Raw genomic sequence first — 230814 nt, 5'->3', positions numbered from 1 at the left:
AGAAATGACTGCAGAGGAAACACAAATCCATAGCCCAGGACCTCTCCTCCCATCACACTTCACAAGATTTGGCCCATTGGTACGACGACATTCTTGCAAGTATCAAAAAAATAAAGCAAAACAGTTACATTTCATGGACAAGCAAAATTGGGATGTGCTCCACAAGGTGTGTCCACATCCTTCCTTAGCAGAACATCCTTGTTTGCTTCCAAACAAAGGGGTTTGGGGTATTTTTTTTCCAGCAGTCTGACCCCTTTCCAGCAGTGAGCACCCACTGTCCCTGTGCTCCTTCCCATTCCTCCACTCCAGGAGCTCCACACCAGGAACCTCCAATGCAAAGCTGAAATGTTGTGGCCTTGGTGTGACCAACTCTTTGAGTGTCCTTGAGTGTCCTCGTGGGACTCTGTGACACTGTTCTCCAGCTGAACCAGCTCAATGCCACAATTATTTTTCCAGAAAAATTGTCTTCCCGTGATCCCTCACCCCCCTCCCACTCCCAGCAGCCTGGGCAGCTCCTCCATCTCCCTTTCTCCTCTGGGGCTCAGTTTTTGGCTGGATCTGCTCCCGGCTCAGGCTCAGCCCGTGCCTGGCCCAAGGAAGCAGCAACAGTGACCAGGGAAGGAAGGAGCAGGAGGAGGGAAACCCTCCACACTCACCAGCCCAGACACCGGGGAACTCCCTCAGTCTTCACATTCCAGCTTTCCACAATTCCCAGGATGGATTTTGATGTCCCTTTTAGCTCAAATCCTCAAAGCAGCGTTTTCACCTGCAGATGAAACACGAGAGGGATTGGAATCACTTCTGGAATGAGGGGCTGGTCTCCCCACACGGCTGATGTCCAGACCGCGGGCTGTGGGATTTGTGCTGTCCTGCCACCGGGCTGGTGGGATTTGTGCCCACTCCCTCCTGGTCCCTCTTCCCAGCGGGCTCGATGCTCTCCAGCTGCACCAATCCAGCCATCCCTGTGAGTCCCTGAACTCCAGCACTGGACAGAGCAGTGTCTGGGGAGGGGACCACGTGCTCTGCAAGGGCTTTTGCTGCTCACGGCACCCCCGGGGGTTTGACACCAGTTTGAGGGCTTTGCCCAGAGCTGATCCATCTCCTCCTGTCGCCCTTGGCTGACACCACCCGTGCTTTGGGAGATTTCTGCTCCGCTCCCGAGACATCCAGGCTTCCTGATACATTCAAAAGTAATGAAAAATGGCAGCTGGGGTGAATCCAAGGTGGAAGGAAGCAGCAACACCAAGGTGAGGGCTGTTCCAGCTACAGAGAGACTCCAGGGAAAACAAAGGATTGAACAGGTATTGCCAAAATAGGTCTAAAGGTGGTATTGTGCTGCCAGAACCAAGATGCTTCAACCTAGAACAGAATCCATGGGAACATGGAAAATGGACTCAGGATCACCATGATCCAGCAAGAGACCACAAAAGAAAACATTCAGAACCTTGAAAATTGGGTGTTGTACTTCCCCAAAATACAAAAAATGGGTATAAATGATCGAGCTGCAGAGGCACTGCTTGAGTTCCAGACATTCAAGGCTCAGTAACACCCGTGGCTGAGCCTGCCCTGGTCACAGGAGGGGTTCTGGGGACACAACCTGGCCCAGCCCCTCGGCAGAGAACAGGGAACTCGCCCTCGAGACAACAGGAGAAATAAAACCTGTGCATTAAAACTCTGCTCCATTCCAGAAGGGTTTGACATTTGTAGGAAGGGACGTTTTGCAGGAGGCAGAACCTTTGTGCAGCGTTCAGTGCCAAGGAGCAGGCTGGCAGCACAGGAACACTGGCTGTGTGTCCTGGGCAGTGTCTGTCCCTGGCAGTGTCTGTCCCTGGGCAGTGTCTGTCCCTGGGCAGTGCAGCCATGCAGAACCAATCCCCCCCGACAGGAGGGTTTCCCTCCGGATCCGGTGGGCACAGCACAGACACGGCTCTAACCTGGCTCTGCTCTCCTCAGCCCGGCAGCACCTTTGGAACGGGGGAGCCACTGAGAGGACCTGGAGACAAGGACATTGTTTGAACAGCTGAACACCCTTTACAGCCAGAGAAAGGCCACGAACTAAACCAAACTGGGCTCACTCTGGTGGGTCAGTGGACTCACAGCAGCTCTGTGACGTGAGAGATCTGGACAAACACCCTGTTACACAAAGCTTTGCCCCTAAACTAATGAAACCCCTCAAATTCAGATTTACATCGCAAAGAACAACTGACAACGGGCTGGCAAACCAAGGAGCAGCTCCAACACAAGCTGCCCACTTCCAAAATCCAGCAATCCTTCCAGAGCCATGGGCACAGCCCCCGAGGAAGGGCTGCCCAGGGCGACACGGCTGCGCGAAGCAGATGTAAAGGTAATGTTCTGTACATTTTATTTCAATAAAGACATAAGACAAACAGCGTAAAGATGCCCAGATGCCCTAAAGATAAATACATTTAAAAGATTCTCATTAAAATGAATCTGTAGTATTTCTTTCCTGCAAGCAAAATACCTTTCTTTAAATACAAAAAAAATCAGTATTCTGAATTGCAAATGTTTTCACTTTTTTGCAGAAAATCTGCCATGATGATTTTGTTTTTAATGAATAAGGATTTTCCACAAAACAGGCTTGCTCTACATGCTAAGTTTAACAGTTCAGTGACACCATGTGCTAGCTACATACACAACAGATAATATAGTAAGAAAACACTCAACCTGATGAAAAGTTAAAATCTTCATTAATACACTGGAAAAAGTTGACATAACTCATGCCTTTTAAAATCAAAAATACAAAAATTAAATGTTTTGCTAAAAAGATTTTCCTTATTTTAAGGACTCATTTGAAAATGAAGCTGCATGTAATTTGTACAATAAAATTGTACAAGTAAACAGGTAATATACATAAAAAATTAATTGACATACTTCTCAATTATCAGCTGTCCACCTTTAATTTCCAATACTGTACTTTCTTATCAAGCATACAAAATAGCAAACTTCTCTTTAGAAAAAGTGCCGTTCTGTGACATCTTTTACACAAAACCAGTCCGAGCCTGTGGCGTGGTAATGCAGTCGAGAGGCAAAGCTTCCTACCTTGTACAAATTCTACCTTCCATAAAAAGCCTCCGGAAAAGCAGATTTCCCACCGTTACAAAAATATCACCTCCGGGGCGCTGCATTAGGAGCCACGGCTGGGGCCTATTCCCTCGGGAAACCACTGGGATGGCAGGTGGAGCCCTGCCAGGGGCTGCTCCCCGGGAGAGGCTGATTGGAACCGGGAGTGTCACAGGGGTGCCCAGCCCAGGCCCGACTCCCCGGAATACTGAGCGGAGCGCGGCAGTCCCGGAGCAAACGAGGCAGCAGGAATGGGATCCCAGCAAACCTGCGAGCTGACCACGCTCCTCCTCCTGGCCAGGTCCATGCACAGCACAGTGTGAGGTATTCCTTGTCCATCCGTGGGGCCACTGCCAGGTGTGCTCTGTCCGGAGTACGTGCCATCACAATGGTTTAAAAGATTCGGAATATTAGTAATTCTTATCTTCTTATCTAGCCAGTCTCTTGATTTTTGAAAAGGTTTCGACTACAGTAGAATATTACAGAAAGAAAATATAAATGCGGGGGGTTTTTTTTCTTTCTAAATGAAACTTACGTGGGCTAAAACTAGAGAATATTTTTAAACAAATATACAGGATGCAGGCAGACAAAGCAGGGAAACGGCCAGCCAACTGTTTAATAAAAAACTAACAAAATTTGGCTATTTCCAGAAAAACTATGAAGCGCCTCAACTAAAAGGAATGCATAATGAAATTCTAATCTAATACAGGTCAAAAATGTAAAAAGGTTATAAACCTTAACAGGAAAAATAAAACAACTTTTACTGGCCATTCCTGTTGAAATGAGAATCTTAAAAGTAACAGAAAAGTGGCTACAAACCCACTTAGAGCACCGAACAGAGAGAAAATCCGAGTCCATTTTCAATCTCTGTTGTATCATAAAATCCTGTGTTTCTACAGGTCAAACTGCTGGTGGCAGAAACAGAATTTTCTTTATAAACTGCAGATGTCCTGTACATAAAAAATTTCCTTGGAGTTGCACTAGTTCTAAAGCCTTTTCTGTTCTAGCCTCCCTACTGCGGGTACTGGATTGTACTGATGGCGGCAACCTCAGGTGTAGAAAGTCTCTTTCTGTAACCCTTGATCAGTGTTGGGCACCAAAGATAAGAAAAGCAAGACGGGGTACAAAAATGCAAAATTTCAACAGTAATGGCAATGTTTTGTATTAGTCCAACAGGGTCCTGCATTTCCTCCCCTCGGCAGCGAGAGCAAAGGCTTTAATCGGGGGGTAGCAAGTCATGCAAGCGAAATCTGTCTCTGATGTGAGGTCGGACGTCTTCGTTCTGGGGGGAGAAGTGCAGGTTTAGGGCAATGAACACAGCCAGGAATCGCATTTTCACAGGGTTCACTGTCTAACACCCCTATTTTAATATAGCAAAATATAAGCAATGAATGATGTCATCCGAGAGGTTTACAGAAATAACTACATAACACCCACAACAATTTGGGGTAATTTATTTGTTTCAAGAACAAAGGCACACAGCACTCCCAACAACGGGCACTGTGTCATGCAAACGTCCCCAGACCCCCAGTTTCCTTATCACTGATGTCCCCACCCCACTGCCCTTGGTTTCCAGCACAGTCAGCAGTGCCAGCAGTCCCCCCTTTGCTGTGTGAACACGCCCCTGTGCCCACTCTAAAATCCAGCCCACAGCAGCCTAGTCATACAGGGACACACGGGACCCTCATCAGCCTAAATCTCAGTGACTCAAAACCCTTAAATTATGTGAAAATACTTAAAAGAGCTCACTGACGTTTTTGGCAAGAGCCACAGAAAGGAAACACTCACCAGCTCTACGAGTTTCTCCAGAAATGGAATCAATTTTAGGAGTTCGTTGTCATTTTTATCCATGAACCAGCTTTCTATAGGAATTCCATTGGAAAGCTAAAGTTAAAAAAGGAAAAAGAAAATCATCAAGACATGATTTATACTTAATTTATTTACAAATATGACTTGTGAAATAGCATCTGGAGGAAAAATGTTTCCAAGTCAGAGTTCATTAACGTGTATTTTCCCCACAGTTTTGGTCTGTAAACTTCAAAACAAACGTAAGCCCCAAACTTAAACAAGCAGAGAGATCCAAGTGCAGGGTTTCACTGGCCCCAGACTTCAGTCAGAAGGGAAGTCCAGCTGCAGGGCTGCAGTGTGCTGCCCCAGGGAGCTCTGCCCTCCCTGAGGGGTTTGCTGCCCTCAGCCCCTCACCTGGTAAGCAAAGGCTTGCGGTGAATTGTCGATGATGATGGTTTTGGAGAGGTCTCTGCCCAGGATGTTTAAGTCCTTGATGTAATTCCCTTGTACACACACACAATGCTCACGGAAAAGTCGATGCCTGTCATTAAAGGAAGATACTAATTAATGAGGCAAATGACAACATCCCCACCGCGTCAGGAACAGGTGACTCTGCCAGGCCTTACTCAACCTCCTCTCTTCCAATCTCCTTGCCCCTTTTAAAGAATTGTGCTCCTTTCCCATTTGCTTTAGAGCTTTCCAGTGGTAAAATGCCCAGTTCAGGTGACTTTGCACCAACCCAGTTCTGTGGGTGTGTGTATTTAAACAGCTCTTGCTTTCTGATCCCTTTCAGACTGACAAAGGCACTCAAAACACCCCAGTGATGTGCCAGGCCCCAGGTGCTGCACAGGAGCCAATTTACTGGGGGTTATTATCCCTTTACTCTGTCCAGCTCCCACAGAATGAGGCCTCCCCCTGCCATCGAGTGCCAGAGCACAAAGTATAACAAGAAATGTTTCCTTTCCTATTACACCTCTGTTGGCAATTAACCTATTTCAGTTATTGTAGCTTGAAAAAAAGCCTCGAGGCCAAAACATCCCATCAATTCCTTCCTTTCCAATTAATCTGCTCCTGTGTAACTCATGACAGAAGAAATGGATGGATTGACTAGGAGTCAGATTAAAAAAACAGCAGGAATAAAACTCACATTTCATGGCACATCAACAGAATTATAAATTGTAAACTGGGCAGGTTTGGGGTCGCCCAGCCCCATGACAGTGCAGTCCCCTTCCAGGCTGCTTGTATTTTTAAATGGAGTTTTCAGAAGCTGTACATAGTGTGCTTAATTCCATACAGGAGCTGAGCTCCCAACGTTGCCATGGAGGGAAGGAGCTGCTGCCTCAGCATTTATATATAGAGGGTGAGTCACAGGAGGCCTGGCAGCACCTCGGGCTGGGGCACAGCCCGGGCACCACGGCTGCTGCAGGCACGGGAGCCACAGCACTGGGGCAGCACGGGGACAGCTCTGCACAGTCCCAAACCCTGGCTGGCTCTGTGTCTAACTGGCCTTCCCCTGCCCTAACACAGGGATGATCCCAGTCCTGGCTCACGCTCTGGAGGTGCCAGTGCCTCCTGCCCACCATCCCACCCACTGACACAGCCAGGCTCAGGTATTCCAAGGACTGAAAGCATTCCCAAGTCTAGTTTACACAGTGGCAAGGAGGTCACCAGGCCCAGACTGGGATTCTGTGGTGGATGTCACATAAACCAAGACACAATACAACTGTTCCCGGATAAAATTAATGACATCTTAACTTTTGCACTTCAAAAGTGAGTTGGGATGTGCCCACGCACCGAGTGAAAGCAGTGGATAAAACCACTGTCTTTTCTTGTGTGTGTGAGGAAAATCCAGTTTCCCTCAGAATATACAACACCAGGATACAGAGCAGGGCTGTGCAGAGATGCTGGGTACAGGTCACACAGCTCTGACCACCACCAGGCAGGTGTTTGCTTCCCTGACCTGGGGCACCCCAGGAGGGGGAACCCCTGAGCAGAAATCTCTTTGGTTTCAACTTCCTAAGGTACAGTCCTCCTTCCAGGGGAGCATAACAGAATCTCACCCCATAGAATTTCTTTCTGCCTTAAGGAACTGGAAAAGCCAATCACTGCCCAACAAAGCTCAGTATTGAGAAATGATAAACCAAACCAGCTCTAATACAAAACCAACAGACAAATGATTTTGTGATTGAATATGAACAAACAGCATGCTGATTGTAAAAGTTATACAAGTCATAATTTATAGTTAATAAATCGATTTTGAGTATAAAGGTAATCTGATACTCAGTTCATTTCCTTTATTTGCAGTGTGTATTCCAAAGCACATTTCTGATCCCCAAGAGGACATTTGCCATGAGCCAGCCTAACAGAGGATGAGCAAGTACAGGTGTTGGTCCTTGAGGTTATGTTCACAATGTTCTGTTTTTACCTGACCAGTTGCTTTTTGGGGTCCAGGATGTTCAATAACTTGTCTGCATACACCTTCTTAGAAGCAGTAAACAGAATGATCTGGGGATTGAAGGGGAAAAAGTCGTTACTTGAGATGCAAGTGTGTGGATATAATTTAAAAATGAAATTCAAAAGTAGTGTCCAATTGTTTTACCTCATAAATCTGAGACATACGTTCCAGGAACTCTCGGAAGAACGGCCTTAGCCGGACATACACCTGGAGCAGAGATGGGCTTTAGTGAACACTGAGGCTCCTCCAGCCCTCACCCACCCCACACTGTGCCACCTGGTACACAGGAGGCCAAAATGGGCATTAGAAATAAACAGCAAATAGTAACTTCCACTATAACCTCATTACGCCAATATTCCATTGGCTCACAGCCTGAGCAGCTCTGAGTGAAGGTGTGAGATGATAACATTGAGCTACTGGGAAATTGGATGGAATTAGAAATAATTTCAGTAAAATATAAAAGTTGAACAGTCTCTAAATTAAAAATGGAACTGGTTGCTTTGACTGAACATCCTGACTCAGCTCTCAGCAGTGGGGCAGCACCAGTTCCAGCACTGGACACCGTGAGCCAGCACCTGAACTAAATCATCATCTTAACAACCACTAACAATCCCACCCGAACACAGTCACACCTGAACACAATCACACCTGAGCCTGGGGTGGCAGAAGGGATTGGAAAAGGCTTCAGCTACTTCCAAATTTCCATAAACTTGGATACCACCAGCACAGAACTGCACACACAGAGAAATCGTTCCCTGTAAGAAATTGCGGACTCACAAAAGAGACACCGAGTCAGGAGATTTCTGCCTCTGATTGAACTCCAAATACAGGATTTGGGCTCCCAGGGAGGCACCTCTGTAAATCTGCAGCCCCAGGGCCCTGGAGCACTGGTGGGAGTGAGGGCAGGGGCCAACCCTCAGGTGGTATTTGGTGTGTGTTGGACAGACCTGGTTGTGACCTGAGCCCGCAGTGACAACACAAAGGGGTAAAAACAGCAGCCCCAGGCTCTGCTCACAGTTATTTCTGTTCAGAGATTGCCCACACAGAACTACAGCTTCGAGGAAAGGTACTGAAATATCCAGGGAGAGAAGGGAGGATGCTGAACTGCCCCATTTCAGGGTGATTTCAGCTTTATCAATTTTTTTAAAAGTCACTTAGGAATAGGCTTAAATTTCCATTCCCATCACAGTGAATGTCCACAAGGAGCTGTGCTGCATGAACTGAATTATATCACATTTCTGTGTGGACACAACCAAGTGACCAGAGGGCAAGAAAAGGGGAACAGCTGAAGTGAAGACAAAGTTTCTTGCCAAATGTGCCACCTGCAGTTCATCACCAGACAGGTGTAACTTTATCACCAGGCTTCTCTCTCCTTACACAAGATGAGAGCAAATACAAACCCCAAGGATTCCCACCTTAAACAAAGTAAAAGGGTTTGTGTTTTTCTTTTTACCTGGTAAATGACATCTTGGAAAAGAACTGGAAAAGTGAGTGCAGCATCTTCTAATTCATTTAGACTACAGTGCACTAATGTTTCATCCTATTACAAAAATACATAAAAGAAAGAAAAGATTGTGAAATGATAAAAACTGTAATTTTTTTTTTTAAAAAGGATGCAAGTATTTGACAAATACAACAAGCATTCTATTCCTGCCACTATTACTTCTTTTTAAACTACTTTTAACTACTTTAACTAGTATTTTTGACTAAAAATACTAAAATTTATGTGACATTCAACAGCCTTTTTGTATAAAGCAAACACGACTGATTTTCACAAGCAAAATAAGGGAAATGCCCCATCCCCCTGCTTTGGTTTGTGTTTATAAAGATATTTACCAAGTCTAGAACTAATGAAAACTCTGGTGTGCTTCTGGTTTTGAGTGGGAGAGCTGGCTTCCTGTTCAGCTGTTCTTCTGTTAGTGGGGGCACATGTTTGATGAAATAATATCTGAAAAGAACACAGATTTTGCTGTAAAACTGTAATGTTTTAGGTCAACTAAATATTTGAAATATTTAGGGATGCACAGGAAATAAGTATTTTAAATTGAAATAAACCCCACAACAATATACAATTATTTTTTTAAGTTAAGGGCTTTTGGAGTTCATTATCATAATGTTAAAATGTAATATAATAATAAATATATTAATAAATAATAATGTTAAAAAGTAATATAATAATAAATATAAATTAAAATATCGTAATCCAATACCCAAAATGGTCAATTGACTGTTTTCAGTACAAACACTTACGGATCAAAGACTTCCCAGTCCTCTTCATAGGTGGCTTCTGCATGAGCTGATGAGTAGCCACTGTCTGGAGATACTGGTGCTAAAATTCAACGAAAATGACCAAAACAAAAAATAAAACAAAAAACCACAAGAGCTGGTCTTATTAGTGCAGTTCTTCAAAGCCACAATGTGCACTTGAGACACGAGGGAAGAAGCAACAGTGAAACACTCTGCCCCAGCCCCACCTCCCACCCCAGGGGCTGCTCAGAGGTCACATTTACCTCCTTGGCAGGAGCCTTCAAAAACTACCCATCCCCAAAGCTTTGAGGGCAGGGTTTAGGGAACTGTTAAGGATTTGATGCTGCCCATCCACAGAGAAACTGCATTTTATGGCTACAACTTTTGTCAAAAAAAAAGATGTATGATGAGTCTTTTGAAGGAAATATGGACAGTTTTTCAGGATTTGTGTGTAAGGTCTGTGTGGTTCTCATTCACCACGTGGTTCCAATATAAGATACCAAAATGTAGCCCATTTCTCTTTGGAGATCAGCAAGCCCAGAGTGTGCACGTTCAGTGGGGGGGGGTACTCAATGCTCATAGAAACACTTTTCCTCTGGAACTTTTGTTTCCATGTGAGGAAGTGCTATGAGACCACCCGAGCTGCACCAGGAACAGACAAGTCTTGCCCAAACTGTGCCCTTGGTGCACGAGCCAGATTAGTGCATTAACCATAAAAACCAGCACGAGCAGTGTCTGTGTGGCCCAGGCTGAGGCGAGACAGCAGCTCCCAGCAGGGCAGGGGCAGGCAGCAGGGCAGGGCAGGCAGCAGGGCAGGGGCAGGCAGTAGGATGGGGCAGGCAGTAGGATGGGGCAGGCAGTAGGATGGGGCAGGCAGCAGGGCAGCAGCAGGCAGCAGGATGGGGCAGGCAGCAGGGCAGGGGCAGGCAGCAGTTCCCAGCAGGACAGGGGCAGGCAGCAGGATGGGGTAGGCAGCAGGTTGGGGCAGGCAGCAGGATGGGGCAGGCAGCAGTTCCCAGCAGGGCTGTGCAGGCAGCAGGGCAGTGCCGTACCCGTGAGCGGGGGCAGGTCCCGGTCCCCCGGCTCCTCGGTGTCCCCCAGCCCGGGGGGGCCCCGCAGGGGCACGGCCTGGCCCGGGAAGGCCGCGCCGTTGGTGGACGTCGCCGTGCTCGTGGTGATCTCGTCCACCTGCTCCATGTCCAGCTGCTTCACGATCTCCTCAGCTTCCACAGCCTGGCCCGGAGAGTCCGACCCCGACGTTCCTGGGGGGATTTGGGGACGCTCGTTACCTCTGAGTTCCCCCCCGACACTCACAGCCCCTCTTAACCACACACAGCAAAACTGCAGAACAACTGAAGGGACCTGTGTTGGGTCACGTTACCAGAACCAGAACCAAAATGATGGCCCTGACAAGTGGCTTTAAGATACGTTTGGGACAAGAAACTTAATCCTTTTTTTTTTTAACTTTCTTATTATTTTTTTTTTTACTGAAAGGTGCACAAAGATATTCTAATGGTTATAAACTTATTCCTTCCTTCATTAATGATCAACCCATCTAAGAATTGCAGAGCCCTTTATCTGGCAGCAGTAACTCTTGGTCTGTAAATCAGAATGCAAAGTGTACTGTTGCTCAGAACAGCAATTTCATAAAAAAAAAATCTCACTCTCGGCTTTAAAACCACTGGCTTTTTACCTAAGACTCACCATTTTTATTTGCTGGTGAAAAAAAATTGAAAACAGGAGAAAATATGGTTCCCAGTAACGTTGTCCGTGGGGGGCTGCCAGTGGTGGGGTTATCTTCCAATTTTCCATTTTGCTTTACGTGTTGGTTTGTCATCTCATAACTTCCAGCTTCTGCAAGAGAAAAGTTATGACCTGTAACACCACGCTGCTGTTTTCAGTTACATCCTGTCCTCTGCTGTCAGCATTTGCTCTCCAGGACTGATCCCTCCTGTTCATGGTTCAGCTCTGTCCACAAGAGCCAGTAATTTACTATCAGCATCAAAACAAAAAGTCAATTTCAACACCATCATAAGTTTAACACTCCAGATTAGGAAATACTCCTTGTTTACACAAATAATAGAAGTTTAAATCCTTTCAATGGACGTGGTGGGAGACAGACTCAGAGCTGCTGTGCCCCCTGCAGAGCACACTGGTGTCAGTGTCAGGGGGACTCCACTAGATGGAACCAAGAGAAAGTGTCAGTGAACTGCCAAGGCTGAGCCTCCAAACTGCACCACGTCGAGTCCAGAATTTGTTCCTCTCCACATACACACACATATGTGCATAAATACAATTCCAAAGTGAAATATTTTTTAGTTGTGAGCACAGATAACAAAGGGCAGAATTAAACAAATCTTCACGTTACAATACCACACGTAACAATGAAGGTTTTCCCAAACTGTGCAGGTACAGTTATGTATATCCCAGAACTCCAATTCCCATCTCATGGCAGTTCTGAAACTGAGATGCAGAAGAATTCTTTTCTTCCCAGCCCCCAGGCTCTGAGATGTCTGTCCTTATGGAAGTGAGGGAATGGATTTCATGCACATGAGCTGAGAATGTCCCTTCAGCTGAGCCTGATGGAGCTGCACGGGGACTCCACACTGCTCCGTTCCCGTATGGAATGTGGGGTGTCCCAGCTGCAGCTCTGAGCCCCCACCAACGGGGAATACTTAAATTAAGAACTTGTATCCCTGTAACAGTAACACGGGCTGAGGGTGCTCCATGTGCCCTGGAACAGCAGAGAGTCACAGGATGGTTTGGGTTGGGAGGGACCTTATGGACCATCCCACCCCTGCCATGGGCAGGGGCACCTTCCACTGTCCCAGGTTGCTCCAAGCCCTGTCCAGCCTGGCCTTGGACACTTCCAGGGATGGGGCAGCCACAGCTTCTCTGGGCAACCTGTGCCAGGACCTCCCCACCCTCACAGTTTCCTTAGAAAGGAAGTTTAAAGATTGGGATTTTAAAGTTGGAACCACAGACGATGTTCTAAATATCACTGACAATTGTATCATGTCATTATTAGAGATATTCAAGAACAGACAGTTTTCAGAGGAACAGGGAATCTCCATCCTTAGAGAGATAGAAAACTTGCCTGGACAAGGCTCTGAGTGGCCTGATCTAACTCCAGAGGCAGATCTCATTCTGAGCTGGATCATCACTGCTGGGAGGGGAACAGGGGAACTGGTCCAGATGACCTTTAAGAGTTCCCTTCTGATCCAAAGTTTCCTACAATTCTATGACAGAAACCTGTCTTGTGTGTTTGACAAGTGTTTTCAGTATTAAGGACACCTGGTTACTTCCACAAAGGTCATGAGCTGGGAGTCATAATTCACTTTTATTTGTGAGAAAATGGAAGAAGAGCTAAATCAAATAACTATTATTGGCTTTTTAGAATGACAATTAAAAAAAGAAAGTTAAATTAGTTCCAAAATAGATGCTGACGATCCAAATAGTTCTTAAAGAGATACAAGGACCGTGCCTGAGGAGTGATGTAGGTGCTGCTTGCAGCCCTGGAACTCTTGTTTTGCTGTGGTTAGCTCAGCCTTGCCCTCACTGCAGTCAATCAAACGCTGTAACCTCCCTGCTGCAGGAATGTCCCGCTCAGGTGGAGCTGGGATTCCCTGGATTCCATGCCCTGGCTGCCCAGCTGGGCTGTACCCCCTGGATTCCAAGCCCTGGCTGCCCAGCTGGGCTGTACCCACCTCCATTGAGCTGACTTTTCCTCCTCACCCGGGACAGCTGTTTGTTGGGCTTGTCCCCCGTCTGAGGGGTGGATGTGATCAGGTTGTTGTCGATGTCCCGCTCAATTCGACTCCTTTTGGTGGGGTTTTCTCTTTCTTCCTTAAAGGAGAAAGGAGGCAAAAAAGAAACATACTGAACAGTGCCTCCTTTTTTCCATGGAATAGACCAGATCTGTAAAAAGATCAACTGTCACAGTTTAATGAAAAGCAAACTGGAAGCAGATTTAACTGTTGCTGAAATGTTTCTTGTTTGGTACCTCTCTGTTTCCAGGACAGGTTGACGTGGTTTAACATGTCATGAAATATTCTATTTCACTATATTTTTCACAATTCAAGGATATATTGTTACTTTAAAACCATCTGAACTTCAGCTTGTTACAAAGTTATTGTTTTAACACTTTAGTTCAAACCCCAGAAAATACTTCTGAATTTATATCAGATTTTTATTTATCATGTAGCTGATCTGGGATACACTGTAAATTAGTTACCACTTCTCAGCTACTCCTCTTTAAAATTCACAGTTACATAATGTCAGTATCTGAACTGCTGGGACTGAATGAAGATGGATTTTTTAGACTGGCCTTCATTTAGAGAAAAAACCACAGGTTTTTGAAGCAAGGTTACATTCAGCCAATCAAAGTTTATATATATATATGTATGTATGCATATATATAATTCACCCTCAAATGTATATGTGACAGGGGTTCACATGTGAAGATCAGTAAAGCTCAGATTCCTGTCTGGACCAAGATAAGATTTCGTGGTTTTCCCTGGCAATACCTGGATTTGATGCCCTAAGCAGGGCAGTGCCCACTGCAGGAATCACACAGCTGCAGCAATTCCCTGACACGTGGATTTGTGAGGTTTGACCTTTATTGACTGACTGACTCCTAACCAGTTTTGAATAAAAATGCTAAAAACACTTCAGTAAATTTATGCTTACAGACTGGCTTGCCTTAGTTGCCAATACTGGTGATTCCTCGAATTTGGATTCGAGGACTCTTTAAAACAGCAATTAAAAATCTACTGGATTCATCAGCCAACACTTTCACAAAGAAATACCAGGTAATAAATCCTGTGATTTATTAGACTGTTAAATACACCTATGACTGACTCCTGAAGGATTTCCAAGTCTGCTTTTCCTGACACAACTCTCACAGGCACTTGTTGCCTTCCAGCTCTTTACGTTTTGCTTCCACATTATTTATTCTCAGCAGAAACGGGTTTAGAACACACTGAACTGACTGTGACCCAACCAAAAGCCAAGCAGGGCCCCAGAGCTGGCTTACCTTGGGTGTGCTTCCTTTAATGAACTTTTTGATTGAAGACAAGAGGCCGGTGTCATTTTTCTGTGGTTTCCCCCCGCCCCCAGGTAAGGTCTCCTCCACCTCCGAGTGTTTCCGCTTGGCCCGGAGCGCCCGCTGCGGGTGGATCTGGCTGGATTGCTGAGAAGCTTTCCGCGTTCTCAGCCTCATCTTCATGGGCACCACATGGAAAGCTATAAACGGCACCACAGGAATACTCAGGCATTGAGGAAACGCGGGAGGCTTCGGCTGCTGAACTGCACAGTTACATAACAGTCGTGGAGCCGTGCCGAGCTCTGCCACCCCGAGCTCTGCCATCCCAAACACTGCCATCCCAAACTCTGCCATCCCAAACACTGCCATCCCAAACACAGCCACCCCGAGCTCTGCCATCCCAAACACTGCCATCCCGAGCTCTGCCATCCCAAACACTGCCATCCCAAACACAGCCACCCCGAGCTCTGCCATCCCAAACACAGCCACCCCGAGCTCTGCCACCCCGAGCTCTGCCATCTCAAACTCTGCCACCCCGAGCTCTGCCACCCCGAGCTCTGCCATCTCAAACTCTGCCACCCCGAGCTCTGCCACCCCGAGCTCTGCCATCCCAAACTCTGCCATCCCAAACTCTGCCACCCCGAGCTCTGCCATCCCAAACTCTGCCACCCCGAGCTCTGCCATCCCAAACTCTGCCACCACGAGCTCTGCCATCCCAAACTCTGCCATCCCAAACTCTGCCACCCCGAGCTCTGCCATCCCAAACTCTGCCACCACGAGCTCTGCCACCCCGAGTTCTGCCATCCCAAACACTGCCACCACGAGCTCTGCCATCCCAAGCTCTGCCATCCCAAGCTCTGCCATCCCAAGCTCTGCCATCCCAAACTCTGCCATCCCAAACTCTGCCATCCCAAACACTGCCATCCCGAACACTGCCATCCCAAACACTGCCATCCCAAACTCTGCCATCCCAAACTCTGCCATCCCAAACTCTGCCATCCCAAACTCTGCCATCCCAAACTCTGCCATCCCAAACACTGCCATCCCGAACACTGCCATCCCAAACACTGCCATCCCAAACTCTGCCATCCCAAACTCTGCCATCCCAAACTCTGCCATCCCAAACTCTACCATCCCAAACTCTGCCATCCCAAACACTGCCATCCCGAACACTGCCATCCCAAACACTGCCATCCCAAACTCTGCCATCCCAAACTCTGCCATCCCAAACTCTACCATCCCAAACACTGCCATCCCGAACACTGCCATCCCGAGCTCTGCCATCCCAAACACTGCCATCCCAAACACAGCCACGCCGAGCTCTGCCACCCCGAGCTCTGCCATCCCAAACTCTGCCATCCCAAACACTGCCATCCCAAACTCTGCCATCCCTAACACTGCCATCCCGAGCTCTGCCATCCCGACACACAGCCTCGCCCACAGCACAGGAGCTGCTTGGGGGAAAGCACAACACTGGCACGGGAGCACATGGATCTCACCCAGGCAGGGACACAGCCGACCAGCACATCTACGAGCTCTGGCACAACCCTCCAACCCGAGTGGCAGGAAGGAAAAATCGACCTGCTTAGAACAACAGCATTGTCCAGGCTGGAAAAGGCCTCTGAGATCCCTGAGTGCAGCCTGGGACTGATCCCACCTGGTCAGCTGGGATGGTGGCACTGCCTCAGTGAAAGGACTGACTGCCTGGTGGCTCCAGCCCCAAACGACTGGACACTGTGACAAGTCCTTTCCACCCCGTGTTCCTCACTACACTTCATTTAAAGTCTCCACATTACATTCGAGATGAGGCATAAATCTAAATTTGTGTGAAGTGTTCACAGAAGGAATCATGAGCCTGTGCACTCGGTGTGGGTGAGGACAGAGAGCTCTGCAAAGGAACCCAAACTCAGCTTCACTAGAGCCAAGTTTGGGAAGCACATTAGACCTCAGGAACACTGGTGCAAGGGCAATATTTATTAAAGCAGAGTTAAAGGCCATTCCAGGGATTGCATCCCATTTATCTCCAGCCTTCCAGTGGACTGCTGGTATTGTCACTCCTGTGCCTCACAGTCACTGTTCTCTGGGCTGGGGATGTGCCTTCCTGCAGCTGCCTGGAGCCCAGAGCTGGGCTGGTTTGAAGGGGACTCCTCATGTGCCTAAAATCATTCATATGATGGATCAGGAGCAGAAAAATGAAGTAGCAAAAAATCCATCTGAGGTGTAATGCACAGAAACACTGGTAAGAAAGTAATTTGCCTTTCCTAGCTGAAAAAAAGGTAGGTTTTTAAAAAAAACTGTATGCTTATCACAACAGGAATCAGTGTCTGCCTTTCAGGAGTCCATTTAGTGTGGATCTGACTGTTGCACAGACAGAATAAATATAACATTTAACATGTAAGTTGCCTTTCTGCAGTCCATTTAGTGTGGATCTGATCGCTGCACAGACAGAATAAACACTCTGTAACATTTAGCATGTAAGTAATGTCACAACAGGTTTAGGGAAAGGCAATGGTGGCGCTGGGATGAGTCACAGACAGACAAATGCTGATTGTGTTTTTCAGAACCAGTCCAAAGCCTGTACACAGCTGTGTTTGTTCAGAGGTATATCTCAATCTCACACAAAGGTGTTGCAGCTACACCTGGACACCACAGAGCCCACAGAGCTGGTGGATTCCGGAGCTGGAGGGCAGAGGTGCGAGGATGGAAGGAGGGAAGCTGGGAGTGCCGGGAGGCTCCGTCCCCAGAGCACTCACCAGGCAGAGCACCGGGCTCACAGCAACCCCCACATCCTGAGCACAGGTGGGCAGAGTGGGTGAGGCCCAGCCCCAGGCAGGTCCAACTGCAGGCCAAGGTTCTGTGACCTCTGTGATCTGCCAGTGATGTCACGGAGCCCCTGAGGTGGGAAAAGCCCTCTAAGGCTACTGAGTCCATGGAATCCAACTGTCCCCCAGCACTGCCAAGGCCACACTAACCCACGTCCCCAAGTGCCACATCCACATGTCCTTTAAATCCCTCCAGGGATGGGGACTCCACCACTGCCCTGGGCAGCTGTGCCAGGGCTGGACAGCCCTTTCCATGAAGAAATTTTCCCAATATCCAACCTGACCCTCCCCTGGCACAACTGGAGGCCGTTCCCTCTCCTCCTGTCCCTTGTTCCCTGGGAGCAGAGCCCAACCCCCCCGGCTCCCCCCTCCTGTCAGGGGGTTGCAGAGCCAGAAGGTCCCCCCTGAGCCTCCTTTGCTCCAGGCTGAGCCCCCCCAGCTCCCTCAGCTGCTCCTGCTGCTCCAGCCCCTTCCCAGCTCCGTCCCCTTCCCTGGACACCCTCCAGCCCCTCCATGTCTCTCTTGCCATGAGGGCCCAGAACAGCCCCCAGGAGTGGAGGTGCCCCAGCAGTGCCAGCACAGGGACGGGCCCTGCCCTGGGCCTGTGCCCACACTGCTGTATTGGCCACACTAAACAAATACGTGCAAAAAGGAATGAGAGAAAACTGTAAAACGCTGAAGGAAGACTCACACCAGACAAATCCCAATTTGAGAATGAAAACGTTACATAGAATTTGCTATGGTACAAGTTGCCTGACTTTTCTAGAACTGAAACAAATATTGGGTGGACAAAAAATGAACCAATGGAATATCTGTCAGTGGCAAGTACATATTGCCACTGTTCAGTGAGCTGAACTCCTCTGCACACCCCTGCCACAGTCCTGTGGCTCACTGCACACCCAGGGTATCATGCCTGGGGTTATAAATATCTCTAATGGACTTAGCAACAGGTACCTACAATCCTCTCAGAGACACGAGTTTGCTCTCCCAGTGCTTGATCCCTTTGGCAGGGGAGTTTTTATTGAATTATTGCTGTGGTTCTTCCCTGAACCAAGCACAAACCAGGCTACAAAACTTAACACAGTGAAAACAATCAAGTCCAAGCATGTAGGAGAATTTGTCTCCTCAAAGCTGCAGGATTTGGATTTCCCCCACGTGCCATCCCTGGCTGGGTGACCAGGGACCAGGGCTCTGCAGGGAGGTGTGTGAGGGGAACCCAACCTGGGCAGGGTGATGTGGGACGAACTCCTTCTGCAGTTAAAATAAACCAGAAAGTGGCGGGGGGGGAGGAAAAACCCATTCTTCAAAAGAGAAATACCTGGCAAAGAGGGACTAAGTGGAATTCTCAAACAACAATTCGTGGGACAGGAAAATAAAATGAAGGAGCCCTTAAAACACTGCAGCTGAAGGAGCTATGGCTGCAATGAATCCCATTATCCTGATCCACACAGCCCAAGTGTCAGGCTCCCTGCCTGTGAATACTGTTGTTATTCTGTGGCACAGGTACACTGTACCTACAGGAAAGAAATTCCTGTGAATGACTCATATTTCAAACTAAGAACACACCTGGAATCTGCAGCTAGGGATGGCTTTTTCCCACCACATATGACACTGCTGTTTCTCTATTTTTCCCTAGACTATTAAAAGAGGAATTAGGTGAGGCACATCTAATTACAGGGTTTAGGGCTTTCTGATACAGGAAAAAGTTGAAGATGGTAAAAGAACAATAGTGATGAACAATAGGAAGAGATAAGTGACAGGAAAAATTAAATATAGTGCTGAAGGATTTCTCCCCATTCATTTTGGCACTCAGAAATAACACAGAACTACCACTGTGGAAATCCATCCACCCCAAGCCTCCACACCAGAGGAGCCCCGGAGGATTCAGACAACTCAAACATGTCAGGAGTGTAAGTCCAGTGACAGGAACACAGGAGGCAAAAAGTCATTTATCTGGTTTTTGTCTTGAAATGTTTTGTACACAAAGCCAAGAAGGCAGTAAATTATTTTAACTCCTAGATTTTGAGCAAGAACATGAATGCATGGCGTGGATACAGACGGATACATGATCAGCACAAAGCTGGGGTCTGTCCCCAGATTTAAGAGCTGTGACAACGCAGGGGTTTGGATTTGAGGGGCGGCAGGTTCAGTGTCCCAGCCCAGCTCCCCCAGACCTCCCTGCTGAGCTGTGGGTGGCTCTTTCACACACTCCTGGATCTCCGTGCAGATCCACGGACAGAGGAACCAAGAACAAATATTTTCTTCAGTTTGCTTTTAAACAAGTAATACCAAAGGTATTTCGTCAGCACATTTCATCGCTGGGATGTGACCCAGATTTCAGCATGAGGAAACATCCCAAGGAGGGGATGAGCAACCTGGGCTGGCTGAGATCCATTCACACGGGGCTCAGGATGCTTCAAGGAAACACAGACCTGCTGCACAGAGAGCCCTGAGCCCCCAGGGGAAGGGAGAGTTGGTCCCTGGGTGGGGAGCTGAAGGGTGACCTGTGTAAGGACCCCCCGGGTCTGGACTCGAGCACAGCCACAGAAACGACAGACAGATGAAACCTTTCATCCACACAGGCCCCAAAGCACCTCACAAACTTCAAGGAAATGCTTTTTATTAGTTCAAAGATGTTGAGACTTTCCCCCCCAAAGACTCTTGGCCTTTCTTTAACCGATTTATTCCCCTTCCCCAGAAAATTACAGCAATTTCGTGTCACTCCGGTGGGTGTGTTTTGTATATTACTTGTCAGACTTCTCAAATCTTTAGGTGTGCTTGCCTGCAACTGCAGAACTGAGAGAGCAGTTATCCAGGAAACCCTGACTCAAAGGAGTCTGGAAGTGGTGCTAGTCTAGTGTAGGTAAAAGCAAAATTAAAAGACACTGATTTACTAAAACAGCAAATCACACAATATGTACTATTCAAATGTTGGTACTGGGTTATGAAATCTGGATAAATGTATAAAGAAACCACAAGTTCCACCAAAACAATAGTTAGGAATTTTAACTATCAAAGGTGCAATGCAAACACCACCTCTAAATTCTCTGTTTCCCTTTTCTGCTCCTCCCTATCTTCCAGGGCACTAAATCAATTCCATTTGAAATAAAATTCTGCTTGAAATCCCTGGTCTTCAGTCCCCTTGTTTGAACCCTGATTCCTCAGGACACCTACCTCGTGCTCACACACTCAGTTCCACTCTCCCAAAGTTTGGGCATCTCCCCCAAACCAAACACGTCCTTACAAAGACTCTGCCAAGGAAGGACAGCAGCTTTTTGGAATTGGCCTCAACAGAAAAGAGATTTCCTCTTCCCTCATTTTTCTGCTCTAGCCATCATATTTCTGTTTTGCCATTGCTCTGCTAGTGAGGATTTGTTTTGATTATACCAAATGCATTTGGAACTGAAAGTTTATTCCCTCCTGGCCAAGTTATTTTTCTCTTTGCAACCGAGGGCACACACTGGAAATTAATTCAGGCTTTCCACACTAACCAAGGAATGGACACGGAGAGCTGGGTTAGCTGTGGGAGAGTAAATCCCAGAGCAGAGCCCCCAAACCCAAAGGCAGGCACTGGTCACAGTCCCTGCTGCTGCCGAGGTGAGAACTTCCCGAGTCCCTCTGGATCCCGCCGGGCTCCGAGCGCTGGGGAAAGGACAGGCTGCAGAGTCTGAAACAGCAGAACAAACTCCACAGAACCAGCACTGCTCCTGCTGGGATTCAGGGAGGGCCCAGCTGTCCTTAGGCTCTCTGGACATTTAATCTGCCAGGCACACAGGGAGCCTATTTATGGAAGTCATCTCCCTCTCATGACAACCCGTGGCACGGCCAGGTTGCAAACACCTCCTCAACAGACCTTCCAGGATGTTGTCCGACCACAAAAAATCCCAAGGAGTCACTTTTCCTAATTGTTCAGCTCATCCATATTAGTTATCTTTTTAATTAAAAAAAAATCAAGAATGTTAAGCCCAAGGTAGTCTGTGTGTTGGACTCTGGAAGCCATGGAGTAACTCCTGGGATTGTCAGGAGAATATAGGAATTTTTGCAAAGTCTACACAGCAACAGAGCTGCCTTTTGCTTAACTCCACCAGAAAACCTAGTCTTGCTCCTAGTCTTGCTCCACTTCACCTTAATCTTCCTGTGGGATCACAGCCACAGTCTCATATCCCACAGGACTAGGACAGGTTCCTATCTTTTAAAGGGCTAGATAAGGGGTTTGGCTGCTCCTTTGGCCTTAAAAATAGCAAACTATTTTTACTGCAGGATAAAAACTCTTTAAATGATAATATGACTCTTGTTGCCCTGGAAAACACTTTTTCCTTGGTACACTATTTAAACCTGACTCTTTCACAGCTCATCCTGGCTTCTTTCTTGCACGGAAAACTTCATTCTTATAAAATTGTACTGTCTGAGATTAATTTGTGCATGTACCTAAGTTAAAACTGACATGAAAGGAAGTGCTAAAGGTTTAACAGCTTTACTAAATTGTGAGTGACATTATGTTTTTACATATAACCTTAAACCATAATATTGAGACATGATGAACTTGAATCTCATCCAGTCTCAAGTACTTGCCTGAAATGACTTTCAGGGAGCTGTCTGATTCCATCACAATGATGTTATTTTACACATTTTATTTTCTTCCCTTTTTCTCCCCCTTCTTTATTTGGGGTGAAAAATCTACAAGAACAAAACCCAAACCTCATTGCCTACTCAGTGGAAAGTTATAGGAAGATTCTGGTCAATATTCCAGTAATACAAAGTACAATAAGCACAATTTACAAATGAGAACAGAAGCTTCGTAAGGCAAAACTGCTCTGCATCCACACCGTAACATTCCCAGTCTTGATTCCACCCTGAATGTCACCTATTTATTTCACAAGGTAACCCCCACGTTGGTCTAATGTATCTCTGCCACTCTAAAATGTGTGAGATGTAATGAAGTAACACCCTTATGGCTGTGAAGTGGCAGATATGGCCCTGCAAACAGCCAGGGAATTGCTCTCCAGTGAGAAGGTGGTGCTTGGCTCGTGCCTTACTTTGGGAAGTTTATGTCTGAGGGACTTTCTGAGCTGGAGAAAAGGGACGTTGTGCACCTGTATCCCAGGGCATGGATTCACGTGCTACAGCAGGAAATCTGCAAGGGTAAGTCCCAGATCTCCACACACCACCCATAAATTTGTACCTAGATACCCTAAATCAGAGAAATCTGCAAGAACAAGAAGTGCTGATCCCACCTGTGAGCTCACACAGGGGCTGGATTTGCTGCCAGTCATTCCCCAGCACTAGGAGTGGAGCTGCCCTCTCCATCAGGGATCCCACAGGTGAAGAAAGCACCCAGCCACATTCCAAAGCAATGCAAGTCTCCTTGGCAGTGGTCAATTTGTCACATCACAAAGCAGTCATGTCAGAACCTGGGAAAAATTTTCCAGATACTGAGGAAACTTGAGTTGACTTAAGTAACAAATTTAATGCAAGTTAACCTAGAGAGCAAACTAATACTCAAAGGAGTTGCTGTCACCTTTGCTGCCCACAGGACAGCACACACCACCTTTGCTTCAAGTGCTGAAGAAACAACTCAGCAAAGTCGTGGAAGAGCAGCAATGTGTTCTGGAGGTGAAAGGAATGCTCTGATTCCCACCCCTCCTCCCTCCACAGCCCTGCCCGTCACAGCCCTGCAGCTCCCGAGGCAGCGCTGGCGCTCCCTTAACCTCCCAGCCAGCCGTGTTTTCAGGCTGGAATGATTCAACACGGGAACAGGGGGTGGAATAAAAACATACAACTCCTGGCAGGGGAAAGGCCAGTTGTAGTAGTGAAGCAGCAGGGCCAGTGCCCGGGGTTGGAGCTCCGTGCCATGACCAGCCGTGCAGAACTCCAGCTCCCTGGCACCGGCACGGTGGGATCAGCCTGCTCCTGGATGGGGCTCAGGAACGGCCCCGGGCAATCCGGGGGAGAGGGCTGTTCCCTGCAGGCAGCACTGAGGAGGTCACCTCATTTTGGAGGAACCCACTCGGCTGGGGGATGCAACCTGTGTCACACCACCGGCTCCAAGGCCAAGGGACACATCCTGGCCCGTTCCCTGGAGCAGCCAGGAGACTGTTCCACGCTGCTGTGGAGCCCCAGCTCCAGCACAACCACAAGCCTGGGGTTGTGTTGATGTGATCAGGTTTAAAATTTGCCTTTCATTTTCTGGCACGTTATTTTAACAAAGAACATCCGGTCACGAATTTTTAAAGCAACAGTATTTTCTGTCATGGGTTTCATTTGCTCATTGCACTCTCTGATGGGCTCTGTCCTTTAGCAGAGAAACACTGATCAGCTTTTTCTAGAGAAAATAAGCCTTATACAGAGTTGCACTGTCCACAACTGCCTGTGTGTCTCTCAGTCCTCCCTGGTAAATGCAGAACCCACGGACCAGCATCAACTCAACCTCACAGAGAGACAGAAATTCCAAATGTACTCAGTTCCTACAAGGCCTCTGAAAATCCAAACCTATGTAGGTAACAGAGACCCTCTGGCATCCCAAAGAGGCAAAAATGGCCACATGCCTGTTGTTATCCCTCACCCAACCTGGCTACACACAGTCACACTCCAGCTTGTCTCCTTGCCTAGGCTATCTCTGAAACATTTAAAAACCTGCACAGTAAAGCAGGAAAAAATGTCCTCTCCTCATCCTTTTGATATCATGTATGTTACAGAACAGAAATTAGCTTTTTAAACTCTCTTTGAACTCGATGACCAAAGCCCACCAGAGTAGTTAAACAATGATCTACTGCAAACCTGTGTGCAGGTGGGGAGTGTCTGTCCAGCCACAGGGCAGGAGCAGAGCTGAGCTCTGGAGCTGCAGCAACAGGTGGAAAAGCCTCATCCCGACAGGCAGAGAGCTCTGCACAGACTGTCAGTGACTCCCCTCTAACCTGTGGATGCTCACTGGAGGCTTTAACCCTTTTCTACAGCCCACCACCCCGATCCATCCCTTCCGTCAGCTGCCGTGTGCTCCCTTCCCAAGGGCTCCAACACAAACACATCCCAGATGTCCAGGCCTCCTGTGCCTCCTCCTGGGCACAGACTGCCCAGCCACTGAGTCTGGCTCTGCTGGGAGCTGCTGGAACAAACCTGCTCTGCCCACCCAGCTTTGGTTTAACAGCACACTCTGGGGGCTCCAGGGACTGCAGCCACTGCAGGACCAGCCTGAGCTCAAACCCCCAAAACACAGAGAATACCAAGAGTCTCACCCCACAGCTGTGACCCCACTGCCCCACGGCACCTCACAACCCCCTGAGCTCTGCCAGCACCCCGGGGAAGGGACAGAACAGTGGGCATTTATCAGCAGTTCCTCTGGTTTAAAACCAGAACTAACCCATCAAACGAGCCTTCATCTCTGTCCCCAGCAACTGTGACACACATCAGCCACCTGCAGGCACAGAGCCTCCCGAATCCCCAGCAAATGGCACAGGAGCAGCTCCACACCCTCCTGGAACCTCACAGCCCCCAGACAGCAGGGAACAGAAAATGCACCCAGTGCAGAAGGAGCAGAGAGCAATCCTCCTGAAATGACTCCATCATTTTCAAAGCACAGGCCATCGATGACAAATGTTTGTTTTCTAATCTTAAACTATTTTACGGTCTGGAACCCTGTTATGTTAACTGACTCAGGACATTTTTATATTAACTGTTATCTTTGAGACTGAACATTATCAAACCTTTTCCAGGTATATAATAAACCAATTTACTATCAAAAGAGAATTATCTTCAAATAAGTCCAACAGGGTAATTACACCTAACAATTAAACCTGACACCTCTTCACCTGGACCTGGATCTCTGCAGCCCATTTTTCCAACTGAGCTCTCGCAGATTTTTCTCTTAAGAGTGCCAGGGAGCTTTCATGTCCCTAAGCAACACAAAAATAAAGGGCTCTAAACCCAGTAATTACAGTGTTTTAGGAATATCACGTTAGCTACACTGAAGTCTTCAAAAGTTTCTTCCAAATCTCTATTTTTAAGAACATAAAAGTATCAAGATTACACTAACTTAGTTTTCTTCTATAATATTCACCAGTTCTGGCTTGATAAGCAAAATAAACAAGCTTTTCCAAGCATCTTTAAATTGATTTAATTACAACTGCTTGGCCTTGACAAGAGTTTAAGGTGTCAGATAAACTGAGGTAGGTAACTCAATCAAATACATTGTAGTTAAATCCTGTGTACACAATGCCTTAAACGTTCTGGTAGATATTTCTGCTATCTTTAAATACTTTCTGTACCTTTTGTATACTGAAAACAAACCCTAAAGCTTGAGTTCACACTATGCTTTCCTTTGACAAGCACAGACACAGAACTGTTCTCACAGAGCTAAGAAGGAGCTTTCTCTTATTCTCTTTCTTTCTTAACTCCTGACAGGCCCTCTCCACCATTTCCCAGCCACACCCAGGGCTGCAGCACATCCCACCTGGACACCCTGGCAGGACAGGACAAGGGGCTCAGCCCTCACCCACAGGATTTCCCTCCCTCCCAGGGGATGGATCAGAATCAGGCAACCAAGCATCACCCACCAGCCCAAAGGATTACTCCATATAAAAGGAAGGCTGCTGCACCTAAATGAGCTCCCCCAGGACAGGAATAAGAGAGAAGTTTCTGGGAAAGGGAGGAAACAGAAGCATCTAAGGTGGTGTTATCTCCTACAGAAAGGGTACTGGAGAATGGAGCTGGCACTTGGAGCCAGCCCTCTCCTGCCTGAACAGAGAATACTGCAAACACACCAGCTGTGGGATGGAACCTACATCTGGAGCCTGGAGAAAACTACACTGGATGAGGCAAAACCCAGCTCAGGGGTAAGAAATACATGTACCTGTGCTGGTCTCTGCTCCAGCACTGCAGCCCCTCTGTGCTGAGCACAGACACCCAGTGCCCCTGGAGCTCTGTCTGGACTAAGAAACCTGTGCTGGGCTGTGCCTAAACAGCAGCTTTCCCAGTGCAGTGCTGTTGGGAAGGTCAAGGGAAGCCCCAGCCAGGGTAAGAGGCTCCCAGAGAGGCCTCTGCAGCCGTGCTGGCCAAGGAACCCCCGCCTGGGGTTCACCACTAACCAGGCTGGGGCTGCTGTGCCGGGGAAGCCCTTGTGGTACAGCCTCATCCTCGGATCGAATTACCTCCCTTCCTCTAATTAGCACCTCCTAAAATACAGGGTGAATCAAAGCAATCACGGGTTGGAATGGCCTGGAGTAAACTGAGTTATGCTTTAGACTGAAATTGGTGCAGTGAAAGCAGAATTGCTCCAAACAACTGCTCTGATTTGATCCCGTTCATTTATTAACTTCAATTAGCTATTCCTAAACACAGCCTAAATAAGGACAGGTTCCTTCTCTTCCCTCTGAGGCTTGGAGGATGCTAATGTGCCCTACAGCATCACCCTGTTCTGTTGCTAATGACACTCCTGCTGTGTTGTGTGTGTTTATTAAAGTAATTTATTTACAGGTAAATTCTAATCCAAATGCTTTAGAGTCTTAGATTCCCCTCTCCTACTTACACTTGGAATACTGGCAATGACTAGTAGGATATATTTTTTAGCATTATGCCATGTTAAGTATCCACAGCTTATTTTCCAGATGCTGTGGAGTTAACAGTTCCTTTTAGTAAAACTTATTTTCATGACAGTGTTATAACGAAAGCTACACTGCTACAATAAATACTATGAACAGAGAACTATAGATGTTTTGTGACTCCTGATTAGATTCCTCACCCACCAAAAAGGAATTGTGAAGTCAGACAGGAGGTAGGACTGTCAGGGATCACTTTGATTTCTGCCACCTCTTTCTATGTCATTCCAGCAGCCACACCACTCGGCAGGCAGTGGATCCTCACTGATCTAATGCAGCAGATGGGCACTTCCTAAATGTTGGCTTTAGGGTTATGTTCAGCAGCATGCACAGAAATCTCACTGATGGGGCTGGACTTTCCAAAAACTCTCCCCATGGTGAGCTGTATTTTTAATGTGACAACAGAGCAGAGCTCAATGTGCTCCTGAGGGAATCCTGTCCACAGGATCCTTCCCCTGGGCTTGGCCACAGATCCCAGGATTACCATGAGCACTGACCCATCAGATAGGGAAACTGAGGCAAGAAAGGCCAGACCTCCTCGGCTCCCACAGGGGACAGTGCTGGCAGAGGTGGAAGTACACTGGGATCATGCTCAACTCCATTTCCTAACAGCAGCTTGTCCTGACAAGGGTTTTCCTTGGATCACAGGATACAACGAAAGAACTTCTCATTTCAGAAGTTAAGAGTACCTTAATCAAAGTAATTACTGCAACTGATCTGATTGGGAAGTAATCTATTTAGAAAAAGTTAGGAGTGCCAAGGGGGAAGCTCCGACCGGAGCCCAGAGCTGATTGCATTAGATGTGGATGATTTCCCACTTAATTTTTCAAGTGCCATTGAAAATGTCTTCATCTGTGAATGTCAAATATTTATTTTTCTAAAACACCAAATAATGGCCATCCAGGCATCTCAACATGTAAACAACATGTTAGATGGGCTTTCAAGTACCTGGTGCACGGGAGTTTCTCTGGAGCAATCGGCAGAGCCGCGCTGAGCTGAGCTAAGGGCACTCCAGGAATTCCCCTGGGACAGAGCTCTCCGTAGGGCTGGCACTGTCACATCCTGCCTGGGAGAGCTCCTCTTAAACCAGCTGCTGAGAGCTTGTTCTTCCCTCCCAGCATCACAGCAATGATCCCATTTGAAGAGTCTGCCCCTAACAATCGCAATCCACCGTGGATTTGATTAATCAGCTCTGCACTCGTGGGGTGTATCTGCATTTTCTCAACATTTCACTGGGATGGACAAACATCAAACCCGAATCACAGAATGGCCTGGGTTGGGAGGGACCTTAAAGCCCATCCAGTCCAACCCCCTGCCATGGGCAGGGACACCTTCCACCAGCCCAGGTTGCTCCAAGCCCCGTCCAACCTGGCCTGGGACACTTCCAGGGATCCAGGGGCAGCCACAGCTTCTCTGGGCAACCTGGGCCAGGGCCTCTCCACCCTCATAGGGAACATTTCTTCCCAATATTCCTTCCATCCCTGGCCTCTGGCAGTGGGAAGCCATTCCCCCTTGTTCTAGCACCCCAGGCCCTCATCAATAGTCTCTCTCCATCTTTCTTGTTAGCTCCTTCTGGCACTGGAAGGCCACAACTGGCCTCTTCTCCAGGTGAACAATCCCAGTTCTCTCAGCCTTTCCTCACAGCACAGGTGCTCCATCCCTCTGATCACCTTGGTGCCTCCCTGGACTCTCTCCTCCCTGTGCTGGGGACCCCAGAGCTGGAGGCAGCAGTGCAGGAACTCTTCACACACAACACATGGAAAACAATTTTCCTTTCAAATGTACAGGATGTGGTGCCAAGGCTGCAGTGCCGAAGTGAGCTGCCAGCAAGTGATGGGATTTCATTCACATTTGGTCCTTGACTTTCTGGGCTGAGAGGAGTAAGAATCATCATGTCTGATCTACTCACACTAACGGATGAGAAAGGCACTTGTGGAAAGGAATTACCCCGAGAAAGGATGGAATAAGGATGGAATAAGGATGCAGTCACGGGGGGAGTGTGTGCAGGAGGGGGCTGCCTGTAAATCTGGGATGATCTTAGCAGTCCTGAGCTGACAGCAAAGCCCAAACCCCATCATACACAGGAACTGGCTTCCCTAGGGAAACCAGGCTGAAAACACGTGGATGGGAAAGAACTTGGACAGGGTTTGGACAAGGAACAGCTGCAAACCCATAACCTGCAAAAGGCGGTTTTAGGGTTATACAACGACACCGGCTTCAGCTGCGACCCCAAAATGACCACAGTGATGCTCTGGAACCCCAAGTTACTCTCCCAAAAGGGCAAGAAGTCTCAAGCTTCTGCCAGAGCACACACATGTCTAGAAACACACAGTAATTTAAAATTCCTGTCAAATTCCAGTCCTATTTGATGCATCCTGCTTTTACAGACTCCCAGAATGGTTGAGGTTGGAAGGGAACTCAACCCCCTTGCTCAAGCTCTTCTTGCAAGTTCTTGCCAAAATACTTCAGTTTGACTTTCAGAACAGTTTTTACAAAAATGTGCAAGTGTTCCAGGTTATTCCACCACTTACACCTGCGAAAAAGTTTTTTCCATCAGAACGAAGTATGTGCACAGAAATGTATCAGAAGAGCACATGTGACTCCTAAAGTCTCCTGCAAACACTATTTCTGCTGGTGTCAACCTCACAGCATCACAAGAGATCAAAGAAAAGAAAAGCCAGTGCAACGTGGAAAAACTTGGGACGGCGAAGACTCAGTTTCCTTTTGAATACAGATCACTTTTTCTGGTTTTTTAACTGCTTAATGCTCCTGAGCCTCTGCCAGTGTCACATCCCTGTCCAGGGGAATCACCACCAGGGAAGGGAGTTACCAACGCTTGTGGAGTGAGGCTGAGGATGGAAAACCACCTTTAAATTATGAAATGCATGTACAGCCCCAGCATATGTGGAATGTTTACATTCCTAGAAAAATGATCCAACTGTCCCATTCAATCTCTGGGACAGACTGACAGGGGAATTTTCTCTTTAATAAAGAACTTTGATGGAACAGGAATGTCAGCTTTAGTTCATGCTGCACTGACTGGAACAAGATCAAGTCTTAACTAAGTTCCACACGATGTTTTCAGGGGAAAAGTGGAGAATGTTTCATGGAATTTAAGTCGGGATTTGGCTTGCATCCTAGAACATATATCTTGTTATGAAAACTGCTGAAACACTTTTAAGTGGGCAAGCCACAAGTGTCCTTGGAGCTCTCCAGTCAACTGGAAGTCACACAGGCAGAACCTCCTAAAGCAGAAAAGCCTGAAATTGGGAGGGGGGGCGAGGGAGGGGCAAGTAATCTTGGAATCCTATCTGTTATCCGGAACCGTTTGCTTGTGCCTACAGCATGAAGTAGTTACAACTTGTTTTCTGCTATTGTCACAGATCCAGGACGTTACTCTGGCTAAATCATAATCTCTTCCTGCCTCAGTTCATCCATGTGTAAACCTGGCTCGCTAACTCTTACCTTAATGTGTCATGGGGCTTAATTAATAACACTTAGGTCTTTTAAGTCCTCTACAAACATTAACTACTTCTTGTAACAACTCTCCAAGGTATTATTATCCCCATTTTACTCCTGGAGAAACGGCAAAGGAGGTTGTCACTTGCCCAAGGCAACAGGGTAATGGTTATACTCAGAGATCCTCTTCACGGACTAGTGTAACAGTGGAAACGGATCAAGAAAGGCAAAGACAACAATGACAAACTCGAAATTACTTTTAGAAGCGCACCATACGCAACTGGAAGATGATGAAAAATCCCTCCCAGAAACAATGGGCTCGGGATCATAAAAAACACCACAACTGTCACCGCAGAGAAAGAAATACCCCAGGCAGACCTAGGCTAGAGCTCAGCAGCACAGCCACACAGAAACAGCCAGACCTGTCCTCTCGAGTGCTCTCAAGTACCATAAAATTGAGCAACAGGCTCGCACGGTGCTCTCCAGTAACACGGCGCGGGCAGATAATCAATGTGGTATGCAGCACGCTAATTCCTCCCGCCGCCGTCCCAGCAGGGGCCGGCAATGCCCAGAGCGGCTCCGGGCGCGGGGGTCCCGCTCGGTGCCGCCGGTGACAGCCACAAACTTGGCGTCCCCCGTGCCCGGCGCTGACACCGCCGAGCCGCCCGCGGGGCCGTGCCCGGGCAGCCCGAGCGGGCACCGCGGGGGGAGCGGGAGCGCACCCGCCCCTTCCCCGGGGCCGGTGACAGGCGCGTCCGGCGGCCACAACAACACCAGCAACAGGCGCGTCCTGCGCGGGACCCGCGGGCTCGGCCCGCGCTGCGCCCGCAGCGCCGCGGCCCCGGCCCGGCCCCGGGACCCGCCGCAGGCCTCGGCCTGGCGGGGCGGGCGGGGGGTGTCAGGCGGGGTGACACCGCTCCGCCGCTCCCCGCGCCAGGGCCGGCCCGCCGGGGGCTGCGGCCGGGGCTGCCCGCGCCCCGCGGGGCCGCGGCGCCGGGCGGGGGCCGCGGGGGTGTCCGCGGACGGCGGGGCCCGGCGCGGGCGGGCCCCGAGGGGACATCCCGCCGGTCACTCGGGGCGGCCACCCCGCGCCCCCCACCTGATCCCGCGCCGGGACCCGCGGGGGGCTCCGCCGCGTCACTCACCTGCGGGAGCGGGGCCGGGGAGCGGCGCGGCGGGGCCCGCGGGCGGGGCCGGGCGCGGGCGGGCGGGGGGCGCGGGCGGCGGGTCCGCGCTCGGGGCGCTCGGCGCTCAGCGCTCAGTCGCCATTTCCCGCCTACCGACCCGCTGCACCGCACCGAGGGACCCGGATGGCAGCGCCAGCGCCGCGCACGCGCACCCGCCGGGGGGGCGGGCCGGGGCAGGCCGGGAACGAGCGGCGCGGGGCCGGGAGGGGGAGCGGGGCCGGCAGCGACACCGGCACCGGGAGCCGCCTCGGGCGCCGCGGCCCAGGGGCCTCGCGCGGAGGAGGCGGCGGCGGCGGCCGCTGCTGCGCGGTCTTGGCTCCGGGCCGGGCCGGGCTGAGGCGCCGCGCCCTGAGGTGAGGGGGGAGCGGGAGCGCTGAGGGGGAGCGCGGGACGGGCGGGGGGGGCACGAGCGGGGAGGGGGAGCGAGGGGGGCAGTGAGGGCAGGGCAGGGAGCGGCGTGAGGGGGAAGCCGCGGCCGCGGGCGGACCAGCGGCGCTGCCCGGGATCGCTGGCGCTGCCCGGGGCCCATCGCGCGGCGGAGCCTCGGCCCAGCCCGGCCGCCCCCTGCCCGTGCTCCCCGCGGGCACCGCCGGTCCCGCCCCGGCCGTGCCGGCCCTTTGCCCGGGGCCACTCGGCTCGCCCGGCGTGACCCGTCCCCGGGGCGCAGGGCACTGCTGGCTTGCAGTTTCGGTTGCTGTTTTAAGTCGCCTGGTGCGAAGTTTTATTTCCACTTTCTCTTTTCTTTTTTTCTAGGCGGCCTCTTTGGGTGCGAAATGCTGAGGACGCTGCATGTGCTAATATGTGAATGGCTTAATGAAGCAGCGTGACCATCTCATGCAGTATAGGAGGATGTAGTGCGGTTACATTTATCGTTTCTATGCTACTGATCTATCTTGGATATCTGGACTTTTCCCTTGATAATCACTGTTACTCACCAGTCTTTTTTAAACAGAAATCTTCAGTTCTCAGGTTAACCGGTGTTATGACAGGATAAGTTCTCACAGTATTGCTCAGAACAGAATGTTTTTATAAGAGTAGCTGGCATCCACATTCTCTAATTTAGCAGTAGAGAAACCCACACAGGTGGTGTTTCCTTTCCTGGTACCTGTTGACTACCTGCTTACCTTTTGAACCTGGGTCAGATTATAAAAGTCTCAGCTCTCTAGTCACAGAAAATATTTACTGGTTTGTTAAAAATAACTACATCTGCTGCTGTGAAGCCAAGATCTGTTACAGAATTCTGTCACACGACTCTAGTGGTCTGTCTTTAGCAGAAGACACTATAAAGCTAATTTTACCATCGTTTCTCAAAAACAGAGGTCATAGAAAGGCACTGGAAACAGTGCAGCCCTCCTTCAGAACAGGTAATAGTTATTCCTTTAGAGCATTCATTGTTTCTAAACACTTAACAACAGCACACGAATATTTAGTGAATGATCAGCTGTGAAAAAGGTCCGTTTGGACATGTTAAAGCTTAATTAACACCATTTGGCAGTTCCTTAGGAGGAACTAGTATGGCAGGATAACTGTGTGATGTCTCACGCTGTGAGCCCAAAAGGACATTCACTGATACTTAGAAAGTGGGAGTTTTGGGAAGTGGTGGGTGGAAATACTCTCTCAAGCCATGTAATTAAAATGAAATGAGCTGCCAGAGGAAATCATCCAGCAAGAGTCAAAGCAAGCAGGTATTTGTGAGAGCACCAGCACGGCCAAAAACACACTGGGAAGACATTAAATGTGTGACTCAGGGTTCAAACTGATCTTTTTGGCAATGAGAACTGTACTTTTCTGTGTTACAGGATATCAAAATATGTTTTTCACAGTGTCTTGTGCTCTCCCCGAGTGCCCTGGTGCTGAGTTAGGGAGGGGGTTGGACTGGCAGGAAAGGGAATATGTCAAATGCTCTTGCTGACTGTGTTGCTGTGCAGGCAGCAGTTCAGAGGTCCCCTGCTGTCCCCTGCTCCCCAGGGTGGCATGTGCAGGTACCTGAGCAGAGCCTCAGCTGTGTGTGCAGTGTGAGAACTGCAGCTGGTGCTGTGTGTGCCGCACACCCGGAGCACCGGGAGCTTGGAATGCGGGTCTGGGCCAAGGAAAAGGCCCGTGTTGGCAGCAGTGGGTTCTCCCCTGCCAGGGCTGTTGGGCTCCCTGTCACACCGAGTTTCCTCACTTCAGAGACACTGAGGGAAATGTGCCATTGCCTGCTGCTGCAGTGGGATCCTCACTGCTCCTTCAAAGGCCGTTCCTCCTAGTTTAGGATTTCCTTCCCACTCTTCTCCCTGAGCAGAGCCCTCAGCTCTGTGTTCATACACTCATGTAAACCCACGTGCTCAGGAGTGAGTTCCCTGCTTGTGCAGAGCTGAAGAGCTGGGGGTTCCCCGGTGTCCTGGGGAGCTGTTTGCAGGGTCTGCAGCTCAGGGCTGGAGTTTATTCCAGTTTAACTTCAGCATCCAACACTTCCCAGGAAATTCAGGAGTTGTGCATTGCTGGAGTTGCTCTCCCGTGTGTCAGGACCCCCATGGGATCAGGGCATCCCTTACAATTCTGTTTCATAGGCTAAAATCCCAAATCTTGCTTTTGCAGGGGAAAAGGGTTTAATTTCCTGGATAATTTGGGGAGGTGGGGTTCTTCCCTTAAGTTCCTTAAAGAGACCTGAGAGCCCTTCCCAGTGCCTAAAGGGAGCCTGCAGGAAGGCTGAACAGAGACTTTGGACAAGGGCCTGGAGGGACAGGACAAGAGGGAATGGCTTCCCACTGCCAGAGGGCAGGGACAGATGGGATATTGGGAAGGAATTGCTGGCTGGGAGGGTGGGGAGGCGCTGGCACAGGTTGCCCAGAGAAGCTGTGGCTGCCCCTGGATCCCTGGAAGTGTCCAAGGCCAGGCTGGACAAGGCTTGGAGCAACCTGGGACAGTGGAAGGTGTCCCTGTCCATGGCAGAGGGTGGGACTGGATGGGCTTTGAGGTCCCTTCCCACCCAAACTATTCCATGATTCCATGATTCTCGCTGGTATTCCAGCTCCCTTCTTGCAGGTAACCCCGTGAAGCACAGGAGCTCAGTGAAGTTTATTTTGCCAAAGTGAAAACAACTGTGACAGGACTGCAGAAACAAACCAGTTCTTGTTTGGGTTTATATTTTACTATTGCCCATTTCCAGTGTTGTTTCTTTTGCTTATCTGAAGGGAATCAATTCCTGGATGGGTGACCAAAGCCATCCATGCATGTGAGTTAAATGAAAAGCAGCTCCCAGGCTGTGCTGCTCCTCCATCCCCGACGTCTGGGAGCCAATCTGGCTGTCCAGGAGCAGCTCCAGACTCACTGTTCTCACTGCTGACACTCCAGCTGACAGCAACAGGGATTCGTCTGCTCCCAGATTCCCACAAGAAACACACGGGAATGAACCTTGTGTTTGATCTGGCACAGTCAGCACTGAGAGGGGCACGAGACCTTCCTCCAGGGATGGAACTGCACGGCCACGAGTGGCCAAGCCCTGTTTGGGGAAGTTAAACTGTAGATTATCCATACCAGTAATCCCAGTGTGGCTACTTGGGGTTTGCTATAGGTTGAGGAATTGGAGTATTATGGTTTCCATGTTGGCATGAAGAAGTTCAGGCATAAATATGATTACTGTTTCTGGCGGGCCTGAAAATTCCACTGCACTCTCATAAATAGGGAGAGATGCCCCCAGTTGGTTTTGTGGGTTTGTTTTCCTCTTTTATTTAAACTACAAGAATCTGGTCTCCTCAGTCCTGGAGCCAGCTGGAACAGCAGGACACTGTGCTCCTTCTCCATATAAAGTGCCCAATCTCTCATTTGCTAGTTCATCACAGCAAGATTTTTGATCCTATTAAATATTTTGGTCAGTCTCCTCAAGGAAGGGTCTCAGGTTACTTTAACTGTAAGTTCCATACTTGGGTCCCATGTTACTGAAAGCTCCCTGGAATAGGGGAGCAGACAGATTTATGGCAGGCTGAAATTGGGATAAAGGAGAAAGGTGTCAGAGAATTTCTTTAGAGACTTGTGTGAACAGTGAAATGGGTCCTGATGAAAATTTGGGATATCAATGCCCTTGTTTTAAGTGAAGTAGTACTGATCAATGCAGCTCTTCCCCAGGGTGCAAACTGTAAACAGGGGGAATAAATAGATTTACAGAGAAGAAAACCTTTTGTCCTTTCTGTAGGTTCTTTTGCAAAACACTCACTCTCAAGCTCTTCTGTCCTGCAGGCTCTGGGTTTGCCTACATGAAAATGTAGAAGAACATTTAATAAAATCCACAAACCATTTATCTCATGTCTGTTTGCATCTTGTCACTTTGAACTGGCTTTTTGCAGCCATTGAAATGCTGAAAAATGTGGAGTTTGTTTCATCCAGAACTGGGGTTTCCCCTTTGGTGACATCCTGCCCATCAGTTTGTTTTTCCTCATGTTTAATCTAAAATGGGTTCATTGATGAGTCTTGGCTTTTGTGGGAAAGCTTCAGCAGAGTCTGTTTGCCAAAAACCTCCAAAACTGGGCAGCTGGGACTGGCTGGAATAACTGGAGTTGTTTCTCTGGCTGTTGGGTGCAGGTGCCTGTGTTTCTCACAGTGGCTGAACTCGCCCCTCAGCCTTGGCAGCTGGATCTCAGCTCTCTGCTCGTTGTTTGAAATCCACGTGGATCCAAAGGGCTTTCTCAGTGGAGCCTCAGCCCCAGGACTGGATGCACTGCGGAGCTACCTGGGGGTGCTGGGTGAAGATCTGGGCTGGGCTGAGGTGGGAAGGGCTGTGTTGGATCCTCCTGTGAGCCCCGGAATGCGGGAGCAGGGTTGATTCCAGGCTGGCTGGGGCTGAGGGAAGCAGCTGCTCGAGATCTGTCAGCGTTGTGTGTGCTGCCATTGCCATGGAAACAGGGACTGGCTCCGCACAAACCACACAGGGATGTCAGAATTGCATTTTCAAAACAAACCCGAGCTGGTTTGTCATTTCTGGTCCTCAGAGCCCGAGTGGTGCCGCACAGCCCGGGGCAGGGGTGGGCCTGCGAATCCACAGGGACTCACGTTTTCAATTCATGTTTGGAAAAGTGAGCTGGTGTTTGATTAGCAAAGTGCATTTATTGTACTCAGTGCATCACATGCTCTTCCAGACACCTGAGGCCATCCCAGAGTTCTCCTCCCTTTGCCCACCTTCCTCCAAAGAAGGGGAAGGGATCCTGGATGAGAACTCCAGGTGTCGGCCAGTTGGCAAAGTCTCCTGTTCTTAAGAAGAGAGTGGCTCATGAAACACACAACTGAAAATTTGTGAGTTTGTATCATGAGCCACTTTATATTTTTTACTCATGAAAATGAAGGGAGATCCATTTTGGGGCTCCTTTATTTGCCCTGGGGGACGCTGGCTTTGGGAACAGTGCCTGAGAGCCAGAGCAGCTCCCCAGGGTATTGTACAAAGAACAAATCACACATGAAGTTCAGAGAATCCTGGAGTGACTTGGGTTGGAAGGGACTTTAAAGCCCATCCAGTCCCACTCCTGCCCCGGGCAGGGACACCTTCCACTAGCCCAGGTTGCTCCAAGCCCCGTCCAACCTGGCCTTGGACACTTCCAGGGATCCAGGGGCAGCCACAGCTTCTCTGGGCAACCTGTGCCAGGGCCTGCCCACCCTCCCAGGGAAGGATTCTGAGCTGTTTCCATGGATCTGTCAGAGCAGCTGGGCAGTGTCCCACCCACTTGGGATGTGCCTTAGCCGTGGTACTGAGCGAGGACAGCAGGGCAGGGCAAAGCAGCTAAAGCTGTGAGTGCAGAATGGTTTAATCTCTACCTTTAAGAAGTAGCTCTTTAATTTACTGGTCTTCCCAAGCTGTGCCACGTGATGCTGCACTACAGAGAACACTGGGTTGGGCTGGTACTGAACCAGAACACAGCACTGAGCTGGACCTTCACTTTTTGAATGCAGCAGCTTTTTTTGCCATTGACACTTGAAGCAGTAATAAATTGTCTTAAAACCCCACCAATAATTGTACGAGCGTTGAACTTTATTCAAGAGGTTCACTGAGCTGGCAATGAGCAAACCTGACCCGTTACTTCAGCCCAGCATCTGAGCACAGGGATGAGTTCAGTCACCCTTGTCAGGGCCCACAGCCTGTGTCCCCAGGAGCCCTTGGAGGAGCAGGCAGGACAATCCCCTTCATTCCCACGCTGCAGAGCCATGGAATCATCTCCGTAAATTCTGATGGTACTTACACAGAACACAGAGAAGGGTCTGACTTACAGATCTGATGGAGAAACCAGACCATGGGAGGTGGCAGGTGTTCAGAGCTGTAGCAAGGGATCAAACTTGGAAATGGGCTGCAGTGGCTGGACAACCTGGGACAGCACACCAGCAGCAAACCCAGGAAGGGTTGGTCCTTCTGTCGAGGGCAGACAGACGTGTCTCACTCACACCCTTGCTGTCTTTAACACAAAGATTTCCTACAAGCTGTGAATTATTTATAATTATTTATACCAATTTATATCAATTTACATCTTTTAAATCAAGCTATTAGTTGCACAACTTTTTGGGGATGAACCAAATTACTGAAGTCCTACTATAGATTTGCAGCTCTAGCTATGAGATGTGGTCACTGTACAGGAGCTCAGTGGTGCCGAGGGCTGCCCCAGCCTGGGTCACAGTGAGGAGGGAGCAGCTATTGAACCGTTCAGTTCTCATTCCCAGCTCGTGGCTCACCTGCTGGACAAACCCAGCATTCGGGAGAAGTAGTTCTGCCCACACAGGTGGGACTGTAGAAAAGGAGTCCTTGGCTGTACATGGCTTCCACAGGGGCTTTGTTACATCAGGTACAAACCGTACAAGTCCTCCAGGTTCCAAAGTGTTGTAAACGGCAGAAACAGTTCAGCCTGTGTTTATAGACTGGGCTTAAGTGTAAAGATTATTTCAGATAAGGACCAGGCTGAGTAACCGGCTCCATGTGACAGTGCTGGTTTAACACAACCTGCAGCAGTACAAGTATGTACATATGTACAGTGGCTCCTCTTCACCTGCTGGCTGAGCACACTCGGCACTTTATTCTCAGCTTCCTTGGAAGTAGGAAACACTGGAGTAGAACTGGTTCAGTTTTGCAGCACCTCAAGTCCTTGGGTTGGGCTCTCTGTGCCCCGGGCCTACAGGACCCCGTCGCTGAAGCGGGACTTGTAGTCCCCCAGGTCGTTCTGCAGGTCTCGCTCCTCATCATCTGCAATGAAATCACAGTTCAGTTCCAGCTCAGACACTCCATCAGAGCTGATGTGAACACTGACTGAGCACCCTGGAGCAGTTCCCCAGGACATGGGCCATGGGCCCAGCAGGGACCGGCCCAGAGGAGCAGCACATGGTGCCAGAGCTCAGGGTGGCAGCTCTGGCTGCAGTGCCACCAGCTCTGGCTGCAGTGCCACCAGCTCTGGCTGCAGTGCCACCAGCTCCGGCTGCAGTGCCACCAGCTCCGGCTGCAGTGCCACAGCTCTGGCTGCAGTGCCACAGCTCTGGCTGCAGTGCCACAGCTCTGGCTGCAGTGCCACAGCCCTGGCTGCAGTGCCACAGCTCTGGCTGCAGTGCCACCAGCTCTGGCTGCAGTGCCACCAGCTCTGGCTGCAGTGCCACCCGCCCCACAGGCTGGCTGCCCCCAGGGCCTGCACCACTTACACTGCTGGCTTTGAGACTCCTGCTATCAACATGGCAAACTCTCCCACTGAAACCCAACTCCTGTGGAAAGTCCCATTCCCAGGTTTAACCCATTCCAGAGTTCACTCAGTAAGGCTTCACAGAACCTCTGGGACTAGCTCTGGGACCCCTTCCAGACCAAGGGAATAGTTTTCCCACCTACTTCCCAGCTGGCACCTTCCACACAGACGTAACATGACACATTTTTCCCTGATGGGATATTTACTGATGCTGGAATTGACTTTGCTGTCAGTGTTTTTCCAAACTGCTGTCTTGTATCTCAGACTCATGGGTAAAATTTGGAGAGGCTTTGGAAAACCTTTCCCAGCCTCTTATCCACAGAAATCCCTGTTCTCTCTCGGTACACTGGGCCAGGGAACACAGGCAGGGGCTCGGCGGGCAGGGGCTCTCTCAGCCCCCAGCTGCCTTTGGTTCCTCTTCCCAAGGGAGTCCCAGCTCTGTCCTGATGGGCAGACGTGGATGTTTCACCTTCCCTTCCAGCCCCAGACATTGCCTGTCTCCACATCTCTCCTGTCCTGCTTCCTGACTTTGCTGCTTGGGGTTTGGCCTTTGAGCCTCCTGAGAAATGGTAAAATAACCCCCTCAGAGTTGTGCCCCCTCAATGTAACCACTGACTGCAGCACATGCAGAAAATCCACAGAGAAAATGCACATTCAGTATTATTTTATGTGATATTTTAAAATATCCCACATTCTACCTGCCACAATCCAGCTGTCCCATGTGGCTCCCTGGCCTCCTTCCCTCAAAGAGTCAAAACCCCACAAAACTTCCATTTGTTCCACTTAATTAGCTTCTGCTGCACCTCAAAGCTGTTCCCTCACATTCAGGAGACGGTTGTTCACAGGAATGGAAAGCACAGTGTGAGCTCACCAGCTGCCTGGAGCTCTCCACACACCCCCCACCCATCGCCCCTGGGCCAGGCAGGGACCCGCTGGGCACCTGTTCCAGCAGCAAAGGGCTGGAGTTTACCTGTATGGCACATGAGAAACTGCCACACAGCCCCTGGACATCCTGGAGTTCCCCCCCCTCCACCCCCCGGGCACCACAAACACCCTTCCTGCAGCAGAAGCCGCCGCCTTCAAACACGCCCTGGCCTTCAGAGGGCAGGGACACCGGGCTGGGGCTGCCCCTCCCCAGCACATCTCCCACAGGGGAGGATCTTCCCCGGATAATTTCAGTCTAAGTCCACACATTCCTAGTGGCAACAGAAACCATGTGGAATCCAGTGGCTTTGTGGCACGTGCTGCAGGCTTTGTCCAGTCTGATGCAATCCTGGGTGATGTTTTCCTGACAGTTTTTAGACAGAAATTCTTATTTTTTCCTGTCCCTAAACAACTGTAACTACCCTCCCTCCAACGCCACCAGTTCTCCCCTCTCCTGCCCTGCAGAGAAATCAGTGTAATGCCTGAAGCAGACACTTTTCCTGGAATGCTGCCCCTGGAAGCACCACTGGCCACATTCAAATCACAGCTCAAGCCAACTCAACAAGTTATTAGGGAACAACAGAACAAAGGGCTTGGGAACTGCAGTTGGAGGTAGTAACACACTCTGCTTACACCATCCCCTCAGTAAAAGGCTCCCAGAAGTCACCCTTTAACCTTCACTGACTCTCATTAACCCAGTCTGTCTATACAGAGACACAGAGGGATTCACCAGGAAAAGGATTTTCCCCAAGTCCAAATTCCAAGCCACCAGAGCAGGGACCCCACACAGATGGGAGATGGTTTTATGGGGTCACTGTCAGTCAGAACACTGCTTTTTCAAACACACTGCAAGCTACACAAGCACAATCTGTTTTTTAACTACCTGGCACCACTTGTCACTGCCTCACACCCACCCTTTCCTAAGTGGCACATGGGAATGCTGTCCATGCCACTGGGAACTGTTCACAGCACACCTGGCACTGACTCCTGAAGCCACACTCCCTGGGAAGGCCCCCCAGCCAGGTACTGGTGCTGAAGGAGCAGCAGGAGCTCTGAGGGACAGGGACAGGGCACTGCATCCCCACAAGGGCAGCCACCTCCAGCCACCTGCCAGGAGGGGGGGGCCATGGGGGGGTCGGGCTCTGATCCCAGGGAACAAGGGACAAATGGGGAAACAGCTTCAAGTAGTGCCAGGGGAGGTTCAGGTTGGACACTGGGAATAATTCCTTCATGGAAAGGGCTGTCCAGCCCTGGCACAGCTGCCCAGGGCAGGCGTGGAGTCCCCATCCCTGGAGGGATTTAACAGATGTGACACTTGGGAACATGGGTTAGTGGTGGCCTTGGCAGTGCTGGGGGAGCTTGGACTCAATGGTCTTAGAGGGCTTTTCCAACCTCACTGACTCTGTGGTTCCACAACCTCCCCCCACCCTCCCGGTGGGCAGCACACCCGGGCTGTGGGCAGCCACAAGTGGCACAGAGGGCACAGCCCAGCACAGCCTCTGCAGCAGTTCCATGGCCTTGGGCAGAGCTGCATCCTGAAGCCCAGGAGTGAGGAGCTGGCCATGGCCCACTGCTGACTGAGGGCAACGGGACTAAAGCAGGAACCCCCCGGCACTGGTGGGGTGTGCAGGGCACAGGGACACACGGGACACCCCCACAATCCCGGCTCAGGACACACCAGAACCGTGAGGAACACGGCTCCCACTGCCCCAGCACCGACAGAAACACCGGGAATCACAGAACCACGGCATGGTTTGGGTGGGAAGGGACCTTAAGGCCCACCTCATTCCACCCCCTGCCATGGGCAGGGACACCTTCCACTATCCCAGGTTGCTCCAAGCCCATCCAACCTAAATCCTGCTGTGTCTTCCTGCAGCTGCCAGCTGGGATGAGCAGATGACAGCCCAAGGATCCCCCTCTGGAGGGACAGGGGTGAGCACACAAACCCACTGTGAATTCTGAGCACAAGGGTCACAGAAGAGGCCTCAGCTGCAGCAGAGGGTTGCAGTTCATCAGTCAGTTAATTAATCGCCCGGGGTTCTGATCCATCCTCTTCTTTCCCTTGTTCATGAGTTTCACACTCCCAGCCCAGCCCAGCCCAGCCTGCTGACACTGCACTTAGTGCATGCCCACACAATCAGCTGCTTTTTAACAGCTTTGCCCATTAATTATGCTTAGATACCAATTAAATACGCGTCTGAAAAACCTCCAGCTAAAAACTTACATTATGAGGGTCAAAATCAGGGGGCTGATTTACCATCTCCTGTTTTTTCCCCCTCTTTATTTTACACTTTCATATAATTGGAAATACTCTCTATGCACACAAACATTCTCCCCCTACAGACATGCAGGCCTGTCCCAGATGTCCCCACAGCTGGATGGAGAATGGCAGACAAGGCAGGCACACGGCAGACAGCGAGGCAGGCACAGGCAGGGACAGGCAAGCGAGGGAGGGGATGCAGGAGCCACATGCAGGAGGGGTGGCCATGCACAAACAGGGGCATTAGGCAGCACTGGCTCAGGAGCTCGGAGGCTGGTTAGCAAGAACACCACAAGCCTGTTGAATCTGTGTATAATGCACAGGAGTGACTCCTGGAATCGCTGCCTGAGGCCCCACTGCACAACAGCTCCAGGCAGGTGTGACCAGAGCAGCACCCAAAACACCACATTCCTCTGTTGGACAATTTGGGAATGTCAATGCCCACAGCCCACCCAGCCAGGGGCCAGAGCTGGGGGTTTGGGTAAAACCATGGCTGGAATTTAGTGCCTTGCTTTTCCTAGCAGGAACTATACCCAACTGCAGTGAGGTGTCAACACCCTCTCCCTGAAGACTGGTGCTCTGTCTGAGCAATTTGTGATCAGCTAAACCAGCGAGGCTTTACACAAATTCAACAAGTAACTCAGCGTGGATTTATCACAATGGGATGGAGATAAGGCCCAAGCTCACCTTGGACGTCTTCTTCTCCACCATCACCATCCTCTTCCTCATTGTAAGCCAGCTCAGCCTGTTTGTCTGCCTCATACTCACCCACGTTCCCATCATCCCCATTATAATCTGCCAGTTTAGAACCCTGCTGCGGGTCCACAGGGGATTCATTCTCATCAAAGAACCGGCCTGTGGAGTAGGAAAGGAGTGAGTCAGCAGCAGAGAGGAGAGAAACAGGGAGTTCTACACGAGAGCAGGTCACAGGTGGAGGCAGTTGGGGTCTGGGGTAGTTCCAGCTGGAGAGAGAGGAGGGAGAAGGGAGAGGGCTTGGACAGGGGGAGAACAAGGCTCATGGAGCACCCCCGTGTGGAAAGGACACGCTCTGTCACCCAGCACTTGGACCTCCTGGAATCTCACTGTCCCAAGCTTCTCTCTCCATGGAGAAGGGCTGCAGTGAGCCCCCAACCAACCACCTTGCATTGCCTACGGACACTGACAGGTTTTCTCAAAACTCTGAAGAGCGTTGCTCCATGGAAGGTTTAGTATCCATTTTTCCTGTGGCATTTTCCACACGCTGCAGGGATCCACTGCTGATGTGGTGCCTGGCAATGCCTGCAGGGTGTGCCCAGCTGGCACAGGGAACCCAGCAGAGCCCTGCCCTGCAGTCTGACCTCGGCTTGTAACCACCTCATTCATTTGGCTTTACACTCTGCTTTCCTGCTGAGCTTTAACGGGGTTCAAAATGCCCCGAATCCAGTATTTTCACCTCCCAACAAAAAATTAGGAATAGTTCCAGATCCTGAAACAATGCACAAGAAAAATGGGAATTAGCTGGAACTATGGAATGAGCAGACAGTCAGCCAGGCATCCAGGGAGAGACCACTGGTGTGATGTCCAGTTCAGAGCTGGTGTTTCATGGGATGCAGGGAGAGCTGTTCCAGCCCAGCACAGTGCAGGCTGCTTGAAGGGAGCAGCTCTGAGTCTGCAGAGGCCACAGGCCTGGAGCATTGGGTATAAATGAAAAAAATGGCTTAAAGTGTGATACCATCCTTACAGACTGGGCACCAAGGCTGTTGGGGCAGGTGGTGAGAGATCTGCAGTGGGAGTAATTAACAGAGAAGTAAACGGGAGGATGATTTCAACCTCAGGATTAAAAGAGGACAGATATGAAAATGAAATTATGTCCCAAAACAATGAAAACTTTTCTATGTGGCAGTATATAAAGATCAAGACAGAAGCAGTACTATGGTTCTTCTCTGGATGGGGAGAAAAGCAGCAGAATCACACCCAGTGCAGCTCAAATGGACAGAAACAGCAGTTTCAGGTGTTTTCACAGAACAAGCAAGAAGAAACCATCATCTATTTAGAAATCCCAAGTTCCATACATTATTCATTCCCTGTTCACGTCTAATTGAGTGATCCTGGCTATTACTGTTGGTATTTTTGACACTGCATTATATGCAAAACCCAGACAGGACAGGAGGATTTGCACATGTCAAACCTAAACTGAGCCATGAAACACAAGGGAATGTACCCAACTTCCAGCAAAAGCAGCCTGTGGATGTGCCAGAGGTACTGTGACACAGAAGCACTGAATGAACTGAAGCTGACAGAAGGAAAGATTAAAATGATGAGGAGATCCCAGGAAATGCAGCAGGTCCACACAGGCTGTGAGCTGAGCTCAGTGAGCCCCTGGTGTGCAGGACCCCCCATAAGCCCAACCCACCCCATCCCATCCCTGCCATGGGCAGGGACACCTTCCACTAGCCCAGGTTGCTCCAAGCCCCGTCCAACCTGGCCTTGGACACTTCCAGGGATCCAGGGGCAGCCACAGCTTCTCTGGGCAACCTGTGCCAGAGCCTCCCCACCTTCACAGTGAAGGATTTCTTCCCCAAATCCCATCTAACCCAAATATGAAGGAGCAAAGAGAACAGACTAACCAGGTGACAAGTCCTGGCTCCCAGGTACCCCCTCCCAGCCTACAGTGGAGACATTTCCTGCACAGCTCCTGCCTACACAACTAGACCCCCCCATCATTTAAAACATGGCCAGGGAAAACAGATAATCCATTAAAAACCCAACAACTTCAATAGGAAGGTCCCTCATTCCTGAAGCTTCTTCAGGAAGCTCCCTTGATAAACTAAGCAGCCTTGAAGACCTCAGGGTGCAGAGGGGAAGCCAAGACTGCCCAGGTTCTGTGCCAACTTAATACACCCATCCCTGCTGCATCACAGAGACCATGAGTCATGTCAGAACAACCACAGCCTTCCCAAAAGATCTGTTTCTTCACAAAAATCTTATTTGGATAAAAAAAACCCAAGAGGAGATGCTTCAGCAGTAAGTTTTCCCTCCCAAACACCCCTTCCCCACCCAAGCACTAAACAGTCAGAACTGGGTCTTCAAAAATAGCATCACCCACAACACCCACGCCCATGTGCACCTGCCTGGAGGCTCCTGCCTTGAGCAGATATGGAAGGGAAGGTACTGGAACCACGTTCTGTCCAACACACATTGCCCCCACCACAAAGACCCCTGGTGTAAGGGTTGAATTCTTACAATATTGTCTAAAACACCGTATTTAAGTCAAGTAATACAGTGAGTAACTCAATATCCTGTGTGTATCGAAGTCCTGCCTTAATCTATTTAATTGTGCAGTCATTTCCAAAAGCATTCTAAATTCCAATAAGGAAATAATGTTTTAAAATAACTGAAAATACATGTGAAAAATAACACATTAATGCATATCTTTTACCCAGGAACACATTACAATCCTTCCCAGGCTCCCTCTCCAAAGCCACCCTCTGCAGTGGTCCCTGTTTCCCAGACAGGTACTACCACAGACAGAAAATGAAGGGATTTGTTTAATTTCCTGAAGTGTGTGATATTGGCCAACTTACTTTGCTTAATCTTCTGCAAGTCGCTAACTCGGCTCTTCGGCAGTTTTATCTGGTCTGTCTCAATTTTGTGCTCTTTCTGGGTTTCCACCTTTTCTTCAAAATTCAGGTGCTGGAGGGAATTTGGAGGGATCTGCTTCGCGAGGTCGGCGTTTCCATCACTGTCACTGGGCAAACCTGCAGTGAGGAGGTGTCAGTGCCTGCAGGTCTTACACGGCTCCAGAGAAGGCAGAGGGCAACTGGTCACACTTTAATTCCTCATCAATCCCACGTCATCACCTCCCCAGCTGACTTTCTGCACGTGCTTCAGCTCTCGAGGAAGCTCAGAACAACACATTCATGTATTTCCTTTATCCTCCTGCTGATTCTGCTTTTCAAGTCTACCCAGCATCATTTATTGTTTAGAGGTCTGATCTGAGGACAAGGGTGTGGCAGGGCACAGAAGTTATGCTACAAACAATAACCAGAATCACAGGACTCCATAGCCAAGGAGCTGAGAAAACCCTGATTCTCCTGAAATTCCCATCAAACTCCTGTCCACAAACTCCAAGTTCAACAAAGCAAGCTTTTCACTTGCTGCATCTTATGTTTTCTCATCAATAGAAGTGAAAATGAAGGACCACCTTTAAAGGAAACAAACTGTTTAAAAGATTTGGCATTTGGAAACAACAATCTTTAACTGTGTATGCAGCCTTTGAGCTCCCTCATTTTGGAATTCTGCTCACACATCCACTGCAAAAGGAAAGAAATAAAGAAAAACTTCTGTTGTCTTTTTCCAAAAGAACCAATAATGGGCAGAACAAAAACTTGGAGCTGTTTTGTCATCTTGACAACTTTATATTTAATTTATTAATATTAAAGTTATATGACTGCAGGAGTTTCAGTTCTCATGTCCTAAACCTCCCTCACATCATTCTCAAGTGAGCTGTTCCCAGGGACAGGAGGACTCTGAGCAAGAGACAGGAACATTGGTTTATCTCTGACTGTGGCCACCAAGAGATCAACAACCAACCCCTGAGGGTGCAGCCCTAATTAGTACCCTAGGGAGGAACACCAATTTCAATTACTCTGTCCACTGGAGGACTCTCCAAGCACTTATCTTTGAAACTTCTAACTCAGATTTGGCTGAAATCGGCCAAGAGGCCCAGGAATTTTGGGTGTGGAGATCATACACCAAGCAGCCTGAGTGCCTCAGTCAGCCAGGTAAGAAAACAACCTTGGATCCTGCAGGAATTTATCTTCGGTTTTCCCTCTGGTAACCAAAATATTGCCTTGTCACCTGCTAACAGGAACTGTACCTGGTGCCAGGTTTGGAGCATGGGGCTGCTCAGTTGGGAGATTCACAGCGGGTGGATGACCTTCACCTTTAGGAGCTGAAATAAGTGTCTTCTTTAAAGCTAAAACAAAACACAGGGACAAAAGCATTAACAGCAAACAAACAAGACACTATTTACCTGGTCTAACTCTAACAATCCCGTAAAGTCTTTGGTTTCCTTGTCTTCTTGGTTTTAAACCACAGATGAAAATATAAAATACAATAATATTTCAGGAGGGGCATTATCTGAAACATTCAGTTTTGAGCATTCCAACCTCTAAAGCACAGCAGAAACGATCTGATTTTACACTGCACTTGAATTTTATTACCACAGAGATTTCAAAGCCCTGCATTCACTGTGAACCACATGGTGTTCACACACAATATATACGTCACCAAGACCCCAAACATGAAAGAATTAGAGTATTTCTCCTCACCAGTGGGAGTATCTTCAGCTTTTGCTGGGTCATTATCTTCTATTTCAGGCATGCCTGCATCTCCTCCTGCTTTGATTTTCTCTGCAAGACAAGAACAGGATATTCTGCCTTACTAACCTTTCAGTCTGAAGAGTGAATTTCCCCCTTGTGGGAGGCTCTAACTTAGTAAAATCACTGCAGCTAATCAAGTTATCTGAGCCAAACAATTCCTTATTCTGCTTCAGAGAAATGCACAGTTCTGGAGGATGGCAAAGGATGCAACACAACTGGGCCATTCTCCACCAGAAATGCCAAAAAAGGAAATACCTTTGTCATTTACAACATGTTCTGAAGGCTCCTCATTCTTCTCTGTGTTTTTACCTTCCCCCTCTGCAACAGTCTCAGGTACTGCCTGGCCATCATTGCTGGGACTGACTTCAGTGTCTTTACTGGACTGAATTTTTTGTGTGGCCTGTTAGAACAAATTCATAAGGAGCCAATATTAAGCACATGCCTGGAAATTACAAAACAAATGCCCCCGAATTCAAGATTACTTTGGGTAAGCAAAATTGCATTTATGACCTCACTGATAGGCAAAGCAAAGAGCAGAGTCCTCTCTGTACAAACCTGGGGCCTGGGGTATGGGCACACAACTGAACAGACAATGCACAGAACAGCACAGCTGCAGGACATTTCTATTGCCAGATCAGCTGCTAAGGACAACACAAACAGCTTAAGGCATGGTTGGCCTCAAGCCTCAGGTCAGATCCCTGAAGGAATTCTAGACTTTAAGAAAAGATCTGTTGGAAATCTGCTCTCAGTCTGCCTTATTATTTGAGATGTTTATAGACAGAGAAAGGAAGAAAACAAAATTTTAAGCAAAGCGGGTTATTTCATCAGTCTGCAGGAAAGAGGCCCAAATTCTACTGGCAGCTCCATGTAATTCCAGCCTTGACACCATTCCAACCCCATTATTTCCATCACATTAGCACCTCGAGGCCTCAGCAGAGCTCAGGTTCCCTCTGCAATAACCTGGGCAAGGCTGTGGGAACACAGATCCCACCCTGGAGAGCTGAGCAGCAAAATCCACGTTCCAGGAAGAACTGAAACCCTCAGCAGTGCTGGATGGAGGAAGGCTGGAGCAAAGCAAAGAATTTGTTCTCATCTTCCAGCTCAGTCCACTGGCTGAGCAAACAGGCAGATTTCCTTCATTAACACTCATTTAGGGCTGCTCAGGGGGATGTTTAACACAGTGTTAGGAGAGAACTGTCCCAGGCCTCCACATTCCTGAGGCAAACAGCAGACTTTGGGCTCTTCTCACTCAACACAAAATTCCCTGGCATTACCTTTTGTTCCCGTGCAACCTGGTCCATTAATTTCTTGATGTTCTCTTCATGCTGCAGCCTCATTTCCTTGATCTGCTGCCCACACTGCAGGCTTGAGGAGAAACACACCATTAGATATATTTCATTTGTGGTATCTGCTCTCCCACAAATCAAATAAGGGGGAAAATATGAAGTGGCACAAAAAGCCAAACCTGAGATATAACTAGAATAGTCTGTCCAAAAAGCCTGGTCCTGGCATTTGTATGGAGTGGGAATGGACTGAATACAGAAAGAAAGCAGAACTGGAAAAAATAGGGACAGAGCAGAAAAAACAGTAAAATAAACAGAATGGCCTTGAATATATTTCCTCCAAAAGCTGGAATGCAACCAAAAAGTCAAGCTCCACAGTTAATCTGTCAGCAAATATTAATTGTACCGGGGAAGCAACGTGTCTTTCATGGCTGTCAACAGAGAAGGTACACAACTACCACTATCAGTTACTGCTCCCAACTCAAATAACATGATCTGAATACACAGCCACGTGTCCCAACTTCCCTTACAAGCCACAGACATCAGCCTGAGCAGCAGAATTCCCATCTCCCACAAACCCTCAGCAGCAGAATTCCCATCTCCCACAAACCCTCAACAGCACAGAAAGAGCATTTTGTGTTTGTGAAAGCTTCAAACACTTTAGTTTAACCTAAAGCTTTAAAGTGTTAAACCTCCCTCACTCCTCAAAGCTGCAGGAGTATATTCTTCCTGTTTCTCCACCACCAATTTAAAAGACTGAGGTCAACCTAAAATTTTAAGTTTAAAATTTTAAGCAAGGCTGCTTTCAGCTTCAGTTAAAACAAATGAAATTATACTGCTAGAAAGGCAGCAATTAACAACAGTAGTGACACAGTTTAATAGACACGGTGTCCATTAAACTCTGCCACGTGTTTGTTAACTAAATCTCCATGTCATAAAAAATGCATTGACTTAAAAATGATGAATAATTCCAGAGTAAGTCAAGATTCCCCTTAACTCCTATCTCACTTCGAGGGAGGAGTAGGACACCACCAAGAAACAGAACTTGAAAGTCAAGCAGCTACTACTGTGCATTGCCAAGTGAGCACACTCGAGTTGGAGGATTAGCAGACACAGGATTAATTAGCACTTTTTAGTAAATACAGACCCCCATCACACGCACAAACCCGCAGTTCCCAACACTCCTGAGGGCACACCTGTCATATTCCAGCCTCCTTGTAAGGTAGGTGTTGTTCTTCTTGTACTCGTGCAGCTGATCCTCCTGGCGGATGAACTCCTGCCGCAACTCCGCCAGTTGTTCTAGGCCAGAAAGGAAACACCAACTGAGAGATACAGGAAAAATGCCCTGGGGCAGACACAACTTTCAGTATTGCTAAATAAGTAAAAAACTGCTTGAGTTTTATGTTAGTTCATCTGGATATAAAGATTCTTAAACTAATTTGAAGAAGATGCCACTTCAGTCATGTAAAGACAAGTGCCAGATGGCAGCACGAATTAGAGAAGTTCTTCTGATGCTGTGGCAAACCCCCTAAATTTTTATTTACCTTAGCATTGTGTAAGGCTTCTGAATGCAATTTCACCATCTGTCAGGAAATGCAATTTCCTGAAAGATTCTGTGACTCTGAGTAACACAAAAGCACTACCAGGTTACTTCAGGCACGATGCTCAAATATTGTCTGTAGTGACTGTACGAAAGGAGGCACCTTCCTGCTATCCATAAAATCAACACGTATTTCCTGTCTCCACAACTGCTCTGGAAGTTCTCCCTGCTCCTCAGGCTACAAGTAATTAAGCTTTCTGCTGTTTTAAGTTGCAGCTGCACAGATACAGGCAGAAACCACATGTGTTGTTGTGTGCAGGCATGTTCACGTCCGGGCACTCGCTGCTCCAGCTCCCTCTGCAATACTCCAGACACAGTAAGATCACAGGCATTATAATCATGCCTGTACAGAACAGCCTTAAGAGATGTTTTCTGGAGCTTTTCTAACCCAGCATAACCATCACAGTGTTTCTGATCAAACTCTACTAAACTGTGTATTTGGCCATGAAAACGATTCTACAGCCTTGGAAGTCAGCAGTGCCAGAGCACACATTCCTTCTGCAGACAGCCACGTCCACAAGAGCCAACCCTGCACTTACCCACACCAGGTAACCAACAAATACAATGGGATTGCACATTATGGGATGTTCCAGCACCACCTGATCCTTCCTTTAAACTGCATTCTGCAGCACCTGGGCAGTTAAAGTGCACAGCTCCAGCCTGCCAAGTGAGTTTAGCCATGAACCCCTCACCCTTTAGCCGATGTATGTCCGCCATCTGATACGAGATGTTGTTCTGCAGCTTCACCTGGAAGGAAGAAAAGGCTGGATAAATACAGGTAACAGGGGGTTGGCGAGGGTTTGGGCTGCAAACACTCAGGTGTGTCTGTTTGCTTTGTAAAGCCAGTTATGGAGAGGATTACGGGAATGAAAAAGTTCTGGGAAATCCAAGTCCTGTGTATTTAGTGACATCACCAAACTAACACTGTGTTCAGGCTTTGCTAACAAGGGCTTAAATTTAATTCCAGAATACATTTCTATCAAAAAAGTAGATTGTCAGGACTAAAATAAACACGCTGCATCCTGATACTGCAGGAGGGACAGTGAATGGCCAATGTCAAAGCACAGGTGGGTAAAACCAAACATCACAGCATCAACAGCAAAACCAACTGTTACCTAACGTATATCATATAATAGAATTGTTATATTTAAATAAATCTCTTATGTGTTGCTACTTAATATTCCTAACACAAATTTTATTTTAAGAGGGAATCTGACACCAGTAGAATTCCACAACAGCTTTTAATTTGGTATTTTCAGTAAGGAAAAGAATACCAGTTACAGTAAGTAAGAAATGCATGTACACAACATCTTGAAGTAAAGATGCTTTTTCCTGTTACATAAAGACAAAACCCAGCAGGAATGAAGAGGAAGATGCATGAACTGACTACGCTGAGAAAGAGTGGAAAATCCCCACCTGCCATGAAGCACCTCAGAGGTTATTCCTCTTGCAGTTCCATGATAGAAAGGGTAACTCTAGGAAGGTGCTGAGTGGGGCTGTCACTCGTGGGGGACAAGGTCAGCATCACCTCTGGGGCCAGCAGTGCCAGCACAGCCACTGGGCTGGCACACCCACACACACACCCGCACACAGGGGCTGTTTCAGTTCCCCCAGCCCTGCAGTGTCTGAGTCAGTCACCTCCACTTCCTGCCAAAACAAACCCCAAACACACCTGCCCTGGGGGACCTCCTGCCCCCACCTCCGCCTTCCCTTTGTCAAATCACTCATTCATTTCAAGCTCTTTCCCGCTGTGTTTTGTTGTCACCAGAGGCCCCTGGACTGGGCTGATCCCTTTGTCCCCTGTGGTGTGATCAGGCACTCCTGCCCCGGGACTGCAGCCCTGCAGGAACTGCTGCGGTGGCGCTTTGGGCAGCTCCCAGTGGACACGGAACACACAGCCGGCAGCTCCCGGCACACACACAGCTTCCTTGGGATGCAGCACAGCTTCCTCGGGATGCAGCACAGCTTCCTTGGGATGCAGCACAGCTTCCTTGGGATGCAGCACAGCTTCCTCGGGATGCACAGTGCTCCAACCAGAGCCTCTGGGCCAGCCTGCAGGATCCTGGCTCATCCCTGGCAGCAGGACACACAGGGGGGCTGCAGGCCCTGTCCCATGCCCAGAACAAAAGCCAAGAGTTCTGGAGTGTGGAGGGGCACAACCACAGCTCCCACCTATGAGGGGACACAGAGTTGCTTCACAAGGCTTTTCCCAAAACATGAAAGCAAGCGGAAGCCTTCCCACTGGCTCCTGCTCATCCCATAACCACACAGCCTGGCCTGTGAGCAGGAGTTTGATCACACCATCTTTCATTTTGGTGATTCTGAGTTTCAGAGAGAAGTGGTAGAATTTATAGCCAGCTCAGCTGACAGCAAATTTCTCTCATCTGAAGGATAGAAAGGGAAGAAGCTTTTTTATGATTCATGGGATCTGTTCCACCTACACATGCAAATCCCACAAGCCCTGGCGCAGGTCCAGTTCTTCCTGAGCCACATCCTCCTTCAGTCTAGACCTGTTTGTAGTGCTCAGGGCTCTCAGGGGCTCCTCAGGGCCTGTCCAAGCACTTGGGATGGAGAAAATAAACCCTCTGCAGCCCAATGAGCCCTGCACAGCAAAAACCACCAGAAATCCTGTGCATGGACACATGGCACCCCTCCAGCACTGTCTGGGTTGTAAGTCTTGTCATACAACAACTCCACTTCGCTGCTCTGAAGCTGCAGCTTTGCAGTCTGGGGACTTATCAGGGAGTTTTGGCAACAAACAACAGACCCAGCTGCTCCCAGGGGTGTCTGACCCAAGCACTGCTGGGCAGCAGGGAAGGGCCAGGCTGTGTTCCTCCCCTGGCCTGTCCCTGCAGCCAGGACCCTGCCACCTGCAATCTCTCCACACCAGCTCCTGCCAGCCACGCCTTTTACTGACCCTCTTGCAAACGGATGTGGGAAGCTATGGAAAAAAACCACACCCTAATGGTATGCTACAAAAAACCATGGAACACTCAGGAAGCTGATGCTACCTGTGCATGCAGCACCTCCCCGAACTCCAGGCAGGCACTACCCCTGTTTGCCTCTCACAGGGAGCTCCAAGAGAGAACTCCTGGTTTGTTCCAAGGCACAAGAGACCATCAAGAAGCTCATCACAGGGTGACAGAGCAGAATTCCCAAGAACTCAAGTTTTTTCTCTTTCTTTTTAAACATAAGACACCAAGGTCATGGTCCCACATTTGCTCCTAACAGCAAACATATCCCATTCCACACCCAGGGGAGAGAGGGGAGAGCCAAGAGTTTGGGCTTGACTCCAGAGATCCCTGAGCCAGGGGACTCCAGAGATCCCTGAGCCAAGGGGAAGCTGCTGCAGAAACTGGAGTTGCCTCAGCACTGAGAAAGGCACTTGATTTATGTGACCACAAGGCAAAGAACCTCAGCTAAGGACAAAGGAGCACAAAGCAGAACTGACGCTGAGAACCACCAGAGCAACACCTTTCAAACCCGTTTTCCATGAAATAAGCCTGGATTTGTTGTGACCACTTGATACCCTGGGAATTACCAGTGCTGGGGTTTTTATTTGAGCTCCTGCATTTCATAAATGGACTATGATCACTGCATTTCATAAATGGACTATGATCACTGGTAAAAAGCAGTTTAGTCAAACAGACTTGCCAAGTTCTGTTTTGAGACAAAAAAAAATTATTCAAGTCTTTTTTGGCTGGACACTTTATATCTGCTCCCATTTTTGGTGACAGATCTTTATTCTCTAAAACAAAGCTTTATTCTCTCAGAGAAGTACAGTCACTTAAACACAGTCACTTAAAAGGGGGTTTTTTTAGAGAAAGGTTGGAATTGTTGCCCCTGAGAAAAGACAGTGGCTCACATGGGAGGAAAAAGGCCAGTGACAGCTTTTTGATAAAATCCTGCTATTCTGGCCTCTTAGGGTACAACAAACATTTCAAACACAAGAGAGGGGATGGTCAAAGTCCATGAGCTCACAGGGCCTTAACTGGCAGCCTCTGGAACAAAGGAAGACACAGGGCACATGCTGCAGGCGATGAACAGTGAATTTAACTTGTGGGGTCTCCTTGGCACGTTCCTCCTGCTGCCCTCCCTGTGCAGTGTCCCACTCCCAGAACACCCAAACCCCAGGCAGATTTATGGGGAACACCCAGTGCTCAGCAGGCAGGTGCAGCCCAACAGACCCTGTTTGTCTCCTGTGCATCCAGGGGCCCTGGCTCCCAGGAAACCATCCTACACCCCCATAGCACCTGCACCTTCTGTCCCAGTGTCCTACAGTAACACATCACAGAGTTCCACAAAAACACACACGTCTTGTACCTCTTGTCACAGAGCCCAGAAACTGGAGCACAGAATCACTGAGACTGGAAAAGCCCTCCCAGCCCATGGATCCCCCCTGTGCCCCATCCCCACCTTGTCCCCCAGCCCAGAGCACTGAGTGCCATGGCCAGGCCTTCCTGGGACACCTCCAGGGCTGGGCACTCCAACCCTCCCTGGGCAGCCCCTGCCAAGGCCTCACCACCCTTTCCAGGGAGAAACACTTCCTGAATTCTTCCTGATAGCTTACCTGAGCCCCACGAGGGCAGTTCTACACCTGCAGGCAGTTACACTAACACACCAAACAAGCTGACTGCCCTTCTGCAGGCAGAAGGGGAAGTGTCTTGGCTAAAACCCAACTGCTTTAGAATCACTGAATCATTGAGGTTGGAGAACACCTTTAAGATCATGGAGTCCCTTTCATACCTAATTGGGCTTTTTATTCCAATCTTGGGGGAAAAAAAATAAATTTGCTGAACAAACAAAGGGCTTAATTTTAATGGTTCTGTAGGAAACTTTAATACAAACTTAATCATTTTGAGGGAGTCTAACTCTGGAATGGGGCATGCAAGTATTCAGCTTTTTCTGACAATTAAATGCATTTTTTATGCAGCTCATCCTCTGTGTGATATAAAGGGCCAAAAAACCAAACCCAGCCAGCAATAACCCTGAGAGTGTGGCATTTCCACAAATCCCACGGTGAGAACAGTGTTCAAGGAGCGGAGTGATGACCTGCATGCAAAAACACCCCACACTCACCCTCAGCAGGAGAACTTGTGTGCTGAGCCCTGGGAAGCTCTGGAGATGGTTATGAAAGAGGAACAGTGAAAGTCGAGGCACTCACTCATCCTCCACAACAAAGAGATCCCCAGGCCACCCCCACTGAAAGGACCAGCTGAGTTTTGTATGAGCTTGGCTGCTCTAAGCCAAGCAAAATGACACGTTATGTCAGCAGCAGGATTTTTTTTCCCCAAGTACACGCTGGCAGCATAAAAATCAGAGTGTGCTGTGCCAGGCATTCCGAGAGGCAAGCTCAGGGTGCCACCGAACAGCACACGGGTTTCATTTCCCCTGAAACTGCAGCTTTACGGCTCTGTCTGGGTTTTTTTGACTGATCACAAAAGATCAAATAACCTCAGCAGAGACAGAAAGCTCAGAAAACAACAAGCAAATTTAAAACAGCCTTATGGAAAAGGGCGAGCTCGGGGGGTGTTCATTGTTCGCACACACACCGGACGTTTCCAGCCGGCTTTGGGGGTGTTTTCAGAAACCCGAGCGCACTGCAGTTGTCCCACAGCACCAGCCCAGAGCCTCGGGGCACCGTTTCACTCTTGAGGAGCAGAGGCTGCGGGGACACCTTAGGCGGGGGAGGACTGACAGAGCCGCCCCAGGGCAGCGGGGACCCCCCTTACCTTGCCGTCCTCGCAGCGCTTCACCTGGCCGTCCCTGGCCTGCAGCTGGCTGCTCAGGTGGCTGTAGTCCGCCTCCTTCTGCTCCAGCTGCTTCCTGTGCGAGTCCACCTTGCCCAGCAGGTCGGAGTTGCGGCGCTCCAGGCGGCCCCGCGCCACCTCCGTGCGCTGGGCCTGGCTCTGCAGCTCGGCCAGCTCCTCCCGCAGCAGGGCCTGGCGGGACGCCGCGTTCCAGCAGTGGAAAGCGAGCACGGCGATCACGGCCAGCAGCGCCACCAGCACCAGCGAGGGCAGGCGGCCGCCCCGGCGGTTCGCCCCGAACCCCACCATGGGGGAGGCCGAGGGGGCGGCGGCGTCCGGGCACCGGGGGGGCCGCACGGGGGCCCTGAGGGGACCGGGGGCGAGGGGGAAAGGGGGGACCACCGGGGGAGCCGCTGAGGGCGGCGGGGAAGGGGAGCCGGCGAGGCCGGTGCTGTGCTCGAGGGGCGCGGAGCGGGCGGTGCCGCTGGCGGTGCCGCTGGCGGTTCCGGCCGGGCCGGGCCGGGAGGGACCGAGCGCAGGCTCCGGGCACGGACCGAGCTGGGCCCGCCCGGCTCAGCCGCCACCGCGGCGCCCCGCCCGCCGCTCTCGCGAGAGGAGCTCGCGCAGCTCTCGCGAGAGCGCGGCCCCGCCGTGCCCTGTGGGCGGGTCGGGCTGTGGGGGCGTCACAGCCCGGGGCGGGCGGGAGGGACACGGGGACAGTGAGGGACAGCGGGGGACGTTAAAGGACATTGAAGCTCATCCAGTCCCACCCCCTGCCATGGGCAGGGACACCTTCCACCAGCCCAGGTGGCTCCAAGCCCCGTCCAGCCTGGCCTTGGACACTTCCAGGGATCCAGGGGCAGCCACAGCTTCTCTGGACAATCTGTGCCGGGGCCCCCCCACCCTCACAGGGAAGGATTCCTTCCCAATATCCCATCTCTCCCTGCCCTCTGGCAGTGGGAAGCCATTCCTTGTGTTCTGTCCCTCCATCCCTTGTCCCCAGTCCTTCTCCATCTCTCCTGGAGCCCCTTTAGGCCCTGGAAAAGGCTCTCAGGTCTCTCTGGAGCCTTCTCCAGGTGAACATTCCCAGCCCCTCCAGAGCAGAGGGACTCCAGCCCTGGGAGCATCTCCATGGCCCCTCTGAACTCACTCCAGCAGCTCCACGTCCATGTGCTGGGACATGGGCAGGAACCGGGTGGGCTGTTCACTCCTCACCTGGAAGGTGTTTCCTGAAGGAACACAGCGTGTCCTGGGAATGAAGTGAGGGGATGAGTCTTTTGTGAGAAACACTCAGATACATCATTTATTGCTGATCATGTTGCCTCACACGCTGTTACTGGTGCTGTGGCACAGGGGCTCACAGGGGAAAAGGGACACAGAGCTGGGCTGAAACCAGAACCAGCTCCAAGCCTCGGGACGTGCTGCAGCCGCTCCCTCGGTGTGAGGGGAGATAAACCACAGCAAAGTCAGGCCTCCGAGTGGTCACTGACACAGACACCTTGGGATCTGTTGGGTTTATTCCCTGTGATGGTATTTAGTAGCAGTTCTGCTGCACTGCTGCGGCCAAGCCCTTCACACAGCAGAGGTTTTCAGGGAGCTCCTGGGCACAGCACGTGCACAGCACAGTCCTGCTGCCTCCAGCTGCAAACGGTCTGAGGAGGACATGGGAGGAACAGAAGGGCATCAGTTTTCCTCCTAAAAGAACAAAAAAACAGCATTTAAGAAATGGAGTATAAAATCCATTCCTGAGACACACCATACATTGTGCAGAACGTCAGCTGGGACAAAGGTGTCACGGCATGTACATCCCTAATCCCAACCTTACATCCCACTATTTGCACTTTGGCACTTTAAGTGCTGCTACACTGATGGCCCATTAATTTGCCAACCTGCTCTCTGCAGATGGCAGTGCAGATTCACATTCCAAATCCAGCGTCACAAATATCACCACCTTGTGAAGCTGGACAGTTCCAGGGTTTGAGTCCACCTTGTTCAGTTTGTTCTTTCTGGCTGCACTTACCCTGTGCCATCCTGAACACTCCAAGCCAGGAAATGTTTGCTAATTAACGGAAATAAAATATAAACGTGACAGATTTGAGCTCAGAATGATACCTGGGTTTATTTTATGTGACTTACACCTGGGTTTCACGTGCTTTGGTTTCGTACCAACCTGTGCGCCTGCTCAGAAATCTCCTGTTTTCATGTAGTGCTCAGTGATGTTTCCCACTCTCCCATTTCAGCCATTTCTCTTGGAATTTATGTAATTTCCCAGCTCCTCGAAGTTCAGGGTCAGAACTGGCCCCTGCACATTTGTTGTGGTTTCCTTTGCACATCTGGGAGCTGAGGGAATACCAGGGAGTTTTCTTTTTGCAATTAATTTGCCATTTAATTTCGGCTGTGTTCCAGGCCCCATGATCCTGTCCTAGTCTGTTCTTTTCCCAGTTGGAAAGATATTGCTGTTCCCTCTTCCTGGCTGTAATCTTGCACTGTATGTTGGAATAACATATCCCATGGCATCTCCAGCTCAACCTCTGACCAGGATCTTGACTGGTCCTTGTGACCTCCCCACATTACAGTGGGAATGGGGAGATCCTCTCCTGCAGCATTCAGTGCTTCATCCTGAAACACAGTGCAAGCACGAGAATTAAGTTTTAATCCTTGGACCTATCATGGAGAAAGTGAAGAATGCAAAGAAGAATGTGTATTTGGGATTGTATCAAAATCTTGCAGATTTTTCTATGTATCTTTTCTATTTGTCTGCTGCTGATAATATAGTCAATGGCTATTTGACAGAAGAATAGTAATAAAATAGCAAACTCTTATATTCATTAAGATAATCAAGAAGAAATAATGCAGTCAGCATTTATGGATTTTTTTTGTACATCACAGAGAAGAAAAACTGATTTAATGGAATTAATTTTCTGTTGCCATTACGAGGTTGTCATAAAAATGTGGAGAGGTTTGACAATATAAAGTTATAGTGGTTCTGGAAGGTGTTACCATTACCCAAGGAAGAATGGTTAGAAGTGGTGGTAACTGCAGAGGAGTGCAAGCAGCAGCATGAGAGCCCTTGTCAAGGGAGAAAACGTGCAAAACTGCCTCAAAAACTGAGAACCTGCTGGTTCAACCCTGGTGCTGTCACAGCCCAGGACGGGGCAGCCTCCTTGCTTGGTTTGCTGGTGAAATCCATAACACACATTGGATTTTCTTCTTCCCTTCAGACATAGCACTTTGCAAAGAAATTGCTGATTATTTACTTCCTTTTTTTTTTACCTGCTGTGAAGATGGAAAGTTTAGGAGCCCCATATGTGGTATTTTTAGAACCAGTGTTGTATTGTTGCTGCCCTGGCACTTTTATCAGTTAAAGCAATAAAACATCTGAGTTGTTGTTCTAGTCAAGTATTTTGATCCCTTCAGAATCTGAAGCAGGTTTCTAAATGAAAGATAAATTTAACTATGTTTATTTTTCATGCCTAATTTAACTCAAATATAAGAAGACAGTCTGATTTAATAATCTATTCAGCATTACAGAAAATTGGTGATTTTAAAAGCCTCTAATTAAATATTCTAAGATCCTGTTTCCTTCCACTGCATCAGAATGAACCTTTTTTTTTATGTATTACAAGTTTGTGTTTTTTGCAAACATTCTGAACACAGAACTCAAATTATCCCAGACTTTTAGCATATCCTTAAAAACTGATTAACATACCCCATCTGTTGGTACGCTGAGCAACTGTCCAAATGAGCAACATTTCCATGGAGATTTATAAAACTACAGTTAAAGCAGGAAAACAGCTCTAGCAGGGGAGTGCTGGGGTGTTTTATTTCAATATGATTGTTGCAGCTGGAGACTGTCTTGCAGAGTGGCCACCACGTCCTCACTTCAGAGCAGTGTCTGTTCACATTTTGGGTCAGTAAAAATAGTTCATTTCCCTTGCAGCACATTCCATGAGTGCCCAGGGGTGGTCATTTCCCAGGGAACAAGAAGTAGGACAATAGGAAACAGCCTCAAGCTGTGCCAGGGGAGGCTCAGGTTGGACATCAGGAGGAATTTCTGCACAGAAAGGGTGGTCAGGCCTTGGCAGGGGCTGCTCAGGGAGGTTTGGAGTGCCCAGCCCTGGAGGTGTCCCAGGAAGGCCTGGCCGTGGCACTCAGTGCTCTGGGCTGGTTCAGAAGCATCTCTTTCCCATCTCTAATAAAGTGTAACTTTGGCTGCAGGAGCCAATTGAGGCCTGTTGACTTCCAAGGCAAATGTTTGCTGTATCTCTGAAGGGTGAGGGTGGCACTGGAGCAGCTGGAGGAGGAGATGAATGGAATCAGTCCCGGGTTTTAGAGCTGAAATGGGGTTATGTTTATTTATGGCCACCTGAGGTTTGGAAATCTTTCTGAGAATAAGTGCTTTGGAGTGAGGTATCAGAATCAATCTCTTAGAGCATGTTGCTTTATGAAAACAGACCAGGGAACATCTGGGATCGACTCACCAAATGCCAGCCCAAAGAGCAGACCTGTATCCAGGGAACTGGGATTGGCTTGAAGCTGCATCCCAGGCCGGGAGCAGGGAGCACATCTGTTCCTGGGAAGCAGCTGGGGAGGCGCAGTGCAGAGTTTGGCATTTTGGAAAAAGGTGCTTTCTCTCGATAGCGTTTCACAGAAGAAAGTTTGTTTTCTCTTTTAATAGCAGCTCCAAGGGGCTGGTGGGATTCCTGAAACAGCAAATGACATTTCCAGCAGGGATAAAAGCACAGCTGTTGGCAGGAGCTCCCGTAGGTTATTGTGGATAATCACCGAAAAGGCAGAGCATTGATTGGGACTGCTGTTTGCAGGGAACTGTCCGTGTGGGAATGCAGAGTGAGTGCTGTGCTGGGAATGGCTTTGTGCTGAGCTTCGAGAGGAGCTGACAGTGCAGAGCTCCCGGAGCTCCTGGGGATGCAAATCAGGCTGGGCATGCCCAGAGCAGAGGTGGGGGGATCCAAATGCCCCTTTTCCCTCGAGCAGGAGTGGTTGCAGGAAGGGGAGAGCACTGCTGTGGATTTCCCTGGAAAGGGATGAGCTCCCGAGGAGCAGAGCTGCAGCCAGGTCGCTGGAGCAGCTGTTGAAGGAGGCAGCCTGGGGAGCAAAATGTGAGGCAAAAAGAAGAATATCCTTGGAGATGGCGTAGCGTGGCCCTGGAGCGGGTGCAGGAAGCCTGTGGGCATTCCCTGCTCCTGGAGGGAAAGGTTCTGTGTGCTGGGAAGAAGCTCAGCTGGAGTGCAGACAAGTATTTTAACACAGTGGGTTGCGGTTCTGTTGTCTCACGTTGTGGTTTCACAAAACATTCACCCTCAATTACTGTTTCTTTGTTGCTGGGGAGCACAAGCAGAGGAGGAAAATAATAATTTAAATTTAACTCTGCTAAATATACATGAGATTTCCTGGGACAAAGAAAAGACTTCTGTAGCTTGAGGGGGTGTTGCTGTGCCAGATTTCAGAGGCTCTACTACAGCCAGTAACATTCTTAGAGCAGCTTAGTTGGAAGCATTTTTATAACATTTTTTTTTAGGCAACACAAATACAGCCACTGCCTCCAGGAGTGTATGGGGTTGCTCTGGAAGTCACACCAAATATATCTGTGTGGTGCTGATTGTTACTGGATTTATTTATGGGAATTAGAGAGAGTCCATGATGACACAAGTTAAAGATCACGCCCTTAAAATTTAAAGAAAATGTATGAAAATGTATAAAAAGGAATTCCTGGCCTCTCTTGCCCCAGATGATTATGGTCACAGTACATACATTTAGATATTCCAAGGATTTTCACTTTCCCCAGGATAATGAAGCCCTTCCTTAGCTCTAGTTGCTGGAATTGCCTTGTAATAAAGACTCCAGCTGCCAAATGATGCCAGTTACAGTAGATTTAATTTAACTGTGTTTCATGGGTCAAACAGGTAGTAGACAATTCTGCAATAAACATGTCCTATTAAAAAAAAAAAAAAATCTTCTGTCTGTTGCTTTGTGTTGTACTGAGGCACTTTCTGATAAATAGGTGTTGGCTTCATGGAGCATCTTTTTTAAAAGCTTAATTTGACAATAGGAGTGCTGCTAAAATAATTGATTTCTGAAGTGGTTGGGATGGTGGCAGCTTTCTGTTTGTTGTTGCCTGCACTGAATTTGATAACAGCTTGAGGCCAACATTTTAAGGCATTTAAGCTTCCCCAGCTTCATCAGGGAATCTACTGCTCTATACACCAAAAATCAACAGTTTTGCCATAAAATGTAAAGGTTCATGTAAAGGTTCACAGAACAAACTCTCACCCTGTCCTGGTTATGCTCTGGACTCACAGCTGGGAACTGATGTTTCTGCTTTAATGTTAAATATCCCCAAACTCACATTAGAGGAACAAGTGGAAGCTCATCAGCTGCTGGGGGACTCTGCTCCTCAGGGGTAAAAGGTTTCCACGAGGGAGGGGGGGATGTTTTGGGGGTCAGAGCTCAGACCAGTGAGCTGGTTGGGAAATGCCACTGCACCCAGGCAGCCTTTCCTCAGAGCAGAGGTGCTCCATGGCTGAGTCCTCAGGAAACCTGCAGGAGTCGAGAATATTCTGGATTTTACGTCCTAAACCTCTTGTTGTCAAGCTCAAGTTGAAGTTTTCCTGGCCCCCTCCCCAGATCCCTGTCTCCCAGGGGCTCTGGGCTGTACCAGGGCAGTTTGACCAGGAGTTTTGAGAAGATTTTTCACTCTGAGCTCTGGTCTGACCAGCACCAGCTGCTTCCCACAGAGACGATTTAGGAGTTGGGTTCCATGATCCCTGTGGGTCCCTTTCACCTCAGGATGTTCTGTGATCCCGTGATCCGAGGTCTGGGTGCCCAGCTCTGTGCCCCAGCCTGGCATCCCAGCACTAGATGGTACCAGGCACCGCCGTGCCACGCGTGAGGAAGGGAGATCTAATTCCACAGGCACTGGAGCAAGGAAGAGCCATAAAACTGCGCTGCAAACAATGCTCATCAATTCTGGCAGAAGTACTGGGCTGCAATAAAATCAGCAATTAAGGACAAATGCTTATTAAGGACTGGAGATGCACGGAGAGCTCAGTGGGCCGTGAGCAGCAGGGTGAGCCCGGCTGGTTCCTCTGCTTCCCCAGTTACACAAATGTTCCTCTGCTTCCCCAGTTACACAAATGTTCCTCTGCTCCCCCAGTTACACAAATGTTCCTCTGCTCCCCCAGTTACACCAATGGCTGCTGTGATTTCCCGCTCCAGGGGACAGCTGGGAATTCCCAGGGAACAGCTCTCACGAGGGAGCAGCTCTCACATGAGAGTAATTTGCTGGGAGCAGGAGATGCTGGTTCCTGTACCTGAGTGCAGGAACACCCTCGTCTCAGCAGCCCATCTCCTTGTACACTCTGTGCTCCCTGGTTAGCCCACAGCTTTGATTCTCCCAGTTTGGGTGGGCTTGGATTTTTTCCTGTAAACTAAGAAAGCTGCAAATTGAACATCAGAGACTGTTGGTGTGTGTTAAACCCTGACCTGAGCTGGAAACACACTTTTGTATTCCCAAGTATATTTCAAGAACTCTTTCCTTTGTCCTAAACAAACAAACAAACAAAAATAGTTATTATTGCAACACCCGGATTGAAAAGCACCTTTTATCAAACTTGGGAATCTCCTGTGTTTGTTTCTTCCTTCACAGTAGAACCCCAGGATTTGAATTATAAACTCCTGGTCAGAATTTGGGCGGATTTCCTTTATTGCTCTAAGAGGAATTGGCATTTCAGAGTAGGAAAAGCAGCAGCTGATGGGGCTGAGGCCTGGGAGAGCTGTCCATGTGCATTGTGCATTAGCACAGTTTCAGTTACATATGGAGTGTGCATTTCTAAATTGCTGTAGGTGTCAGTGAAACAGCAGCCTTTGAACAGGGGGATATTTAGGGCCTCTCCCCACTCCCATTATGTTCCTCACATATACAGGAATCATCTTCCCTGGGACTTCTCTGGGAACATTCCAGAGAGTGCTGAGAGCTCAGACAGCCTGTGCAGGGAAGAGGAGGGACAAAAGGACACCCTGGGCAGTCTCCCAGCTCACTGGCACACCTGGATCAGGGGGAAAGCCAGAAAACCTGGACATGCTGGGTCCTTCCTCAGTGGGACAGTGTGCAGGGTTAACGTGGACTTTAATGTGGACTAGGTGAATTCCCAAGTCTCTTCCAGGTCTTTGACCACAAATCACCACAGTGACATCCTGGGCTCTGATCTTAAAGGGAGTGAAAGCAGACGTTGTGTAGATGTTCCCCCGAAGGCAAAAGGAGTATCGAGCCAGGATTAGGAAAAGCTGACATAGGGCAGTAATGGGATACGTTTTCAAGAGGAAATGATTCCATTAAGTCCAGGGAAGTGCTTGTGTCCTTGAAAATCAGAGCTGGCCTGAAGTACTGTGTCCATCCAGGACACACAAAAACTGAACAGTCCTTGATGTGCTAAATTAGGTTACAAATAATTTAAGTAAAATTTCCAGAGAAAATTCATGTTTCTTACCCCTCTGAGTGTGGTTCTCCCCGTTCTTGCTTTTGCTCCTCTTCCTCTGCCCTGCTCCCGCTACAGAATTTGTGTTACTCTCTAAGAGCCAAATTGTTCCCTCCAGTCAGTGGATTTTTTTTTATGTTCAGTCTAATTAAGGCCTCGGAGCCAAGACACGCAGAACAAGGGGGTCAATTGTGCTCCCACTTCCATGGTGTGAGCTCAGAGTAACTCCATGGAATGCACTGCAGTAAATTTCCATGAGCCTCACAGAGCTGCTCCGGGGGGGCTGCCCAAACCTCCCAGAGCATCCCAAGGGCTCTGGAGACAGTCCATTACCACGGGGAGCTTCTCTCAGGGAGCTGTTCCACGGTATGGGAACGAGCAAAGGAATACCTGGGATGCAGCCAGGCCTCAGTGCCAGGGTGTCCTGGGGAGCACTGCTGGGGGGGCTCCAGGAGAGGAAAAAGGGGGTGGGTGGGCACAGGGGAACATCCTGAGTGGTCACAGCTGCTTTCTCTCTCTGAGAGATCACAGAGTCACAGACTCACAGAATCACTGAGGTTGGAAAAGCCCTCCCAGCCCATGGATCCCCCCTGTGCCCCATCCCCACCTTGTCCCCCAGCCCAGAGCACTGAGTGCCACAGCCAGGCCTTCCTGGGACACCTCCAGGGCTGGGCACTCCAAACCTCCCTGGGCAGCCCCTGCCAAGGCCTGAACACCCTTTCCATGAAAAAATTCCTCCTGATGTCCAACCTGACCCTCCCCTGGCACAGCTGGAGGCCGTTCCCTCTCCTCCTGTCCCTTGTTCCCTGGGAGCAGAGCCTGACCCCCCCCGGCTCCCCCCTCCTGTCAGGGGGTTGCAGAGCCAGAAGGTCCCCCCTGAGCCTCCTTTGCTCCAGGCTGAGCCCCCACAGCTCCCTCAGCTGCTCCTCCTATGACCAAATGCTCTGTGCCAAATACCCCACCAACCTTCCCCCGTGTCCCCCCGCCTGCCCTGGTGGTACCTGTGGCACACACAGAACATTCCATCACAGCAGCTGCTGACTGGGAGAGACACAAGGAATTTCTTCCAAACTCGGCTTCTCTCTCCCTAGAAGTAGAGTGGGACTGGTACCTCTAACCACACTCTTCCTTCTTGCAGAGTGTGTTAGAAGCTCAGTTCTTGTTCCTCTGAGGAGGAATAGTGATGGACCTTTTCACAGCAGTTGGTTTCCTTTTCTGCCTTCTAAATGCTTTTTCCACTGGACAGCAGTTGGCATCGAGAGCATTCCTGGGGGGACAGAGAGATCAGGAAGAGGAGTGATTGTCAGGGCTGCTTCAGCAATGGGCCCAGTTTAATGAGATGGCTGCAGCCCAGGCTGGAGGTTGAGTAGTGAAGTGATGCAAGTCGGGGAAGAGAAGAGAGGTCACGTAAATAACACCCCGGGAGTGTTTGCTGTGAGCAAGCAGAATGTGAGTCGGGAGACATCTGTCTTTGTCAGGGAGTCCTGATGATCCATTTCTCCACGGATCAGCCGCACGTAAACTTAATCTGCTTATGCAGCACAGAGTGACTGAGGTGCCCTCAATGCCCTCATCTCATCCCTGCATCCAGAGAGAGTCTCCAGATCCCAGGGGAGCGCAAATTCCATCCATGTTTGGGGTGTGACCACCCCTCATGCCTCTCCTTTCCTCTTCTCCTCTGCAGGGCATTGGGTGGGACAGGATGGAGGGCCAGTGGAGTCCCATCTGAGGACACTTCTAGTGGAAGTTGTCCCTGAGCTTTAAGGTCCCTTCCAACCCAAACCAGTCTGGGATTCTGGGGTTCTATGATCTGGGGTGGAAGCCTGTGGCCTTAGAGCCTCAGTGTCACTTCAGGTTGTCTGGACTTCTGCCCCAGGTGGCCAAGGGAGTCACACATTTGTGTGTTCTCCAAGCCCTGCTCTGGGCTCCGTGGGTGGCTCGTTGTCCTCGCCAGCAGGGACAGTGTCAGCCAGGCTGCTTCAGGAATCTGCTCTGACCAGCAACTCTGTGTGACCCCAGGTGCAGCCACAGGAGCTCAAATGCCACAATAAGGAAAAGAAGAAAACCTCTACTTTGTCCTAATTTAAAATCAACCAAAGTGTGTAGGTTGTGAGATTCAGTTTCTGTTTGTAAACATTGGTAACAAATGTGTAACTTCATCTGCATCCCTATTTTATTTAATTCATTTAGAATATCATTCATAATACCTCATCCTTTATTTTATAGCAACATTTATCATCACATTGCAAGGGCCAGTCAGAATTAATCCATGATGCTTCCCTCTGATTCATTTTCAGATAGAAACCCTGGGAGATAATTTACATTAAATACAGTTGTTCTTTACCACCTTGGACCCCTGTTCCTTATCACCTTGCCTGATGGACCAGCACAATTACTTCCCTTTGGTATGTAGTGCTGCCTCCAGGGCCACCTATGAGAAGATCCAAGGGCTGTTGGGTTCTCGGGGAGCTCCTCAAGGTCTGTACTCCTGTAATTTCCCGTAACAAACGTGTGCAAGGTCAGTGCTGTGGGGATGATTCAGGCTGGGCTCCCAGGACACTGCTCCCTGCTCCTGCAGAGCTCTGCAGCACCGGGCTGCACGTTAGGCACGTTCCAGCTTCAGTCTGGAACACCCATGTGAGCAAAACAGCCCATGGTCAGGACACTCCTCTTGTGCTTCATCACAGCAATATGGGGAGAGCTTTGAGGGAACACTGTGTTTCCATGGGGAAGCATTTGGGATGGGGAAGGGCTGGGGTCAGCCTGGGCACGTCTGTGTGTCCTTGGCTTCCCTTTTTAGCTGGATTTCTGAGACCCCAATCACATGCACCCCCTTATTTAGCTTTTCTCTCTGGAGTAGCCCACGGCCAGTGCAGTCTGAAAGTGCTTCTTGCTGATTGCTCTCCCTTCCCAGCTGCATTTTAGCAGAACAGCAGGTCAGCCAGGGAGCCCTCCCGGCCTCTGAACTGCTGTGTCCTCAGAGCACCGTTTTTCCAAGCCCCCTCACCCTCACAGGGAGTTCTCTCCTTGCTCAGCACCACACACAACAACATCCCATTCTCATCACCTGAGCGCCTTCAACAGATTCTCAGACTCAACAAGTTAATTAGATTAAAGTGTTTAAAAAAATCACTTTCACAGCGAGGCATGAGCAGAAAGCAGGATGCTTCTCCTCATCTGAGAGAGCGAGAGCCATGTATTATATCAGTTAATTGGTTCAACTAAAACCTGGGTAATTCAGTTACTCCAGAGTGAGTGGGATTTAATAACAAACCCTTCAGTGGATAGCAGCCCAGTGCTCGGGGGGTGTGAAGCTGTGCAGCAGGGCTCTGTGCAGCAGGGCTCTGTGCAGCAGGGCTCTGTGCAGGCAGGGCTCTGTGTGATGCTGTACAGGGCCCTCCGTGGTGCTGCAGGTGGCTTCAGCCAAAAACCAGCCACCAAGGGCATGATCCCGCCTGGATAAATGGAGGAGCAAACAGCAGGCACCCAGAGAGGAGTAATTATTCCTGGGGACCTTTTCACAAAGGTCATCCTCAGATGGTTTTAGTGCAGCCTCTCAAGCCTGTGCCTCAAGACTGTCTCTGTTACAGTGATCTACATTTTTAGCCCAGTTTTTCCCAGAATGAAGTGTTGCAGTCACACCATGGGGATGTCTGTACAGCTCCCTCCCAGAGCCTTTGTGCCTCCTGGAGTGTGCAGGGCTGGAAAACCTGGATCCCAACCCCCAGAAGGGGGTGATGGTTGTGACACATGCACAGCTGAAGGCTGAGGAAGGGCTGGGGACCCATGAGAATATGTGTGCAGGGGCAGGACACATCACTTTGGAAATCAGGTGTCTTTGCTTCTGCTGTTCACTGAATTGCTGTTCTCCCTCCCCAGAGAGACACTCTCAGCTGTTTATTTAGAGATACTTTTGCAGGTAGGTAGGACTGTCCCTGTCATGCAGGGATTTCAGCCTTTCTGAGCCTGAATCCTGCCTCTCATCCTCTCACAACCCCCTGTGCTGGGACCTGCTGTGCTCTGAGCCCGGGTCAGGCCATGGGCACTTCCCCTGCTGGAGATCCAGCTCGGTCCTGGCTGTGCCCTGTGCCCCATGAGCCACCCCACAGCCCCCCCCACAGCCCCCTCGTGCCCTCTCAGCTGTACCCTCACCTCGGGTGAAGGGCACTGTAAATCCCTTTTTCCTCCCAAGCAGGTTTTTAAATTCATTTCTCTCCAGGGCTGGATTGGATTGCAGGGAGCCCTCGGGTGCAGGGTCGGGTGGCTCTGACCTTGCCATGTTTGCTGAAAATGAGCTCCTGAGGTGTCAGAGCACCCTGGGCTCAGAGGAGCTGGGTTCTCAGCTGGGTGAAACACTACTGACAGGTTTATTGCTCATCCCTGCAAGGTTTTTATTCTGCCCATTGCACATTTGTTCTTTCGGTGTCTTTGTGCCAAGTTTGTTCTTGAGGCCTCTCTTTAATTTGGGCCAGATAGTCAAATTCCTGGTAGAAGTTCTGAGTTACACCAGCCAATTTAGATTTGTGTGTGATTCCAAAGCAAAAGTCAGTTGTTCCACAGAGCTTGGGAGGACTCTTTATTCAGATGTACAAAAAGATTCATTTTTAACACTAAACAATCAACTTCTTGTTTATCAGTTTTCTATGGAGAAAAAATAAGATAATTGCCCCCCCACCCCACCCCTTACATTAACAAAAAATCCAACATCTACAAGACTGGAAAATGCTTTGAAATGTAGTATTGTGGGGGGAGGATGTTAACAAATTGGTTTTGATATATTTACATATTTTTCAAAAATTAATACTACTGAAGTTTGCTTTTAAAAACATTTACCCCAAAGACAGTGGGGGAATAGGACAGAATGGGAATAAGCTCCTGAGATCCCCCCAAAGTGGTATCAAGCATATGAGATTAGGCAGAAAAAGGTTGTGATTTCTCAGTGGGGACCTTTCCATCCACTGAGTTACAGTCACAGTGCAGTTGTGTTCATCTCACAAGTGAATCCTCATCTTCAGTTCCTACCCATGGGATGGGTAAAGCTTAATAATTACTGGCTGCAAACATTAGTGAGGACTGAAATGAGATGATCTTTGAGGCCCCTTCCAACCCAAACCATTCCAGGTTCATTCCACACGTGACTGTGACATGCAGGGATAGGTGGATTTGGGTTTATTTGTCTTCTTCCCTGTTTTGTCCCGGTTCAGAGTAAGGTGAAGGCACTTGGAGAGGGCTCTGTCTCTCCACCCTGTTGCCCTGGGAGGGTCAGTGTGCAGAGCAGGTCCCTTGGCTCACCCTTGCAGGAACAGCAGTGCTGGCTGAGCCATGGCTCCCAGCCACAGCCAGGCTTCCTCCCAGCAGGACTGGAGTGCTTCCCTCTGTCTAGACTACTTCATGTCCTTTTCACTGCCTTTTTATGCTGGGAGTTTTATGGCAGCAGCCTGGGAGCACAATTCCCTTGCCCTGGAGAAACAGCCATCAAGACAAGAGAAGTGCTGAGGTTGTTTATGCTCTCATGCAATGTTGGACCCACACAGGACAACTCCTGCTTTTCTTAATGGCATCTGTCTCATGCAGAGTTCATGTAAATATCCTGAAAGCTTTTATGTCTAACTGCTGGTGAATCTACTGGAAGTAGATCCACTCATTTTTCTTCTGCAGCTCTGGAACACAGAATCAGAAGAGTTAAGTTCTTTGCCTGGTAGAGGACATGCTAGAAACTGCTGGTTCAAAAAGATTAGGCACAGTAATTAAAGCATAATTGCTATTAATAGTTGTCTTCCTAATCAGACTTATCTCTCTATTGCTCCTTACCTCAGAGGATTTTTCCTTCTTTGTGTTTTTCTGGAGATGTGGTTGCTCACCCCAAGGAACCAAGCTGCTTTTAGCACTGTATCTTACTCCCTCATCCCTTTCCAACCCGCTTTCAAGCAGTGCAGTGGTTTGGGTGACTCTTCCCTCGGTGTTGGTGTGGTTCACCTGGCTGGAGGGGTCTGCTCTGACCAGAGCGTTCCCACTGCGGGAGCCAGAGCAGGAGCTGCTCCTGCCTGATGCACGTGTGTCTTCTGCCAGCAAGGCTGGAGGGAGGACAGCTTGGGATCTGCAAATTCCAGCCCTCGACACAGCGTCTGGGGAGACTTCAGAGTCCAGCACAGCCCCGTCTCGTGCCAGCTGTGTCCTCTGAACTGTGCTGGCCGAGGGCAGGGTCGGGTGTGCTCAGTCAGTCCTTTCTCTGCATCACTTTGTGCAAAGAGAACAGATTTTCTTTGTCTTGCTTTTATCTCTCCTGCACACTGTCTCTACCCTCCTCCTCTGTGCTTTCTCGCTTTCTGTCATTCCCATCTCTGCTTGCTTCCTTTCCCTTTTTCCTTTCCAATATTCATATTGCCCCCGAGTGCAGCCATGCAGCTACAGGAGAAATCCCCAAACAATCTGCCAGCCCTTTGAAGAAGGGTTGTGTTCTTCCATGTCAGCTTAATTACTGTGTCCCACTGAGGATGCCCAGGCCTTCTGGGAGGGCAGAGCAGAGGCAGCTCTGAACGCTGGATTGAGGCTGGGGCTGTGCCCGGGGCACTGCAGGTCTCCCCTGGGACAGTGCCTGTCACCTGCCCTCCTGTCACCCTGTCTGTGCCTCCAGCATCTTATTGTGTCGTGTTTGTGATGGGCTGGGTTCTCACAGATCTGTCCTTCCAGCGCTGAGCTCTTCACCTGTGATCTCGAGGAGTGCTGAGCAGAGTGCTCAGCAATAAGCACCTCATTTAGTGCCTGGCTGAACCGGGTCGGGGCTGGCTGTGCCTGGCAGGAACAGGCCTGCCCTGCACAGCACTGGGGGGACACCAAAGGAACAGGCCCTGGGAACAAGTCCTGCCTGGGTGAGCTCCCTGCACCCCTGCAATCCTGGCTCTGCCTCTCTTACCTGGCCACTGCCTATATTGACAAACTGGACTTTTCAGAGCTTGAGTTTTGTGGGAAAATTTGTGTTTTTCACAGCTGGACACCTTTCCTGTCTAAACACTGTGATTTCCTGGAAATAGCATAAAGTTGTTGTTAATGGGCCTGACCCTGTGAGAAACTGAGCTCACTTCATTCCCACTGACTTCCTTGGTAAGAGAATATATTCATTTATATTCATATAAAATAGAGTAAATATAAAATAACATACAACATTAATAATATAAAATTAACATATTTATATGAGATATTGAACATATAATATATTAATAAATATTCATATATTCATTTTGCTTTCCCAGCCTACCATCACATCTGCCCTTGTTACGAGGGCTTGCTTTAGTGAGGGAGAGAGGCAAGGGAAGTGATACACAGGGCTTGGGCCTGGCTTAGCTCACTCCCCATCCCAGTCAGGCCAAACCAGAGCATCCCCTGCCCCTCTGGAAGCAGAGCCCACAGCCCCTCTGGTGCCTCAGGAGAGAACCTGCAGCTCTGTTAACACTGAGCTGCAAATCTCAGTTGTTTGTTGAAGGCAGTGTTTTGGGCTGGCCTGTGGGTGCTGTGTGCATCCACCCCGCATGTTTCTGGAGCAGACAGGGTCACATCAGCTCCATGCTTTTACAGAAATAGCTCCCAGATGTAACCATTGTGTCACAGCACATTTAGGAAATTTGGCAGAATTGCAGGGGGTGTGGGGTTTGTGTGCAGGGTAGATCTGTGCCCCAGCCCCCTCTCTGACCTGCAGCCCTGCTCTGTCCCGGCCTCGTGGGCTCCCTGTCCTTGCACGGTTTGGGGACGAGACAGAGTCAGGGCCTGAGTTCTCCTCTGCTGGCACAGACAGGGCATGGAAACAGAGTCAGGGCATTTGAAGCCTCCAAAACACATGGAGAAGGGTGTTTAGCAGCCAGCATCTCCTCAGCCAGCCACTTGGAAGTCCACAGAAATACAGAATTCCAGCCGGGCATCAGCAATACCCGTCAGAGAACCCGGTGGTGGAGCAGCATCACCTCCAGTGCTGGGTGGGCACAGAGCTCCTGTGTGCTGCACCATCCCCACCCCCAGGGAGGGTCAGCCCTGCTCAGCTCAACTTCTGTCACCACAGAGACCCACTCGTGTGGGGCTCTGGCAGGGGTCAAACATCCACTGGGCAGTTCCCTGTCCACACACAGCACTACTGCAGAAGCACATCAGTCTGCTCTGCTGTTTATCTGGGATCTCCAATCTCAAGGGAAAAATGAGAACAAAATTACTTCCCCCTTTGCAAGTATCTGACATTTTTTCATGGCCTTCTAATGCTGGTAGATAGTGTTACAAAAATCCAAACATCAGTGAGAGCAGATCTGGTAAATGCCTTCATTCCTTCAACTGATGGGCACCAAACATCTCTCATTGCCTGCTTCTGTTCAACTGGAGTTACTGGTTTGATGCACAAGTTCTCTCAGAGTTGTCCTGAGCCATGGGCAGGATGTGTCCCCTGTGTCCCTCCCTGGTGTCAGCCCCGTTGGGCAGGATCAGACTCAGCAGTGACAGCCGGCTTCCTCTGCAGTGGGGTTTTGGCCATGACAAGGCATCCAGGGAGTTCATTGCTCTCCTGGATGTCAAACCTGCCAACCCTCTAAAAGTGGGGAACAATAATCCTAAGCCTTTGCAAAGAGCTTTCTTTTTTCAAAAAGAGAGAAAAGCCACAGAAGAAAAAGGGCATCTCGGGTTCTTCCTGGCCGGATCACATGGTGAGTGATGAGCAGTGACACATCACAGCTCTGCTCCATCCCCTGGCACAGGAGCAGCCTCTGAGGGGGGGTTAATCATAAAACTGAGTTAGGAAAGGATTTTCTCCTCGTGGGAGTGAATAACCCAGCTCACAGAGCCTTGGGAAGCGGTTTCCAGTGGGGATCCCTGGAGCCCTCTCATGGGTCACCAGACGGGTTTCCAGCTCTCCAGAGCTCATCCCAGTGTGCACAGTGAGAGGTAAAGGCCAGAGCTGGTGGGGACACCATGCCCAGAGCTCTGCCACCAGCCAGGGTCACCTTTGTTGGGCATGGCAGGAGCAGAGCAGGTCCCTGGCATGGTGGGCTCTGTCCTGGGCGCTGGGTGCTCGTGTTCCTGCCTCCCAGCTTTTGTCAGAGAACAGGGGTGAGGCTGGGTCGCTCCAAACCCCGGGAGATGTTGGTCTCCACCTCTTGCCTTTCTTTGGAAGGAACAGATGTAACCTATTTGTTGGATGTCTGAAGGGCATTAGGAAAAGGTCAGTGGTTAGAATATGGATGACGTGCTCCAAAAGTGCATTAAAATAGCACAGTTCACTAAACTGTGAGGAGCAGAATGTTTGGAGTTAAGGGGGAATTGCCTTTGTAACCCCCTTCATGGCCCATTTTGTGTGGAGGAATTTGAAATAGTTTGATACAGGTTTGCATGGGGTTTTTTTGGCCTTGTTATAAAATATTCACCCTGTAGTTAAGGGGACTGAAGTCAGCACTTGTAGTCTGCTCCTGTGACTGATAAGTGTCCATGCCCTGTCTCTTCCTCTTTTTTCCAATACACAGGCTATGGTGGAGCAAACACCACCAGTGACAAGCAGAGTCTGTCAGCACATCTTCAGAGCCCTGTCTTTGGGAAGCCATCCTTGGAAAGAACAGATTGTCTTCAACAATTTGTCTTCAACAGATTGTCCTCAGCTGCCTGAAGGAGAGAGGAGTGGATTTGCTTCTCCAACTCCAGATTGGAAACTGTGCCCCTGAGCCACGAAAGCAATGGCAGAAAACAGCTCCCTCTGTTCTTCTGAAAATAAAAGAGGGTTATAGCCTAAGCCAGTCAGACAAATAAGACCAAATAAGACCAATAAGATCAAATAAGACTTGTAGTTTAACAAGAGTGGCAGGGAAGCTGCCAAGAGAGTCTCCCTCCAGGAACAGTCTGCAGGGCAGTAGCCCCTGTTGAGCCTATATTGGAGTCCAAACCATGAAGACAAAAGAACTCATCCAGTCTCCTCCAGCACAATCAACACAGACAGCAAAAGCATGGCAACCATTTCCCTTGGCCACGCTGGAGGTCGGGTGCTCCAGACACCTGCCTGTCCCACAGCGAGCCCTGAGCAGCACCCTGGCAGGAGCTGCAGAGGTTTCACATCCTCCTGTCTCTGAACACGGAGGAGTGGGAAGTGTCTGGGTGTTGGGAGTGTCACTAATTCTTCCCGAGGGCAGCCACAAGCTGCTGCAGGGGGTGGTCAGTGGTGAGGGTGGAGGAGGCAGGACACTGCTGGGTGGTTCTGCAGGAGCCCCTGCCTGGCTGTGTTATCCCAAAATGAAAAGGGCACTTCTGGAGCTCCTTGCCCTGTGTTCCATCAGAGTGCTGCCAGCAATGGACTTGAAATGGGCACGAGGGGCTTTACCACCACTCCTTCTGCTGCTGAACTCCCTGAAGTACCACAAGTGCAGCATTTGCTGTCCTGTTTGCTCCCTCCCCATGAGACACAGGTCAGCTCTCTCCGTGGAGGCCAGGGGTGCTGGTGCCCCGGGATGAGTCAGTGCCTCCAGGCAGGAATGCTGCCCATTCCATGACTCACTGTGCCTCCCTGGGAATTGCATCCACGCAAACGCTGCAATGATCCAGGTATCCTGTGGGTGCTCCTGCGGGGGGAGAGGCTGCCACGCTGCAGGTGCTCTTTAGGGTGGCTGTGTGGGTCTGTCTGGGGGTCTGTCTGGGGGTCTGCAGAGCCCCCCGGCCGGCTGCCCTCGGCAGCACCCACCGAGGGCCCTGAGCCCCCGGGGACACGGGGGGCAGGCTGTGCTCCCGCCCTCCTCCCGTGCTTTTTTTAGGAGCAGCTTTGCACGGCATCGCTAAACCCGCGGCTGTCATTCAGCAGTCACGAAGTCAGACGGAGCCGGGAAGGCAGCGCGGGTGGGAGCAAGGCACGAGCTGCTTCAGCAACCAGCTCTGCAGCAGCCGGAGCTGCGCGGCCCCCCCTGAGCCCGGCAATGCTCAGGGATCCCAGGGGCCCTGCTCTGGTCAGAGCTGCGCTCTCCTGCCCGGCAGCAGCACGGCCCAGGTGCCACCCAGAGGCTGCTGAGCCTTTTCCAATACACCGTGGATGAGTAATTTGCCCCCCCCACCATCTCCCACCCAGTGCCGGTGCTGGAGAGAATCCCGGCTGCCCAGAGCCCCTCCACGAGGAGGAGGATGAGGAGGAAGGGCCCTGCTCTCACCTGGATACTGTTGCTTGGGAAACCACTCCCTCCACATCCGCTTGTTCACTTACAGTGGTTCTGCCTTCCAAAAAGGCGTTGTGGTGATGGGGCAGCCTCCAACCCAGCACAGGTGCAAGAAAGAGCACAGGGAAGGGCTGCAAATATTCATGAATGTTTTGTGAGAACAAGTACGTAAAAATATTTATGTTTTTATGTGCAACACCAGAGAAACAGACTTGTAATTGTGTGTGTGTGTGTGTGTGTGTGTGTGTGTGTGTGTGTGCTCCAGCTGGAGTCTGTTGGGCTCTGGAGATGAAATTCTGACCCCACAGAAATGAGTGGTGAACTTTCACTGACCTCCCAGGACCAGGGTCTTGCTGGGGACCAGGAGGAGCACTGGGAGGGCTTAGCCAGGCTCTGCTCCTCACCCTCCCTCTGCTCCCACATGGATCCTCCGGGCACATTTATACCTGGGAGATTGTAACCGGTGGATTTGTGAGAACAGGCAGCTCCAGGGCCAGGTTAGAGGGAGGATGCCATGTGCTGGGAAAATGTGAAAAGGTGGGGGACACGGAGGGGTCCCTGGCTCTGTGTGCAAGGGAGAGGGGTGAGGAGAGCTGCCCCCTCCCACGATGCTGGGGGGGACCCCTCCTGCATCCCACCAGAGCATCTCCTCCGGCAGTGGGATGAGGGACTTGCATTTCCACATCAGACTTCCCAGCAGGGCTCTCTCCTGCTGGAGCAGAGCTGGACAGCCTGTGGCACTCTCTCTGTCATTACAGAAACCTGTTCCACCAGGAGAGAAATCCAGGCTTCCTTTAAAAATTCATGATTTCCTCTTAATAAAAGTTTAGGAGGAGTAAGTGCCTGTCTCAGTGGGCTTGGGGAAATGGTCGGTGTGTGATTCATCGGGGCTTCCCTTGGAAGCTGCTCCCTGACGTGCAGCTCGTGGCTGCCACAGGAGAGCTGGAAACACTGGGAAGGAGCTTGTCCCAGGGTTTGGTGTTTGGGATGGGGTGTGGGACTCTGGACACCTGTGTGCTCCAGGAAAGCTTTGCTGAGCACCAGAATCTCTCCTGCCCAGCAGCTGGATCCTGTCCTGGAAGGGCTGCAGGGGATGGAAGGATGATCCCCTCGGCTCCAGCACTTGGCTCTGGGGGTCAGGAGGAGATGGAGAGCCCGTGGGTGCCCACAGGACTGATCTGGCCTGGGGACCACCCTGCAGGAGATGTCCCCAGGCTTGCTGGGCTGGGCACAGGGGACGTGGACCACACTGCATCTGTTCCAATGCACCAGCCCTTGTGCTCTGGGGGCAGCAGCTGCAGCTTCCTTGTAGGGTGTGGGGCTTTATTTTCCAGAAAACGCATCATTTCATCCATTCTTTTATCCATATGAGCTCAAGGATGCTCTTGGCTTTCTTTCTTCAGAAAAATTGGACACTTCAGTCAAATTTTCTTTGCCTTTTTCTGGGAGATCCCCTTCTGGTCCCTGGGGAATTAGATGTGGCTTTTTAAAATATTCAGATTTTCAAATGGGAAAAGTGGCAGTTCATTGTGGAGCCTTTGGGTCCTGCAGGTCTCCCTTCCAGCTGGCAGCACAACCTTCCCTCCCAAATCACTCCCTGATCACAAAAATTGGCACTTTCTGATATTCTTAAATGATGACATTAATCATTTGCTGTTTTTGTTCATTCTGTCAGAAACATTTGCTAAAGCCTTTTTGTTTCTCTTCCCTTCCTCAGGCTGCTTTCCAGGCACTCACAACCCCCTCTCCTGGGCTAGAAGCATCCTCCCTGCCCTCCCAAACTCCGTGCTGTGGGATGGACTGGAGTAAGTGAACAACCAACATCTCCATCAGCGTCTCCCCTTGTGTGGAGGATTGGCTGGCAGGACGGGGACATATGGATGTAGCTGGAGCTATGGATGAACTGTTGGAGTATAGAACACGGCCTGACTAGGCCGTGAGAAAATCTGAGATAGCAAAGCTACAGTGTCTTTGTGCCTGCTACTTGGCTGGTAAACAGGAACAAAACAAAAGCAACTGAGAGCCACCTGTGTCAACATAAGAAGGGAGTGAGAGGTGGAATCAACATTTGAGCCAGAGCCAATGGTGAGCTCGGCTTTTGCAATATGCATGAGCTAATTGTGAGGCCTATATTAAGCTGTTAGCACTCATCAATAAACGAAGTTTGCTGATTCTCATATTGAGCGTCCCTCACTTCCCTCGTCGCGACACCTTGGTTCTGCAAAAACCAGGTTTTAAATGGCAAAGCTGTGCTGTGGAGAAGGGCTGGGATGGCAGCAGCTCTTCCAGCCTGTCAGGGACCGGCTGCAGCCGGGGCAGCTCCGTGTCTGTGTGCTGGAGAAATGGGTGTCCAACGTCACTGAGTCCATCCAGCGCTAACGTCACTTCGATCTGACAGAGGGAGAAACATCTCTCTGAGCTAAAGACCTTCCCTTCTGAACTCCAGGACACGTAATTACCACACAGCCAGCACATCTCACGTTGCCATTACAAGTAATTTAGCTACAACGATATGGCAGTTTAATTTGCCTTATTTATCTCAATCATTTTGCATGAGGGAGATAAATGCCCCGGCAGGATTTCACGTGGATGCTCCGTCTCCTTTAATGTGGTTTCAGGTAAAGCTGCACAATACACCCCTGCATAAGAATTCATCTTGCAGGCAATTGGCCTGAATTAGAACACCCAGAGCAGGTAAAGAGAACTTTGCCTCGTGGCTCTGAGCTGAGCCAGGGCTCTGATGTGAGGAGGTTTAGAAGTATCTTACCTTTGAGCCCAGGAGAGGGGAAAGGCAATACAGATCCCCCCACGGCCACGGCCACGTCGTCCTGCTGAGCACGTACTTTGCTGCTTCTTTCTTTTTTTAGTTTGGAAATGTCAGCACTTTCTGTTCCCATGGGAACGCTGCCTTTTCCCTTGGCACGCCATTGCACTGAAAGCTGCTGGGACTGGAGGGGCTGTGGTCGCTCTGGAAGTGTGTGCCAGCCATTCCTGGCTCCTGCCCAGCAGGGAGGGATGGATGTGACACCCCAGTCCTTTTCTGGCTCCTGCCCCTCTGACTGCCCCGGGTGGGGCTGATCCCTGGGGCTCTGGGCTTCCAGGGGCAGCTGCAGCCACGGTGTGACTGGGAGAAGGGACCAGAAGCTGATGGAAAAGTCCAATGGGCCCGACTGCAATCTCTTACTACAGTTATTCTAATTATTCTAATTCTCTGAAAGCAAGGTGAGGGTCAGCCTCTTCTCCTAGGCAACAGGTGACAGGACAAGGGGAAGTGACCTCAAGCTGTTCCAGAGGAGGTTCAGGTTGGACATCAGGAAGAATTTCTTCACAGAAAGGGTTGTCAGACTTCAGAAACTTAATAATTCTGTGATTCTTCAGAGTACCCAGTGACCTCATGGGAGAGTATGGGATCTCCTCAGTACAGAGGGAGCACGGTGGCTACGTAAGCACTGTGGTGAAATCCCCTTCTGATGGTGGAACTCACACTCTTAGAGTGATTTTGCCACAAATCTCCAAGTTAGGGGGGATCTGTTTGCTACTGAAATCACTGGTGATGTGATAGAACATTAGCAACAGGTTTTGTGTGGCTCAGGGGTCAGTGCTGCCAGGGGTCGTGTTCTGAACCCCTGGAGTTAATGCAGGTCACCAAACACACCCAGCTCGCTGCTTTACGGGTGCCACGGCAGGTTCCTTCACTGCTCAGTTTTCAAATGCTGCTGCTTAAAAAAGCTCCTTTCAGAGCAGTGGGACGTGTGAAACAATGTGGAGCTGCTGACAGGTACCATGGCAATGGCTCTGCCAGGAGCTGCTCTCTCCTATTGACTGAGCTCAGTTCCACTCCATATTTATGAGTATTCCCACTCCTGAAGGATGCTGACAGCTCTTCCATGTATTGCTAATGCCTTGGGCTGGGAGGGTGCAGAGGGAATCTGGCCACAGGTCTGTCTGTGCCTGGAGTCAGGTCAGGGATGGTGGGAGCTGGGACAGGCTGAGGGACAGCCTGGGAAGTGACCCTGGGCTCGGGGTCCCACCAGCAATGCCCTCACATCCCACTGTTCCAGCTGCCTTTGTGCCCCAGCCTGTGCCCAGACCCTGCCAGCTGCCCTTGCTCACTGCTTGTGCAGGGAACCTTTACCTCCTGCTGTCTGTCTCACCTGAGCTCTCAGCTCCCTGTGCTTTACCCAGGTCCATTCTGGGGGTCAGGCTGTGCCACCCTGCCCCAGCTCAGGTGCTTTGTGCCAAGCAGGCACTGGTGAAAAGCCTCCCCCCTCCTCCTCCTCCTCAGCTCCATGGAGCTGGGACATGGACCACTGTGTCCTGTTCCCAGTGCCACCGTGGGTATGGGGGTGACATCCCTCCCCAGGATGCACGTGGCAGTGCCCAGGGTGGCAGCAGAGCCATCAGGGCTGTGCCATCTGTGTGCCCATCCAGCCCATCCCAGTCCAGCTGTGCCATCCCTGTGCCCATCCAGCCCATCCCAGCAGGACTATGCCCAGTGGAGCAGGTGCTGCTCCCTCCCCAAGTGATGTGCTGAGCTCTGGCAGAACAGGCTTTCAGAGCAGGGAGGTTAATTGCTGTTTGCTTTCCAAGCCTTTATCTTGTTTTTAAGTCCTCTCCCTTTCATCTTCCCTCTCTGCTTTTTGAAGAACCACGTTCAGAAATCTGTTTCCAGGGCCCAAAGCAGCTGCAGGTTCAGGGCCAGGGAGAATCAGCAGAGGAGGCTCCTCTGTGGGCAGGAATCTGAGCTCCAGTGAGACAGATTTTGTAGGAATGGGGTTTGGGGAGGGGGAGTGTCACCAAGCCCAGCTCCTAGGAGTGCCCTGGCCTTGAGAGCCCTGAGTGCTTCCTCTCTCCTCTCAGCTTCTCTGCTTTGACTCCCAGCCATCAGCACCAGCTCTGCCTTTCTGTGTGCAATAAAAGCACCTTAAACCATCAGGTACTTGCCTTACAATAAAGATATTTTTACACTGTAATAAAGGCAGCTCTCTGGATCCCATGTAAGTTAAGCAGATGGAGCTCATGGGGTGTTTTTGCAGCCTCTCAGGGATTTCACTCGTTCTCTCTGTGCTCTCTGCACATCTCTGTTAAGCACTCAAACACCAAACCTGAATGTAGATCTCCAGTGTTGGTCTAAACACTGGGTAATTGAATTTTCCATGGACAAATTCACTGCCCTGCTCTTCTGGCTGGTGGCTTTGTTTGCCAGGAAGCATCCTGGATGCTCCTGGGGCATTTTTTTGCCCCCATGCAATCCCAGGGCTTTCCAGGAGCAATCTCCAGCATCCTACCATGGCCCAGTGCCTGGGTACAGCCAGGGTCTTGCCCTCACATTTCCAGTTTTATTCTCAGCCATATTCCAACACTCTCTGTGTGGATGAGTGGAGCATTTTGGAGCACTGTTTGCCTCAGCTGCTCTTCCTTGTTAGTGACTCTCCTGCCAGGCTCTTAATCATCCATATGTTTGATCAGCAGTGATCTTGCATTTGCTGACAATTTGCTGATTAGAAAAAACTTATCCCCAGTCCCTGGTGAGCCCCTGCCCAGGTCAGGCTGTGCCTGGTGCTGCTGTGCCTGGTGAGGCTGTGCCAGGAGCAGGGCACAGCCCTGCCAGCTGCCAGTGCCACCTCACCGGGACCTCGAGGGGACCTCGTCCTCACAGCCCCAGGGTAGGGCACATCTGCACAACAAAGTGCCAGAGGGCAGGGTTAGAAGGGATACTGGGAAGCAATCCTTCCCTGGGAGGGTGGTGAGGCCCTGGCACAGGTTGCCCAGAGAAGCTGTGGCTGCTCCTGGATCTCTGGAAGTGTCCAAGGGAAGGTTGGACGGGACTTGGAGCAACCTGGGCTGGGGGAAGGTGTCCCTGCCCATGGCAGGGGGTGGAACAAGATGGGCTTTGAGGTTCCTCGCAGCCCATTCCAGAACTCTGTGATTCCATGATTCTATGAATGTCACTGAACTGCCCAAAAGGGCAGAGTGACAAGGATCCAGGTGCTGGCAGGGCTGGGTGGGCTCATCACCCCACCCTCAGCCTGTGCTCCCAACGTGCCAAGCCCCGGGTTTGTTATCCCAGCCTTGAAATGCCCAAATGGGTCTGAGTCATCCAAGGGATGACATCCAAGGGCACAGGAGTGTCCCAGTGCCTCTGCTGCCCTTCCAGGTGTTCCTTGCACAGCTCTCACACATCACTTGCCTCTTCCCACCCAAAATGTGCAGTGACTGCTCATCCCTCCGAAATGCCAGGGATTATCCACTCCCTGCTGGCAGCCTCATGACGTGTCTGCAAATGCCCAAATTATTGTCTTTGCTGGTCTCTCATGGCTGCAATTGCCCAAAAGCCTGGATACAGAATGGGGATAATACAGCGGTAAATATCCAACCCAGGCACTTGAAGCTGCAGCTGTAGCAGCACCCCAGGAGTCCATTTTCTCCAGACAAGAGGATTCTACTAGAAGCATTTTGACAAAAGTAATTTTAAACATATTTAAGAGAAAAATTAAAGCAAGTTAAGGACAGCAATGCCCATTGCCCGAAACACTCACCAGGCAAATGCATTTTCCTTGCACGATGCCTGAACACTGGAGGTTCAGGGGGTGTCTGAGGGTGATGGGCTTCCCCTCCTCTTTCCTGGGCAAAAGCTGCTTTAGCATCCCTTGGATTTGTGCAGTGTGAGTCTTTCCTTTGGCAAAATACGGATTGTGTGATTCTCCTGCAGGTTGGTGGGGTGGGGCTGTCCTTGGCACAGCATCTGTGGGGATCGTGCGGTGGCACCGCGGCAGGACGGGATCCGTGGGCTGGGAATGTGCCAGGGGGGCACCTTCATTCCATCATTCCATGTTTGTCAGTGGAACCATCACCTCCAGCGGCACACAGGGCTGTGGGAACAGGAGGCCTCTTCCCACCACACCAGGGGGGTGTTTACAAATGCAAAGGAAGAGTTTCCAGCTCATGCCAGAGCCACAGAAACGCTCCTGCAGCCAAGGGGAGGTGGTGACATCCGTCCTCCCGACTGTCCCTGGCTCTGCCCTGCCCAGGGGCAGCCTCGTGTGCCCAGGAACTGGGGGTCTCTCACCCCACGGGGAGGCTCCACGAGAGCCAAAGGGACAGCCCCCACAGCCCCCACGGGGAGAATCAGGCAGAGGCCAAAGCAGAAATGCCAGGAGTAGTTTAGGTTAAATCCAAATTAAATCCAAGGCTTGTCAAACCTTCTGCTCTTGCAGGAGCAGAGCACTGGGCTCTGTGCTGTGACCAGGGCCAGGCTGTGCTGGGCAGGCTCACACCCCTCAGGGCAGCAAACCCACCTTCCCCAAGGACAGAGGGGTTTCAGAAGGGCTCCCAAGGGCTTGGACCTTGCTGTCCCCTCCCAGAGGCCAGGGAGCAAGCTTGAGTTATCACTGGAGCTGTGGTTTGTTCCATGAGCGATGTGCCAGCTTGGCTGCACTCCATGCACAGTCTGGAGCTGGGCTCAGCTTGGAATGTGGCCCCTGGGCAGCTGGGCCTGGGGCTAGGGCTGCTCCTCTGCCATTTGCACAAGCACAGAATTCAGGCTGTTTTTTTTCACAAGGGCTCATCAACAGCCTCACCATGGGATGGCCTCTCTGGTTAAGGTGAGAATCACAGAACCACAGAACCACTGAGGTTGGAAAAGCCCTCCCAGCCCATGGATCCCCCTGTGCCCCATCCCCACCTTGTCCCCCAGCCCAGAGCACTGAGTGCCACGGCCAGGCCTTCCTGGGGCACCTCCAGGGCTGGGCACTCCAAACCTCCCTGGGCAGCCCCTGCCAAGGCTTCACCACCCTTTCCAGGAAGAAATTCGTCCTGATGTCCAACCTGAGTTTCCCATGGCACAGCTTGAAGCCATGTCCTCTTGTCCTGTCACTAGAGAAGGGTCACACCTGACCCCCACCCATCTCCCAGTGCCATCCTCGCTGGCTGACATCCCACCATCACATCCTGTGCAGCAGGACCTGGAACATGTGCTCAGCCTCTCCTGCTCCCCTGGGCTCCAGACCCAGACCTGCAGTAGGACAGTCCCCCCATACTCCCCCTGGCAGCCACTGTCACTTGTTGCCACCTTCTCCTGCATGACACACCACCCGTACTCCTGCAGAGCCTGGGGGCTCCCACCACCCTCCCACTTGTTTTGGTCTGGCTTTAGCTGGAAGGGCTTTTCTGCTGCCCCCCAGTGCCTGCTGATGCCCAGGGAGCCCAGTCCCAGGGAGGCAGCAGGATGGGAACTCTAACACATGAGGGTCCCCAGGGGCACTTAAAGGGTGAGGCTTCAGCAGAGCCGAGCAGAACTGGGGACCCCAAGTCTTGTAGGATTATGTGTCCAACTCCCTCAGGCATCCTCAAAAATTAAGTATTTACTTACAGTGGGATTCTTGCACGCACATTAGGGGCAGCATCAACAAATCCAAGCCCTCATGCCTGAAAATCAGGAGCCAGGGGTGCAAACCCTGGGATGGAGAGTGAAAACCCCAGGGCTGCTTCTCCTGCTGTTGTATCTGTGACCCCCACTGAGCTCCCTCTGGGCCATCTGCCTCTCACATTTCCCAGCCTTCTGTGGCAATCAGGAGGGATAGATTATTTTTTTGACTGAGTCTGTGATTACTTCTCAGTGATGGAGAAGAAATGGGACTTTCAAGAAAACACCACTAAATATCACAAGAATGGTAAAAGAAACACAAGTGCTGGTTGTGGTGCACAGTGGTGGGTCATGGCAAAGTGTCACTGGCTCTGTTGGGGGGACACAGGACCCCAGTAATGCATTTGTATGACTCCCCCAGTTCACAGTAGAGTTCCCAGAAGTAGAGACAGAGATCCACAGAGATCCCCTCCTGTCTGCCTGTTACAACATTTACAGAAACAGTCTGTAAATAGAGTTATAGGAATGTTTTAAATGGATTTCTGGGCTGGATTCAGAACTATTCCCCATTTGCATTCCCTAAATATAAACCAGAGTGCATCTTGCTGGCACAAAACTGCCAAGAGTGTTTTCCAGTGTTACCTCTGCAAGGAGGCTGGAAGCTGTATTTGCGCTTTCAGGCACTGTGGATGTTCCTCTGCCAAACAAGTGACCCAGGGAGAGGAGGGGACCCTTCGTGTCCCAGCCAGCCAGGCACAGGCTGAGCTTCCAGCCTGGAATCTCTGTGCAAGCACACAGAGCAAAGCTTTTCCTGACACACTTCTGTTCAGCTCTGCGAGCAGGGAAAGGGGTTGGAGCGAGGGTTTGCTGGGAATTACTGACTTCAACAGTTGCACAGGCAGAGTTAAGTATCTCTGTGGTATTTCTAAGTAAAACCAGCCAGTTACTTTAAAGTTATTTGGTGCAATAAAGGAATCATAAAATCCTGGAATGGTTTGGGTTGGGAGGAACATCAAAGCCCATCCAGTCCCACCCCCTGCCATGGGCAGGGACACCTCCCACTATCCCAGGTTGCTCCAAGCCCTTCCAACCTGGCCTTGGACACTTCCAGGGATGGGGCAGCCACAGCTTCTCTGGGCAACCTGTGCCAGGGCCTCACCATCCTTATGGGGAAGGATCTCTTCCCAATACCCCATCTATCCCTGCCCTCTGGCAGTGGAAAGCCATTCCCCCTTTTCCTGTCCCTCCAGGCCTGAGCTTTGCCCCTGCTCCTTGCTGGGCTCTTCCCAGCCCTTCCCCATCCCGAGAGCCTCTCTCAGCCCTGCAGCCCAAGGAGGGGTGATGAGGTGGATGTGGCCCAGCTCCTCTGACCTGCCCAGCAGCACAGGCTCTATAATTACTCTCTGAAATATCTGCCTCGAGCCAGGAGCTGTGTGCTGGAACTGGAGGAGACCTCTGTCTAATGAGCCTGTCCCTGGATGTCAGCAGTAATTAATGTGCATCGCCCTGCAGGTTCCCACCTCCTCTTAATAAGCTGAAATTTTATCCTCTGGTTATAATTGCAAATTATGGTTAAAATTCCACATGCCTGGGAGTCAGGGAGCGGGATGCTCCAGCCTGTTCCCCTGTGGGTACACGTGGGGGGGTTGCTGACATCATTCCAGCCCCTCCTTTCACTCCTGGTCCTCTTACAGTTAACTTTCATCCTCATCACCCTCTTCTCCTTCCTTTTCTTCTCTTTCTCTCTTTATCTCCTACTTTCTTCACCTTTGCCTCCTTCTTTTCTCTTCAGCTTGGCATGACAAACCCTCCAAGACTGTGGTGGAAGATGATCATCCCTTGTGGCACATGAAGCCACCTCTGGCACAGCAGCCCCTTCCCATCAGCTGTTGCTGCTAGAAATAATACTGGGATATATAGAAATAATAAAGGGACCAAAGGCACACATAGAAATACCTATGGAGCACAACATCCTCCTTCCCCTTGAGCTGGGAGAAATCACGGGAGAAATGAGACTCGTGGGGCTCTCGCTGGCACAGCAAGTCCCTTTCCTGGGCTGTCCCACCACTGCTGCTGAGCTGTGTCTGAGGGAAGTGTCTGAGCCCCAACAACTACAACTTCTTGACCTCATTTTGCTGGATGAGACAATTCAGCTGCTGGTCCAAATGTCCCTGTGGCCATCAGTGCTCAGCTGAGGGTGGAAGATGCACAAAGACTCACTAAAGGGCTCCCACACCCCCTGAACACGAACTGGTGGCTCAGCCCCACGGTGGCTGGTTGCAATGGCCAGGTGAGCCTCTTTCTTCTTTTCCACACCTTTTCATTAAAAAGTAATTAAGGAATAACAGAGAATCTGGGCTTTGTTCCTGTCAGCTCTCAGGGAGCTGGGAGCAGACATGGGGTGGTGAATCATGCACAGGCAGCCGGGAGAGCTGCCCAGGGATGAATCCAGAGGATCTGGGATGGGAATGCCCAGAGCTCTCTTGACCACTGGAATTACGGGCCCCACTGTGGCATCTTGGCCGGTGCTGGGCTGTGTCAGAGCTCAGATGGGCAGAGCTGGGGTTTGTGTCATCCCAGCTGCAGGTACCTGGGAAAGGCAGAGCAGAGCTGACACTGGATGGATCCAAACACAGGAGGCTGCACTGCAACCAGGGAGAGCAGAGGGCTGGATTTTGGTCATTTGGGCACAATAAGTAGTTCTTGCTCACAGACATTAACACAATTTAGAGATGAACAGCCATCCTTTCCCACTGGGGCTGAACAGAGGTCTCCAGCTGGACCCTCTGAGCCAGGCACTTGGCACACCCAGGCTCTGCTCCAGCTTTACCTGGGCAACAGCCAGGTGTTGTTCTCCACACCTCCCATACACCTGCATCTGCTCTCAAAGCTCCAGCCAGCTGTGGGTGATAAATTTTGATGGATGATAAATAAATAGGTTATGTAGATAATAGACAATGCATGGCATTTTCTATTGAAATAATAGAATCCCAGAACACTTGGGTGGTTTGGGTTGGAAGCTCATCTTGTTCCACCCCCTGCCATGGGCAGGGACACCTCCCACTATCCCAGGGTGGTCCAAGCCCTGTCCAACCTCGCCTTGGACACTTCCAGAGGTGAGGCAGCCACAGCTTCTTTGGGCAACCTGTGCAACACTCTTAGTGAAATTTAACCTGCTGGAAAACACACACAGGGAAGAACTCACTTTGCATTTAGAAAGCTGCATTTTAAATTTTTTAACTCAAAACTGCAAGTGACAGAGAATCCAAATAGGGAGAATTTGTAGGATTTACTGTATTAATTATTAAAAAGGAAAGAAAAAGACATTGCTCATGAAAAGCACATTCTTGTCGATCAAAGCTGGGAAACAGAGAGTACTTTTATACAGTCATCTGCCAGCCTTTGATACGCTCAGTGGAAACCTTGTCAGGTATTTGGAGTGTGGAGTGTGGAGCTGTCTGGCTTTGACGACGTTCCCTGTTCCGAGGACGAGTCGAAGGCAGCGAGGGGGATGAACTCAGCCAAGGGGATTCTGTGCTGCCTCAGCGAGGGGCTTTAGGAAAAAAAACAAAACAGAAAACTAGAACCTGAACAAAACCGTTCCCTTGGTGGAGGAGCAAAGTTGCAGCGGTGCCGTGGGCCGAGCGAGAGGCTCCGGCACAGCCGGCTCTGAACGCGCCGCTCACTGAGCCCTCCCTGAGCCCTCCCTGAGCCCTCCCTGAGCCCTCCCTAAACCCTCACAGAGCCCTCCCTGAGCCCTCACAGAGCCCTCCCTAAACCCTCACCGAGCCCTCCCTGAGCCCTCAGCTGGCGCTGCCGCTGCTGCTCCGGCTGAAAGCAGCACCTGCCAAGGCCGAGAGCCCATTCTTCAGTAACAGCTCAGCTGGTTCAGAAGGGGAGCTTGGAGGCAGATGAACAATTTATGCAGAGTGGGATCCATGACAAAGTAGCAGCTCCTTTGGTGAATACAAGCATCTTTGTACAAGTGCCCAGATGGTTCAGGAGCGGGGCCGTGGCTGTGAAAAGCGCCGTTGTTGTTCCGGGCTCACATCACGCCTCTGACAACGTGCCGGGCACAGCCCCTGCTCCTGGGAGCTGCAGGCTTCAGCCTCCGGACAGACATCCCACACAGGCCAAGTCCCTGGCTTTGCTGCATTTTTTCCTGCAGGATAATGTCCCCTCCAGGGTGTTACCCACTCTCCCTGTCCCACTGCTGCAGCACCACTGCCTGAAAGGCCGTGTTCTCACATGATTTGGACATTTGGATTAATTGGACTTGGACACTGAGATAACCAAGGCCAGCCTTCCTTGGCAGTCCCTCCACAGGACACGTCCAGCCTGACAGACAGCCTGGCTGGGAGACACTCAGCTCTTGTCACCCATCACGGGCAACCCCTGAACTGTAGGATCCCAAAGGATCCCAGCCCCACACACCGGGGTGTGGGCTCCCCACATCAGGGACTGTGGGTCAGGGGTATGAGAGCCTGGAGAGCACTGGCCTTGGAGCAGTTCTTCCCAGGGGAGCTGGAAAGAGGTGCAGAGAAAGATGCTGCCCTGCCACCAGGAGAGGCCTGGAAGGGCTGGTGGGAAGAGAGCCTGTGCTGCTTTGGGAAAGGCAAGGAAGACGGCTTTGTAAACCACCTTTCCGGCTGGGAAGGCAGGGAATGAGGAAGGCTGGAGCAGAGAGAGTACAGGGAGCAGTTGGACAGCTGGATTCCATGGAGCCTGGTGCTCCTGGGGGGAGGATGGGAGCAGCACTGCAGCCTGGAAATGCAGCTGGAGGGGATGAAGGTGAGTGTCCAGGCAAAGAGGAGCTGAGTCAGGTGATCTGCTGCAGTGGGAACAGGGCCTGTGCTGCGGTGGGGTGGACTAGGGGCAGTTTAACATGGGTCCTTCCTGTGGCCTGCTTGATTTGGGTATTTGCCAGAGTGTGTGGAGCCAGGGTGGTGATGGGAGCAACGCTGAACTCCTTGGTGGGGCCTTGAGGGGTGGCTGTGGGCAGTGTGACACCCAAGCAGGGAATGGGCAGGGCCAGAGGCAGAGACCTGCAGCAGAGCTGGCCAGATTCCCATCCCCCCTGGTCACTGCTGATGCTACCACCAGTTATTTCCCTTCCCCAGAGCAGCACCAGCTGTATCCAATAACGCTGATGGCTCTTAGAGTCCATTTTGTCCAAGAACCAAGGATTTAAAAGTTTCCTTCCATAGCAAATGAACGCAAAGGGAGAAGCTCATGCCCTGGAGGCTGCCTTGGCACTCGGGCTGGTGCTCAGCTCTGCTCTGCTCTCAGGGCCACAGCAGCTGCTACCCCTCCATGGCAGTACCAACCCAGTGATGGGGCTGGGCTCCAGAGAGAGAGCTGGGCACAGCTTGGTGCTTTGGCAGTGACCTGCGGGCCTGATGGGTTGTGCCTGGTCACCTGCTGCCCTTGGAGTCACAAGAGTCCCCGGTGCAGCCCTCACCTCTCTGATCTGGGGGTCTGGGGCGCCAGTACCCCCGGCCACGTGTCCGACCTGCTCGACATCGCTCACAAGGCTCAGTGTCACCACGGTGCATAAGCTGGGGGGTGGTCCCACGAACCTGGGCTGCCCCCTGCCCTGCCCCGCTGCCCCCCGATGTGGGGGAGCCCCTCGGTGGTCGCCAGGCTGCGGGGAGCGGGCGGGAGGTGCGGACATCTCAGCGGAGCCCCGCAGCGCCGGATGCCCCCGTGCCCCCCGCCCACTCCGGCCCCCGGACCGTGCACGGCCGCGCCCGCAGCCCCCCCCTCGCCGCCCTCCGCGCCCGCGGAGCCCCCGGACCCCTCCCGCGCGGGGCTCCCGGCGGAGGCGGCGGGGCCGCGCCGCCCGTGCCGCATTGGTTTGCGGCGGAGCCCGTCACCGCCGCCGCGCCGAGATTGGCCCCCGCAGCCGGCGCCGGGCGCCCCCCGGGCCCTGCCTCCTCCCCGCCCGCCGAGCGCCGCGGCCCGGGCACCGGGCACCGGGCACCGGGCACGGGCACCGCGCTCCGCTCCGCCCCGCCCGCAGCGGGGGCAGGGCCGGGCCGAGCCGGGCGGGGGGCGCGCCCGCCGCACCTCCCGCACCGCCCCGCGCCGCCCCGCACCGCCCCGGCAGCGGGATGTGAGCGGAGGCTCCGCCGGCAGCGCCCGCCGCCCGCGCCCGCCGCGCCCCGGGAAGATGCTGAGCAGGTGGATGAGTGGCAGCAGCAGGAACCTGGACCGCGAGTACAACTGCACCGTGCGGCTACTGGACGACAGCGAGTACACCTGCACCATCCAGGTCAGGCTCCGCGGCTCCGGCACCGCGCCCGCGCTGCCGCCCGGCCCCGGCAGACAAAAGGAGCGGAGCGGCGGGGGCGGCCCGGTGCTGCCCCGCGCCGCCAACAAAGGCGGCCCCCCCGCTCCCGCCTCCCCCCGGCTCTCGGGAGGCGACCGGAGCCGCGGCTGCCGGCGGCGGGGAGCCCCGGCGCTGAGCCCCCCGCCCGCGGAGCCCCCGGCGCGGGGGGGTGCGGGGATGGCGCGGAGAGCCGCCCGCCTGCCCCCGGCGCGGTGCTGCCCGCGGCTCCCGGAGCCGGAGCGGGGCGGGGGCAGCCGGCACGGCCGTCCCGGGGCCGGGGGAGCCGCGGCCGTGCCCCGCGGAGCCGCCGGTGCGAACCCTCCGCGGCGGGCGCGGGGGCTGCGCGCAGCGCGGGGAGGACGTGGGTGCGAAGTGAAGTACGGGGGATGCTGCGGGGCGGGGATGGACAGGGCATGCTGCGGGGCAGGCACCGACCCTCCCGGCCCCGCCGCAGCCCGGTGCCTGCCGTGCCTCCCTCGTGAGCCGCCGGCTCTGCCCTGATGTGCGCTCGGGTTTTGTAATCGTCCGGAGCGGCGGGCACGGGGCATCCGCCGCGCCCCCGTGCCGGGAGGGACCGGGACCGGGAGCAGGACCAGGACGCGGGGTCGGGGCCGTCGCTCCCCTCCCGGTGTCCCCTCGCTGCCGGGGCTGCGCGGGGCATCGCTCAGCGCGCAGATGTCGTGGGATGTCGTATTGCTGAAAACTAGGGAAAGGCGCTCCCCGGCTCCGCTGGAACTAGTCCGGCACCGGGACCGCGTGACCGGGGCTTGAGACGAGCATCCCTGGTTCTGGCTGCTCCTGTGCTCCATTCCTACAATCAGCATCATCCCTGCAAGGGAGCTCACGACGAGCTGTGCGGAGCCGCACGCGCAGGGGTTGCCGCTGGAGGCGGCTGGACTCAGCCCAGTCCGGGGGCGATGGAAAATTCGGGGCAGAGTTTTGAGTAAAGGTGACTCAACACGTCAGTAGCAGCAGCTCCCACCGCCCAGCCTGGGGGACCCCCAGCTTCTCCTGTCTTGTGATGCCAAGGAGGGGGGAACATCCTTCCATTTAGCGTGCTTGAGGTGATAATGCCAAAGAACGGTTGCCGAGGGTGCTGCAGGCTATGGAAGGCACCGTCATTTTGGCTTAAAGAGTCTAAAATCGATAAATAGGATGGTTTGTGCAAATACCACTGAAGAACGGTGGAAATGCTGCCGGTCCCCCCTCACCTCCCCCACCAGGGTTGTAAAGTGTGACCCAGTAAACAGCTCTAACGGCAGCCCAGTTTGTTTTGCATAAGCCAAATTAATTCATCTCTCAGAGGTTGTTTCTAATACAAATTAAATGGAAAACTAGTTTGGGAGAGAAAGTGTGGGCAGAACAGTTCAGAAAAATCTGGATTTTCTACCCTTAAGATAATTTGACAAGGTGTCGTCATTTTGCATGTCTTTTTTTTAAAAAGAGAAAATACTACTTGATCCCATATTCCGGTTGGTATTTTATGGGTAGCATAGTAAACAGGGAATCCTGGTATTTAGCATGCATGACCTGAGGGATGCAGAATGTGCTCCTGCTACCCTCACAGGCAAGGTTACCCCGCTTAAATATTTGTTCTCTCTTGCTTTCACGCTGCCTTATAAGCCAAGTATTTATAGTCCATGCGAAATTAGGGAGAACATAGCAGGAATGTGTAATGTCTCACAAGTGAGGAGCCGTCACCGCGCAGGCTGCGAGCGCTGAATGAGTTTTGAAGGTCATTCCCTCACGAGCGCAGAGATTTCGCGTCTTGCCGAGATCCAGGGTGTCTCCTCACCCGGGCTGGTTCTGCGCCTCTCGCATCTAATTTATGTCTTTCTATTTTTACCGAAATGTGGAGGAACCGGCCGAAGCACGAGCCGCGGTTTTCACACGCAGTGCTGTGGCTGCCGGCGCGCGGCTGGGGAGCGGAGCTGCCGCCGGGAACTTTGCACCGTGGGGTTTTGCTGCTGTGCCCTGGCAGCGGGGGCATGTGGATGGGCTTTGTACCCTCCCTGAAGCGTGGCCCTTCTGACGTGTCATTTGGCTTCAAGGCTGGGCAGAAGGAAGCAGCACTCAGAGGCAGAGCGGATTTTAAGAGGGTTTATTTGCAGTTTGGATAATGGCACTGGTTAAACCTGTCACAACATTAACCTCTGGCTGTGCTTGCTGAAGGTGTGTGAGTAGGGGTTTGGTGCTGCTGGTTAATACCTGAGCATTCTGCTTCTATGTAAAGCCTTTTTCATTTGATTAGCCAAGGTTTACTTAGCTAATATTCTCATGTTGAACCAGCAGTTCGTTGTCTGAGCTGGGATGAATCCTTCCTCTTTTTTCCCTAATTTTCACTCCCAAACAGCCCATCCAAGCAGGTGGGGGAGGCTGGAGGGCCCATCCCTGGCTTCCCCTAGATGCTGTCTGGGGGACAGATCTGCTGTGGGCAGAGGGAGTGAGGTGCAGTGGGTCAGGGCAGCTGAGTCGGCTGCTCCATGAACGGTTTTGTTGTTGGGGTTTTTTTTGTGCATTCCGGTAGTTTGCTGGTTTGGGGATGATGCTGTTCCAGTATCTGTCTCCACTGGATCCTGGGGTCAGTCCATGTCTGTGAGTGAGCAGGGCTCTGGGTCTCAGCCACTTGCTGGGACTCAGGGACTCGCAGCAGCTGCTTGAACTTGAAGATGTTGGGCTTACTGACTGGGAAAAGCTGATGTTTAACAGTATTACAGGCCATGGAGGCACCTTTTAAGGCAGTAAAGGTGGTGGTTTGCAGTGTGGGGTCCATCAGGTGAGAGAAGCAGCAGTGCCCATTTCTGCTCTGTCCCTTGGTGCTGTGCCGACTGCTGGGGACCCCACTGGTGGGTGGCACTGCCCTGAGATGTGTCCCCAGGGAGAGTGGGGCTGAAGAGAGGGGCAGCCATTCCTGAAGGGGTTTTGCTCATCTCCATGGTGAGGGGCTGGCCTGGCTGTATATTTAATTTATGTTTCACCCCTCATGCTCTGTGTCTCCAAGAGGAACGCGGAGCAGTTCGCCGGAGAGGCTCCTCACAGCACCCTCAGACAAAACAAGCTCTGAAACCCCAAGCCATGCCCTTGTGCTGTGGTTTGCTGTGAGTGAGCTGCTTGTCTGAGGAAATGTTTTAAATTCTTCACTGTGGTGTCAGTGGTGGCATAAGAGGCTCAAAATAATTAATGATTTGCCATCGCTTGACACATCAAGCATTTTCCTGAAAAGACAGTGGCGTTTTGTTTCAAACCCCAGTAGTGCTACAGGAACCTGGAGATGTGAGGAAATAAATGTACGGTTTCTTAGATGCAGAATGTAAGAACTTTCTTGTGTGAGATTGGGAAGAAATGGAAACGAGCTCCTGGCTGCGCTCTGAGACAAACCCCCCGTTTCCCACATGGAGCACAAAGTTCTTCAGGAGCCCTGACAGGATCATTAATATCAGGCAGCAGCACGAAGGGGAACCTGGGGGTTTGCGGCACTGGCTCCGGTGAAGGTTATTTGTTCATTATCTTTTTATCTTCTGAGAGTTTCCAATTGCTTTTCCCGGGAACTAGGTTAGGAGACCGCTGCTTCTGCAGGGGCGGCTGCGCTCTGCAGCCCCAGCACAGGTGATGTGTGCTGTGAGCTCCCCGCTCCCCACAGCGCCACGAACCAGCGGCTCCGTGCTGAGCTGTGCTGGCTGGCTGTCCCAGAGCCTCCCCTTCCCTCCACGGCCGGAGCCCAGGTGCAGGGACAGGGACCGGGGCCAGACCTGTTGTCAGAAATGGGGTGTTGGGCCGAGTCTGTGGGTCCCGGTTGTGGGTCCTCCCGAGGATTGGGCACTCTGACCATCCCCTGCTCTCGGGGGCTGGTACTGGGAGAGTCTGGCAGAGCCCCAGGGCAGCACCAGAACACCGTGGCAGTGGGGAGAGCCCCTCACGAGTCCCCGGGGCTGCAGTGGGTGCAGGGTCACCCCCTCACGAGTCCCCAGGGCTGCGGTGGGTGCAGGGTCACCCCCTCCCAGCCCACGGGTCCCAGGGGTGCTGATGGCATTACCACAGCTTTGCTGTCGACTACTGAAAGTTGTGGGTTTATTTATAGCTTTGGACACGTCTTTGCAGCAGAAAGCCATCGCTCTGGCTCAGCTGTGTCTCTGTGAGCTGTGCTGGCAGGGCAGCTCCTTCGCTCCCGGCTCCAGCATTTCCGTACGCGCGGTTGGTGGGCTTGGACAGAAACCGCCTGAAATGCACAATAAGTTTGAAGGCAAAATAGCAGCCAAAGCAGAGGACTTAATCTTCTTTTCCTCCTAAATTTATGTCTACGTATATAATTTTAAATGGAAAGGATAGAGAAGGCAGCTAAGGAAAACATCCACTGAAAACCGGGGCCATAATCAGTCACATTTCAATGGAAGGCAAAACCCCAAGTTGTTTTGGAAACCTGTGGAAAATACTTCTAGTGCTGCTCTTTCTTCACCAGCCAAAATGTCTGTTTTCTGTTCACTTTTCATACCTGTTTTACAGCATTACCTGCTGTGAACCCGCCGGCTATTCCCCCCTCAGGAGCCAATTTCCTGACAGAACTACTTTGCTTATCAGTTTCCTGTGGAAGATGCTGAAGACAAATATAGATACAACTATAGAGACAGATCCAGACAGAGATATCCACACAGTAGTGCACACACACACAGTGATGCTGTTGTAGACAGACATGTACAACAGCACCATGAAAGAGGGAATTTGCTCCTGCTGTCATGTAAGAATTAGGTAATGCACAGCATGAGGCTTTTTTAGAGGTGTCTGGGGAATACTGAAAGTGCCGTGAGCAGCCCACTTATTTTTAATTTTTGAGTCACTCTCTGGGAGCCCCGAGGGATCATGGGCATGGGGATGACATCAATGCCCACGTGCTGGCAATGCCAGGACTCACAGGATGCTTCAGTTTGCCCCATGCAGGACCAGGGGCACCAAAAGCCCCTGTGATCCCTTTCTGACCTGGCACATCTGTTTTGTCACTGAAACCTCACAGCTGGCCTCTCCTGGGAGCAGTGTACGAAGTGGACAAGGATTGTGTGGGGAGCAAGACCCTCCCTGAGGTGCCATCAGTGGTGGTGGGCAGGGTCCTGCTGGAGATGCCCTCAGCCTGTGGAAGCTCCTCCACAGCTTGGGCAGGAGTGGGTGTCCTCTCTGGGGTGTGTGGCATTGTAGAATCATGGAATGGTTTGGGTTGGAAGGGACCTCAAAGCACATCCAGTTCCACCCCCTGCCATGGGCAGGGACACCTCCCGCTCTACCAGGTTGCTCCAAGCCCCGTCTGACCTGGCCTTGGACACTTCCAGGGATCCAGGGGCAGCTGTAGGTTTGCAGGGTAACCTGTGCCAGTGTTTTACCACCTTATAGTAAAAAACTTCCTTATATCTGATCTAAACTGACCCTCCTCCAGTTTCAAACCTTTCCCCCTTGTCCTGCCACAACATCTCCCTACTGTGTGCCAAGGATTCCTGAGCGTGGGTTGGGACACTGGGAATGGGCTCTGCCCGCGGAGCATTGGGTGAATTTGGGTGTCAGAGGAAAGAGGGGTCCCTGTTGGCTCAGGGGCAGCTCCTTGATGGCCCCATGGCCCTACATGTTTAAGGGTGGCCTGTGCTTATTTTTGTCTTGTGCTCTGCGAGGAGGGAATTTGGCAGCAGGAAAAACCAAACCCTGTGGGACCCTCAGCACCTCAACCTACCGGGGGCTTGTGGGACCATCCCGTACCCCTGGTGAGCACAGTTTGTGTGGGACTGGTGGGAATCCCGACCCGACACCCGGAGCAGAGCACACGTGTGAGCAGAGCACACATGTGCTCCCAGGGAAACAGGGCTGGGCGGCTGTGGCTCCGAGCAAACCCTCTGGAATCACCGCGCTCCCCTTTCCGGAGGCAGAGGCAGAGTGGCACTGCTGTCACCTGTCAGAAAGGACATGTGTTGCTGGAGAAGGCTGGGAACAAGCAGGGTTTGCCATGAGAGAAGTGCTGTGGTTATCTGGCCCGTCGAGAACAGGGGTCAGGCCCTGGGCTGTGGTAGAGCTCTGAACGCTGCCTTTGTCATCGACCACTTGTTTGTGGTCAGAAAACCCAATTATTGTTTGCTTACAGCAAGCTTTGGAGTTGCTTCTGCAAATAAGAAGGTTTCAGGTAAAATTCCTTTCTTTGAAATGTTTCCAGGGTAAATTATCCCAGCGGTGTGGGAACAATTTCCCATTGATTATCTGGAATTACCGCGAGCCCAACGTGTCCACAGTGAGTGTCTGCACAGACTGTGGCTCTCGAGGCACAAAGGGGATAGGAGCAGGTTCTGATGGGTGCAGTGACACTGTGGGTAACGTGTGTGTGAACATGGGCTGGAGTACATAATGCCAGGGCTAGAGGGGTGATTGGAAAGGATCATTAAATCATAGAATCATGGAATGGTTTGGGTTGGAGGGACCTTAAAGCTCATCTTGTTCCACCCCCTGCCATGGGCAGGGACACCTTCTAGTTGACCAGGTTGCTCAAAGGATGGGGCTAAATCCCCTCCTCCGGCAGGATTTTCATTTGCTTATTTTTGGTTGTTCCTACCAACCTATTAGAAGGTTCAGAACTCAGGAAACTATATCCGAATTTGTGGATTTTCCCTTTCTATCTCTCCCGGCATTAAAGCCACTGTGTGACTTCATTACTCTCTAAAATCTACTCAAATTTTTTGTGGCACCTTCCCCATGCCAAGAGATGTTTTCCTCGTGCCCCAGCCAATGCCAGGAGAGCTCTGCCAGCTGCTGTCTGAGCCCAGGAGAAAGGCAAACCCTCCGTCCTCTGCCCCCACAGGAAGGAATCCACACTTGAAACATTTTTGGAACTGCCACATAAGCACAACTCCACCTTAACCAGGACAGGTTCTGTGCCTGGGGAGCTGCTTGGAGGATGGAGCAGCAGGAGCCCCGTGGCTGCCAGAGCTTTTTTGCTTGGTGAGGAAGAGGAGCGTGAAGGGCAGCAGGGCAGGGCACGCGAGCTGGCTCCGTGTGGGAACATGTTCAGTGGGACTCACAGACATGAAAGCTTTTTGTTGTTGTGCTGGGATGAGTGGTTGGAATGGCAGAGAGAAGGTCCCCGGTGCTGCGTGTCACCGCCAGCTCTCTGAGCTGTGCTCCGGGCAGTGTGTGAAACACTGATGCTTCTAGAGAGTAAAAATAAAAAACTAGAATGAAATGAAATGTCATAAAATGTGTGGCCCCAGCAGTGTGTTTGCCTGTGTGGTTTGTGTCGGGGTGCCAGAGGTGCTGGTGCAGAAGCACAGTGAGGGGCACTGGCAGGAGATGCACTGGCTCTTTGGAGATCAGCTCCTTCCTCTCCAGAAAAGAAAGCCTTTGGAAGTGTGTTTCCTTCCAGAGGGCAGGGTTAGATGGGATATTGGGAAGAAATCCTTGGCTGTGAGGGTGGTGAGGCCACAGATTGCCCAGTGAAGCTGTAGCTGTCCCATCCCTGGAAGTGTCCAAGGCCAGGTTGGACAGGGCTTGGAGCAACCTGGGCTAGTGGAAGATGTCCCTGCCCATGGTAGGGGGTGGGACTGGAGGAGCTTTAAGATCTCTTCCAACCCAAACTATTCTGAGATTCAATAATTCTATCTTCAAAAAATGCCTGCTTCTGAGAGTCTGAGGTTTTTCCAGGAAGGGCCAGGGCAGGGGGCAGGTGTGTCAATGTGCTTCAGGTGCTGGCAGAGAAAAGCTCTTCTTTTTTCTAAGCAAAACCAGGATTTCTCTAACTGCAGAGAGTGATCCAGTGGGATCTCAGGGAGCAGCTGGGTGCTTTGTTCCTCCTGTGTTATTGTTTTAAAGCTGCAGGCCCTGCTCTACCCTTAATCACACTTTGGCAATTGCTGTCCGAGCACATCCCCTTCACCGGCGCCGTTGTCTCTGTCCGCGGGAGTGACTTGGCAGCTGAAATTTCGTGAGGAATTCAGTTAATTCTGCACACACAGAACGCAAGATGCTGTCGTGTTTCCTCTGGCTTGTTATGTGTGAGGGCCACGGGGGTAAAATCCAGGAAAATCTGATTTTCCTCAGCGAAGTCAGCGGCTGTCGCTGCAGATCCCATCAGAGCCGCGCTCCCACCACGGCGGGGCCGCTTTTATGTAACCACTGGGGAGGGCAGAGCTGTGCTTCAAGCCACAGGATCAACTTTGTGCTTCCACTAGTGGATGATCCCAGTTCTCTTTATGGAAACCAGGGGGTGTTTATTTTCCCAAATTGTCCAGTCTCTGGTCCTGGCCGGGAAAGTTGATGCAAGTGGAAACTGCTCCTCTGTGGATGAGGGAACAGACTGAAAACCTGCCTGGTTCTGTAGGATGTACTTTGTGCTGGGGAAATGGAAGGGTTGGGAAATCCCTCCTGGAGAGGCACGGGCACTGCAGGGCTCGGAGCCATGGGCTGGCTCTGATTTTGTCACAACAGTTTGAACAGACTTTCTTTGGCTGTTTGGGCTGGGAGCCTCCGGACAGCTGCAGTCCTGAGGGACCCGAGTGAACGTTGAGTCCCATTTTCCTTCCCTGGGAGAGCCAGTTCTCTGCACTGAGCAGCTCATTGGAAATTCAAGGTTCACATGTATTTTAATCTTTCCTGTCTGGCAGTAAAGAACACCAGCCCTGGACTCCTGAGCAGGGATAAAGCCTGTGGATGGCTCGGGATGCTGCAGGAGGAGTGAATCAAGGGGGTCAGTCCCTGCCAGGTACCTGCCTCTCTCCAGACAGACAAGGTGCTTTTTTGAATGACAATTAACAGCAGCATCCATGGCCAGTGAGGCCTCAGCTCATTAATATGGGACGTCAGGATGTGATCAGTGCTGCAGCTGGAAATAGAATATTTTGGCTGCATAATGTCTGTTACTGAAGACTTTAATTATAGTGGCATATCTGTCATATTGATGAGGGGCTTCTATTTTTCAGAGGGTTTGTAGTGGCTTTTTCAGATCGTGTTGGCTTTTACCCTGGCACACAGGATGGGATCCCGAGGGAAATGTCCATCCAGCTGACATCCAGATGGGTTTTCTTCTTTAATAAAAAAAGACAAAAATTGAGTCAGCCATTCTGGAGCTGGAGAGAGGCTTTAGGAATATACAGATCAGGCAGTTTGTAGGATACATTTAGCTCATGGAATGGACAATATATTGGGACCAAGGAAAAAAGCTGGAATCCAATAGAGTTATGTTTGAAAAACAGATAATAAACGTGCTGAGCAGGTATTTTTCATGAATCAATTTAGTTCTCATTAGACTTGCACCACATAGTTTGCTGACTAATATTTCTGGCTTGCAAGTAAGAACGGCTCTCCAAAGGAAATATGGAATGAGAACAGAGTGTTTTTGGGACCTGAAAACCTGGAGCTCCTGGGGCCATTGGAAAAGAAGAGATGTGAGGGCAACAGAAACACAGGAGTAGAGGGGAGGGCTGAGGTTGGAGTGACAGTGGGGCAGGGACAGGGCAGTGGAGGTGTGATGGATATTGGGAGTGTCCCTCACTGTGCCAGTCCATCCTCCATCTGCACAGGGATTCTGTGACCCCTGTGCCACAGGGACTGCATCTGAATCAAGCCTCAGCTCATCCAAGATAACTCTCCTGGACTGAGGTCCCACCAAAATTTCAGCATTCCTGGGCTCTTCCTCAATACTAAGGTTCTTCTTCTCATCCTGAATCTTCTCATCCTGCACTTGCCCCCCTTCTGACCCTTGTCAATGCTGTCCTTCCTTTCTCCCTCACAGCATTTATTCCCTGTGTGTTCACAGATTGGCATCATTCCCATTTGCAGGCTGATATAAACCCCCAAACCTGCAGGGAATGATTCCCCAGCCTGTCACCACTTTTTGGGAGCGACTCCTTGAGCCCACTGATGGGGCTGTAACTGCCTGTGACTTCTGCTTGGTGACAGATTTCTTCGTCTGAGTTTTGGGACGACGCCGAGGGTCCTCGGGGCCATTCAGGGGGTTTAGGGGAGCTGGCAGCTGCCTCTGCCCTGCTGTGCTTCCAGGCAGGAGCAGGAGCTTGCGCATCCCCTGCACGGTGCTCTGGTCCCCGCTGGGTACCGTGTCCCTCAGCCTGACACCTGGGGCTTGTTCTGGGCACGAATAAGGTGCTAATACCAAATGAATCCAATGTAGTGAGCCATAAATAATGCTGACAGGGATTCTTCCCTGCCCTGTGGGATGCTTCCCACTGCCAGCAGTAACACATGGGCCCCTGGGCAAAGTCCTCTGGAACTAAATAAACCCACAAGTAACGGGCTGGGAGGAAAGTGATGGGGCTGAGGCTTTCTCAGTGCCAGCGAGCGAGAGCGATCCTGTTTCCAGAGGGCTTTGTAATTAGCACGTGGAATTTTGTTCCAGGATGTCATCGAGTGTAATGGGGAGCGATGGCTGAGGCGTTTTCGGCTGATTGGGTTCGGAGGTTCCGTGGGCGGTGTGTAATTCTGTAATTCCCAGCCCTGCCGGGCTCCTCCCGAGACACGTGTTTTGGGACACGGGTAATCCCCGTGGTTTTGGGACACGGTTAATCCCTGTGCCCATGAGCTGGTGCTGATGGGCCCTGTCACTCCTGCCCGTGTCCTGGGGCTGCCGGGGGGACACCGCAGAGGGGCAGCTTCCCCAGGCATGGAGGAGCTGATCCTGAGCTGGAGTGATGGGCTGTTCTTTGAACCAGTTCTCTTAACATGAGACTTCCCATTCCCTCTCTTTGTTTGCCTGCGTGTTCCTCACCCCTGTGGGGAAGTGCCACCTCCAGCGGGCACGGCCGGGGCTGGACAGTGGCTCGGGGGTTGTGGTGCCTTCAGGACACACAGGAGGGTCAGGAGGTGGGCTGAGGGTCAGGAGGTGGGTTGAGGGTCAGGAGGTGGGTTGAGGGTCAGGAGGTGGGCTCAGCTGGGCTGTTGTTTTCCACCCTGTGCAGTCTCCACAAGATGTGGATAAGAGTAAAAAGCCACCCGGGATGGCTCCAGTGTTGGCTTCTGCTCGGGACTTGGGCCCATAAATCATCCTGGAAGGAGTGACTGTGTGCTGACCCCCACACACTGCCTGCCTGGCTCAGCTTGCTTTGTTCCAGGGATTTCTATGGAGAGAGAGGAAAAGTCAATGTTGGGTGCAGCTGGAAGGGCTGGGATTGCCATGGGAACAGGGGAACAGGGCTGATGGCAGGCAGGGGACACGACCACCACCCAGGAGATGCCCTTGTGCCCACTGCCCTGCTGCTGCATCAGAGATATCAGATGGAGCTTCACATCCAGCCCCTGGAAGTGATAACAAGGAGCCATAACCCGCTGGTGTCAGCCCAGGTCCAGCTTTGTCCCAACCATGGGGCTCTGGGGACTCCTCCAAGGGCTCTCCAGGTCAGTGCCACCGAGGCAGTTTAGAGCTGTGTGTTTATTTATTCCAAAAGTAAGCGCCAAGGGGGTTATTTATTTATATACTGTCAGATTTGTTTTTGCCTGTTTCGTTTGTTATTGTAACACAAACTGGATCCTTCTCCACGTCTCTAAAGGAGGCTGGAGCTCCTCTGCAATGGAGACAGGCTGGGAGAGACCTCAGAGCCCCTTCCAGTGCCTAAAGGGGCTCCAAGAGAGGTTAAGAGAGACTTTGGACAAGAGTCTGGACTGACAGGACAAGGGGAAATGGCTTCCCACTGCCAGAGGGCAGGGTTAGATGGGATAGTAGGAAGGAAGGGTGGGGAGGCCCTGGCACAGGTTGCCCAGAGAAGCTGTGGCTGCCCCTGGATCCCTGGAAGTGTCCAAGGCCAGGTTGGACAGGGCTTGGAGCAACCCGGGCTAGCGGGAGGTGTCCCTGCCCATGGCAGGGGGTGGAATGAGATGAGATTTCAGGCTCTTCCCAACCCAACCCATTCCATGATTCCATGATCTGTAGCAGCTTCCTGGGCAGACTGGTGCTGGTCCAGACCGTGCTGGTGGTGTTGGTGTGTCAGTGTTGCTGAAGGAGCATTCCCATTCCTGCTGTTTTCTCAGTGTCCAGGCAAAGGAAATACGGGGCTGTTTGGCTGCCACACTCTTCCAAGTGAGCAGCCTGGCATGAAACAGCCCTCACACAGGGCACGGGGAGGGGCAGTGCTCTGGAACGTTTCTTATAGGTGTGCTGGGGAAGAAACATCCTCTGATAAACTACAGAAGCCAGAAGGGACTCTTCTGAATGCACTCTATTCTTGTGTAAGTGCTGCAATTATCCTGGTCTTTATTTGGAGTGTCAGTGAGCACGGGATAGCTGCTCTGGCCTTTGGCATCCCCGGCTCAGGGAAGGGCTGAGGGGCAGTGGAGCTTGGTACAACGTTAGAGCAGATTCACTCAAGCCCTTCAAATATTTATGGCCTTGCAATCCATACACATTTTAAGCATATTTGACATCCTCCTACACTGCTCTTGCTTATGGAGAGACTGGAGAGCGTCTGCCCGGCTGTGGGGGTGGCTGCAGGTGGCCGTGGGTCCTGGGGGTGTTTTGTAGCTGAGATTTAGGAAGGATCCATCAATTCTGTTCCTAGAGAGCTCCTCAGTGCGAGGAGGGGCTTTGCACAGCACTCAGAGGTGGCTGATGGCTCGTGCAGCAGGTGGATTGCGATGCAGGATATTGGGATGCAGGATATTGGGATGCAGGATATTGGGATGCAGGATATTGGGATGCAGGATACCTGTAGGTGCTGGCTGGGCAATGAGGGTTTGGCTGTGGGAACCATCTGCTCCTTGCCCACCCAGCCACCCCTGCACTACCCCAGCTCACCATCACCCAGGGAGGGGAGGCAGCCCCAGGAGGTTTCTCCCAGGGACTCAAAGTCACCCCGGCGGTTGCCGCGTTCCCAAAGCACCTTCCCCTGCCCAGGGGTGCCAGAGGACCTGCCCTGCACTGGCACAGCGAGGCCTGGTGGGCTGGCACAGCCCAGCAGCCCGGCTGGGGGGGCTCTCAACACAGCCAGGGACGTTTTGGGTTCCTCTGAAGGTATTGAAATCCAACTAAATGGGGACGGCTCATCCCTTTGTCTGGGTGATTTGTCTGCACAGCTGCATGGCAGCACTCCTCCCTCCCTTCCTCCCTCCATCCTCCAGGATATTCAATGGGATCTCATCAGACACTGGGGAAAATCCCAGAGCCCTGGGCACCATCTTTGGGATATTGGGCGTTTTGAGCATCCAGCCAAGCATCTCCCGTCTCTTGGTCAATGGCTGTTCCCAGGGTTCTGCTCCATCCTCAGCCCCCTGGACACGGGGCTCTTTGTGTTGTGGTGGCTGCCAGGAAGGCAGGACTGGACCATTTCCCTCCCCAGGTCCTGAGGACAACCACGATCTCTGCAAATATCCCTGTGGGAGGCAGGATTGCTCCGACGGGAGAGGTGACTCAGCCCTGGAAGGGATGTGTGACACTGAGCCAGGGTGGCCTTGGGACCATGGGGGGGTCACTGTGACCTCTCCAGGCATGAAGGCAAGGTAGAGGAGCCAGAGGCAGAGCTGTAGATCGCCAAGACCCCCAGTCTGGGCAGTCCACCAGCTGGAACTGGGGCAGGATGCACGAGAGGACCACTGGCAGTGGTGGGCCTGGCACCAGCCCCACCTGCTCGGAAGGGACAGGAACTTCTTTTCTAGCCAAAAAAAGGAGTCAGTTCGAACAAGGCCGTTGCCTTCCTGCTGGAGGGATAATTCTTGTCAATCTGCCACTTTTTACTGTGATGTGCTAAAAATAGAGCACGATTTCCAGGCAGCAGTCGCACATCCTGTGGTCGTAATGAGCTCTTAAGGTAATTACCTTTGGTGGGAAAGAGCTGGAGACAGAGTGTGTGCAGCTGACACAGGGAGGGTTTGCAAGAAACGGGTCTGTGCTCCTGTTAAAGGGCAGCATCCCACAGTAGGGGAGTGAGTGGGCCACAGGAGAGATGGAGAGGGGATTGGGACCAGGGCCTGGAGGGACAGGGCAAGAGGGAATGGCTTCCCACTGCCAGAGGGCAGGGTTAGATGGGATAGTGGGAAGAAATTCTTCCCTGTGAGGATGAGGAGGCCCTGGCACAGGTTGCCCAGAGAAGCTGTGGCTGCCCCTGGATCCCTGGAAGTGTCTAAGACCAGGTTGGACGGGGCTTGGAGCAACCTGGGCTGGTGGAAGGTGTCCCTGTCCATGGCAAAGGGTGGAATGAGATGAGCTTTGGAGTCCCTTCCAATGCAAACCATCCTGGGATTCTCTGACAGGCAAATGTCATCCTGGGAGGTGGCAGCCATCAGCTGTCCACACAAACATCTGCTTCCTTCCCATGTATAAACTAGTCATAGAATCACTGAATCCTGGAATGGTTTGTACTGGAAGGGACCTTAAAGCTCATCCATTCCCACCCCCTGCCATGGGCAGGGACACCTTCCACCAGCCCAGGTTACTCCAAGCCCTGTCCAACCTGGCCTTGGACACTTCCAGGGATGGGGCAGTCACAGCTTCTCTGGGCAACCTGTGCCAGGGCCTCACCATCCTCCCAGGGAACAATTTGTAATAAAAGAATATTTTAATTTATTTAATTTCTTCAAAGCCTTATTTTAAAGTGCTGCTCCATAGCTGGGGGTTATCTTAACAGGAATTATGATCTAGACTGAGAAAATGCAACGTGCCACCCCCTGTCAAGCTTTGCCCTCCCAGAGGTTGTCCTGAAAGCCACCACTGCCCTGGGCATCCTCTGTCCCTGCCAGCTCCTGGTGCCAGGGGGCTGCCAGGGTGGGCAGGTAGGGATCGGACCCACCTTTTCCCGCTGAGGCTTTGCTCTCTCTGGGTCAATAAATAATCTCTTGGAGCCCTGCGTTGCCTCCCAGCTCTGTAAATCAATTTACCGTGTTGCAGAGTATCCAGTGCTTGCATGAAATAGGTAAATTACATCTCCTGCTGTTCCATCTTCGTAACGAATTCGATACCATCTTAAGAATATAAACCACTGAGAGCATTTTTGTCTGACTCAATTTGCCTTTGTGTGGCAGAGGGGCTGATCTCTCCCTGCAGTGCCTTTCCTCAGCCTGTGTAATCCTGGGGCTTTTCTTTATCGCCGTCTCCGATGTATCTCCACAATTACAGCCACTGATGTACCTGCAGCTCCCTTCCCACACCCTGGGATGTGGCCTCTCCAGCCTGGGGTCCTGCAGCCCCCCCGGGTGTGCACAGTGTGACAAGGGGAGCAGCTTGTCCAGCCATCACTCCTGCTCCATGGGGGCAGCATTCCCACAGCATTTCCACAGCATTCCCGCAGCTTTAGCCAGTGAGGTGCTCGTATTAACCCACTCCACCCCTGCTCCCATGGGTGGCCGTGGGTTCAAGATTTCTGTTATTCATCAGAGAATCTAAACAGGAGGGGGATTTCCCCTGTCCCACGGGCACCTCCTGCACTGCTCACCTTCGGGCTCGTGCCAGCGCTGGGACTGCCCATCCCGGGGTGTCGGCCCTGGGGAGGATTTTGCAGAACCTTCCTTAACATAAAATTCCATATCAGGGATCAGGGTGAACAGCCCCATTGCAGTCAGTGTTCCTTGGGAAGGGGCTGTCAGGGAGGATGGAGTCAGGCTGGAGGATGGAGTGTGGGTTGTCTGATGGTGGTGGTGCAGCTCTGAGGACAAAGCCGGGCTTATGTGACCCCTGCAGAGGGGCAGGACCCGGCCCTGCCCAGCCCACCTCTGCAGGGGGTCTGCTGGGGTCGGCAGAGTGATGGGAGCTGTGGGATGGACTGACAGACACACTGAGGAGCAGGGCCACGGTGTGGGAGCTGTGGGATGGACTGACAGACACAGTGAGGAGCAGGGCCATGGTGACAGGCAGGGTTTAATGTCATCCTGTGGCTGGGAGCCTGGGACAGGGTGGGATGCCTTTGCCTGTCTCCATCTGTGGGTGTCCCCCAGCCTGTCCCCCAGCCTGGGGGCTGGCAGGGCAGGACCCAGACCTGCAGTGGGAGCTCGAGGTGCTGTCCTGAAGCTGCTGCAGCCACCGAGCAGGGTGTGAATCTCTGGTTGTGAGCAAAACGGTGCCTTCATGCAATTAAAGCCTCTCCTGTGCAATATAAATATCATCACTGTAATAAAAGCAGAGGGGTCTGGTGCTGGCAGATAACAACTGCAGCAGGGGAGCAGCATGAGCTGTAAGTGGGGGATGCTCGTGGTCCTCACTGTTCAGGGGATGTGGCAGTGGCTGTGCATGTTCTGAGTGTGGGGTCACAGGCCAGGACATCAAATTTTTGTCTTTTAATTGGTTGATGCCATATTCCATCAGCTTGGCTGGTGTGGGATTTCCCTGTAATTAATACTAATGAACATATCTGTTGGAGAGGGCACTGGAAAGCTGTTCAGACAGTGCTGTTTTCTCCCTTAATTACCATTTTGGTTTAGACCAGACCCCGAAAACACAACCTGCCTGTAGCTGAGCTGTGGAAGGGCTCTGGGCCAGGGGTGATGGTGATACCACAGGGCCCAGTGTCCCTGTGTGAGGCTGAATTTGGGGGAACTGTTGGGGAATGGCCTCCTGCCTCCCTTGGGGAGCATCTCTGCTGTCAGTGGGGCAGAGCAGAGCCCCCACCACCCATCATCCCAGAGCTCACTCGGGCTGTTGGCACTGCCCCAGAGCCTTGCACTGCCCAGAGCAGGAAATGACAACCAGGAGCTGCTCCAGAGGTGATTCCTCTTTTCCTTCCCACCTTATCTCAAGTGCCTTTCTGCTGGGTTGCCTGACACGGAGCCCCAGGCATTTTGCTCCAGGATTTTGTGTGCTGAGCACTGCTGGGACCAGGGAGGTCCAGGAGCTGTGGGTGCTCTGCCCCAAAGCTGGGCTGGTGCCTGAACCCTGCTGTGCTGCTGGTGCTCCCCAGGAAGGCTGATCCTTGAGCTCCCCTGTGCCCCAGGCTCACCAGTGCCTCGGGGTCTGCACCAGCCCCCTCTGTGTGGGCCTCAGAGTGATGCCCTGCTCCTTGGGGTGATGCTGTGGTCCTCAGGGTGATGCTCCCTTTGGTTGGCATTTGCAGTCTCCGTGGGCACCAAGGGATGCTGCCAAGGATGTGGTTTGTCCGTGACTGAGCAGTGGTGCCCCTGGGCACAGTGAAAGGTCTGCTTTGGTACCCAGCTAAAATCTGGGGGTGTTTCTGAAGGTGGCTGAGGTATGTGCATTGTCAGAGGCTTGAATTCAACAGCCCAGAGCCTCTATTTCCTGGGCTGAACTGCAGCAGCTCTGAGTGGTAGACAGGGAGCAGTGGATCCCAGAGACAGGGAGTGGTTTGGGATTGTTTCTGTATCAGGTCTGATCCGGCACCTCGCTGACAGAGAAAGGTGCTGCCTGGACTGCCAGGGGAGATCCCAGTTCCAGCTGCCAGGCAGAGCTTGCTTTTCCCTCTCCATTCCCTCTGCATATTCCAGACACGCCATCCACACTGACCCTGCAGCCACCTTAATTTCTGAGTGGCTCAGAATGACAGGACTGCACTCCTCTGCCATTTATCCATCTATTTGTGTGGTGGAGGGACCTAATGGAGCGAGTAAGGCCCGGGCTGGCGGCGCTGCAGGGCCACAGCCCAGCACTGTGCCTGGGAAAGCTCTGCATTCCAGCGTCTGCAGGCACAGGGGGGGCTGGAAGGAGGGATGGAGGGATGGAGGGATGGAGGGATGGCCCCAGCACTGCCAAGGACCTCTGATGCCCAATGCTGCACACTGGGGTTGCTGCACACTGGTTTGTACCGTGGGGACAGGGGCCTGTTGTGACAGGATGAGGGGTGGTGGTTTTAAACTAAAGGAGTGTCAAATATAGATTAGATACAAGGAAGAAGTTTTTTACTATGAGTGTGTTGAGGCCCTGGTACAGGCTGCCCAGAGAAGCTGTGGCTGCCCCATCCCTGGAAGTGTCCAGGGCCAGGTTGGATGGGGCTTGGAGCAGCCTGGGCGAGTGGAAGGTGTCCCTGCCCATGGTAGAACAGACTAGATGACCTTTAAAGGTCCCTTCCAACCCAACCCATTCTGTGATTCTTTGACAGGATCCTGGAGAAATTCTCTTTTGGACCCAGGGGTTGCTTCATCAGCCCCTGGCACATTCAGACCATGCCCAGGATACCACCCTGGTGCAAACATCCCTGTTCCCCTCAGGAAGGGGCTCAGACCCAGGAGCTCGCTGCATCAGAGCAGTTCCTTGCTGGGGTCCTGGCTCAGCACTGGTGTCCTGGGGCTCATGTGGCCTCTCAGCCCCTGGGAGGTGCTGAGCAAACCAGCACTTGTCTCCAGGTGTGAGGGAACCCAGACCTTGGCAAACCATCAGGAACCCGCTTCGGCTGAAGCACTGAACCCAGAGGAGTGATCCCTCCTGTAACTTGGTTTAGCTGATGCTGTGCCACCTCAGTTCTTGTGCTGGAGAATGAAATCTCCACCCAGCACCCCCCTGTGTAGCCAAGTGAAATGTGATTGCGTCGGCTAATCGGGGCCTGACACAATTTGGGAAGTCCTTGGGGGTTTTAGAGGGCAGGGATGTGTGATACGTAACCGGCCCCGCGCGAGTCACGCGGGCTGAGCCGCCTGTGCCAGCTCAGCTTGGTCTCTGCTCTGCCCTTCCTGCTTCTCCAGGAAAAGCAACAGCTGGGAATGGATCTGTGTCTTCAAGGTGTAACTGAGGGGGAGAATCTACTTTTTACAAGGGCATGTAGTGACAGGACCAGTGGAATACAGGGGACAGCAGGGATGGGAACAGAAAGTGCCCCTTTCCCCCCCTCTCTGGAGCAGCATCACCATGAGGGATCATCACTGCAGGGGTAGAAATTGCCCAGATTTAGATATGCAAATCTAAAAAAATCTCTGGTGAGACCCCATCTGCAGAGCTGCCTCCAGCCCCAAGGGGCCCCAACATGAGAAGGACGTGGAGCTACTGGAGCAAGTCCAGAGGAGGCCACGGAGATGCTCCATGGGTTGGAGCCCCTCTGCTCTGGAGCCAGGCTGGAGGAGCTGGGGGTGTTCACCTGGAGAAGAGAAGGATCCAGGGAGACCTGAGAGCCCCTTCCAGGGCCTAAAGGGAGACTTTGGGCTATTAAACCCCAAACCCTGCAGAGTTGCCTTGGGTGGGAAGAGCATCCATGCTGCAGTGCATCTCCTTCAGAGGATCACACAGAGCAGCCCGTGGTTGCAGTTTTTTCCTGCTTTGTCAGCAATAACATCTCCTTGTGAAGAACTACAGCTCCCGGGAATTTTCTAATATTGGAGTTTAAAAAAAAACCCAACCCAGTCTGTCTGTGTGCTGTGTGCTGGGGCTGCTGAGCTGGGGGGGTGTCCCTGGCACGGTCCTTGGGTTCAGGTCCAGGGCCAAAGGAGGGAAGGTGCCACCCACAGCAGCATCTCCAGGTGGATCAGACTGCACACGGGATGAGCTGCTCCGTGGCAGTAGTGGGCTCCTAAAGGGATGGGCATGAAGGGCTCCTCAAGGGATGGACACTGAGGGCTCAGAAAGGGATGGACACCGAGGGCTCCTAAAGGGATGGACATGGAGGGCTCCTCAAGGGATGGACACCGAGGGCTCCTCAAGGGATGGACACTGAGGGCTCAGAAAGGGATGGACATGGAGGGCTCAGAAAGGGGGGACACTGAGGAGGAGCCAGGAGCTGGTGGGACCAAAGGCTGAGCACTGCCACAGGACTGGGATGGCCCATGGTGTGCGAGCAGATCCATCAGCTCTCTCTGAGGTCATTTCTCCATCCCTTCTGTGTGCACATGTAAATCACACTGGTCTGAGCCCCTTCACAGTTCTTGTAGCACAAATAATACATCAGAAATAGAAAATGTAAACAGAATGCTTATTTTGGGTGAAATTAATCACGGAGTCATGGAATGGTTTGTGTTGGGAGGGACCCTGAAGCTCCTCCAGTCCCACCCCCTGCCATGGGCAGGGACACCTTCCACTAGCCCAGGTTGCTCCAAGCCTTGTCCAACCTGGTGTTGGACATTCCAGAGATGGGGCAGCCACAAATTAGTGCAACAAATTAGTGCAATTTGCATTTCTTTCTGTAAGCCCGTGAGCGTCCCGCAGGTGTATTTCCATTTCTCTTCCTGAATCATCCCTTTCCTGTAGCAGGGACACACTAATCCCACGTGAAACTCACTCTGATGTGAGTAAGTGGAACAGACAGGCAGAACCTTTTCTCCATTAAACTCGAGGCGCAGAGCCTTGTGCACACAGCGAGTGTTATCACAGACATGATATCCCGGCGTTACACGCTCCCGGGATAACGGGAGCAGCACGACCCTGGCGCTGCCTGCCAGTGATGGGGATGATCTGCTGGAGAGGGACAGGGAGAGCTCCCCTCGCTCTGCTTTGTTGTGGCATGGGAAAAACTCAGCCTTTTGTCCTGTTTGGGTTTCTGCTCTGACCTGAGCTCTCTGGTGCAATGCAGCTCATTTCAGTGGGATTTCTAAGGATATGTCCAAGGTTGACCTGTGGCACTGCTGCTACATCTGGGGAAGTCCCAGACAAGGTCTGGAGCACCCCGGTCTAGTGGAAGGTGCCCCTGCCCATGGGGGGGTGGTCAGGCAGAAGGACCCCCCTATGCGGGGTCCCCAGCACTGCTGTGTCCTGGGGGAAAGTGCCTGGGAAATAGGAGCAGGGATCCTTCCCAGCTCAATGCCCACCTGGAGAGCTATTCCTGTGAATCTGTGTAGTTACCTTTGCTCTGCTCTCCTTCCAGTGGATGAACACAGGTGAAATAAAACAACATTTCATTTGGAATTCCCAGTGAAGACAAACCCAGCACAGTGCAAGCAGAGGAATTCTGCCCTGGCCATTAGTGCTTTCAACTTGGCATCCCTTCAGCTTCCAGCTCAGCATCCCTCAGGCTTCCAGCTCAGAGTCCCTCAGCTCCTTCACTGTGCTGAGCAGCAGATCTGGGGCCACTGTCCAGGACACACCATTCCAGCTTTCCCAGCAAACATTTAGACGCAGCTTTTTGGGGTAAAGCCTGACAGATGCCCCCAAGAGCAGCAAACCCAACCAAGCTCTCTCAGCTCTGGTGTCTCCTGTAACTGCCCAAGGTCCTGGCAGGGCTGGGGTGGGGTGGGGTGGCTGCAGGTCCTGGTAACACCTGTTGCTGTGGCCTTGCTGGAATCTTTAAGGTTGAAGAGCTCTGGGCAAAGCATTTCCAGGAGCTCCTGGAGGGTGAAAGGCTGTCAGCCTGCATAAATATTAGAATGGCAAAGAGGGGAAGGAGGAATGAGAGTGAGCAGGGAGCCCAAGAGAGGTGAGGAGATTGCTGCAATCTGTGGGCCCTTGGGCCGTGCCTGAGCCGTGTTCACATCCCAGGGAGCTCAAACAACCTCATGGGCGTCCGAGCGCGGAGAACGGTTGGAGCGACTCGTGGTCCAGGGGGTTGGGGAGGTTCTGGCTCCCATTGCCCATTGCTGTGGGGTCACTGGTACCCCCACTGCCAGTGGGGAGATGCTTGGGTTGCTCTGGGAGGCTCTGGCAGAGTGGTTTTCCTGGGATGCACCCAGCAGGGGAGTGGTTTGGGGCAGGATCCCCCTGCCACCGTGCAGCACAGCAGAGCTCCAGTGACCTGTGCCACAGGCAGGGAGCTGCTGACCTGCACCCACTGCAGGGTGTGGGACTGGTTGGGCACCGTCCCACACTCCATGGACGTGGGTGTTCCCTGGCACGGACACAATGATTTCCTGGCATGGCACAGAAACCCACTTTGTGGGACCTCAGTGCCACAGAGCCCAGCTCTCACCTGAGGTCCAGCAGACACCTTGGAGCAGGGGATGCTCCTTTTCTGATTTCCTTCTGAGGGACAGTGTAAAATGAGGAGTTAACACAGCAGTAAGCTTTGGAACTCTCCACCACCACCAGCAGCTTCAATCAGTAAGCCTGAAATAATTTTAATTGGATCCAGGATTCACAAGAGATTTTTTTGTGCCGTGGTGGAGCTGGACTAGTTTCTCTGCTATCACACCAGTCATTGGGACAGGGAACAGAGGAGACTCCCTGCTTGGCTTTGGGATGCCTATGGGTCATGAGGTGCTGGTCTGTCTCAGCACCAAGCTGGGTTTAAAGACAGAGATAAATATTTTGTTTCTGATCTAAGTTCCTGAAAGAAATTCCCCAGTTTATTGTGGTGACAGGATCCTGACAACTGCTCCCAGAGGCCAAAGGTGGGGGCTGGGGCGGGGTGAACCCCCAGCTCTGGGGTGGTGGTTTGGGGATAAAAATTCAGTTAGTTATTCTGTGTGTCCCAATTAAAAATGAGGCATTCTTCTGTGCAAACAGATGGCAGATCCATGACCCTCACCCACAGGGGCTTTCCAGGGAATGTGTCTTTAGAGCGTGTGGACTCCTTCAAACGAGCCAGGAATTAATCAGAGGTGATTCAGTGCAGTGACTACACAGGGAGCTGGGGTGAAACATAAACATTAAAAATTCAATTTAAATGGACAGGGCTGGAGGCATTTGCAGCCCGGTGTGTCACAGCTCTCACTCCTGTGTCCCCTGGCTGAGGAGAGCTGGGTGCCAGGAGGATGCTGCCGCTGTTAGTGGAGCTACAGGAGGATGGGAGGATTCCTCTGGCCATGGCCTCATGGGGCTGGGGGTGGTTTTCTTTCAGCACAGGAGTAACCAGGGGCTGTTTTAAAATGTAGACAAAAAAGTCCCAGAGGGCATCAGAGATTTAACTGTGTTTGAGGATGACTTGGGTGTACAAACAGCACTTGGTATTTGCACAGTGGTCCAACTCCTTGTTACAACTGGGTGATGTTTACAGAATCCTAAAATCATGGAATCCTGGAATGGTCTGGGTTGGAAGGGACCTTAAAGCCCATCCAGTGCCACCCCCTGCCATGGGCAGGGACACCTTCCACTAGCCCAGGTTGCTCCAGGCACTATCCAGCCTGGCCTGGAACGCTTCCAGGGATGAAGCAGCCACAGCTTCTCTGGGCAACCTGTGCCAGGGCCTCACCACCCCCACAGGGAAGGATCCATATTGGGATATAGGGAGAGGTGTGGCCAAAGCCCTGGACAGGTTAAAACCCGAGATGCTCTGGCTCCTGGGAGGTTTTGGAGCTGTGCACGGTGGGAGTGGGATGAGGTGGGGAGGTCGTGGGGAGCAGGGTCTGGAGGCAGCTCAGGAAGAGAGGGAAGGAAGGGCTGGCAGGGTCTGGAGCTGCTGGCAGAGCAGCCAGGGGCACGGTCCCAGGCTGCGTGGGGTGCCGGCGCCGGCCCCAGCCCTGCCCTTGGCCCCGGGCCCTGCGGCCGGTGAGAGCCCTTCGAGGAATCGCCGCCGCACCGCCCGTGCCCAGCCTGCCCTGCTGCACCCACGGCGAGGGCTGCCCACCACAGAGGGGCATCGGGGTGTGGGGGACAGTGGGCAAATGCACGAGGGGAATCTGGTGCCATTTGTCCCCGTGGGCTTCTCACCAGGATCAGGCACCAGCCAGCTCATGCCAGGGCAGCCGTGCTGGCACAGAGTGGTCTGAGCCGGGGTGCCCCGGGCTCCAGGAAGGCTCGGAGAGCTCCGGCTGTGCAGCTCCATCCTGCAGCCTGCTCGGGAACCTCGGATCCCCTGGCGCTGGGACCAAGGACAGTGTGACGCGGGCGGTACAGCCGGAGAGCCGCTGCTGACGTCGTTGTTCTCCTCCCCGACAGACGCCGGCGATGCCACCGGGTCACCCGCGACTTCAATGTTTAACGAGATGCTTCAATATTTAATCACACGTCGCTGTGGGTGCCTGCACTGGAGACACTGCTCTGCTGGCACGGTGGCACAGGGATGCAGAGGTTCTTCTGCTCCAGCAAAAAGAGGCTGGAGGCAGTGGATGTCCCCTGGGGGGGCACATCTCCCTGCATTCCCAGCACTCCCCCAGCCCGGAGTCCTGGGCAGAGCTTGCCCGCAGGAGCCAGGCTGTTCCTCAGTGGGAACGTGGCCTCGAGTCTGGCTCCACTGCCGAGCCTCCTGTGCCTCGGAGCCCCTCGGGGGTGGCTGTGTCAGGATCATCCTTCCTGCTGCAGGAGTGAGGATCCCTGGTGCTGCTCCCCAGGCAGGAGCTGAGCCGACCCCTTGGCACAGGCACCGCTCTGGCACGGGCGGGGCCGGGGTTTGTTGTGGGAGCTGTGGCCACAGCTGGGCTGGCAGCTGATCCCAAAAACAGGACAAAAACAGCAACCACAGGCCAGAAAGTTGCAGATGGCCTGGAGCAGAGAATGCTGGAGCGAGGAGCTGCTCTCCGCTCAAGTCCAGCTGCAGGGAGCACACAGCTGATAAGCCCCACTCCAAACTGGAGTGCATCCCACCACGGGGCTCAGGGCATGGCAGGACCCCTGGGAGGCAGCACAGACTGGCATTCGGGGCACAGTGGGAAGGGGAGATTCTGCAGAACTCAAGAAAGAAAATCAAAATGGGCATTGCAATCCAGCCCAGTAGAGGGAAATAATATGGGAAAGGGAAACTGGAGGTCTGGGTTTGCTTCTGTAAAGAGGAGGGGGGAAGAAAAGAGCTGGGAGTGCAGGCTCCCATTCCTGTGGATGAAGGTAGTAAGTGTGTGGAGGGAAGTGAAGCATTCCCTGGGTTTGCATTCTGGATCCCTTCCCAGTGCCCCCGGGATGCTGGATGTGGGCAGACTCCGGCTCAACCTGCCAAGCAGCAGTGCCAGCCTCCAGGCCAGGCTGTTGCAAGCCTGAATCAGACCAGGAAACCTCTTCAGCTGCTTTATTTTTCTGGGATTAGAAATCAAAATCTTTATTATTAAATACTAACACTTGGAAAAAAAAAATCCCAAGGCTGGGCTCCTCCGTTGCCAATTCCATCGGTGCCAGCGCTCCCGGCTGGCAGCTCCTGCAGAGCTGTTATCTCTGGGAGAAATCATTACACAATCCTCATTCTCATGCTGCAAAGGGCTTCGTTAGGGAACCCGGACATCAAAGCAGACCCAGAAACAACCAAGTTTCTGTTCATAATCCAAGATGTTCGAGGAGGATCAGGAGTCTGGCCTTGCAAAGTGCTCCAGAGAGCGGGTTGGGCTGGATCCCAAGGATGGACAGCTGCTCCTTACCCTGCAGCATGACAAAAAGTTGTGGTTTATAATGTGTATGTGAGGGGAGAGCAATGTGGAAATCCTTTCCTGAGCCAGCAGGCCCAGGGAATTAACTGGGAGTGAATATGCATCATGTGTGGAATAAGTGAACAAGGAGTCTCCGTTCTGCTGCCCGGACAGCAGGAAGGAACAGGTCCAGCAGAGTGGGATGCTGGAGTGAGATGCTGGAGTGGGAAGAGTGCTCCCTACATGTCTCTCTTCCCTGCATCCCTCCCTCCAGCCAACCAGAGGATTCCCCAAATCCCTGTGTTTTATGGTTTCTGAGCTGTCGAACGCTGCTGGCTGTGGCTGTGCCGGTGCCGGGGGTGAGGGTTTGTCCCAGGGCTCCTCCTGCTCTCTGTGCTCCAGGGCACTGCGGGCTGTGGGACGAGGCCAATACATCGTCCTGCTCTAATGAACTGCTCTCCCAGTCCATGGACAGACCAATTTGGCTCCTGTCTCCCGGGCAATGAAGCCCTGGCTCGTGACCCTGCTGGCTCTTGAGCTGCCGGGAAGTCGCTGCGGCTCAGCCGAGGTAACCACGTTATCCCTGCACTGCCCATTAGTCCTGATGGGAAGGAATGGCCCTGTAGCTTCCCATTAGAACTAATGGGCGTCACTGGAGCAGCCTGCCCAGCACAGGGAAGCTGTGCCCAGAATAGGGAAGCTGTGTCTGGAACAGGGAAACTGCACCTGGCACGGGGAATTTGTGCTGTGGGAGCAGCCAGAGGAGCAGGAGCAGGGATAGCACTGCAGAGAAACTGCCATGGGCAGGCAGGGGCTGATCCCCCTCTGGGAGGGAGGATGAAGGAGGGACACAGCTTCCCTGGGATGCAGGTCCCAAATCTCGTGGAGAGTGGGGCTGCACAAGGTACTGCAGAAACAGGTCGGAGCCATCAGATCCCCACAGGGAGATCCAGGGTTAAGGCACAATAATTCTAGGATTTTCAAAGCAGCTTTTAATTTTGGGGGATCCATGAAAGAAGATCAAAGCCCACAGATCCTGCCAGATCTGTAATCTTCACAACAGCCTCGGCTGCTGGATTAACCTTTGTTTCCTGGTTTTCCCTGAGCAGCCTGTTCACTTCCCGGCAGCAGGCAGAGATGCAGCACAAGCACAAATACAACTACCTGCTCTCTGTTCCTCCAAAACTCAGCACTTCTCACGAAGCAGGAGCCCAATCCAGGTCAACCTTTGCTGGTTTTAACAAAGCTGTTCCCCTCGGCCGGATTTGGATGAGGCTGAAACTTTTGGAATTGCACAGTGATCCAACATAAGCACCAATGATTTGATGTGTTCCCTGACAGAGTGTGGGTTTAGATGAGATCTAAAGGAATCACAGGCAAGGAATTCTTCCCTGTGAGGGTGGGCAGGCCCTGGCACAGGTTGCCCAGAGAAGCTGTGGCTGCCCCTGGATCCCTGGAAGTGTCCAAGGCCAGGTTGGACGGGGCTTGGAGCAACCTGGGATAGTGGAAGGTGGTGGGAGGTGGCAGGAGGTGGGACTGGATGATCTTTAAGGTCCCTTCCAACCCAAACCATTCCAAGATTTTATGATTCTGTGATTACTAAGTGCCATCATTTCTTCCCTTTCTCAATGTAATTAGTGAAGAGGAGAGAGGAGTCAGTGAGGGAGCTCAGCCTGATTGTAAAATGTTAAAAAGAGAAGTAAATGCACAGTGGGGGCAGCTCTCAGTGCCACTGACGTGGCTCTGCTGACCTCGGAGCCCGGCTGGCAGGGCAGGCGGCCAGCAGACAATGCCCACGGTGTGCCCGCCACAAAGGGGCTCTTCTTCCCCCAGAGCATGAGTGCCCACTTGCCCCAGCCCCTCCTTCCCCCCAAACAATGCCAGGAAAACCTTTCTTTGTGCTGGAATTCCCCTCAGTTGCTCTCACAGCCTCTGCTGAGCTCAGACCTGGGGGTTTCAAAGCCTTCTTTAAAACCCCCATCTGGTGCCAAGGAGCAGCTGGTGGCATTGGGTGACTTTCCACACATCTCTGGGGTGCCCAGGTGATGCCATTGCCCGTGGCATGAATGGGCAGAGCGAGTCCTCATCCTGCACGTCCCCCTGTAGCCCCCACATTGCTCCTGGAGACCCCCAGGCTGAGCCCATGTACTCAATAGTGTCCCTACACAGAGCAGAGGGTAGGAAGGTGTGGCACGACAGTGACAGGTCCATGGAACCAGCTGGGAGTTGGAGACACAGCAGTGGCAGCAGGAGAGCTGATGCAAAGCCTTCCCAATGCAGTGAGACACAGCTTCCCCTTTCCTGCCCATGGCTTTGGGGGTGGTGGCAGGAACAGCACCAGAGCTGTGATGACCATAACGACAGCAATTAATGAAAACACCTCTCCATCTTTAAGTCTGTCGCTGTTATCCCACTGAGTGCTCTGCACCCTGGGATGATCCAGGGGCTGGATCATCCTGCCCCTGGCACGGGGAGCTGGGCTGGCATCCCATGCCCAATGGGCCGGAGCTGCTGCTGCTCCTGCTTGGTCATTCTGCTCAGGAGCCCGGCTACTGCAGGCTTTGACAGGCTCCATCTTTATAGCTTATTTCATGTTTTGAAAGATTTATTTGAATAAATTGCCAGATGAAATACTGCTTTCAACTCGCTGACCTGCTGGGCTGTTGTAGCCTTCCAGCGGTGCCATCAGGGAAAATTCCAGCCTCAGAAGTTCTCCTGGTATAAATGAATTGCCTCGGAGGTGTTTTGATACAGAGCTGCATTAAGCAGAATGGGGGTTTGGTGACTGTGTTTGTTGGTTAAAGAAGAAAAGGAAACTTCTCCGTGTGTTTGAAGGGCTGGGTTGTTTGTCATGGCCAGCGTGGGCTGCACAGGGAGTGGGAAGCTGGGAATGCCATGGAGGGATAACACTCATGGCAGATGCTGAATGGAAACTGGAGCTGCTGCCCAGTTCCTGTGCCTGGAGTGTCGTGCTGGAATGTGGTGATTGCTGTGGAGACTGCTTGGAACACGATGGAATTTGACAGGACAAGAGGACACAGCCTCACCTACACCAGGGCAGCGTCAGGTTGGACATCAGGAGGAATTTCATCATGGAAAGAGTGATCAGCCATTGGACGAGGCTGCCCAGGGAGTGGAGTCCCCATCCCTGGAGGTGTCCAAGGAAGGACTGGACGTGGCCCTCAGTGCCCTGGGCTGGGTGACAAGGTGGGCATCGGGCACAGGTGGGACTCGATGATCTTGGAGGTCTTTTCCAACCCTAATGATTCTGTGTTTCTATGAAATATGTCTTAAAGGCATTGTTAGGTGTTATTTCTCCAGAGCCATCCCAAGATGTATGATTTCAGTCTCCACATCAGTGCCCTCCTGCCAGAGCCAGAGCTGAGCGAGTCTGAGCTGCGCCTGCCCTCTGGGCTGAGCCTTGGAATCCTGCAGCTCTGCTCTGCAGCGCTCCTGGCGATGGCATGTGGTGCCAAGGCTCTGCCAGCTCTGCTCCAAGCTGGCTGCAGGCTGGGGAGCACCAGGCAGGGGGCACTGGGCACTTCTGGGATGCCTCAGTTGTCCGAGGCTGCAGGACAAGGCATTGGCACCTGCCCACAGCTGCAGCCCCAGTGTCTGTTGGGGTGTGGTGGCCTTTGCCACGCTCAGGGGTGCTGGCACGGGGTCGGAGAGGGTGGCTCATCCCAGGATTTGGGAGCAGCTGGGCTGCAGTGATGGAAAGCGGCTGCAGAGCTGGGCTTGGCAGCGCCTGCTGCCTGCGGGTTTGGTTTGCTGATCCCTCATCCCCAGGGCTGCAGCAGCCACCGGGATTTAAACTGACAGCACAGAGTGACCACAGCTCCAGCTTGGAACAGGGATTGGATGGGAGGGGGTGAAATGAGAGAAAAGCACCCCCAGCTCAGCAGCAGCACAGTCCAAAAGCAGTGGTGAATCCATGCCCTCACTGTTCTGGGCTCCCAGGAGATGGTCACGTTGGAGGTCCCTGGTTTCACAGCAGATTTCTGTGAGGGTAATCACTGCTGAAATGCTGAAGGTACAGGGGATTGGATTCACTGGAGTCAGACCTCACCGGGGTCAGCCAAGATTTCCTTCTATACAGGAAATAAGTTAACAGCACAGTAATAATATCAATGTATTTAACAGAATCATGGAATCAAGTTTTGTGGCAAAAGACCTCCAGGATCATTGAGTCCAACGAGCTGTAAGTAGGAAAGGAATTCCAGACTTTAATCGCGTGGCTCTGGCGTTATCCTTGGAGGGCACTGGGAAGCTTTGTGTGCACAGCCATGTCCTGTCATTCATCATCATCGTCATCATCGTCACCCACCTGAGCTGATCCTCTCCCAGACTGCTGGAATGTGCAGCTCTGGGGCACCAGGCAGGGCACAGCAGGGGGGTAACCACGGTGTGTCCCACCCATGGCGGGGTGAGGAGAGTCCCCTCTGCCACAGCGAGAGCTCCGGGTGCCTCTGGAACAACTGGCACAACCCGGGGCACAATGTGTGGTTTGTCAGTGCCCTGTTATTAATAGTTAATCAGCCTGCTCTGTATTTCAAAGCGTGTGGGCAAGGGAGGGAATTGCCAGCGAAGCAAACCACTTAACTCGGAGTCGCGTTTCTGGCGCGGAGCCTCCAAGGAAACGCTCTCCAGGTTTTCCTGGAGAGCTCATTACGGAGACAATAAAGGCCCAGGATAAATAGGATGCAACTGTTATTAACACGCGGTCCCTGGAAACTGGGCTAAAAAATCCTCGGCGCTTGGACAATAAAATTGTGTCCTTGATCCGAGCGGTAGCGTGCTCATCCCGTTGCCATGGCGACGGCATCCTCCAGCGCTGCTCCCAGCTGCTCCCGCACGTTCCCGCTCGCTCAGATCCTCCGGGCCGGGGTGTTTGCATCTGAAACCAACGGCAGTGCCTTCACCAACTGCCATATTCCAGGCAAGGACACCTTCCACTAGACCAGGTTGCTCCAAGCCTCATCCAACCTGGCCTGGGACACTTCCAGGGATGGGGCAATGGGTCACGCTGGAAGCTCATTCAGAGGCACAGTGCAAATCAGAATATTTAACCCCAGGGATGAGCTGCAGGGAGGCACCGACCCTGGACATGTGCCATGTCAGGGGCCCATCCCATGGCCTGCACTGTGCAACCTCTGCAGGGGCTGTGGGTGCTGGCAGCAGTGAGGAGGCATCCGGGGATGTGTCTGGAGCCTGTGCTGGAACAGAGCTCATCTCGACTCTGGGGCTCATCTCAGAGCTCATCTCAACTCTGGGGCTCATCTCAGAGCTCATCTCGACTTGGGGGCACCACGAGCTGCGGGATCCACCACCCCCAGGGGCAGTTTATGCCGCTCCTTAATCACTCTTATTTTTAAAGACTGCATCTTGTTTCTAACCCAAGTGTGTCTGTTCCAGCCCCCAGAGGCTGGGTCTGTGCTGCTTCTCTTCACTTGATTGAAGAGCCCTTTAGTAGCTGATATTTTCTCTCTGTGAAGGCATTTATGGATGATCATTGTGTCACCTCTTGCTCTTCCTCTGATGTATGAGAGGCTGAGCTCCTCGGCACTCCCCTGCCAGGCAGCTGCTTCCAGACCATTCCTGTCTCTTTTTACAACATCCCCAGGATTTTCCAGCATTCCTCCAGGAGGGATGTGCAGGGGTAGGAGCCTCTCCCCAGAGCAGACCTTGTATCCTGAACTCATCCCCCAGTGTCAGCAGCAGGAGAGGGGGGGATTCTGGCCCTCTGCCCCTTAACAGAGACCCCCCTGCAGAGCTGCTCCAGCCCTGGGAACAACAGCACAAGGACGTGGAGCTGCTGGAGAGAGTCCAGAGGAGACCACGGAGCTGCTCCCAGGGCTGGAGCCCCTCTGCTCTGGAACCAGGCTGGGAGAGCTGGGGGGGTTCCCCTGGAGAAGAGAAGGATCCAGGGAGAGCTGAGAGCCCCTTGCAGGGCCTAAAGGGGCTCCAGGAGAGCTGGAGAGGGACTGGGGACAAGGGATGGAGGGACAGGACACAGGGAATGGCTTCCCACTGCCAGAGGGCAGGGAGAGATGGGATAGTGGGCAGGAATTCAGAGGGAGGGGAGGAACTGGGGACCTCTGGTTAGACTTGCTGAGATTGTGCTGGTGGCATCACCCTGTGCCATGTGCCAGCTCTTCTAGTCTGGCTGGCAGTGCCATGAGGTGCCAGTTGGCCCTGCCATGGGGGTAGGTTGGCCCTGCCAGGGGGACACTTACCATCCTTAGAGGGTCTTGTGGGCCGAGGCAGACAGCAGTGCCCTGAGAATGGATAAATCACAACATTCTGCTGTGTTTTGGTGAAAGAGCTCTCCCTCCAAAGGCAGCCAGAGGCCAGAAGGATGTCTCTGCACATCCCATGTGCAGGGCTTTGATTGGGGGTTGCTTCTGGGGGGGTGCTTTTTTCAAGTTATCAATTTTGACAGCATCTTCCTATGACTTTGCTGCCATTTGCATTAACGCCTGTTTGTAGGAATTCCTGGCTGAATCCTGTAGTTCAGTGCCTGAGGGAGCCTGCCTTGAGCCTTGGAATCAATTCACTTTAGTACCTGAATGACAGAGCTCAGTGTAAAGCAAAATCTTGTGGCAATATGTTTGCTGTACTGGAGAACTGAGAGGAGCTCACAGAACCGGCTCCCTCAGCACAGCACAGGGAGAATTGACTTTCAAAACAAGAAGAAAAAATGGGGTAAATTGAATAGATGAAAAGTGAAAAGAGCAAAGGGCAGAAGCATCATTGTTGCTGTGGGTGTTTTCACGGCGGAAGGGACCTCAAAGCCCATCTCACTCCACCCCTTGCCACGGGCAGGGACACCTTCCACTAGATCAGGTTGTTCCAAGCCTCATCCAGCCTGGCCTTGAACCCTTCCCTGGTGCAGGGAAGGAGATGCCTTGGGTGCTGGGGTGCTCCTGCAGTTGGGAATCTGATTTCAGAGCCGGGAGCAGCACTTTGGCTGCAGCAGCTGAACCCAGTGCTGGCACAGTGGTCACATCCTCTGCAGGATTTCTCAGCTCCTCACTCATCCCATGGTTTTTTTGCTCAGGAAATCAGTGAAGGCGAAAATTTAAATGCAAACACAAAGAGAGGCTTTGGAGTGAACAAATTGGAAACCAAACTCAGTGGAAGAAGGAAAAGAGGCCGTGACACACACGAGATTTAGAAACAGCTCAGCCAAAAATGAGCCTGTTGTGGTTTTTTCCCCCAAGACAATTAACAGGCAGTTAATTCCTGTAGTTTTGAGGCATTTCTGGGTTACTCTGCATGTGTTGCTCCCTCTGATTCTGGTTTTGAGGTTTTGAATTTAATGAGGGGCTGCCAGGGCAGGTCTAGGGCTGGTGCCACTGGAAGGAGCAGGAGGAGGACAGAGGGAGCAGAGGGGGCAGACCCGGCGTGCAGCTCTCAGGGAGCAGCACCCAGAGGGTTTTGCAGCTGCTCCCCAGACACCAGGGATCCAGCAGGAAAGGGAGGGGGCAGAGATGTTGGACAAACCCTGCCCCCTGTGGGCTCTGTGGGGCTGTTTGTGATCCCGGGATGTGCAGGAGCAGATTGCTGTGCCCTGGGCGGGTGCGGGTCCGTCCCGGACACGGTGTGACATGAAGCCATGTGACACTGCTGTGTGTGACATCCCAGCCCTGCAGCAGCACTCGTGGCTGTCCCAATCCTGCAGGAGCACTCGTGGCTGTCCACCCCGATCTGATCCAGTGCCGAATCTGGGGCAGGCGCTGAATTTCCATTTTGTCACGTGCAGTTAATAACATTCTTCCTCCCGAGCCCGCAGCCCCTGGCAGGGCAGGAGCCAGGAGAGGCTCCAGCACTGCAAGCTCTGACTGTTGTTGGTCATTCACGGGCAGGCTCAGCCCCTGGATGGGCCACAATGGACAGGACAATGTCCAATGATTTGGGGAACAAGAGTGTTGAGCCTGAGAGGGACTCTGGACAAGAGCCTGGAGCGACAAGAGGGAATGGCTTTCCATTGCCAGAAGGCAGGGTTAGATGGGATATTGTGGAGAAATTCTTCCTTGTGGGAGTGGTGAGGCCCTGGCACAGGTTGCCCAGAGAACTGTGGCTGCCCCTGGATCCCTGGAAGTGTCCAAGGCCAGGTTGGACGGGGCTTGTGGAAGGTGTTCCTGCCCATGGCAGAGAACAAGTTGGTCTTTGAGGTCTCTTCCCACCAAACCATTCTGGGATTCCATGGTCCTGTGAGTGCAGTGCCATGTGCATCCCCCATGCTGTGCACGGAAGCAGAGCTGTGCTGTGGCTGCATGTCTCAGGACAGCCACGCTGTCTCAGACCAGGGTTTGGGAGAGGCATCTCTGCTCATCCTCTGAAATCTCATCTGAGAGCTCTCCCTTGGCCCCCTGATCCCCTGCCCCTCCTGCTGTGCCCCCGGTGGGACCAGCCTGCCTGGGGCTGTGCACATACAGATTGATTTATTTAAAACACTATAGAGCCAGTCTTTACAAATCCTCTGCAAGGTCACCTTACGTGACAAAGGACATCAACACTTCAGAGGAAGGCACTGGAGTGATCCTGAAGGCTCACCCGGACACGAGGCTGCCACAGGGTCACTCTGGCAGCGTGGCTGTGTGGGGACACCTTGTGCCAAGGCAAGTTACTGATTCATGAGGCAGGGACGGGACTGCCCTGGTGGGAGGGAAGAGGAGGAGGAGGGAGAGGAGGCAGCAGGTGAGAAGGGGGCTGGAAGGGCTGTGGGCTGGCAGCTGGGCTCAGGCAGGGCAGTGGATGGTGGAGCGAGGAAGAGGAGGGGAGTTTACAGTTCTTGCTTGGCAGAAAGGATGGAGACAGGGCTGACTTGCACAGCAGCAGTGGGGCTGGCAGAAGGAGCAGATGGCATGTTCAGAGTTACAAGGAAATATTTTAAATACACTTGCTGCTGGAGGACAGGCTTTTTTGGGACTTTTTTCTGACTTCCAGGGAAAACGTGGGGAATAAAGCTGCTGCTGCTGTTTCCAGATGACTTGACTGGTGATAAATGACATTTTAGGGCTAAAGGTGGTGGTTAGGGGCATGGCTCTGCCCTCCCATCCCTGTCCTCTCTCAAGGAGGGAAGGAGCAGCAGTTTGGCTTCAGGGCAGTGCAGCATCCACACAGGGAAGGACTCCAAAGCCCACCTTTGCTTGGATCAGATGCTCCTGTAAGTATGGGCTCATTCCCAAATGCCCGAATTTCTCTTTTTTCTCACCTTACTCACCACGTGTGCTGCCCTCCTGTAGCCAACCCAACGTCCATGGCCGTGGTGGTTGGATGTTTGGAGATGCTCTCCTGGAGAACTGCTCCATTCCCAAGGGTCCTGCCCAGGACAGCAGCTGCCTCCCCAGGAGAGCCCCTGACTGTGCACAGCAAGGAAAATGAACCCTGGGAAAGCACAACTGCTTCCCTTCAAACACCACAGCTGGATCCCTACCATGGGGCAGCCCCCAGGCCCCCCCTGAGTCAGGAGCTGGTGCCACTGCCGAGCTCATCCCAGCACAACCCAGTGAGGGAAATGGGATTTACTGTTCCATGGAGCCATGGTTTGAGCCCTTTGGTGTTATGCTGCTAAGGGGTGATTTTTGGATTATAGTAGCAAGGGAAACAGGTTGCCCAGAGAAGCTGTGGCTGCCCCATCCCTGGAAGTGTCCAAGGCCAGGTTGGACGGGGCTTGGAGCCACCTGGGCTGGTGGAAGGTGTCCCTGCCCATGGCAGAGGATGGAACTGGATGAGCTTTAAGGTCCCTTCAACACAGTCTGGGATTCTGTGATTCTAAGAGCAGAAGGCTTGGAGTCAAACCCCTCCAGCTGGATTCCTGCCCCCCAAGCCTCTCCTGTACCCCAAGCTGCTTCTGCCTCTTTTTCCCTGCAGCCGGAACATTTTGGGATGGGTGTGGTAAAAAATGTCATTAGCAGGTGCTACAAGGTTGAGTTAATCCTTGCAGGCACCACCAGAGTCTGAAGGGGCACCATTTCCTCTCACGCATGTCTCTGTTTCACTCTTGCAGAAGCTGAATAATTCTCTTTGACAGCTTTTTGCTTTTTATAGCAGTAATTAGTCAGAAAGCATCGGCGTGACGAGCGTCAGGAGCTGTGCCCTGGCACTCCTGGTTGGTGCTCCAGGCACACGGCTCAGGGAGGGCACTGGGCAGATTTAGGGGTGGGGCTGAGGTCAGGGGGTGAGGAGGGTGTGGGGCTCTGATGCTAAAACGGGCAAAACTGTGGCCTTTTTTCCTACCTAAATGTGCAATTTGCACTCGTGTTCTGAGGCACCTGGTGGGATCTGGGACGGCTGCTGGAGCCAGGCTGTTTATCCAGCCTGGAGTGATTACTGCACAAAATACCAACAAATAAAAAATGGAAGACTAGAAACTGTGATTTTGCAAGTTCAGTTGAGGTGGAAGGAGGCAGAGGGATTTGGGGGAGAAACCAGGTATTTAATGTGGTTTTAATCCTAGTTAGTCCCCAAAATACCACCAGATCAAGTCACAGGGGGTGACGTTGGTGTAACATTGGCAGGATTGAGTGTTACTTTAACAGAAAGTGTTAAAGCTGTGGGAAGAATTTACTAAGGGAAATGGTGGAGATTTTGGCTCTCTTTTTCTAATTCAAGTCCCCCAAAAGCCACAGTCCTGGTTTATCATACCCTGTTAGTAATGCACACCTGTCATTTTCAGGGTTTTTTTGGGGGGCTTATTTTATTCAAAAGATAAAATTAGAAAGTCAGAGTTATCTGGCGACTTCAGGATAGCTGAGTCTGGGTGGAACTGGAGTCGTCTGTGATTGTCTGCAGAAAGCCAGGCTGGAATTAATCAGCTCAAGGCAGTCAGTTCAGGGCTGTTTGTACAGCACAGAGCAGCTCAAAGGGGCAGCCAGGACAACATTTCCATAGGAAACCCCCCTGTTCTCACAGAAGTGAAGATGAGGAGCAGAACATGTCCATGGCTGTTCCTGCAAACCTGCAGTTGGGATGTGAGCTGGAGGGATTTAACAGATGTGTGGATGTGGCACCTGGGGACGTGGGTCAGTGGTGGCCTTGGCAGTGCTGGGAAACATTGGACTCGAGGGTCTTAGAGGGCCCTTCCAGCCTAAAGGGCTCTGTGATTCCATGATTCTGTGAAGTCCAAGGCAGGGGCTGTAGTGGACAAACTGTGAGCCAAGGACTGGGGAAAAGGCACCAAATCATAGAATCATAGGCTGGTACGTGTTGTGGACCTTATCCAGGGAAAAATGCAGAGCCAGGGAAAGGCAGGTGCTGCAAATGCTGCCAGATTTCCACCTTGCTCCTCAGAGGAGGGTTTGCCTTCACTCCAGTTAAAAGCAGAGCAGTGGCCCTGGGTGGGGAGGAGGTTACAAACAGCTCTCACACCTGATCCTGGTTGTGTTGTGGGCTTTAAGTGGGGCCCATCCCCATCCCTGTGCTCAGGGTTCCTCTCACCTCCTGTCCACTCTGAGCTCCCTTTGGTGAGGAAGATGGATGCCTCTTCCCACCCAAGAGATTTTATTGCTCTTGCAGGCACAGGCAGGTGCTGGATTTCCTTGCAGGAGCCAGGGAAGGGTCTCCTCATCCTGGGCTTCTTCAGCTGTGCTTTCCTCTGCTGGTCTTGCAACCCCTGCTCTAACTGACCAGAGGAATCATTTCTACTCCTCTCCCCAGGCTGGGGCCCAGAAGCCATAGTGAAGCTGTAGTAAATCCCTTTGAGTCGAGGCAAACTGAGACATTTCAGTTTTGTTGTTTAATTTTATCATAGATGTAAATATCCTGCAAGTCCAAAGCTGTTGGCAGCTCCCCAGAGAGTGTCAGAACTGTCATGTGGATTTACAAACATTTAAGCCCTGATGTTGATGGGGATGTACTTGGGAAATTCAGTCTGTAAAGGCAGACAAAGCTTTTCCTTCCCTCTCTGAGGTCGGCTCAGCCTGTGCCGAGCAGGGACGTGTCTTCTTCCAGCATCCCCCCTCCTGTCACCCTGCTGGCCCTACAGCCTGTGCTCTGTCACCACCCTGCTGTCATCACCCCTCCTGCTGCTGCCTCCCTTGTTCTCACGGGTGAGGAGCTGGGACATCTCACCTCCCCGGAGATGTGCTGGAGAGACACCTTGCCTTCAATTCCCACCCTCTGGAAAGTGTCCCTCTTCTGAATCCAGTAGGGACTTTTAATCTAGGGGAAGATTTGCTTTATTTGTGGAAGCAAGAAAATGGATGTATGTTCTTCCTATTCCCTGGTGTGAGCACTTTGCTTGGCAGGGAGAAAATCACAGAATCCTGGAATGGTTTGGGTTGGAAGGGACCTTAAAGCTCATCTTGTTCCACCCCCTGCCATGGGCAGGGACACCTTCCACTAGCCCAGGTTGCTCCAAGCCCTGTCCAGCTTGGCCTTCATCACTTCCAGGGATGGGGCAGCCACAGTTTGGATGCTGATTTTTCACCTGTATTTAGTTTACAGAGCAATTCCAGCCGCTGTGTCCCGGTGCCTCCTTGTTCCCTGCTCCATGTTCTCTGCCAGCTGCACAGCAATGCTTTGTCTTCTTGCAGCTTTTACACTAAAATCTTGAGAACTGGACCTGTTTTCCCAAGGATCCCTGTTCAACCACCCAGCAGTTGCAGCATCTTAATTGTGTTGCAGGCAGCTTTTAATCCTGTTAGTGCGTGTCATGTTGCTCTTGTATCAGTCTCATTTTTAATCAAAATGTTATGCCATACCAGGTTAAGTGTCTGCCAGAGTCTAAATCTATTAAATCAGCACCGTTGCCTTTATTAACCAATTTTTTAAATCATCAGAGGCTCAAATGGATTTGACAAGGTTCATTTTTCTCCAGGTTTGGGGTCTGCTCTCTGGTACCAGCAGATCCTTGATCACATGGTGTTTGCCCGTGCTGACACTCATCCTTCTCATTTATTGGCAGAATCCTGTTTTCCATCAGACTTTTGAAGCTTTCTCATGTTGAGGTATAAAATGAGATGAGTTTTTGCATCACCCTGAAGCGCCCAAAGTCCCTGGCCCAAAGAAATTCCAATTTAAATGCTTAAATCTGGACTCTGCCAGGAGTTTCCTCTTCCTGAATGCAAATATTTGAATCCTGCCATTGGATGCTGACCAGGAGCTGGGTCCTTGCTCTGCAGGGCAGGGGAAAGCTAATTAGGCACTGACTAATTATTTCAGGTTCAGTCACCTTGAAATCCGTGACTGAGAGTGGGAATGGGAGGGGGAAAAGTGTTTGTGGCCACAGCCCCTGGAAGGAGATGCCAGTGTTTGGTTCTCTAGCAGATGGAGCAGATCTGAGTCAGGCATGTGGCTTTTCCTGGAAAAACTATGGGAAGGCACTTCCCCCTCCCCCAGCTGGGGGGTTCCAGCCTACCCGAGCCTAATTTATGGTAATTATTTTTAATATCGCTTTTATGTGGTGATCTATTGTTTTAATTCCATAACAATGCAGCAGCAGATATTAAGTGTTTCCAGCCTGGCCCTGGGCTCCCCGAGGCAGCATTTATTAAAATCTCCTTTTGTCCATATTTCATGTTTATTGCTGCCATCTTTAATTAAGGGAGGTAAATATGGCCAAGGGGGGCTGAAGGGCCTTTTTAACATGAGTAATTGGAAATGCACTCACGAGATGCTGTGGGAGGAGGAAGGAGCTCCTGGGTGTTACTGCTGCCTTTTCCCACTTCAGAATGGGGCAACTTGGCAGGAAAAGGGGTCTCTGCACCCAGGGTCTGGTGATGGTTTAAAATCAACAATGAGGGAGGTGTCTGGGTGAAAATTCATTATCAACTGCTGGCACAGCTGTTGTTTTGGGCTCTGCGGATCCCAACCAGGAGAGAACTTAATTCAGGAAAACATCCTCTGGGGAGAGCTCAGATGTGCCATTTGTGGAGACATCCAGCATGGAGCCGTGCTGGGAACCTTCTGAGATCCTGTCTCTTTGGAGAAGGCTTTCTTTGGTGTTTTCCCTTTGTTAGGGCTCCTAACAGAGGAGTGTTCCTGCTTTCCCTCCCACCCCTGACACAGTGGCTGTGGAGCTGCCTGGTCAGAGCTGAGTCACTGTTCAGACACTTCTCTCCTTGTGTCTCTCCTTTCCCCCCTTGCTCCAGAGAAACTCAGGACAGCCCCGAGCTCTCCCTTAGTCCTGCCTGACTGAGCACACCGCAGTGGGTGAAACCTGAAAGAGGAGGATTTTTCCCCTCTGACAGCAGTTCTGGGTGTGCTCTTGCTTTTCCTTATCCCTGGCAGAGCAGACAGTGGGGAATGCAGCTGGTTTGGGCAGAGGTGCTGCACCGGTGCTGGCACAGCAAACCTGGGGCTGAGTGAGCCCCGTGCAGCCAACAAAGGGCCTTTTGGAGCCGAGCCAGAGGCTCTGCACGTGGTGACAGCTGGGACAAAGGAGCAGCCAGCAGCAGGGAGGCTGGAAAAAGGACACTCCTGCAGCACGTGGGGCAGGAGCCCTGCGGTGGGAGAAGGTGAGTGTCCCTTGGGGTGGTACAGGGAGAGGAGCCTCTGCCTGCAGGGATGGCTGCATCACTAGGGAGAGAAAAAAGGGAACTTCCATGGTGGTAGGGAGCTGTGCTGCCCCTGCCTGTGCCTGGGCTGTCCTGGCCATGACAGGGAGCTGTGCCAACCCCAGAGGTACCCAGGCTGCCCTGGCAGCACTCCTGACTCTGAGTAAAAGGAGACTTTTCCTGGGGGGCTCATCTTCTGCCAGCCCTGAGATAATCCAATGTGATAGTGTGGGCACAATGACTTCATTACTGTAATTATTTTTATTGCCTCTGCAGGCCTCTGTTTTAAAATAAACTCAGGAGCCAGAGCACCGAGTTCTATCTCAGTACTGGGGAAGGGTTGGACTGGGTGCTCTAGGAGGGCTTTTTCAACCTAAATGCTTCCATGATTCTATGATCTTCATCTCCTTTATTTCATTTTACTTAAAGGGCCAAATGTTCAGTTGTCCCTCAATGCCAGGTTCACCCAGCTTTGCTCACTTCTTCCCCTCTCCAGGTTACTGGGTGGGCTCGGACATTGCCACACAAGGATTTTAAACTTGGGCTTTAAGGATGGGAAATGTTCCCACAGAAGCTGGGACCCACTACGATGTTGGGAGGATGGACAGTGCTCATAGATAGGACACTTCAGGCTTGTAAACCAATTCTGGTTTCTCTTGACAAGGTAAAACCTACTGGCAGGCTCCTGCTTCCAGTCTATCTCCAGCCCTCTCCAGCTGCCCATCCCGTGTGGGATCCTGTGTTTGTCCACCACTGAGCCTCCCCAGCTCTTGCTGGGCTCCCACCTCATTCCAAAGGCTGTCTGAGGGGGCTGTTTGCTCCACAGACATCTGAACTGGCTCCTGGAAATGTGAGCCCTATGGATACCGGGGGACAGTGGCTCTGTGGGGAGCAGAACAGGAAAGCATCTGTATTTACTGTTGAGCTGTGGCAATGTGAGTCCTGCAGTGTTCCCCGTGTGGATGCTCAGCCTGCATCAGCTCCCATCACGTGCTCCAACAGTCCCCTTCCATTAAGCTGAGCAGTTCCCATCAGCTGATCCGGGCTGTGGTGGGGCTTAGTGGCCATCTGGGCTCAGAACAATGACTTTCCCCACCAACACGAGTAATCCCGTCGTGTAATCCGGGTTTTCTCGGGAAATGCACCGGGCTGGGGAGTGTTTGTGTTCCCAAAGTGCTCCTGCAGGAAGGGCAGAGCTGTGGTACCAGGGGCTGCTGAGGGCTGTGGTCAGAGCCTGCTGTGTGTCCTGCTCTGGGGTCAGGGGTGCAGGGGGGTGTCCCTGTGGGATGGGGGGCTCAGTGTCCCCTGTCCCGGGGAGGTGCAGCAGGGTCAGCAAACGGCTGCTGTCAGTGGAGATCTGTCCTGAAATTCAGGTTGTGAACAAACTCAGCTGTCTCTGAGCCCCTGGGAGAGCCCTGGGCCATGTTTCTGTGGATTATTTTTATCTCTAAATATGAAATTCTCTGAGCAGTGTCAGTGCCCTGGCTGTGGTGGCTGTCTGGAACACAGACATGGAATTTAGACAGTTTCTTTTCGTGTCTCTGATTTTTAGCATTGCCAGGAGTTGATTTTTAGTAGTGATAAAGGAATTTGGACTTGGAGTCTGTAATGAGCTGGCCAGGCCTGAAGGGGATGGTTGCCTCTGTCCGTCTGCGATTCCCACGTTCTTTCCATGAGCAAAAATACCCCGACTGTTCCAGAGGGGCTGCCTTTTGGACCTCCCTGGAGCACTCCCAGGGATTGCCCTGGCATTCACTGAGGATTTGGGGAATGGGAATGGCTTTGGATCTCAGTTTAAAATGGAAGTGTCAGTGATGGTTAAACTCCTTCAGCGTGCCCTGTGCTGTGCCTGCTGGCAGCACCTCCCTGGCTCTCCCATGGCCCCCCTGCCTGCAGCAAGGACAGGTTTTCGGGAGTGAGCCACACCTGGCAGCAGCTCAACTTGGATGCGCTCAGGAGTAGTGACCCTGAAAGTGCCAGGATGTGCCCAGCTGGTTTGGTGGTGCAGAATCTGAATACAAACTGATGGGCAGCCAACTGTGCTGGTTGGGGACCAGTCACTGCTGGAGCCTCCCACTCCAGGCAGTGGGCATGGGAACTCTGTGCTGGAATCCCCTTTGGCCATGGACAGAGAGCTGCACCCTGGGAAGCTCAGCCTTTGGTGTGCTGGCACGGTGGGATGGGGCTCTGTGGCTTCTGAGACAGGGCTTTGCACATTGCTCACAGGCACAATATAAAACAGGGAATTAAATGATAAGTGCTTTGTAATTTACTAGCTGAAGACTGTGCAGACATGTCAGAGCCCCAGCTGGCAGGTCCTGGGTGCCCCTGCACCTCTTCAGGATCTGAGACCTGGCATTCCAGAGGCTGTGCCAGTTCCTGACCTTGGCAAAGTCACTGTGTGCTGCAGGTGCCCAAACCCACCGGGTTTGGGTGCCAGGGTTTTGGGGGGGGGATGGCAGATCTGGATCCAACCTCAGTTCAGGGCTGAGAGCCCGGAGGGCCCAGGGGAGCCCCAGCCCTGCAGAGCAGCTTGGCCAGACACCTCCACATGTGAGCAGCCCTGGGCCTGGAGACATGGTCACTCCTTTCCTGCTGTCACAGAAAGCTGATGCTTCCCCAGGTTTTGGGAAGCTGAACCCTTCCAAGCCCAGACTGCCCCAGAATCTGCTGGTCCCTCCCCTCACTCACCACCTGTACTGCACAGAGGGCTCTGCAGGGAGGGTGGGAATGGGCTTTGTGGGGCTCCAGAGCACCTGGAACTGGTGGCTTTGTCCTCTTCCTGCCATGGGCTTGTTTTCCCACTGGATATTTATCCATCGGAGTGTGGCACTGCCCGTGGTTCCTCCATGGCTTTGGTGGCTGTGGCAGTGGGTGGGTTTGGCAGGTGGTTATGGGGGGCCCGGTGGGTTCCCTCCCTGGGGGACACTCCTGGTTCCTCTCTGAGGTGCCAGTGCAGCAGGACGTGTCTGTGGAGCCGCAGCCGCCCCTCCAAGGGCTCAGCCCCAGCCGTGATGCTTTGTCAAACATCTTTGTGTTGAGTGGAGCTGAGAATCCTTTGTTCTGTCGGGTTTGATATGGAAAGTAAACACGTTAACATCAAGGCAGCGTTCCGGCGGCGTTTGGGATTCGGCGGCTGCTCTGCAGCCGGGCGGGGTTGGGCGTTCCGGGGGTGCCGTGCCCGGGGACGGGGATTGCTCCGGAGCGATGAAAGCTGTGCGCTGCCTGCGCCGCTGCTACTGGGATTAGAGCACTGATTTGTGGAATATAATGTGGGAAAAGCATTTGCTGTTAGAAATCCGGGCTGGTTTTGTGGGCTGCTCTCCCCATACACCCACCATCGAGGGGTGGGGGGGCGCAAAAAGGCTCTTGTTTCCTTACCAGGCTTTCCATCCCGGTGCAGTGATGGGTGGAAGGGTGAAGCCCTGGGTGACCTGGGGATGGACTTGGCCCTGCACCCCCTGCGGGGCTCAGTGGGCTGAGGGATGAGCCACAGCTCCCATCCCCTGTCGTAGAGGTTACACAGCCATCCTGGCTTAAATCAACGTTTTCCTACAGGAACACAGGTGCCTGGTAGAGGGGGACAATCCCCAGCCCTCCAGGGTCCCCTGCCAGGGGCTGTGACAGAGCCAAGGGGAGGTGTGCCAGTGCTCAGGACAGAGCACAGAAATAAGGTCACTTGTTTCTGTTTGGAAAAAACCAACAAAACAAGTAATCCTGCTTCTGGCTTGCGGTGGGTGGTTGGATCCTGCTGGACAGCTTGGGAAATGGATGGAATGACAATTTTCCTTCCACTTCTCCAAGAGTTTGCCATGGAGGATGGCACATCCTTCCTGCAGATGTTACTGCAGATCCCGTCCAAACCTGGAGCTTTAAATACCAAGCCCCTCCTCTGTGCTCCAGGCTGGTGCAAAGGGATGGTTCCCACCTGGGGGCTGAGCTGGGCTCAGCCTTGGCCTTGTGCTGCCTGGGCACCTCCCCCAGGGGACCCGGCTGTGGAGGGCAGGTGGGGACACCCTGGGGGTGGCACTGGGGGCAGCATCGCCCGCTCTGAGCTCAAAAGGGCCTGAAGTTCCCTGAGGTGTTCACTGCACCATCCCAGCGCTGTGTTTGCAGGGAGATGTCAGCCCACATCACCATCCCCCAAATCACCCTCCCCAGAGAATGCTTTGTGCCCTCCTGGGTTAATCTGAAAAGGTCATGTGTGACACTGGCATGTGACTGGAAGGACAGAGGCCTTTTGGGGGCTCTTTAAAAATAGAACAGCTGAGCAAAGCCCCATCCCCTGTGCTGGCACCACGGGAACTCTGTGCTGAGCCAGCCCATGGCTCCTTCCCCTGGCACTGTGTGTGTGGCTGGAGCAGGGCCAGGGCTGTCCATGGCTCCTGGGGGCTGCAGGGAACACGGGTGTTCAGCAGGAGGGCATCTTGCAGAGCCCTGTTCCCATAGATTGGAGCAGAGCAGAGCCAGCAGCTCTCCCTGGGGAGCACACGGGGGTGGCAGGGGCTGTGCTGTCCCTGCAGTCCCCCAGGGCTCATCCACAGCTGCAGGGTGGCCCCAGTGATGCCCTGGGACTGACTGGGTGTCCCTGTGCTGGGAGAGATGGGGGGGTTCCCCTGGAGAAGAGAAGGCTCTGGGGAGACCTGAGAGCCCCTTCCAGGGCCTAAAGGGGCTCCAGAAGAGCTGGAGAGGGACTGGGGACAAGGGAGGGAGGGACAGGACAGGGGGCAGTGGCTTCTCACTGCCAGAGGGCAGGGTTAGATGGGATATTGGGAAGGAATTCTTGGCTGGGAGGGTGGGGAGGCCCTGGCACAGGTTGTCCAGAGAAGCTGTGGCTGCTCCACCCCTGGAAGTGTCCAAGACCAGCTTGGACAGGGCTTGAAGCAACCTGGGCTAGTGGGAGGTGTCCCTGCCCATGGCAGGGCGGGTGGACTAGATGAACTTTAAGGTCCTTTCCAACCCAGACCATTCCAGGATTCCGTGGGTCAGCAATTACTGGCCACAGCTCACCCAGGAGGGTGCTGCTTTCTTCCCAGCCAGGTCACCAGTCTTGATCTTCCTGAAAGGCTTTGACACACAGGAGAAGGCAGGCAGCCATGGAGAGGGAACGTGAAAGGTCAGTGTTCACTTCACAAGGCTTTTGTTGGGTCCCAGGTGAAAGCAGGCATTTGCATTTAATTGAATATGTATTTTGAGATTTTAAACCCAGAGGCAAAACAAAGACCTTGCTGAGATGACAAACACATCGCTCCAGAGCCTGTTCCCAATATCAATCCAGCAGCCTTTGGAAGTAAAACCACAGCAGCCAAAGCAGTTTTTCTTCCTTTCCTTTTCCACAAACCACAGCCCACTGTAAATACTCGGTGTGGACCTGAGCAGCTGAAATCTTAAATGAGAAAAGAACTGGTGGATTTGTAGGGTCTGTGTGTGATGCCCGGGAGAATGATCCATTCTGCAGTTCCAGGTCAGCTTTTCTTTCAACGTAAAACCCTAGAAAAGAGAGGAAAATGTGCTTAGAGAGAGGGGAACAAACAAGTTGGCTCTGGATGACCCAGGAAGCAAAGTGGGGATTTTTTGGTTCGGGTTTTTAGGGGTGGTTTTAGTCCTTGGTGCATCCCAAAGCCCTGTCCAGGACTCCCTGGACCCCTTGATAGAGTGAGTGGCACCAGCACGGGATGGGCCATCCCCAGGGCTGGACTGCAGCAGTGGCAGCCCTGGGTCTGTGATGCCACGGGCTGCAGGTGGCAGGAGCCTGAGTTGGCACCTCCGGCACCAAGTCAGTGCTTTTGGCTCCCTGTGGGCACTGGGCTGGTGTCAGGGGGTGGTTTGGGCAACCAGGGAGATGAGAGGTGATCTATGACCTGTCACTTTTGTGGCATTGCTCCCAGCAGGAGCTCCAGCCCCTGCCCGCTGAGGCGGCACAGCACAGGGCTGGGCACAGGGAGGCACAGCCCAGGGTCCTGTGCCAAGCAGGGCAGGATTGTGGAGGGACAGGCACCATAAACACCAGTTAAAGGTTCTGCCATCATTCCAGGTTCTCGTCTGAGCGTGCTTCTGTCTCAGCCCTGTGATGAATAAAACACAGGCTCTCTGAAGTTGACCCCCAGCTGCTCAACAAGCTTGTAGAGCATTCAGTGGAGAGCTGGGCTGTGATCAGACCTGCTGCAGCCCTGCTCACACACTCCCTGCTGCAGCCCTGCTCACACACTCCCTGCTGCAGCCCTGCTCACACACTCCCTGCTGCAGCCCTGCTCACACACTCCCTGCTGCAGCCCTGCTCACACACTCCCTGCTGCAGCCCTGCTCACACACTCCTGGCCCAGGCTGGCAGCTGGCAGTGCTCAGCTCCCAGGTGGGCAGAGGGAATGCTGTGCTGGAGCCCCTGCCTGCCCCTCTTGGCCAAGGCTTCAGGGGAAAAGGGGCTGGGGCTGGTGCCCTTTCCTTGGAGAGCTCTTGCTTGCCATGGGACGGGCTGTGCTGCTGCATCCCTGCAGGAATGTGGCCTCAGCCCCTTGGAGGGGGTGCTGGGGGCAGGGGCCCCTCCTAAAGGTCTCTCCACTTTCCATGTCCCAGTGCTGTCTGGCAGTGCCTGCAGGAGCTGCCAAGCTGCCCCGGTGGCAGCGATGGGGACGTTGGCAGAAGGGCTGGGCTGGGCAGGTTTGCTGCTGCCTGTCCCAGTCCCCCTGAATTGAGTTCCATGGGCAAAGGTCCTGTCTGAGGGAAGGGGAGGGGGGAGCAGCACAGCTCCTGCTGTGGGAACCCAGCTGGGCAGCATCCCTGCTGCCCACAGCATCCCCACTCAGCAGGGGGTGGCCCAGAGCACCCTGGTGCTGGCACAGCCTTCCCCAGCCCCCCTTTTGGAAAGAGCAGCATTTTCTCCAGTTTAAGCTTTTCCAGCCTGTGAGGCTGCTCTCCACAAGGCTGGACTCTCCTTCTCCTCTCTCTCTCTCTCACCTGTGCTCCCTGTGTGGTGCCCAGGGTGTTATCTGAGGTTTGTCCCCCTGTGTTATTGATAAAATAACGTTGTTGTGGTGCAGATTTCCCCTGCAGCGCTGGGGTCTGTGTCTCTGCTGCTGCTGAAGGCACTGTCACATTTATTGGGAAGTTTCTGCTCCCTGCCCCTCTGTTAGTGGGGATCATTTTACACCTTGAAAGGGCTCTCTGCCTCTCCTGGAAATCACCCCCTGGGATGATGAACCCTCTTGCAGCCCAGTGCTGTCTGTGGCTATAAAATCCAAGTCCTCCTTGTTAATATTCAGAGAGCAATGCCACATCTCCCAGGACAAATATCTTCCCGTGGCTGGGTAAATCAGAGTTCATTATCATGTTAATCTGACTGATTGCAGTCTCCCAGAAGGATTCCACATATGGTCATTCTTGTAGCACAAATAAAAGCTGGTTTGCCTCAATCACGAGGCTCGAGCTCCTCTCTTGGTGCCTGATGGTCTTTATTCTTGACGTGCAATTCCAGGAGATGGAAATATTAATTGTTTAATTGTTTTTGAACCTGTTCTTAGTTTTGAACACCTGCCTTGTGTTTGGAGTCAGGATTTTCCCTTACTTTTGTTGTTTTGTTTCAGCTCTGGTTTTAAATCTGTTGGAGCATGAGCTGAGCCCCACCTCCCCCCTAAGCATCTGGGAGCCTGCAGGAATCCATGTCTTTTGTGGGAAGTAGTTCTGGGGAAGCTGTAATCCTTGGCACTGGTCCTGGTGGAGGCCTGGTGTGCAGGGGACCCCTCTCACGGGGTTTTAGCTCTGTGCTCAGGGGTCTCACAGTGTTTGTGTTGCAGCCGTTTTTGCAACACAAAAAACAAGAGTTTGGGGACACTTGACACTGGTGGAGTACAAGCAAATGACAGGGCTCAGCCCACTCTCCTGGGTGTGCTGGGTGCTCAGCACCCCCTCCAGCCCCAGGATGCAGCACTGGGGCGGTTGGTCCAGCGCGGCCACAGGGACACCCCGGGGCTGGTTTGGGGATCGTGTCCTGTGGGAGCTGCTGTGTTCCCCCCACTGCCAGGGCCAGAGAGGGCGAAGGAAGAGCTGGACTGTGGCTTTGCTGGGCATCATTGCATCCCTCACCCCTGTGCTTCTTCCAGCGCCGCACTTCACTTTCATGAAAAGTAAATTTTTTATGAAGCATTTATAGTTTCCTTTCTTCCCTCCCCTGAGCCCTGTGCTGCAGTCGGCTGCTGGAGGGAAGGGAATGGCTCGGCAGGAGCGCTGCCAAGAGAGCCGGGGGTGCTGGTGCTCTGGGTGCCCGTGGCACACACACATTTGTGTTTGTGTTTGGGTTATTTTGTTTCCTCGGCTGTGAGTGCAGCAGAGCTGAGCACAGAGAGCAGGGCTCGTTCCCGCGGGTTAGGGAAGAGGATGCTGCTTCCAAAGGGCAGTTCCTCATGGGACCACATGAACCCCTGTCCTGAGGGGTCCCCCCGACACCTCTGCAGCTCTTCATGGGCTACAGGGGTGGAAAGAGGAGGGTGCTGAGCCTGTCCTGCCTCTCACAGCTCACCACGTCTGTCCTGTCTTCTGCAAACAGCTGAGGGTTCCACACGCTCTGGCCCAGCTTTGCTGGAGTTGGGAGATGCTGGACCAGGCTGGCAGCTGGAACTCAGGTCCATGGAATGGTTTCCACCTTGCACAGGTACCGGAGGAGTCGACAGCCAGTGGGACCCCCAGGTACAAATCCAAAAGCTCAGGGACAGCAGCACTTGACACTAACCCTGTGGCACAGAGTCACTGAGGTTGGAAAACACGTCTGAGATCATCGGGTCCCACCCTTCCCCAGCACTAACCCATGTCCTCAAGTGCCACATCCACACGGCTTTTAAATCTGCCCAGGGATGGGGACTCCACCCCTGCCCTGGGCAGCTGTGCCAGGGTTGCACAATCCATTTGATGAAGAAATTTTCCCAATTTCCAGCCTGGCACAGCTGGAGGCCATTCCCTCTCCTCCTGTCCCTTGTTCCCTGGGAGCAGAGCCTGACCCCCCCAGTTCCCCCCTCCTGTCAGGGGGTTGCAGAGAGTGAGAAGGTCCCCCCTGAGCCTCCTTTGCTCCAGGCTGAGCCCCCCCAGCTGCTCCTGGTATTCCAAACCCTTCCTAGCTCTGTTGCCAAAGCATTTCTGGTTCCTACGTGCTCCAGACAGTCTGACCTGCATTAGCAGTACCCTTCTTGTTTGCAGCAGGGAGGGCTGACTTCCTGACAAGGCAATATTCATCACTAGATGATCCCTATGAACATGTTTATTAACCTCTAAATAATATATACCAGAGCTGGTTGCACCGAGAGCCCTTTGCATGCTAATGGCAGGGGAGAGCCAATTTCAACAAGAGCCACATGGAGCCACTCCAGCCTGCATGAATGAAAAAGGGGACTTGAGTTATTGGAAAAACCAATTTGGTTTTATGGAGGGAGATTTTCAGTGCCTCTCAATTATAGACTTATAAATTCTAAATTTAATTCATAAAAGCTACACGGTAGCAGAATGTGAGGTGACATGTCATCAGTCACTGGGAGGGAAGGTATGGATTGCTGGAGAGCTGTCAGGGCTCGGGGATGCTCCGTGCATCCTCTGGAAGTGTCTGTGGCAGGATCCAGGTTGATGCAAGCCTGGAGCTCCTCAGCCCAGGTAGTGATTAGCAGATGGGTCATGATTAGGAGGTGGGGATGTCCTGCCTTGTGCTGGCTGATGTTGGGATGGATGGAGGAAATGATAGTTCATAGAATCCCAGGATGGTTTGGGTTGGAAGGGACCTTAAAGCTCATCTCATCCCACTCCCTGCCATGGGCAGGGACACCTTCCACCAGCCCAGGTTGCTCCAAGCCCTGTCCAACCTGGCCTGGGACACTTCCAGGGATCCAGGGGCAGCCACAGCTTCTCTGGGCAACCTGGGCCAGTGATGAAAGGAATCACTAATTCCAAGGAATGCTGGGGCTCCAGGTACCCCTGTGGGTGTTCAGGGGAAACATGGACAAAAACTACTTCTTGCCTTACATGAGTCAGAGTAGTAGATTCTTTACTCCATCCCATTGCCAGAGGTGATGTGGGGTCCCCCTGGGAGGGTCAGCTCTGCTCCCCACCCAGCTGGTCCCTGCAGCCCTGCCCTGCCCTGCCCAGCTGGCTGGAGGCACCACACCCGCCTGCCAACCTCGAGCGGATGGTTTACAAACCTCAAATATATCTTTCCTTTAATTAATTTTTAAAAATCCCTGTATTTAATCCACGGTAAATATTTGCAGGGTGTTAAGCTGCCGCTCTGGCAGGAGCCTGTGCTGGCTGTGCCTGGCTGGGACTCACTGAGGAGGATTTGCTGCAGACAGATGGCCCTGACGCCGGCGCTGCAGCATCGGGATGGAGCCTGGGCGGGAGACATTCCTGATGGAATCTGTGGAAGATGCAGTGCCTGGTGGTCAGCCCTGTCCTGTCCCTGCTGCTTGGGGTCTGGTGAGCACTGGCACTGCCAACCCTCTGCTCCAGTGCCATCCCCAGCTCCGGTGCCACCGTCCATGCCACTGGTACTGTTCAGGGAGCCAGAGCAGGCAGGGATGAGGGACCTGCACCCTGGGAGAGATGGGGCTCAGCAGAGGTGCCTTTTGCCCAGCCAGGGTCTCTCCCAGCCCCCCGGGATCGGCGCTGGGGAGCACAGGGAACGGCTGAGCAGGATCGGTCCCACCTGGCACTGCCACTGTGGTGACAAAGGAGCAGGGAGGGACAAACTGTCCCTCTGGGGCCGTGGGGTGGGGGAGGACAGCATGGCTCTGCTCTGCTCTGCTCTGTTTCCAGCAAGGTTCCCACTCCTTGCTAGGAAGATGCCAGGGCTGTGGGATTGTGCCTGGAGAGCTGCAGTGCCGGGCTGGGTAAGCTCAGGGGAAAGTACAGAATGAGTTTTCCAAAGGCCTTGGGAATGCGGAGCTGTCAGGAAAACTCATCAAACAAGGAGACAAAACCTCCCCATATGCAGCAGGGGCAGCAGACAGGGTCACAGCCCCATCACTTTGCTTGCTGGGAGCCTGGCACGTGCTCCTGCCACAAGTCCCTGATTATTAATGGATTTAAAACTGTGCTCAACTGATGTCCCACTGTGGACTCTTTCCTAAATGGGACATCAGCAGCTGAAATTCTGTGATGGAGAGCCGTGGTGAACCTTCTGCACACGCCAGCATGTGAAAGGTTTGAAAAACCTGCGGGGATTAAGACAGGAATCGATAATCTGGAGTTTAAGGCTCCGAGAGTCCCTTCATTAGGAACTTTCCTTCTCAAGAGCTTTATAAACTTCTGGATCAAACTGCCTGGATAAGTCTTGAAGACAGAAATTACCGTGTCAGCAAGGAGGAAGGATTAGAGATAACAGGGAATTAATACTGAAATGCATATGCTATAAATATAACTGGATTACACTGGAGTTATGTAAAACCCCTTTTCCTTACTCGCAGTCTCCTTGGGTGGGCAGGTGCTGTGGGCTCTGGTGGGCTGTGGTGGAGCAGGTGGGCTCTCTCCTGGAGTCCTGGATTCACTGATGGCTCCCAGAGCATCTCCCCCTAGGATGTGGAGGAATGGTTTCAAACTGACAGGGTTAGGGGGGATATTAGGAAGAAATTCTTCCCTGTGAGGGTGGGGAGGCCCTGGCACAGGTTGGCCAGAGAAGCTGTGGCTGCCCCATCCCTGGAAGTGTCCAGGGCCAGGTTGGACAGGGCTTGGAGCAACCTGGGCTAGTGGGAGGTGTCCCTGCCCATGGCAGGGGTGGGACTGGATGGGCTCTAAGGTGCCTTCCATCCCAAACCAGTCTGGGACTCTGTTTTATTCAGTCTGTGATCTCAGGGCACCTTTCTCCTGCCCCACATCCCCAGGAGGTCTCGGCACCTGCCCAGGAGCCGTGGGCACTGTGGGAGCTGCCGGAGCCCTGCCCTGGCAGGGACACGTCCTGTCCTTGGGGACACCTGCCTGACACTGGGGGGATCCTCCAGCCCTCCTGCCCCCCAGAGCCCCTCCCTGGGGGCCCTTAGGGAGAGAGGGCTCAGCACAGGTAACATTCCCTGTTAGAGGCTGGAGTGCTCTGCTCCAGGAGTCCTCACACATTTCTGGGCTGCTTATTCCCTGCCTGGAAATTAATATTCTCAGGCCTCTTCTTGCCCATTTCCTCCCATTTCCACAGCTCAGCTGAGGCTCTGGCTCCCTGAGAGGGCTGAGAGCTGTCAGTGAGGAGGACCTGGCCCTGCCTGCAGAGCCAACATTAACTTTGTCCGAGGGATGATAAATCCTGGGCTCGTACAGCACAATGCCCAACTTGGAAAATGAAGCATTTAAAGCTCAATATTGCAGTCAAATTGCTGGTGAAGATCTCTTCATGTTGGCAATGGAGCTGGAGGGCCTTTGATCTCTCCCAGCTCAGATGTTGCTGCCAAAGAGACTTAAGCTTAAACTTCACTTTGTAAAATAGACTTTTTTGACAGTTTCCTTTAAAAAAATAATCTCCTCCTAAGCTCAGGAAGCAGGGACGAGTGGGCAGCCCACAAGGAGATTTCCAGCCCAAATAACACAGGAAGGAGCCGCTTTCAGCTGCTGCTGTTGCTTCTGTAAATCCTGGGCTTGATCCGCAGAGCGGCCGTGGGGGAACGTGGTGCTGGAGCCCAGAACTGCAAACGCTGGGGGGGGCCTGGGGGTCAGTCTGGGGGGCCAGGACCAGGGGGCTGTCAGGGTCTGGCTGGTGGTTCAGCTCTGCAGTGGGGCTGGGGATCAGAGTCAGGCTGGAGATCAGGCTGGGGGGCTGACAGGGTCAGGCTGGGGGTCCAGGACCATGGGGCTGGGATGGGGCTGGGATGGGGCTGGGAGTCCAGCACAGCAGAGCTGGGGGAGGTTGGTGTTGCTCCATGTGAGCTGTGTTCTCCCAGTCCCTTGTGGCCATTTGAGCTCCCTCATCCCCCAAACCTGGAGTGCCACCAGGCACTGGGGTCCCAGCCTGCAGCACAGAGCTGTCCCTGGGCACAGCGAGTTCACAGCCCCAGGACAGGCTGGGGACACTCCTGCCTGAAGTGAGCCCTTCACTCATTTTCAGATGAGCTGCTATTTTTAAACCTCTCTTTTTTTTTCTTTCTTTTTTTTTGTCTGTGGATGACCCTAATTTTGGCTGAGGAGCTTAGAAAAGCAAAGAATGCAAGGTTACTTTAATCTTCTTAAGTTTAAAACTCCCCTGGGGTTCTGTGTTTGCCAGTGCTGCAGGTGCCCATCTCCCTGCAGAGCCTGGGTTCTGTTTTGCAGCACATTGAGCAAGATTCTTTCACTCAATGGTGCTGAATTTCTGTATCCTGCACTGTGCATCTTATGGACTTCCACAGAGGCTGGTGAGAGCTTTGGGCTCCTCCACACTGGGAAGGGACTGGGATGCTGGGCTGGCAGTGGCTGGGATGCAGGTTGAGGGCCAGGTGGGTCCCAAATGGAGTTTGCTGAGCTCTGTTGAGAGGCTGAGGATGCTGAGACGCTGCATCCTTGGCACAGGGAGATTCCCATCACCCACATCACACAGGTGCATTTCCCACTGGAAAATCCCAGCAGGATCTCCCTGCCATCAGCACAGCACTGCCCTGTCTCCCTCATAAAAAGTGATCACAAAACTCCCTGGAAGAGCTTGTTCCCAGGCCCCCCGAGGAGCTCCACTGGCAGAGCACAATAAATCTCAGGATGAAGCTGTTGCTGACAGGTTCCTGCTCCTCAGGGACCTCGGGAAGGTGCTGTGGGGCTGGATGGCTCCGAGGGGCTTCGTCAAGGAGCAGCACAGGGAGTGATGGAGCCTGGGAGCAGCACTGCCCCCCTCCCTGGCAGTGTCCCCTGGGCAGGGTTTGTCCCTCAACCAGAGTGGGCACTGGGGTGCTGTGGCTGCTGCCATGAGTGCAGGTAGCTGGACCTCGAGGCCATGCTCCCCTCCAGCCCTCCCACCCCAAATCAGTGTGGTCCCACAGTCTGTCCCCCAAACCCACTCGCTGTCCTAAGGAGCTCAGCCAGTCTGCAGAGATGAACTGGGGCACTGGGATGTGCTTAGGGCTCCAGAGATCCCACAGAAATGGGGAATGCCATGAGATCCAGTCCCAGTGACACCCTTGGCCAAAGGTAGGTGTGAGGGAGAATGTGGGCTCTGAGCTGAGGGGTCAGACCCCAGCAGTGCTGCCTGACAGTGCATCAGGGTGATGGGGCTGAGGGACAGAAAATGCAGCTCTGCAGATTCTCAGCTGCCTGTGCCACGATGCAGCTCCCGCAGCCTGGGCTCAGCTCACACCAGAGCAGGGCAATCAGGGCATTATGACCCAGAACAGCAGCGTGTTGGTGATCCCAGCTGTCCTCTGCAGCCCCGTGCTGGAGCAGCAGCAGCAGCAGCAGCAGGGCCGTGCTGGCTGCCCAGCCCAGCCTCCCCTGGAACACTCCAGGGCTGATAACAGGGACACAGCCCCTATGGCCCCCAGAGGTGTCTGGGCACGGGGCTCTGCTCGGCTGCACTTCCTCCAGGGTTTGTAAGTTCTAAGTCATGGAATCACAGAATCCCAGATTGCTTTGGGCTGGAAGGGTCCTTACAGCCCATCTTATCCCACCCCCTGCCATGGGCAGAGACACCTTCCACCAGCCCAGGTTGCTCCAAGCCCCGTCCAACCTGGCCTTGGACACTTCCAGGGATCCAGGGGCAGCCACAGCTTCTCTGGGCAACCTGTGCCAGGGCCTCCCCACCCTCACAGGGAAGAATTCCCTCCCAGTATCCCATCTAACCCTGCCCTCTGGCAGTGAGAAGCCGTTCCCCCTTGTCCAATCACAGTTCCTGATGAAGAGTCCTTCTCCAGCTTCCTTATAGGCACCCTCAGACACTGGAAGTCCTTGGCAGGTGTTGGCATCCACAGCAAACCCTCGGTGTGGTGTGTGCCAGCCTGGCATCCCGGTGTGCTCTCCCCATCAGCCCGGGCACCCCGAAAGGCTGACCTCAAAAACCTTCAGACAGACAGGAGTCTCATTTTATAAGAACACATAAAGATCCAAACGCAGAATATTTAAGCCGGTGTTATGCAATGAGAGCTCTTTTAAGTTGTGATTTGTAAAGGCAGTTCAGATAATTTCCTGAAAGACATTTTGCTAATGATTAATTTAGAATATGTTTAATTCAAGTTAGAGAGATCAAAGAGGGAACATTCCCCCTGTAATGCCATTGTGGTTTCACACTTTCACCACATTCCAGGCACTGGGGGATGTCTGGTTTGTCCGTCCTTGCAATTCCTCCATGAAAATTGCAGAGGAAAGCATTCCATCCTGCTTTGAGGCAGGAAAAGGGAGAGGAGCTGGGGCAAATCCCTGTGACATTTGCTCTGGGAGGTGCAGAGGGATGGGATGCTGGGGGGGATGTGGAATCAGCCCTGCACTCCTGCAGCAGTGGCTCTGGGCCTGAGAGCCCTTCAGAGAGCCCTTCAGGTCTATCTGGGAATGATTTAGGAGTGTATCTTTGTTTATGCATTTTCTGTTATTAGTTGTTTTAACCTCTGTGTCTGTGCCAGACGTTCCTTTAGCTCAGCCTGCAGACTGACCTTCTTTAGGGGAAGAGAATAAGCCCAACATTTATTACTATTTTCTGGCTGATGAGGGAAGAGGTCCAGCCTTCCCAAAGCAGGTAACAGCTGAGCTGGGAAGGTGATCCCATACCTGAGAGGTGAGCAGGGCCCAGGCTTTGTCCCACTGCTCCCAAGCTGCTGCCACCGTTTGTCTCCTCTCAAGCTGCTTCAGTCCTCATTGAAAAACTGAATCCTATTTAATGAACAGAAAGTAACTTGCTCTGGCTCAGGAGAAGGGATTTGAATTCAGGTGTTGTTCCTCCTCCCTGCCTGTGCCCCTGTGCCCAGACTGGGCAGTGCTGGGGACAGTGATGGATGGTGCTCACAGAGCTTGATCTGCCTATTAATAAAGCACGATCCAGGCCATGGTTTTCTGAGTTCAGCACCTAAATCCATAGCCCGGCTCACGGTGGAGCAGCCTCGTTTCCCGGCAGTGCCAGTGCCCAGCACAGGCTGACCATCCTGGCCAGTGGCTCCAGCTCAGCCAGAGGTGTTTGCTCCCTGTCCCCAGGCACAAGTGGCAGCAGGGCAGTGGGTGAGGGGCACAGGCTGAAGGGATCTGTGGTCCCTGGGAGGGAGTTCCTTTGTGTTTTGGGAGAATGGATGGGCACTGCAGCCCTGGATCGAGCCCAGGGCCATCCACAGCCATGTTCCCAGTGAAGCAGCAGCCCATGGGGACCCTTCCCTTCCTTCCCAGCCTCCTGAAGGGATGTCTCTGCCAAGGGAGGGCTGCAGGGCAGGTGGGCCCTGGGGTCCTGGGAGGCACTGGCTCTGCAGGCCCAGGAGCCTCTGGCTCAGGCTGGAGCTGATCAGCTGCCTCCAATGTCAGTGTCTGCTCCTTGAGCCGTGCACAAGGGACAGGGGCATGGCTGCTGTGGGTGGCCCTGGGGTCCCTCCTGCTCCCCATGTGTCTTTTCTCCCAGCTGTAGGCTGGCATCTCGTTCCTCTGCGGGGTGGGCTCTGCTGGACCCGGGCTGAGGATGCTGCAGCACCAGGAATGCACAGCTGGGGATGCCCCCCAGCACCCTCATCCCAGCCCGGCCAGGGGCTGCACCTGAGGCAGCTGAAATACGGGTTTCCTGAGTATGGGAATGGGAATCTTTCATTTTTTCCAAAGCCACGGTGCACGTGGACATCCCAGCAGGGGTAAGTGGTGGGCCCTGCTGTCTGCCCGGGAGGGAGGGGGATGCAGGGGGGCAGAGCTGGCAGAGGCGATGCCTGAGGTGAGCTCTGCGCTGCCGGAGCGCTGTTCCCGGCTGGCAGGACCCGCTGCCTGCGGGGAGCTCTGTTTGTTGACGGTCCCGGCTCTCCCAAGGCTTGGCAGGAATGCTGCCCGCACAGCTCCTGCCCGTCTGCCAGCCGTGCTGCGGCTGCAGAGCGCCTCAGCTGCCAGCGCTCCCGGCAGCGCTCCCAGCGCCCTCCCCTCTGCCCGAACAGCTGCAGCCAGTCTGCCAGGCTGGATAAAAACTGGCTAATAGGTGGGGAAAGAGCGCGCTCAGCCGAGCTCGGTGCGTGCACTGCAGAGCCCGGCCGGTCCTGCCGCAGGCTCTGCGGGCACAGCCGGGCTGCTCCGCTGGGCTTTAGCAGCAGCTCCAAAACCCCGGTGCTCGCTCCAAGAAAGGCATGGAGGTGCTGGAGCGTGTCCAGAGAAGGGAGCAGAGCTGAGGAAGGGTCTGGAGAACGAGGAGCAGCTGGGGGGGCTCAGCCTGGAGAAAAGGAGGCTCAGGGGGGACCTTCTCACTCTCTGCAACCCCCTGACAGGAGGGGGGAGCCGGGGGGGGTCGGGCTCTGCTCCCAGGGAACAAGGGACAGGAGGAGAGGGAACGGCCTCAAGCTGTGCCAGGAAACTTTAGGTTGGATATTGGGAAAATTCCTTCCTAGAAAGGCCTGTCCAGCCCTGGCACAGGGTGCCCAGGTGGATTCCCCATCCCTGGGCAGATTTAAAAGCCGTGTGGATGTGGCACCTGGGGACATGGGTTAGTGGTGGCCTTGGCAGCGCTGGGGGACAGCTGAACTCGATGGTCTTGGAGGATTTTTCCACACTCCGTGATTCCGTGATTTACTTTGGTGTGGACAGGTGCCGGGTCGGGAGAGCACCAGGGCACCTCTGACTCCTCTGTGCTCCACTCCCGGTGCCGCTGCCGGTGCTGCAGAGCCGGGCAGGCAGGACGGGCTCTCCCCGGGCAGGGTTTGGACCCCGGGCCCGGGCAGCCCCTGCTTCGGCGGCAGCACTGCCGGGGTCACCCCGCATCCCCTCGGTGCTGCCAGGCCCGGCCCCGAGGGCGCGGTGTCAGCGGCTGCTCAAACCTGTACAAACACATTTCGCGTGCGGCACCCCAGGAATGGGTTAATGCCGTCCCGTGGGGTTCCCCCAGCGCAGCCCGTGTCTGCTGAGCGGCTGTTTGATCAGATAACGCACTCATTTGATCAGATAACGCGTGTGTTCTCTGTATTTGTCAGGAAACAACGTATTCAATGTATTTGTGGGAAGCAGGGAGGCAGCGTGGGTGTGAAGAGCAGCCTTTGATGCGCGGGGTGAGCAGGAGCCGCTGGCTGCGAGGAGCAGCAGCTCCGGCCGGGCCCGGCCGGGCTCTCGGGGGCTTGTCCCCCTTAGGGCAGCGGGTACGGATGAGGTGGGAATTCTGGATGGGAGACACTGAAAGGTTAAAGGTTAATGACTCAAACGATCGACCATCAGCCAAAGCAGCGGGTGCTTTGCGGGGGCCGTGTTTGCGCCCCCCAGCCAAGGGGAGGAGGAGAGTTTTTGGGTGTATGCTGGCAAAACCTCTGAACTGCATAACAACAGCCCAGGGCAGGGGGGTGAGCACCCATCGCCCGAGGGTGACCGCGACAAACCCCCCTTTGTTTAGCGGCAAGCTGCAATTTGAGCCAGATAAAGGAAGAGGCCGATAAGAAGCAGATCCTGCGAGGTGGGATCATGGTTTTTTGTCATGCCAATGTGCTGGAAGGACCGCGGTGTCCAGGGCCAGCACCGCTGTGGAGCAGCTCCCAGCGCCCCAGTTGTGTGCTTCAGTCTGCAGCGTTGGAAATGAAATGTTAAAAAATTCTGAGATGTAGCAGATTTTGTATCTATGATACTTTTAAATTCCCCGTTAATGCTCGGTCTGGTGCTGCTGTGGGATCCTGCTCGTGGCTGCTGCCCCTTGGGTGGGATGGGAGATGGTTTCTGAGTTGAAAATGTCACACAGGGATGTGTGCGGGGTTTGCACTGTCCTTGGTGTCACTTCACAATTTTCGGACCCCGCTCCCCCAGCTCTCTACCCCCCCATCCCTTCCCCCTGCTCGGTCACTGAGTCTCTTTGTCCTGCAGAGAGATGCCAAGGGCCAGTACCTGTTCGACCTTCTCTGCCACCACCTGAACCTGCTGGAGAAGGATTACTTCGGCATCCGATTTGTGGACCCCGACAAGCAAAGGGTGAGAGAGACCGGACCGGGGGAGGGGTGTCAGGCTTGTCCTCGCCGCTGAAAACCGGTGGGAAGCAAAGGTCAGAGATAAAATCAGGTTTAGGTGGTGATGAGAGGCTCTTCCCCCGCAGCCCTGCCCTGCCCTGCTGCTGGGACAGGGATCTGTGGGTGCCCCGACAGGGTCATTCCTTTGCCCATGGGACAGGCCCTCTGAGCACCCTGGGGACACCCCCTGCCCTGCGGGGGAAGGGTCTGGGATGCACCAGGCTCTGGCAGCAGCCCCAGTGTCCCGGCTCCCGGAGTCCCCGGCAGTGGCTGGGATGTGTGAGCCGGAGGGACTCACCCGGCCCTCGGATGCTCGTGTGAGGGCTGGAGGCATCGTGAGTTTGCAGAGTGAGAGATGTGATGCTGTTGCAAAGCAAAGTGAGGAGGGAGATCCCCTGGTAGCGGGTCTGCAGGACCATTTCTAGCACTGATTCACGTGTTAACACCGAGATTAGGCCATTTGACAGCTCTGTGCCGGGGATCCAAACGCTTGAGTGTTGCCTCGGGCGATGGAGAGTGAGACCAGACGTGGGAGTGCAGGAGCTGGGAGCTCGGCAGGACCTGGTCTGACCCGGCTCCTGGCACGGATCCGTGTCCTGCTGAGCCCCGGGAAGCTGCAGCAGGTCTGGCAGAGGGGCACACAGACCCACGGGCCCAATGAGCTGCATTCCCACACCAAGGCTGTGTGAGTGAGTGAGTCCTGTCACTTCCTCGGAGTTAGAATGTGTGCAGAGTGAGCTGATCCCCCCCTGGCTGTGACTGAGAACCAGTTCGAACACACTCCAGACACAGCTATTGATAACAGCCTTGTGCTGTGCTTCCCACTGATCAATATAACAACTAATTCCTGCTCCCAAGGCACCTTCTGCCAAGGCTGTAACCTTGGGAGCAACCAATGATGGGCCAGGAGCTGGGCACAGAAGCTTCTCCCTCACTGTGAGACAGGTCCAGTCTGAACCCCCACTCCCTCCTTTTCCTTTCCAGGGACACTCACTGACACTCAGGTGGCTTTTCTCACCTGGAGCAGTACCCTCCTCTTCCTTATCCTTCCCACCTTGTGAGGTCACAGCCATCAGGCTTTAATCACCTTCTTTTTCCTTTCAGCATTGGCTGGAGTTTACCAAGTCAGTTGTGAAGCAGATGCGGGGTGAGTGTTGTAGGTGTCCCAGACAGACAGTGTGTGCTCCTTCCATCTTAGATATATTCCATTTTCTCCAGCCTGTCCCTTGTGGGGTCAATTCACAGCCTATCTCCGAGAAAAAGGCTCCCCCAAAAGTTGTTCTGGTGGGTTGAGAGCAGGATCACTCACCACCAGCCCCACTGCAGCCACAGCTGGTCATGACCCCCCAGCACGGGGCACCAGCATCTGTGAGAAGACCAGGACAGCAGGGGTGGGGATGAGGAAAGGAGATTTGGGAGTGGGGAGAGGTTTGGGTGACCAGTTGCTGGTGCTTCCCCACAGCTTTATCAGGGACATTTGCACTTCATGGCCACTGCAGTGAGGAATGTCTCCTTGCCTGTCTGCTCCCTCCTTACCACGGGCAGTGGGTGTGGTTGGGGGGAATGGGGCAGGTGGGTGAGACCCCCAGCATATCTGACCATATGCTCAAGCAGGGTGGTTGAGGATGAAGGGGAAAGCCCTGCCCCTTGGTGACACAGTGTCTCTGTTCTCCTGCAGCCCAGCCCCCCTTCACCATGTGCTTCCGAGTCAAGTTTTACCCCACAGACCCGGCGGCGCTGAAGGAGGAGATCACCAGGTATGGGCAGGGCAGGACTGGCTGGGCCAGGGCAGGAGCACAGGGCCGAGCTTTGTTATGTAGTCAGGGGAGAGCAATGGCTGTTGAGATTTCCAAACCAACCTGGGCACTTCAGGATTGTCCCAGCTGTGGGAGAAAAGCTTGGAAATCCCCATCTGTGCTGAGTCAGCACACGGAGCTGCCATACCTGGTGGGAAGCAGAGGCTGAGGGCGATGAGGACCTGGCACAGGCTGTGGCTGCCCCATCCCTGGAATTGTTCCAGGCCAGGTTGGACGGGGCTTAGAACAACCTGGTCTAGTGGAAGATGTCCCTGCCTGTGGCAGGGGGGTAGAATGTAAGGTCCCTTCCAACCCGAACCATTCCAGGGTTCTATGATTAAACCCCCTGGCTTGGTCTTTGACTGCAGTCGGTTCCAAACCCACATTCCAGGGCAGAGCGCTCCAAACATGGCTCTGTCCCTGGAATGCCCATTGCTGCTGCTCACACTCCTGCCACTGTCCTCAGCTCAGGGTGTCCTTACTGTGCTCAGTCTGTGGGGAAGGGTTGGAGTGCCTGCAGTTCCCCTGGCAGTCCCCGGGAGCAATGAGCCGCATCCCTCTGACGTCAGGAGCTCGGCCGCTCCGGCAGCGCTGGGCGATAACTGCGCTGAGAACCTGACAGCGCTTCTCCCAGTTCTATCTTTAGGGGCTCTTCAGGCCACTCTTCCTGCCAGGAGGAAGGACATGAGGAGAACTCATGGAGCAATCTCAGCAGCTCTGGAAAACAAGCCGTGGCTGTGGATCTCTGGAGCACATCAACCCCAGCCCCTGACTGATGGGGTGGGGAGGGTCAACTCTGCCTGGGGCAGCTGGGCTGGAGCCTCTGCTGGAGGGCTCTGAGCTGGCACCTTCTGTAAAGGGAGACCTGAGAGCCCCTTGGAGCACCTAAAAGGGCTCCAAGAGAGCTGGAGAGGGACCTGGGACAAGGGCCTGGAGGGACAGGACAAGGGGGAAATGGCTTCACACTGATAAGAGTAAAGGGTTAGATAAGAGGAAATCCTTCCCTGTGAGGTGAGGAGGGCCTGGCACAGGTTGCCCAGAAAAGCTGTGGCTGCCCCATCCCTGGACATGTTGGACCGGGCTTGGAGCAAGCTGGGGTAGGGGAAGGTGTCCCTGCCCATGGCAGACAGTGGAACACAGCGAAGAATGTCCTCCCAAAACCTCATCTAACTGTGCCCTCTGTCACCTCCATGGGTCCAGTTTGAGTCCCATGCAGGTGAGTTGTCCCTCCTTGCTACCATTTGAGGTGTGCCTGCAGCTGCAGCTGGAGCCTAGGCTTAAAATTCACTTTCCCCTGGACAGAGTCCACTTCAATATCTTGATTTCTCTTTAATATATTTTATCTGTGCAAATTAGTGGTTTATCTCATCGTAAACATGGATTTGAGCAATGAGGCATGACCGAGAGACTGCAGAGTGTAAGTCTGGTTATTTAAATGCATTTCTGAGCACTCCATTTTGCTCCTTCCCTCTGTGACTCACATTTTATCATCTAAAGGTTTTCCCAAACACCACAGGATTCAGCTCAAACTGTTACTTAGGTTTAAATTTATTTAAATATGTAATTTTCCAACATAGTTTGTCTTTTCACTGGGCATGGAGATAGGGATGGGTGAGCACAGGAGGCAATTCCCCCTGGGTGATACTGTGCCAGTCTCTGGCAAGGACAGAGGAGGGATGGGAGCGTGTGCTGAGACCTGAAAGGACACAGAAAGTTTGGGAAGGAGAAAAATCATGTCATATGGGAAGCTGAGCAGACAGGGGAAGATGCAGGACTGGGAAGTGCAGCAGTTGCTGGTGGGCTGTGGACCATGAGATCCCCTTCAGAGCATCATCCTCGGGCACCTCGGATGGGCTGGGGGGTTGTAGTTGTGTTCTGGTGCCGTGAAGAAACTCGGAGGGTATCCAGGCTGATGGAGATCTCCACCAGCCCTTGGGCTGGGTGCTGGCCCCAGAGTAGGCATCATGTCCCTGTGGGCTGGAACAGGGCTGGGATGTGTGGATTTGAGCCCCATTTGAGCCCCAGTCCTGGCCAGGATCAGCCCTGGTTCACTCCCGGCGAGTGTCAGGTCTGGTAAATGAACTGCTGGGAGAGAGATGTCAGAGCAAGTGTCTGGAGGCAGATACTCCACATCTAAATTGCCTGTTTGGGGAATTTAAACTTGGCTTAATGAATGGGCTCTCCCTCCTGTCCCCAGGTACTTAGTCTTCCTGCAGATCAAAAGGGATCTGTACCACGGGCGGCTGCTGTGCAAGACGTCGGACGCGGCGCTGCTGGCTGCCTACATCCTGCAGGGTAATGCTCTGGGTGTTCATGCTCTGCACGGGTTCCATTATTGCTCTGACAGCAGCTCACTGCACCTGGAATACTGATATTACCCCCCAGTGCTGGGCTGGGCTGGGGGAGGACAAGGATGGGGGCTGGGTCTCCCCTGCATTCCGGCCGTGGTGTTCCCTGGGAGCATCCTGTTGGCTCGTCCAGCCTCTGCCCTTCTGCCTGTTTTCCTGCCTGCTCCTGCATCTCGAGGAATTAATACATTTGTGACCGTCTGCTGCCAAGCAATTCCCACATAAGCAATGGAATTAAGTGGATGCAGTTAATGCCTGACAAATGATCCCTCCCAGTGGGAAGCACAGTGGGGTTGGAGCAGCTTTCCCAGGGGACACTGAGCCCTGACTGGGTGCTGCTGGGATGGGGAGTGTGCTTTGGTTGTGTTGCTCTTCCCAACTGGATCTGTCTCCCACCAGCTGAGATTGGGGACTACGACCCGGGGAAGCACCCAGAAGGCTACAGCTCCAAGTTCCAGTTCTTCCCCAAACACTCAGAGAAGCTGGAGAGGAAGATTGCAGAGATCCACAAGTCGGAGCTGAGGTACCAGGGCTGTGGGGTTTGCTGGTGCTCAGAGCACTGTTATCCCTGTTTGGGATTTTCAATCCTTAAAGTGTGTAAACTGTGTCCTTGTATGCAGGGGTTGCTGCCCTCTGCCCCCAAACTCCCCTTTCCTCCCTCTGGATGAGATGTCTCTGCTGCAAGTAGGGAATTCATCTCTAAATTTGGCAGATGCTCCTTTTTGGCCCTTCCCAGTGTTGCCAGTTCAGTGTGGCTCCTGTGGAAGGAACTGGCAGGAGAGGATGGGCTGGGTTCCAGTGCTGTGCTCCTGTTGATCCCATAACAAATCTAACAGGAATGAACCATAGCCGATGCCTCATTGTTAACAGAATCCCAGTAGCTGCCTTTCCTCTCTTCCATGGAATATTCTTTTTTCTCCTGTTTTTTTCCTCCTGCAGTGGGCAGACACCAGCTACTTCAGAGCTGAATTTTCTCAGGAAAGCCCAGACTCTGGAGACCTACGGGGTTGACCCACACCCATGCAAGGTAAAACAGTTCCTAAAGCAGTTCCTAAAGCTATTGCTCCACTTGGATTCCCCAAAACCCTCCCAGGGGGTGTCCAGAGAAGCTGTAGGAAAGCATTTTCACATGCAGACAGCTGTAAGAGAGGGGTCAATCATCTGCTGCTGAAGGAGGTCATTGGGAGGCAGTAACAGGGTCAGTGGCTGAGGAACAACGAGGCATTAACCTACCAGGGACAGTCCATCCTCTGCTCTGCCCAGCCCGTAATCCAGTTTGCTTTTGGAAATGCTCTTTATTGACTGTGGATGTCACTGTCTGTGGTTCTCTCTGCTCCCTGATAATCCCATCACATGCAGATGGATATGGGATACAAAGCAGACAGAGAATTCTCCCCTCAGGCCGTGCCTGCACTGTTGTCCCTCAGGGCTTTTCTCTGAATTGTGCCACGTGAACACACAATTGCAGTAAACTGGGGGAGTTCCCCATTTATGGGCTGTTTGTGAGTGCCCCGGGGGTTGCTTTGCTCTGAATTCCATCTAAACCAGTGCTCTTGCCAGGAACCACCTATTTCTGACCTTTGCTGTTAAGTCAGGTAGTTGCCTTTCTTTTACCCCAAGAACATTTTTAAATATATTTGAGTTACACTGATTCATGTTCTTTTAACAGCTAAGGACAAATATATACACTTTTCGGTCTATTAGCAGAATTCAACCTAATTCATCAAGAGCTGCTGTTAATGTGCTTAAAGGATCCAAAGCGAAATGGAGCTGATTCTGTTCCCTCTTCTCCAATGGATTGTGGAAGAGTTGGGATGAGGGGCTGTTTCCTCCCACCAGGCATTCCTGGTTCAGTGCCCCTTGACTTGGTCCTGTTTGTCTGAAGTTTTCATGGTCTTGCAGTAGTTTTCCCCCAAAAATGCAAACATAGAAAAAGATATTCCCTTCTTAAGCAGGGCTCACTGGAGCTGCTGGTGCCATCCTTGGTAACTGTTCCAGACATCAATCCCTGCATGAATGTTGTGTGTGTGTGTGTGTGTGTGAATAACAGGGGTTCCCTCATTTCCCTGTATCAGACGATGGGCAGAACTTCTGGCCTAAGCAAAGAGAATCATGGAATTGTTTGGTTTGGAAAAGCCCTTTGAGACCATTGAGCCCAACCACTCCCCCAGCACTGCCAACCCTCCACTAACCCATGTCCCAGGTGCCACATCCACAGGGTTTTTGAGCCTGTGCAGGGTCCTATGCCCCCTTTAGCCCCCCCTCAGCCCCTACCAAGCCTCTGTGCCCCCAGGAGGGTACATCACTCTGCTGAGACCCTGCTTCCTTTCCTGAAGGCTTTCCCAGATTTGGGAAAGAGCCAGAGCACTTTGGGCAGCCCAGGGCTTGAACTGTGGCAGGTTTCTGAATCTGGGGTTCACACCCTGCCGTGTGCAGGTGTTGGTTGGGGATCAGCTCTCTCTGCCTTTCAGCCTTGGCAGGCTGAGGATGGACTTCTGTTCTGAGCATCCCTCAAGAGCCCTCTGGATGCCTGCTGGCCAAAACCAAAACCAGGATGAATCCAGGGATTGCTGATCAGCCACAACTATTTCACAACATTTCCACAACTGAGTGTCTCTGGTTTTCCCTGCACCCAGTGCAGTCACCGATCGCTTCCCTGGAGCTGCTGTTGGGATGGGGTTGAAGTGCTGCCTGAACCAGACAGAACTGGTGGCTTTGAACTGGCCTGACGCTGCCCAGGGCACTGGCTGGGCAGGGCTCTGAGGGAGAGAAGTACAGCCGGGGGTTGTCATGTCCTGGGTTAATTACTACATGTATTAGTAATATAATACAGTGTTTAGGACCTGGGCTTCCATGATCCTTGTGAGTCCCTTCCAACTCAGGATATTCTGTGATTCTATGATAATACAACATATAACTATATTAAACTATGTATATTATAGTACTTATATATGGTAAATAAATACTGTATATCTATATAATAACTATATATAGTGACATATAACAGTATAGTTACAATATATATAATAAATAGATATATTAATCGCAACAATGATAACATACTGTTATGATAATAGCATATATTCTATGTGTCAATGTGATATATAAATGATACCATGTAACTACAGCGTGGTGCTGGCAGAGCTGGCACACAGGCTGCTGCAGTGCCCCAGCTCCTGGCCGAGGGTGGCTGGTGCTGTGCCAGCTTTGCTGACCAGCAGCACTGACCAGCAGCCACGGTTGCCTTGCAGGACGTGTCGGGGAACGCGGCGTTTCTGGCCTTCACGCCCTTCGGGTTCGTTGTTCTGCAGGGAAACAAGAGGGTTCACTTCATCAAGTGGTGAGTTCCCACCCCGGACACCAGTCGCTCCGTGGGTGCCCTGTGTCACCCCGGGGTCTGTGAGGGATGTTCGGGTACATGGGTGACCCCCCCACAGCACTGGGGTTGGGGGGACGTGCCTGGACAGTGCTCAGTGCACCCGGAGCTTTGTTGCCCCTGACTTATTATTTTCTACATCTGTCTCCGTTAAACTTCACCGTCCCCATGTTGACCACGTCCCAAATGCCCCCAGACCCTCTGAGCCTGGCTGTGGTGTTCCCAGGTCACTGTAGCATCTCCAGATTTGGCCAGTGTGTCCCTGGCACTGCCACCAGCTGCTGCCCATGGGATGAGCTCCCCAGGACTCACCGCTGACCCCCAGCTTCACTCTGGGGTGTCCCATATTCCAGCTCCTGGTTTCTGAGCCAGGGCTGGTCTCACCACCCCATCGCACCTCCCAGGATAGAAAACAGGGTCTGGAAGCTGCCCTGCTGTCCCAAACACTGACTCTCACCAGAGTGGTGCCAGGTGGGCTCTGCACAGCTCCCACCTGCCTGTCCTTGTCCTTCCAGGAATGAGGTGACCAAGATGAAATTCGAAGGGAAGACTTTCTACTTGTATGTGAGTCAGAAGGAGGTGAGTGTTCCCCCTTCCTGTGGGACTTCCTGGGCACAGTGTGGTCATGTCTTCAGGGGGTTCTTCAGGAACTTGGCAGCAGCATCACCCTGACCTGTCAGGGCAAGGGAACAGGGATGGTGACAGTGACTGCAGCTCCATGACAGCTCCATGACAGGTCACCTCCCTGCTCCCACTGGTGCCCTGCTCTGGCATTAGATCCCTCAGCCCCCCTGGGCTGTGCTGTGGCAGAGGCTCTGCCCACCAGTTCCTGGCCATGCCTTCCCACAGGTGCTGCCTTTGGGATTATAGTGGTTATTCATTGCTGTGTCCCACAAAGTCAGCTGGAACACCTCTGGGTGGAGTTGGCTCCCACAGGAGCCATCAGCAGGAGTTTTTTATGAAAGTTGTATTTCTGGCTGTTCCCAAAGGCTGGGAGCAGAGGGGTGGGTGGCAGAACACTGGCACACATCTGCCCATCCCCCATGCCCAGCTCCACACTGGGCTGTTTGCCAGTGCTCCAACACCCCTGTGTCCCAAATGGCTCCAAGGCAAGATCTGTCCATGCCAGTGCCACTCTCCAGCCCTGTCTGCTCCAGTCCCTGTCTGTCCAATGGGCACCACTCCCTGTTCCCCACTCAACTCCCCGTCTTTCTCCTTTAGGAGAAGAAAATTGTCCTCACCTATTTTGCCCCGACACCAGAAGCCTGCAAACACCTCTGGAAGTGTGGGATTGAGAACCAGGCTTTCTACAAGTAAGTGCTGGTTTGTGGGGTGTCCTGCAGCCTCCGTGGGTCGGTGCCCACCTCTGGGCTCCATCCAGGTACTGGGATTGGTCACTGCCCATGGGCCACCTTGTCCCAGTGGCCCTGGCAGAGCCACAGTACTGAGGAGGTGCCAGTGGAGCTGTTTGGATTCACCATCCTGCTTATGCCATACTTAACCCAGCCCACTTTGTGCTTGGTAATGAGTTTTATTTTAATCAGCAAACTGCGAGACAGAGCGTGTGATGCATTCCCACTGGGAATTCTGCAATCAGCAGCTGCAATCAGCAGGTTTCACTCCTCATTACATGAACATGAAATGAAATTGCAATATTGCTTTACAAATCTCCCTGTGATTAGTCGTGTCAGTGAATTACCACTGGGTTGTGCACCCAGCAGAGTGGACTGTGGGCTCAGCTGAGGTGCTACTGGGCACTCCTGGGGTGAGGGATCAGGTCCCATAGGATGGGAGGGAGAGGGGGTGGTCTCTCATGGCAGCTTCACCCACCCTGGCAAGTGCCCACCTGCTCAGGACAGGCATGTCCATCACCCTGCGATGCCCAGGCCATGGTGGGGTTTCAGCCCCCTGGAGAACTTCAGCTGCTGCACGTGGATGTCACTGATGCCCTGTGGGACCCAGTGGGAGCTGTGGCCCAAGGCCCTTCCAGCTGCTGGAGGCTCCTTGGCAGTGGGTCCATCCCAGACATGCTCCCACTGCCAGCAAGGACAAACTGTGCTGACAGAGTGCTCATGTCCCTCCAGCCAGTGCCACCCACTGCTGCCTGCACCTGGGGTCATTCCTGGTGGTATTCCACATCTCCAGGGCTCTGCTCCTGTCACTTGACCTCGCTGCCATTGGTGGCAATGCACGGCTCCCCCCTCGGGTGGGTGTGGGGTCAGTCTAGGGGGAGTGATGCTGTCCCAGCACCCTCAGAGTCCCCTGTCCTGGTCACTAGTGGGATGTGTTGGGAACAGAACTGGGCAGAGCTTTGCCAGGACACAGTGCCAGGGCCATTCCCAGCTCCTGGCTGGCGGTGTGGGATGCTCACACACTCCTGGTGCTGTTGCAGGTTGGAGAAGTCAAGCCAGGTGCGGACGGTGTCCAGCAGCAACCTGTTCTTCAAGGGAAGCCGGTTCCGATACAGGTAAATATGACAGCAGGGGCAGTTCCTGGAGGTGCTTTGGGGCTGCAGCAGTCAAGGGCCATCTCAGGGTCCTGCAGAGATCCCCCCATTGCAGTGCTGACCCCAGCCAGACCACCACCACTGCTGTCTCTGTGTCACAGCCGCCATCCCCCTCCCCACCCCCAGAGTTGCAGTTTTGGAGGGACAGGAGTGGAGGAGGGGAGAGGACAGTGGATTTGGGGTTTGAGAACAACAAGAAGTGAAACAAATCACTATGGTCCCTAAATTCCTGGGGAAAGCTGCTGGAGTGAGAGCCTGGGCCTGGGACTTCGCACCTCTGCAGCACAAGAGACCCCAGCACAACCCCAGCTGTGAGGTGCACGATGCCGGAGCCTTCCCCGCTGGCATGGGAGGGCCTGGATGCCTGCTGTGTGTCCCCCAGCTGAGGGGAAGTGATCCCATGGTCTCCAGTATCCAATGCCAGGCCAAGCAACAAAACATGGTGGCAGAGGTGTCAGCTCAGCCTTTCCAGGCTCCTCCATCGCCCCTATTCCCAGCAGATATTTCTGCTTTCCCCTGGAGCTGTGGGGAGATCCCCTCCAGGGAGTCGTGTGTGTGGGGAGGGCCCAGGTGGGACACTGGGTGCCGTGGGGGGATGTGGTGGCTCACTGGTACCGTGCTCTTCTCCTCACCTCTGCTGTTCTTGACCCTCCTGCAGCGGCCGCGTCGCCAAGGAGGTGATGGAGTCCAGCGCCAAGATCAAGAGGGAGCCCCCTGAGATTCACCGGTAAGAGCCCGGCAGCAGCTCCCGGGGGTCGGTACCCAGGGTGGGATCCCAGCAGGAGCACTGCCACGTGCCCGGGGTGTTGGCACCGTCCTGGCTCTGACCCCGGCCCCGCTGTCGTCCCCAGGGCCGGGCTGGTGCCGAGCCGGAGCTGCCCGTCCATCACACACGGCCCCCGGCTGAGCAGCGTGCCCCGCACCCGGCGGAGAGCCGTCCACATCTCCATCATGGAAGGTAGGGCACGAGGGGGGCCCTGCCACCACCGGGGCTCGGGAAAGGGGCACACAGACCTGTGCATGCCCCCACACCCACACATGAACACCCATACACATGTGCACACAATGAGTCTGCAGCCCCGGTGCCTTGTCCTCAGAAAGGCTGGTGTGTCACCAAGCTGGGGCAGGGAGTCTTCTCCCCATCCTGGGACTGAATCGGGGTGGGATGCACTGGGAAGAAGGGTTGGCAGAGGGCAAAACACTGGGAGCAGCCCTGGAGCTGCCCCACAGGGCTGGGAACATCTCTGTGGTGGTGCCACTGGTGACAGCAGTGTCTGGCTCCTGGTGACACTGGGGTGACACGGTGTGGGGTGGGTGTTGGGGGTGTGTTGTGGCTGAGGGAAGGTGCACAGAAGTTTGTGAAGATGCAAAGAGATTTGGAAAACAGGGATGCTGACGAGGGACCTGGGATGGCCCAGGAGCAGGGGGGAAGGGGTGGGTGCCCCCCTGGCTGTGCCCTGCGCCTGGTTGGGCTGTGGAGCCAGCCCTGTCCTGGCACAGCCACACCAATCCTGCTCCCGGGCTGTGCACAGGGACAGGGACTGCCTGTCCCAAGGGACAGGATTTAATTCCACTGAGGAATCCCAGGGCTGGCGTCTGTGCCGGTTTTGGGGGTGGAAGCAGGCAGGGTCACCTCTGCCACCCAGTTACATGTGACACCCTCCCCGATGTGCAGTTGCGAAGCAGCCAGAGCATGAAATCATCTCCCACCATAAATCACCCTGAGCTGGTACCACCCCTTTGCTTTTCCTCACTCTCACTTCTACTCGGTGCCCAAAATAGCCCTGCCCCCCGGGCCAGCAGTGCCAGTGCCACCCGTAGCAGCCGTGCTGGAGGGCGAGTGGCCGTCCCCGCGCTCCTCCTGTCCCTGGGCCACCATGGTGAAGTGCCTGGTAAAGATTAAAACCAGGGTCAGCGTCCACCTGTGGCTCATCAACCACTGCTGCCGGGGGGTGCGGGTGCGGGTGCTGGCCCTGGGGCCGCGCCTGCTCTCCCGGGCCCTGGGGATCCTGCCGCTGCTGCCGGCTGTGCCCAGCCTCGGCCCCGATGCTCCAAACGGCCCCGGGGACGCCCCTGTGCCAGGTAATGCTGCGCTGCCAGGGCTGGGCTCTTCTGGAGTGTCTCCAGGGCTGTGGTCCCCGTGGTCTCCCGGTGACCACAGCCCCAGGGGCAGGCGGGATGCGGGAATGTCGGATGTGGGATATGTGTGGGGGGAAGTGGGCTGGGGTCTCTGGTGCTGGATGGACCATGGGTTGTTATTACCACAAAGCAGCTCTGGTGGTGGGGCTGGACTCCCTTTTCCCGGGATTCTGCTGTCAGTGCCATGGAAGCAGACGGCAGGAGGGTTTGTGTCTGGGGGGTCAGCACCGCTCTCATTGAAGTGATGAGCAGGGAACCCCTCCGGTGAGTGTATCTCTTGCCAGGGAACCCCCTCGGTGGGTGTCCCCCTTGCCAGGACGCAGCAGGTGCCGTGGGGGATGTTCACATGAGACGGGAGAGCACATAACTGTCGGGGTGAGAACGTGTTCGCTGCTCACCGCCCAGGCTGCCCCCGTGCCCAGGTGGCAGTGGTGCTAAGCCGGGCTGAGCCGGGGCAGCCGGGCACTGTTTACAAAGGAGAGGCTGCAAAGCCCCGGGAATGTGGCCGGGTGGCTCCCGGTGCTTCACCCTCCCCGGGGCCAGGACACGCAGTGACAACACTCCAGGGTGCTTTGGTGCACTGTGTCCTCCCCGCGGGGACAGGTCCAGCCCCGTCCCCCTCCAGCTGCCAGCAGGGTGCTCCTGGGGACCCACTGGTCCCCACCACGATCTTCAGACACCCTCCCTGGTGCTGGGGATGCTGCGATGGCAGAGCTCCTACCCTGCCTGTCAGAACTGCCAGAAACAAGTCCCACATTTGTGGGGATTCTTGGAATTTGGAGAGGACTTGGAATTTGTGGGGGTGGGAGTTCCTCGGCACAAAGGGCTGTAACTCAGCCCAGTACAGGGCTCGGGGCTGGCACAGGGGGCTGGCACACAGCTCTTCCCATGGCTCCTGCTCCTGTGTGTGGATGTAAAACGTTTGGTTTGTGGTGCATCATTAGAACTCAGAGCAGCCTGTGCTGTGGGGGTCTCCTGCATGTGATGGGGGACATCCCCCTGTGCCAGACCAGCACAGCTCTCTCTTTACACACCTCTCACACTGGGGTCTCCCAGTTTCTGCTCTGAGGGGGGCAAGGTCTGTTCCAGGGCTCCCACAGCTGCTCAGCTCTGCTGCCCACAGGGACTCTGGCTCAGTGTGACCCCTCTGTGCCTCTCTGAGGTGCAGATGTTTGGTGGAGGAGGGCTGTGCCAGCCAGGGGGTAGATCTGTAAGGATAAATCCGTATGGATAAATCCCCAAGTTTGGCCCCATGGGCTGCAGCAGGCTTGGCTGTGTGCAGCGGTGCCTCAGGGAGAGCCCAGCCCAGCTCAGGGCTGGCAGGGACCCACCAGCTGCCCCAGTGTGGCCCCCGGGCTGTGTTTGTGCCCCCCACCCCTCCCTGCAGCCCCTGCTGTGCTGACAGTGTCCCCCCAGCTCATCCCTGCCCATGTCTGGGTACTGTCAGCAGCTGCCCACGGTGCCCATGGTGCCAGGGGCTGGCAGTGCCAGTGGCAGAGGGGCCCCAAAGGTGCTGCAGCAGCTGCCAGGGGAGCTGTCACCGTCACCTCGGGGCAGCTCCAGCCCACGGGTGGTTTGTGATGAGCTGCCGACAAGGCCGGTCCAGGCTCAGGGCCAGCGCTGGCGGTGACGGTGACGAGCCACGTGGGTGTCGGAGCGTCAGCACCACGGTCACAAGCTGTGGCCAAAGGGAAACAACCACCACCACCAGCATCCCGGGGACAGCGGGCTGGGGGTGGTGTGGGGGGCTCCCGGCAGCGGGGAGGGCCCCTGCCTCCAGCCCACTGAGCACCCCCCTCTCCTCCCTCCCTTGTCCCCCCAGGCCTGGAGTCCCTGCGTGACAGCGCCCACTCGACCCCGGTGCGCTCGGCCTCCCACGGCGACGCCTTCGCGGGCCCCGGGCGGGGCCGCGCCGAGAGCAGCGAGCGGGTGGCCGTGATCGCCGACGAGAGCTACAGCCCGGCCGACAGCGTGCTGCCCACCCCCGTGGCCGAGCACAGCCTGGAGCTGATGCTGCTCTCGCGCCAGGCCAACGGGGCCCCGTGCAGCATCGAGGAGGAGAAGGAGTCGGAGGCGGGCACGCCGGCGGCGGAGGCGGAGGTGGGCGAGCTGCGGGCGCTGTGCCCGGGCGCCGGCGGCCTGGGGCCGGCACAGGCCCAACAGGTGAATAAGTTTGTTTTAAGTGTCCTCCGTTTGCTCCTTGTGACAGTTGGACTCCTCTTTGTTTTGCTCCTCCTCCTGATCGTCCTTACTGAGTCCGACCTTGACACTGCCTTTTTCCGTGATATCCGCCAGACCCCCGAGTTCGAGCAGTTCCATTACCAATACTTTTGTCCCCTCAGGCGATGGTTTGCCTGCAAGCTCCGCGCCGTGGTAAGCCTGCTCATTGACACCTGAAGGCAGGAGGCACCACGGGGGCCTGGGGAGAGACCTGCCGCCGTCCCCGTGCGGGACCCGCCGGGCACACACTAACCCTCCCTTCCCGACCCAGAGCCCGGCGCGGCCCGGGAGGCGGCTTTCCGGGAGGAAGATGAGGGTGGGCGCAGCCCCCGGAGCCTCCTCCTCCCCATGTCCAGCCGCCCGCTCCCACCCCCGGAGCCCGCACAACACTTCCCGTCCCGATCTCACGCGCATGACTTGGGAAGCACCGAGCAGAGAGGAATTCATTGCTCTGCCACCCCCCCGCAGAACCGGGGCTGGCGGTGCCGTTCCGCAGGAGCTTTAGCAATGGTGCTACTGAGGTTTAATTTAACACTCGTGTACTGTCACGGTATTCGATCCGCACTGTGCCCACCGCCACCGCCCTCCACGAACCGCTTGGCAGAGCCCTCCCTGCTCACCGGAGCCCCCTCCGAGGTGACTCACGCCATGATGCTCTCGGGGACGCCCCGGTTCCCCCTCTCCCCACGGCGCAGCGATCGGAGCCCTCGCCCTGCTGCGGACTCGACCCTTCGCCACTTTTTTAAGCCTTGAAGCGTCGGTGCTCCCGAGGGCAGGGGAGCACAGGCAGCCAGGGAACGCCAGGCACGCGCAGCCAAGCCTGGCATGGAGCTGTAGTGACTGTCAGATTTATTGGGAAGACCTTTACCCTCCGCCAGTTGTACCTGTTTTGTAAAAAAAACAAGAAAAAAGAACAAAAAAAAAAAAGAGACGTTTCAAGGTCTATTTTAACAAGGAAATGCTATTTTGTTATGGAATCTAATCCAGTCTTTTTTTACTTTATGGATGGGGTGACCGTGGGTGCCGGTACCGAGTTGTTCCCAGTGAGCAAATGGTTGAGGAGCAAATGCTTCCGTAGGACAGGAGCCCAACGCCAGCCAAGCCCTGCTGGGTTTGGGACAGAGAAGGAGCTCTGGGTTTGGGACTCTTCTGAAGAGGACAGAAGTTCAGGCACGCAGGTGACACTGAAGAAGCCAATGGACACCATTAACCCCAACTGTTCTTAAGCAGAAGTCAATAAACTCGACTCATCGTGCTGGTGACAACCCCCAGGACCGGTGATCACCGGGAGCAGCAGCCCATCCGTAGGGAGCAATAACAGCCAGTTCTGGTAAGGTTTGGGTGAGAAGCTGGACATATTAGCAAAAAAAGAGAAGGCAAAAACAGTTGAGCAAGTTTAATTTCATCTCAGGGAGAGATTTTCCGTAAGCTGGGGCCATAACTGCAGTTTTACAAAGCCTGATGTCCGTGTTGTCTGTGAGCATCCACCACCCACCGCTGAGCGGGACGGTGGCGTTGGGCCAGACCGGGATCGTTGTCACTGCAATAAGGGGAGAGGTCCCGTTTATCGATGTCTGTCGGGGGGCACAGACCCCGCCCAGGCCACGGCCGCCCGCTCACAGCACGAGACCCCAGGAGGGCCTGGGGCCCAGCCCCAGCTCCGGAGCAGGCAGGAGCCCTCTGGGAAGGCTCCAGGAGCTCTCCGGGAAGGCTCCAGGAGGTGGAGGAGTGATTTTTTTTTTACATGATAATCCTGTTTTATGCAACATAGCAAAATTAACTCTTAGTGTAGTGTTCCTACCTCAGCCCATAGCGCTGGTGTTTCTATGCAGTTGTGCTCCTCCCGATGCTGACATTTTTCACCCTGGGTTAGCGCTGCAGTGTCGTCCTTCCTCCTCCTCCTCCTCCTCCTCCTCCTCCTGCTCCTCCTCCTCACTGCGATGTTCTGTGTGATGTGTGACAGCACAGCTCCATCCCATGCTCCATCCTCTTCGGACACATCCCCCGAGTCCCCTCCTGGGACCTTCCACCCGGCTTTCCTCGGATAATGCTCCGTCCCAGCCCCAGGTCACCTCTGCCGTTGTCACCCAGCGTTTTACTTCAAAACCACAAGAACTGGTGATTTTCCGTTGTACGTTTTCCCGTCCATCCCAGATTCCATCGCGTGTTTCAGGCCCTGTTAGTTTTACCTGTCTTTCTATCAAAATGTTGTTTCCGTAGGTTCTGAGATCAGAAACCCATCAATCTCGTCCTAGCATACTGCATCTTTCAGCAGTAGACAGTAAAATACCTGAAAATGTGAATTTCTTAGTTTTCATAAAGAAGAAAATCTAGAGATTAACCTTTCATGTGCCAAATACTGTAAGTTACATCCTTTTTTCCTTTGAAATGTACCTTTTTCTACATATCCAATACCTTAGTTAGCATAAAATCATTGGTGCCATGAAAAGTATTTTTAAATTTAAATAAATATTTAAATATCATGAAAAGTAGAGTCGGGATGAGCTTTGTTCAGTATTTCTGGTGCTGGTACTGATTTTTTTTCTTTGAGTAAAAACTCAGCTCAAACTGTGATGAATTTGGTCTTTTAGCAGTGAGGAGCAGGCTCAGGCCATGGGAAGCAAGTGTTGCTGCAGGTGAGTCCCTCACACATCCCTGCACTGTTTGGACAGAATTTTTACAAATGCACCTGGAATTTTGGGCCCCTCGTGACAAGAAAGACATGGAACATGCCCTGAGAAGGAAACAGAGCTGAGGAAGGGGCTGGAGCAGCAGGAGCAGCTGAGGGAGCTGGGGGGGCTCAGCCTAGAGCAAAGGAGGCTCAGGAGGGACCTTCTGGCTCTGCAACCCCCTGACAGGAGGGGGGAGCTGGGGGGGGTTGGGCTCTGCTCCCAGGGAACAAGGGACAGGAGGAGAGGGAACGGCCTCAAGCTGTGCCAGGCTGGAAATTGGAAAAATTTCTTCATCAAACGGATTGTGCAGCCCTGGCACAGCTGCCCAGGGCAGTGCTGGAGTCCCCATCCCCGGGTGGATTTAACAGACACATGGATGTAGCACTTGGGGACATGGGTTAGTGTGGCCTTGGCAGTGCTGGGGGACTCATTGGATGAGGCCCGTGGGTGCAGAGGCTCCATCCCACAGAGCTGCCCTGGCTCCAGTGCCCTGTGGCAGCAGCTCACACCGAGAGCTCCCTCCAGCCCCAGCAAAAGGATTTAATTACACCCCAGACAGCTCAAGGCACAAATGCTGCTGAACACCCATGGACACGGAACCCTTCAGAGCTGATGGACAGAGCACACCAGCGCTCCACCTTCCCTCATGGAAATCATTAAGAAGTTTCTCACCCATGCTGCAAGTGCTGATCCCATGCTTTTTCTTTTTTTCCTTTTTAAATTACTTTGTCACTGGGAAAAAAGACTGGTTTTGGTACAAATGTCCCAGCAGGATTTATTTCCACTGAAGTTGCGAATGCCCAAAGTTCAAAGGGTTTATTTATTTATTTAAGGCTTTTAAACACAATTCTGTCCTGAGAAATAACAGTCAGCTTTGGAACTGCTTGGATAGACAAAGTTAATGCAAAAAGGGAAAAGCTGTGCATCTGAGGCACCACTTCTATTCTTTGAATACGTGAAGGCGGCCGCTGGAGTTCCCCCCCACCAGGACGTTCTGACTGGGGTGCACGACGTTGATGGAGCACACGGAGGTGAGGCAGTCTGCGTTGTAGAAGGAGTGCAGCAACTTCCCAGTGTCCTGGAAGACACTGATCTGCCTGGGCTGTGCCATGGTGCCCACCAGGAAGCAGTGCTCCTGCTTGGGGTCCCAGATGGCCCTGAAGCGGGTCAGCCAGCGCCCCGTGTTACAGTTGTGCCTGCAGGGGAAGTAAAAGAGAGAGAAATGTTCCTCCCAGTGAACCCACGACTCTGAATCGTCCTTTATGTCCTATCTACTCCTGCATCTTCTAAACCCTCAGCACCTGCACTGGAGAGATCATCCTGCTCAGATCCCTGTCCTGGGAGGGGCAGGATGAGACAAGAATCCCAGGAAGGGCTGGGTGGGAAGCGACCATGAAATTCATCTCACTTCACCCCCTGCCATGGGCAGGGACACCTCCCACCAGCCCAGGTTGCTCCAAGCTCCACCCAACCTGGCCTTGGACACTTCCAGGGATGGGGCAGCCACAGCTTCTCTGGGCAACCTGTGCCAGGGCCTCCCCACCCTCACCGGGAAGGATTGCTTCCCAATATCCCACCTAACCCTGCCCTCTGGCAGTGGGAAGCCATTCCCTGTGTCCTGTCCCTCCAGGCCCGCAGGGAGTGGCCACACCTCAGCCCAGGTGTGCTCTGCTCACCTGATGGAGCTCAGGGCTGTGATGGTTGATGACAAGGACGTGGTGTCATAGACCCTGGAACACAACAGCACCTTAATACAATGTACACGTGCCAAAAAGACAGGATCAGCTCCAGCCAGACCACCCGGGAGCAGCACAGACACCCAGCTGGGACACGGGCACCAATGTCCCAACTGGAATTACTGGATGTGCTTTGTGAATTGGATTTGCTTTCAGCTGGAACTGCAGCCCTACCCTTTCTGAGAGCTGCTGGAGGAGAGGCTGGATAGGCCAAACCCAGCATCCCACCCACTCCTTCACCTCCATGAACTTGGGATCCCACCCCCCAGGGCAAAAACGCTGCCGAGGTCAAACTAAATCAGGCAGTTATCTAAATTATGGCCACAAAACCACAAATGAGAAACAAAAAACTCCAATACAAGCAACTCACAGCAGCTTAAATTATTAAACAGTAGGCTACTTACAAAAGAGCTGATATTATCATCATTTCAAGTGCCAGCAGCTAAAAATAAACTTCTGAGCACTTTGTGTTCATGCTCATAAGGCAAGTTTTGGCTGGCTTTTGCTTGGTTGGTTTCATGGTTTTGGTTTGGGGTTTTTTTGGTTATTTTTTTAAAGATTAACAGTACCTGTGTATTTCACTGTTCCCTGTTAAACATCCTTCAGAAAAATGAGAATTAGGAAAAAACCCAACCAAACAAAAAAAATAATTAAAAACTACATTAAAAATGTTAATGCAAATAAACCTTTGACAGAAAGTTCTCAGTGACAGGTAACGCAGAGAGGTAATAATAATAATGGTGAGGAAGTTGGTATTTTCCATGAAGATTCTTCCCTGCAGAGCCTTACCTCAGCTTGTCATCAGCACACACTGTCACCACCCTGCTCCCAGTGACAGGTGAGAAATAGGCCGAGGCCACACTTTTGGTGTGTCCTGTGAGGGAGCTCACGGGCTGGTTCCCCTTGGGCTTCAGGTACCGCACGTCGAAAACACAAACGTCCCTGCAACAGGTGCCACACAGGGGAACACTTCACAGCCTTCACCTACCAAAACAGCTCCAGAGCCACAGCAGGCTGTGCAGGAGCTGGTTCAGAGTTTCCATATTCACTCAAACAGTGGCTCCAAGGGATTTGGGGAGCACCAAAACCAGCCCAACCAGCCCCTCATTAAAGTCCCTCTGTCTGCCAAAGCCCACCAAGGCCCATCTGTCCCCATTTCCAAAAGGTGAAGGGAAGTCAAAGCAAATCCCATTTTAAATCCTGCTAGGGACTGAAAACTTGTTTTCTAAAAAGATTGAGACAGCTTTGAGGATACGCTGAGTCTGACAAACTGCTCATCCCCAGCTCTCCTGCCCTCCTGCACCCTTCAGAGCCCACCCCGGAGCCCAGGCAGACAGACCACTGGAAACAGAATAACCAGTTCAACTTGAGCTACATACACTAAGCCAGCAGCCAGGAAATACTGTTTGTTCACAGGGTGCACGTGGACTGTCCGTGTCTTCTTGAAGCCAATGTCTGCAGAGAGCTCCGACGACGTTCCCGGAGTCCGTCTGTCCACCACGGCCACGTCCCCATCCCAGTGTCCCACTATGGCAGTGGAGGCATTGTCTTCCAGGAAGTCAAAGGAAGAGAAGTTTTCCTTACTCCTGCAGATCTGAGCACAGGGAAGGTCAAATGGTACCAGAACTGTACAACAAAACACACTGAGTTGTTCCTAACACCCAAACTCTCCCTGGGCTTTGGGTTTCATCCTTGCCCTCTTACATTCACTAAAAATGCTACTGAAGCCTGTGTAATGTGACAGCTCCAGCCTCACCCAGCCATGCAGGTAACCCTTCCATGAAACAGGTATGTGTTCCAAGGGGAAATAATTAGGAGCTAATTAACCATGCAAACCAGGCCGGCAACAGCACACTCCAAATTTGCTGTTAGAGCTCCTACAAGGCACTGTCACCTCTGTGTTCCAGCAATCAAAGGGCTGTTGGCTTTGAGCACACACTGAGCGAGGATTAAGGATACTTTTCCCTTCTCCAGTGCTGCAGAAAGCTTTAATCAGGTGCAGAAATGTGAACTTGGCTCCCTACAATTAGGGAAATCAGCATCAGGATGTCACCCCATGCTATCCCCCGGGGATATCCCCCTGCTCTCACAGCAGCAATTAGAACAAGCACAATGGTGCTGCAGGAACACTCCGTGGTTCAGCTCTCTGGGTGTGCAGCTGTGCTTGTTCCGCCAGCACTGATGCTCCTACAGGTATCACAAGGCCAGGTAACCTGGCATAAGGTAAAACTGAGCAGGTTTTTCTTCCCCAACCTCTCAAGACATCATCTTGCAAGCATTTCCCTCAAATAACAAACCCCTGGACCTTCCTGCCCAAGCACCTGCCTGCCTGCAGCCCTGCTGAAATCACAGTGCCTGGAAGGGCTGGGGCAAAAAAAAGCTTTAAGCTGTAGTAGGTTGTTCCCTTCCCAGCACTGGAGCTGATCAATGCAGCTGTGCCTGTCAGAACCCAGCACAGCCTGCTCCAGGGAAGCTGTGGAGACAAGACACAGCATTCTGTCTCCTGAAGGCTGAGAAAAGCAAAGGCAGCTCATGGTTTATGTTGTTTTACAAAGCTCTTTTGGGTCGTTTGTTTGTAGTACTCAGTTCTCCCAATCACTCTGTCACTGTTTAAAGGCAATGCCTTGAGGCACACATTGCTAAGTATGGGAAGAGGAAATTAAACTCAATAATTGCAGCCCTCTGCAGGAAGGAAGTTGGGAGAATCTGGGCTGTTACTGGGTGTTGGTGAGTAGGAAACATCTCCCTATTTTTGTGATGTTAATTAAAGGCTAATTCACATGTCCTTGTGGAAACAGAACTTTGAGCTTTCTTGCTAATAAAAAGACCAAATAACTTGCAGTTACAAGCAGACTAAACCTTCACAGCAGTGCCCTGGAGAGATCTCCGAGGAGGCAGCACTCACTCACCTCGTCAAAGACAGCCCTGGTGACATCGCCACAGCGCAGACTGTCGGAGCTGAGGGACAGCAAGTGAGCAGGGTTGCAGGGAGAGAAGTGCATGCAGCTGATCTGGAGATTGTGGGGGGTGAAGATGTGGGCTCCTTCCTCAGACCTGCAGCTCTGCAAAACAACGGACAGAGAATTCCACAGAACTGGGTGTCGTTATTTCTATTAGTTACTGAGCTTTGAAAGTGAAGTCTCTGGTTTTTGGATGTTTTTGGGAGGAGGCAGAGGGTGTTGGATGTGCCACACCAGGCTGTTCCCCACCTGCACCCAACCTGTACCACACACCTGTGCAGGTGAGGAGCACACCAACCACTCACCACATTCCAGAGGCCAAGGTGCCCCCACTTGTCTCCAGCTGCCACGAGGATGGTGCTTTCGGAAGGGTGGATGGCCATGGAACACACTCGGGATTTCACCACCTTCTTGACGTTCTCCTCGCTCAGCACCATGCTGCTCAGGCTCTCCTGGTACCTGGAACACCACAGTCACCAAAGATCACCAAAACACTAATTAGAGAAGGAAGGGAAGTGGGCAAGGCCCGGTTTGAGCTGCTGCTCCCACGTTACCTCTCTATGTCAGGTGTGTGTCTGTCGGCATCACCCACTTTCAGCTACAGACACAAGGGAGATACTGATCAGAATCAGAGCCCAATAAATGACTTTGGATAAATGACTTTATCCAAAAGTAACTCATTATAACTAATAATACCTCACTTATCCTCAGCCATGTGTTCAGTAAAGCCTCTGTCCGTTTACTGTCCTCTGCCTGATCCTCTGGAATCATGGGCACAGGTCCCTCTGGAACCTGAGGCTGGGATGACATTGGCAATTTTTGTAACTCAAACAAACTAAGACCACAAACAGGATGAATAGGTACTTTCCCCCCACCAGACATTCTAAGAACATATCTAAAAAAAAAAACCAGGAAATAAACAGTAAAAAGAAAAATGCTGATATCAAAACCTTATTAAAAAGATAAAGAGAATGTCACTGAGCACAGAAAAACTGCCTCCCTGGGTTTTTTGCTTTCCTGGTACTCCAACAAGACCTGTATTACAGATTCAACTCTATTCTACAGCTCCATGGAAGACTTAAATTCCCATCTCTCAGAGCAACATAAATTTTACTTGTTGCTCTGTCACTGCTTCAAAAGGCGTAAACATTTCAAAGGAAAATAAACCAGATCAAAAGCTACAACGAAATAAAAAGCAGAGTAATAAACCTTAGAGTTTAGGGCTGTTCAACTCCATGGGCTGTCGATGTGGAATGTTTTACCTCAGGACCCTTCTGTGCATCCCAAACTGCACTGTGTCACCTGCCTGAGGCCCAGGGCATTGCCTGGCTTGTGGCAATTGTGGAGAGGCCCTGGAGTGTGACAGAACTGACCCTTCACTGCTGTCCCCGTGTCACACCTCCCAGACACCTCAGGGCTTACAAGCCCAGCAAAGCCCAGTGCCACCAGTCAGCGCCAGCAGCACTGGTTTTATAGAGCTGCTGTGCACACACACATCCTCCAGCCCTTCCCATCTCACATAGTCCTCTGCTCCTGGCTGGGCAGGTGTCTCTGATGCAGGAAGTGCCGATGGCTCCACCCTGAGCAGGCGCATGGACCGTCGCCGGGCTGTGTCATCCTCCACCTTTTTAGGCTTGGGTCTGGAACAGTGAAAACACTCAGATACAGAACATGAGTCCCTGCATTTAGGGACAGGCTCAAGGGTACAGCTGGGACACAGACTGACACCAGCCCCTGCAGGAGGGATGTGGTTCCTTTTCCCCTCAGTGGCAGCGAGGAACACCACCACAAGCACTTTGCAATGCACACACGTCCTGCACCTCTATTTTCCTACACATCCCTTTATTTTCTAACACATCCCCCCACTGTCGCTTCCCTTCCAGCCCTCCTCATTTATTATCCATCCTGCCACCCACCCACTGAGCCATCCTTTCCCACCTTCTCCCATCATACAGATTATTCTTTATTTGGGCTTCAGCTCATTTTCTGCTTGGCCTGGCATTGGTTTGGCACTGCCAAATGTCTTTTCTTCTGCACTAACTGGTTACCCTCTCCCTTATACCTTGTTCTTCCCCTCCCTTTTTTTTCCCCCTCACCTTTTTCCAACTTTGGTTTTCATCCCACAAAAAGGGATCAGGGATATAAATTTCATCTACTATTATTTTACCTTTTGGTGCCATGTGGTTGTCTTCTGGTCGCAATTTGGTTAAGTCTTGCAGCTGACTTAAAGAGAAAAAAAAAGATTAATATATATATATATAACAAGCATAAAGGATTAACCTGTATAAAATAGAATTATTTCAAGGCTGCAATGAACCCTATTGCAATTATTTATAATAAGAAGAAAGAGAGAAACTGTGGCTGTCCCATTCCTGGAAGTGTCCAAGGCCAGGCTGGATGGGGCTTGGAGCAACCTGGGTTGGTGGAAGGTGTCCCTGCCCATGGCAGGGGGTGGAATGAGATGAGCTTTAAGGTCCCTTCCAACCCAAACCATTCCAGGATTCTGTGACTTTCATGGGTTTGCTCACACACCTACCCCAGTGAGGGAAGGGTTTCACACCAGGAGGGATGACAGTGTAATTATGAACATTTAGAAAGTGCATTTTGGTGCTATTTAGACTCTATACAAACCTCGTGCAGCTTTAGAGCAGCAAAGAATTTAGCATTTTCTGTAATGTTCTTTAGTCTTTTCCTTTCATAAGCTGATAGGTGAGAGTGTCCATCCTACAGAAAGAAAAGCCAGTTACCCTTCATTGTACAGTTATGTGGCTGCAAAAGAGGTCCTAGGCTCTGAGTCTCTGAACTGATAATTAAAGTGGTTTGATATATTTGTAACAAACATAAACCCATACAAATTGAGGTGATCGTGTATCGACACCAAAACCTGTCCACACAGGTACAGCTTGTTTTACAAGACTTATTCTGGCATTAATTCTGTGAAAAGAACAGTCCATCAAAATTTTGCTAGAATGAAAACAATAACGAAGAGACTCAAAACCTTAAAACTTCAGTCTTACAGCAAACACTGCGCATAAATGGAATTCAGTCTTAGACCATTTTTGTCTCTCATAGGGAAGGTGGACTCAACAAGTTGAAATAGTAAGCTTAATGTCTTTTTTATATAGCGGTGCCCAAAACTACATACTCTGAGCATTTTGTGCGTCCCTCAGACACTGTGTAAGGGTAAAATGAACGGGTACACTGCCAGCCAGAGGCTAAAAACGGGGGAAAATTACATACAGAGAAAAAACACTTACAAATTTTACTTGTATAAAGATAAGAACCGGGGGCCGGGTACTCACCGGGGCCGCCTCTCCGCCGTCGCTGCCGTCGCTGTCCGCATCCCACAGCCCGTCGTGGCCGCGGGCGGCCGGGCTGGGGCCGGGCGGGGACGCGGGCGGGGCCGGGGGGCCCGCGGGCTCCAGGCGCAGCCTCTTGGCGGCCGGGGCGCTCGGCAGCCACGCGGGGGGCAGCGGCGTCAGCAGCACCCGCAGCTGCAGCACCGGGGCCGCGCTCGGCGGGGGCTCGGCCGGGCACGCCGGGGGGGACTCCTGGGGGGGCGGGAGGGAAGGGGCTGGGCGGGGACCCGCGGCACGGCCGGGCACTGAGCCCGGACCGCCCCGGGCCGTCTCCTGACAGCCCGAGTACCCCCGGCTCCCCTCTCCTGTCAGACCCAGGTGGCCCCCGGTCCCCTCTCCTCACGCTCCCGGTCCCCACCCCGGTCCCGCCGGGTCACCTCCCCTCACAGCGCGGTGGCTCCCGGCCCCTCAGTTCTCACACCCCGGCCCCTCCTGCGGTTCCCGGTCCCCTCGGGTCCCTTTCCCTCGCGGCCCCGGTGGCTCCCGGCCCCTCTCCTCACACCCCCGGGCTCTCCCCTCGCAGCCCCCGCCGCCCGGACCTGCAGGCGCTGGCGGGTGTCCGGTGCCCGCTCCTCTGGCTCCCGCGGCGCGGGCTGGGGCAGCGCCATGGCGGGCACGGGGCGGAGCGGCCGCTTCCCGCCCGCACAAGGGCGGCCCGGGCGGGTCCCGCCCTCAGCGCCTCCCGCCCGCGGCACCGCCCGGGGCAGGGGCAGGCCCGGGCACGGCTGGGGGGCACTGCGGAGGAATTCCTGCCTGGGAGGGTGGGCAGGCCCTGGCACAGGTTGCCCAGAGGAGCTGTGGCTGCCCCTGGATCCCTGGAAGTGTCCAAGGCCGGGCTGGATGGGGCTTGGAGCAACCTGGGATAGTGGGAGGTGTCCCTGCCCATGGCAGGAGTGGGACTGGATGGGCTCTAAGGTCCCATAACACAAGTCAGTCTGGGATTCTGTGATTCTAAGAGCAAAACCGTTCTGACTCGTTGCTCAGAAATAGCGGATGAAATCCTCAGCTCCAGCCAAGCAAGGGAATGGCGCAGCCCAGCCCAGCCCTGCCCTGTGCTCAGGGAACACACAAACAGCTGCCTCCAACATCCCTGGCCTGACGCACCCGGGTGTCCTGTGCCAGGCAGGACCAGGGAGCCGAGGGCAGCTCCAGTGCCCCTGGCCCTGGCGGTGACAAGATCACAGGTTGGGTTCTTTTTAAATAATAGTTAAAAAAAGTATAGCCAGGGCTGGACCCTCCCAGCTCCAGGATCTGGGGAATCAAACAGGAAACTTAAAAACATTCATTACCTTTTCTTTCCCAACCTGCTGTTTCCAGAGGAATAGCCCAGCTCTCCAGCTTTGGAGCACTGAGGCAGGAGCAAGGGAGAAGGACAGAGACAGCTACAGGTCAGGGATTCACAGCTCCAGGGATTTGTGGCCCCACGCATGTCCCTGAAGTGGCTGTAAAGCAGGATCACAGTGTCACCAAAAGATGAGGGTTTCTAGAACCAGCCAGAACTCTCTTATGGTAGAAAGAAAGGCTCAAATAAACTCATCAGTTAAAAATTATTTATTTAACGTGAGCTTTTGTACCCGATGAATACACAAGTCCGTGCAAGGTTCAGCAGCAAAAGAAACAAAAATTTAATAAACAATGATTCCATCCTGGGGACTTGCTTTCATCCAGTTACAATATGGAATACGAAGGCTGGAGGAAGTTCCTGGATTTGGGCTTGGGCAGTGCCATCATGCCCAGCCTCCCAGCAGCTCCCTGCGTGGCACCAACACTGCAGGATGTGAAGCTGGGGCTGGAGGAAGCCGGAGCCTTCGAGCTCTGTGGCTTCTTGGTCCTTCTGTACCTGCTGTAGCCACTGCAAAATCAGAGAGAAGGTGTGTGTGACACACTGCAGCACCTGCCCTGTCCCCTGCACCAGGCTGCACCCACATGGGCACCGCCATTTTCCAGAAGACTATGTGATCATTTTATAATATTTATTTTTAACACACATGGCTGCAAAACTACCTCTGAAATGGAAACTGAGTGCAGCTGTTGCTCTGGGACGTACCCAACACGACTCCAATTAACCCAACTAGAGCATCAACAGCAAGTGACACTTTGGGGTCAGCAGCAGTTAATGACAAATATTTCAGTAGAAGGGAAGGAGCCAAGGGTAGAGCAAGACCTGCTGAGCTGGGAGTGGCAATCTGCTATCATAAACAAGAGGCAGAATGAGGGAAAACAGGGCAGGGAAAGGGAAATCCTCGGAAGTGGCAGATCTGCCCTAGAAGTTTAAGACCAAGCAACACCAGATGCAGGTATTGCCTTGTTTGGCATAATCAGAGCAAGAATTTGAATTAATTCAAATATTCCATCAAATCTTCAAAGTTTTAAGACCTCTTTATGATTCCAAGGAAGAAATCCAGTCAGCCTACTAATGCTGGTTATGGCAGCACACTGAAATTTGGTGTCTCTGCTTAGCTTGTGGCACTCAAGTGTGAGGATAATTGTTAAATATCCTTGCTCACCAGCTCTTTAAACCAAAATGCAGAAGAGCAAGTGGAGCAGCTGTTACCAGGCACCTGGATAATTTTAACACCATTGCTTAAGTCCATACTTAAGTAACTGCAGTGGGATAACTGCAATTCTGGGATCATCATCATGCTGATCTGGGCAAAGAGAAGTGACAAGTGACCACAGACACGTACCCTCTGGGCTGAAACTGCTGGCTGCCAGCAGCACTCGTCTTTTTCCTCTTGGAGTCTCTGGAGTCTGCTGGCCGTTTCCTTTTCCTCCTCTGGTTTGTGTTATTGCCAAAATAGCTGGAGGTTGTACCTGCATCATCTTCTTCTTCTTCTTCATCGCTCCCAGGAGTGCTGGTGCTCCCTGTGGCTGTGTTGGCACCTGAGCCAGCAGCATCTTCTACAGACAGACAGAGAGGTAAAACTGATTCAACCGAGGTATCACCTGGGCCAGTCAGACTGTCCCCAGAACACACTGATGGGATCATAACACCTGTCCTGGCTGTTCCACACCTCCTCTGCACTGCCCTCATCCCGAGTCTTTCAGAGATACACTGAATTTAGTAGGAAGGTAGCAAAGACCTTGGTATGTTCTAAAAGTGTGGGATTGCTCCCTTCTGTAATTATTAGCCTGTAAGAATTAGCTATTTGTGATTAAAACAAGGTAACTTTTGAATCAAGATCTGCCAGAGGAGGAGAGAAGGGCAGTGCACAGGAGAGCACACGCTGAGGTCCAAAGCACACTGCACCTGGGAAGGAACGTTCTGAGTACTTCTCCATCACTTTGATTATTTCTGCACCGTATTTCTCCAGTTTGTCTTCTGTGACACCATCGATCTGCAGCAAAACCTCCACGTCTGAGGACAAGGTTTCTGTAACGGAACGAAGGACCCCTTACACATGTCCAACAAGTAACTCTTTATAAAGAAATTGCTGGAGGAAATTAATTCCTTTCCATACCCCCCCCATGCAGAAGCCCTGAAGGACTTCTTAGTAGCTCAGCCTTACCTGCTATTTTCTTTAGGGTGGAGGTATTGAAAATATTGAAGTAATGCACATCAAAGACTTTGCCCAGCATTTTGCACGTGTCTGTGAGTTCACTGAGGCACTGTTTAACCACCTCTTCCCGCTGGGACATCTTTGCCATGGAAGCCCTTTGCCTTCTGATAGCACTGGTATTCTCTGTCTCGTGGAACTCCACCTGTTAAAAGGAGCCATCGATAACACCTGTCAGGGAGTTCCTGCAGAGCTTGATTGATAACAGAGGAACATAGCAAAGAAAGAAAGTATCCTTTAATGGACCAAAAAAAGCTATTTATCCAGTATATGCTTTTAAAGTGATTTTTTACAGGCTGCTCATTCACCCTCAAGTTTCTCCTACAAAGAACTGGCAGAGTTTATACAGAGGGAAAACCTCTTGAGAGCCCAGTTCTCAGCTGGCTTCAAACAGAGGTTACCGGGGTAATGCTGAGGGCTCTGCTCTGCTCCAAACACAGCACTAATGAAGAAGCATTGCCTCAAGCAATCTGGGACTGTTCCATAGCCTTCTTGAAGTGCATCTTCCATCAGAGCTCAACAATGACTGGGAAAAATAGAGCAGAAAAATCCAGGAGAAAGAAGGGAGTGCTGGTCCTTCTTTCCTTTTTAGCCAGCTTTTTGTGGGGGTCAGAACTTTCCTTCGTTGTCCAGCTGGAATCAGATGGATGAGGGAGAAGAGAAAGATTTAAACCTCTCCAAGCCTCTCAAACTCACCTTTTGCCCCACAACATTGTTATTGGAATACTGGGCTAGGAATCACACATGTTGGATTTTGTTCCTGCCCTTCAGCTGGAGGCAAACTGTTGTTTTAGCTATCCAGGGGGACATTCCAGGAAAACTGCAGCACATTCCTTAAAACAATATCCTCAAGACACTAAATAAACAGTTACACACCTGCAGTGACCCATCCAGCACAGCCTGAGCTTTCTCTCCCAGAATGACATATGCCACTGCTTGGTCATTGGCTGTGATGTACAAATCCTCATCCAGGATTTTGTCCAGGACCAGTTTTCTAAACAGCCTATCAGCATTATGCCTGGAATAGGCAGCTCCCTTCCCAAATATTCCAGACTGAATCTTGGCACTCGTTGTACCTGTGCAACAGAAACCACAGGATAAGCCTGTGATCAGAAAGCCCACGTAGATGTGCATTTACAGACCTGTGGGAGATTCCCAAGGGAATTCCATAGTCTATTCACATTAAAAAGCCTTTAAGCATCAGAAAACTAATATTATCACTATAGCAACCTGAAACGGATTAAACCTTCCGTTTCATTTATTTTGAATCATTTACCACCAAGAGATCCCTGGGAAGGTTTAATTTTGCAAAACACATGTTCTTTTAAAGCCCTGCTGGCATTGCACAGCCCTCCTGATTCCTGGTCAGGGATTTGTGCAGCCGGTTACTCGGGTGTTTCTGGAAGAACAGACTCACCTATGAAGATATCCACCATCATGTTCAGGGTGTACCTGCCCGAGCCTGGGCTCCTCCTCCTGTTCCGTGCCCCCTGCCCACAGTGCTCTCCTACGAACCGAACGATGTTCTTCACATCCTCTGTCACATTCCTTGATTTATAATCCTATTAAATCAACACTTGATTAGGAAATGCCATTATGTGTTTCTCCTCTAATGCAAGTTGTTACTGACAACCCGTTTTCATTATTGAGCTTTTCCCAGCCGTGAGTTCAGTTTGTTCCAAACAGAGAAACAGTAATTTTCTAGTTAGCAACCTACAGTGATACAGTCACAGGGATTCTGGATTTCATAACACTCTGGAAAATGCAATAACAGTCCAACTGACTATATATAATCCCCATTGTGTTTTTGGTATACAGTGAAAGGCAAGGTTGCTGGATGAACTCTGGGAATTGAGGTAAATCATTTGGAAAGCATTCCTGTAATAATCCTGCTGCCATGACCTAGAACTTACACTTCCAGTATGTATTAAAATGAGAAAACTGGACTGAATATGCATTATTCTGGTCAAATTTAGTTCCAATCACAGCTATGTAAAGGAATGCTTCAAACACATCCACAGGTACAAAACTGATCAGGGACCCTTCCCTGCCAGCTTCTGCAGCTGCCTTCCCTTCTGCTCCTGCCACCAAGTTTGCTTCAATCCTTGATGCATAACCCCCAGTCTCTGGGCCACCTCCAGCAATGCACACCTGATGTGGCACTCATGCTGCTCTGGCAGCACAAAGCTGTCCTGAAAACATCAGAACAGGCAGTGAAGGGATTTCCCTGCAGCCACTCCAGTGGATCTGATATTAGCTCCTGCTTCCCACAAGCACTGTAGCCAAGAAAATTGACATTAAGGAACATCCTTGCACCTCTGACAGGAACAGGAGCATCACATGTTCATGGACAGCCTGTAACTCTGCTCTAGGTTAAACCCTGGAAATAACTGGAAGCATCACAAAACTACAGGACATTTATTCCTTTTCCCACTTGCCTTCCCAAGGGCCGTGTAACCATGCAGCTAAACGCAAAATCAGTTTGACGCCACTTTAAATAAAATCTGTGTGTTTTACCTTCTTTCTGCTGCAGTTATCACAAATCACTTCTGGGTGGTCTTTGCAGAAGTTGGGGTTGAAGTTGGTCTCCCCGAAGTAGGCGAGCAGCTGGATGCGGCGGCACTCGATGACGTTCTCGCAGTAGTGCACCATGCTGTACAGGTTGTTGAAGTGGGTCTGCCTCGTGTGGCTGTTCCCATCCTTCTCCACTGAAACACAAAAAGTTCACTTGTATTCCTTAGACCTGCACCTCTGCGTTTCTATACACTGTCAGACAAAACACAACACTGGTTTTGCTTAAAAAAGATGAGTGGGTCAGTACAAAACTGACCAGATTTTATCTCTAAAGTTTTAGGAAGTGGAGAAGGAAAATGAGCCTGGAACGACAAGAGTCAAGAGAAGAATATGTATGATGGGATGAGAGGAAATGGCCTCTTGCACCAGGGGAGGTTTAGATTAGATATCAGGAACAATTTCTTCGTGTCCAGCCTTGGCACAGGCTATCCCGGGCAGTGGTGGAGTCCCCATCCCTGGAAGTGTTTGAAAAACATGTGGGCGTGGCACTTGAAGACACGGTTTAGTGGTGAACATGGGGGTGGGGCCGGGCTGACGGTTGGACTTGATGATTTTAAATGTCTTTTCCAACCTTAACAATTCCATGACTCTATAAAGCGAAATGGCTTTGACTAAAATTAAGTACAAGTGACAAAAATCCTGACAGAAGACCATCCAGGGAAAAGTGCCCAGTTCTCCCCTCTTTGCAACACTTAACTACCCATGGCACTTGTAAAAGAGAAATAACAGGGGCTGAATAAAAAAGAGACCAGCAACAACGTGACTGCTTTAGTATCACCTCCAAGTTCCAAGAGGAGAACTCACTCAGGATGAGCCTTCTCAGTCTGGTCACGTCGCTGTAGCTGTAGAAGAGCAGGCAGTGAGACATCTCCCCATCCCGCCCAGCTCTGCCAGACTCCTGGTAGTAACCCTCTACGGATTTGGGAAGGGACGCGTGGATGACGTAGCGCACGTCGGGTTTGTCGATGCCCATTCCGAAGGCAATTGTTGCACAAATCACCTGGAAGGAGATCATAATGTTACACACGTGCTCTATGGAAGCTATTCCTGCAGCTCTGCACTGAGACCAGACAGGTGACCAGCATTAGGAAACCTGGAACCCAGAATGCCAATTGTAACCCTGCAGGACGAGTACAAAACAGCCACATCTCCTCTCCCATCAGAAGAGCTACTCCAGACACAGGGAAAACCCCAAATTCCAGTCTCTGTACAGTCCAGCAGCATGCCAGCAGCTGTGCCAGGAGCCCTGCACTGCTCAGGTCCTCCCTCCTGGAGCAGCAGACCACGGTGCAGTACTACAGCCTTCTGTTCTTAGAATTCCCGATAAAAAGGTGTTGCTGTGCCCCAGTAGGTCTGCTGGGATCAGTTATTCAATACTGCAGCCCACCAGGTGATAACGCTGCACAACTTCCCTTCCACTATCCCAAGAGGGATAAAAGCGCCCAAAATCTCTTCCCTTTCCCCCTCAGTTTTCCTTTACCTGGCATCCTTCCTGATTGACCCACTTCTGCTGCACGAGGTCCCTGTTGGAGTCGGTGAGGCCGGCGTGGTAGGCCAGGGCAGCCAGCCCCTCCTTCCGCAGGATGGCTGCTGTGGTGTCACACTCGTGCCGGGAAAGGCAGTAGATTATCCCAGAGTCATCTGCAAACAGGTGAAAAAAAGAAATTTGAGTTACAATACAGTTTTAGCCCTTTTCACTTGCTCAACAGTCAAACCTGCCAAGCAGATACTGATCTATTGTAATAAAGGTAATAATGTAACTGCTTAATTGCAGAACTTATTTTATTGACATCAGATGGTATTGTTAGTTTTTCCTATCCAATCTTTTGGGTTTTTTTGTGAGGTGGAATCAAGAAACATTTTCCTTAGTATTGTGCAATCTCAGGATTTAAAATGCATGAATAAAAACTACATAAATCAAGATCTAGAGCAGTTTAGTCGATGCTCTCCAAGGGTACAGCACTGGAGAAGCTCTGAGGGAAGCCTGGTGTTGTCCAGTTCCAGCAGCAGGAGCTGCAGGACTCCAAAGTGAGCCCGGAAAGATGGGAATCCCTGAAGATAGCTTTGAGGGGAACTACAGATAAGCAAACCAAACACAATTAAACCAGTATGATCTCTATTACTCTGAAGACACCATGCTAAGAGCTCTGGCAGGCTCCAGAAAGATTACTCAGGGACATCACAACAATTTACTTTTCCATCTTAACTTGAACCCTTAACTTTAGGATGCGCATAAATCTGATTATCGATAATATCACTTTGCCTCCAACTTCCTTTTCCTGTAAATATATCATTATTATGGGATTAAAAAAGCTTTTCCTGCCTTAAGAAGTGGTTCATGGAAAGGCCTGCAGGCTCTGTGCCACTCAGTACTCACGGGGGTGATATTTTTTAATCCATTCCAAGCAATCCATCGCCACTTTCTTTGGCTTCTTGGGCAACACATCATATTTCAAGTTATGCCTGTTGAAGCTCATTGTAAACCTAAAACACAACAGTTCATGGGGCTCATCAGCTTTATGGGTGCAGTTACATTCTGCTACAGCTCCCTTCAGCATGCAAGGAAGGGTTTGGCAAGTTTTTTATTTCTTACTTTAATATTTTGCATATAACTCATTGAATTCCATGCATACATTTCATTTAATCAGATAGAGCTACACAAGGATTTCAGATGGGCCTGTGATACTTCTTTAACTGAACTAAGTTTGCAGCACAAACAGTCGGCTTCAGGCAACTGCTGAGCAACTCACACTTGTGGTTTCAGCATCTCAAGCTGATTCTGGATGTCCTTCTGCACGCGGGGGGTGGCAGTGGCAGTGAGAGCCATCATGGGCACCGAGTGGAACTTCCTGCGGAGCATGTTGAGGCGTTTGTAGTCTTGTCGGAAGTCGTGGCCCCACTGGTTGGAAAACAAAACATAAGTATAACAGAGTAAAATGCTCCAACTGAGCCTTCTGGCATTTCAAAAAACAAAAGGAGGTTTCACCTGGCTGACACAGTGGGCCTCATCGATAACAAAACGTGCCAAGAGTTTCCTGTCGTAGAGATTCTCCAGGGCTGACATCAGTCGGCTGCTGGCACACACCTGGGACACACCACCCACGGCATGGGAGAGCAGAGCAACAGAGCACAGTGTCACCTGGCCTGGCTGAACACAGCAGCAGTGTTTCTGTGTTCTGAACACAGCCTTTCTGTGTTCACCTGGCCTGGCTGAACACTGAAACAACTGTTCTGTGCTGCCGAGTTAATCCTGACTGCGCAGGTAGAGCTTGAAGGCAGAAATATGATGCCAACCAGCTGCATTTTAAGAAGCAGCTGGTGTGAGATTCCCGTGAGGTTCTGGGATCACCTATCCCAAGGTCCCTCATTCTGAGGAAATTTCAATAAATTTAAATTACTTATGTCAAGAAAGGCAATGCTGAAGAAAGAAACACAATCAGCACACTGACCAGTCCCCTCTTACAAAGCTCTTGTGCAATAACATATTTTTAAGGCAGCAAATAATAAACCCCAAGGCAAGCTCTGACAATCTCCTATTACCCTGACAGTGCCATATTCTTCCTGTACTACCCTATACAGAGCAGTCTGGATTTAGTAGCTGCTGGACAGTGATTAACACTAATATGTAGCAAGATATATTGAAATGGATGGGCATGGGGGTTCAAGTTTAGATTGTACAGACATAGTTCTCATTCTTGGCTAATTACTGATTGAAATTAGTTACAGCTTATAGAGTCTTACTGAAAATCACCTAAACATTATTTAAAAACTGTTTAACAGGGTTTTTCCCCAGAAGCCTACTCCAAGACCAGTGTTTCCCAGCAAATCCCCTCTCACTGCCCCCACGGTTTTAGGACTCAGGTGAAGTACAAACCTTCTCAGGGGTGACATACAGCAGCTTTATGACAGGGTCCTTCTTGGACAATTGCATGTATATTTTTGAGGCGTCAGCATCTGTCCTGTCACCAGTCAGGTATGTTGCAGCAATCTGTATTACAAATATATTTATTGAGTTTTAATACATGCAAAACAGCAGAAGCATCAAATGTAGTCCTACCTGTAGTTACAAACCTGTTCCTAAGCAGTCAGCTTGTGATCTCCTGCACCTGCATTTCTTCCCTCTATGTATTGCTTTCCCAGAGGTGTCTAGCACCTCAGAACCCCCTAACTCAGGAATTGTTAGTGCTTATTCCTGCTGCAGAGCCAGGCTGCTCCTGTTCAGGTGTGCCAATACAACTCTCAGGATTCTCAGAATCAGCATCTGCTCTGGAAAACCCAACTCCAATACACAACACTCAGGAGGAGCAATAAATCCAGCAGTTACACAGCCAAGATATTCAAGTTCATCCAATTTAGTTCTTCCCAGACAACTTTCTGTGCCTTTCACAGTGTCCATCTAATCAATTTATGCAGTTTATATTCAAGAGACACAAGATTTGCTGTAAAATTTCAGATTTCTAATCTAGTTACCTGCAGTTTCACTCAATAGAGCTGCTGGAACTTACATCTAAGGTCTTCAGCTTCTGCACCTGATCGATGATCAGCGACCTCAGCGGAGAGATAACGATCGTGACCCCGGCAGAGACACAGGCTGGTAACTGGTAGCACAAGCTTTTCCCACCTCCTGTAAGGATTGGACAGAACACCCCAAGTGTTGGATATCAAGAGGAAAGGGAGACAGTCTGGAAACCTATTTCTGACTCCCCATTTCACAGCACTTTCAGAAACAATTAACTTACAAAATGACTGCCCCAAAGCGATACCTGTAGGATAAGGAAAAGTTACCACATGAATTACTATGGAATGCAGAAATTCAATCCCCCTCACTCAAAATACCCCAGTGCAACAACACTCCAGAAATCCTGCAGCCACAGAATTCCAGCAGCACCTTCACAAAGGCACAGGGGAAGAGAAAAGCTTGTCCCAGGCCTTGCAGAAGGAGCAGCAGGTGTGTACCCTGTGCCAGACCCCCCCAGGCTGCAGCGGGGTGCTGTGGGGCACGTACCTGTGGGCATGAGGATGAAACAGTCCTCCCCCAGCAGAGCAGCATTGATGGCCTCCAGCTGGTTTGTCCGGAAAGAGTGCAATCCAAACTTCTTGTGAAATATATTCCTCATTTCTTCAGAATGGGAAAATTTCATACCCCTGAAGCGTTCCAGTGCAGGGTTACGAACCGCTGGGTCTGGGAGACAAAAAAATGTACTACAGTAAGTTACAGTATCGAGTTTAGGAAGGAATTCTTCCTGGTGAGGGTGGGGAGGCCCTGGCACAGGTTGCCCAGAGAAGCTGTGGCTGCCCCATCCCTGGAAGTGTCCAAGGCCAGGTTGGATGGGGCTTGGAGCAACCTGGGATAGGGGAAGGTGTCCCTGCCCATGGCAAAGGGTGGGACTGGATGGTTTTTAAGGTCTCTTCTACTCTAAACCCTTCTGTGACTCTGATTTTCACCTCCCCTTTGCCAAACCTGTTCCTACAGTAACCCTAAATGACACTGACCCACCTGTGCCCCAGAGGGATTGGGTTTGCTTCCACAAGTGCCCATTTTGGAACATTTTGCATAAACAGCAAAAACCATTGTACAGCTTTGAATTAACAACTGCAGAATCATTATTTAATTAAAACACAGAAACATTCTTATTTCCAGTTTTAGCAGCTTCATCTTTCAGAGCCTGAAACCTGCATGGGAAGGGAATAGTCAGGTTTGGCATCACTTGGAGGAAAAAAAACCAAGATGACTTTGCAAAAAGAAACCAAAAGAAACTTCCACATAACAAAAGGCAATGATGTATCTGCAGCAGTTACTTGGCCTTAGGTTTGAAAAAAAGTAAATAAGAATTTAAAAAGGGAAAGGCAATAACCCTCACGAGTATATTTACCCGGACGGTTCTTTGTCGCCATCAGGAAGCCTGACTGTGGAGCAGCAGGACTGGATCCCACAGCAGACCCTTTGGCTCTGGACATGATCTTAGACAAGAGGGATTTGGTGGGTGGCCCTTCCCTGATGGGCTGGTACAGCGGTGTCGGTGCTGCCGAAACAGCCACCGGCTCCTCCCAGTCCTCAGCAAAGTCATCGATGTCCAAGTGATCCAGGTCAAAGTCAGGATCGTTTGTTCCCAAACTGTTCCCTGAAGGACTGGCTGTGGGAGCCGTGCTCTGAGCTTTGGGGGCTGTGCTGGCCAGGGGCTGGTTCCCATTCCTCATTCCCGGACTGTCACTCCAGCTGCTGTGGCAGGATGGCTCGGACTGGAGGCTGAGCCTGAGGGAACCTCCCTCCCTGCCACTTCCCTTGGGAAAAGGCAGTGCTGCAGTTCCTGGGCAGGTGATCTCCTCAACACTTTGCTTTGAAGCACAAGAGGTATCCAAGGTTTGATTTGTTTTGGCAGAAAAGTTGCTGGAATGAACAGAAAGCACCGATGGGAGGTTTGTGGATTTGGGGGAGTTTCTGTCAGAAGTGAAGCTCCAGCTCAGGCCAGAACCTGGAGGAGCAGCAGGACAGGCACCAGGGCCACGCTCCATGGGAGCCTTCCAGCTTCTTGGAAAAGTGGTGTTTATGCAATTTTGGTTCAAGCTGACAGAATTAGCCAGCAATTTTCTCCTGGGAGAGACAAAGGATGGAAAAAGGAAAAAAAAAATATATTTAGTCACAAGCAATGACTTCCCAAGTTCTACAACATCCATTAAACAGTTTTGTCCCTCTGCTATTAAACACTAACATTTAGTGGTTCCATCATGCTCTGAGTCACTGTGTTTGAAAAATATTTCAAACAAATCTAGGGAAAAATAAAAACCACAAGAACAAACTAAGGACAAAATTACAACATATTCTCTACAGAGATAAAATAAAAGAATTACTAAAATCAGGGAACAGATCCAGGCAAGGTAGAGCATAAAAAGTAAATCCTTAGAGCCACAAGTTAAAAATAAGTAAAAACGTGCTTTTACCAAATTATGGTTTTAGGTACTTTCCAAGTTCCAATGTCTGACTACAGCAATAAGAAAATAAATTAGCTGTACTGAGAACATTCAGAAAAGCCCATAATCTCAGTCCAGGAAAAAAACCAAATCAAAACCCCAAATCCCAATACTTTGTCTATGTATTGTGCCATCAGCTGATGCAAGAGGTAAAGCACCAGGCAATAATCACATTGCAAGATGACAAGCTCAGGGCTATTAGCAGGAGCCACCATCCCTGCAGTCAGTGAGAGTGAGGCTCAGGGAGGGAACACCAACTGGGTGCCTGCAGTTACAGGAACTGAGGGTGACACGGGGCAGGTCAGAGCACGGCTCCTGCTCCTCCAGAAGCACCTGGTGCCAGGCACCTTCCTCAGACTGGGTGTGGAACTGGATCCTTCCACCTGCCAGAACACTGGGACCGCTAATGCACGCAGCACTTTGGGGTAGTTTTTATCTCCCTTCAGCCAGTGCCTTTAAGCTTTTTAACCCCCCTCCACCTCATTCTCCAGTGTGCTGGGGACACCTGCAGGCTGCAGGTGGAGCAGGTCCCTGCTCCACACAGAGCTGTCCCAGCCTACCTGAGGTCCCTGTGCTGGAGCAGGGCTCTGGCACAGGACAGGGCCTGCAGCTCCTGCAGTGGGATGGCATCCACCAGCTCACAGATGGCCTCCATGACCCCGAGCAGCTGCCGGGCCACAGGCACACCTTCACCTGTCACAGGGAGCAAGTTCAGCAGAGCAATTGCTATTAGAATAGCTAACAAGGTGATACCACTGGCCCCGAGGACAGCACATTGCAGCAAGTCTAAATAATTTACTTTCAATATATTTTTGTTCCAGTTGGATAAAGAAACTGTTTCTGTGAGCAGGAACTCACACAATCTACATATCTTTGCCCTTGTCTTTTATTATCCATCTATACATGTTAATTATCCATCTGTCTATGTCAATTCTCCACCTATTGATGTTAATTCTCTATCTGTTAGTTAAAGCTCTTGGATTACACGGGGTACACAGGAGAATAATGAATTGCAAACCACTCCCCCAAATCCGAGGCATAACATTCCAAACATTTCATGTACCTGCATCCCCCGCACTGGGATCACCTCCAGCTCCAGGTTCTGTTGGGGGAACCTCCCGTGGCCCGGCCTCGGAGCTGCCACCTGAGCACCTTCCACCAGTGGGAGAGTCTTTGAAAATACTGCTAATTGCAAAAGAAAAAGCCACTAAAACACAGATACTGAGGCATTTCCACAGAACAACAGGATTTAAGATGTGTGCAAAAGATAAACTCCTGAAACCCCAGGGAGAACCCAAGAGCTGAGCAGTCTGTCACCGATCCTGTATGCCAACATGGAGAATCTTGCTCCGGTACATTTTTCCCCTCCCACTACAAAAGAAAAAGCAACTCTGCTTTTTCTGAAGGAAAAGCCACCTAACACATCAGATGCAAAATAAGTATTTGATAAAGCATTAATTGCAGCTGCCAACCTTTAACCTGCCAGACAGCAAAGAGACACAAACTCAATCTGCACCTTTTTAACAAGCAGGAGTTACGGGTCTGTACTGTTCAAACCACCCTACGGACAGATGGTTTTACCAGTGAACTCTGGTTTACCTGACACTTTGTACAGAAGGGGAGAAGGGAGGCAGCTCCTCCTCGGGGGAGGGAGGGATGATGTCCAGCTCATCCTCCTCCAGCTCATCGCCTGCCAACAGCCCAACAGCCTCCTCCAATTCTGAGGGGCTGTTCCCAGCCCCCTGTGGCTCCTGGCCCCCACCTCCTTTAGCACCAGCAGCTACAAGAGAATTAATACTGTTGGGTAACACTGTAAACTCAGCATAGTACAAACAAAAGAAGGGAAAAAACAACAGCCAGATTTCAAAACAGTCGTTTGATACAGTTTCTGAGCGTTAAAGACAATATTTACCGCTTCCTTTTTTCCCCCATTAAAGACAGACGAAGTCTCGCAAACCCTCTTTAAAGTGGAAAAGTGATATAACTAACCCTACAGTCACCTGCTTCCAGCCCTGCACCTTCCCAGGCTGGGAGCACCCAAAGGGAATCCAGGTACCCAAAGGGAATCCATGGCTGCTTATCAGACACAAGCACACAGCTCCCTCTGATTCCTGGCAAACCCACCCCTCTGAGCGCAAACACAAACAATTTTTTCCAGTACCTTCAAATAACTCGTTACCTGGGCGAGGCTCTGCCCTGTCCTCCTCCAGAACCAGGTCGCCAGGTGAGTCCTCGAGGCAGATCACGGACTGCTGAGAGCAGGGGCGCGGCTCAGCCTCGGGCAGTGTCTCCCCGCGCCCCGCGGGGCCGGCACAGCCGGGAGGCTCCGGGCGGGCCTTGTCGGGGGCTCGCAGCCCCCTGGGGGACAGGACTGGCGGCCGGCAGAACCTCTCGATCCCCGACAGGTCGAAGTCGTCGATGTCATCCCACTCATCGCCGATGGTGACGGCAGGGAGAGCGGCGGTGCCGGGACCGGCCTTGCCGGCGGGAGCCCCGCTGCCCGGACCGGCCTTGCCGGCGGGAGCTCCGCTGCCCGGACCGGCCTTGCCGGCGGGAGCTCCGCTGCCCGGACCGGCCTTGCCGGCGGGAGCTCCGCTGCCCGGACCGGCCTTGCCGGCGGGAGCCCCGCTGCCCGCCCTCGCCGCGGGGCCCGCGGGCGCCTCGGGAGCCGCGGCTGGGGGGGCGCGGGCCGGCGGGCGGCCGGGGCTGGGGAGGGGCTCACGGCCCCACGCGGGCGCTTTCCTGGCCGGGGCTGCGGCGGGCGCGGCCAGGGAGGTGTTCACATCCTTATCCCTCAGCGCCGAGGCGGCCGCGAGGCCCCCGCGCGCCTTCTTGAACGTGAAGCCCCTGCAACGAGACGAGCCCCCGTCACCGCCCGGCCGCTCCCGCCGGCCCGCCCGCTCCCCCCGCCCCGGCACTCACGGCGGGCGGTCCCGCGGCGGCCCCGGGGTGCGGAGGGCCGTGAGGGCCCCGCGGGCCGAGTGGAGCCGCAGCTGCTCCCGCAGGTTGTTCTGCGGCAGCGCCGCCATCGCGGGGCCGCCCCGCCGCCAGGGGGCGCTCTGCGCGCGGGACCGCGTCCTGCGCCCTTCGCATTCGGCGCCAAAACATGGCCCGGGCCCCCATTGGGTGGGCCGGCGGAGCGGAAGTGACGTATGCAGTGCCCGTCGCCATGGTGAGGGCGGGCAACGCCCCGCAAAATGGCAGCGCCGCCTGAGGGCGGGCCCGGGCGGAGCGGCCCCGGCACCGCCTCAACCGCCGTAAAGTCCGGTCTGGAGCTCCGGCCAGGCTTTAGCACTCCCCAGGCGCTGGGGGCGCGCAGGAGCCGTGCCGGGAGGACGGAGCCCCTCAGACCCCCTCCTGGCACCGCGGAGCCCGCATGCAGCTCATAGCACAGCGCTCCCGGGACGAGGCAGCTTTATTATTGTCAGCAACAGGTTTCAGCGTGAAATAACACAGACGTGCCCCTGCGGACATCCGGCTTCGCTCCCCAGGGCCTGTTCCTAATTAGCACCGAGCTTCTTGCTTCATTTATTCGTTATACAATATCACCCGTTTCTTCTCTATTTGCATTAAAATACCCCACTTTTTAATACAAAAAAATACTAAAGACGTCTCGTGAAAATAGATAAAAATGTACAAATCACAGCACTCGTGCTTCTTTAGGGGAGAAATTGCCTTCAAAGAAAATTTAAAAATCCTTAAAATTTACACTTGGTGACTGTGAAAAAGCTGCCTGAAGGAGGGGGGGAGCTTTGTCTGAAGTCAGGTAACTCCGTGGTTTCCCAGCATCCCCCTTCTGACCCCCCCAGGTAGATGGAAGCACACCTGGGCACATCTGGGCCGGGAGCAGGGGGAGGGAATCTGGCAGGGCACAGGAGCTCGCGTGTCTCTGGCTGAGGAGAGGAGGCACAGTTTTCCTGCTGCACAGGGTGTGTGCAAGCCGAGGAACCTGCCTGCAGGGAACGTCTTTCAGCTGACAGGTGTTGCACCTTGTTCTCCCTTTCGTCACTTCAGCACTTGGAAATTGGAACGTGATCAGCCACTCCTGTCCTGCTCCCCCTGTCCCAGCCTGTGCTCCCTCCTACACCTGAGGAACAGGGTAAGAGGCACAAGCTGCGAGACCACACATGTTCTTGCCTCGTTCGATAAGGAAATACCTAAAAAGAGAAAGAAATGGGTGTGAGTGTTCCCTCCTCTGGCAGAGCCAGCACAGCAGGTGAGGGTGGGGAGGCCCTGACACAGGTTGCCCAGAGAAGCTGTGGCTGCCCCTGGATCCCTGGAAGTGTCCAAGGCCAGGTTGGACGGGGCTTGGAGCAACCTGGGCTGGTGGAAGGTGTCCCTGCCGATGGAGGCATTCATGGAACTTTAGGGTCCCTTCCTCCCAAACCAGTTTGGGATTCCGTGAAGACTGCTGTCTCTGTGTGCCAGCCCCTTCCTCGTGCCAACCCAAGGAGCAGATACGTGTGACAGGGCTGGAACTGCTGGAATGGCAGCTCTCCAGGCACTGCCATTCCATTCCCTTACACCACGAACTAGCAGTTAGCACCTGACTCTCAAGAATTTCACCTGCAGCTGGAAATATTTGTGGAGCTGCAGTGAGAACTCCCTCCTGGCTCAACTTGTTCCTCCCTGGCCGTGTGACCACGGGAGAGGGCCCAGGTGAACCAGTGGCTCTGCAGGCACTGCCAAGCCCCCAGGGACCACGGCAGCTCCACTGGGCCAAGGGTCTGCTCTGAGCAGTCGCCCCAGGACTGGGTTTGTGAGCTGTGTCATTGCCCAGGCTGTGATAATTCCCCCCGTGTCTTCCCAGCTGCCAAATTTCAGCTGGAGAGCGTAAGGGCAACCTGGGGCTGAGGGCAGGTGGAATCCCAGCACTGTCCTTTCTCCAGGTACAGGGAGGCCATGGTGGGCCTGGTGGCACCGGGAGCCCCTTACCCCTCCATGCCCCACAGCCGGCCCCAGGAGTTCTTCACGATCCAGTAGGGAGTCCCGTTCTCCTCCCCATAGCCCACGGCGAGCACGGCGTGGTTCACCTTGTCAGGGGTGTGCTCACAGCGAGGGCTGCAAGCAAACAACACAGATGTGTTACACGAAATCCAGCCTGCAACTCATCAGGGATTAGCCAGCAGTCTTGACTGCACTCTGCAAACAGAACTGTGGGGTACTCTGCAATTCCAGCTGTGGAGAGTAGGGAGAGAAGCCAAGGAAAGGAGACGCTGCTCTGTTTTCCCACTCTGAAATTATTACTGCCTGTATCTGGAGTCAGGGAATCCACGGACCTTTGATCTGAGCTCCTGGCTCTTGCTCACAATTAACATCAACTCTAACATCTCACTAGGATGAGCTACAGTGAAAACATTAAGCAAAGGAATTTTTCCAATGGAAACCAGCAGCTCTTAGTGCCTCCCACTAGTGGTTTGTGCTGCCCTGAACTTCAGGGGCACTGTTCCATGTTTTGCACAGGAACAGCAAACTCCACAGTCTAAACACACACTTCCTCATGTTTCCCCTGAATTTCCAGCTTTTAAACTGCACTTGCTGAAAGTTGCTGCCAGTGGTATGAAGTAGGACAGCACAGGGTACACACTCCCACCTCTAGAGCACCTATTTTTAAACATTTTTAAACTGCAGCACAGGAAAAGATCAATAATCCCCAACTCAGATTTACAGCTGACGGGATTGGGGTGAAGTGCTGCAGGACCTGCCCTGCAGAGCAGCAACACAGGACCCTGCCTAAAAACAACCTGCAGAGGTGCCAGCTCAGCAGTAGGGCAGTGTGAGGGCACCACACCGCTCACCTCAGCTGTAGGGCAGCCTGAAGGCAGCCACGCTTCCCACCTCGGCCCCTCTGAGCTCTGACACCAGAGGAGCTGCCCCAATCCCATGGAAAACCCACTTTGGTTTGGCCTTACCCTAGGAAACCAGACGTGTTCTGCTGCCACAGTTGGGCTGACCCTGCCACCATCCCAGCTCAGACACAAGATTAGCCCTCTTACAGGTCCCACCAGCCCTGTGCTGAGCTGCAGAAGAGCTCCTGAGCTCCCCGAGTCGCTGACCTTCATTCCAGCATACTCTGGTCTCCAGGCTGGACTGGTTCCTAGCAAGCAGCCTGTTCCCTGCTCCCATTCCCCTGGGAAATCAGCATATCAAGGCTCCATTTACCCACTTTTTGTATTTTCTGTTTAAGAGGAAGTGTGAGAATGCAGTGCAGTGTTCCTGCATCCATGAGGAGCAACAGGGATGTGCATGATTCCAGCCTTGCACCTTCCCCTCACCCCCACTGCCAGGTTCACACACTCACTTGGAATACACTCCTTTCCGGTAGTGCATGAAGTTACTTGTCACCTCGAAGGCAAAGCTCACCGGGTTGTGCTTCCCCACAGCTTCCACCATGCCATCCTCATCGTACTGCAGGAGAGGATCCAGGGTCAGCCATCAGCTCCTGGCTGTGCTGGGGCCAGTCTGGATCTGGGCCCAGCAGCCAAGGCACGGGGGGATGGATAACCCTGGCTTCCTGACAAGGAATCAAGTGCTGCATTGCAAGACAAGAACAGGACCTTCCCACAGCCTGGAGCTGCACCCACTGTGGGAGGCAAGCAGGGACCCCGTGCCTGTATTTCAGCTCCAGCACTTCCCTGGTGCCACCTTCAAACAGGTGAGCAGGAGTGCAGGCCAGCTTGCTCTTTCCCAGGAGCACCCAGGCTGCAGCTCACTGGGAAGCCTGGCACACCTTGGGGCCTCCCAGCATCTTGGCACAGCCCTGGAAGTTTGGAAACGTGGCCCCTGGGGCCTCACCTGCGTGATATTGATAACGTCCTTGACAAAGGCAATGGCCTTCTCCGGCTGGAACCTGCAGGTGCCGTTCTGTGGGGACAGAGAGGAGCTGTTGGAGCCTGGGCCAGGCCCCACTCTGCTGCTGCCACAATGGCCTGGGCTGCACTGGGAATACCTTGGCCCTGTATGGATAACTGTCCTCCCCCATGAGCCCTTTGTTGTACAGGATGTACTCGAAGGCTTGGCTTGGCAGGCCCCTGCAAGACAACACAGCCAGAACACAGGTCAGTTAGGATGGTAACAGCTAATTAGGATGGTAACAATGAATTGGGATGGTAGTGTTGTGGCTTCTGCAGAGCAAAGCCTGCAGTCCTGTAGACCATTCCCACCAGCCGAGGGAGAGGCAAGGACAGTGTCTATCCCAGAGCCTCTAAAGGCACAAACTCCTGTCTATTCCTGCAGCACCTCCCTGCCTGAGATTCCAGGCCTAGCCCACCACACTGTCTGGCATGGTCAGACCTCATTCTCTGGGTGCCAATTCCCTAGGGGAGAACATCAGGAGCCTTGATGGCGTAAGGCTAACCTGGACCACACAGCACCAGCCTCACATGCTGAAAGGTGGTTTTCAGTGCCCTCTGCCCAGCCTGGCTGGGGGAGGATGAGGGACACACATTCCCAACAAGCAGCTGCTCCCTTCCCTGGCCACCTTCCAGGAGCACATCTCAGGAGGGAAGAAAAGAGAGCATGATAAAAATAAAAAGCACCGAGAGTGGCTTTGCTCAGTCCTCTGGGACCACTTATTTCACGGAAAACTGAAGTTGTCAGAAAGCTCTATTCTCTGCTTTCTCTAGCAACACCAGGAAGAACTTCCCAAAGGGGAAGCCGAGGTTTCTGCAGATTCCTCACAGCATATGAGACGCATGTGACCCGGGGCAGAACAACAGCCAAAAGTCCCCTTGCTCTCCCAGAGCCCTGTCCGTGGCTGCTGCCTCGGGAGACTTGGGAAAAACATGTCTCAGAAGAAAACTAACAAAAAAGGAACAACAGAGGTTGGGAAATGCTGGAGTTTTAGTGAAACATCCGAACCTCTAGGGAGGGCTAAATTAAAATAGGCAACCAAACCCAAAACTGTTTCCCCAACATGTCACAGCCAAGGGAAGACAAAAACCATTCCAAGATCTGGAAGGAAGATCTTGAGGAAGGCTGTCAGTCACAGAACTCTAATTTCTGTTCTTTATGACCTTCCCTGACTTACCCACTGCAGCCATGGTTGTTAAAGGCCTGGGCACAATCAACCAACTGCTGCTCTGCCTGTGGAGAAGAGTTTTGGGTCAGTGACTGTCCGACACCTGTGCTCGGAACACGTGACACAAAATGCAACCGCGCAGCAGGAACCGACGAGCACCGGTTCATCCGTGCACCCAGCTGTGCCCCAACCACAGCACTGGTTCATCCGTGCACCCAGCTGTGCCCCAACCACAGCACTGGTTCATCCATCCACCCAGCTGTGCCCCAACCACAGCACTGGTTCATCTGTGCACCCAGCTGTGCCCCAACCACAGCACTGGTTCATCTGTGCACCCAGCTGTGCCCCAACCACAGCACTGGTTCATCCATCCACCCAGCTGTGCCCCAACCACAGCACTGGTTTATCCGTGCACCCAGCTGTGCCCCAACCACAGCACTGGTTTATCCGTGCACCCAGCTGTGCCCCAACCACAGCACTGGTTTACCCATGGATCTGGCTGTTCACCCACCAGGAACCACCTGGAAATGGCTCCAAGTCCCAAGGAGGGGGATGAGGGATACCTAGAGCTGGCAGCCCAGGATGGTCGGGCTGCCAGATGAACTTGTCATTGTGCCTGCTGGGAATCCGTCCGCCACTCAGAGGCACTGGCTGAGATTTCTTTCAAAGGTCATGTTTGTTTTTAACACATCCAACCCTCAGCTATTCTGGTAAGTCATGTAAGTGGCTACCGCCCTTCTTGTTTTCAGGAATATAAATCCTCTGGGAGTTGAAAATCAACAGTTTCTCAACGTGCTGCTTGCAGCGAGAAGCTCCAGCTAGCTGGCAGGGCCAGGCAGAGCTCCTTTCCCCATGGCTCCCAGCAGCCTCCAGCCCCTCCAGCTTTGTCCTTCTCAATAAAGGGCTCTGCCAAAGCCTGGAGCAGTGGGACACTCAGAGAGGGGACAATGACAGGCACATCCTCGGGCACACAGAGCTCCCAGCCACACTGCCCTACATCTCCCCAGCAGTGCTGCTGGGCTCACACAGAGCTGCAAGGGGTCTGCAGGCTGGGGGGGCTGCAAGGGGTCTGTGAGGGGTCTGTGGGCAGGGGGGCTGTCACAGCCACAGCCGTGCACAGCCGGACTGGGAACAGGCAGCTGACGGCTGTCCCAGCCTGGCCCCACGCACAGCCCCAGCAGATAACCAGGGGCAGGGCTTGGTCAGTGCACAGGAAAGGAAAATCTCTTACCAGAGACAGCAGCTTTCCGGTGGCAATGGCAATAGCAGACTCCAAACAGCCCGTGGTGGAAAAGGTCCAGCAGCTCCCGCAGGGACCCTGTGTTTGGAACAGGACAGGAACTGCTCCAGAATGTGCCACAGGGTCACCAGCCTCCCTGAAACACCAGGGCCAGGGCACAGGGGCATGGCAGGAGCGCAGAGCTTCCACCCCTCCTGGCAGCTGGGCTTGGCCTTCTGCTCAGCTCCTGCCCAGGGCCCCATGGCCTCCCCTGCCCCGGGCACGGAGGGCTCTGGGGGAGCTCCCTGCGGCACACACGGCCCAGCACTGCTCCCCTGGCACAGAGCCCTGCCTGCCACCCACAGCCCCTCTCCGGGCACGTCACCCACGGCACACGCTCTTCACCTGGTTCTTCACGGGTGTCACAAAATTTCCCTTCTTCCTCCAGTCGATGGAGTCGGGACGCGGCCCCGAGCTGCGCACGAAGCTCCCCTTGGTGGCTGAGCAGTTCTGCAAGGGAGGCAGGAGGGCTGTGCTGAGCCAGCGGGCTGGGGGACAGTGGCCCAGGACAGCTGCTCTCCCCAGGGTGGGGGGCTGGTGGGCAGCCACTGCAGCCAGGAGCCCTGGGCCAGCCCACACCACTGCCTGCAGTGCCCCGGCTGCTCAGGGAGCTGGCAACAGAAGTGACAACAGCTCGGCTGGAGCCCGGGCTGAGGCAGCTGAAATTCTTGAGGGTGGGGACCGCAGGGAGCCACCTCACTCTTACCCCGGTGGTGATGCCTAAAATTGGAGAAATAATTCTCTGGACTATTTTTGAGTATTAAAAGGCAAAAAGCACTTCTTTATTGTGGCATGGATGGTGCATAAAAAATATTTTGCACACTCTGATTGCACAGGCTTTTACAACTTTATACTATCAGTCTAATTACAACATTTGGACATTACCTCATCTGTTATATTCACTTCCAAAACTGTCCCTCCCATAACACCACCCTCACCACGCCCTGACATGCCTCCCGAATTTGAGTCGGTGGTCCCAAAAAGACCATTTCTTCTCTTCATCTTCTTCCTCCTCATCTCCTCTGACCCTTTTGGAACGGTTTCAAGGCTCTTGAGTAGCTTTGACTACTTATATTAAGTGTTATGCATCTGTTATGTCTGTTTCTCAGTACATTTTTACAGATAAGGGCTCTTCACCTCATTAAAATCCCTTGTCTGTTGAAATTCTTAACAAAGAACGTTAAACGGAATTTTTAGAAATCTTGCACAAAGGTACTAGCAAGCTAAAAGTACTAACAAGCTGTACTAAAACGTAATGATTTTAAGGCACCAGTGGCATAGCAAAGTGGATTGCAGGGGGATGGGTGCTAGTGCCTGAGCAGGGGCAGTACAGGGATGGGTGCTGGCCCACGAGTGGGTGTCGCTCGGTGCAAAACACCCACTCATGGGGTCCAGCTGCACCCCCTCCTTCGCTGTCCACCCGCGCTCCCGTCAGTTACCTGGGGCTCCCTCCACAGGTACATCTTTTGAAACTCTTCGTTGGTCATATCCGAGAACTGGTTCAGGCCCACTACAGAGGGGAGAAAGGGGAGAAGGGGACGTTTCGCTCAGCGGGGCCCCGCGCTCGGAGCCGGCGCGGGCCGGGCCGGGCGGGGCCGGGGCTCGTACTTTGGTAGCTGTGGTTGCCGGCGTTGTGCTCGTCGATGAGCCGCTTGTTGTCCACGAAGATGCGCAGCCTGCGCGGGTACTCGCCCGGGCTGTACCGGCGGCCGAACTGCGGGGGCACCGCGCGTCAGAGCCCCGCGGCCCGCCCGGCCCGGCCCGGCCCTCCCGCCGCGGCGGAGCGGCCGCGGGGCCTCACCTGCTGCATCCAGGCCTTGAAGAGCTGCTCCTCTGCCGGAGAGAACGCGGCGTCAGCGGCGGCACCGCGCGGCTGCCCCGGCACGGCCCTCGCGGGACAGCCCCGGAGCCCGCGCCCCCGCCGCCCCTCCCGCCGCCCCGGTACCTTCAGCCGTGGGCGCCCCGGCGGCGGGAGCGGCGAGCACGGCCGAGGGCGCCATGAGCGCCGCCGCCATCAGCAGCGCGGGCCAGAGCATGGCCGGGCCGGGAAGGGATGGAGGAGCCGAGCAGAGCCGAACCGCGCCGAGCCGAGCGGAGCCGAGCCGGGCCAAGCCGCTGCCGGACGGGCGGGACAGCGGGCGGGACAGCGGGCGGGACAGCGGGCGGGACAGCGGGCGGGACAGCGGGCGGGACAGCGGGCGGGACAGCGGGCGGGACAGCGGGCGGGACAGCGGGCGGGCAGGGAGGGGACGGGGCGGGGCCCGCGCGCCGGCGGGTCCGGCGTTATCCCGCCCGTAAAACCATCACAAACCCGGGTTCACCCTGAGATAGAATAGATTTATTAGCAAGAGGTAATCAGGAAACATATATTTTTACAAAAAAAATGGAAATATTTTTTTTTTCCCAAACAAGCTGTAAGTTGAAATAGTTTTAGGGCTTGAAAGAGAATTCCCATACCACGAGGTATTGCTTACAGCAAGTGTTGTGTGAGTGGAGCATGCCTGCCACTGCCGGGGAACCGTGTCAGGGACTGTACAATGTAAAAAACCCAGGTACTATTCACAGAATAAGCACTACATTACTATATCCTGCTAGCGGGTGGTTAGCCAGGATTACAGTAGATGTAATAAAAACACTCGTCATCTCTAACTCTACGTCATGGTACTCAGAGTGGGCACAAGGGTACGGATCTACAGCATATCAACAGGAGCTGGATGCAGCGAGGAGAGGCAAGGGGACGCTTCCATCTTCCTGACTTCGGAGGGACCGGGACAGCAGCCGGGGCCCCCCATGCCCAGCCAGCGCGGGGGCGGCACACACAGAGAGGGCAGCTCACACCGACGGACAACCTTTAATGTGTTCCCTTCTCCCGCCTTACAGAGTTTGCTGTGGGATGTCACTGCTGGCGCCATCCAAGCGAGAGGTGGTCCGTGCTGCCCCAGAGCCCTGTGGGAATGCAGGGACTCACCTGCCCCACAGGGACACAGGGCTCACCTGCCCAACCGCCAGCCCCCTCAGGAGGAACAAATGACAAAAATAACATCATCGAAAAGAACCCGGGACTCCAGCGAAGTGTCAATGCGTGAAACCTTAACCAGTGTGGGAAATCCTACGCGAGGTCTAGTGCGGCCTGGGATGGGGGCGGATTGCTCGGAGAAGCACAGATTTGGGAGTCACTCCAGGGCGTCCAACGGAACAACGGGTATGTACAGTATGGTATAGCGAGTGTACACGAGCGGCCCCCGCGCTCAGGAAGGCAGTTTGGGCTCTATTCGCAGAGAAGCTTCATAAAGGGTTTCCTCGTCCATCACAAACGACTGGTCCAGCAGGTACTGCGTCACCTGGGAAAGGAGTGGGGCCATTAACGGGCTGGGAGACCACAAACCCTGGTAACTGAGGCAGCCACACCCCTGATTACTGAGGCACCCAAACCCCTGATAAGTGGGGCACCCACACCCTGGTAACTGACAGCCCGTGTAAGTGGGGAGCCACGTTCCTGCTGCAGGAACGCTGCTGACGTGGCAGGACCTCTGCTCCATCTGCTCCCATTTCCTGGCAGCATTTTCCCAAATTGCTTTTTGGCCCTGTTAGCAGCTGATAGTGAAGAGAGGCACAGCCCAAATGGAGGCAAGGTGCTGTGTGTGGGTTCAGAGCTGTCCAGCGTGAGGAGCAGCCAGCAGCAGAGTCTTTGCTTGAGAAGCGTCAGCAGCAGAGATGGGGCTTCATCCCAGCACCCACAAAAGCATCTAGGAGCTTCCATACAGCTGAATCCCACCTCCACAGGGAGACAGGGTGATGTGTGGCTATGCACAGCACCACCCGCACTGCCCCTCCCTGCTGTGCTCAGCTTGGCTGCTTTCAGACAGGATTTTGGGGCAACAGGCTGCTTTCACAGACACTGGTCTTCCCCCTGAGGAGGAGAGGCTGGGAGGAGGCAGAGAATACCTGGGGCGCCGAGTTGGGAAAAGGCTGCAGCGTACCAACTGGGCAGGTACCAACTGTGCAGAGGGCAGAGCTGATGCTGCAGGGGCTCAAATCAGAGCCCGCAGCTCCTCAGCCCAGCAGGGGCTGTGATCCAGAGGGACTCAAGCTGCTCCTGCCACCGCACATGGACACCAGTGTCACTGGAGGGTGGTTTGGTCCAGCCTGACCACCCTGGGAGGGTTTCAGGAGGGTTTGCTGGTTTTGGAGAAAGTGGAAATCCCCAGCACCCAGCCTGCTTCCGGGGCAGTTCCGTGGTGCTGCGGCAGAGGAAGTGTGAGGGCGGCCGAGACCTTTCAGCTCATCACATATTGGGGGCCACCATGAGGCAGAGGCCACCTGGCCCTGGCTGTGGGGGCGGTGGGACACACTCTGCTCTGTAGGGAGGGATGCTGCTCCTAAATAGCTGTTTCTCAGCATGTGCAGGGTGCAGCCCTGGAGCACTCTGGCCATCGGTCACGCTGTCAGTGCCTTGGCAATTCCTCCTGGCAGCAGCCAGGGGGGCACAGGGGAGCCTGATGGAGCAACAAGAGTCACCCTCCATCCCCTGCCCCGCTGCTGACAGCCTCCAGCCGGGCACAGCCATAGCTCCAGCATGGAGCTGCCAGGAACTGCAGGCTTAGACACTGTGATGGGAGAAGGAGAGGAGGAGCAGAGGGAGCACATGGCTCCAGGACAGGGCCGTACCTTGGGCTGGTGCTCGATCTTGTAGGAGGTTTGCTGGAACTGGCGGATCTCCCTTATGATGTGTGAGATCTGTGTGGGGATGAAACACAGAAGGCATTCATGGCTCAGCCATCACCCTTGGCACCGTCCCAGTGCCCAGGAGGGCAGGAGCACACAGAACAGCACGATGCAGAGGGACTTTTTTTCTCTTCCAGACACCAGGAACAACCCAAGGTGTGCGCAGGGGACACATGTGGCTGCCTGGTGCTGTGCAGGTGACAGCTGAGGGGACACAGACCTGGCCATGGCCACATCACCCCTGGCTGGCCCTGCACACCCACGCCAGCAGGGCTGGGGACTCACCATCCTCATTTTGGAGAAGTTCACCAGCCCGTCCTCGGTGTAGTTCGGGGTCCCCTCCTCAATGAACGCCAGGTCAGTCAGGTACATGCCCAGGTAAGGGACACACGGAGGGTCACAACTTCAGGGGCAGACCAGAAAGAAATGAGGGAGAAAACCACCTTACCCAGGGGCTTTGGAGGGGAAGGAGGGGGGGCCCTCTGAGTCAGCAGAGTGTCTCTAATACAGGAAGGCTCTCTCCAGGAAGGCTGCTGGTCTCCTGGGCCTCACCCCTGCTGGCTGAGCAGGACAAGCAGGACCTGCAGCCGTGCCCCTCACAAAGCCATGGGATGCAGAAGGTGAGCTGTGAGCAGCTTTGACAGAGGGTTGGGAAGACTTTTGGAAGCTTCCCCAGGCAACCTGTCCTAGTGGAAGGTGTCCCTGCCCATGTCAGGGGGCTGCAATTTTAAGGTCCCTCCCAACCTAAACCATTCCATAATTCCATGATTCTATGATAGTGATGGGGAAAAATGTTCCCTGGTGGCTGGCAGTGATTTGCCCCTTTGCAGTCCCTTTTACTCCCATTTTTCCACGCTGCTGCTCAAAGGAGCAGCTCACTCCTGGGAACCACTTTGCCAGCCACTGTGCCGGCTCAACAGGACATGCTTTAGTGCAGGCTCTGCGATGCTCCTGTGAGCAGAGCCCCAGCCACAGGGGGGGCAGGTGGGATCCAGATCCCCCCACACCATGGACCCTGGGCTGGCAGGAGGAGAATCACTATTCACTCACTTTTTCAGGGCCTCCCTCAGGTTCTTGAACCTGCCCTCCGACGACACCAGCTTCTGGAGCTTATCGATCAGAGCCTTCGTCTGCAAGAAACCCAAAGTGCCGCTCGGAGAGGCCCTGGAATATCCCCCCATCCCTGCAGCCGGGGAGGGGGTAAAGCCTGCAGAGCCACAGGGTCACTCCCAGCCTGCCCTGCCTGGGGCACATCCCCCCATCCAGCTGTTCCTACTCCCTCACAGGTACAACTGTGCCCTGGCTGTCACACCTGGCTCCTGGTGATACCCAGAGGAGCCGACTGAGCACCTGAAAGCAAAACTCCTCCAGCAATACTGAAGTCAGGCTGTGCACTCACTTCCTCCCCCTGCTCCCACCTTCGTCCTTGCCAGCACCTGTTTCATTCATAGGTTTATTATTTTATAGGCAAAGCGACTGTTCCTGGCTGAGAGGAGCCCACAGAGATGCTGACTTGGCAGCCCTGGGCTCCGTCCAGCCTCGCACCAGGGGGGTACCAGCTATTCCTGTACCAGGTACCTCAAACAGGAATTCATCCTGTTCATCCAGAACTGGTCTGAGGAGCCCAGAAAACCAGTTAAAGGATGTCTCTGTGTGTGTACAGGCACAGGGGCTCTCTGGGAAAGGTTTAACTGCACATCCGACCTGCAGGGTGGGGCCGATCTCATCTCATAGGTAACAAGCGATGGGACAAGAGCAAAGAAGTTGTGCCAGGGGAGGTTCAGGTTGGAAATTGGGAAAATTTCTTCACAGAAAGGGTTGTCCAGCCCAGGCACAGGCTGCCGAGGGCACTGGTGGAGTCACCATCCCTGGGGGGATTTAACAGACACATGGATGTGGCACCTGGGGACATGGGTTAGTGGTGGCCTTGGCAGTGCTGAGGGAATGGTTGGACTTGATGACTTCAGAAGGCTTTTCCAACCCAAACAATTCTGTGACTCCATGAATAAACCCAATAGCAAGGCAGGGTCTGAGCTGCTTGCACCTCCCTCCTGGAAAAGACCTAAAAAACCTTCCTTCATTTTCTAACTCTTTTTTGATGCCCATGACTTGTGCCGCCCCAACACCATCCCACCCACCCCACCGAACCCCCCACCTCCCCAGGAGGGGTCACCCCGTGCCCACCTGCTTGGAGACCTTGAGCCAGGTTTTCTTGAGGCGGAAGATGGCACTGCGGTTGAGGGAGGAGGTGACCTCCAGCACGGCGTTGTAGTTGTGCAGGCAGCGGCAGATGTCGGCCACCGCCACCCACTTCTCGATGGCGCTGACCCGCGCGTTGATCTCCTCGTTCCGGATGATCTCCGACGCGATCAGGTTACTGACCTTGGGGAGACACGGGGCCCAGCCCGAGCATTAGGATGATTCTGGACACAGCTCTGTGCCCTCCAGCCTCCCAGCACTTTTAAAAAGATTTCCCTGCACGGCAGCAGTCCCAGAAGGAGCAACTGCACCAGGAGATGTGCCATCTGCAGTGGAGCCCTGAGAAAGGTAACATCTGTGGGGGCAGGTAAACCTTGCACACCCCAGGCCCTGGGGCAGGTGGGCTATGCTGCCTCCCCGCTGGCCATCCCTCCATCCCGCTGCAGCTGCCCTTACATCATTGAAGTGTTTGGTGTTCTTCATGATGTACGGAGTCCTCTCATTCTTCTCCAGCTTCATCCAGCCTTGCCCGAAGAACTCTCTGCAAACGACAGCATTTAGATCAAATTCTATTTCCCATTTTTACGGGATGCCCAAGCCCTGCAAGCTCCACTGCACCCTCACAGGATGGAGATCCTAGGACCTTTGCCCCCCACGCTGCTGGGAGGGACCACATGGATACAGCTGAAAGTTTGATGGACATGGGAGGGTCTCCCTGAGCCGGTCACCTTGGGGACACTGGCAGAGAAGCCACAGGATCAGGACTCAACTGGCAAAACCTGGGAAGGCTTTGCACCCTCTGGGGTTAGCCCAGCCAGACTGGCTGTGGGCCCCCGGGTGACCAGAGCAGCTCTTCCTGACCCACGGGGATCACTCACTCGTAAGGGATCTTCTTGAAGATCAGGTGATCCAGCAGTGTCAGCTGTTCCGCAATTTCCAGGGCCGAGTGGTTCTCAAATGGTTCTGCTTTGACCCCCTCAGCCTGCGGGACAGAGGAACAATGAGGCTCACGGGCAAGACCCCCCACATGGAGCCACTCAGGGTGACAGCGAGAGCCTGCGGCCCAGACCTGCACGGAGTCACTGACTGTCCTCCACCAGCTCTAAAGTGAGCTGGTCCTGGATACATGGCTCGGTCCAGCACCCAACAAACTCCACAATCACTCCACAAACAGCTGGAACAAGGCCAGCAACATTCCCCATAACATTTCCATCTCCCTCCAGCTTCTGGAAAAGGATCAGCCACTAAAGAGCTGGAACAAACCAACCCCACCAACCTCCTGGCCAAATAAACCCCAAACAGCCCTGACAACACAGAAGAAGCCCCCAAGATCAACACTCACCCCTCCTCAACAGCCCATTGCACAATCCCTCTCGGCTGTGGGAAGGGGGTTGCGAAAGCTCCGGGGAGCAAACACCAGCTGAGCCCCTCTGCGGCTCACGGGCCCCTGGAGAGGCTGCAGGGGGGCAAGCTGGGGGGCAGGCTGGGGGATAAGGCTGGGGGGAAGGCTGGGGGAAAGGCTGGGGGAAAGGCTGGGGGAAAGGCTGGGGGAAAGGCTGGGGGAAAGGCTGGGGGGGAAGGCTGGGGGGGAAGGCTGGGGGCACACCCCAACAGAGCCCAGGTGGGCAGGTGGCACTGGTGGCATTCAGCAGCACCCTGTGCAGTGCAGGGGGGCTCTGGGCACCTCGGGGGGCACCAGCCAAGGGTCAGCATGATGCACACCCCAGGCTCACGAGGAGGGGCCAGGGAACCTGCAGCCCCCTCACCCCAGTGTGCACCCCAAAACCCAGGGTGCCCCCGTGTTCCCACTGTGCCTTTGACAGCAAGTCACTGCTGCTCAGCCTGAGGGGCAGAGCAAAACCCTCCAGGTTTGTTTGTCTTCTCTTCAAAGGAAGTTTCCAGCACCTGCAGTTACAGGCAACAGCTCAAGCAAACCCCAGGAGGGACTAATCCCCCCCAGAGCCATTGGCAGAGCCAAGGGTCAGAATCTTGGGTGTTTCAGCTGCACCAGGCAGGTTTCAAGTGGCTCTTGGGTTTTTCTGGGAACAGACTTCATTTTCTTTGCAATGCAGGAAGGCAGCGAGTGCTCTGCAGCCACCAAGAAGGTTTTCAATTCATGGCACATTCCCAGGGCTCTGCTCCTAGGGGAGCAACGCTGATGCCAGCTGAGCCAGTGCCTGTCCCTTGGATCTGGAGCAGGTTTGGGGATGCAGAGGACACAGTGGGAACCCTGGGGCTTTCCTGTGTCCCTTGGGCAGGCACTGCTGGCAGTGGGCAGGTGTCTCTGTGTCCTCTCCAGCCATCCTGCTGACTGCAGGAGGACTAACATGCCAGCGAGCTGGTTAGTGATACCTCTGCCTGTAACAGATCCAGCTGTGCTCACAGCTGGCCCCTCCCCAGAAAATCTTTCCCTACTTTGCAGCTGCAGCCCCAGACACTGGGCTTGGGGACTCTCCTTGGATCTCCTCTCCATCTCTCCTTGGGTGTCCTGGATCTTTTATCTGTTCCCTTTCCACCACCATAAGCACAGGGAGGGAGGAAGGAAGGAAAGGGAGGGTATTTACCATATGCACAACCTCCTCCAGGGTTATCTGGTTGTCTCCTGGATCCTCCTGTGTCAAGGTCCTATGGCAGGAACAGACAGTATTACTCTGGCTGGGAAAGCACCAGACCCCACAGCTCCAATGGTGCAGCACAGCTCTGGGGGTTTGCAGGGACGAAACACTCGGCGTGTGCTTTGTAAGAACCTTCTGAGTCCCATTTTAAAAAGGAAAACACTCCTTAACCGAGGCCACATGGCCCCTTCTGTCACAGAGTCACAGAACATTCTGAGCTGGAAGGGACCCACAAGGATCATGGTGTGTGTGTCAGCCCTGCAGCAGGACACGGTGCCCTGGCTCTAGCACTGGGTGCCCTGCTCATGGCAGGAGCTCAGGGTCCCTGGCCATGGGAGCCATGGTGCCATCCCAGTACCCGACAGCAGGAAGGGCCATGTGCTCACGGGGTTCAACATCACACCTCAGCCACGCATGACAGGCGGTCACACCTCCCCAAAGGCTGGATGCAGCCAGCACCACCCATCCTCCTCCTCCTCCTCCTCCTCCCTGGCACCTCCCAAGCCCCTGACACAGCCCCTCCTGGCGCCCTCGTGCCTGCTGTGATCCCAGGTGAGAGCAGGAATAGCAAGAACCTGGCACAGGGTCCAGGAAGAGCCACCTGCCACCCACAGCCCTTCACCTTATGATGTTGGCAGCTGCTTTCCTCTCTTGGGTCAGGAGCTCAGGGTCATGGATGACCTCCTCCAGGAAGCCAATCACCCGGAACTTCAGCTCCTCGTTGGTCTCGAAGTCCTGCCAAGGCCAGCACAGCCACAGTGTTAATGTGCTGGGAGTGACACTGCCTGTGGGCAGGGGCTGCCTCTTCCTGGCAAAATCCCAGTAAATGGGAACTGGCCAGGAAGGCACTGGGCTCGCTCGGTACCATTGCATCAGCATCACCCAGCCTGGGAGAGTCATGGGGCTTCCCAGTGAGAACCAGTACAGCACCACTCCCAGTGCCCCCAGTCACCAGTGCAGGGAGGGACAGTGACAGCAGGGAAGGCACCCAGTGCCTGAACCCTGACCCCAGCCTTAGCCCCCCAACAGGCACCAAACCCAGAGACTCCCCTTCTCCCCGGCTCAGCTGGGGGCAATGGCAGATCCGGCTCCCCTCCTCTGCACCCCAACTGTGCAAACTAGGACCCCATGCCTGGCCCCCCACTGAGGCTCCCAGCTCCCCGCTCCTGCCCACAGCCACTCCTTTGCTTCATGAAAACAGAAGTGCCAGTTGCCTTCCCAGCTGGAGCCTGGCTGAGCCACCCGGCCCGCAGCCGAATTTCCACTTGTGGGAAGGAGGGAGAGAGGGAGGTGAGGAGGGAGAGAGGGAGGTGAGGAGGGAGAGAGAGAGGCCCTGCCACCCACCTGCGAGTGTTTGGAGACCCAGTGCCGCAGCACGTTGAGGACACGGTTGGTGGCCGCTCTCCGGATCACAAACTCCTTGTCCCCGTTCCGCTGGTCCGTGGGGAAGCCTGAAACTGCCAGCAGCCCCTTAGCACAGTGCAGGAATGGCTCAGGGCTGCTGGAGGGCTGCCAGGAGGAGCATCCTCCCTTCCCGAGCTGCTCCGTGTCAGGGAGCAGCAGGACAGCTGGGGCCACCTGCCCACGGGTGTGATGGTTGAGGTGCCCGTACCCTGCACGTCCCTTGGCAGCTCCGTGCCCAGGCACCCGAGACACGGCCCGGAGCGGGCGGGCACTGGGCTGGGGGGGCTCTGGGCTCCCCCGACGGGGCTGCTCCTGGCCAGGGAGCTCCTGGCGGGAGACCCAACTGAGAGCCGTGGAAATGAGTATCCCAAAAATGTGTTCCTGCTGCCTCGGGGGGCAGGTACCTGCACTGGCCAGGGACATCCTGCGGTACTTCTCCTTGGTGGGGGTCCCCTCGTTGGCCCCCGCCGTGGCGATGGCGAAGGCGGAGGTGGCAGACAGGGCGCTGCGGGTGCTGTCCAGGTCCCGGCAGGACGTCATGACCACACCGTTGTTGTAGGAAAACAGCGAGAAATCTGGGGGAGGAGAAATCCAACACCACTGTGGGCACTGCTGCTGCCCAGACAGGCTCCCCCCACGCACCAGCCCCCCAACGCACGGGCACCCCCCGGGGCGGAACAGGCCTTGGCTCCCCTGTTACCTGATGAATTTTTGCACTTGATGGACTTGGGAGTTGTCGGAGATTTTGTTGGGGAAGTTTCAGCTTCAGCTTCATCACTGTGATTGGGATCTGTGTCTGACTCTTCCCTGACAGACACCTCTGAGCCTGGGAGGAACAGGGAACCCCTTTACCACCCGCTGGACACAAATGCAGCCACATTTTAGCTCTTCCAGGTTTTCCTGAAGTCTGACCCATTCCAGCTGGGGATGCAGCCAACACATATGAGAAAGGTACAGAGTCCCGCGGTTACCCTGGGATTTTTTGGGATGGGTTTTTTCTTTGAGGTTAGGGGGTTTTGGGTGGTTTTTTTGTTTTGTTATTACAAATTAGTGAGTTTTCAGGAGGCAGGAGCTCTCCGTGCATGCACCCCAACTGGCCACCCTGGGCAGGAGCCCCCCCATCCTTAAACCCACAGGGACTCACTTTGCTTGCCCGGCAGTGACTCCTCTTGCTTTTCCGAGGCCACTTCTCCTTCATCCGGGATTTTATTGGGATAGCTACTGGACACGTAGAGTTTGTTGATGTCCAGGGTGGTCTTGCTGAAGGGGGCCATGGAGGAGTACATGCTGGCGTAGCCGTTGGAGGAGCAGCTCAGCGCCGCCAGGTCCAGCGCCTTCCCCCCCGTGATGATGGGGATGTTGAGGGACAGCTTCCTGCGGCGGCTGGGGGACGAGGTCTTGGTGATGGACAGTGGGGGGGGCGACGAGAACTTGCGGTTGGCTCTAGGGGACTTGGGGGGCTCCCCGTACAGCAGCTTGTTGTTCTGGCTGTTTGCAAACAGGAGCTCCAGGGACCTCGGAGGAGAGACAGGGAGAGGCTGAGCTGGCACCTGCCCTGCCCAGGAGCCCGTGGGGATCCCCCGCTGTGGCACTGGGGCCCGGGGGCATCCCCCCAGGTACAGCAGAGCTGGCATGAGCCCCTCGCCACCCCACACGGCCCTCCTGGGACGGGGGACACCCGCAGAGCTTGGGTTCATCGCCTTCCCCAGTGTGGGGTATCACAGCTCACGGGGAGCAGGTGACACAGCCCCAGGGTGGCACCAGGGCTGGGCAGGTCTGGGGCACAGAGAATGCAGACAGGGGATGGAGCAATGCCACAATCCCCCCAGACCCCACTGCTCCTTCAGGGACAGGACAGATCCTGGGGCAGCACCAGGGCCAGGCAGGGCTGGGGTGCAGAGACTGACCGGGGACAGAGAGGGGACGCGGAGCGGGGGCAGCCCCTGCACAGACCCCACACCCCTGCGGGCACGGGCCGGGTGCCAGGGCAGCACTGCGGCGATGCCCCTCACCGAGCCGGGATGGCACTGATGGGCTTCTTGTAGATGGTGATGAGCTTGTCAAGGACGACGAGGGCGGTGGTGAAGACGCGGTAGGAATGCAGGAACGTGTTGAGGAAGTCGATGCTCAGGAAGCGCAGGTCCGTCAGCCTCTCCAGCAGCCGCTCCACGCTGGCATAGCGGATCTGCAGGACCTTGCAGGAATTCATCGTTTTACTGAACCTAATGTCAACATCATCACAATACAAGCTGGCATCAGACCTGCAGAGAAACAAGATATCTGTGGTTCCAGCCTGGAATGAAACCAAGAGACCACAGAAATGGGCACAGGAAGGAGCCTTGTTCATACAGGGTGTCCCCATGGAAAACACAGGCAGGAATGCTCCCGGGGACAATCTGGAAACCCACACACCAGAAAGGGGGAAATGCTGCAGAGTGCTCAGCAGGCAGAGGGATGTGGATGGACTGTTCCAAGGCACACACGAGCCAAGCCCCTTCCCAGGCCTGGCAGCAGCGAGGGTGGCTGACATGGCAGGAAGACACCCCACACTGCCCCATCCCACCGGCAGGGACCAGCCCACCTCGTGCCAACACATCCCATCACAGACCAGGGCAGCCCCTGCACCCCAGCACCCACAGGGACAGCAGCCCCCATACCCCTCTTTTCTGGTACTTTCACCTTTCTTTACTACTATTATTTTTCTCTAAGCTCTCCCCTTTGACATTCTCACCTCCCCGAGCACATCCCACACAAACCCCTCAACAGCTATTTAATGCTCCTGATCACCACACTGGAGACAGCCCGTGGAGCCCACGGGGAGGGTGCAGGGGTCCTGGGGCTCCTGACCACTCCAGCTGCCACTGGAGCTGTGTCCTGGCCCTGTGTGCACTCACTTGATCATCTGGGGGACGGTGACCTTGGAGTTCTCCTCGAAGGCGTTCATCATCAGGCCATTGCAGCGAATGTTGTCCACGCACTGGAACAGACACAGGTGGGTGGTGTGAGAAAAGCTGGAGGTTGGCCTTATCCAGACCAGACATATCCCTGCTCACTGCATCTCCCATGTCCGACAGGAGAGTGGGGCTGGGGCTGCACTGCTGGGAAGGGCAGGAGCTTCTTCCTGAGGACAGGGCTGCGTGGCCACGGTCCTGCCTCCCTGTTCTGGGGGAGCGTCACCCAGAGCTGTCCTTGAGCCCTCCCAGATGGACCCAGCCTGGCTCCAGGTGTGCCAGCAGTCACAAAGCCATTGCCAGGGCTGCCAGGTCCTGCTCCCAGGAATGAAGCTGGAATGAAGCTCCCCACAGCCTGCAGGACCGGACGCTCTCAGGGGCAGACCCAGCGAGAGGCAGGTCCCTGCAGGGACCCCTGTGCAGGCAGGACTGGGCTGGGAGCCACCACCTCCCTGTGAGGGGCCAGCCCAGCCCCTGCCCACAGCTCTCCTTGTGGGCTGATGCTCAGCAAGGGGACGCAGGCAAGGACATGGCACAGCAGAGGTGGCAGGGGCCAATCCCTACTGAACCAGGAACTCTGCTCTCCCTCCCACCTGGAAAAAATATCTTCAGGGTCATTTGCATAAAGCAGGTGGAAATTGTACCATGTGTTGGAGTCAGAGGAGGAACCCACAGCTCAGATTGAGATTTGCAGGAGAGCTCTGATGGGACAGACCCTGCTGTGGCTGTGTCACCTTCCTCCTCCCACCTCTTCTTCCTCCTTCAGCCACTAGACACCACAATGGTAATGGCCAGGCTCTGGGTGCCCAGTCAGCCCTCAGGAGCCCCTCTGCTCTCCCTGGGCGGGTGCCCAGGACTCAGTGCTTCACCTGAGCAAGACCCCAGCTCATGGCAGGTCCCAACACCCCAACAGTGTCAGGAAAGCTCCCGGGGTACAAATCCAGCCCCAGGGCAGGCAGTGGGACCATGGCCACCCAGCAAACCTCAGGCATTAATCTGTGTGCCCAAAGTGACACTGCAGCCCAGCAGAGATCAGCCAAGCAGGGCTCAGGGATCAGCTCAGCAGGGATCAGCCAAGCAGGGATCCCATGGCAGCTCCTCATCCTGAGGACTCCACACCCCAACAACCCTCCCTGCTGGCTCCTACCTGGCTGATGTCACTGGTCCATGCAGCCTTCTCCTGCCTGGATGAGGCCACAAGGATAACTGTGAAAGATGAGGAATCTTTTGGCTCCACCACGATTTTGAAGTCAAGGTGGTCGATGTCTTGTCCTGATGTTTTGGCTTTGGAACAGAAAAATTCACATACAGTGATTGGTGAAGGCTTTCCCACCCCCTCTCCTCCCACGTGGGCTTTAGTCAGGTTTTAAGGAGAGTTTATTTGGGTTTTTGCAGGTTGTTGGCTACTCCAGGACAGTTGGATCTGTGTTAGTGTGTGTCTGTTTGGTTCACAGTAAATAATTAACCTAATTAAACCTCAGTCATGTCTTCACTGAGTCTACTGGCATCTGAATTTGCTCCAGTTCTGCCACAGCTGGGTTTATGCCACGTGGACAGATGGTGGGAACATGCAGGAGGACCCCAGACCCCTAATGGGACACCAGCAGTGCTGCCCACGCTGCCACCATCCCCAGTCACAACCCCTGGCACCTGTCTCCAGCTGGGGGAGCACCCCTGTCACCTCCCCAGCCCCCCCATGGGGTGACCACACTGCCAAACCCAAAATCACTGACAGGGTGTGACAAGAGACACTGCTGTGCTGTGGCACCAGCTGTGCCAGTGACCTCAGCAAAGGGGGTCCTGGGGCAGTTGTGACCTCGCCTGTGGGGATATCTGTCTGCTCAGCTCCCACTGGGAGATGCACAAGCCCAAACCCCCTCCCCACACCCACCAGTGGGGTGAGCAGGGCCCTGGGCACGTCCCCAGGGTGACCTCCAGGGTGACCTCCGGGGTGACCTCCGGGGTGACTTACCATCCTCGTCGGTGCTCTCGGGCTCCTCCACCAGCGTGCAGTCGATGAGCGAGATCACACCGTTCTGGGGGCGGGAGGGGGGTCAGCAGGGGGACCCCCTGCAGCACTGGGGGAACCCCCAGACCCAGAACCCCATCACAGCCCCCCACCTAGGGGCAGGAGTCGAGGTTCAGGAGGGTGGGGGTTCCCCCATCCTCATTCCCCACCCCAGGGATGGGGACAGGTAGATGCCCCTGGGAGGGCACACACAGCCCGGGGTGGAGAGGGGCACACACAGCCCATGCCCAGCACAGTGCCTGCTTTCACTGGGGAAAAAGCTGTTTTTCCCTCGAACTGATCAACTAATTTGTTTATAAATTATTTAATAGAAGCTTTAAATTTAATTTTCCCAAAGTCTGTTGTTGTAATTATCAGCTCTTTGCCACGGACTGTAATTCTTCAAACTGATAATTTAATGCCAGTAATGAGCAATTTCTGTAAGATTCTTGCTCAATTAACTGTCAAACTTCCCCAAATAAACACAGGAGCCCTGGGAGCAGCCAGAGGAGCCGGGAGCAATATGGACAGCCCAGGTTGTAACTCCAGTTTCTCCCAGAATAGATTGTCAAGGTTTCTGCTGCAGATCAGGGTAAATTCTTTTATCAGGATCCTGTAGTTTCTCATCTCTCCTGTGACTCAGCTCTGACAAGGACCATGTGAAATAAGTCTGGGTGCCCCCAACTCCCAGCCTGGCACCCCCGGGGCTGCCCCAGGGGAGGGCAAGGCAGTCCCTGGACCCCAGTGTCACCAAGAGCCCGACGAGCTCAGACATCAGCCGGGCCCCCTCTGCCCCCTCCCCATGCCCAGGGAGCAGCCCCTTCCCGGGGTTCCCGCAGCCCCCTCACCTTGGTGAGGTGCAGCTTTCCCCCGGAGCCGCGGGTGCAGATGATGAGGTGCTTGGAGAAGAGGAAGCACTGGCGCTCGCCCTCCTTGCGCAGGGACAGGGAGCCCAGCCGGCCCCGCGTGATCTTCCCCTTCTCCGACATGGGCACCTGGATGAGGGACCCTGCGGAGGGGCCGCTCCCGTCAGCGCTGCGGGCACGGCTGGGAGGGACACCCCCGGGAGGGACACCCCCGGGAGGGACACCCCCGGGAGGGACACCCCCGAGCACGGGCTGGGACTGGCCCCCGGTTATGCGGCCCAGTATGGGGGTGGGCACCAGCACGGCCCCCAGCCCACCCCTGCACCCACACCACAGGGCACTCCGCCAGGACTGAGCAGCTTCCCTGGCAGGGGAATCAGTAACAGCCAAAATGCACCTTCTAAGCCCTGATACAGAAAAATGCAGCACCAGAACTGCCTGAGAGTGCCAAAACTGCCTGACTGTGAGGCACTTCAGGGCAGAGAAAACTCAGAACTGAGCTATGTTTTTAAATTTCATAGCCCACCGGAGCACACAGAGGGACAGGGATGGGGACGTGGGACTCCTGTTCCTGCAGAGGGGAGGGACACTGGTGCTGACACAGACCTTGTCTGACGAAGGTCTGGCTGGTGTCCAGCAGGATCTCGCACCCCTCGATGATCATCCTCTCTATCGCCAAGTTTTTCCGAATATTTTCAGTCTCGCTCACTTCATCGTGCATTATCCTGAAAGAGGAGAAAATTGGAGCTGGGATAGGATCTGCACAAGTTTTCCAGTGGATCCCTTTGGACTCAAGTAAGTGTCATGTGGTGGGACTGCACCAGGTATGACCAAACTGAAAGACACACCTAGGGAATTATGGGAGTATCCACCCAGACAGGGCAGGAGGGCAGGGCACGGCAGCGGCAGCTCTCACCTGGACAGCTCTTCCAGCTTGGACTTGGCGTAATCCAGGCTGTTCCTCTCCACGTGCTCGTGGGGGGTGTGAGCCAGCAGCTCGTGCAGGGTCAGGATGTACCGGGGGATCTGCGGCACAGGGGGCAGAGTGACGGGTCAGGGGGGCCTGCCCTGGACTGCTCCCAGTGCCACAGAGGACACCATGGCCAGGGACACTCCGAGCTAGGAGGTTAAAGCTTCAAAGCTCCTTGTGCCAAAGCTGAATGAAGAAGGGAATGGCATGGGGCTGTGTCCAGGACCCTGCTCTCCCCTGTCCCTGTCCCAGAGGTGTGGGACAACCCGGGAGCAGCTTCACACAGCATCCTTCCACAGCACCAGTGATAGCCCAGGAGAAATGTGGGACCACCAGGGTCCATCCCCAGGGCATTTTCATCCAGGCTTTGCCTCCCCACCATGCAATACCAGCTGTGGGGATGGAGTTTGCACTGTTCATCCTATTCCCCTGGGCACCCCTGGGGGGGAACCCAGCGCCAGCAGTCACCTGGAACATGGGGTAGGTGAGGAAAGTCTCCAGGGTCCTCTCCTCGCAGTCAGGCTTGGCCTCGTAGTGCTTGAGCAGCTTGTCGAAGTCACGGTTCTGCTTGCAGTGGGCCAGGATCTGCAGGCTGTACTGGTGGTTCCGCACGAACTCCTGGTAGATGTTCAGCATGGGCAGCAGGATGTCGAATAGGTCAGCTGAGAGCAGAGCAGGGGGAGGTGGGTGGGATGCTCCAGGCCTCAACACAGCCCCTCAGCCCCCCAGATCCCACCCAGAGCACCCCCCAGGTCTCTTGCTCCTTGCATCGCACCCAGTTCGGCCCAGTTTGGGTTTAAAGAGGGTCTAATGGGACACAGAGATGCTCTCCAGCACCAGCCTCCCTGTGACGCATCCAGCCCTTCATCCCACCACCTGGCAGAACCAGGAATGCAGGAATTGGGGTGCTCTGGGGTTTTTTACTCTGTGACCAACATGACCAAGCAACAACATGCTGTGCAATGTGTTTTCCTGCTGATTGGCAAATGCCTGTTGCATTGCAGGAGGAGGAAGAGGAGGAGGAGGCAGTGGCACTCACCCAGCACCAGCGTGGGCCAGCTGGAGATCCGTGCCTTCAGGCCTTGGTAAAAAATTTGGTGCAAAAACATGATTGTTTCGCTGAAAGAGGAACCGAGACAGGACTGAGCCAAAACAAGAACAGACGGATGAACAAGCGGCAAATAACGAGGATTTAGACAAAAGCCCCAGCCCAGGAGGAGCAGGGCAGCCCTCAGGCTGGCTGTGGGGGGCTGCACAACAGGGTGCAGAGGGTCCCTGCAGGCTCCCGGGACCACCCGGCACGAGTGCCCCAGTGCCCAGGGAGGGCAGCGGGTGCCTGGAGCTCCTGAGATGCTGCAGAGTTCCTGGAGCCCAGGATGGAGCTCACCTGTTGAGGAAAATGCTGCTGACGTCGTCGTGCGTGATGGGCGGCTTCTTGGAGCTGGCAGCCATCCGCAGGGGCCGCAGGAAGTTGTTGACGAGGATGTGGAGCTGCTGGACGTACTCGGCCTCGGCCTCCAGCATGCTGAACACCACCTGGTTCCTCTTGCGCATGCTGTCGGCGTGTGGGGACCTGATGTAGTCCTGGATGATGGTTTTCCACTTCCTCCGGCACAGCCAGCCCCGCAGGAAGCTCTGCACCTGAGGGGAGCAGTGGCTGAGAGTTATGGACAGGGCTGGGGGGCCAGGCAGGGATCCCCACTCGGCACAGGGCAGTCAGGAGGTTCCCTGGCTCCACGCCAAAGTCCGTGTTCTTGTGCCTCCTCCTGGTGCTGCTCTGAACCCTCCAGGCTGGGAATCCAGCAATAACTTGTTTAAATCCCTGGCACAGGTTGCCCAGAAAAGCTGTGGCTGCCCCATCCCTGGAAGTGTCCAAGGCCAGCTTGGAGCAACCTGGGCTAGTGGAAGGTGCCCCTGCCCATGGCAGGGGTTTGGAAGGAGATGATCTTTAAGGTCCCTTCCCACTCAAACCACTCCGTGATTCCACGATTAAAAATGCACTTTCTTATTGCAGACAATGTCCCCTTTTCCCTTTTCCCCTCTCCAGGAATGGATGCAGGACTCCTACAAGAAGCAAAGATCCCATTTAATTCCTGACCTCTCAGACACAGCCACGATGCCAAGCACTGTCCTGCCGGGAGCTCAGCCCTACCCAGAACCCCCAGTTGCCCGGTGAACCAGGGCACCAAACCCCCCAGAGCCAGCACGTGTCTGGGCACCCAAACATGCAGAGATGCACCCAGAAAACTTTCTGACCCTTCCTCGTGTAACTGGGCACCCACAGCACGTCCCGCTCCATGCCCGGTACTCCAGGCCCCATGTGCAGCAACTGCCTCTGCCCCACACACAGGGTTTGACCCCTCATCCCCTGCGTGGGACAGCAGGTGCCTGGCCAGTCTATCGCTCCCTGTGGGAATGCTGCCGGGGTGGTGGCTTTGCCTGCCAAAATAAAAGCTGTGACCACAACCACAGGAGGGGGAGATGTCAGAGGTGGTGCAGGAGCCAGCACGAGAAGAAACGCCTCGTGCATCCAGAGAACACCAGGAGTGCCCCACCAACAGATGGGCTCTCAGCTGGGCAGAACACATTTTCCTCCTAAAAAGCCCTGTTGGCAGAGGCACCCGCTCAGACTCCTCTGCCAGCCCCCCATGGAGCACGTTTGCTGTGCCTGTTGGGACCCTCCGAGCGCAGCCCTCACCACCACCCACCTTCTTGATCTTCTTGATGTCACTGTCATCGTCGCTGGGCACGCTGCTCTGGCTGGCCTGGATGCGCTCGTGGTCCTTGAGCAGGGAGGCGATCTGTGGGCACAGGGGTGAGCGCCCGCCCGGCACGGCCCACGGGCACAGCACGGCCCACGGGCACAGCACAGCCCGGGCTGCCACCGTGCTGGGGGACAGCACGAGCCTCTGCCTCAGGGACAGACACAGGGACCCATCGTGCTGGTCCTGCCTTAATGGGAATCCCAAACTCGCAGAATCACGGAATCACAGAATCCTTTAGGATGGAAAAGCCCTCTGAGATCATCGAGTCCAACCCTTCCCCAGCACTGCCAAGGCCACCACTAACCCACGTCCCCCAGTGCCACATCCACACAGTTTTTGAATCCCTCCAGGGATGGGGACTTGATTGAAGTGGATGAAGCAGATGAAGAAACCTGGTAGAGCTCTCAGGGCACCACTGGCTCCTCAGCACCCCCAGCATCCCAAACACACCACTGGGACTGGGACCTGGAAGTCCTGCCCGCTGCCCAACCCAAACCCCATCCCTGTTTCCTGAAAGAGCCTTCGCAGCGAGTCAATAAACACAATGTGGAGAGAAAATGGCAGAAAAGTCTCAAGCATTTGCACCCCGAGCCGTGCAGGCAGAGCAGCCCCCCCGGCCGTGCTCCCCGCACTCGTGGGATCGGAGCCACCAGCTCTCGGCTTGGGTTTCACTGTTTCTCCCTGTACTTTCTCTCCCTCCTCTGCTCATCGCGTGTCCCGGCCCCCACGGCCAAAACCGCTTGGAAAGTGACAGGGAGAGGCAAGAAAGCAGCACATGTGCCATCCAGAACGTGGGAAATTGGGAAAATGTGATCTGAATTTTGATTTTATAGAAAAGAAGTAAGAAAACAACTTGGAAAGATGACTTTCCTGGGGAGAAAATGTCCCATTTTGGAGAGAAAGGGGGAACAAAGGTGGGTTTTGCTGTCTGGACTGCTTGGAAAAAGCAGGAACATGCTGGAGGTGGTGGCCATGGGCTCACGGTCACTGATCCAGCTCCTACACAGCTCCATCCATTTCACCCCATTTCATTATATGGGATCAGATTTTAGAGGAGATTTTAGACCTTTTTCCTCTCTGTGTGCTCTCCCAAGGAACCCTGAGTCCCCAGGACCCCCTGTACACCCCCTGCACTGAAGGGTTTGTGGGCACCAAAGCCGTTCCCGTGGGATAGAAGGGCCCAGGGAAGGGGTTTGCCAGAGCCACAGTTTTATTTTGGTTTGTTTGTTGGGGTTTTTTTTAATTGAGTGAGCAAAATTTGCACATTAAAGTAGAAGCTGATGATTTGATCCCTGCTTCAAAGCATGGGGAAGAGTGAAAACGCCCAAACCAAGCAAGGTGAAACCAATGTGAGCCCAGGGACAGGACACTGTGATTCTATGACATAGTGGCTGTTTTCCCCTCTCACAGGAGTCAAGGAGCAGCTCCCCAGCCCACTCCTCAGTGCTCCTTGCTGGAGTGAATCCTTCCTTTCCACAGCAGCTGTCCTGGCTCCAGGGAGCCCCCCGAGCCCCCCATTCACACGGTGTTGGCACAGCACAGCCACAACCACCTGCTGCACCACCGCTGCCAGGAAAACCCCCAAGGGAGACAATGCCCTTGCTCCTCTTTGCAGTGAAGAGTCACCAAACAAGCAGAACCACACCAGCCACGACACCCCCGGTGCCTGCCCGCACAGGGACGTCGCCCGCCCGCCCACGGGCCACCCCGGGAGCGTCGGCGCATCCGCGGGGCCACCTCGGGTGCCTCACCTCAGCCTTGAGGCGCTCGATCTCGATCTCCCCGTCCTCGATCTGCTGCCGGAGTTGCTTGGCAACGGTCTTCTCTGTCTCCACGATCTGCAGGAGATGGAGGTACTTCTGCATCAGCGCCTCGTGCTCCGTTGCCAGGTTCCTGTAGCTGCAGCAGACACGGCCGTGAGCGTCTCAGCCCCGCGGATCCACAGCCACCCCCGGCCCCAGGACGGGACCCCAGCATCGGGGGCTGCACTTTGGCAAGGGGTCCTCCTTCCCAGCTGCCCACGTGCTGCTCTGGCCCCTTTGGATCAGAGAACCCCAAAGGGAAGAAACCAGGAGGCAGTCCCTGCAGCTGGGAATGCTGCTGCTCAGAAAGGACCGGTCTGGGGAGCACACGGGTTCCCCACAAGGGGCAAACAGGCAGGTCAACACAAAGCTCAGTGAAATTGTACAAGACAAAAGAAACCCCAAACACCCATGGCCGAACCTCTGTCACCCACCACATCCCAAGAGAGAAGGACACACGTGGCACAAGCTCCTACAGAGTCCTGGTCTCATCAGGGGCTGCAAAGGATGGTGTTTCTCCCATTCCATGCTCACAGCTCCCACGTGATCCCACAGCTCGCTGCCAGCCCAGCACCCTCCTTCCCTGGAGAGGCACCAGCACCGTGCCGGCTCCTGACCCCTCTCCAGGACAGGTGGGCTGGGCCAGGGCTCCCACAGCACACAGACAGGAGACTGAACAAACCCCCTCCTGGCCAGTTTGCTATTCTGGGTGAATCCCTCACAGATGGGCTTGGAACCAGGCTGGGACAGGAAGCAGCAGTGGCATGGGACTGGGGTGGGGATGGGGGGACAGCTGAACACAGCCCCCTGCTCGACATGAGGGTCCCCAACACAGGGCTGGGGGACAGAAGTGTTCTGCTGTGCCCACCAGCAGTGCCCAGCTCAGTGGCATCCTGCCCACAGCCCCCTGGGCACAGCTGCCCCCTCAGTCCCCCGTCCCCCCGGGCGGGCACAGGGACATACCTGGCGTGAGCTATGGCTGCCACCCACTCATCACAGTCCTTGGCATCCTCGGTCCTCAGCTCCAGGGTCTTCTGGTTCTCGTGGTTGAAGTTAACGGTGAAGTAGTGCTGGGGGGGCAGGCACAGGGTACAGTTACACCACACACAGGGCCGGCAGAAAGCGCTTCCTGACCTGCCACGGGTTGGTTCATTTAAAATACACAATTGGAAACACCAGGAGCGTGGCCAAGACGTGCTGCCCCCAGCACAGCCATGCCCCTACTGAGGACAGGGCTGGGAAATGCTCCAAGGGCAAATCCCACGGGGCAAAGATCCAGTTTCACGGAAACCTAAACCCACCCAACCCACCCTAGTGGAGGGGGCTGCAGTCCTGAGCCTGCAGCAGCCACTCTAGGGACACTCACCTGGGGAATGGGGCAGAGCAGCAAGGATGCTGAGCTGGACTTGCATCCCTGCCTGCATCCATAGATTAACCCTTGGACTCAATGATCTTAGAGGGCTTTTCCAACCTTAGTGATTCTATAATCCTATGATCCCTGCCTGCATCCAGGGGTCAATGGTTGGACTTCATGATCTTAGAGGCCTCTTCCAGCCCTGATCATTCCATGAGTCCTGCCTGCATCCATACGTTAATGGTTGGACTTGACAGTCTTAGAGGTTTTTTCCAACCTTTTTCTTAATGATTCCATGATTCTATAATGCTTGCCTGCATCCCTGCCTGCATCTATAGGTTGATGGTTCAGTGTTCTTGGAGGTCTTTTCCAGCCTTAATGATTCCCTGATCCCGTGATCCCTGCCTGCGTCCCCGCCCGCGCGCCCGGGAGGCGAAGGGAGCAGAGCCCGGGTCCCTCTTGTCACGCCCGGCCGGGGGCTCAGGGGGGGAGTGGCCATGGCACGGGGCTATTTTTAGCCTCCCTTGACATTTGCAGTGTTTGTGCTAATTGTGTGCGGTGCCGCCGCCGGGTTTGTGCTGCTCCTCTGCTTCCCTGCAGTCTCCAAGGAAACAGGTACCACGCTGCAGTGCCGGATACTGCCCGGAATAACTGGGCTAAACCAAACCCACTGGAACGAGCTCATCCTGACATCATCTGCTCCTCCGTTGGGTTTAACGAAGGACCTGAATTCACAGATATCTTGGAAAAAACCACCCAAGCCCAAGGTGCAGCAGCCTGGCATCCCCCCCTGCCCCCAGGACGTGGGCAGCCGCAGACCCTCATGTGCCACGAAAACACCAATGTGTGCCACGACGCTCTTCCCTCCCCATCCCTGATCAGGCCCAGCAGTGCTGGGGAGAAGGGCCTCCAGATGGGCACAGGAGGCTCTGGGTGAGCCTGGGATGCTGGGGAGAGCCGGGGCACAGCCAGGCACTGCTCCCGGGCAGCGCCAGCACAGGCAGCACAGACAGATCCAGCACTCCCAGCACCACACCCACCCAGGGCTCATGTCTCGGGATAACAGCCTGAGAAGCACCCTCGGAGCTCACCCAGCCCCCTGGGTCCTGCAGAGGAGGAGAGGGCAGCTGGGACCCTGTGCTGCCCAGGGGCACAGCAGAGCCCTCCTTCAGACACAGCTTTCGCCTCTGGGGGGCAGCTGGTTGTTGCAGGGACCCATTGACGATGCGGCTCCTTCACTTCTGCCCAGGATCCTTTAGGTGCAAGATCTTTTATTGCCAATTCTGTGGACAAGCTTTCTCCTTATGGAGCCATTCCCATGGTAAAACACCCTCATCCATCACCCACTCCTTCCCCAACCCGCTGTACCCAGGCTGCCCAGAGCTCTGTGTCTGCCTGTGGGACACCCCCAGAGCTGCAGCAGCTCCCCAGCCCTTTGCTTTTCACCCCTTTTCCTCTCCCTCCCACCCCTAAAGACTTTCACTGACAACTGCTGGAAAATTAACCAGTATCTGCAGTCTCTGCACAGTGTGATTCCGTGCCTGCCTTTACACCCATCTCACACCCCTTCACTTGTAACTGCATCAAGAAGAGCTCATCAGGTTGGCAAGGCTGGAAATGCCCCACTTAAACAACAAGGTGTGGGTGAGCCCTTTCTCCACCCCAATGCCCCTGGCAGCTCCTGGTGCTGCAGGGACAAACCACCCCAACACCACAGTGTGCACGTTCCCCACACCTGATCCACCAACACCAACAGCTGGTGCTCAGCCAGGTCCCCACAGGACCAGCAACACAGGGAGTCCCCAAAACTGGTCTCTGCCTGGCTAGAGGGGATGGGATGGCAAGCCCTGGGCTGCCCTTCCCAGGTGCTGCATGTGGATGATGCAGGATCCATGTGAGCTCCTGGGGTCCCGTGGGGATGACACAGCACCTGTTTGTGCTCCCGTGGGCGAGTGCACCCACTCAGAGCCCTGCACCCACAAGCAGGACCAAACAGCTCACCAGGTTAGAGCAGCCTGACCTTCCCCAGGGCCTGGGAAAGCATCAGATTCGGGGCTTGTCAGAGGTTAAAATAAGGGGTGCAGAGCCCAGGGCAGGGATCAGGACAGGGAGAGGGGCAGGGATGTGGGGAGGGACCCTGCACAGGTGCCCACCCTGCCCCACTGCCCTCTTTGACCACACCAGCACCCAAAGGTTTGGTCAGACAGTTCCTGGTTCATCCAGTTTAAACCCAAAAACTCAGGAAGGTTTTCCCAATGGCAGTTTCAGTGCTGTTGGCAGCAGAGCTGCCCCTCACGATGAGGGGTGAAGGCCTCTCACCCCACGGGGCTGCAGCCAGGACCCCTCAGTCCCCACCTCTGCTCCACCAGAGATGCAAAGCTGGCTCCCTCCAGCACACACTCCTCGTGCTGCTCCCGTTCATCCCCACACAATTACCAGGAAGTGCAGTGTGCTGGGAAGGAGGAAGTTATTTTATATTTGAATAATAAAACTCCCACCACCTTTTATCTACGCCCAAACGACGATCCCTCTCTGCCATCACAGTGACACATCGCACCCGACAGCCCGGGAGCGCTTCCTGCCGCGCTCACGGGGCACACGCTGAGGAGCAGGACCAGCCCCACGGACAGGACCAGCACAGGACCAGCCCCACGGACAGGGCCAGCACAGGACCAGCCCCACGGACAGGGCCAGCCCCACATATGGCACCAGCACAGGATCAGCCACTCACAGCACCACGCAGAGCTCTGGGAGCATCAGGATGAGCCCGTGGCTTCAGCATGGCCCCAGCACAGTGTCCCTGGGGCAGTTTGTGCTGCCCAGGGCAGGGCACGAGTTACCCACAGCATCCCTTTGCTTCTCCTCACACCCATTTTTTGCTCATTTCAGACCTCACCAACTCACAGCCCTGGGGACGAACCCCCCTCACCCCAGCCCTCTCCCTCTGCTCCTGCTAAAATAAGCAGATGTGATTCCTTGAGGAAATCCCTCATTACAGGGTGTTTTCCAGCCTCCCCTGTTTCTGTGGTGCCTTCTGAGCCCCCACTGTGGGAGGCACATCGCTCTGGACCCAGGAGCTGTGGGATGCACAGCACTGCAGGATGCCCTGATACCCAAACCCCAGGGATTTCCTTCAAGAAGCCCCAGGAGACACGGCAATTCTGCCCAAAATAATGATACAGGAACATTCCAGGTCACCAAGAGAAATGTTAAAGCACTCCGGGGGCACTCACAGCCCCAGGACCCCCCCAGGCAACAATCACCAGCTCCCCCCGGGCCACCCACAGCCCTGGGCCCTCCCTGCTGCAGAGGGGGGTTATTACCAAGGCCCCTGATGTGCAGAAAGACTCAGAAATAAATCCGAATAATCTTTAAAATGATGCATTATTTCCAAAATAGAAAATCAACCTATTCCCAGAATTCTTTTAAATTTGGAGCAGGGCATTCTTCTGCCTGAACAACTTGCCAGACCCCTCAGGATGTTATTCCCAGGAGTTGCTCTCCTTGCATCCCCACACTGGTGACTGCACATGTGATAGTGGGGGGACCACGAGGGAACCCCCCCAGCAACACCAAAGCAATGACTGTCGCCTTTTACTTGTTTTATTGTGCCATCACAGGATTCTTTCCACCCCACAGGAATGCCCCCCATCATCCCTCTGGAACCGCCTACCCTCCATCTTCCCAGAGTGGGTAGATCCACGTCCGCCTGTTTGTGAAGCTGATGGTTATTCCAGCTGACACAAAGGGCAAAAGGAGGAGAATTTTCCTGCTCTGGATGGATGAGTCTAAAAATCCACAGCCAGCTATGGCAGCTCTTAACATCCCTGACCTACATACCATGTGCTTTGGGAAAACAGGACTTCGGAGTCGGATGCTCCAGCAGCTCATTTCCGTGCTGACAGTAAGAAAAAATATCCCAGAGGCTGCAATTTCCCTCCTTTGCTTCAGGATGGGCTGTCAGGATGCTCTTAAATGGGTGCTAGAGGCAAGCATCACCTGTGTGGAGCAGGCTCTGGAGTCACGGGCAGAAATATTTGTGGAAAAATTCAAATAAATCAAATTTTCTCTGATTTTAACCAGTGATCTGGCAGGCAGGCACACAGGAAACACCAGAACCAACTCCACGAGCACACCCCTCCACACTCAAAAATCCCCACATGGCATTGTTTGCTACAGTAATTATTTAAAAATAACAACGTTCCCCCAAAGCTGCTGAATAGTTCAGGTTTAGTTCCACAAATTATGATTTATAGTCCCAAAAAAATCAGATTGCATGGCACGTTCAGGTAGAAGAATTCCCCCTGCCCCAGGTGGCTGATGCTCCTTTGTGGGGGTAGCCAGGTGAACCCCCACTCAGGGCTGGGCATGGCTGGATGCCTTGGAGAGCTGTCTGAGCATTCCCACCGCCAGGAACGGCTCCATCAGCAGGGCCTGGGGCTGGGCTCTGGGAGAGCCAGAGCTGCTGGGCTGGCAGGGGTACTGCAGATCCCCAAGGCACCTAAATTTCCCTGTCTGCACTCCCCTCCAGCAATCCCAGTGTCTTGGGGATGGGGGCCATGGGACAGGGTGCCCTCGATGCTCTATGTGCTGCTGGGGCTGGGAAGAGCCATGGCTTTCCCATGCCCTCCTTGGCTCTACAGGAGAATGAGTAGGACTGGGTTTGGACACACTGCCAGGAGATGGGAGACAACTCTTTCCAGGACGTGTCAGTGGGAATTGTGTCCACAAGCCTTCTGCCATCCCGTGGGAACCACAGCACCCACCCCTTGCACGCTCACCTCAGCTTTGCATTGTGATGCAAAACACTTCCTGAGTCCTGCCTACCCCTGACAGCACAGACATAACCACGGCCCCATCCCTGGAGAGCACTCTGGAGATGGGGCAGGAAAGGGCCCTCCATGGGCCGTGTGTGCTCGGGAGCAGCCCTGGCCTGGGGGAACACAGCTCAGCACCCCGGAGCTGCAGAGCCTCGAGCCAAGGGGACCATTGTCTGACTCAGCACCACACTGGCTCTGTCTGAGGGCTCCCGGTTAGGAACAATGAACAGCACTGGGATACGGGTCTGGAAACTGGCACAGCTGCCCAGGACAGTGGTGGAGTTCTCACCCCAGGAAGTCTTCAAAAGCTGTGGAGATGTGGCACTTGGAGACCTGGTTAGTGGTGGCCTTGGCAGTGCTTGGGGAACAGTTGGACTCAATCTCAGAGGGCTTTTCCAACCTTAGTGATTCTGTGACTCTAAATCCAATTCCAGGCTGGATCCACGGAGCAAACCCAGCTGTGATTCCAGCTGCCCAACTGACACACAATGGAGAGTCCTCACCCGATGCCGGGGCCTTCCCAGTCCTCGAGGTTGGGGTCAGATTAACTCTGGGCCTCACACCTGCTCAGCTCTTCCTCCAGGATCTCACCTTGGCTGTGTCCCCTCCCTCCCGGGGCACCTCCATCCTGCCCACCCCCAGCACCCGCACGTGGACGTGGCCACGTGAAAGCACATCCTGGCATCGTCACCCTCGGGGGCCGGGGCCAGCAGGGCTGGGGGTGGCACAGCCCAGACACCACAGCAGGGTAAAAGGGGGGTCACCCTCCCAGCTCAGCCCAGCACCACTGGCATCACCACCCCGAGCAGCCGGACCCCAGACGCCCGTGCCAAGGGGCCACGCTGGCCCATCCCACAGACCCTTCCCCTGGCCACAGCCTGGCCTCACCCAGCAATAAAATATCTTCCACATCCAACTGGTTGGAAGGAAAATTCATTTGTGGAAAAATGAACTGTAGCAAAAGCAGTAAACTTAGTTTCCAGAGGCAGCAAATCCCTCTTTGGTGTTCCAGTTTTCCAAATGTCTTTGCTGCCCTATTCTCACGTGTATCCATGCTAAAAGTCAACATGTTCCATGGAAAAAAATCCCCCCAAAGCACATTATGTACACTTTAAAAGCGGGGGTTTGAAAGCCCCACCCCTTAAAATTTCTCCTTTGCAGTGAATTTGGAACCTTTCAGGCTCTACTCCAGCAAGGAAGGAATGCAAACCTGGAGCTCCTCTGCTGCAGGGAACGCTGTCCTCAGAGCTCCAGCTGGAACTGCCCGGGTAGAGACATACCCTCAAAACACAATTCATGGGGATCACAGGCAATGCTAGAAATTTCCTCAGCACCTTCCCTTCACGGGATGCTGGGTACAGCTGGGTCCCAGGTGAGGTGGAAGGCAGGGCTTTCCCTGGAGTGAGGAACATGGACCCTTCCTGGAGCGCAGCCGGCCCCGCGTACCACCCGCTCCTCCCGCCCGGCCAGGCTGCAGATCTGCACCATCAATATTCACTGCTTATCTCATCCCTGGCCCATTAATTAGCTTGCAGAGCAGCGGGCATCCAGTGCTCCCGTGCTTCCAGTTACATTTGGCCTAAGGAATTACACAGAATTACGAGCCAGGAGCCAAACCACAGCAAATTCACGTGGAGCAGAGGCCAGGGAAATATTTGGCATGGCAGGAGCTCCCTCTGACAGCAGCCCCTCATTTAGAGCAAGGATCAACCCTGCAAGTGCATTTTGAACTGGAAAGGGGATGTGATATCCTCCCCATAGTGTTTGCATTGTGGAAAATTCCTCCTGCACAAACACGAGGAGTCAAAGCCTTGATTCCAAGCTTGATTTCAACCTGGCCAGGAAGCTCGACTGCAACCTGGCTGGCAAACTTGATGGACGCCAAACCAGGAACCCACAACATCTGTTACTGAAGGGACAGCAGTGACAGCCACAGCAGTGTGACCCCCTGGCAGCCGCAGCCCCCGAGGTGCCACACACCAGGGCTGCTCTGGTGCACGTGCTGGGCTGTGAGGAGCCTCAGCTGGGCAAAGCACAGGGACACATTCCCGTGCTCCCAGCCAGGAGAGAGGGAGGGAACGTGCCAGGGAGCAGTGGTGCCTGGCTCTCATGGCAGGGCTTTCCAAGTGCCAGGAAGAGCCAGAATTAAGGGGCTGATGTCCTCACAGGCTGACCCGTGCCCCAGGGTGCCAGGTGGGTGCCCATGGGTCCCCTCCTGCAGTCTGCCAGCAGTGCTCCCACTGCCTCTCCGGAGCCTGCTTAGGCAGGAATTATGCAAGACCTGCAGAGCTGGACCCAAAACACACGGTGCCTCCTGCACGTGCCCAGCCCGGGCTGGCAGTGCCGTGACCCTCTGGCTGCTGCCAGAGAAGGGCTCCCGGTGCCACCGTGCCACGGGCACCCACAGAGTGCGTGGCCACGCTCCACACACCACGGTCAGGAGATGAATCCAGCTGGCTCCTGTCCACGCTAATGAGACTGGAGGTGTTTTTGGAAGCAACGGCCGGGGATTTGCCCCCCAGGCTGGAAGCCAGCCTTTCTCCCCCCTGTCTGGCTCCATCCCATCCCTCCTGGCTGCTCCAGTGCATCCCAGCTCCAGCAAACACCCCCAGACAAACACGCTGGGGGCTGCCAGCATCCACAACATGCTGCTCCAGGACACTTTGCCCACCTGAGAAAGGAGCAGCTGGGGGGGGAACCCACCCCGGGGCCCGTTGGGGACTGTGGTCTCCACGGCTGAGTCCCCAGCAGCCTTGGGGTCCAGAGAGGGATCCAGATTCTCCCAGGGCCTCGCGAAGGGTTTGGTGTTTCCGCGCTGATCACCCGCAGACATCACCATTGGCAAAGGGCACTGCAGAGCAGCGCCAGCACGGGGGCATGGGGGCTTGGGGGACCCCACTCCACTTCTCCCCCTGCCCAGGGAAGGGATAGAGGCACAAAGTGCTCATGTGGGGAGCAGGAACAGGGTGAAATCTGTCTAAAAACAAGGCCCTGCGCCCCCCCGCGCTGAGCACCGCACACCCTTCGCCAGGCTGCCCACCCCGCGGGACCGGGGGGAGTTGTCCCTCAGCCCCCGGCAAACCACGGGGGACACACGGGGAGCGGCAAACAGTGAAGCCGCGTGGCTGAACCGCGACGTGGCTGGGGCCGCCCCCCGGGAGTCTCAGGGTCCCCCCGCCCGCCCGGGCCGCTGCCCCGAACCCCGCCGGGCCGGGGGGTCACGCCGCGGACTCGCGGGGGGCGCGGGGGCTCTGCAGCGCCACGAGCGGCCGCCGGGGGGCGCCCCGCGCCGCAGCCCCGCGCTAATTACCGGCAGTTAATTAGCCGAGAGCTGGAGGTGGATGGGAAGGGGTGTGGGGGTGCTCTCGACAGGGCCCGACACCCCCACAACGGACCCACCCGCTGCCCTGGCACTGCAGCCCCCGGGAGCATTCCCCCTCCCCAGCACAGCCCGGCCTCATCCTCACCCCCCGCCCCGGTCACGCGTGGGGCAGGTCCCGCACGACAGAAGCCCCGGGATGCGAGGCCTGGACCACCGCGGGGCATCCCCCCCTTCCCCTCCGCGGGGCCCCCCGTATCGCCCACCTGCTTCTCCAGGGAGTCCTTGGCCGAGAGGGGGGGCTTGGGAGAAGGCGCGCGGTCGCAGACGCAGCCCTCGAGCAGGTAGAGCCCCGAGGGCCGGGAGCTGGAGTCGGTCTCGAAGTAGAAGAGCATGTTCTGGAGCAGCGCGAACCACTTGGTGTGCCATTTCGTGTTGTCGGCGCTCCGCTTGCTCAGGTACCCGCGCCGGGCCCCGTCCTTCTTCGCCAGCAGCCCCAGGTGGGCGACGTGCCCGTCATTGAGCCGCATCCCCTTCTGCATCCTGCCGGCACCGCGCTCACATGGCCCCCGCCGCGGGCGGGGCCGCGCCGAGCCGCCCCCGCCGCCCCCGCAGACCCCGCGGTCCCCGCAGACCCCGCGGCTCCCGCAGCATCAGCGGCCCCCGCTGGCCCCGGGGAGCTGCCGGGCGCTCATCCCGCGGCCCGGCCCCGCTGAGCTCCCCCGGCTGTGCCGGCGAGCGCCGCGTCCCGCACCCGCCGCGCGGAGCCGCGGACGGGCGGGGCGAGTGACGGCGGCGGCACCGGGGACCGTCAGCGCCGAGCGGAGCCGCGCCGAGCCGAGCGGAGCCGCGGCCCTCCTTCCCTGCCTCCTTCCCTGCCTCCTTCCCTGCCTCCTTCCCTGCCTCCCGCGCTGCCGCCGGCTGCGGGGGTGGTCGCGCCGCGTTGCGCTCGCCGGGGCCGCCCCCGGGCCGCGGGATGCCGGGGCCGCCGCCAGCACCGTCAGCGCCGTCAGCACCGTCAGCACCGCCACCGCTCCGCTCTCACCGCAAGGGAACCCCGGACCGAGAGAGACCCCCGGGCACACAGGATCCCCAGACCGAGAGGGACGCCTAGGCACGTGGGACCCCGGGCCAGCATGGAATCCTATCCACAACTGGAGCCCCGGGCCAGGGGAGAGACCCCAGGCACAGCTGGAGTCCTGGGCCAAGAAGAACCCCCAGACCAGATGAGACCCCCGGGCACAGCCAGAGCCCCAGGCTAAGAGGGAACCCCAGACTTAGACAGAGCCCTGAGCTAAGAGGGACCCCCAGACACACAGGACCCCCAAAACAAGAGGGGCCCCTGGGCACATGGGACCCCCCAGGAACAGCCATAGCCCCAGGCCAGGAGGGACCCCAGAGCAGATGGGAGCCCTGGCAACATGGGGTCCAGGCCAAAAGAGACCCTTTGGCCAGAAAGGACCTTGGGACAAGTGGCACCACCGAACAGAGCAGATGGACCAGTTTCTCCATTTATTTCCATTTGTCTCATTCTTGATCCCTCTCCTCTATCCTGGCTTGTGTGCTCTGCCAAGCAGGGCAAAACTGGGAAAAATGGGCACTGGCTGCACCTGGAGCCTGTGCAGGGAAGGGAGTGCCCTGGTGCTTCCCGTATCCCAGGCAGGCTCCTGCATCCAGGAGCCCTGGGTCAGTCAGAGGCCGTGGTGATGGGCACGTGTGAGACCTGTGGTGGCTGCGAGGTGGCACGTGAGCCCTGCGGCAGAGGAGCTGGCCCTGACTCGAGCCCCAAGTGTGACAGAGCCCCCACAGACAGGGAGGGCAGCAGAACAACCTGGTCATTTGCTTTATTTCTGCTGAAAATGCTGGCAGAGCTCCAAGGAACCCAGTGAGGTCATGGGTTGCCATGGGAACGGGAGCGAACGGGCTGGAGTTGGGAAGGGTGCTGGCATTGCCAGGATGGAGCCACTTGGCCTGGGTACTGCTGGGACACGTGCCCATCGCCACCTCGAGGGACACAGCCCAAGGCCTGCTGGGTGCCAGGTCAGCGCCAGAGAGGGGT

The 230814-nt window shown here is 53.6% G+C and overlaps 7 protein-coding genes and 1 long non-coding RNA gene across 15 annotated transcripts; 2 read left to right on the top strand and 6 right to left on the bottom strand.

Annotated features, from left to right (window-relative positions):
• Nucleotides 1-2345: 2345 nt before the first annotated feature.
• Nucleotides 2346-17492, bottom strand: CTDSPL2 (CTD small phosphatase like 2). 3 transcript variants are annotated; one of them, XM_032700576.1, is made up of 14 exons: nt 17369-17492; nt 14607-14815; nt 13279-13417; nt 12669-12737; nt 11276-11425; nt 10624-10833; nt 9575-9653; nt 9161-9272; nt 8778-8864; nt 7469-7531; nt 7295-7374; nt 5284-5410; nt 4870-4965; nt 2346-4363 (listed from the first exon to the last, which is right to left on the bottom strand). In XM_032700576.1, the coding sequence occupies exons 2-14, from the start codon at nt 14796-14798 to the stop codon at nt 4298-4300; spliced, it is 1470 nt and encodes a 489-aa protein (XP_032556467.1). In that variant the 5' UTR covers nt 14799-14815; nt 17369-17492; the 3' UTR covers nt 2346-4297. The 3 variants fall into 3 exon arrangements, with proteins under 3 accessions (XP_032556467.1, XP_032556468.1, XP_032556469.1); XM_032700577.1 differs by having other exon boundaries at nt 12669-12734; XM_032700578.1 differs by lacking the exon at nt 12669-12737.
• A 14432-nt stretch (nt 17493-31924) lies between these two features.
• LOC116792801 lies at nt 31925-32919 on the top strand. Its single transcript, XR_004359269.1, has 2 exons — nt 31925-32026; nt 32427-32919. It is a non-coding gene; the product is annotated as an uncharacterized LOC116792801 (long non-coding RNA).
• Nucleotides 32920-37650: 4731 nt separating this feature from the next.
• On the bottom strand, nt 37651-57038 carry GOLM2 (golgi membrane protein 2). 2 transcript variants are annotated; one of them, XM_032700129.1, is made up of 10 exons: nt 56515-57035; nt 51475-51529; nt 50379-50481; nt 49174-49264; nt 48155-48299; nt 47849-47929; nt 47395-47493; nt 46100-46273; nt 43224-43391; nt 37651-38868 (listed from the first exon to the last, which is right to left on the bottom strand). In XM_032700129.1, exons 1-10 carry the CDS (start codon nt 56839-56841, stop codon nt 38798-38800), a joined length of 1314 nt encoding a protein of 437 aa, XP_032556020.1. In that variant the 5' UTR covers nt 56842-57035; the 3' UTR covers nt 37651-38797. The 2 variants fall into 2 exon arrangements, with proteins under 2 accessions (XP_032556020.1, XP_032556021.1); XM_032700130.1 differs by lacking the exon at nt 43224-43391 and having other exon boundaries at nt 56515-57038.
• Nucleotides 57039-90664: 33626 nt separating this feature from the next.
• FRMD5 (FERM domain containing 5) lies at nt 90665-166046 on the top strand. Of its 3 annotated transcripts, none has more exons than XM_032700503.1 (14): nt 90665-90822; nt 149307-149411; nt 150551-150593; nt 151125-151203; nt 153440-153537; nt 153990-154113; nt 154530-154617; nt 156842-156930; nt 157482-157545; nt 158188-158279; nt 159359-159433; nt 160131-160199; nt 160324-160430; nt 163434-166046. In XM_032700503.1, exons 1-14 carry the CDS (start codon nt 90721-90723, stop codon nt 164006-164008), a joined length of 1710 nt encoding a protein of 569 aa, XP_032556394.1. In that variant the 5' UTR covers nt 90665-90720; the 3' UTR covers nt 164009-166046. The 3 variants fall into 3 exon arrangements, with proteins under 3 accessions (XP_032556394.1, XP_032556395.1, XP_032556393.1); XM_032700504.1 differs by lacking the exon at nt 90665-90822 and having other exon boundaries at nt 149183-149411; nt 163434-163774; nt 164436-166046; XM_032700502.1 differs by lacking the exon at nt 90665-90822 and having other exon boundaries at nt 149183-149411.
• Nucleotides 166047-167307: 1261 nt separating this feature from the next.
• WDR76 (WD repeat domain 76) lies at nt 167308-175183 on the bottom strand. The gene is made up of 13 exons (XM_032700575.1): nt 175098-175183; nt 174502-174750; nt 173831-173923; nt 173367-173422; nt 172719-172839; nt 171896-171997; nt 171754-171797; nt 171505-171658; nt 171149-171301; nt 169619-169833; nt 169029-169181; nt 168180-168233; nt 167308-167699 (listed from the first exon to the last, which is right to left on the bottom strand). Exons 1-13 carry the CDS (start codon nt 175164-175166, stop codon nt 167444-167446), a joined length of 1719 nt encoding a protein of 572 aa, XP_032556466.1. The 5' UTR covers nt 175167-175183; the 3' UTR covers nt 167308-167443.
• A 1043-nt stretch (nt 175184-176226) lies between these two features.
• BLM (BLM RecQ like helicase) lies at nt 176227-190093 on the bottom strand. Its single transcript, XM_032700574.1, has 20 exons — nt 189838-190093; nt 189258-189438; nt 188722-188840; nt 188219-188351; nt 186563-187281; nt 185695-185871; nt 185195-185313; nt 184564-184677; nt 183676-183774; nt 183440-183588; nt 183067-183173; nt 182170-182330; nt 181494-181689; nt 180633-180823; nt 179533-179677; nt 178992-179191; nt 178068-178260; nt 177809-177931; nt 177246-177459; nt 176227-176410 (listed from the first exon to the last, which is right to left on the bottom strand). Exons 4-20 carry the CDS (start codon nt 188311-188313, stop codon nt 176227-176229), a joined length of 3186 nt encoding a protein of 1061 aa, XP_032556465.1. The 5' UTR covers nt 188314-188351; nt 188722-188840; nt 189258-189438; nt 189838-190093.
• A 948-nt stretch (nt 190094-191041) lies between these two features.
• On the bottom strand, nt 191042-199096 carry CTSH (cathepsin H). The gene is made up of 12 exons (XM_032700593.1): nt 198903-199096; nt 198759-198790; nt 198566-198671; nt 198397-198467; nt 197303-197407; nt 196910-196996; nt 195688-195743; nt 194608-194689; nt 194454-194522; nt 193960-194066; nt 192594-192719; nt 191042-191815 (listed from the first exon to the last, which is right to left on the bottom strand). The coding sequence occupies exons 1-12, from the start codon at nt 198991-198993 to the stop codon at nt 191740-191742; spliced, it is 1008 nt and encodes a 335-aa protein (XP_032556484.1). The 5' UTR covers nt 198994-199096; the 3' UTR covers nt 191042-191739.
• A 177-nt stretch (nt 199097-199273) lies between these two features.
• RASGRF1 (Ras protein specific guanine nucleotide releasing factor 1) lies at nt 199274-229621 on the bottom strand. 3 transcript variants are annotated; one of them, XM_032700546.1, is made up of 27 exons: nt 229022-229621; nt 220226-220332; nt 219212-219359; nt 217404-217496; nt 216083-216336; nt 215735-215814; nt 215164-215357; nt 214642-214751; nt 214332-214450; nt 213708-213868; nt 212824-212887; nt 211999-212135; nt 210795-210877; nt 209913-210122; nt 209045-209415; nt 208601-208726; nt 208305-208475; nt 207841-207953; nt 207119-207231; nt 206446-206506; nt 204760-204863; nt 204338-204422; nt 203867-204064; nt 202733-202812; nt 201968-202085; nt 201626-201694; nt 199274-200298 (listed from the first exon to the last, which is right to left on the bottom strand). In XM_032700546.1, the coding sequence occupies exons 1-27, from the start codon at nt 229295-229297 to the stop codon at nt 200206-200208; spliced, it is 3738 nt and encodes a 1245-aa protein (XP_032556437.1). In that variant the 5' UTR covers nt 229298-229621; the 3' UTR covers nt 199274-200205. The 3 variants fall into 3 exon arrangements, with proteins under 3 accessions (XP_032556437.1, XP_032556435.1, XP_032556436.1); XM_032700544.1 differs by having other exon boundaries at nt 209913-210161; nt 229022-229320; XM_032700545.1 differs by having other exon boundaries at nt 207841-207947; nt 209913-210161; nt 229022-229297.
• Nucleotides 229622-230814: the final 1193 nt, after the last annotated feature.

This window comes from Chiroxiphia lanceolata, chromosome 12, assembly GCF_009829145.1.
Source record: "Chiroxiphia lanceolata isolate bChiLan1 chromosome 12, bChiLan1.pri, whole genome shotgun sequence".
NCBI lineage: Eukaryota > Metazoa > Chordata > Aves > Passeriformes > Pipridae > Chiroxiphia > Chiroxiphia lanceolata.
This window is presented reverse-complemented; position numbering and strand designations above follow the sequence as displayed.

Excerpts from the sequence above, each read along its gene's own strand:
- CTDSPL2 (XM_032700576.1), bottom strand. The coding sequence starts at position 14,798 with ATGAAGATGAGGCTGAGAACGCGGAAAGCTTCTCAGCAATCCAGCCAG. Across the intron at positions 13,418-14,606 it reads TTAAAGGAAGCACACCCAAG|GAAGAAAGAGAAAACCCCAC; the intron begins GTAAGCCAGCTC and ends TTCTCCTTTAAG. Across the intron at positions 12,738-13,278 it reads GAAAAGTCAGCTCAATGGAG|CAGTGATGATCCAGCTCAGA; the intron begins GTGGGTACAGCC and ends TTCCCCTCCCAG.
- GOLM2 (XM_032700129.1), bottom strand. The coding sequence starts at position 56,841 with ATGGTGGGGTTCGGGGCGAACCGCCGGGGCGGCCGCCTGCCCTCGCTG. Across the intron at positions 51,530-56,514 it reads AGCGCTGCGAGGACGGCAAG|GTGAAGCTGCAGAACAACAT; the intron begins GTAAGGGGGGTC and ends TCTTCCTTCCAG. Across the intron at positions 47,494-47,848 it reads AGCTGAAGATACTCCCACTG|CTTTAAAGAAGACACTTATT; the intron begins GTGAGGAGAAAT and ends GTTTTGTTTTAG.
- FRMD5 (XM_032700502.1), top strand. The coding sequence starts at position 149,187 with ATGTGTGCGGGGTTTGCACTGTCCTTGGTGTCACTTCACAATTTTCGG. Across the intron at positions 156,931-157,481 it reads AGGGTTCACTTCATCAAGTG|GAATGAGGTGACCAAGATGA; the intron begins GTGAGTTCCCAC and ends TTGTCCTTCCAG. Across the intron at positions 160,200-160,323 it reads GAGCCCCCTGAGATTCACCG|GGCCGGGCTGGTGCCGAGCC; the intron begins GTAAGAGCCCGG and ends TGTCGTCCCCAG.
- WDR76 (XM_032700575.1), bottom strand. The coding sequence starts at position 175,166 with ATGGCGCTGCCCCAGCCCGCGCCGCGGGAGCCAGAGGAGCGGGCACCG. Across the intron at positions 171,659-171,753 it reads CACACACCTGACATAGAGAG|GTACCAGGAGAGCCTGAGCA; the intron begins GTAACGTGGGAG and ends GTGGTGTTCCAG. Across the intron at positions 169,182-169,618 it reads TTCCTGGCTGCTGGCTTAGT|GGACGTTTGTGTTTTCGACG; the intron begins GTATGTAGCTCA and ends CACCTGTTGCAG.
- BLM (XM_032700574.1), bottom strand. The coding sequence starts at position 188,313 with ATGGAGGCCATCTGTGAGCTGGTGGATGCCATCCCACTGCAGGAGCTG. Across the intron at positions 182,331-183,066 it reads GATTAAAAAATATCACCCCC|ATGACTCTGGGATAATCTAC; the intron begins GTGAGTACTGAG and ends ACCTGTTTGCAG. Across the intron at positions 180,824-181,493 it reads ACTGAGAAGGCTCATCCTGA|TGGAGAAGGATGGGAACAGC; the intron begins GTGAGTTCTCCT and ends TTTGTGTTTCAG.
- CTSH (XM_032700593.1), bottom strand. The coding sequence starts at position 198,993 with ATGCTCTGGCCCGCGCTGCTGATGGCGGCGGCGCTCATGGCGCCCTCG. Across the intron at positions 192,720-193,959 it reads CGGAAAGGAGTGTATTCCAA|CCCTCGCTGTGAGCACACCC; the intron begins GTGAGTGTGTGA and ends GTTTGCTTGCAG. Across the intron at positions 191,816-192,593 it reads CGGCTGTGGGGCATGGAGGG|GTATTTCCTTATCGAACGAG; the intron begins GTAAGGGGCTCC and ends TTCTCTTTTTAG.
- RASGRF1 (XM_032700544.1), bottom strand. The coding sequence starts at position 229,297 with ATGCAGAAGGGGATGCGGCTCAATGACGGGCACGTCGCCCACCTGGGG. Across the intron at positions 214,752-215,163 it reads TCACCTACCCCATGTTCCAG|ATCCCCCGGTACATCCTGAC; the intron begins GTGACTGCTGGC and ends CCTGTGCCGCAG. Across the intron at positions 201,695-201,967 it reads ACTTCTCCAAAATGAGGATG|ATCTCACACATCATAAGGGA; the intron begins GTGAGTCCCCAG and ends ATCCCCACACAG.